The following is a 256,542-nucleotide window of genomic DNA, read 5'->3' on the forward strand; positions in this document are numbered from 1 at the left end:
AATGATGAAAACTGTTTCTGCAGCCCGCGCTCCGCCGCCACAACATAAATGGCCACCCTGTCTGCCCTCCAGATTGACAGGGAAGGTCAGTGTATGCGTCAGTGCGTTCAGCGGGGACCGTTTAGTCTGTCACACTTATTTCCATCATATTAAGTCCTCTTCCTCCTTTTCCTAAGTGGTCATTGGAAAGGTATCCTTGGATAACATCTTGTTCATTAGGCAATTAATGGCCGAGATTGCGTTGTGGACAGAAAATTGCTTTCTGAATGTGACTTTGGTTTGTCATACAGATATTAAAGGCTAACAGCACCTGCCACAGAAGGTTTCGTGAAGGAGGAAATATATTCCGCTGCTCATTTCCCCGTGGTTTTAATAATTCAGGATCCCGGATTAAGAATCATGTACTGTAAACCTACTCTGATTTTTTCCTCCTTTTTAAACAAGTAGCAGCAAATGTACTTGTTAAGTCATTAACATATGGTAACAGCGGGGGGTTGATTGAACCCAAGATTACCATCACTATTCTGTCTATACCTCAGTGTTTATTTCCTAAATATCCCTTTGTGTGTTAGACCCCTGTGAGCAATGGTACAAATCAATTGCAAAATTGAATTTATGTACTATCTTTGCACCAACATGATTAAGTACCTTGATTTGATTGTTGAATTCACCTCAAAAAAACTTGGTGCGCTAGTTCTGTCCAATCCTACAGATAGTCATGTCCCACTCAGGATGAATTAAAAATAACTTTGATCCCCTGACATTTCACTTAGTGTCCTCATTGACTCAAACTTGAATTTCCCCAGTACTCAGGTCAACAACTAAGTACATGTACCTGCAAAACCAACCCTATCCCCATGATGTGCATGTAGCACTACACACTGTCTGCAAACCATGGATATATGTTGAACCTTAATGTTTCTTTCAGTTCAGTTTTCAAGTGTAGCTTGTGACAATGCTGCCCCTGTTAGGTTAGGGCACAAAAACCACTTGGTTAGGGTTAGGAAAACATTCAAATACATGTTTTGCCAGCCACAAACACAGCTGGAAATTGTCTCAACGTCTCTCTGAAAACATCTGGTGGTTTCACGTGAAGGTGATATGACACGTGTAGAAATGTTAATGTGAAACAAACAAATGTGAACCTATCAGTGGTTTTCACTGCCAAAATTATTATCAACCTCAGTTGTGCTTTATCATTATTGTTATTGCTAATCATCAAATGTTGCTAATATGCTAAACTAAGATGGTTATCAACACTTTAGCGCTGTCATTTTGAGCACGTTAGCATGCTGACTTTAGCACGTAGCTCAAATCACTGCTGTGCCTACACGTCTTTCAAAGCTGCTAGCATGGTAGACTTTTGGACTTGTTTACTTGATTTTCAGTAAAGGGACAATATCCCAGTGTATGTGGATTAATATGATTATAAGCACATCGAGGATTTTATCCATGGGCTCATCCGTAGCACCCGCACACCCAGAAAAACTGCAATTACATATAAATATATGCAAAACACCGCAACTCATATGCAGAGTAATGCTTGGAAATATAACTCATCTTAGAATGTATAATTGATTTTATTACAAAACTGTGCGAAAACTAAGTGTAAATATGAAATGATGCGAAATTAAATAACACAACTCGCCGCTCAGTAGAATGTTTCAGGCGAGAGCAAATGAAAGTGCTGACTGCAAAAGCATCTGTTGCTTTCAAATAAAAAGGCAAAAAAAACCTCAATAATTCAACATTTTATTCGCCTTCCCTAAAGCAAATCGCTGATCTCTGGCATGCTCCGCGTAAATAATTTAATGATTTGTTACCATGTGGCTCATATCAACAAAGCTAGTAGCGTTTTGTTTTGTTTTGTTTTGTTTTGTTTTGTTTTGTTTTTTTCGGTGCAATATTCTGCCTGCAATGGATGATTCCCCTTCTGTGGCCATTTCGGGTCTCAAAATGAGCTTTGACTCCTTTCTGTGGAGTTCAGCATGTATAATATGAAATCCTGGGGAAATGCAATAAAAGGGGGAATTGCGGTAACTGGCTGAGCCGGGGCGGGCGTTGTTGGTTGAAAAGTGATGATTTGGTACGCATTAGGATCCTGCCCAGCAGTGGCATGTGTCTGCCCAGAGATAGCACAGGGAGGCGCGCTGGAGGAACCATTGGCCCCACGTGAAGAAATCTAATGGTCTTACTGGATCCATGTGCGGCGGCTGTGTGCACGGCCTCCGCCATTTGCCACCTGTATGTGGGTTTTTTTTGCGTGCCCGTGGGGACGAACCCCCCGTTTCGACTGCAAATGAATTTCAATTTGAAGAAGTGATCTTTTGTGTCATGTAGCAATTTGTTTGGATGTGGTTTTCTATCTGAGTGTGTTGTTTTTTTTTTCTCCCACTGGCAGATGTGTTGTGGTGGGTGGCAGCTGCAGAATGGAGGAGCACAGCTTGCTAAGTGATTCACCCTGCTCCTGGCGTCTCCGTTACCCCATGAGTCTTTTCACTGACAACGTTTTCATTTCTATTTGCTTTATGTGTAACTAGGATGGTGGGCTCGATGCTTTGACAGCTCTGTCAGAAAAAATGACAGCGCCGGTCATCTCTCGGAGTAGGGGCGAGCGAAAGTAATAGGATGTTTGGAGGCTATTTTATTTTTTCATGACCTATTCTACACTTGTCCAGGGGTAAAAAAAAAAAAAAAAAAGAAAGAAAAAAAAAAACAAGGTTGTGGCTGAGCATGACACCAAATTTTTGTTTTGGAGCCAGACAATTCTCTGATTAAAAAAAAAAAAAAAAAAAATCCCCAGACTGATCCTGCAAATGAGCTCTCTAGCTGATGACATCTGCTGCATTTTTTTTTCTGTTTTTGTTTTTGTTCTATATGCACACACCGGAAATAACAGCGTTGGAGTGTCGAACCAGTCGCAATCCTCTGACAGGGGAATCGCTGTTTTTTTCTCCACCACTGTCAAATAGCACTCTCGTTGCCTCAACAAAAAATTGTTCCCTCAAACAAATGTTCTCTTTCTACCCCCCCCACCACCACCTCCTCCTCTCCTTCTCTGCCTTTGAGTCATTCATACTGTTGATTCCACCTCTGGAGGGATACATCAGCCATAACGCCTTTTTCTTTCATCAAGGCAGCAGCTTTAAAGTAATTTTCCTCCTCTCATAGGGAGCCAAATGGAGACGAGAAGATGTCGATTCTCTCATCTCTTTGTCTGTCCCCTTTGATCTCTTTCAACATGAATTCCCGATGCACAGAAAGTAAATGGGATTTTTTCTCTTTTCTTTTTTTTTTTCGCCTCCTCTCGTCTTCCTCTGGAGCATGGTTGATCATACAAAATTGACCAGAAATGACTCCTAATGACCCCTTGTGTTCCACCTCAAACACTCACACACAAAAAAAAAACTTAAAAAACATACTCCTGGCTATCATTACTCATAGTGCATTTTAATGAGGGATGAATAATTCAGGGAGGGGGGGGGGCACTTGTAGATGTAACAGCCAAGTCCGCTGATGCTGTGGACATCTTTATGGAGGCATGGCCATCTGCGAGCATGTATGCGTGTGTGTGCGTGTGTGTGTCTGTGTGTGTGTTTTTGGGGGACAGAGGTTTTTTTTCAACAGCGTGCCCGCATGCCCGGTGTGTGTTGTTGCCTGTCGCATTAACAGACAGTGGTTTGTGATTTATCTTGTATTCCCAGTGCAGGGGCCCCCTCTATCTCACTGGAAAGGTTAAAGCATACAGCCCGGAGGCAGTGCTACAAAGGTCAACACGCAGTTTAGGAATGAGGAATAGGACGATGAGAATAAAGACCGGCGAAAAGATATGTACTCCTCTCATCTCTGCGGCCTGCGTTCTTTCCCCTCCGATGTCCTAAAAAACACACACCGCACTGTTTGCAGCAAAAGGGCCCCGGCAGTATTTATTCTTTAGCTCTCCCATATCCTTTCTCTCCCCCAGTCTTCTCCTTATCGCCGTCCCTCCCTGCGATACCTCCAGTATCGCACGCAATAAAAATAGCCTGACCTTGACGAAGCCATCTCCAGAGATTGTGTATGAAAAAATAAAAAAAGAACGGGGGGGGGGAGCTGTATAGGAAAAAGACGGTGTGGGTAACAAAGGGGAAACTGTAAACAAAGAGCGTACATTTTAATGGACCCCCTCAAGACTGGATGTGCTTAGCAGGGAGACGGCGAGAGAGACAGCTGGTTATAAAAAGCCAGGCGCTCGGCCATTAAAGGGGGGCAGGAGACTAGAGGGCTGTGAAGAAACACCAGAGTCTTTGGTGAGTCAGATGTGTTGAGGTGATTAATCTGCCTTGGCTGTGTCCTTCAGAGGCCTGGGGGGGGGGGGGGGGGACGCTGTCACAGTGGCACCAGGTTGCCCCCTAGTGGAGAAGATGGGGAACTGATCGAATCAAGAAGTACCTTACACTTTGAACTCTGTCATCACTCACTGTGATTTGATGTGTCTTGCTGTTTATGAAGAAGTGACTTGCTACGAGGTCAAAAAAGATAGAAGTTAATGAGTTGAGCTAGTGTCAGAAAGCTTTTAAAGGGTAGCTTCACCAATTTCACTCATTAAAGTGCCTGTACAGTCCTTGTGGAGGACAACATGTAGCACATGTCTTAAAAAAAAAGAAAAGGAGTATAACGCTTTTTTTGTGGCTCCAGAGGAAGCTGCATGTAATCTGTTAAATTGCCTCTAGTGATGTCACTCAGTGGCAAAGTAGCATTCTGGGTAATGTAGGCATCTGGTTTTGTAAGGGAAGAAGAATGCATAGAATGAAAAGGTGATATCTCTGTATCTGCTGCATCAATTTTAAATTTGTACCTGTCCATGATGAGTCCAGCAGTGTTATAGGAGACCAGTGGACTGCAGTGACACCTAGAGTACCCACAATGCAGTTAAGCCACAGAGTGACATCACTGGAAGTTACATTCCTCTAGAGCCATAAAAGGCTTTATACTTCTTTTCTCACATACACCATAGCACTCCCCGAGAACTGTAAACACACTCTAAAGGCTAGATTGTTTCCACATCAAATTCGTCTATTAATTATTTGCTCATTCAAAATCAAGGCAACGTCTCTGTGTGGTTGTAGTAGGTGGTCTAAGACGCATGCCATGTAACTACAATACAAAAGGTCTCTTTCTCTCCAAATGTCAGTCAATTGTACATCATTAGAAATAAGGGCAAAAAAAAGATCCTAAGAAACTGATTTGTTCTGTTATAAACCCGAAGATATTAAGTTTTCACAGGTTTAAAACAGAGATAAGCAGAGAATCTTCACGTGAGAAGTTGGAACTGGCAAGTTAGGTATTTTTGAGTTATAAAAGTCCAAAATATATGGTATTTTTTGTGTAGACCCAATGAAGAAAAAGCTACTGCAGGTATTTTAAGTTACACACGAGTGTCCACGAAAGTGGACAAAAGAGATATATAATTTAATTTATAGAGCAATGATAATTTTTGAGCACAGAAATCCACCCCTTTGATTAGCAATAGATTAGCAATGGATTTAGGTGGCAACCAGTTAGATACCTGAGCTGTTCTGGTTAGCCAAGTGGCAAACTGCATCTTCCTCTGCAGTAATAACATTATTACTTGTGTTTTATAGATCTCAGGTTGAAAAACAACTGTAAAAATAATGGGCATAATTAAAGCAGCACAGGCAGAGATACTCTGATTCTTAGACATTAATCTGGGTCAAGTTTAAAAACAAGCCATATCCTGTACAAATATAACTTGATTGTAGCATGCGTTAGACCACTCTTTGTTTCTAAACTTAAGATAATCACTCTTGTTATGTGGTTAGACTTGACAAAGCTCCTCCAGAGCTACAGAAGAACCTGACTATCATGTGTAAAATTTGTTGGATTGACCTTTAACTCAGAAACATGACTTTGGTAACAATCAAAAACCCACAAAAGCTGAAAAGCAAGCCTGTGTGCAAATGTGTATGGGAGTGAATTTTTTAAATAATGAATAAGGCAGATAGCAAAGAAACACACAATCAACTTCATTAGTGTCTAGTGGGAAATTATACATACTTTAATGCCAATATAATATGTTTATTTTCCAATCAAGTAAAACATTTCTGACATATTTAAAAATCCAATCCAAGATTCACAGAAATAAAAAAAAAGGCAGTACACTTATATCGGGGCTAAAATAATGTGTGATATGCACATAGAAGAACATTTTTTCTCCCCATTCAAAAGCAATCAGTGCTTGGCTCTAGACATACTCCAGAGAACGAGAGCATGGAAGACTCCCTCTGGCCACGACATAGAGAGTAAAAACATGAACAAACATGAGAAATGTGAGGTTATTGGTCAATACAAGCAGGTATCTGCACTTTTTTAACTGCCTTGGTTGGATTTATAGGTCCTTTTAGAGGTCCGATGTTCCAGTATGATTTCATGTACATCAACACAATATGAATCCGACATGATACAGTTCAGTTTTAAAAAATAAAATAAAAACAAACATCATAAATGATCATCCGCTAGAATACATTGTTTCTCCAGTCAAGGCAAAGCACAGAGCAGCTGACAAAAAGCAGCAGTTGAGGTATGTGAACTTCAGCCCGTCTGCAGTCATCTCCGAAACGACCACATGAGGAAGCAGCGAGACGGACCGCTGAGGTTTCCATGTCTGTGAGTATGCAGTACAATCCTGTCTGTCTTCAAAGGCTTCTGATACATGAAGGATAATTCAGGTTTTTGTCTTAGTGATGAAGGCCTAATTGTTTTGTTTTTCTCCCTAACCATCCCAACACCAAAATGTCCCCACTAATAACAGACGTCTCTGCTGATTATATTTGGTGAGCGTATTCTGATTTAATCCGGATTAAGTCACTGTCCAATAAAAGTTCAGATTTAGTGATTTTTGAACCGTCGGAATAAACAGAATGTCTATGCGCTCCTTTAAATTTAAATTAAAGGCTCATTTAAGACTTTATAATTCACTCGTATCAAAAAAAAATACAGCGCCACAAAGCTGAAAGCAACAGTTAGGAATTATACACACCATGACAGCAACTAGTTAGCCTATCTTAGCACAGAGACTGGAAACAAAGGGAAACAGCTAGCCTGCCTCCGTCCAAAGATAACAAAAATCCGCCTGCCATCACATCCAAAGCTCACTTTTTAATTTGGATATGTTGTTTCAACTGATTAACTTGCATGTTTGCTGTTTTAGGAGCTTCAGAAGTGGGCCAAGAAAGGCTTTCCGCCGCCCCCAGTCTCTGAGCTAAGCTAAACTAACTAAGTGCTGAGTGACAGGTGAGACTTGTATAGTTGTATATTTCCAAAATGTTTGACTTATCTATATATAACAAAGGTGTTTTCTTGACACGTGGTTTGAACTCGACAGCGACCTAACTTGGAGCCGAAGTAAAACCGAAATGTCTAGGTTCTGTTCCAGAAGTGGGAAAACCTCACTGAGCATCCAACTGACATCTGTAAAAACACTTATTGTTGAAACTACATCCTTGGAACAGAGACGTTGTCAACGTTGCATCATGTGGCTTGCTTCACACGTCTACATAAGGACGGTAGTTTTTTGAAACACAATGTTTTTGCGGCCTTTAGAGAATATTTCCCATAAGCCCCAAAACGTTTGTGGGCTAAGGGTCACAGGTCGACAGAGAGAGCGAACGGTTGCAGCCAGCTCAGAAATGCCAGTAATAACAACAGGACAGAGCGCTGAATGCTTCGACAGCTGAGGTTCATCTAGAACGTTATGGGGGGGGGGGAAGCTTCAGAAGGAGCGTTTGCTGGTTTTTACAGATATCTGCAAAATTGAGGTCGGGAGTTGTAGTTTTTTTTTCTTTGTAATTGTTCTTTCCCTCTTTTACTTTGTTCAAGTCAGGTGGGTTTCTACTTCCACCAGTGGATGCTGATTTGTCTTAGAATAAGGCAAGTACACCTCAGGAACACGCTTACTTTTTTCAAGACGGACTGATGAAAGACACTGAGTGAGCTAATGGAACAGATGCTAACCCGGATGTGACGCCATTACTTCGGCTCTCTTGGCAAAGGGAAAAGAGAAAAAAAACACTAAGAGCACTCAGCCTGAATTATCCTTTCATCTCCCACAACTTTATACATTGCATTTAATGAAATAAAGGACTAAAACAAAGAGCTTTTTTTAAAAAAGTGGATCTGATTTATCCCCGTATCTCAATAAATATTACAATCTTTGTTAACATGGTGTCACGTGAGCTATATAATCATCTCCGCAGTGCCTTTGAACACTTGCATAACGCTGAATATCTATCGGGTGTATCCTTTTCGTCTTTTATTTCTCCATGACTGCCACTGCGGGGCAGAAATGCACCAGTGTCGACTCTCAGATCTTTGTGAATTTTCAAATAAAGAAGCCACGGCGTTGTAATTTGGGTAAGGGGTCCAAACAAAATCGGATTTTGTGGCCGTGTTCCCTTTTCAGTGCCTGAGACTCAAAACTGACCGTTTCTGCTGAGATACAACTGGGACACAATGTTTGGTCAGGAGTAAAAAAAAAAACCCTTCAGATGATTATATGAGACTCTTTTGCTTGTGTCGTCTCACGTTTGCATGATTCAAACAACTTAAGACAAGTGGGAAAATATTAATAACACGATTCTACCAATTTGTTATCCTACATGCAGCCTTGACAAACCTCTACAGTAACCATGTGATCTAGTTTATGGAGAGGGTTTTCTCGGCTGTGTCGAATACTGAACAGGACAATAAACAAGAGATCAATCAGTAGTTACATTGATTGGAAGAAAATATAAAGCTACTAATAATAATATCACTATTTCTTTTTTTTTTTTTTTACCACGATCGTGTATTTCGTTCACTGGCATCGACACGTGTTCAGTCCCAGGTGCAGGCCCACTGCAACATAGTGATTCATTCAGCTGAGTGTGAGTCATAATACTACGGTCAGATGTAAAAAAAAGAAAATCAATCTTTGATCTCATGAGTTAGTTTTAAAAGGAGTACTGATAACAATATTCATCTTCATAAACACTTTTTTTTAAAAAAAAGAATGACACCTATGCAATGTCACCATTAGTACAAAATCTACTGATTTCACGTTAACTGTTAACAAAATGCCGCTCTAAACTACAAATGTAGTTCGCAAACAAGAAGGGGGGGTGGGGGTTGGTGAGGGGCATCCGCTCCGAACCACACAGCTTCTGATTATCTGAGGCTGTAAAATAATGGCTGACAAATGCCATTAACCATGGAGCCCAAAGAGAGGAAAATATCTATTTGGTAATAGGGTCCGACGAACACAACATAAAGATAGGCACTCCTTGTGCGAAGTACAATCCTATTCTTCTCCACCTTAAGCCCATCATATCAAGTGGTTACAAAAAAAAAAAAACGGTTATGATAAAATACTTACAAACTAAAAACAACAGTCGATGTCTTTTTTTCAAAAAATGTGTTCACACGGAAATGTAAAATATTAAACATGTCTATAGCTAGCCCGAACAAAACTGAGGTAAACCCACTGGCTGTCTGCAGCTGAGCGATGAGCGTAGACTGACAGTGTAACACGGAGCTGGCAGAATTATAAAAAACGTCACCCCGGATAGGCGAGACGAAACGCGCCCATCCTGAAAAACTTGTGTCCAACCTTGAAAAAAAAAAAAAAAAAAAAAGAGGAGCTTTTGATTGTAAGATATATTTGGAGTCACAAGCGACGAGCCGTCTCAGGGGGCTGATTCGTCGAAAATGCCGTGTGTGTGACTCTAGTGCGACAAAGTGGCAATTTCGTTAACGACTGCATGGAGGAGGTAGTGGGGGCTGGGAGGAGGTACAGAGTTTGTGGAGGAAACAGTGCGTATGAGGTAGGCTTTTGCTGTAAACAAAAAAAGAGTTTTGCGGTAAAAAAAAAGAGGGGGGAAGAAAAAGTCAACTCGTCAAATCTCGGGAAAAGGAAGACCAGGGAGTCTGTGGCAACACTAGGGAACTTCTCACACCTCAGTACAACAGAGACCTACAGTTAAAATCATACAAGCTCATCAAAAAAAAAAAAATATACAAAACAAAAAAGAAATGCACAACTATGTATAACTCAAGAGGTAGTTGCTAATATCAGTACATGAGTCAGTTACATAATGTCTCTTCACCGTTGCTTAGCAGAGTTTGTTGAGTCAGTCAGTGGATGATTCCCAAAAGAATAAAATACACTTTTTTTTTTTTGGTTAATTCCCTGAGAACAGTTCATCATCCTGAGAGGAATTTGTGTGTAAAAATGTAAAAATACATCATACAAAAAGATGTTGGTTGTTTTCCATAAAGATCCGAGCGTGGGCTGTGCTCCTTATGTGGTTTGGTCATTCACTTTTTTTGTTTTTACTTTTTTTTTTTTTTTTTTTTTTACTTTTTCTCTTCTATCATGCTGCATTGTTGAGATTTTAGATTTTTTAAACGCACGCACACATTCAAAAAGCTGTACAGAAAAAGAAAAGAAAAAAGAAAACAACACACCAACACAACTGCAGTGTTTGCGCTTTCAGGAAATAAGTCCCTCTTATTCTGAAAGGGTGGCGAGAATGGCAAGCACTTTGGGCGAGTTGTAACGTTTAAAATGCCTTCGAAAAAATAAAGCCAAACTCTTTGGTACAGAAATATACCAAGAAACAGTTGGTTGTCTATTTTAGAGCTTCTCTCTCTCTTTTTTTTTTTCTTAAAAACACACAAGCTAGTTTGATATCATCATACAAAGTTATTTTGATTTGTCAGAACATTAAGATACGACTCCGAAGTGACGCCGACGTGAACTTTTGTGAGGCGTCGACTTCAGATAAGCTCTTTTCACATTCAATATGGTCAGAGAAGAGTTGTTGGGTCACAAATAAGTGCCACTAAAGCCATGCTTGGGATTCAAGTTATACCAAAAGCAGCACTCTTTCTCTCTCTCTCTCTCTCTCTCTCTCTCTCTCTCCCTCTCTTTCTCCCTCCCTCTCTCTCTTCTGTGAGTCTGAAGCAGCGGCGGCGAGGGCGTCTCACCTCGCCTGGCTTGCGCTGATTAACGACCGGTAGGCACAGATGGAGGAGGAAAAAAAAAAAAAACCCAAAAACGCGTGGTTTCGGTCTTACTGCGACGCAGCTGGGAGAGCATAACAAACAAAAAAAAACGGCTTCTGCGACATTCATATCCGGAGAGGAAGAAAAACTGGTGAGGTATTCAGTAAGTAGAGCAGCTGCGATGATAACCGTGACGGTCTGACACGACACCTGTAATAAAACGAGGCGAGTCTTTGTGCTGGGTCAGAGGTTGATTGCTGACTATTTTGAACTAGTGAAGAAGAAGAAGAAAAAGAAGAAGGAGGCGTGGAGTAAAAATAAAAAAAAATTAAAAAAAAAGGTGAGTTTGATTGGAATGAAAACGGTTAAATAGAGAGAGCTACAGGTTTGGTTTTTTCCACACAACGACAAAGTATCCCATGCAATATACAGGGTTATCCACCTATGTCAGAGCTAAAATCCGTATAAATGCATCACTTAAAGTTAATAAAAAAATGTCAATTATATCTCGTGACTTTACATATATTAATGACGTATACTATGATTTATAAACTGTAATGTTATTTTCAACTAAGTATGCAACAACCCCAAAACAAATGGTCAGTCTAATGATCGGTTCAATCACCTTAAATCTAAAAAAAACAAAAACAAAAACAAAAAACTACGAACTAGCTGGATTACATGATGTCTTAATCTAAACGCGTGTCTATCTCTAAAAAAAAGTTAGGAAACCGCTTGTTAATAGTGTTTAAATCCCGGAGAAGAGGCGTTTCCCAGTCTGACAGTTTTTTGCCCCCGACGCACGCACACAAACACACACTTTCTCTTTCTCAGCACAACACACACGCTCACTGTTCGACAATCAGTTGGTCCAGTCCGTTTTTTTCATGCAAGAGAGAGGTATGCAGGTGAGCGTTTCAAGGTTATAGAGAATGTGTTTAGCAGCCCCACCGTCTTATGCTTAAAAAAAATTCCCTCCGGAATCCATAAAAGTTTTCCCTAAAGATCTTCATAAGCCGAGCTAACAACCCTACAGGGCGGTTTTGGATTATCTTTCAGAGGGTCTCAAGCTTTTTTTTTTACAAAAAAAAAGTCTCCTGCTAATCCTTCTTATAATGAGCTACCGTGTGTGCTTAAAAAGGGTGCATCGTGATTGATGATCGGGCCCTACAGGATATAAAAATCGGTGGCTTTGTAAAAAAACTGTATGGAGAAAAAAAAAAGCTTTCAAAATGGCCAACACTTAGGTCCAAGAGGAAATAAAAAGACAACCAAAAAAAATAATAATCAAAACCAAGATTCATACCGTGTTGTTTCACTCTTGAGCTGCACTGATTGAAACAAGAAAAAAAACAAAAAAAAACAGTCATTCCCTGCAGTCACCACTCCAGCGGTGTTTGCCGTAAGACTGCGAGTCAGTCACACACATTCACGCATGTCTGTACCCCGGTGATCGTTGCCATAGCTGCGCTGGTTAGAAAAAATAAAAAAAATTAAAATAAAAAGTAAAGAAATCAAGACCTCCCATTTTTTTTTTTTCACAGGTGTGAGGTAGATGAGGGGGGTGGGGGCTTTAGGTATCCTTGATTGAGGGGGAGGAGAGACATGAGGGTCAGGGGTTAGCGGTGAAAAGGTTCACCTCTACAGGCTGTTTTCAGGATTTCCTCCACCTCTGGGTCCGGGGGCCGCGCGTGTGGGGCTCCTCGGGGGAGGAGGAGGAGCCCTCCAGGGGGGACGAGCCGGAGCGCTCCTCCTCCTCCGGGGGGCAGAGGTAGGGCCCGGTCCCTGGGCTGAAGGCCGAGGTAGACGCATGTTGGTCCTGAGAGCCTGTGGCGGGCGCCAGCGCCTTGTGGGGACACTGAGCCACCATGTGCGTGATGCTCTGGCAGTAGTGGCATTTCTTTGGCTGGGGGGGCAGGCCACACTCCTTGGCATGGTGATCCAGACCTCCACAGTTATAACAGCTGCGGAGGAGACAAAGGAGGGAAGGCAGAGTGTGAGATGATGACCAACATGTCCAAGAGCAAGAAGTCCCTGTCACATCGTGTCTTTGTTTCATGTAACAGAACACGGCTGCACGATTCAATTAAGAAAAATTTTTTTTATATATATATATATATATATATATATATATATATATATATATATATATATATATATATATATATATATATATATATATATATATATATATATATATATATATATATATATATATATATATATATATTTATATTTATATATATATATATATATATACACACACATACATACATATACATACATACACACACATACATATATATAAAAAATATAATTTTGACATATATTACAATGTGATTCACAATTTTTGAGAGGAATCATTTTGTGCATCACAATTTATATATTTTTTTATATTTAAAAATTAAAATAAACTATTCCAAATCATTATGATGTGACATTTGTTGGGGGTCTGTGCGAGAGAACTAGAGAACTAAATTTGAAGCCAGGACGTCTCCACAGTACCTCATTGTGATACCATTTTATTTTAATCCAAAAATGTGCTCCTGCAGTTCAGAGATTGCAATGATATGGCCATGTTGCAATCTTGATAATATTTCAATTGACTGAGTAGACAGTTATAAAAATTTAAACCAGTTCGATAAGTGACCACTCAAAAAAGAAATCCAGACACTGAATCCCAAGATTGCCCACGGATCCTTGAACGCTGTGAAAGTTTGCGAATTTGAGGGGAAAAAATAAACACAGCTTATTGAAAACAGATACGGTAGGGTTGCAGAATAAGATATACCTCGGTATGAAAATTGACAATTATCATATTGTCTATTTTACTTTTCTATGGGTTTCAATTCCATTATAATAGTGTACATAAAAAATAAAAAATCATGTTTATATGAAGTTTCATGTCTGTCACAACATAATATTTTGCTAAACTAAGTTAGTGCCAAGTAAAACCTGACGCCTACTTGGTCTCATTCTAAAAGATGTCAGTGTTGACAGTGACAGTAAATTAACTTCGATCAGTGTCTCAAACTATGTGGTGCTGGGTCCTTGAATTTAGAGAACTGAGCCTGGAGAGTTGATATTTAAAAAAGGTGTGGGAAACCGAAAAATCGTCATAAAACATCAGGGGCCTGATGCACTAAACTCACAACTCGCAAATAAAACTGTATGCACAAAAGACAAAGATGTACATTTATATGAATAAAAGCCGTGCATACAGCTGATTTAGATCCGTTTTATAAATCTCGATCATTGTGGAAAAACTGGTGCACAGGCACAAGCTTTTGCATTTCAACTCCCCAAATGATCAATAAATGTCTGCAGTCACGCTGTTAAACATCCATTTGTATATCGATACGTGTGCGGCTCCACCAGTAATTAGTTCAATAAGCAGTGCAGTTTATCCATTTGTGTGTCATCAGAGAGGTTCTACACCTAACTATGGTAAGATATGATAATAATTATCTAAGTTACTATAATAGTATTTACCTTGTTACAAAGTGCTTCATAAATCGGGCTCATTTGAAAAGATCATCAACAGGAAAATAATGGTTCCATGGTAAAGTCCATCACCCATAAATGATTCATAACGTCCTAAGGTGACATTTTACGGACACCCGTGTAGACTTAAAAATAAAAAAATAATCTGTGAAATTGGTGAACAACCAGTGTCTTACTGTAGGATTCTCTCTCTCTCTCTCTCATGCCCAGCTCACTACAACCACAACCATCTCTGAAACACCCGCTCTGACTCAGCTTCACCACTAGATGGTGGTACGACACACGTTATTGCTCCGGATCGGACAGGAGCAGCACTCTGTGGTGTGCCAAACTACACACTGTTATTAAATCTGACAGGAAGCAGTTGGCTGCTGAAAGAGTGTAAAGAGAAAAAGTCAAGGCAAATGTGTGCGGTCAGAATGCCGCCAACTGTTTTGACAACAATTCAAACAGACATTTTTTTTCCCCGCTATAGAGGCAAGATGCTTTTAATGGAGGCTTGATGTACAAAGATGCCTCCTCTTAGTGTTCAGGGTTTTATTCATTTTAGTCTGTCGTGCAACGTGTAACACACCTCAGGCCTGACAGCTGAGAAAAGGCGCCGCATCCACCGTTTATTATTATTATTATTATTATTATTATTATTATTATTATTATTATTATTATTATTATTATATCTACACCAGCGTAACACACAGTGTTTTATGCGGATATTAACTGAAGGATTTAGCCAAACAAAAAAAAGGCTTCATGCAGAAGCTGAAAGCAGCAGACGCATGTGATCATGAAACGACAGCTCGCCGGCTGCAACTGTGAGAGAAAAGAAATCATGACAGGTCAAAGTCTGTTTCAGTCTTCGTTGCTTTTGAATTATCTCCAAAGATCTTTGGATCAAACACAGTCATAAGCAGACCTGAGTGCTAATTAATCTTCGTTAATTTGCAAAGCCTCCTTATTGAAGTTAACTTCTTGGTTACAGCATTAAATGTGTAAAACGTGGTTTTTAGTTTTAAGGATGAGTTTAGCAAGTGTCCTCTCAACCTGGATTCATAAGACGACAACTGAATTAATCGCATTAAAAATGTTAAATTAACAGCCATTACCACAAAACGGTAAAATATCAATAATTATGCATTCATGGGTGGTAGGATTAAGGTTTAATTTTGATAATTTATTGAAAAATTCTTACATAAATTCAACACTGTGTATGTCTTAGATTGTGCAAAGGGTAATTACAAAACAAACTGTTCCATCTCAGATAAATTGATTTAAAGGTTTTAAACTATACATAAAACAAATGTAACTAAACAAAATATATGTTTTTTTTTTATTGCAGTTAGATGTTTAATAAAGAATCATTCAAGCTAAAGCACTTCCGTTTAGCAGCACACAAACAGGTTGTCACGTCTTCATTTTACTTTCTTATCAATAAAGATTCAATTTGTATTCTGTAAAAACTCATTTAAAAAAAGGTAACTGCCTAGAATACCTTGTGTTAATGGCAGGGATGTGCAAAAATTACCAGCCAAACATTGATACTGACCGATTTTAACTTAAGTGTCCGATGTCATCTGTTTTGTCGCGTCAGCTTTCAGGTGGCTTTAACAATTTATTATAACCGTATACAGTGAATGGTACATTTATAGTTAATTAAAACTTTAGTTCATAGTTATTTCACTTTTTACAAAACTATTAAATGTTTCATAAACCGTTTATTTAGCATTTTCTCCTCAAAAGTTGCAACTGATGTTTAAAAAAAATTGTAAATTGTTAATAAATACTCGGGGTCAACAGATTTAGCTTTTTCAGGGCCGATACTGATTATTAGGAATCAGAGACACTAAAAAATTATATAATTGGTTCGATATTCATTCGAACCGAATACCAGTGATGGAATAAACCTTTACTCAAATACTGTCCTTAGGTAAAATCTATTATTTCCACTTTATATTACATTTATTTGACACGTTTATTTCCTTTGCCGATTCAGATGATTCCGTGTTTAAAGTCTATTAACGGTGACGTGTCCATCAAATATCGTTGTGGGCGGGACACTGAGCGAGAGGATGTTGCGTCAGAGCCAAAGTATTTTTAAATCAGCTTATTTTTTATCAGCAATCTGACAGATAGATCAACGATACCGGTAATTGGAAAAATGCTGAATATCGTCCCGATAATCAGCTGGGGCCGATAATCAGTCTACCCCTGATAAATACTGTGTCGTAAACAAATTACATAGTTGGAACTGACGTTTATAAACTTAACATCGCTTGATAAATGACCCGTTAATCATTTCAGCGTTTGTTAATGGTGAAATAACTGATAATTAAAGTTTATTTATAAACGTCTAATTTATTAATCGTGGTTGTTTTAAAGTGTGACCTCGAGGGCTACGGGCTCGTCACATCCCTACCGTCAGTTTGTAGGCAAATGTCAGTGCCGTGGAATACTTCTCACCGAGTAGGCGGTTTTATTTCTGGATGATAAGGCTTTTGAGGCAGCTCGCAAGAGAAACGGTTTCATGTGCAAGGTTATACTAAATGTAAGAGCTCTTTCTAAAACAGCGTAATTAGGGGCAAAATTACTAAACTTTTTTTTTTTTACATATACATATAGATAAAATGAAGATTTCTTTGATTCCCTTGAAGAAAACTGGGCAATTCATTGGTAGAAAACGCAATTAACAGCAACAACAAAAATCTCTATTGGCCTAATCGTTATCTTAAACAATCCGTATGTTGACCCAGAATTGAACCATTGCTGCAACCTTTAATTTATGGTGATTCATGAATAGCATGACTAATTCATGAATTGTATGGTATGAAAACAAACCAGACACCACCTCTGATGCCACACTTATGAAGACAACAGAGCTGAGATCGTTTGAGGAGTAACACACACAGAATATCAGAAGACATTTCCTTCAGCGGGCCCGACTTCAACAATCTGCTGCTTTAATTATCAATCCCTTCAGTTATTATCTCAAAAGCTGAATATTTCAAAACACGATTTCTTACATCCAACACCTTCAGACGACTCCAGAGTGCCAGTGCGAGGAACGGACTGCACAGATCCTTGGTTGCGTGTGACCAGCAGGGGTCAGAGCAGCTTAACTGCCACAGGAGCGCGCTCACAAAGACTGATGACATCACAGGCATCTACCTGCCATCTCTGAATCCAATACTGCCTTGCTACCACCTTAGTAGAAGGCAGAGACACTTGACCTAACACTGGATCAATTATCCCAAATAAACTGAATTATTCAGCTGTGTAAAACAATCAGGGAGCCTCCTCCGCCTCCCAGATACTGTTTCCTCCTTTCCAACAATAGCTTCTCTTTTCACACCTTAAAAAACTGGACGGCGCGGGGCTGCTGCACCGAGGCAGCTGTGGTGAGGCGACGGCGAGCGGCATAAAGAGTGGCAGAGCTGGACTTTCTGATGTAAATGCAGCCCTGTTGTCATGTGATGCCCTCCTATAAACACATATACTCGGCTGTACGTCACTCTCGATCAGAATGGAGGACGGGGGAAACGCAGCCGCCCTCTGCTTCAACCATCGGGCGTTTTTTTCTCAAGCAGCTCCATATGGCTCTCCTCTGACGGGTTTTAGCAAAGCACCCTTCAGGATTTTCCTGAGGACAAAACAATTGATTGAGCTGGTGCTGCATTGAGATGCATATAAGCCCAATCCATCCCTGTGCTAATGCCGTCCCTAATGTAAAAGCTGGCAAATTGATTTAAAATAGCGGCAATGGCAGGCAAAGTGCTCTATTCAGTTCCTTATTATGGCGCACAATAACCATAGCAACAGGCATGTACCCGGGCAGATTGAATAGATTTAATCTATAATCTCAGCCCACTCAGAAATGGCTCGCCGCAGTGAGATGTACATATAACATATGTCTCCTTCTGCTATAGGCAGCGCTGCTCTCTGGAAAACAAAGCTCACATACGTTCAGGTTTTGTTCGATGAAGCCGGTGGGGTTTGCGTGCGTGCAATATGAACCATTTCTGCAGACACAGAAAATCATTGTGATTCCTTTCTTTTTTTGTCATTTTCCCGGTCATTCAGTTTTTCCCCGTAAAACTCACCGGTCTCCCTTTGGTTTGCGTTTCTGGAGTGGGACCTTCCCTTTGGGTCTCCTCTCGCTGCCTGCACAGGGTCCCCCACCAGGTCCGGTCACCCGCAGGGACTCCAGGCCCTTGGAGGACTTCTTATAGGTGAACTCCACCTGCTCGCCCTCCTTTAAGCTGCGGAAGCCCTCCATCACCAGTTTGCTCTGTTGGGAGAAAAAAAAAAAAGGAATTATCCATTAAAGAGTGGCAGGCGCTTATAGAAAGATGGGAAAAAAACAACACACGAGGGAGTGTATCTAGTTCAGGGGATGCAAGGATTGTTGTAGGCTACAAGTCTGGTGACAGTTGGCTGAAATGATTTTTACTTTCAGCGTATAAAGCAGCATCAAGTTACTCCCGATTTTTTCAGGGGTGATTATTGCGACGATCTAATCAGATATAATAAACATTCTAACGGGCTACTTAAATGTAAGAGCTCAATTCACTGCAACGGCAGTAAGATGATGGATGTCTGAGTCATTCATTTTGTAGACGTCCACATGTCCTTGAATGGCGTCGAATCATTTGGGAGCCGATTAAAAGGCAATTCGAATATCTCCATGTCTTTCTAAGTCACTTTTTAAAAGGCTTTATATCCGCAGTGCTGTACAGACAGTGGACTCTTCTATCATGACTGGCTTCACTGGGTATATAAAACCTTGAATGATGAAGTGAACTGACAAAGACCACTTGCTTTATCTTGTGAAAAGGTACAGAGAACCTCCATCTCGAGCAGAAAAGGTCATTTTTTTCCGATGAAAAGACTCAATTTAACGCCTTAGTTCTTACGTCCTGTCCGCAGAGCATAAAGCTCGGCCTTAATGTTGTACAAGCCCCACACCTGTCAGAGCTCATTTACAACTTAAATATGGAAAAGCTGTCTGGGAGCAGAAAAAAAGAAAGAAGTCCCAAAACTATTGTCAAAGAAGAAGCAGTGCGTATCGAGACCCAAGAAGCTTGCTGTAGGCGTTCGTTGCGAACGCAGCGAGCACATCATCCAGCAGCGCACACTGCACGCAGAGGAGGCATCGTCTCAAACATGGCGGACTGACTGTATGTGGTTTGCACCAACTGCCATGACAGTCTTTATCTCGCACACGGCGTCCTTGCTGCGCTCCCTTTATCTACTTTTCGCAGAGGCACCACTTCCTATTCCTTCTGCAGGAAGAAAAAAAGACAAGCATGTCGCACCCATGCAATCAGTTTCTCTGAGCAACATCCACCATCCGTCTTATCGACATGATCGGCATAATTGATTTAGTCACTACATAACCACCGGACGATGATTTATGTCTTGTTGATCGCACAGCATGTACAGCTGATATGCGGTGCATCCATGACCTTCATGAATCGCAGCGAGCCCTGCGGATCTCGGCGTAGGTAAACACACCCACACAGGCACGCAGTGCGCAGAGCAAGCCTTACTACCTACTATACGACGAGGGCCTAAAAATAACACGCGGGACTATCTGTGAATTCTGCTGTAGAGACAAGATATGTAGGAGACAGGAGGAGAAATGAATGAGCAGAGGGAATCAGATGTGAAAGTAGCGGAAGGAGAGAAAATGTTCTCGGCAGCAGAATTCTCTACAATGTGTCTGCAGTTACAGGAAGCTGAGGAGCCTCTATAGGTGGTCTATTATTAGACTGAAATGAATATGTAAGAGACTGAAAGGGTGGGAATGTGTAAAACAGTGAGAAGAGGGAAGGGGAATCGAGAAATGTGAATTAATTACAAACTAAGAATAGTACGTGAACTCGCCGCGCTCTGATGAACGTCTGTCAGACGGCTTCTGTACAGTGACATAAAGGTAAACGTGTCACAGCGAGATGCATCTCAACTGCACGGAGAGAGAAAACGCATACATAAGAAAAGAAGTACTTTCTGGTTCATTGTTTGCCTTTGAGAATAAACCAGAAAAAAAGGTAAAATTGTTTTCTTAAGTCGCTTTTCTTTTTCTTTTTTTCTTTTTTTACAATTAAATTAAAATAAAACAATTAATAAATGAAACAGAGTCGCACTCTAAAATCCTAATCAAATATTTGCCTTTGCATCAATTAGTACCAATTTTAAAATCCATAACACGAACGGCAGTAACGCCATCTCACTACAAAATGTTCACAAAGAAACTCTAACTATGTGTAATGGTGTAAAACAGGCCAACACTCCCACATAATGAATGAAAGCTTTTCAGGATATATCAATTCAATGTCACCAGCTTATATTCAATTAATAAGTTTAAGGTTTAAAAGGAATTAAATTTTAGAAACAGTATTTTTTCTGAAACTTTTGGGCGACTTAAATTAGTTTGCTTGGTTTTCCATAAGTGAATAAAAGTTTTGTTTCAAGGCCAATATAAAACAACTTTTATTAAAAAGAAAACAATAGCCTGGTATAATTCATTTTCAGATTTTTTGCGACTAGAACGCTTTATCAAGGGGCCATGAACTATACACTGCTTCCTTCAAAACACAAATACAGACATGGACATTCGTATTCTTCTTGTTTCAATTAATTCTAAAGTAATGTGTATATTTAGATTTTTATTGTAACAGATGGTTTTTGGAACATCTGTCCTGAATAGTTCTCAATGCGAGTAGCTGCAAATTCAACAAGGCACTCCACAAATGTCACACCGAATCAAAGCCAATTGTGCTTCAAATCAGAACAAATTCAACATGCATAATGAAAAGCTTTATTTTGGGTTTATTCCTCCTAAAAACTGTCTTAATATCAAACTTCTTCGGAGACATTCTTCCCCCTTATTCACACACTTTTTCCACAGTTTATACGAGGGGAGAATCGCTGCAATAGCGCTGGTGTTCAGTACATTCAGAATTATTCTCTCTCCCTGAGACATCGTTTCTAATTCTCTCCCTGCAGTTAGCGAAGGACGGAGCCAGGGTCCCTTTTTGATTCCAGTCGATCGCTGATGGACGATTTGTCCGTTTCGGACCGTTCAGGTATTGGATTTGGCTCTGAGGAAAGGACGAGGAATCGGGGAATGGAAACGAGCGAATGGCAAAGACTCTGCGCAGCAGATGTAAGTGGTGGAATAAAAACAGAAGGGGCGACGGCCCGAGACACAAATTGAGCTTGTGGCTTTATGCGGCCGATAAAGGATCAATATCAAAAATGCTGTGCTGCAAAAAACAATGAATAGGGAGATTCAATTTATGAATTAAAACTGCGAAGGCCTTTTTTTTTTGTTTGTTTTTTTTTTTTCCATAAAACAACAAACCTCGAGCAGTCTGAGCCCCGTTTTTTCAAATTAAAACAGGAATTGATTTCATGATTACCATCATTAGACCATCTGAATGACTGAAAGGCATTCCTTCGGCAGATATCAGTACAAGGCAAATAAAAAAAAAATAAGAAAAATACGCCCATCCCCCACAAAACAACACGCATTCTGAATAATGATGAATAATCATCAGCTGCTCTTCAGACTGTGCAGACTGTGCACGAGCTCTTCCTGTTCCTCTCCTGTCTTCAGTCCACCAGCAGCTTGTCTCTCCAGGTCAAAGTTGAGTGGTTTGTCTCAGCACCCTACCCCCTCTCCAACCCCGTCAATGCCCACAATGCACCAGTGAGGAAACCACACAACCCCTTTTGTTCTGCAGAAATGCAGGAAAACACACACACACACACACACACACACACACACACACACACACACACACACACACACATCTCCAACATGTAAGAGGTGGTGTCACACTCATGCCTTCATGTCTTGGACTAGTATCGTTCGTGAAGCTCGCAGCAACCCCACAATTATGTAATGAAACGCAGCATGTGGATCTACGTGAGAGTGCGTGTGTGGGTGTGTGTGTGTGCTGTTGTATGCATGCGTCAACGTGTGTGAGAAAAAAAAAAAACTTCACAAATCAGAACCTGTAACCCAAGTCCCCTCCTCTCGAGTGACCTGGCTGGTGTCCTGACCCGTTTCAGTTTACGCACAGAGGTCAGGAAAGGGCACAGCCGGGGAGAGGGAACGAGAGAACGTCAGAGAGAGAGAGGGAGAGAGAGGGAGAAAACAAAATGGAGGAGTGGCCTGGAGCAGGGGGTTGGTGGATGAGGGAGGGGAGTTTGGAGGAGGAGGAGGAGGAGGAGGGGGTTCATGGAAATGCCTCCAGCGCATTCTGTTCAGCTCCAATGGAGGAGCAACTCCTGATCAGTGGCTGGACCTGGGGGGAGCCCAGGAACAAAACCCCCATTTGATCAGGAGCCCCACAGGTCAGCTGCAGAAATCCGGGGGTCAGCGGTATAACCATCCCAGCACCACCCCCTGCCCGACTGGCGGACCACACCAGCTCTCAGCGCCTTAACGGCGACTGTCATCCTAAAAACCTGAAGTAACCGAGCCAACAAAATGGACACCGACACACTGTAAAATGGCTTGATTATGCTTACGAGCTTCCTTATATGTAATAAATATCTTCCTATAGCTCCACGTGTGTGTGTGTGTGTGTGTGTGGGGCTGTGTGTGGGAAGGAGCCAGCGATCAATACAGCATCCTGGATAGAAATAGCCCTCCTTTTCATCAGCCAGGCCCTCGTCATCACCAGGCCCAGCAATCGATACAGGAAGCTGTAACGTGAGGGGATGGGGAAGCGGAGAAAGGACACCCACCGCCCTCCTCCACCACCACCAGCAGCCTCTCTCCGCGGCGACCACCAGCTATGGAATGGCTAATTATGGGATGCTTTAAATCTGAGGTGGCCCACGCAGAGCCGCGCGCTCGATCGTGCCCGTGGCAGGAGGAAAAGGGGGCGCGCGTGTGTGTGTGTGTGTGTGTGTGTGTGTGTGTAGGGGTGAGCGTGACGGAGATGGCGGTCACCATGTGGCGTGGTGCCATTAAGTAGCTTTTTACACACAGGAAATGCTAAGTGGACAAAGCTGGGCCACATCAGCTCAGATGGACATAACCCAACAGGATGCATATAAACCAGAGAAGAAAGAGGAGAGGGAGCGAAAGCTGGATGGAGGAGAGAGAGGAGGAGGGAGAAGAAAAAAAAAAAAAAAAGCACAAACACGCCGACGAAAACCACCAACAGAGCCGCTCTTATGACGCTGACACCCAAGCCCTCCTCAACACGTTGTCATTAGTGGCCCTGACCTTTGAACCCCGCCCAACCCCCATCAAACACTTTAAAGCCTTCATGTTTCCCCTGCCTCAAATTAACAACATCCAACACCCCCCGATTATGACTGGGGCAAATATTTGATCTGGGGGAGGAAGCACTAGATCATCTTGCTACGTTTATCAGCACGGGAGGGGAAATGAACCTCGCCGAGGTGACTGGTGATAAAACACACCGCCTGCTACTAACTGGACCCGCTCTGAACAGGAGCACAGCCACAGAGAAGATCTGTGTGGCTGTTTTTACACAAATGGCTGTGTTCTTTTCAAAAAAATACAAAAATTACCTCTTAAGGAGGTGACGCCAAGTCAGAGGAAATTATTAATCGACTCAATAAAACGCATGTTCATTTGATATTCGCTTCTTTTTGCCCATTTGTTTTGTCTACAACTTAAAATACTTGACTTTGCATGTCGGGTATCAGTGGTACGAGATTTTAACGGGAAATAGGTTTCCCGATAGACTTTATCACACAATTATTATCAGCATTAATATTATCAAAAGTTACAATCACAACAGATATGATGACGCAAGGTTCTTTTTCTTTGATTGAACAAAAAAAAATTTTTTATCCTGAAAATACATGAAATTTTAAAATACTCATATTTTTCATATGAACAATAATGTGACAGAATTCAAGCAAATACACGCAGTACAATAACCGTCTGCTTTCACATCACGGTATACCCTGATACCAGTAAACACATCAACCCCAACTTGTATGTTTTTACACCCATCTTTCTCACACACGAGTGTACACCACAGTCCTGACCATTCTTTGTTCTCAACCATTCTTCGTCTTCTGTTGGTTCTCACTCTCAGCTGCGTGTCTGTTCCAAGGTAATCACATCATAAGCTACAAGTCAAATCCCTTTTTTGTGTCCACATACTTGGTCACCGAAGCCGGTTTTGGTTCCGACAGTAGTTATAAAAATGCGGTGTGCATAAAGAAGTAAAAAGGTTCTGAGTCAAGTTTTTTTTTGGGTGCTTCACGATAAACTTGCACCACGATGTGCAGCATTAACACACTCTGTCACTATTAACTTTAAATTGTGCTAGCTGTGTATTATTATTATTGCACACGGTTAAATCAAAATCACTATCTAATTGATTTTGTTGCAGCAAAAAGGCAGCAAGTACTTTTTTCCCCGTCTCTATACTTTGGCACATGATACATAATGGGTCAAACACAATGGAAATTGGACGATGGTTATTAGCTGCTTGCTTGTGACCGATATGAAGAGATAAACGTTAGCAAAATATGATCAAAAATAGGTTCATCTAGCATTACAACAAAATCGTCTCATCATCTGAGTCTCACGACTAATGAAAAGCATGTTTTTTAGCTGAGGAAAGTTATTTTATCTCTTTCTCTGCCTTTTTAAATAGATTTGTGAAATTAAAGCACATCACTGATGCATTTCAAACACTGTTTAAAACAACTGAAATCTCTCCAGGCATATTTTTACACATTGGCTTTGTATCTTTGCCATTTCTTATGTATTCTTTAAAATGTGTTCTTTTCTTTTACCTTTTCAAAGATGAAATGACTAGTCAATCCATTAATCATGTCCCGGAAACTAATCTGCAACTATTATGAGAACTGATTCATTGTATTCATTTGTCAATTTACAAGACAAAAAATGCCAAACATTCTCGAGTTAGAGCACCTTAAATGTGACAAAATTGGACTTTTTCATAAAAAGAAATTCTTAACTAAATATCTTTGGCTAAGGTCGAAAAGAAACTGAACAAGTCATTTTGGGCTGTAGAAAAGGAAAACAATGAATACAGAAAAAAAAAGCCTGCAGGTTAATCAATTATGTAAATAATTGCTAGTTGCAGCTCGGTCTGCTCAAAGACAGATAAATTGTTTCATCTCCTAAGAAACAGTCAAAACTAAACATAACTCTGCACGTTTGCCTCGGCTCTAATTAACGTTTGTCTCAGTAAATCTTTCAGTCTGTCTGGATTTTTTTTTTTTTTTTTTTTTTTTTCAAATCAAATGAAGTTAAATGATGTGAGGGCAGCAAACACAGGCGGCACCGTGTGGGCGCTCTCTTTGTGTTTCAGGTGAACTGCGACTTGTTTTTAGCCCCCTGCTCTGCTCGCTACTCCGCCACCTTTCCAATTACCGATCATCTCCGCTGTATGTGGCCAGCTCCTCAAAAGGAAGTCACATGACTGGTCTTTCTTCTTCTTTTGCATTTTTTGATGTGCAGAGGAGAAGGGTGGGTTCGGTTGGAGGAGGTGCGGGGGTTGAGGTGGGGGGGTGGGGGTTGGGGTGGGGGGGGTAGTGTTGCTGCAGGAGAGACAAAGCCTGATACTGGCTATCTGGAGGCAGAGATGGGTGGGGCCTGCATGCCAAACGGTGACACGGACCAGAGGTTAATCTCACTAGGGGCCCACTTTAACCCCGCTACACAAAACACACACACACGCACACACACACACACACACACACACATACACACACACACTCAAAACCTAAAACATCTTACAACGGTTCACATGTAGACATCAGCAGCCGAGTGGTTCGGAGAAAGAGAAGTAAGAGCCACACACACACACACACACACACACACACGCTCGTACTCACTGGCTCCATAAATTGAACACACACACACTGTCTTCTGGAGGTTTCAGGAGAGCAGCAGCAGCAGCAAACTGTTCAACATTTCAAACTGATTACCGACAAAGGGCAAGCAGCCCCCCACCTCACCACACACACGCACGCACACACACACACACCCCTCACCCCACCCAACGCTCCTGCCTTTTTGTCTTTAAAGAAATTCCTCTTTTTTAAAGAATGCCCGAGGAGAGAGCACCCCCCGTGTCCCAGCAGGAACTCACGCACGCATGCACACACACACACACACACACCGACACACACTCTCTGTCTCTCACACACTCACAGAAAAACACTCAAGTCCAGGTAGAGAAGAGGTTGACAAACAGATATAATGAAACAGCTGTGTGTGTGGAATCACTAAGCAGAGAAGTAGAGCGGCTGAAGAAGCTTAATTACCCCCAACCCCCTTTCTCTCTATCACACACACACACACACACACACACACACACACACACACACACACACACACACACACACACACACACACACCTTCCAGGGAGGAAGTGATCAGATAGGAGCTCCTGATGAAGAGGCCTCCCAGGAAGAGAACTCGTGGTCGGGCGGGGACCCTCTCGCTGACTCATACGCCCTCCCTCTCTTACCTCCTGCTCCTCCACTCACTCACTCGTCTTTTTTCCAACCTCTCGCTCATGTTTTCCTCCTTCGGCTACCAGCTACCCCACCCCCGCCCGCACCGCCCGCCCCCGCACCGCCACCCCTCACCAACACTTATTTTTTCCCACATCCCTCCTCTTTTCCCTCTCCTAGGAAAACTCCTCCTCTTTCTCCTGTCCTCATGCTCCCTCTTCCCCTCCTGCTCCTCACTCTCTCTGGTGGTACACACACATAATAAGCATAATGCGGGAACAAACCTGCACTATAACTGACAGCTAACCTTGTCCCAGAGATGCAGAATACTTCATGACCTTTTGTGTGAAGCCAAACTCTCTTTCGAAAGCTATAACAGAGGTCTGTTCCATTATGCTGCTCTGCATGCGCGGAAGTCACAGAAAATATTCCTCATTACAGAATTTGGATGCCGTAGCAACACAGAGGATAATGAGCCGGATTTTAATTCCACATTTCCCAAACATAATAAAACGGCATCGACTAAGTCCAAACAACTGATCGAATTATTATCGGAATCGGAAGCTACAATCTTTTAAATTCATGACAAAATAATGGGGTTTTTTTCTTGGTCTTTAGATGCAAGTAAATAGAGCTACAACGATTGATCGATTAGCTGCCACCTTAAATTAATCACGTACTATTTTGATAATCGCTTAAATCAGCTTGAGTACGTTTTTAAGAGACGAGAAAAAAATGTCCCTATTTTTTTATTCCAGCTTCAGACACAAATGTGAACATCTTGGAGTTGTGGGCAAAACAAGACACTGTAGGATGTCAGGGGATATGAAGATATTGGTGTCAGGATTATCCTGTCAGTACTATCCCCATAATCATCTAAATATTCTTATGACTTTAAAAAAGGCACACCATGTAGTTTTGGGGAATAACCTATAGTCGGACTTAAACCACGACTCAAACGGAATAAACACCAAACTGGACGACACAATTTCATTCATCTACTTTGCAGGAACCACTTGTTTATTCAGTTCTGGAAATATATAGATATATTTCTTATAAATAAATTTTTGAGTTTGTAGTACTGCCTTAATAATATATATGTTACCTTAAAGTCCACTAACACACACTGGAATCACTTTTGTTGGGAAACAAATATCTATATTGGGTCACAGAAAGGACGCACATCCTTTTTTTTTGTGAAATACAATCTAAGAATCTTTAAAGACATTGTCATAAATCATAAGGTCTTCCTGCACGAATAAAAGGATAAAGAAATGGTGGTAACCTTTTTACTTTGGAATCGGTCGCATTCACACACACATCCGATTTAAAATGTTTTTCGGGGTGTTACAATGTGCGTCAGCCATGGTGACTAGTTTAGGCCAACTCGGAATAAAAACCGATACAGAGGCAAGACAGCTGACAGCTCGATTCGCGATTATCCCGATAAAGAAAATTCACCACGATCAACTTATTGTGTGCGTTTTTTTATCCGATCCTTTTGTATCAGATAAGGATGGAATCATGGACCATTTTCCGACATTGTATAGACCAAACTAATCAATTAATCGGGGTAAATAATCAACAGCGGAAGTAATTATCAACTGCAGCGCTGTAAGAAAGCATGCCTGTTTGGTAAATCATCACGGCTTGAATAGATGCAACAAAAAAAAAAAAAAAATCCCCCTCACTAATCTCAGTCATAATACCTGTCAAAATAATTCTTAGCATACCGCGCAGCCTTAGCATCAATGTGTCCAACTGGCTGCAGGCTGACAGCAGAGACACACACAGTGCACAGATGAATGCAAATACTGGCAGAGGAATGGCGTGTTTTGCATTCAATATGACAATGTGCTTATGAATGCATATTGTCCGCCCTTTGTGCTGAATGACAGCTGTATTGTTGTAAACACGAAGCTGGAAACGCTGGGGGGAAATGGACTAGTGTAAACATAAGATTCACTATATGCTAGTTAATTCTTCTATAAGGACTTCTGTGGAACAATTAGCATTTTTTATTTATTTTTATTTGTTTGTTAAACGCGGAAAATGCAAACTAGCCGCACGAAATTTAAGAGAATCATTATACAGAGTCGTAGCTGACAGTTATTAATCTCCACACCTTCAGTATCTGTATTTTCTAGTTAAGACCGAGCATTTCAGACCACATCGAGCATTAGACACATATTACCCACAGACACCTGCATGGCACCAGTCTGCTCTGTGCCCCGCATCCTTTTTACAAACTGCCAACTCGTGCACAGCTCTTGAAGCACTTTCCACCATCTCTTTGAAAAAAACATCTCAGACCAGCAGGGAAATTAGGGAGCCATGAGGAGTATGTCGATAGATGCAGTGGATGGAGCCACAATATGAAAGTATCAATCAGAAATATCTAACACACACACACGCACACACACACACGCTGCACTGCGCACTTTACTTTTAGCCTCTCTTTGGAGATCGCATGAGAAAAACTGCATCCACACACAAATAAAGGTTGATGATAATAATAATAACAATAATAATAATAATAATAATAATAATAATAATCACGTTATCGTTATTTCACGCTGGATGATCCATGCTAGTGGATCCATGCACCAACCGTTTTTTATCAATGATTAATTTCAGGATTAATCATTTAGTCTGTGACCAAATGCTTCTTTTTATTTTTTATTTTTTCCCCCCCAAAACCCAAATTCTTTTCATTTACCACCATGGATAAAAATGAAAAGCAGCAAATTCTCACATTTAAGGAGCTGCAACCAGCTATTGAAATTGATTATGAAAACAGTTTTTATCCACTGAGGTATTAATCATTTCAGCTACAAGTAGCACTTAATACTGTCCAAGGTTCACTTTGTAGTTTTGGGGAAAGACATTTTAAATCAGAATAGAAAGATCTATCACACCTAAGTAAACAGAATAAACAAACTTGTTTTCATGACTGACCATAAAGAACAACACCATTTCATACTGTTTTACTTTGTTTAAATGTGGCGGACCTTGCCACCTTTCTAGCTTCAAAGAGTGGACCTTATTTTCCTCTGAGAGAAGCTTGTTTATTCAGTTATGGAAAAAATACTTATTTCTGAGTTTGTATTATTAACCAATAATATTGTAAATACAAAAATTCTGGTCTCAATAACTACATAGTGCCCCTTTAATCGTGTCTCTGTTTCTTGTATATCTATATGGATACAAAGTGGTCACACACTATAGTTTCCATGCACATACTTTTACAATTATTTTTATATTTTAATACTTTTTTATATCTAATTCTTATGTCTTACAATGCTTCTCTATGTATATCTTCTCTACATCTATAGTGTGATATACTTTTCGAGGAGGGGCAGCTGTAACAAACCCAATTTTTCGCCTCAGGGATCAATAAAGTATTTCTGACTTCTGATAATCAGCACCATGACAATGGAAACAAATGGAGCAAAGGTTGACACATTGCTTAAAACACAAGTCTCTCTTAAACAATCTTTTTTTCCCCAGCAAATTCACAGCAGAACTCTCATTATTTCACATACGATGGCCAAGTATCTATCGCATTTTAGTTCACATAGTAGATAACAGAAGAAAAAAAAACACCGAAAAAAAAACAGGTTAAGGATCATTTAAAATGTGTATAAACACCAGAATAAAAGGGAGGCGAACGCAACAAATCACAGAGAAACAACGACTCCATTTCATCACCGCAAACTGAAGCACAACAACACTTTACTATTTTTCACTGGAACGGAACTCAATAAAAAAAAAAATAATAATAATAAATCACACCATCAAAGTTTCACCAGAATGAGCCGACGAGGACATTAATTAATGCTGCCTTAGTGAAACTATAATTCCTCAGCACACTAGTTTGCCTGATGCTGTCCAGCGGCCCCATCTTTTTTTATTTACCACTACATCACTGCTGACATTTGACCCCTGATGTGCCCGCCTCCCCCCTTCCTCCTCCTCCTCCTCCTCCTCCTCCTCCTCCTCCTCCCCCCCACCACCAGTTCAGCAGCACAACATCCAGTGAGCCCACAATAAAGACACCTCCACCCCAGAGGAGGGTGTCAGATGAAAATGGTGGGAAAAAAAAAAAAAAACCTCTCCTCGTTTCAAGTATTTTTTAAGGCCACTTTACAGGACCGTAAAAAAAAAATGGAGAGAGAGGGGAGACTGGAGGCACGAGAGGGACTCCACTAACGTCTCTCTGTTTTGCTGCAGAATAAGTGGAAAACAAGGCCTCGGACGTGAACTCCACGCACAATAAATCAAAACAGAACAGGCGAGTGGAGAAGCAGGCTAGGCTTCTACATCACAAAATGCAATAAGGATGTAGCAGCAAAACAACAGCGAGGGGGCCAAACAGCCTCACATAACACAAACCATAAGGCACTATCTGACCTTCCTTTTTTTTTTTTATTATCATCATCATTATCATTATTATTCAACCAAACATGTTTTTCAGACATCTTGGTTGGCCGGCTGGATGTGAGGAACAGCTCTGCTTGTCCACTGGGGACCAAGTGTGAAACTAACTGTGTCACAGCAACACGACATGTCCTCCCTTCCTTCCCTCCACAGTGCAGAGGGAGGGCAGAGCTGGACGCATGTGGCTTAAAGAGGAAACTTAGCATGTTTTGGGTTTTTGTTTTTTTTTTGTTCTTTCTTTCCCTCCAAACCCGGTGGACAACGTGTGATTACACAGTAACGTGTTGGGTAATGCAAAACATCCGGATGATACAATGTGGCTGCAGGAGAAATGAAAAAGGGGGCCTCAGGATGGGATTCCAAGCTGACAGTGAAATTGTTTTGGGGGGGGAGAAATCAAACTAATCAAATCACTGATTTTTTATCTTTGACCTTTTTATAATTTGGGGGGGAACAGAGGCAGAGGAGGACACACTGCATCATCATCATCATCATCATCATCATCACCACCAGCAGCAGCAGCAGCACAAAGCAGATGTTTGCTCCCCGAGGGTGTTGGTTTGTGTGCTCGATTTCGTCGACGTCAAACTTACTTGGTGGACGAAAACATCCAGAGGGGGGTCGACGGGGCTCCCTTCGCTGCTGGTCATTGAGATAAATCCGAAGCCCATGCGGACGTTGAACCACTTGCAGAAGCCGGAGCCCGACAGGATCTGAGGTCGAGTCCGGTCCTCCTGCTCGGCGGACTTGGCGGGGTCCTCTCCGCCACCTTTACCCGGCCCTCCTGAAACAAGAGGGTGGAGGAGGAGGTGGGTGGGGGCACATGAGAAGCAAGTTAGAACATTTTTACAGGCTCAAGGACACACAGCATGCAGGGGCGGCTGGGAGATACAGGTTTATATAAGTTTAATGGGCTCTGTTGCGTAAAAGAACTTATTGAAGGAGAAGAAGAAGACTAAGAAGAAGAAGCGTGGGGGGAATCCCCTCCACTTTGCAAACACGGGGCTATGTGAAGTTCAGGGCCGGTAGAAATTTCCTACACTCGTATTTTTTCCGACACCACGGGGGCGCGTGGTGCTGTGATCCGGCGTGAATCGAGCCTGGAGGAGAGAAAAAAAAGTTCCTCCGTGACAGATGACCGCCTCGGATCCCGTGCACGGCCGAGTAGGTGCTCGGTCGGTGCAACTTGTGGAGGGATATATTTAGTCTCGTGCATCTGGAGTTGTGTACACTACGGGATCCGAGAAAAAGGCAGGTGTACACATGGCTCCTCGAGCACCCTGCGAGTGTGCACCAGGCTGAGCACCCTTCACCATGCAACGGGGTCTGAGACACAGCGGAACACGGCGGAGGGGCTCGGTGCTCGGCAGGGGCGGCTCGGCTCCAGCTAATTGTATTTTTCTTTTTTTCTTTCTTTTTTTTTCTTTTTTTTTTTCTTTTTTTTTTTGAAAGGTTTGAAACAACAATCAACGTTGCACCTTGTCCCCCTCCACCTCCACCCCTCTCTTTCTCTCTCCTCCCTCCTTTCCTTTCCTTTCCTTCCCCCTTCCCCTTTTTTTTCCTCGCGCGAGCACACATAGGACGGAGAGGGGAGAAAGAGGAGGAAAAAAAACAACAACTAAAGAGCAGAAAATGAGGAGGGGAAAAATAAAATAATAATAATAATTTGCAGAATAACCTTCGGCCATGTTTCCCCGCGGACCCTCTGCGCCCAAGTTGCGATAGAGAAGCTTCCTCTGCGAAAACGGGCTGCGGTAGTCACCATTAATCCGACATCCTCGATCCCATCGGTCACCAATTTAGCTCGCATGGTACGGCGTGCTTTCTGCCTTTTGATATTTTTGTCATGTCTCTCTGCCTTCCCTTCCAATCCCTTCCTCACTCGCACCACCTCTGTACTGATCTCTCTCTCTCTCTCTCTCTCTCTCTCTGCCTCCCTCTCTCCCTCTCTCTCTCTCTCTCTCCTTCGCTCTCATTCGCTCTCGAGCTGGCTGTGCCCGTTCCCGTAGTGAGAACACGTGACTTTGTCAATTACATGCTTTCTTGCTACTAATTTCTGCCCCTGCGAGTCCAGGAGGAAGAGAGAGGGAGAGAGGAAGAGAGGAGGGAATCGGACTCGCAACCCCCCGCGCGGCAGCATCGCGCGATCGTGACAGTAAAAAAAATAAATAAATAAAAAATAACAAAACCAAAAAAAAAAAGAAATCGCAGTGTTGGATTGGATCGTGTTGCTCGGATCATCACTGTATCGTGAAGGGGGGTTTGGTTGAAGCTACATAAGGCTATTACACTGCGAGATTAGATTAGATGGGATTCAATTAAAATGTAATGATTCCTTTGGGGGAGATTGGTGTCGTCATAGCAGCGGGAGAAAAGACAACAAACATGACAACAACAAAAAATAAAAAGAAGTTTGAAGAATGTGTGTGAATGTGCAGCAGCAGTGTGTGTGTGTGTGTGTGTGTTCTTGTTTTATGTGCTTCGTGGAGCTGGAACCATGCAGCAGCAGTGTGAATAGATTTTGAAAGAAGTGTGCTCCTTCCCTTGCATGTTGTTGAGTCAGAGGCGAGCCCACATGGCCTCATAAGATACCATAAATACCAGTGCAGTGGAGTCACATATGAGCACCACACTGCAGCGCAAACAAATAACTTCTGCCCAGACCGCAAAATATTAAATCAGCCGCAGAAAAAGGTTCCCCTTCCTCAAGAATAGCTCAGTCTTATATACATATACATACAAATGTGTCCAAAAGCTGAAAGGTTTGGTGAATATTTGCCCAAGTTTGATGCAAGGTCAACTCAAACCACCACGACACAGACACAGACCACATTTCTTCACATCCTTGTGTTATTTTACGTCACACAAACGAGACAGTGAGACACAAAGCACATTTTTCTGTATCTTCTGACTTATTTTACCCCAGAACACTCGACTCAAATGCACCAATATGACACTGAGCCCAGCGGCACATTTCTTTTCTGCAGCTCCGTCTTATTTTTCCCCTAGGCAAATACACTCACACCAATAAGACAGCAGACAAAGAGCACATTGGTCTGTATCTTTGTTTTATTTTACCCCCAAACTACAGACTCAACACGACACCGAGAGCGCATCTGTCTGCATTATTTTTTCAATCTAGAATCAAAATACCTATAAAGAATCCTGATTTCTAGAGTCTGCCTGACTGAAATCACGTCTTAAAATAGCACAATGAGACACCTGAATTCCCTTTAACCTGACACCAGAATAACCAGTAAACACAGTGAAAGAAAAAAAAAAGAAAAAATGCAATGCTCACTTTTTCTATGCTTTCCGTGCACGCACATGTTGTTCCTGAGCTCATGTTTCTAACGTACGACCAGTTGCCTCCTCCCAGCATCATAGTGGGCACCAGAGGAGAAGCTGAACTCACAGCTTTGGAATGTGACTGGAAAAGCCAGAAAAACAAAACCTGAAAACTGTTCGGTCTCCTGTGATGTGCTGTTGTCAGTTCAAAAAAGAGAAAGGAAAAAAAAATGTTTAAAAGAAAAAAAAAATCAATCAGCCAAGACAACAGAGACGACTTCGAAGAAGATCTCAGCAGATATTTAGAGCGATGTGAGCGCTGATGATTAAAATGGTGGCTGAGTTTTAGAGGACAGCATCAGATGAAATATGAGAAGTTGTAAAGAGACGATTTCTGGACCAGATTGCATTCATAATAAGCTCGATTTAAGAAAGTGGTCCTGATGAAAGCAGAAAACCGGCAATTAGTAGTGAATCTTGAAGTTATTAACTTTTTTAAAGGGTCATTTCATCCTTTTTTATTTACTCCCTGGCTTATAAATAGTATGAAAATTGCCCTTCTAGGTTTTACTGTGCTGTTTTTGCCCCTTAGTGGAATGTCGATGATTTTAAATGTGCTAATCTGGATTGAACTGAATTGGTATCAAACTAGTACATAACTTTTACTGACGCCTATTACTTTAATATATGTTCCGCACATACATCAGGAGAAAATTATGTAATTCCCCCCCCCAAAAATTCAAAACAACATGTCAAATCTATTCTTCTAAGAGTGAAACTTGGATAAAATCAAGTTCAAGCTGCACAATCAAGTTCTCCTTTCTGTCCACCAACGTGGCTCAAAACCTCCAGAGGGGAGAACAGGTCTGACCAGGAGCTGCAGACCACACAGCACATCACCAAACAAACCAGCCTGAAAAATAGTCGGCTCATTGAGAAACTTCCCATCTTATCTCACATCTACTCCCCCGGTGGGGACGTTTCTTTCTCAGGGGGTTATTCCCGGGTACGAGCAAAGAGGAAAAACACGTTGGAGGAATGAAACAACAACAAGCTCCCAAATCTCCACCCACCAGAGCTAAAGAGCCCACCCTCCGGAATTCACGAGCTTTACCCCTACCCCCAATCCATCCATCCCAGCCCCCGCGCCAAAAAAAAAAAAAAAAAAGGGCCTGTTTTTGAAGATGCTTGTAGAGGAGGCCTCCGCAGTGGCCATAGAATTACTGTTTGGGTCACAGCGTTGGATGCCAGTGTCAGATGTTATCCACTCACTCATATCCTGACAGGACCTTTCTGATTAGGACACAGTAGTCGGTGGAAATCGGCAGCAGTGCAGCTCGCCTGGCATGTGTGCAAGCTAATGACGGGGGGAATAATTTATATATGGGTGGCTCTGGGTGTGCCTGTTAGTCAAAGGAAGCCACTGAAATAGCAAAACGGAGATGAGAGGGGATTTTAAGACACCTAAAATCAATGTGGGAGTCCTTAATATGGCCGAGGAAAATATTTGTAGTGTGAAACGGAGGGGGGGAGCTGATGTTGAGACGTATGAGGACAGGATGTTTGAAGGAAAAACACGTTTGATTCAAGCTTTACCGAAAATATCACTTCTTTCTTTACGTTAGATGTTTGTTTTATGATCGACACTAACTGCAATAGACTTTGGCAAGCTTTTCATTTGTCTTTATGCTACAGGATGAGGTTGTTTTCAGACTTCACTTCAGATACATTTTCCACTGTTTTGTGCAGCGCGTGGATTCAAAAAAGGAACTTTTCTTACATGGTTTGCACGTAAAGTTACTGATCAGTGTCTTTATTTTACATCGTTGTTTTTACTTTCAGTCGAGTCTCATTGTAGCCACCATTTCGATTGACATTTCATGGTTTTCAAACTTGCTCTGACTACAAAACAATCCTTCTTGTTTGTGTAGACGTGAACTAAATTAAGCAACTTTTCTTATTACATTTCTGCACCAAAAAGTTCCTGAACAACTTCGGTATTTTACACTGTTGCCTCTCTTATAGTTATGTCTTTCATTGGCCACACTATTATTAACCGTTTGATTGTTTCGAACTTGTTTTAACAATCAATTAATCTTTTTTTTTTTTTTACTGGAGAAGAGAAAATAGATGAAACAGCTTTGAAAAAAAAAAAAAGTAAACTTCTTTAGTTTGCATTCTTGTTTTACCCGTAATCAATCGAGCTGTAAGTCTTCCTTGAACCCCCTTTTATTTATTGTTTGATTTTGATTTCAAACCAGCTTTAACTCCAGTATATCCTTTTTCACTGTATTATTTGTTGAGACCATAAAGGCTAAAAAGAGTCACATTTTTTATTAAGTTATGTCAAGCATGCTCCTGGTCAGCTTCTGTTGTTTAAATTGTTACTTTTCAATTGTTACTTCTGCTTCCACTTTTATTAACCATTCGATTGTTTTCACACTGGCTGTAACTTCAGATCCATCTTCTTTCACTTTTGTGGAGAAGATCAAATAGACTAAAAATAGCAACTTTTCTTATGAGCTTTCTCAGTTTCTGGTCAAACTCTTTTGTTTACATTGTGTTTTTTTCTTACGGTCAAGTTTTCTTGATTGTTTTAAGATTGTTTTAAAACACCAAGTCAATCTTTTTTCACTTTTTTATGTGTGGGGTATATCAAATAGACTAAAAGGAGCCACACTTCTGAAGAAGTTTGCACAAAAAGCTACTGATCAACTTAAGTATTTTATATTGTTATTTTCCTTGTAAACAACCCAACAGGAAGTCCTTCTTCAACTATTTTATTGACCCTTGGATTGTTTTTTCGAATGAGCCTTAAATTCAGATCAATCTTTTTCAACTTTATTATCTGTAAAGAAGAGCATTTAGGCTAAGAAAAATAAAATAATATGACAGAGAGAGAGACACTTTTCTTATGAAGTTCAGGAAAACGTTTTTAGTTTCCATTCTTGTTCTGCATATAATCAACCCCACTAAGTTGTCCTTTAGCCATCATTTTTTTACCGTTTGTTGTGCTTTAGATTTTGGATTAACCATTTTTTCTCCCTTTTTTATTTGTAGACACAAGCATGTAGACTAAAAAGAGCCATTTTTTCTTATGAAGTTTTGCACAAAGTAAAAATGTAAAAAGGCAGTTTATACTTTCTTGTCTTCTTACAATCAACAGAACTGCAGGTTTTCCTTGAGCCAACTTTTTATTGACACTTTGAATGTTTTTTCAAAACGGGCTTCATCTCCAGCTTTATCTTTATGTGAAGAAGAGCACATAGACTGTAAAGAGCCATTTCACTATAAAGTTTGGCAAGAAGTACTTTTGAAATTTACATTCTTGTTCAACTCCAACTGGAATTCTTCTTTTAGCCACCTTTTTATGTACCCTTTGATTGTTCAAAGTCCAAACTTTAGCCATCTTTTTATTTAGTTCCCGCTGGTCATTTGTCTTGTTATCGACAGCAACAACAAGTCGCCCTTCAGCCAGCTCTTTATTTGCCCTCATGCTGCCGGATAAGAATGTTTTCAAACTTGATTTTTACTTTTTATCAATCTTTTCCCACACATTTCTATTTTCTATTTACTTCACTTTTCTAACTTCTTTAGTTGACATTACATGTTTTATCTCACAATCATTGCCAACTACAAGTCCTCAATTAGCTGATCTATCTTTTTATTCACCCTGATGCTACAAGATTAGGTCGTTTTAAACAGATACTATTCTGCTTGGTGAAAGAGCGCATGAACAAAAATAACAACTTTTCTTATGAAGTTCTGCACAAGAGTTATAAGACCCATTCTTCTATAAATTGGCCTATTTTAAAGATCTGGTTATGATGATCACTTGTTACTTTGATAGCCTTTTTGTTAGCATATTCACTTTGGTAATAATGGTAGGCAGATGTAAAGTCGGTATTACGTGTAAGCAATTTTCTGAAGTTTTTTCTCTCATGTTAAGTTGAAAATCAAAACAAAACAGCCTTTATGAGAACGTATGATCCACTTATGATTGATACAATATGAATCAAATAAAGGCACGTCAGTTTTTGTAAGTCTAGCAGCAGATGTGCCATGAGGACAGGCTTTTGCCAACATTTGACTACATTTCTAAAAACGCCAACAGCAGTTTTCTAGCACCTATATTGCTCAAATCTTTGGTTTATTTTAGTTTTGTCTCTCAGTCTATCAGTCACAATTAAATTTTTCTTCAGACTTTTTTAGGAAAAAGGAAAAATAACATATTTCCCCTTTTTAATACTGCAGGTGATATTTTGTGGCAGTGAGCACCGACTGGAGGTTGCAGATTATATTATATTCATAGATTATTATCAAAAAGAAATGTTTTAATTCTCTAAATGACATTCTTGCTTATAAACCAACTGTTCAAACTTGCCACAAGCAGTTCTGTGGAGAGTCGACTCTTAGTTGATATTAAGGAAAATGTCTCCATTGGTTCAAACGAAAATCTCTGATTTTTTTAGGCATTTGGTTATCTCGACCAAAACACATAATTACGAGCTTTGAAGCATGAGCAGAGGCAGATTCCTGAGCTGTTTGAATACCAACTTTTCTGAAGCAGACTTTGGACTCCCTCACCCCAGCTAACCTCACCCAACCCCCACTCCTCACCCTGTAGGCTCCCAGAGGAAATTTGCCTTTACCCTGCTGCTGTCAATGCAGTTCAAAGGGTTCATTGAGTCCGTCTCTCCTCTTTTCTCCTTTCTTTTTTTGGTGAAGGGGGTTATTTTTTTGTCGTTTACTTCATGCATTCCAGACACCAATCCTTCACTTTTTTATATCCTCTGCAAGGGGAGTGTAAACAGTGAGGGCCAGGCAGGTCATCGCCTCTCTGGGTTATTTTTCTACAAGTGGAGGATGTGAACATGAGACAGGTTTTACATGCCTCCATTTCTTAATTATCTTAATCATTTTGAATTATAAACACAGGCCAATTTGACTGCATTTTGCCTCAGTCCACATTCCTCTAGATTTCTGCAGCAGAAGAAGAAACAAATGACTCGTTTTTTGCATTTTAACTAAATTCTTAATTTAAAATGTGCACATATTTCGTTAAGGGTTATTTTGACTCAACGAAAAAAAATAAAGAAGTCTCACAAAGGCGCCCATGCGCCATGTGCTCCATGCATGAGCACCAAAGTGAAACCAAAACTTGCAGAAACAGTTTTTTTCTTCATTTTCTCACCTCAGTTGACTAACACACAGCATTAAACTGTTGGTTTAAAACCACATTTAAAATATTTGTAGGCGTAATGAATGTTTGAACTCAATCCGACACATGATCAGGAAACGGTAGGCTGTTTTGTTTTTGGTTTTTTTAACCACCGGACTCCAGTAGAATCATCTCCCTTTTTGTTTCACCGGATCAACAGCGTGAAAAGACATTCCGATAAACATTTGTCGGTAAAACACGTGGTCTGAGGTTTAAAAAAAAAAATCTCAATGTGCATAAGTCTTCCACCAACAGGAGTAAACAGGCTGGAAATATGTGAATGAAATGTCAGTGACGTCAGAGAGAGCGAGAGAGAGAGGGGGAAGTTGGAGAAGAAGCGCCTGGTGCAGGCGGTGCGCCAAAAACTGCGCACGATGGGACAAAAATCTTTTTTTTTTTTTACTTCTCTGACTCACTTTTCTTTATTCCTTTTTATTCATTTTCCTGCCGGGATCCTGCGGGTCAGTATGACTTCATTGCTTCCTCTAAACCTTTCAAAAATATTCCACCGTTTGTTGGTCATAAACGCAGCCTGTGATTTTTCAACCTAATCGATTGATTTCCTCTTGCGGAAGATCTGCTAACGCTCCTTTTAATAATCTCACGGTGCGTTTAAGGGACCTCGTCGTGATCGGTGACTTTTGTTTTATAGCGTGATGTTAAGTTTCTTTTATTTCTGTTTTTTTGGGGGGCTTTTATAGGCTATAAAAAGATTACCTGAAGTTTACTTCTGATTATTGTCTTCAATCACCGGCTTCAGTTGTTTTGTTTTTTTCACTTCGGAACTTCACTGAACGTGTGTGTGATAAAGCCGATCCATCACTGTGCCAAGGTGTTAAAAAAGCCGGTCATATCAGGTCAGTGCTGGCAGGTTCCTCTCCTCCACAGTGGTGGAGCCAAACACCACATCCACAGCTTCTTTGTCCGGGTGTTTAAACTGGAGTTAAAGGAGATTTGGGCTGCAAAAAGATGGTTACAAAAAAAAAAAGAAAAAAAAAGCGACTCACCTGCAGGAGAAGGAGCGGACATACTCTGTTTTGTTCGCCCTCTGAGAATGAGATGGCGCAGACGCTTCTCTCGGTGTTCCTCTTGATGGAGCAAACGTGGAGGAGCAGCAGAGTGGAGGCTGCTGGACCTGAAGCCTTTGCACTCTAAGTTTGGGTTACATGTTTGGGCTGACTTTAACCCCGGCGCATGAAAGCCATCACGGCAAGTGACCCGGCTGGCTGGAATCAAAGAGATCTTTCCATGGATGAATATTTTATGGTGGCGCTGTAACAGAAGCCGCAGCAGCGCGGAGAGGCCGGGCAGATTTGTTTTTCCTTTTTTAAAAAACGTGTCACAGTGAGACAACAGATTGCTGGGCTGAGCCACACATCTGGAAACTTATCTCCAGAAATGATCGCAGGGACGTTTGTCACTGTCAGCTTCTAGTTTTCTCTCTAAACGGCTGCTGTTCAGTGTTTTTGGTGTGCGAGAAAGCCAAATGAGAGGGAAGTTTGAGCTCCCTTCCTAAGAATGATATCAGACTGTTGTCTCATGGCTCCCTCAAAACCATGTGGCACCCATGTCCTCCCCCATCATGCTCCCAGCCTCCTCTCCCCACCCCCCAACCTCCTTCTCTGTTGTTGATAAGGATCCATACCTCACAGCCCCCACTCAGCTTCTTAACAAGCAGCATTCACCCATCAGAGCCATGAGGTGACAGGACATTTCCTTTAAAACAGGCCAGTGATCAATTTCATCTGTCATACAGGTCATCAATATGTGGTGTCGTATAAATATAGATATAAATATCTGACTCACTGAGCACTGAACTGATCTCAGACCAGTGATTGGGAGCTGATCATACTGGTTCCCTTCAGATAGATAGATAGATAGATAGATAGATAGATAGATAGATAGATAGGAGGAAATAAATAAAGAAAAGAGAAAGGAAAGAGGTCAAGAGAAAGAAAGAAAGAAAGAAAGACAGAAAGAAAGAAAGACAGAAAGAAAGATGTTGATAAAGAAAGAAAGATATAGAAAAGAGAGAAAGAAAGAAAGAAAGAAAGAACGAAAGAAAGAAAGAAAAGACAGAGAAACAAAGAAAGCAAGACAGAAAGAAAGGAGGAAAAAAGAAAGAAAAGGGAGAAAGGAAAGAGGTCAAGAGGTAAAGAGATAAAGAAAGATAGAAAGAAAGAAACGCTTAAATAAAGAAATAAAAATACAGAAAAGAGACAAAGAAAGAAAGGCAGTAAGAAAGAAAGAAAGAAAGAAAGATATACATAGATAAAGAAAGAAAAAAGAGAAACGAAGACAGAAACACTTACATAAAGAAAGAAAAATATAGAAAAGAGAAAGAAAGAAAGAAAAAAAGGGAGAGAAATAAAGAAAGCAAGACAGAAAGAAAAGAGAGAGAAACAAAGAAATAAAGAAAGGAGGAAAGAGAGAAAGGAAAGAGGTCAAGAGGTATAGGGATAAAGAAAGATAGAACGAAAGAAACACTTAGATAAAGAAATAAAAAATATAGAAAAGAGACAAAGAAATAAAGGCAGTAAGAAAGAAAAGAGATAAAGAAAGAAAGAAAGAAAGAAAGAAAGACAGAAAGAGGAAACTCAAACCTCCGTCAGATGGAACCATTAAACCATTATTTATATATTTTCTTCCGCCGAGTTATATAGTTCCCCCAGCAGCGGCTGTGCGGCGATTTCCGGTTGGCGCATGGATACTTCGGTTTGCTCACAGGTGTGTGCTCATTGGGTATTTTAGAACGTCTTCAAATGTGTCAGCCAATCAGAAATTAGGAGCCGTTCCAGCGGCTTTCACGAGACAGTGGAGGGACACACACTGATGGGAATATAAGCACGTTATGGAGCGTGTGAGCAGTGTATGGCTCTTGTTGTGAGTGTGTGATGTTGTGTGAAGGAGGTAGCACATCACTCTCTCCTCTGTGTTGTGTTCAGCGGCAGCTCCGCGTCACAAAACAAGTCTCCCCGCAGGCCTGTGGAGTCTCACAGGACTGTCAGGCGCCCTCTGGTGGATCACTGTCCTCTGAAACGTGTACGCGCAAACACGCACACGCATACATTACATACATACATTTCTCTTTTGTTTTTATTGCAGAAATATTCAATTGAAATTCGGTTTTCGATGGTCACTTGTTTTATTTTTTTTCAAGGAAGTGATCAAACTGAACGAGTCATGTTTTAGTTTTGACACATTTTGTGATCAAATCTCATCAAAGTGTGTTGAGTAAAGCGTTTCAGCTCTTCATGGTGCTTGTTGGCTTAAAAATGACTTTAAGTAAATGTTAGTCAGGAGCACACTGTGTTTTTTCAACCTACAAAGACCTTCCTCTGATTGGTTATAATATGAGAAGTTGCAAATGTCTTTTGTCTATTTTTCATTAAGATTTGTTGTTTTTTGTTTGTTTTACATTTCAAATTTTACACATTATTAAGACCACTTAGTTATTATTTAATGTATTTATTCTGACAGTTCTTCAGTGAGTTCCAAAGACTAAAGTTTGGAAAGAAATGGATTTATGTCCACTTAAAGCAAAAGTGAACCTGATTTAATTTTAAGTATTAAATTAATCAAGAAGTTAATGTACAGAGCTGTGCGTGAAGGAGACTTGAAAATAGGAATAAATAAGTGTTTTGGAACATTGCTACAATTTGCCCAATCTAGAAGATTCAGATTGTTTTCTTGCTTCTGTTTTAAGGATATCTTTTTTTCTTTTCTTTCAAATTCCAAACAGTTTAAAATTGGATAACTTTTAAGAGTTTTTATTTGAATAATGTTCATCTCTTGTTCTGTTTTTGGCTGCAGAGTTTGTTTTAACAGAACATGTTTAATGTAGTGGAACTCAAGAACCTGAATACGTTCATCCAAATATAAAATTCCAAATCTCAAAACTTTTGTCTTTAAGGTTCATCCTTAAAGACAAAAAAAAATCAAATGTAACAAGCATTTAAACTGTCCTATTCTTCAGTGTCCTGATTTCAATGTCTCTAAGAAAAATGTTTTGCGCATTTCCCTTTTCAAACTCAACAAAGAATAACTTAATTTCCTTGTGCATATGTGAACCTTCTCATTTTATCTTGATTTAAATCTGTTTTTGGTTTATTTCTTACCAAACAAAATTGTAGTGAAGTCTCCATTTATTTTCATTTTTGAAACTTTCTGGAAGGTGTTAAAAATTGTGCACTGTTTCGTGTGATGTCAAAGTTTATAACCAAATCAAAGAAGTCAAACATTTGTGTGGTCATTGTGAGGCTCTAAGGATCTTTTGCAAAGAGTTGTGGATGCCTTGATACACAAGAAACTCCCCTGAACTAAAGCAAATGTTCTAAGTATATATATTATAAAACTGGGATCGCTGGCTTTTTACTACTAAATTCTCTTCTCAGGGTTCATGTTTGTTGTCCACAGCTGTCGAGGCCTAACAGCCTTTTCTCTCAAGTCTGTGAATGTGATTTGAACTTTATATTTTGAGAAAATTATGTCTTAATAAAAGGACAGAAATTAGAGTGAAAAGGAGCCTACTGGATACATTAAACTGGAGGTTAAAAAACTTTGTTTTCTCATGACTTTTTGTGTTTGTAGTTGTAGAAGTTGTGGACAGTCACAGCCTTTTACCTCATTTTAATGTTCAATTCATGCGGTAATGACAAATGACTACTTTTGCTTTTTAAAAATGAAAAATAAATGAATGAAACAAGGTTGTGTTTTGCTTCTGTTTTTATTTTATGTTTGTGAATTTAATTTTCATTCTGAAATGAGTTTGTCGGGGAGCAGCTGAGAGTTGGAAACATATAATTCGTAGGACTCTTTCAAAGGTCGTTTGAATTGTAAAATGTCCTCCACGCACATGAAAGAGGGATATCGGAGGAGTTCTTGAACACGAAACATGTATGTTGAGTAATCCACATGTGGCCCTCTGTCAGACCACCCTCATTTTCTGCTCCTGCTGCACGTGTTGGCCATTTCAACAGAGCGCGCCCCCTGGTGGATACTCACAGAGCTGCAGCTGCAACAACTGCAGCAGTTTCAGGAGCTCCTGTAGCTCACTGCACTGCACTGCACTGCACTGCACTTTACTTCACAATGTCTGTAAGCAGCACTTATGTATTGTAACTAAGTACATTTACTCAAGTATTGCATCGAAGTACAGTACTTTACACTCCCACTCCATGCATTTTCAGGCAAACACTTATTCAATAACTCCAGTCACTAGTTACTTTGCATAATTAATGCTGAATCAGTGCCAAACAGCACATTTATAAATTAACATATGATACTGGCAAAGGGATTAAAATGTTGATAATCAGAAAAAAGCTTAAAATGGGATGCAATTATTGGTCATAGCCAAATGTTCAGTATACAAATCCATTTAAATATAGGTCTAATTTACTGTTAGTTGAACAATTGATACATAAGCTCATTTAATATCATAAACTTTGAGGCTTTTAATCAACAACTTTTTGTATGAGTACCAAAATACAACATAATGAATCTAAGAACTAAATCTGATACAAGATTTTTCGATGGCACATACCATCACCATGGCCCAACAGCCCCCTTTTGCGCAAATTTATTGGTAAGACGTATCTTCCATCCAAGTTTCAGAGAAATCCGTTCTGTAGTTTTTGTAAAATCCTGCTGACAAACCAACCAACAAACAAAACGCTGGTGAAAAGACAATTTTGCGGAACTAAGGATAAAAATTGAACGGAAATTAGCAAACCCACTCTGGAGACTAACTGAAATTAAACTGAGTTAAAAACTTACATTTAAATAAGATGAACTTAAAAAAGAAAAAAGAATACAAAGTTATGATAGCTCTGCTTCTTGTGTTTTAAAACTCAAGCAGCTTCGGTTTGTTCCGCTGTCAAAGATAATCATGAGATGAGTGTGGATCACCCATGTTACTGATACGTTGTAGTTTCAGTATCATTGCTTCTTTTAAAATGTACAATTTTGTCATTTATATACAGTTTAATTCATCACATTGTGACACCAAAAACTTCAGCCAGCTTCACCACACATGGCTGTTTATGAGTGTCTCTCATTTTGTGGCTGAACTCTTTAAAAGTGAACTCTCCAACAGAATGAAGTGACAAATTAAAACACTGTTTAAAAAGTAGTTTATTGTAATTGTGGCATTGTGTTTTGTTCCCTTTAAAAAGGTAAACAATCAGCACATGTCAAGAGGTAGAAATCATCATCAGTCTGAAAGAAATGCGGGGACTGACATTCAAACACACACACGCACACACGCACACACACTGAGCATTGTTTTTTTTTTTGCATGTTTCCACACTCACATCCCCAGCAATACCGTCGACTTGCAGTATCGTTTCCACTGTACTGTCTCGTCAGCAATGTACATGCTGAAATCATTCGGCGTCCCGCAGCCTCCGCTCTGAGCACAAAGGAAAAAATAAATAACACGCTTCAGGTTGAAGCACCCGGAGGACGCAGAGACGATTTCCAAATAACACTTTGCCACTTCGACCTCATGACTTTAATCTGCTGCTGATTGGCTGATTACTTTAACTGCAAACACACTCGTCGCTGATAATGTAGTCTCTCTTATCCGATTAGGACTACAAACATGGCCTACAAGAGAGGGTATGTTAGTTGTGAGTGCTGCATGTTGGGAGAAGGAGACGGGGCTGGGACAAAACTAAACAAACAAAACCAAAAAAACAAAAAAAGAACATATAGTAACACTAGGTGTGTAACCATGTGTTAGAACATACTGTTAGTGTTTGCGTCAAGTAACAAAGAACGTGTGAACAGCTTGTATGAACCGTATTCCAAAAAATGGTTTGAGTAAAACAAAAAAAAAACAAAAAAACAAAAGCGCACACACTTTAACCGGAGGACCGGGCTTATTTGACCCAGGTGATGTTGAGACAGCGAGCGATGAAGGCGTAGGTGTCGGCCACCTCCTGGATGACCTTGCTGGTGGGCTTGCCGGCGCCGTGGCCCGACTTTGTGTCCACGAGGATGAACAGAGGGTTCGTCTGCTTGGTGCTGCGGCCTACGATGTGCTGCAGGGTGGCGATGTACTTGAGGGAGTGGAGAGGCACCACCCGGTCATCGTGGTCCCCTGTCAGCAGGAGCACCGCGGGGTACTGGACCCCGTTGCCTTCTGGGATGCGGATGTTATGGAGCGGGGAGTATCTAACAAACAGGAGCGGTAAAGATTTAGATATAATGTAGTTAAATATATTTTTTTCTAAAAGATTTTAATAGCTTTTGCATGTTACAAATGAGAAAACTTCTACTCTTTTGGCTGAGCTCTTACTTGATGAGCCAATTAAACTGCTCTTTGTCTTCAGAGCAGCCGAAGTCTGTGGTCCAGGCGTGGCCGATGGTGAACTTGTGGAACTTCAGCATGTCCATGACGCCGACCTGAGCCACGGCACAGCCGAACAGCTCGGGCCGCTGGTTCACACAGGCCGCTGAGAGGAAACACAGTCAGACACACCGCAGACTCGTATATGTCAATTTCAAAGTGAATCTTAAGATATCGTCCTTTAGCCGGCAGCATACACACCTACAAGCAGGCCACCGTTGGAGCCTCCGTTGATGGTCAGTTTGGAGGGAGAAGTGTATCCCTCCTTGACGAGATATTCAGCTGCACACTGGAAGTCTGTGAAGCAGTTCTGCTTGTTGGCCAACATGCCAGCTAAAAGGGGAAAAATACAAAGTATTTAGACTGTTCATCAGCATCACTGAATCATTGAATACATCCTTGTTCTTCTTTTAGATGACAAATCATCTCCCCTCACCTTTGTGCCAGGTCTCCCCGTACTCTCCTCCTCCTCGAATGTTGGCAACAGCCAGGACTCCGCCGAGATGTCTGACAAAGATGAGTCGGGATACGCTGTAGCTCGGTGTGATGGAGATGTTAAATCCGCCGTAGCCGTACAGAAAACCTGGATGGGAGCCGTCCAGTTTGATGCCCTTCTTGTGAACGATGAACATGGGGATTTGAGTTCCATCTTTGGAGGGATAGAAGATCTGGCAACAAAAATGAGGAAAAGAAACCATCAAGAACACAAGTAGGACTAGAAACAGTGCCAGGAAATGGCATCTTTTGCACAGATGGGAGCAGTGAACATGGTATTGACACACAAGTGGTTTTAATCAGTGTTCATCCGGGTGCTGCTGAGGGTTAGGTTCTTCATCTGTCCTTGTGTCTGAGTCAGACGACGGAGAGGACAAAAGAGCTAAATGAAAATGTCTTGCTTTGCTTTGGGTTATTTCTGGGCTCACTCTCCTGAGCAGAGAACGGAACAATACATCTTTCTGAGACACCGTACATCCAGACACTTCACCACCTTTACTTTAAAAATAAGAATAATATAATAACATATGGGTGAGTTGAGAAATATGACTTTTGGTGAACTTCCTTGCACAGAGAAGGATTTGTTCTAGTCCAGCCAATTTCTCTCTTGACAATCTGATTTACACCCGTTATACTTTGGGCCAGTACTTTCAGAACTGGGTCAAGGTTGGGCAGTCGGGCACAGAAAGGTGTCAACATTCCTCCAATAAACTTTCTTGGAGAAGACTTTCAAACAGCAACACATCAGGACAGCAAATGAAAAGGAGAAACGAAGGACGATTAATACAATACAAAATCTGAAAATAAAAAGATTCTTTGAGTAAGAAATGGTTTACTTTTATAAATTTGATCACTGTAAAACATTCGGTTACATCAACGACAATGAAAAAAGGTTTCGTTGATGTTCAGCCCAACCAAGAGAAACATATTCATTGGTGAGGCTCAGCATACAAAGAACTGCAAAAATGATCAAATTTAGCTCTGTGGGACAATAAGTTTAAAACAAGGTTGTAAATGTTTTTGTTGTTTTTTTAAGAAAATCCATGATGTGAACTAGGACATGGGCTCAACATTCTTTAACAGATTGCCTACATTCGTCCTACAAAATGTTGATTTAATTGTCCACCTTCATGCTTCATAAAGCTTGTTAATTATCTAACCAATCAAAACCAATATGCACCAAATGACTTTGTAGATATTACATAACAACGGAATAAGAAGGCCTACTTTAAATAAGAGAGATCACATCACAATCGGTGTTTAACAGGCGGGATGTAAATCCAGAGAGTCTCTCTCTCTCTCTCTCTCTGAAGAGCATTGTGTGAGTATAAAAATAAAAGTAGCGTACAACATAAATGGCAACTTAAATGGGTCGCCAAATGTACCCCGGCTGTCAGTGTTCCTGCCCAAGTAAACAGTATGTGTGGGACACACTGGATGTAGTTACCTGGGTGGTCTGGTAGTCAGAGGGGTTGAAGCCTTTAACGGTGACCTCTCTGAAGATGTGGGGCTGCAGCGGCTCCTTCGTCAAGTCACAGTGGTAGATGATGGCTGGATAAAGAAGACAAGCTTTCATCTCATTTGTTCTACAAATCACTTCAACATGTGTGGAAAATGTATTTGTAGAACACACTCAGAAATTAAACCAAACGTACAGATACAATAAAACCAATTCCAGCAAAGCTTTCACATTTTTTCCTTCTGTCATTACATTTTTAAGATGTTATAATTATTTATAATCATATTAAACAGCATTGTTAGCTGCTTTCTCATACGTTACCCAATGCATTTAAACATTAGTGCTGCAAAATTTTCAGATATTTCACTGTACAGCTTTTTAAGGGTAAAATTCAAGCACTTTTAAGAGTAACAATTCTATCAATATTACTATTTCAAGCCTTGCAGACCCTGTAAAGTCTTAGAAACTCATATCAGTTCCTACAGCAACATTGTCCTAAGTGACGTAGCATGCACAACTAGGACACAAACTGAGCAGTTACATTCTCGTACCTGGGGAGAGGAAGGAGGTGAAATAGTAGAAGATCTCGGAGTCCCTCTTCCGCCCTGTGAAACCCACCACTGAGCCTACGTCGAGAGGGAAGGTCTTTAGCTCCTCCCCCGAGCTCAGACGGTACATTTTCAACACATTCTTCACGTCGTGGAGGAAACACACAAACAGGAAGCTGGCGTATGTGCAGGTGGCGAACACTGCAGGGAGGAGAAGGCAGGAAAAGTAAATGTACCACCCAATCCTAATATTTTACCAGTATGGGTCACATGAGTGTTGCTGGAGCTCACCGATAACGTCCTTGTCATGTTGAGGGATGAGCTCTTTCCAGTTGCTTTGAGCTGGAGAGGCAAAGTCGATGTTGATGAGGCGGTAACGTGGGGCGTCCAGGTTGGTCTTAAAAGTGAACACAGTGGCCTCATTTGTCACGTACTCATACTCAGCGTCGAAGTTGTCGATTAGCTTCACCCATGGCAAAAGTCCTAAACACAAGAGGAGGAGTGAATCAGTTTATGAGTCACAAAAAAACATGTCATTTCAAAGTAAATAATAAAAGCAGGCCCAAATAAGAAAACAAGTTTACCATACCTGTAATACCCTGAGGATTGGTCTGAAGGTCGCAATACCACAGTCTGTTGACCGGATCACAACCTTCTCTGATAGACAGCAGCACATAGCGTCCATCATCTGACACCTGCAACATATATTGATGCATACATGTAAGCCTGCTGGTTTGTGAAATCTTAGCTGTCATCTGTTTTTCTTTAACTCACACGCTACCTCTCATCCTTATAACACAAAATTCATTAAGGGAGGTCTTTGAAAGGTCATTTTCTTTTTAGTATACCTCAGCTCCACTCATCCATTTGGGGTGTTCAGGGAACTCGGCGCACAACACGTCTTCAGACTGTGGAGTCCCCAAAACATGGAAGTAAAGCTTCTGGTGCAGGTTGGTGGAGGTCTCAGTGCCTAGGAGACAAAACATTTGAATTTCATCACTGCCCCCTTGTGGTGACAAAACAGGTCACGTCTGATGAGAGTGGTGAGGAGATGTGACAGCCACACTGATACATCAAAGTTGCAGGAGCAGATGGAAGCAAAGCTACAAATCCAGCAGACTTTAAAAAAGCAGCACACAGAGAAACAAGAGAGCGATCTAAGATAGAAACAGCAGCTAAAGCAAAGTTCTGGATTTGAGAATGTCTAAGTGCTGCCTAACACCAGCCTCTTGACCTCACCGTCGCTCTTTCCCTCCTGCTTGGGGTAGGAGTTGTAGAAAAGACCCTTCCCGTCATGAGTCCAGGACATGCAGCTAAACTTGACTCGCTCCAGGCGATCCTCCATGGGCGTGGCGTCTTCAACCCGCAGGAAGTGGATCTCCACCCAGTCTGAACCACTGGCGCTGGTGCCGTACGCCAGGTACTCGCCGTCCTCAGAGAACGCATAGCCTTAAGGTAACCATAAGGACAGAAACAGAACCTTAATAAAGACATCAGGTAGCGTTAACATTCGTTACTCAGTAGTTAATATGGATGCTGTAAATAGCAGGCTATTTCTGGACATGAAGGCATCACACATTAAACATTTAGACATTATTATCATATCAAGAAGCTATTCAGGCAATGTGTAGGAATGAATTCAGCAAATGCATTACAATGAGATGTATCCCAGAGTAAAGAGTGCAAAAGAAGAACAAAATCCAGAAAAAGAGGAAATGCAAAAGATTTACATAAAGTTTAAAAGAAGAATTAAAAAAGTAAAATAACCAGAAATAAAAAAACACATGTTGTTAGTTTTTACGACAACTTTCTCTAATACCTCGCAGGGCGACGGTCCCATCATCCGAAAATGTGTTTGGATCCAAGAAGACGGTGGGCTCTGCATCCAGACTCTCCTGCACGTACATCACACTCTGGTTTTGGAGACCTGTGTTGTAGAAGTGAAAGTACCTGAAAGTTGAGGGGAGATATTGTTAATGCTCTTAAAAGGATCTTCACAAATGTGTGTTTAAATTGAGAAAATATCCACCAAAGCAAAGCAGGAGACCAATTATAGTTTTGATATCAACCAAAGTAACTTTTCATAGGTAAACCTGACACAGATATGTCACCAAAGTGCTAAAACATGATTATGTTGCCTCACCTGCTCCCCCTCTTGAAGGGACAGCTGTACTTGGGGTAGTCATACAGCTCAGTCATGCGCTCCTTGAAAAGGTCTCGCACCTCACAGCGCTCTAGATACGGCAACGTCAGCTGGTTCTGAGCGCTGACAAAGGCCTGGTGAGGGAGGACAAAACACCAACACACCGATTTTTATCATCTCTGTGGTCCATTCCAGGAATCTGCCGTACTGATTTATCTGTGTAAGCTTGCTGAGTAAAACCAGAACAGGTTCATCTTACTCCTGACCATAAAGGGTTCAAGGTTTTGCTCAGCGAGTTATCCAGATCGCTCAGTAAATAAACTTCTTGGGACTGGCCCCTCGTGATATCAATACAGCTTCAGGATGGTGGTGATCATCAACCAACACAAGCGACACCATAATTATGTAATTAGCAAGGCAAGAGTGATTTGGAAATTGAGCAAATATCTCTGCAGGAATTGTGACATTTAGACCACATGTGTGTCCTCAGCCTGTGACAGTATTGTCTGTCAATCTTGTCATATATTTCAATAAAAAAGAAATGAGGACTTAGAATTACCTGTGTTTTTTCACTGTCTGGGTCCTCCAGCCAGCTGTATGGATCCGGTACTTTGGTGCCATGATAGTCATCCACCTGAGACAGGTGAAACAGTAATGACAGTTGTTAAAATGCAAGCTAGCAAGCTAGATGTTATATAAACATGCCGTGCTAGCCACTGCAGGCTGGTTAGCTCTGTTGACCAAACAGCAAAGGAAACATGAAGCTAACATACAGTAATAAACGGCTAACTGTAAAACGGCTGCCCCTTCGTTTGTCAACAGAGTCGGTCTGGGCTGTCTGGCCAGGCTAGGCTAACTAGCATGCTAACAAAGCAGACGCCCATTTCAATGAATGAAAAAGGCATGATGATTAAGCATCCCGGCTCACTAGCACGCTAGGCTAGCTAGCTAGCCACCTTTACTCACAACTGCATCGTCGCGGTAAGCCTGTGGGTACTGGAAAGCCATTTTGGAGGTGAGGTTTTGGGAAAGGCGTAACAAAACAAGCTGCCTCAGAGACTGAAAGAGTGGTTTTGCAACGAGTCTGTGGATCCTGTAAAACATCAACTTAAGGCGCTAAGGATTTTGGCAGAAGGATGCCCTGCATACACACAGACGACAAGCACCGTGAAGAGGGCACCGCGGCTCTCTGTGTGAGCGGCACAGAGCCTACTGCGCCCTCTGCTGACGAGAAGAGGGAGGACAACATGAGGATAACTGGTCTATAACCCAAGGCAAATGTGTGGAAGCCCATAGGTGACACATGATGGCCAACAATGTGGGTATGAAGCTAGAACTCTAAGCGCTCATTTGATTTAAAGGGGCACTATGTAGTTTTGGAGGAGACATAAAAACTCTGAATTTTAGGTAATAATACAAACTCAGAAATATTTATCTTTTCCATAACTGAATAAACAAGCTGTTCTCAGAGGAAAATAATGTCCCCAGAACACTGTTTGAAGCTAGAAAGGTGGCAGGTTCCACCACATATAAACAAAGTAAAACAGTAGGAATTTGTGTTGTCCTTTAAGGTAAGTTTGTTTGTTCAGTTCATTCAGCCACGGAAACAAGGATAATTTGTTTAGGCATAAAAATAAAGGCTTTCTCTTCTGATTCAACGTTTGTTCCCAAAACTATGTAGTGCTCCTCTAACCAGAGCCAAAAAACAAAAACAAAAAAAACATTTTTTAAATTTATTTTTAACTATAATGTTATTTTAGTTGTTGAGCAATCTCCAGCAAGAAAATGTCCTTATCTTTTCCTACATCAGAATTAACATGAGGTTATTGGATCATGGATTTAATTCAAAATGTTAATGTTGATCATTTGAGATGCCTGGAATGACCAATGAAGTGAATCACTGGAATAATAAGCATTACACTAATTAAGTATTCTCCTGTTAATATACTGTATATTTATATAGGCTTGTATTTAGTCATTGGGTTTTTGCTAAAGGTGTTTTTCCTGACAATGAATCAAATGATAAAAGAATTAAAGAGCCTTTGACCAATTAACTAGAGGTTTTACATGGTGTTGCTTCAGTTTCGGGGCCCTAATGTTTATGATACTTGAGTTAATTATATCTTTAAAGCTTTAATCCACGTGCATCCAGCCTCTCTCGTCCCTTTAAACTCTGAACTCGCAACATCAGACTTAGTCACTAATATAAAGTGTTGTTCCGGATTCCTTTACTTAGAGATGCACGATATATATCGGCCCGATATTAGTTATTTATTGGTTCCGGGGGATGAGAGATGAGGTCAAAAGTCTATCAGAACTATGGAATATGAAATGATCTGTCTTCGCTCACTACATCTGAGCCTTTTTACCCTCAGGTGTGCATAAACGACATGTTATGAACTTCTTTTTAAAGAACAAAAATGTGAAGTTATCGGTCGTCTTATCAATATCAGCCACGAGAAGCAGGTATTTATGGGTAATCGACAAAAAACTAAAATCTATGATGTGCATCCCTATCATTAATTAAAACTGAATTAAATACTGTTAGTTGATCTGTTTCTTACTCTTCGTTTATATCTATCAGATTTTTATACCTCATTGTATTTATGTCTCTATTTGTATTTACTCCATGGCATGTTCAACCTGTATTTTAAGTTTTAGACATAATACACTATGGGCTTTGTTCTTAACTATTTCGTTCTGCATCCTGTCACCATTGTCAATGAGGATTTCCCCTCAGTGGTGTTTTGGAAGTAAAATAAAGGCTATTAAGTAGTAAATGAAACCAAACTGGAGGCTGAGATTTGCAAAAAAAAGGGCTGTAGGAGATATAAGATTGAACTATATGTGTCTGAATTAGAATAAAGGGTTCAGGATTTTTATCTTTTTTTGAAGCATGATCCAACATCAATCCCTTATCAATAATTTGGTTTTAGACAAAGTTGATGTAAGTTACTGAAGCTCAGAAAGACATTTTTGTTGTGTTCATGTCTTCTTGCGGAAACAGTGAAGCTGTGAATAGTGACGCTGCGCCTTCAGTTAAAGGTTATCTGGGTCCACTGGGAATCTCCATCAGCGCTCTTATCTGCGTGACAGAGGGGGAGAGAGGTCAACCCTTCACTCTTCTTTCTTTCTGCTCATCATCCCCTTCCCTCCCTTCCTTCCTCTCCTTACTTAATCAATCAATCCTGAATCGAGCATCATTATCACCGGCACCTACTCTTACACAATGACTGATAGCACCAGATAAGGCACGTAGCTCGAGGAAACGACTGGATCCCCCGAAGCGAATCATAAATATGTGTTTCCGTCCAGATTATTGAGCAGTTAGGCCATCTCGTTGAATGTGTTGTGCTCTCTCTCTGTGACGCCACACTGTCACCGTAACTCTACAACTATGCAGATAAGAGCCTTTGCGACGGGGTTAATTACACAGCGGTCATTTGAGTCAGAAAGGAAACGCATTGTTTGGATACCAACGGCTGATCATACAGTCAGTTGTCCTCCAGGAGATTCCAAAGTGTTGTTACTTTCATATTTGGGCTCGAAGCGTGTCAGAGCTGTCTCGCCGCTGAGCCGGAGATATTAGAGTAAGACAAGGAGAGTTTTGACGAGCGATCCCCTCATGCGTGAACGGGTGGTGAAAGTGGAGAAAGAGAAGAACCTCTTCACTTGTTCGCTGTTTTTTCTTTGTGATGAAAATGCATTTTTGGGTGCTACGTGTCACAGGTGGTGCGGTTGTTACATTCTTCCTCTGCTATGAACTTTTGGTATTGGAAATGTGCGTAGGCAGATGGTCTGGCCCCCCTCCTTCTCCCCCATCCAGCTCCATTCTTCTTCCCTTCCTTAAACTGGAATCAGGAATACCCCTCTATGCAAAGGGGGGATCTCTTCCTGTTTGCCTATGTCAGGCCCAGATATGGGTCACAGAACTATTGTCCTCCGACGCCTCTGTTTCCCAAACAATCAGGGGCGAGCAAAAAACGCTGACAGTTTGAATGAGCGTGTTTGTGTTTGCATTGAAATATGGACTTCTTTTTTTTTTTTTTAATGCTCCTGGATGCATTTGTGTGTTTGACATGGAGTTAGGCCGGGTTGGGAGTGACCACGCATGAATTGGACCTTCTTGTTCCCCTGTTTTCCTCCATTGTCCAGAGTCAACAGTGATCTGTCCGCTATAGACGGAAGCACCTGCCTCTGTCGTTGGCGGACAAAGGAGGATGACCACCTGTTGTGTTTCACTGTGCAGGGTTACCACGAGGTGAACTCATTCATAAATCTCAACGGCTTCACAGTGAGCTGCTCCTGTGAAGGACTCGGCTAGAGTTAGTTTTTTATTCATCATCATTATTGTTTTGCATCTCATGAGTTGATGAACGGGGGGAAGCAGCAGGAGGGAAGCTGCTGATGACGCCAATCAATGAAGATGACTTTAGATTCTATCATCATGAGGTCGGATAAACCCGTTCAACATACCAAACGCGAACCGAAATGCCCTGTTGGTCAATAAAGGAACCCTTTGACATTTACAGAGGAATCCTTTCTTGTAAGCCGCCGCATGTTCAGTTAGAGGAAGGGCGCTGATAAGTCGCCAGCATTCAGATATCAATCATACTAGTGTAACCCGCTTCATACTTTCACTTCTGGTTTTGATGTTCACAGTCTGGGTCCATCATGAGGTTAACTATAAGTCATGGGGGCAAGTTGCACAGTGACTTACTTTTGACTGAAGGAGTTCTGCGTCGTTTGGGGGAAAGACATTTTAATCAGAAGAGAAAGATCTTCATCGACTGAATGAACTGAATAAACAAACTGATCTTAAAGTTCAACACAATTTCATACTTGTTTTACTTTGTTTGTATGTGGCGGACCCTGTCACCTTTCTAGCTCCAAACAGTGTTCTGGGACCTTATTTTCCTCTGGGAACAGCTTGTTTTATCAGTTATGGACAAAACAAATATATTCTGAGTTTGTATCGTTACCTCTTTAGTATTGTAAAACTTGAAAATTCAGAGTTTGAATTTCTCCTCCAAAACTACACAGTGGCCCTTTAAGTCTTTAAGAGTCTATTCCGAATGTTAAGGATGACCAACATCTTAATTTATTACACTGGATTAAATGGACAGATTATTCGAGGCAGACTTTATTTTATGACCCCCTTAAAAGCACATTTTGATTTAATTAGAGACATATTTCAATGAATCTATTTATATTTTGGTAATCATAGGCAATTGGCAAGTCATATAAGAAGAGTATAGTTAACACAGTGTAAGTTAATAAATATGTAATAAAAATATTACATATAATATTACAATTTGAAATAGTTTTAGACTGCAGATTCTTTCAGATGTTTATATATTTAAAAATATTTTGATGTGAAGGCCTGAGGCATGTGCCTAGATCCTGCTGCAAGTGATTCTGGATAAAGACAGTTGATTGTGAGTGTCATTACAGGGTTGTATATTACCTTTATATTAAATCATTTATACTTAATAATCATTAAGGATTAACATATCTAACCCAATACTTTCTTTGAGGGTCAAATGTTTGTAGCTAAAGCTGACATTTCCCATCATCCTCTACTTAACACATTGTGTTAAGTGCTAATTAGCTCATGTAGTATACTCACATACTAAAGCTGGTGAACATTATGCTAAGGACAAATGTATCAGCACAGTCGCTGAGCGTGTTAGCGTGCTAATGTCAGCCATTAGCCTAAAGTGTGTTGAAAAACAGCCTCACAAACCTGCTCGCACTATCGTAGATTCTGAGGATAGATGGTGTCATATGAGATTGTGAAGATTATTTTGAGCCATAAAAATAATCTTTTCTTGATTTCAGTCTAATGTGCTCTCCTTCCGTCCATCGTTCAAGGCTAGCAAAGATAACTACACCTTCTGATGCCTTTCTGTTGATGAAAATCAAATAGTCTGCTGTTTATTGTTCAAAGTAAGATTGCGTTTAACGTAGACACTAGTCTAGTTAGCGCAGGCTAATGTGTCATTTTGTTACAATAATATACAATAGGTTAAATAAAAAAATTTAAAAATCACAAATGCTATCGTCAGCAACAAGGAATGACTTTGTTCCTTTTATATCCCATCAAACCTCAGGTAGAATCTACTGCCACAGTCAAGTCACAGTCCTCTGACTTAATAATAGTCGTCCAAAGGGATCCCTGCGCGACAAAACAATACACAAGCAATAATAAGGACGCTTTTAAATACAGAGATCACAGGACACGGCTTCCTGCCTGTTTCTCTCATTCGGCTGTCATTAGCAGGGGCCTGGATAACAGTCTCTGCTCTGTCCTGTGTGTGATGTGGTGGAGGGTCAGTCCAACCTGGCCCCTCAGATGTCCTCAGACAACAGGATGTTATTGAGGATCCAGTCAGGGAAATTACAGCACGCACGGAAGACGGATGTGATCGGTGCACAAATTATAGGAAATGCTTAATGTGTTTGTCATCAGGCGTACAGTGCGTTGCGTTTGGGGCTTTGCACGTTTCATCAGACGCTCAGGTTAAGGCAAAATAAAGTGAGTGAAATCATGTGTTGATCATCGACAAAAGAACAGCCATTAACGTTTATCTGAACAAGTCCAATGTTGCCCAAAGATGACTTCATTTAAGGATGAGTGGTGCCACATCTAATGAGGCTCTGTCAGTGTCTATTCAGACGTACAGTCATGAGTTCTTTCAGCAGAAGAAGCATATGTTTAGAGCGACAATAAGTCCAAGTCAGTCTCCCTGAAGAGAGGGGAAGTTTTGCCATTGTTTGTACTGATCATGTTGAAAAGGGAAAGAGAGGCACTCAGGTTACCCAAAGCCAGCGTGATGAAAGAGCCGAGGATAAAAGGACAGTTTTACAACAACACAACTTTAAGGAGTGAAGCGTCTCTGACAGCTTGTGCGTGCAACCGTGGCATATTTATATTAACAGTAAACTATGAGTAATGCAGATGAAAAAGGAAAAAAAGTTGATGTCATTGTCTGAACACAGATCTTTATCTCTCAGTCAAAGCAACTTGTATTACTGTGCCGGCACTGTTTTCTCCTCGTCAAACTTGTCTGTGCACTCTTTCTGTTTCAATCTCCGATCTCAAGTCTTGCCAAAGTCTGACGGTCACATTTGTCAACTCTCGCCACAGACATGTGGAGAGACTCTGGTCTTAATTAGTCAGGCAATAGCAAGAACAAAGCTGAGATCTAATGACGCACTGTTGGAGAAGTGGTTTGTGATCACTGAGGTGAAGTCCACGCTGACCAGAGAGACGGGGCTGAAAAACACGGGCCTCCCCTTGTCATTACACCACTGTGTGTCCATCATCTCCACACATCTCCTCTCTTCATGTCCTTTTCTCTGTCTCGTCTTTGAACCTCGCCCGCTTTGTTTTCTGGGTTTGTCCGAGAAAAAGAAGAGGAGGAAAGAAAATGAACGTATCGGTTTTGCGTGCAGACGGATATTACCCTTTTAAAAGCAAAACAAATATGTGTGTGTGCGTGCCCTGTAATTTCGCTGTTGACATGTGCACTTACAGTGGGGATCTGGGACCCTGGTAATGACTGGGCCAGGTAACACTGGAGACAGGTGGAGGACAGTGCTGTCTGACTGGTTCTAAAATAGAGAGTGTGTGTCTGTGCGTGAGTGCGTCAGAGTGTCAGACACAGACCGAGATGTGCAGACAGACATGGTGGCACCTGGTGATGTCATTGATGTTGTCAGCGAATGGTTGTAAAGTTCCCCTTTTATAATGGACACCATTCCTGAGCAGTCGACTCAAAGCACTTAAACACACCGTATTGTACTCCTATTGTGATGTTGCTCAATTAGCAAAACACAATATTCCCTGCGCTCTCATTGACACACCATCCATGAATGCAACACGTACACTATAAGGGGTAGTTCGGACTGGAAGCATAGAGAAAAAACAAAATAATATGCATATGAACACATCTTTGGTAGTTTTATCACCAGCTAAACCACATAAAACCATGTGTTGCCATTTTGTACTCTTTGGTTTTTGTACAAAAGTTGATATATTGGGTGCATTTTTAATGAGTCACTCTGAGTGCTGGGGTGCAAACTGGCCCGTTGGTAAATCCGGAGTTCAAATATACTGTTCACTTATTCAGAGCTGTCTGAGGAGACAGGAGTCATCTTATGAACAGCTGAAATGGAGGCCCTAGCTAAATGTAGCAACTGTGGACTGAACAGCAAAATAACCAACTTTTTTTTTTTTTCTAATTCAGCCCACAGGCTTGGATACGAATCAAAGAAGTTATTATTTTTTTCATCCTGAAGTTAGCTTTGAGCTGGCTTAGGTTGTTGTTGACGTGTTGAAATCTTAACCTTATTTTTTCAGCAAAACCGCTTAGAAATACCTCTTAGGCTCAGTACTCAAGATGACATTTAATTTGACTTTCCATTTGATCAATTACTATACTGTATAATGTGTTCATTCTTTTTACTTTAGAATATCTTTTTGTTACCTTTGGACTGAGGCCACTGTCTAGCTGTCTTTCCTCTGCTGTCAACATAAAGGCTTTACGCTAAACTTAGTCAAGTTATGATAACTGTAGCATATTCAACAGACTGATGCGAGAGCAGTTTCACTCTTCTCATCTCATTTTAGGGAACAGGCCAAGTATATTTCCCAAAACTAGAGCTTTAAATGAAGCAACACAAGATAAGATGATATATTAATTTATGAGTTTTAAAAGGTGCTTGCAGCTAGGCGGATTTCTTAGCCCTTATCTGCTGTTTCCACACTTTTCAGTATTCACGCTAAGCTAAGATAATAGTCTGCTTGTTCTTGATATTCTAATCTAGCTTGGCAAGAAAACAAATAAATGGCAACCATTTGCCAAACGTCAATCAATTCCTTTCAGTGTTTAAAGTAGTCAGAATGTGAACTCTATGACCTGTCTACATGACGCATGATAGTATTTTTGTCAATGAAAACTCTTGCATCTTATTTTACCATCATGCGCTTTCCTGAAACAGGTTTCACGTGATTCTTTCTTTGATAGTGCTTATTTAAAGTACGGGAAGGGATTGGCGTGAAGGACGTAAACAGTGAGGAATGCGCACGCACCCATGCACACATGTACAATCATACTGCATCAGCTCACAGATCTGCGTTTCTGTATGTCTTTATTTGGGATGTCTGGGAGGAAGTTGTGTGTGGGTGTGTGTGGGCGCCCGAGAGAGAGAGACAGAGAGAGAGAGATAGTTAGGGAGAAACTCTACCCCGTGCCCGAGTGTGACAACATGGATCAGGTTCACCTCTGTTTGTTCAGTGGCCATCCAGAAATATGGCAGGAATCTGAGAACGGCCAGCTTCCCAAGGCTTGACTGAGCCGAGTCGGCGCGCTGCTCCTGACAGACAAATGGACACAGACAACCAGATACACACACACTCACACACACATTCTTAAAGAAGCAAACGTATTAAATTCCGCAGTGTATGTCACTCCTCACTCAATGGTGGCCGTTTGATTTATTCCTTTCGTTGGATAAAGCATCTTAAGCTTTGCCGGATGTGTAGGAGAGAGTGTGTGTGTTTGTGTGAGTGTGTGTGCATCCTTCCCGGATGATGTGTGTCACTGGTGGTCATTATTACAGACTGCTTAGTAATCAAGAGGAAGACAAAACAATGCGGGGAGCCTTTTGACATGGGCAGGTGTGGCTCCTGGGGCGGATGACACTTCCTCAGCTCCACCGCTACCTACCTTAACAAGTCAGTGTGGTGTTCAGTACGAAAACCTTATTCTTTAAAACCGAGGACATAAAGTCTTCAGGTGACTCACATGTAATCTGAGAAATGCTTGGCTGGACTAAAGCAGACTGCATGTGTTTAAAGAGCAACAGTTTTATGCTGGACAGTTAAACTGCGTCGCTGCATCATTTGTTATTTAGGGTCAGACAGTTCACATCAGCATAAGTAATCAGCTGAGAATCGCCGATAAACAGGGCTGCAGAAACTGAAAGCAAGTGTGAGAAAAAGGAAACATTTGACTCCAGACCAAATAACCAGAAAGGATGTTTTTCGTTTGCAGTGTGATAAAATCCAGGGTCAAACAGTGGGTTCAGTTCTCAGGGCAAGATGGTGCTTTCAATTAGCGACCGATCCATTCTGTGTGCTTTCACACGTGTTGAATATGTCTGTTCCTGTTCACGCACATGTCTTATTCATTTAAAAATAAGCCCTTTTACATACTACATATTGGCATATTACATAAGCATATACAGTATGTGTAACTGTCTGACAATAATAATAACAATAATGTTTTCTTGCTCCAATTACACTCATTATAACTGATTATCACGGCAGAGTTAGTCAGCAGCTGCTCTTCCGGTTGATCCAGATCGAAGTCTGTAAACATGCGAGAGACTGAACTGACACCTGACAAATGTTCCAGACTGTTTCAATCACACTGCAGACTCCTCAGCCTGACACCAGGACAGCCCATGAGTTATAAGGACCTTTCCACCCTGCCGCTACTGAATGTGTGTGCACACAACTCATCTTTTCACGAATCACCCTTACACTTTTGTGAAGCGAACAACAAAACAGTATGATTCACCAATAATAATTATCAATCAGAGGTGGTAGTCTAGTTGGATAAATAGCGCCACAGGTAAGAGGAAAAATATGAATTTTTGATTGAACTGTCGCTTTAAATCAAATCCTTTCTTGGCTGCCTGTGGATCCTTGCTTTTTCGCCAGTGTTGGATATTATCCGTCACTCACAGGTTACAGACATGTGCGCTGTGGGTCAGCTGAGTGCAGCGATCGCGCTTTTCTCCTCATCTCTGTGGGTGGTTTTGTCAGGATCTGAAAAGACATCTGTTGTGAAGCGCAGTAGCATTCCTCTTAGCCCTGAATACCATGATAATAACCCTCGGCCTGTCAACAGGAGATCATCCACCAGTCGAGTGGAGATGGTTGGAGGACTGGGTGGGTGGTGGCTTTGCTGACATTTATTCACATTCGCACCTGAAATGGAAAACAGGAGGGGAAAAGAAGACGCAGAAAGACAGAATAAGTCTGTTTTTTCCGTTCTAAATACTTTCATAAAATTTATATAGCTCCTGTCATGTCAAAAAAAGCATATCTGACCTCAGTCAAACCGTCAAAGACCACAAGAAGTGCATGTGCGTACGGTATGAGTGATTTCTTGAACACAAGCTGAACAGAGTGCGGGGTAAAGAGCAAGGTACAGGAAATCACTTAGAGTAGCATGAAATGCACGGGGAGGCTGACAGGTTGATAACGGTGCAGCATGAGAGGGAAAAAGGGTGAGAGTCGAGGGGCCGCGACAACAAAATAGTTGTGATAGAATGGGAGACATTTCTCCTCGAGTCAGCCATAAAGCGTTGGTAAAAGCAGAGCTGCAGGCTTCGTCGGACATCCTCGGCTGTAATGGGTTGTAAAATGGGCCCGGTCGCAGCCATCTCTGCCACACATCATTGTCCTCATCCACGGGGGAGGTGACAGGGAAGGAGTGGTCGCCTTAAGTCCCGCTGCGAGAAATGACCCAAGGCAGGTACACACTGAAGCATGGAAATTACAGGGTCAAGATACATCTATAGCATTTACAGAGGCCCCAAAGGCACCCGTAGTCTCTCCGACTGTAACTGTATTTTCTGCTCACTGCAAAATGCAAATTTGCAAATTCTTTCCTCAGACGGGGTCTTTAAAAGCAATGTCTGCTGTATCATTTTGGATTATTAGGCCCAATTTTTGAGAAATCCCTCTCTGAGACTTCAGCTTTCACCCAGTAGAATGGAGTTGCGTTGAATTGTGTTTATGTCCTGCACTACATTAAAAAATATCTATTCTATAATAAACATTGTTCCCCACTACTTTGGATAATCCACAGAACCCACTGATTACAGTTTATTAAAGGACTATTTCTTGGGTAGTTCTGGTAAGATCTGTCGCTCAATTTTAGTGGGTGGGATGCAATCTCAATGAAAGAAACTCAATGAATACATTGGTTTTGAAATGTTGTGAGCACCACACAAGAGAGTCTATTCAACTTCATTGTATTGGGACGAAGGCTCAGAGGCAGACAACTCAAAACCTGTAGCAAGTGAATCTGTTTGTCTGAAAACCACAAGAAGTTAGTCAGAATTTTTATTTTATTTAATCGGACAAATGAAAAGTTAGTTTGATGAGCAATTAAATGTACTTTTTGCTAAATTCAATGTACTCAGGCCTTTTGATTCCACAGCGATGGTCTGGAATTATCAGTAGCTAATGGTGGCTAAAGTGTCATAATGGTGCGAATGATGCAACAAGTCAAAAATGTTCCATATTTAGCGAAAAAGTTCATCCCTATTCTGGTACTACATGAAGCTGCTCTGTAAATATACAAAAACAAAAGGAAAACACAACAAAGATGATATGATTGAAAGAAACAGAGCTTCTGACAATTTCTGACTTCAGTCAGTGGCTTAACACACACACACACACACACACACACAGTACCACAGACACGTCTGGTGTGTGACCCGTGCTAGCAGAAAATTAAGCTAACGTCTGTACTGATGGTTCATTCATCGTTACTTAATATGTGTGAATGACACAAAGACAGAAATTCACTTTCTGTCTGATCCATGTGTAAACCTGTTTGTGGACTGGCATTTTGAAGCCTGAAGTTAGGCATCTTGTCCATCACCATATTGGACGTTTGGAGCTAGAAGTTACCATATGTGGATGACAGGCTGGGGAATAGGGAAGATGTGCCTTGGTAGCAACTTGTCAATAACAAGGTAGCATACCCTGTTTTCTTATCTATTTTGCTCTGAATGGGACCATAATTCATGAAATGAACATCAGGCGGTGTTGAAGAAGAGTTTAAACTATTGATTGGGACCACAAACTCATCAGGAAACTGTTTACTGTTGTGATATATCAAGTGGGAAGTAGGGTGATTTTCTCAGAAGCAATAGGACTACTTTTTGAACATACATTTACACCTCTACGTCTCAACAATAAGCATGATGTTGTTATCTCCAATTGTGGCTATGGGCGTTGCCTGAAAAACATCAAAAACATCTTTGCCATATTTAGTTTAGGAGCTTGTCGTCTTTGTGCTCTATACAAGTAAACCATATTTCTTGACACTCCTTTATGGGCAGTCATGTTCATGTCTCCATAAGACCGCTCACCATCCTGTCATTTTAAGAATGTCACGTCAAATATCAGGTAGTCAAACTTACAACTAGCCACACATGCCCACGCTCTTAAAACATCCACTCACACAAAACCGACGTTCTGAGTGCAACCTCGGGCCTCCGCACGACTCATTCGAGAAGTGCTGTTGTCATTATGTGAAGTACTCACACGTTACGTATGAGTAATAGATGTAGTAAAGGGAAGGCTCAGATAGAGAGGTATTGCAGAGGAAGAGGAGGGGTGGAGGAGAGCAGCGCTGAATAGAAGGTGATGAATGAGATGACTGAAGGCAAAGAGAAAGAGCAAAACAGCAAGAGAGAAGTGGATTTTAAATTACACGGTGGCTCATGTCAGCAGCAGTAATTAGTAGCTTGGTCAGGTGTGATGAGTGGGACAGGAAGTATGAAAAGGAGGACAAAACACCACAGAAACGAAGGAGAGGCTGTGCTGGCTGGGGGCCTGCCAAGTCAAATGTTGCCTTTGGAGAAAAGAACAAGGGGGGAGCAGAGCGGGGTGAAAGCCGGGCTACAGACAAACTTACAGGATGACACGAGTATCAACACACTCTGGATCTCACCCCCGCCGAGTTGTACAGTGGGACAGCTGGACACGAAAGACAAAAAAAACACATGCATGCATCAGAAAACACAACCGTCACAGTGTTCCATTGGTTTGTTTGTATCTCACAGTGCAGTACACTTTGCAGTATCCAGCAACTCTCACGAGCTGAGCATTTAAAGGATTTATTTAAATATGAGAATGATGCCAATGAAATATTTTGGATAAGACCCAAGCACCTCTGGAAGGAAGACACTGAGAGGACGGCAGCAGAAAATCAGAAAAAGAACAAGAAAAAAAAAAACAAGACAAAAGTTCTTATTATCTGTATTCAATCATTTATGTTTTAGTAGGCAGTGATACGAAGTGTAACTCTCTTCGCCCAGTGTTCACCACATTTCAATTGTCTGTTTAAGCTAAAGTTCTAATCTAACTATAAAGCCAGGACTCTTTCACTGAAATATTTCAAGGAACTGGTCATCTGATCTACTTTTAGGTTTATTGCTGAGGATCGGAGGAAGTGCAGTGTTGAATTTGGTGGAATTTGGGCATGTGTCACATTCAGTATTGATCAGATTTGAATAAACAGCGAACACGGCTTCTGTGCGGTTTCTGCAGGCCTTAGCACTCTGCCTTTATGGCTCTGCAGACTGAAGCTGGGCTCACACATGATCCCTCTCACGTGATCTTATGGGGAAGCAGACGTAAACAAAATGGACATTGGCACGGTGCACCAACTTGCTGTAGTCACAAAAAACAAAAGCAGAAGGTTAAATGAGTCTGAATAAGTGGGCTGATTTGTGCAACACAGGATTTCTCATCTTCGGTGACCTGTAGGTGAGACTTTAAGTTTCTGTCAACCCTTGTGCTCTTAGATACTACAATGTTTTGCTGACAAGACTGTTAAAGATATATGCAATGTTTCCGTATTGCAATGACTAAAAATGTCTAGACCTTTGTTGTATATTCTGTTGAAATTTGCACCCGCATTGCTGAAAGCAAATACATATTTTACTAAAAGGTAGCTATGCATTTCATTCAGTTTCCTGTCGCTATAACTGAAGTGAGAGAGTCAGAGAGTGAGGCTGGAAGTCGGGAAACGTGACTAAACATTACATGAGTCATGTCAGATTAATTTTCGTCTGCAGTGACGGTTGTTTAACAGTGAAGACAACAACTCCCATGATCCCACGCTAGTTCTTTCACTACGTCTTTTGTTTTGATTGAGAGACCTATGGCGGCAGAAATCACATACTGTGCATTTAAGTAAGAAAACAATCATCAGATTAATTGATAACAAAAATAATCGTTATTTGCAACTAGAAGCGGTTGCCATTTACACTTTACTCGTTGATTTACAGACTTGAATGGTCCTTCATTACTTTCTTTTTTTTTTTACATTATAAGACCCAAGATTGTTCTCAAGAAATTGGGTCAGTATACCACAATTCTGTCTTACTTCTCTGCTCTCTGAAGCTCAACATTACCAAGTATCTGTATCCGTAAGTCAAACACGCGACAGTCATACATAGAGTGGAAATATTTCAGTGCGCAGCTGCTGCTGTGATGAACAGTTGGATATTGAATTTCTTCATATTCAACAAGTGTCATTTTACCATCTGCATTTAAGTCATTTTAAACTGCCCGTCTGTTTGAACTGCAGAACACGACAGGGGAAAGATTCAGTCTCAGATTTGGCCAAATTTGACTTTTTAAAGCACTGTTATGGAAGTGACGAGATCAAGAATTGTGAATGCTGCTTTCAATCCAGTACGCACAAGATCTCCATATAACATATTAAAAGCTTTCCAAATCTTTCTTTACACCACACAAGCACTGAAATGACCTCATCTCCTCTGCGGTGTGTCCCAGACTTCCGAAACACAACACAGGTATGCCCCTCGAGAAGGAGTGGGTGACTGTCAGAAAATGAAGATGTATTTGTCTGATCCGGACATAGCTATGTGACAGCCAGTGCACCCCCCTGGAGAAAGCCTCACGCCCTGGGGCAAGACAGTGTCACACACACACACACACACACACACACACCCACACACACACACACACACACACACACACACACACACACACCCACACACACACACACACAAACACTCTCCAAGGAGGAGTCATGGGGCAAAGGGGAGGAGGGGGGAGGCAGCACTAGAGGAAGAGGGAGTGTATTTCTCTCGCAAACACACCTTCCCTCCTCCCGTGCAAGAGAAAGAGTCACACACTCGAGTTTTTCAGTCGCGCAGTCGGCCACACACAGGTACACAGGATACAACAGGACAAGCGACAGAGAACAGCCACTGGTTGCTCAGTTACACTCAAGCTTTTCAAAGGAGGGCACTGACAGCCTGCCCTATGTGTGGCTCCTCTCAGGGCTTCACAGTAAGTGTGCAACATCCTTCTCAAAATCGTAGCTTGTGGTAATTATTCTGAAAGTGTATGTGAATGTGTGTGTTTTTTTTTTTGCATGACGACATTGTCCCACACGAGTTTCAAATTAGGGAAAAGTGTGCTTCCTAGAGTCAAACTGTTGCATGTTGTCCCACGAGCCACAGCTGTGCGCCTTTGACTCATGTCTTGATTTTCAGAGTATATTTTATGCTGTGTCACTGGGTTCGATGGTTTCGGAGTGAGCTGTCACGCTTGTGACAGTCATTCCGAGTCAGCTGTGGTAACACACTTCAGAGAAAAATAGGGTGAAATGTCGTCCATAAATCTCATCTCCCTGCACTTTTATTTGCATTTCTCTCTTTTTTTTTATTTCCCTGGGAATAGACTGACATAGTTTGGTTTCTGTGTCAGATTAGTGTGTCAGTTTCTGAAGGATAACTGATTGTGTCGCACAACCCTTAAAAAAAAACAAAAAACATTAAAAGTGGAAGGCTTAATAAAGTTTTGTTCAGATGCCGAACATTTTCACTGAAGTTTTAAGGGTTTGAGAGTTTGGTTTCACTTAAGTTGATGACATAAGTCACATGAGAACTTACAAAATATTGCCAACCACAGACCTTATCTATCGCTATCTCAGAAAAAAACGACAAGCCTGAAAAAGGAAGTCATGAGCATTGTCTTCTAATCACAAGTCTTCTCTTTCACTCTTCACTACCTCACCGTTTCATCACATCAGTCGGGGGGCACTCAGCCTTTTTTCAGGGGCTGAGACACCTGAGAAGCGAGGGATAGACGGTGGTAGACAGACAGAAAGAAAGAGCGTTTGGACCTGGCTGAGAGCCAAGTCCCAGGCAGTTCAGAGGAAGTCTGCTCGATTCACGGGGAGCGCTGATTTCCTTGTGAAAGTGGTCCTGACGTGCACAGGAACCTCCCTTATAGCCCAGGGCTTGTGATTTGGAGAGTCACAGGATGTATGGGACAGTGGGGGCAATGGGGCAGCAAACATGAAGGTTCTACTTTGAAGTTTGTTTGTCCGGTAGTTGATGGGAAAGTTAGATCCTCAGCCACTTCTCCCCCTCCTTAACGTCCCCCAACTTACTGCTGCTGCCTCCTCTGTGTCACATCTTGCACTCTGGAGTCTAATTTTAGCTCCATTCAAAACTTCCCTCCAGCTGTTGCTTGTATTGTCCCTGTTTTTCCCCTTAAATTGTGACAAAAAAGGTAAAAGGAAAAGAAGTCAACAACATGTTTCACTGCTTCATGTCTTTTTTCTGTAGGCCTCCTCCTCTCAGTGCACCGCAGTCATGTTAACCACAGAAAGGTCACAAAGCTCAGGGATCATCGCGGCGGCGATGCCGGAGACCCAGGACGTAGACGTGACGTCGTGGAGCGAGGCAGACTTCGAGGAGAAGTGCACTTACTTCGTGAAAGACCAACCTCTGGAGGAAGAGTCTGTAAACGACAGCAGGACACGAGCTGAGAGATCCTTACCCAGAAACCTGGCCCTAAAACGGGGCCACAACACAACAGCAGAGGTAATCATCAAGCAGACTTTCCTTGTTTACCTGTCAGTCAAATTGTCTAAGGAAGTTGTTAGCATCACCAAAGCAGGAAACTGATGCTCAAAAATAAATGCCAAACATATCTAAGTGGTATGTAAGCATGTACCATAGTTGTTTATGTTTTGTGTAACTGCTGGCTCTCTGCGTCACTCCAACATCCTTCCATCCACTCATCCATCCTCAGGCGGGAAGTACTTGACATGTTGTTGTCTAATTTCAGCCTTTCCTCTCTCTGCTCCGAGGCGAAGAGAAAGGCACTCAGCCTGGGGGTCACTATGATTAGTAGCTACCTCAGATTCCCAAACCTTTGTCCCAGGACAGTATTACACCGTAAAGCAGAGCACGAGTACTAAGAGCCAACTTATGGCAATTTTGGATAGGAACTGAACATTTCTTACATTTGATTGGCTATTTTCATCAAGAATGTTTGGCTTTTTGATGCGCTTCTTTCACATTTAAAAAAAAAAAACAAAACATTTTTCCATGTGAATTACATACGTTCATTAGTGATTGACTTTTTTAGAATTGGCTACATTAGAATTTTCACATGTGGGAAAAAATCATGGCACATTTTTGGATGTAGCTTACATACGTTCTTTTACCTGACTGGCTTGTTTTACACATGTGGATGGGTGTTCCATATGTGGAATCTATAAACAGTCTTGTGGATTCAAAATGGCAATAATGAGTAAAATTGAGGAAGTGTATGTTTGCTTGGACAAGGGCTAGGAATATACAGGTAATGGGGAAGATACATGATAAAAGCTCCGCCCAGACGACTAAACGTAAAAAGGAAACGTTAGGTTTCCTTATGCAAAGTTTGGGTTGAGCCTCCATAGATGAAAGATGGTAGTCAGATGAGGACAGAGGAAGCAGCCCAGGCGTCTGCAGCAAAATACCTGTACTACCACTTTGACCTCCTATTGAGGGCTGACTGGAGTCTGGTTGACATTGAAGAACAGGACACGTTACAGTAATCTGTGACACCTAAAATGGAGCTGTCAGACAAGGCCAACAAACCCAAAGGGGTCAAACTCGCTACATAACCTGGAGATAAAAGCATGCAGCGGTTGATCTGGCGACACACACCACGCCAGCAGTGCTCCAATATGAAAGAGAAAGCACATTACCATTGCTTTAGGGGATTTGAACAAGGAGCACAAGGTGCAGTTGACTGGTCAGGGTGTGCCTGTGACACCTTATACTCTCTTTCACACCCCAGAGGCTTTAGACAGCAGGGATGAGTTTCACACCTGCAGGTATCAGAACAAGAGCGGTGGTGAAATTTTAATATGGTAGAGAAACTGAAGATAACTTGGGCTATTGGTTTATAAAATATTCAGCGTGTGAAGGAATGAACGCATTCTGTCACAGGCTGACAAACTAGTCATTTTCTCCCTGCGAGATTTGTCATGACAGCAAATTCATCTTTTTTCATTTTTCTTGAGATAGTAATTATCAGGGGACAATTTTCCAGTGAAATGACCTAATCTTTTTTCTTTTTCTTTTTTTAATTAACCAAGAAACAAGCAGGCAGTGGTAAAGTCAGATAAGAATGCCCGTATTCCCAAGAATCTCATCCCTCTAATTATGTTTTTTCAACTCTGAGTGCATCCGGCTGCTCAGGCCTCCAATTTGTGGAGCTACTCTGTTGTTTGATGATTTCATGTCCTCCCTGTCAAACAGGTGCTGGGGGTGACCAGCAAGGAGCTGATTCCTAAGGGGACACGTTTTGGCCCTCTGGTGGGGGAGAGCTACACCAATGAAACGCTGCCGAAGGATGCTGACAGGAAGTACTTCTGGAGGGTAAGTGCGCTGCATGTGAGTCTCTGGATCTGCGTGTGAAATTCGTCTGTGTGTGTGTGTGTGTGTTTTTCAAACCTGTTCACATCCTGTATCTCCATCTGGAGTCGCTGCTGTGGCTGTGGCATGGCACGAGTAAGCAATTGTGGCCAAGGTCTGACATCCTGTGAAAGTGTGACTCCGCTTTGCCAGCCCCTGGGGTAGCTTTTAAACGGCGGGTTTAAATGCGCATGCAGTGTATATGCCTGGCTCTTTGCATGGCTGTCTGAGGTCACACACACAGCTGTTTGGTTTCAGTGACGCAGCGGTTCTCCTCTCTCTCTCTCCGCTTCTCTCGGCAGTGGTATCACTTGCCAGTAAATACACCATGTCCGCGCTTCTCCAGGCTCACAAAACTCTCACACTGACTAAGCAAGGAAGTGGCTTCGAGCCTGAGAACTTTTTTTCTACAAATCAACCGCATCAGGACATCTTCCATTACACGCAGAGGCCGTCTGTGTAATTCTACAGTTGAGAGTCAGCAACGTCGGAATCATGCCACACCGACCAAATCTTGCAGCAGCTAAAACACAGACCATCTGCTAACATTACAGCCATGACTCAAGCGACAGCACAGCTTCAAAGTGCAGACAGCATGAAGAGACATAGAGAGAGGGAGGCACATGTGTTCAAAGCAGCCAAATATAAAGGGGCACTGTGCAGTTTTGGAGAAGAAATTCAAACTCAGAATTCGAAAATGTGCAATATTAATGAGGTAATAATGCAAACACAGAGATATTTGTTTTTTCCATAACTGAATAAACAAGCTTTTCTGAGGGGTAATTAAGGTCCAGAACACTGTTTGAAGCTAGAAAGGTGGCAGGGTCCGCCACATATAAACAAAGTTAAACAGTATGAAATTGTGTTCTCCTTTAAGGTCAGTTTGCTTTTTCAGTTCATTCAGTTGTGAAAATGAAGACAGTTTGTTTAGTCTTTATTCTCTATCTTTCTCTTCTGATTAAATTTCTCCCCAAAAACGACACAGCGCAAATCTAAAGGTTTTTTTTAAAAGGTCAGCGGATACATCATCAATTCCACCCCAAAGGCAATAGGTGAGAGTGGGCGAGTTAGAATATCCAGTCATAAAGTTCTTTTGTTTTCATAACTCTAGATGACTTGTGTGCCACAAACACAGATGGCATCAGCTGAAAGAACATACAGTCCTTACCATAAAGGCACCACAAAACCTGTGGCATCATAGTTTCAGAATCAGACCTCGTCATCACCAACTGAAATATCTCCCATCTTGGTTCTGTAACACTGTAGGTCTTCTCGGACGGGCATTTACATCACATCCTGGATGGTTTGAATGAGGAACGCAGCAACTGGATGCGCTATGTCAACCCAGCCTGTGCTGTGGAGGAGCAGAACCTGGTCGCGTGCCAAAACGGTCTGGACGTCTACTTCTACACCATCAAACCGCTTCAGCCGGGGCAGGAGCTCCTGGTCTGGTACTGCCCTGAATTCGCCCAGCGCTGCAACTACCCTCCACTGGGACAGCTGACTATCGACAGTATTGGTAAGTGAGTGAGTAATATCAATGCAGTGAGTCTTTCTGGACAACTTTAGCGAACAGAAACTATTCTTGTGCCCACGCTTTGAGACATATCTGTTATGTACTGTCATTGTGGAGTAATGAAAGCGGTGGCCGACTGATGCACTCTTTGTGTGGGTGTTTAAGAAGTTACTCAGTCACACCCACAGCTCTTTTGTTAAAGCAAGACACAAAGGAGGAGAGTAGAGCCCTGAAAGCAGAGAGGATCTGTCTCCAGGTATAGCCATAGTACCTGAGTAAGGTGAGACCAATTTCAGGACTTAAGGGCAATGTTTCAGTTTCCCTTTTTTTTAAAAACTCCACAGCTGGCAGCTCTTCGACACACAAAGCATTTGTCTTTCATTCACGAGCACAAAGAGCGCACATGACAGCAGAGAGACCGCATGCACACACCAAAACACTCATTTACGCGCGCGCTCACACATAAGAGGCTGCCTGAGGTGCTGACAGCATTCTGGCACGACTTCTCGTATTTATTTGGCTCTTAAAGAGGAAGAGGGGTAGGAAGTGCTCCAGTGACTACTTGAACTTCCTGACAAGGCGACCCGCTGACAGATTGATATCTCACTGAGTGTCGGCTGTTTGTTTGCTGAGAGCTGGCCTCTCAGGAGAGGGGGAAGGGTGACGCAGGGGAGTACACGGTAGATAAGGGTCGCTCTGTGTTTGTGTGGGTTGAGAGTAGGTGAAAAGCACACGCAGACTTCTGTATTTCATCTTCCTCTGTTTGTCAGCTGGTGTCCTTTGTCAGCTCTTGAGGAGGTCCTCGTGACTTGCTCCAGATAAAGTTGAAAGATTTGCTCAGATTAAATCCGGATTTCGTAATCGTGACCTGTGTGCAGAATTCAGGAGAAAATGATATTATCTATGGGTCACTATAAATATCATTTTCCACTCCATCAAGCATCTTTTAGGATTATTTATATGTGCCTGAAATCTGTGGGTCATCAGCCGCTTTCAGATAAAAAGTAAATCCTCATCCTGTCCTGCGTGTGGTGGAAAGCACTTACAACTGGCCGTCTCTCTAATGCAAATAACATACTGTGTCCACTAAGTGGGTGCTATCTGCGTCCTGATCAGACACCTATTGTTTCATATGTGGTGTCCACTTTCATAGAGAGCCAGGGGTAGGCCTGAGAGACAGATCTTCTAATCTGTAAAGGAGACTTATATGCCTCTTTCCTTCAGTGTGTTTTATAGGTTTTTGTGCATGTAAAAAGGAAAGCTGCTCTGTTGTTGTTAGCAGTGTTGGCTCAGGCGTGTGTGAGCTGACCAATCAGAGGAGACTGGGTACTCAGGAAGAGGGCCTTAAAGAGACAGAGGGGGAATATAGGGCTGCAGCACTGGACAGTATGAGGAACTAGTGCACAATCACATGAATGTGTGATTTAACTGAATGATGACACTGTAATGATTTTCCTGTTTCTGATGTCATTTCCCTGTTGTTTATTTGTCCCACAGAACAGAGTCAATCTCCGGAGAAGAAGACAGGAAAAAGAGGACACAGCGTTTTTGAAATCCTCAGAGACGGACCTTCCAAATCCACCTGCCCCAGACATCTGAACAGTCCTTTGCCTCCGACCAACCTCCCAGGGGTTTTTCCCTTGTGTCCCCGTGTTGTCTACCCAATCCAGCCCCAGTCGGAATCCGTCCATGGCCACAGATATGCACCTCTACCATCTCTGCCATCCAGTAGCCCTCTAGCTGCCAAAAGGCCAGCTCTAAGTAGCCCTGTCCCAGCCGGTTTGCACTTCACCCTTCAGCACAGTCAAGGCCCTGGCATAGCTAAACCTTACCAGGAGGCCTCTGTGTCTGATCGAGTCCATCCTGCTCTGAGGCATGCTCCCTATCTCCTGCCTCACTACTCACCTGGCCTTCACAGCATTCTACCTCATTCATACCCACTCTACAGTGATCGACTGAAGCCTCACTTAACACTCTCGTCTCATTTCCTGCCTTACGACGGCTATGCACACTTCCTCCATCCTCTGGCCAATGGACACAAAGACTTGACACTTGCACCTGACACCAAACGAGACCTCATCCTGTCACCAACCGGTGAGCACAAAGACAACAAGAACCTCATGTCCAAAAGAACAAACTACCTCAGGATCCCCTCATCTGACCTCAGAGATTTCAAACACTCTCCCCTCAGCAATGCAGACCTCACTACGCCCGCCGCATCCAGTGCCTCACCGATGGTCACATCACTCCGCCGAGCGCTGCCCTCTCTTGCACCTGGAGGAAGCTCGCCACCAGCGGGCATGGCCGCCATTTCAGACCGCCTCCCTTCCAAACCCACCTCTGCCACTCAGAGCAACACAGAGGATGCCATGGACCTCAGGAAGACCAAACAAGGGGGGCAGATAATTGGCTACAAGACTCTGTCGTACCCCCTCACCCGGCAGAATGGAAAGATCCGGTATGACTGCAATGTATGTGGAAAGATCTTCGGGCAGCTGTCCAACCTCAAGGTCAGTTCCTCTTCATTATATTAGTAGAGCAGGGGTGGGAAAAATGGCAACCATGAACTAGGGAAGTGGCTATGAACATCAGGAGTTACCAGCCACCACTCTTTCCTGAATTTGACAGAAAATATAAAGTCTCTGACATTCTGTTCCCAGGTCCATCTGCGAGTGCACAGCGGAGAGCGTCCCTTCAGGTGTCAGACCTGCAATAAGAACTTCACGCAGCTGGCCCACCTGCAGAAACACTACCTGGTCCACACAGGAGAGAAGCCTCATGAATGCAAGGTAAGGCTTACAGCAGTGAAAGATACAGTATACCACTGAAGCTCTGTAAAGTGGATATGTAGTTGGAGCCAGCAGTTAGTTAGCTTGGCACAAAGACTGGAAACATAGAGAAAAGAAGCTAAGAAGCTAAAAATTTGGTCCCCGATTAGCCGAACTGAAGACATATGACACTGAAACATGGCGAACGAATTTAAAGTCACTGTATCATTTCCTCTGCACCTCTTTGTCACTCAAATGCTGGATACAGCTGTCAGCATGCTGTTTAAATGCTTTGAACAATTAAAACGCAAACCAACTTATTTTTTGCCATCCATGTTGCTCCCAAATACCAACGTGACCTACATGAACACACCGAAGTAGTACGAGCGATTTCCCCAGTTTGGCAATGGGGTCATCCGGGGAGCATGTGAATATCATATTAGCGTGTATAAGCAGGCGTTTGTTTTTTTTAAATGTGGGTAAATCTGCAACATATAAGTGATAGATTCCTTTCCAACTGCCAGTAGATGACTTTGCCTTTCTGTTTTTTTTTTTTTTTCTTTTCTGGTGTGTCACAAATGTGCTAGAAGAGTAGAAAGTAGCAGTGGAAGCTAATGAAGGGCTATCAAGCTAATTTATTAACACGTTTTATATGGTTGGTTTACTCATTTTGAAAGAGACAAAAATCCAACAGATTCAAAAACATTCTCTTTTGCTCTGTTTTGACGCAGGTTTGCCATAAGCGGTTCAGTAGCACTAGCAACCTGAAGACCCACCAGCGGCTACACTCAGGTGAGAGGCCTTACCAGTGCAAGCTCTGCCCGGCCCGCTTCACCCAGTTCGTCCACCTCAAGCTCCACAAACGTCTCCACACCGGAGAACGGCCTCACCGGTGTCCTCGCTGCCCCTGCGCCTATCTCCACTTCTGCAGCCTCCAGGTGCACCTCCGAGGCTTTTGCCCCCTCTCCCCCTCCACTCCCACTGGACACTCGCCGGAGGAGCTACATCGAGTCAACGCCGAGATTGAGAGGTTCGATGTGAGCGAGGCGGCAGAGCAGCTCGAGGCCATGGCTGCAGAGGCAGAGATGGACACGGGGAACGTTATTGAGCTGATAAAAAAGATGGAGACTCATAACTCCTGCACCAGAGACGACTCTGAGCTGAGCATCTACAAAGCAAAGGAGTGTTCTGCCATTCAGCTGCGTCATGGCAGCCCGCTACCTCTGAATCCAACCAGCATCAAGCTGGAGTCAGGCTGCATATCAGAGCCCTAAGACAGCCTTGCTAATCCAGCCATATAATCCTTACAGGTCAACTCAGCAGCTGTCTGTTACTGCCCTATTTGAAGTAAAGCCTTATCTCAATCATGGACTGCCTAGCCTACACTCTACAGTTGTATGTGAAGAATCAAGATGTTACCAGCACGGCCTGGGACCAGGGACTTGATTGATATAATGTACAGTTAATTTATTCTGTTGCTAATAATGATCTAAAATGTGCAAAATCTGAGATTTCTTGCAATTTGTTTTGTATCTCTGCACCATTTTCATGGAACAACAACTAAACATGTCATCATGCATAAAAAAAGTTTGCCCTTAGTTGTGGTTTCACCATGAGTGTTTCTGTTTGGCATGACTCTGTAGCGTCAGCGAGCTAAGTGTCTTTGTTTGTGCGGTACATATAAACTTGCTTGGGGAGTTGGTGACGTAGATAAACATCCTGTTATGAGTCTTGGGATGTTCACCACTGAGAAGTGTGAACTCATCAGCCTGGAAAAAAAACAAAAATCATGTTCACTTTTAAAAATATCCTTCATCTAATTTTTAGACATGTGCTTGCATATTAAAAGTTTCAGTATTATTCAGGTGACAGACAATAAACCCACAACAAATGACTGTACAGCTATAAAACTAGACCTACTAATAAAACAACACACAGGCTGACTGTAAAAGAACCAGAATGACTTTTACCCATCATAAATTTGCAGCAGAAGGTCTGTCTTTCCGTGCAGTGGTGTTCTGTGATCCTCAGATTACAACTTAAAAAGGGTGTCGGGTGGCGTATTGTTCAAAGTGGCCGTCAAATGATGAAACAACTTTCAGAGCGTTCATCTTCAGTGGCGATGACACACTCCTGATCAGGTCACGGCGTGCCTACCACCTGCTGTGGGGCTATGAAAGAATGGAGGAAGAGAGTCACAACAGGGAAAAAAATTCTGTTAAAGGTGCATTATGTAATTTTTACTCAAAAGAGAAAGATCTTCACTGACTGAATTTTTATGCCAAAAAATAAACAAAAAAAACTAAACAGAAATGAACAAACTCTGACTGGATAAACTGAATAAACAAAATGACTTTAAAGGGCAACAGTCTGTTAGTTAACATAATGTTTAACTTTGACCATATTTGGCGGACCCTGCCACCTTTCTAGCTTCAACCAGTCTTCTGGGGACCTTATTTTCCTCTGAGAACAGCTTGCTTATTCAGTTATAGAAAAAAATATATATATATTTGAATTATTACCTCATTAATATTATATATAATTTATATATACATATAAATTAAAATTCTGAGTTTGAATTTAATCTGTGTGCCTCTTTAACACAGAGCTTTCTGTGTGAAAGTCCTGCAGACCTTGGTGATCGATCAATAAGCTATCAATAATCTATCATGATGAAATTAGTCAGATGTACCTCCAGTGAAACATTCTGGCGTTTCTGCCGTGGTCGGAGCAGGAGAGGAGGTAATGTAAGCAGGGCTGGAGGGAGGAGGTGAGCAGTGTACAGTACCACAGCGGACCGGACGGTCAGCTTGTAAACCGATGCCCCTTTAACACGGCGCGGTGACGTCATCATTTTTTGACGGGGGGCAGGCAGCGGGAGAAGAAGGCAGCGGATGTACCGAGGGTGAAGGATGCCCAGGATAATGTCACCGCTTTATTCGCTCTCCCGACGATCCGTGTCATGATAAACGCTGTCGGGGCGGTCGCCCGCAGGATGCCGTCCGCGGCCCGGCGGAGCGGATGCTGGATCGCGTGCTGCCAGGCGGTGCTGCTCGGCGTGTCGGCGCTGGTGATCGTGGCCGAACGGACCGCTCGTAAGTGGACATAGAATCCTCCTCGGTGCTAGTGTTACTGGTGTGGGGCTGAGGGTGACTGTGAAAAACATTGCAGGGAGGTGTTGTTGCTGTGTTTGACTGAGCTATTTTCGTCGGCTGCAGTGAATGAAACACGCTGTTGCTCAGCCATGATGCTTCGCGCTGGAGCTCTCCCAGCAGCAGGTCACACACGCACGCACGCACAAACACACACACACACACACACACACACACACACACACACACACACACACACACACACTATCCAAATGGTGGGATGCTGTGCCGTTACTGCTGAACTGGCAGTCCTAGTCATGTTTGTCTTTTCTTTTAACATCGGCTTTGGTTAGCCCAGCTGGGTTGGCCAAACTGGGGCCCCAGGACCCCCCAGAGGTCATTGAGCAGGGTCACACAGCTCAAAATGATTACATCCAACAACAGCAATAGAAATCACCTTTTATTTATTTATTTAATTTTTTCTTTGCACCCGTCCTCCAAAAAACAGATGATATTATAGTTATTACGTATTAGTTACTTGTTACTTAATTACTTCTTTAAATGGATGCACATCTGGAGGCTGGAGTGAACACAGTGTGCAGCACTCCCAGGTGTGATGATTCCCTGACTAAGCAGATCAATGTGGCAAGGACAGGACACACGAGAGTCGAGGTGACTGGGTGTGCACAAAGTGTGACTTTGCCTTCAGCAAGTATATCATTCCCAGAAGATACAAATATGGTGCTGTGCTGCTGCTTCTGCATGGGCTCCTCACTGGAGTCACACTGTCACAGAAAAATGAGGCGTTGGTCAAAATGATCAATATTTCTGATCCTTAATAAGTCGTTACTTTGACAGTGCAAGAGGTCTTTTTATTGAAGACAAATAATTGCAGGCTGTGTTAAAGCCAGGAGTCAGACTCCTCTTAGTGGAGCTTGTATCATCTCATTAGAGCAGCTTCCACTTAAATTAAAGGACAATTCACTTGAGCAAGGTGCTCTTTAATTTCTCAAGGACTCTGCCGGCCTCTGCAGCTCTCGGCTCACACATGCTGGGTTGTATGTGCTCCTTTTCCTTTATGACCTGCATGACTATGTGGTAAATCAGACTGCACTCTAATGATATTAATTCCCCACTGAAAACAAACACACAATACTTACACCATCTGTTGTTTGTGTGTGTGTGTGTGTGTGTGTGTGTGTGTGTGTGTTAGTGTTCTACTGTATAGGGTTTTACCTTTGGAATGAGGAGACGCAGTGGGCGGGCCTCACTCTTGGCCTCTTTCTACCGGGGACGGCAGTTCAGCTGCTCAGTATGAAATGGTACTATGATGATGGTGATGACAGGCGATGCTACCTCTCTGTCATACACATACTGCACTTGGGCATCTTCAAAAGGTGAGTTCCTGCAACTCAAGATATCATATCATTGAACATATTGCATCGTTAGAATATAAAAAGGAAAGCGGAGAGAATTCTATTCATATGAATCTGTCATTGAAACCGTCACCGGGAGGTTACTGTGCATCACCCCTCTCATATTTGTCTCTGGCTCTCTCTTGTGGTAGGTTATGGGACTGCATGAGGTCTGTGCTGCGCAGGCAGGACTCGGTGGCCGAGCTCGGAGCTGCTGTCATGCAGCAGGCGGATGCTGCTGCTCTCTGGTTGCTGGAGGCCCTCGTCCTCACACTGCCTCAGAGCCTGTTGCAGGCGTATGTCGTGGTGTCCACGGATGTGGGCATCATGTCCCCAGGTACACTGGTCTTAGCACATATCTTGTCTTTGGTATGTCAAGTGTTAAAGACAGCTTCTGCATAAAATGTAAACCTTTTGTTTGTACCCTCAGTGGCCTATTGCTGTGGCCTGTGTGTGCTCTCAATTTCCTGGGCCCTGGTGCTGTACAGCAGAGCCTGCTGTCTGATACGACCGGGCCACCTAGCCATGCCTCCGGCAGCCCTGCTGTGCCAGCTGGTGTGGAGGGCGGGCATGCTGGGTGCAAGGGTGACATGCCTCATGTTCTTTGCCAGGGTGTTTAACTGGTGGGTCTGTGGAGTGGCAGGTGAGTAACAGCTCCTTATGTGCTTTCGAGTAGCTGATACTTCAGTCTGACACCCTTGCTAACAAATGATGATATTTACTTAAGTTAATGAGTGATGTAATTACACTTTGAGTGATGCAGCATGTCCTCCTAATCCAGTCTTTTTCGGTTGCTTCTCTGCATCAGCATGATACACTGCATATACATCCCCATACTGCGCTTTTAGTCTATTTTTACGTTGACCTCCAGGTTTCCACTGGCTCACAGCCTCCTTCTGGCTGGTATCACAGCAACCAGACATCTGCACTGGACCCTGGTGTTGGCGTGCCTTTAATGGCATAATGGGGCTCGTCCATGTCTTCCTCTTCCTCAACGTCAAAGACGGACCCTCGCGCTTCCGCATGGCCAGTTTTTATGCAGTAAGAATTCTGTGCTTGATTCTGATGCCTGTTTTTCCATATGCTGTTCTGTATTCCATGTGCAGCACTGGCCCATCGACTTACACACACAGATGTATACACACAGGCAGATAGTCTGCATCGTCATTCTCACCTCTGCATCCAAAGCTCACAGTGACGTAAATCTGTCTGTAGATGACTGATGGTGTGACCTTCTCCCCTCCTTCAGTTCATGCTCGTAGAGAACGCTACTCTGCTGCTGGCCGCCTCCGACTTCCTTAGTGAAGTGTCATGGGACAGCATGACCCTTCCCACCACTGTGCTGTGTAGCTTTCTCCTCGGTGAGTCACTCTCTCTATCTGCGCTCCCTTTGTTTTGGAGCAAATTTGTCGTCAGTGTCAATATGTGTAATATTTATTATTAGACTAGTGTCAAAATTTCTGATAGCTTATGTCATATCTGAGTAATATTATCAACTAATGTTGATTCAGACGGGTTAAAAGTAATTCCACGCAGGTAGTCCAACCCACAAATATACGCTGCTGCCCTCGCTAATCTGCACACAAGTCGATTAAACGTATTACTATTACTGGCACTGAAACGTCACATATTCAAAGTCAAATGTGTCTCAGTAAAGAAATATAAAGGTGCTAGATCCCTCACTCATGTTCACAACAGTCAACTGTTGCATGATATTTTATCGGACAATGTTAGAATACCTTGTAGAATAAATTGTGAAACATTTTGACTGTTTTCTAAGTCTTTTCTAACTTTTAGATTAGTCAACTAATCAAAGTTGAAATTTCCTTGTAAACCCATCAGTGAAATAAATAATTAGGAACCTCCCTACTTCTAATCAACTCAAAAAAGATGTCTTTAGTGCCTCTCTGCCTAAAGGTGCAATATGTTATATGTATCTAATCCTAGTTTAAATCATTAAAAAATGAATGAAAATTATAAACACAATGCAAAAAAAACCCCAACATGCTGGCATGCTTAACAGCTAGCACTGACCTCCCATTCTGGTAAGAATCAGCTAATTGGCATTGCCAGCTGCACGGCTAACAACTAACAGCCAAGATCAGCTACAGTTAATGGTTACTCTGGTGATATGCTACCAACTGTATGTTTGGAGTATGAATTATACATGTGGCCAGTTCTTACATATTATGCCTTAAAAAGTGCAAGTGAAATAACTGATACAATGCAAACTTTACATCCTCGCAAGATATTATAATCAATATATTTATATGCATGATATATAGCTATTTCAGTCAGCTCTACATTGTGATTTGGACTGTATATAGTAGAGCATGTAGAGAATTTCTTCTGCCTTGAATGTTTGACTTTGAATTTTACGCTAATATTTACATATTCGATGGACAATAAAGTAGTAGGAATTCATTTAAATTAAGATTCAACCCCAAACAAGACATTGAAAACACATTGAAAGTGTATTAAAACATACTGAATATACAAAAATAAATGTATTCCTGTTCCTGCTTCCCAGGCGGTACCTCTCTTGTCCTATACTACCGGTTCCTCCACCCCAAGTCAACTGAGATCTCCCAGGGTACGAACCACAACCACGTGGGCAGCACGTGCATAGAACGAGGGGAGTCCTCCTTCTCTCTCGGGGACAAAAGCCTGCCGGCTCCCACCATTCAAAACCACGGCAGCTTCTCACTCTCAGGTGTGGCTGGCTCTCTGCTGGAGCATCCAGGAACCTGTGGGGTCCGGCCTAACAGCTCCTGCCCTTGCTACCACCACCACTGGCTCCTGATCCGGCTGGCTCTGAAAACAGGAGACCTGGGGAAGATAAACAGAGCATACGGGGCCGGCGGAGCAGCGGCAATACTGGACATGGAAGAGTACAACCAAGAATTTAAGAGTAATGAGGGCATGACCATCACAGCGGGAGGCAGCTGCGAGGGCGTCTCCACCTCCGAGTCTCAGGGGAAAGGCCTTGCACCTCTCTCGGACTGCAAAGACGAGTTCCAGAGCGTGAGCGAACCCACGTCAACCGAACAACCTGAAGAAGAGGACGACAGTCTGGAGATGGAGAGCCCGATGGAGTCCCCTGCGTCAGATTTCAAACGTAGCTCACCAGAGGGAAAGTCTGTGTTTGGTGACAGTCCGGAGCCGTACTTCTGCCCCACAGAGTCAAGTTCAACCTTATATTTCAGCGCTGATCCTCAGTCTCCCAGCAGTGCCAGTAACCCCCGGTTGGACCGGGACATTGGGGGTCTAGAAATGGGTGTACGCCTCAACTCAATCCCCAGCGATCCTGCACTTCACAGAGATGTACGTGGGCTCATGGGCCGGGTTGGGCCACGCTGTACCTCCACTCCTAAACTGGACTCTGGAGTGCTTGACTCCCCGTCAAATGTCCCTCATCTCACAGGTCCCAGAAGGCAGCTCATAATGTCCCGGAGAGATGAGGACGACAACTTCTAGCTTTCTCAAGACCGAATCAGGGAGAGAGCGACGGCTACGTCTCCGACATTAAAGGAGGAGTACACCAGCTTTTTGGAAGGCTGCTTTTTCATCTGCTCAGTGCTGCAGAAATGATCACCTCTAAATGTCTATATATTTAGTACACTGTGGGGCATAGTATATGCAACAATTCTGAGATACTGCTAAGCTAGCCTTCTCAAATCATAAGCTGTTTTCTAAAAGCATTGCTTTGCCCAAATGCTTGAAACACACAGGTGAATCCTTCAGCACCTTAAGTTCTATCACGAAAGTATATAATTAAAGAGCTAGTTAGCCACAAAGGTGGTTATAGAGCTCAAGACACACATTCTACCTGATAGACAGTATTTCTTTTACATTATTTTGGCAGCCTCAACTGTGCTAAAAAGTGAAGACTGGTTCTGTCAGATTATAAGTACATATTAAAGAAGTATCCATGAGTTGTATCAAAACATCATAATATGCAGCTGTTTAATGATCTCGCACATCTGATGATCTCTATATTGCATACCGAAACTGCTGCTATTCATGTTTAAAAACTGCCAGCAGTTTTGAGAATAGAGAAATGATGCCGAAACCTAAATGGGGCAGTTGTGTGTGACCTCTGAGGCTTTACTAACTCAGCGTAAGCCTGAGCTTTGTTGGCTTCTTAAAAGCACAAGTATCGTCTGTATCATATGTCTATTGCTGTGATTCTTTTGTTATTCCCCTTAAAAAAAAAAAAAAAAGAAGAAAAGAAATCTCTTATCCCCTGAGAGAATAATATACTGTATTTTTTGTATAATCATGTCAACTGGCATTGCTTTGAGCAGGCAAACTGTGTTTGATGTTTTAACTTTCTTTACATGTTGACCATGTAATTGCTGACAAAAAAAGCGTTTTTTTGAATTTTACATTATGTTGGAGTGGAAAAAAAAAATCATGTCTCAGGCACCGACTTTAAAAGCTTTCAAATGTTTTAGCATCTAACAATAAGAAGGGGAAAAAAAGATGCTTATGGGGTACTCGTTGTGACTTTTTTATGTGCTCTTGATTGCTATTTCTAGGGGAACAAATGCATTTTTTGCTCATCACTGTTCTGTAAATGGGATGAGATCCACTAAACAAGCAGTGAGATGATGCTGGGTTTTTCTCTCGCACCCAGGTGACTGCCTATATGAAACTTTGAACTGTGAAGTGCAAGGCCACTGGTGGCTTTAAATAAGCAATAAATAGCCTACATATTGGGGTGACTGGAATGCACGTGTTTTGTTATTATTTTATCAATATATTTATTTTATGGTATCAAAGTGAGTGTTTGTGGAGAATTTGAAAAACGTGATCCCCTCGGGTTCATACACGTCAGACTGAGCTGACTGTGTAAATGGCCTCGAAGAAGGTATTTATGGCACTCGCCCTTTAAGAAGTCGCGCATGCGCACGTCAGTGAGAAAGTTAACTCCTGAACTTCGTAGTCAGAAAAAATTCTGATTTATAAAATAGCAGGGAAAACAGCATTGAGCTGACATGGCATTCCGCCGAAGAAACAAGAGTTACCCTTTCTTCAGCCAGGAGTTCTTAATTCAAAACCACGCCGACATCGTGTTCAGTCTGGTGATTTTCATTCTGATTGGATTGATGTTTGAGGTGAGATGAACTCAGATTCTCCTTTTTCTTCCCCCCCCCCCGTCTCTCTCAGCTGTTTTTTAAGACGGCAAAAGTCTGCCGCACACTCAAAAGATGTGACTCGGTGAGAAGTTGGATCCGTATTCGATCATCTTCCTGCTTCGTGGAAACGTTTGCCTGCATTTGAGCTTTGTGCCAGCAGTTTTCGTGGATATATGGTGGCTGCCTCCTGCAGTTTTTCATAAGTTTTGTGAACAATGAATGTCGCTCTGTTCGCAGTCAAAGTAGCAACTTTTTTATTGACTTTTTTTAAATTTAAAAATGACGCGGAGAGTTGCAGCAGGGTACAAACTCTGCCGTTACACGTTTGATGCTAGTTTAGCTATTAAATAGAAAGTTTTCGGTGTCTTGCTCTGCACACTTTGATTCAGAGGGGATTTTCTTGCCACAGAGTGCAACTTAAGACTCGCACACACATTAAGCTACTCCAGAACACCACAATGAAACATATTCGTGTCCTAAAATTCACATTTTACCCTCTTGACAACGACCTGTTCCAGTTTCCAGTCCGCGTCAACATTTGAGTCCGAGATTTGTCAATGGCCACAGAGAGCACGGTTAATACAGGAAGTGAAGCGTTTTGAGACTTCAGATTAAAAGCGTCGCTTTGGCTTTAAACATGCTCCAGCAGACGTCGGACGTGGAGGGGGTTTTATTCTGAAACTCGATGCCGGAAGCCGCATGACTTTCCGTCGCTAGCTTGCCCAGTCTAAGTTAACTGCCACGTCTCAATCTTTGTGCCTTTGCTGCTGGCTGCCGTCGACTCAGCTGAACTGTGGACTGCTTTGACCTGAAGGGATTTCACCACTGACATCCAGCCGCTGAATTAATTAGCTGTCTCATTAGTTGATGGCATTTTTTTCTTGCGTGCGCACAGACTCTCTGGCCGCCGCATCAGCACATAGCAAAGTTTCAATCCGGAACCTCTGGTTGTGGTCACACAGCTGGCCGAGTAAAAACTAAGCAGGGGATTTCCTTCATATTTCTAGTTTCGGGGGAGAAAAAAAGAAAAAGGAAAAAAAAAAAAAAAGGGTAGGCTTCATAAGTGCTGTTAGCTGGTCGTGAATTGGACATGTGGCGTTGACAGCCCACCTGTGGTCTCGGTGCGCAAGGAATGACCGGTGACTGGATGCACTGTGGTGCCCAAACTGGGGCCAGGGGACCAACAGGGTCCCTTGAGAGGGCTCAGTGAGGGTGACTCCTCAGCTGTTATACTATTATACACCATATCTACTAGGATGGGATTGCTTTAGGCAAAGTGTTTGCAATTTCTTGTCCTGTCCTGCAACAGGTTGAACATAAACTGCTTAAAATAAATTAGGGATGCTGGTTTATTTTTTAAAATCTATATTGTGAATATTTGTGGTCCCCCAAAATAATGCGACACATTTAATTGGGCCTTTTATTGCATATCCGTGCACAGTACACGCATATATGCAACAGTATCCCCTACTGATTTTGCATAGTGTAAATGAGGAGGCACACATCGATGAACCAGATTAGAAAGATATCTGAGGCACACAAAGTTAAATGTAGGCAAATTCTATTATCTTTGTGGTGTTGAAACCATTAGGTGGTTCATATATTAATCAACTGTCAGCAATATTGGCAATTTTATTAGGGTGAATAATTTATCAAACGGAAGCATTTTCTGGTTCGAGCTTCTCAAATGTAAGAACTGGCTCCTGTTTATTTTGTTGTGTTGAATGTCTTTGTTTCTTTTCGACTGCTTGGCGGCCAAAATTAGCAATTTCATCACATCACCTCGAAATTTTTATGAGAATTTTTCTCGATTTTCTGACATTACAGAAGCTCCATGATTAAAGGTGCAATATGTACGAATTTTGGTTGACCTCATTGACAGAAATCGCAGGAAAAACAGTTTTAACATTATGATGTCCATGTATTAGGTTGCAAAGCATGTTTAGCACACTGCTTTAGGTCCATCCAGGCCTAAGTGCTCCCCCAGTGCTCCCTGTCTGGATTGCTGCAGAGCCAGTTGAGCTAATTGGCTAACAGCAGCTGCATTTGGCAGCAGTTAGCGGTTACTCTGGTGATATGTTGCCCCCTATTTGTTTTTTGAGTGTGAATTCAGTCGGCTGATTCTTGCATATTGCATCGTTTAATTAATCCATTTTAAAAAACAGTGGAATCAATAATCCTCCTTGGATGCAGCCTTTAGTCATCTGTCTTGTGAAATACTGGATTTTAGAGCTGCAACGACAAGTCAATGAATCCATTAGTCCATTAGTTTTTAGCTTCTTAAATATGAGGATTTGGTGCTTTTCTTTGTCATGTATGAAACTTTGACTGTTATTTAGATAGAAAGAAGCAATTTCACTTTTATTTTGTGTACATTTTATATAACCAGCAATCAGGGAAGTATAAAGTGTCTTTTTCTTGTTTTCTATTAATCACCATTTGATTGTCCCACTGTAACGAGGAGTTGCAACTCAGGCAGATATTGCTTCGTTTAGAGCGGCCACAAATAATAAAAAAAAAAGGTTGGAAAGAAACTGTTCTAATGCGTGTCTCTGTTGGGATGCTTGACATAAAATAATTTGGGAAGCTGCGTCTGGTCAATACAAGCCTCGTCACGCCGCACAGATTCTTTTGCAGCGCTGTGCAAGGAATTCATCTCCCAGCAGGCAATTATGATGCCGCGGGGGAGGATTGACTGACAACATGATAAACAACATGATGTATTCTGAAAAAGCTGGCCTCCTCGCTCGCTCTCTGTCCCCCTACACACACACACACACACACACACACACACACACACACACACACACACACACACACACACCTGTCACAGACCTCCTCAAACTGCATTCGCACATTGAAATGCTTGCTAATTACCATCTCGTTTAATTTTCCAGGCAACAGCCAAGACGGCCATACTGTTCATTCAGCCTCAGTACAATGTCACCACACTATCAGCAGGTATGCAGCACGGCTCATTAACACTCATCTGAATGCAGTTCATGACCTATCTACAGTTTGTACATTTCAGTTTCACTTCTGCCTCTGCTCTTCTTGCACGTTGCATCATTATGTCACTGAATTCAGACTGCAGTGTTCTTTATCACACCTACTGATTGTACACATCTGCTGTGTGTGTGTGTGTGTGTGTGTGTGTGTGTGTGTGTGTGTGTGTTCGACTCCTCCTTTGTGTGCTCAGAGGGAGAGGTGACGTTTTACCATTACGGATGGAAGGACTCCGCCACCATCCTCTTCTATTTCTTCATCGCCATCATCCTCCATGCGGTGGTGCAGGAGTATCTCCTGGATGTAAGTGCACGGCCACCGTGGCGTCACCCAGCCACAAAGGTCCTTCTATACCTCCTGAATGTGGCCTGCGGCTGCAATGAGTAAACAGTCAAATGAGGGCGACGCTTTGTTTTATGAGACCATGCTTTCCCAGGAGAACTCCATGTACTAATTGTAAAGTAAATCTCCATTCATTATTAATTTGCAATTGTAAACTTGACCCACCGTTACCAAAATAAGTTTTCAGATCAATTAAAGTTGCAATAACAGGTAATATTACGAGAATAATAAAAAATGTTTTCCTTTATTTCCAGCCAAGTCTGGAACCTTAGACAAACATAAAATATCCATCATGTCTTATCTTGTCAACTGATTCCTCGGTGACAAAAGGACTTTACGACATGACATCTTCAGGTGTATGAACATATAAACAAAAATACATCAATTGTTTCCATCCAGTTGCACTTTGTGGGGCTCAAAAGGACGTTTTTAAAGAGAAGAGTTTTGCAACACAGCATTGTAAAAACACGAGAGCAGCATGGTGAGTGTTCCTCAGTAGGACAGAGTTATGGAGACGGGAGGAGAGGGTAGTATTTAATCCATCTAAAAGCACGAGCACTTGTGTCATTGTTTAGAAATAGGCCAGCGGGTGGGACGGATGTTTTATTTTAGCCCCGTCACCACGGTTTCCAAAGTGTCTTCTTGAAAGGAATACTTCTTCAGAGGAAGGTTTTCAGCAGGAGCTATTAATAGCGCCTGCTGTCTTTACTTGTCCTAGTTATTTGTGTTACCGTTACACTTCCTTGTGCATGACAAAGACGGCGATGACACGTCGCCCATTATGACTGTGTCCCGCCGCATTCACATGATCTCCTCCTCATTGTTCTCGCTGCAGAAAGTGAACCGGCGACTCCACCTGTCCAAGAGCAAGAACACCAAGTTTAATGAGTCGGGTCAGCTGTGTGTGTTTCACTTGGTGTCGAGTGTGTGGAGCTTTTACATCCTCATAACAGTGAGTGAGATTGGTATCGCATTTTATTCACACTGAACTCCGAGGCAACCTCCTGTTTAAGGAAATGTCACATATATTCTTAAATCTTATCACACAGGAATGTGTTATGACTATTTCTTGTATCCCCTCTCGCAGGAGGGATATCTCCTGCATCCCAGCAGCCTTTGGGAGAACTATCCCCATGTACACCTCAGGTATGACTGCTGTGAATCATAAAATGTGATAAAGTTTTAGAGCTGGGCGGTACGGCTAGAAGGATACGGCAAACACGTGCAGTATCCACAGACGTTCCAAACGATAGGACTGCTGCTGGAGCTCGCTTCATTCAAAGTTTTAACGTTAAGACCCTCGACATTTCCCGAAGCTGCAGTTCACAGCCAGGTGTCATGATTTTGTGATCATCAGTCTGAAACCTAAATATAATCATTTTAGTATCGCAGTATCAAATTTTCACATGCGAGAGGCTGACGGCAGGCTATTCTTTTGGCATTTTCACCTAAAAAAAATAAGACAAGAAAAATGTCTGCAGACTCAATTTTGGTTGAACGACGAATCAACTAATCGTTTTAGCAGTGTACCTTGAAACACCCTCTACACTTTGCTCTGTATTGACAGATATCTCAGGCACTGTTGAGCTCAGTGTTTTTGAGGAGCTAACATAATTGGTCGACTCCAGGGCTGGATTTGACTGCAAGGAAGCCATGGGATTAAAAATTAAGTGTGTGCCCCAATTCATTACCCCAACCCTTCGAGTTAACACGGTTACAGTTTGATCAAATCAGGGCTTCCACGGGTCCTTGAAAGTTTGTGAATCGGAGGTGGTAAATCAAGGCCTTGAAGGTGAAAATAGGCGTGAATAGACATGTTTCATTCACTGTGCGTGAATTTATCCACCATTAACATTGCTCCGTGTCTCAAAGTAGGCCTCGCTGGGTTTTTAAGTTTTGAGGGAATTGGGACTGGAGAGTTCTCGCAGTGACCTTGAATTTGATGTCTAAGAAGCCGTGGGATCCCCGTTTAACACAGTGATTTAGGCGTATGCACATATACGCTTTATATCAACTGAAAAACGAAATACATAACAATTATATGGTCACACAGGGCGCTATAATAATGCAGCAGTCGTTTCAGATTACCAAGAGTTTAAAATTAGTCAGAGTTCTACGAAATAATTGCCACACAGTAAATCTTGGGACTTCTGGACTCCCACTTGTTTGCTTTGGCAGCTCGGTCTCCCATCTTTGGTGCACCGCCTGTAGCTTATCATCGTTTCCTTACGTGTGCAGTTCTGAACAGCCTCCTGGGTGCACCTGGCACACACACACACACACACACACACACACACACACACACAGCCCAAAACCCGAACAAGCGCTCCAACCAGCTGTGCTCACATAAATTACAGCGTTTAGTCAGATTTTTCAGCCGGTGGATTTCAGAAACACTTATGTAAATGTGAAACACGGTTTCCATTTTCAGTTAGGAGGATTAAAAATAACCCATCTGACACAGTTCAGCACGGAGACATTTTTTTTGCTTTTTACTTGGCTCTGTCTTCGTTTAATCAGGTTTTTCCAAAGGATTTTTATTTTTTTTTTAACAGTTGCATCGTCCTGAGAAACAAACAAAACTGGGAATGTATCACTGTGGCAACACTGTAAATTCTCTCTCTCTCTCCCTCTTGCGTTTTCCTGCGGTCCAGGTTTCAGGTGAAGTTTTTCTACCTCACTCAGCTGGCCTACTGGCTCCACGCCTTGCCAGAGCTCTACTTCCAGAAAGTACGCAAGGTCAGTAAATGAGGCCCTGGGAACTGGAGGGAGTACTGGAGTGTGACTAGATAAGCCTGAGCGTATTTGTGTCAGCTCACGTATATTCTGCCTTTACACTATTTCCGCATCATTCAAAGAGTGAGAAAGGGCAAAAAGAACCCTTCGCAAATAAAAGGCTGTTTTTTTGGTTTGTTTTTTTTTTTTTTTTTCAGGAGGAGATTTCTCGTCAGCTCCAGTACATCTGTCTGTATCTGCTGCACATCGCTGCAGCATATTTGTTAAAGTAAGCATCCAGTAGAGGGGAGCTGCAAATTTAAAAAGCTTGTCAGAAGACACTCCGAGGTTTATGTTTTGAAACTCCTCTCTCTTCATTTTTGTCCAGTATGAGTCGTGTGGGTCTGGTACTCCTCTTTCTGCAGTATGTGTCTGAGCTGGGCTTCCACATCGCCAGACTCTTTTACTTCACTGACGAGAACCATCAGAAAATGTGAGTAACCTCGCCGGGATTTTAAATGGTTCAGCTCGGCAGCTTTTTTTTTATTGACTACATCTTTTCACCGCAGGTTCGACATGTGGGCGGTCAGCTTTGTGTTTACACGGATGGCCACTCTGACCCTGATGTTCCTGGCCGTTGGGTTTGGCTTGGCTCGTGCTGAGAACCAGGGGCTGGACTTGGAGATGGGCAACTTCAACACTGTACTGATAAGGTGATGACCTGTGTCCGACATCCGTGGATAATAATTCATGTTGTGTATTCATTTTTACAGCCACGGTAACAACTGTGTGGTCAAAACACACTTGGTGCCCATAAAAAGGTGTTGACGTTTAAACGTTTTATGGTTTTACAACATAGATTCACACCAAATGTTGGCAGGGATAGATTCACAGTGGATGTAGACAGGAAATGGGCCAACGAGGCCAAACTAAACCGTGATCTGCCTTGTTGTAAATGTCAGGTCCATTGTCCCCTAAACATACACTAACACTAAACGCCTAACCTTTGTGCCCCTCCAGGATGACCGTTCTACTGCTGGTATGTTTGACCCAATCGTGGCTACTCTGGAAGTTTATCCGCTTCCAGCTGAGGCGCTGGAGGGAGTTCAGACACGAACAGGCCGTGCGCAAGAAGGCTGCCACAAAGCAAGCCCTACGGCCGCTGAAGAGAGACTCACGTGAGTGCAAACGCCGGCTCAAACATGCCGCACACTGATGTCATCAGGGAACAGCGTTCGTCAGGAATGCAACTTAATTGCTCAATAAAAATGCAAGATGTGTTCCCATCTCTCCCCCATCATTCCCTGCTTTTGCTAGGAGCCTGGCTACTTTCCAGAGCAAAACAACAAGCGTAAGTCCCCAAGATTGACCTAAAAGTCCGATCTCAGTGCTATGAAAAGGCGTACAATTCCCAGTTGAAAAGGCAGGTTTTGTTACTTACTGATCTAGTAGAAGGAAAACCGGTTTTGAAGCGTCTCATGTGCCTTTGTGATAAGGTAGAACACATCAGAGAGGGAACAGACTTTGACAAAACACCGGCGTGTTCTCCATTGAGTGAACGCCTGTACCTCGGTTTCTGTCAGTCTTGTTTGCCTCCTTCATCAGTGAAGCTGTTTTCCTTTTTGCTGTGTAGAGCTTCCACAGTTATTCCAGTTGTTCTAATCGTAGCCTGAGGATAGCAACCAGAGGGAAACAATGCCTCTTCATGTTTTGGTTGTGCAATAATGACGCACCTCCTTGGTGCTGTAATTCAGCCTAAATTTTTCTCTAAAAAAATCCAGCCTATTCAAAGACAGACTAGCAAAGTGAAGGCAAGGTTTATAGGTAACCAATCTATATGTGGATGGTCATTATTCTATAGCCATTACATTGTGCAATCAGTATAGTAGTTTAAATAGCCTGCGATCATCAGAGGAAGCAAATCAATGAAGTCGCTTTGTGATATTTTGTATACTAAGCTTTCATGTCATCCGTCCTTAACCAGACAAAGGCACATCTACTGACTTTTCACCTCTTCTCTTTGTAGTTGGCCACCATGAAAACGGAGTTCTTAAAGCTGAGAACGGAGCCTCTCCTCGGACCAAAAAACTCAAATCCCCCTAAGACAGCACGCTGACTGCCCCGAACAAGTGGCCTTAGCCCTGGCTAAGGTTTCTCATCCCCCACAACAGGGAAGCTGGCAGCCGCTGGCCACCAAGCCCCTTGTTGAGTATGTCCTGAGACGTTCCAGGGACTCGGTCACCTACAGACTTAGGCTTGAATGCTGGAAAACGAAAACCCCTCGAGCCCAACAGACATTTACTCCTCTCATCATATCAGTATTTTTTTATACAGCCACGCAGCCTGCTATCCCACCCTAAGGAGCACCATTGTATGCAGAATGATTCAAATGTAAAGTGAACGCAGTATGCGGCACACGTTTGCTGTGTCTGTCAGTGTTGATGCATATCCTCATACACAAGTACTGTATTGGTTGTAGTGTTGTCTCATGTCACAGCTGTTTTTTTTTTTTTTTTTCAGCTCTTCTCATTGAGCTGGCTTTGCTTGTTTCTTGTCTGATCCGTTTGAGCAGAGAATGTTACTGATGATACGGTTTGATACAAGCTTACTGTATGCTGGCCTCAACATCATCCCTTCACTGCTTCAGGGAAGGGACAGGTGGAGTGGTCACCTGAGCTCCTCCCAGCGTTTTACGTCTGTTGAAAAACATTTGTCACTGGTCACTTAACAGATAAGCATCAAGTATGTATGTTGGATATTACCGCATGCCATTCCATGTTTGTTTTTTTTCTTTTCTTTTAATTGTTTTGTTAATTACTTTATTAAATAATGCAATTTTCTGAAATATATTGTGGGACTTGATTGTGAAGTATTCTACATTTTCTGTTCTCATTTTCTACACCTGGCTCACCATAGCAACAAATCTGAATGTTTGTAATTGGTAAAGATGAACAAATGCAGGCAGATTTACATGGAATTTTTTTTTACATTTGCAGTGTTTTTCCACACCAACGTCCAAACTCAAAAAAACGTGGGGATGCTATGGAAAACATGGATTGAACACAGAATGCAATCATTTGCAAACACACAACAAACTGTTGCTGAGCCTATGTAGTTATATCCTTCAATACAGTCCTGTGTTTCACAAAGTGGTGAACCTCGCCTCACCCTCGCTTTGGAACGACTGAGCCTTTTCCAGGACGCCCCTTTAATACCCAATCATGATACTGTCACCTGTTACGAATGACCCGGCTTATCTATTTTCGGAGCATTCTACAACTATCCCAGTCTTTTGTTTACCCTGTCCTGACTTGTTTGAAATGTGTTGCTGGCATGACATTCAGAATCAGCATGTTTTTTTTGTTTTGTTTACAAAAATCAAGTTATTAACATTTAATAAAGTAAAATGAGGCAATACATTGAATATATTGTCTTTGTAATGTTTTGCAAGGATTAGCAAATTATCACATTCTGTTTGTTTCACACAACTTTTTTTTTAGAATCAGGGTTGCATTTGATACATTTCCAGAAGCTGTCAGATTCTGAGACCATCCTTTCTGCAGCAAGTTCTGTGTTTATTTATTAATTATATCAAGAAACATACTGCAAACGCTTTGAATTAGATTTAATTAGGTAGTGAACAACGTCTAGGGAATTCCAGCCTTCCACGACATCATGAGGATGGCTCTGCTACATCATCAACTGAAAAAGAATGAAAAAATAAAACATTAAAATTGTTGCATAAATTGTTGTCCAAAATTCTAAAAAGTGGTATCTTCTGGAAGAAATCTTGTATTGCTAAACAATTATATAGCGAAGCATATTTTCCTGAATGGCTAATTTGGATTTTACCATTTTGGTCAACTGGTTGGTTACTCGACGTTTCCACACCCAGCTTCTGCTGCAAAGACTCCAGTGTCTGACAAGGGATCTGGCTTGAGTTGGACTCCAGGTAAGTCAGGACATAGTGGTCAGCATCGGTCAACACAAAGCGGTGGCTGAAAACTAAAAGAAAAACAGGTGAGCGTGGGAGGAGAAAGATACATCACTTTCTTTCCTCAGAGAAAAGATTTCATAACTTCTGAGTAAATATTCCTTTTGGAAACAGACATAACAAAAAAAAAAAAAAAAAAGATTTAAAAAAAGTTACCGTCCACAGTTGCTCCAATAGCAAAGTCTGCAGGTGAGTAGAACTCAGGATTCTCCACTGTAGCGCCCGGCTTAGGGACGCGCGTCTTTTCCAGGAACTTGCCACTGATAATGCCAGAGTTGCGAGTGGGCCTTTCAAAAATACTGATCGTGTCATCGGACAGGAAGTAGGACAATACGAAAGGTCGTCCCTCATCCTTGGGATTCTGTGAGTCCTGAAACGTCAGAAACTCATTACATTACAAGATAAGAAGTGATCTCTTTGTCAGGTCAGTTATTTACTCATAATGTTCTGAACAGCATGGCTTGTTTTAGTAATGAGTTACTCAGCCTTGTTTATGGACATTCTGATGACTTGCAAATAGGTATGACCAATTAACAGTCATTCAGAGGGTTTTCTCACCAGCCTGGCAGTGTAGCGCAGCACTTTGTTGCTGTTTTCTAGCATCTTCAGTATGTTCTTTTTGGGAGGCTGGGGAATTAAAGACAAACAGTTCTGGAGAGAGTCTTCAAGTGAACCAAAACCATTGTAGGGAGGAACCTCCTGTAAACATGGAAAGAAACAAAAAAACATTACATATAACAACAGTAAGTCACATGCTCTCTGGCAGTAAAGATGTTTTGTAAAAGAAAACAAAAGACGAAAAGATGACAAACACATTTCAGTTTCTCACCTTCTTCGTCACCTGAGACGTGTCTGTTTTTTTTGGAAACTCTATTGGTTTCATCTCCATGTCAGGATGGTTTTTCTGGTAATACTCTTTAGTGAAGCCATCAAAGTCGTACAGCTGGAAGCAACGACGTAGCAGCGTAATCGTTTTACCGAGCTGGAAGTCTTTGGGGGAGTAGTACTCATCCACTTCCTGTTTTGAAACCTCCAGCACACAGCTGGGAAAGGTCTCTGGAAAAAAAAGAATATGAATACCATTGTGTTTTTTGTGTCATGATATTCATCTTTTGTTTTTAAACCCCTTTTATGTTGTGTCATTTTTTTGCTTTTTTAATAATGCTGGTTATTTTTTTGCATCTGAGTTTTAATGTTAATTTTTTTTTTGTCAAGTAAATGGTGCACTACATAACATTACATTATATTGTATCTTTTTGCATGAAACACACTATACACAACAACATTACATTATCAAAATATACAATCAGAGTGTGGTACATAAAATAGCTGACAAAAATATAAGTCACCGTACCTGACTGAATACATAGAGACAGCGGACCAAAGCATTGTATCAGAGCTAATGAAATGATATATGAAGCTAAAAGCAGCCCAGCGCTGCTTCTCACCAGACTCTGGTTTGATTTTCTTGGGCAGCTTCTGTCTGCGCATCAGGACAGGGAAGGGATCTCGCCCGCTGTTGGGTTTGTGCATCTCTCTGACCTCGACCGTGTCATCCGACAGGAAATAATGGATGGTTACAGGCCTGGTGTCCCCATACAGAGAGTCAGCATCGTCCCACAGGGCATAGAAACGCAGCACCTGACCAAGAAGAGTTTATGAACTTGAAACTAGAATTGGAATGCTGATATGTAAAATCTCAGGGTACACTAGGATTCCCACACCTTCTTAAATGACAAATTGAAAGGTCTTTTTCGAGACTTTAGAGGACCAATTTCCTCAAATTCAACATGGTATAGTTTGAGACATGGATCAAAGTTAATGTTACAAGAACTAGCAGGCTTTACAGAAGCTCACAATGATTAAAACGAGAGAGGCTTGAAAGTGGGAACACTTTTTTTGGTTTAACATATCATTTTGAAGTAAATGTTGATTGCAGAATAATTACATCATCTGCATTTAGATCTCCAAGCGAGATCTGCCAGTCCGCCGAAATGAATCCATATACAAATAATAATAATAATAATAATAATAATAATAATAAAACATTATTATTATTATTATTATTATAATCCATCATCACACTATACATTATTTAACTCTTAACAGTAGTTGCAATCGATCAAGAGTGGATATTTTCAAAAATTGATTAATATGCCATCATTGTGGATCATCAATGCTTTCTAATTAGCTTGGTTAGGAGATGTTATTGTACTCTGCTTCTTCGTTAATTGCTGTCCAGATAGGGTTCGCAATGGTTACCCAGTGAGTTTGGAATGGAGGGAATTTCCTATACCTTACAATCCATGGTGAGAAACTGTAGGGTGGTGTTGAATTCGGAGGGTGTTGTGAAGGAAGGCTGAGGGTTTGTGCGTCGTTTGCTGTAAGCATCCACAGGCGTAGGCTCAGGATCATTCAGAACAATTCCCTCACTCTCCATGAATTCCTATATATGATCAATGAGAGAAACAGGTCGACAATATAGGTTATACTCTATATAAAACAACATGTGTATATTTTTGTCTCAGTGAGAGCATTAATACAGGTAAGTGTTGTACCTTTGTAAAAGCGTCACAATCTGTGATGTGGTACTTGACCCCGTACACCTCCAGGTCTATGCCAAGGTTCAGGTCTTTCCACATGTGATGGTCTCCATGTTCGTTCTTGGGGAGACGCTGGCGTTTGATCCGTTTCCCCTGCGGCATCCCAGAATCCTGCACTGTGGGCTCAATGATGCAAATGCTGTCATCCTCAAGGTAGTAGTAAATGACCACGGAGCGCACACGGCAGTCCTCTTCAGGGGAGCACAGGATTTTTTCCACAAAGTATGCATAGAAGCGCAACACCTACGAGACATGCGAGTGGTGAAGAACAGACAAAGGAGGAATTTGATGGACGACAAGAAAAATCTTCCAGTTCTGGACTTTAGTAGGTGCTATTTTACCTTCTTGTCAAGGGCCACATGAGCTGGGATAAATTCTATAGGGAGGCCCTGCTCATAGGAACCATAAGTCATGTCTTGTGTCTGAAGGGACAATTCACTGATCTCCTGCTGGATCAGCTGCTCTGATAAAAGAGGATCCTGTCCAATGCCCCCAGTGGGGCGACGGGGCAGAGCGTAGCCATTCTTGTAGCCCAGTGTCTGTGGACGATGGAAGGCTGACTTCTGCAGAGAAAGATTATTAATGAGGGAGTAAATTAGCTCTTGTAAATCAAAACACAAATAGAAATGTATTTTTATCATTATTATTTATTTGCAACACTGACGCAGGTGTGTACACTCAAAGGATGATTACTATGTGTCTTCTGTCTGACAAAATACGAGATACACAAAGTGTTGTATGAGATATAGCGGTGGATAGAATAACATTATAATGCATTAACATTGTTGTAAAACGTACCCAAAACTCATACTTGAGTAAAAGTAAAGGTATTGTGTTGAAACGTTACTTTGTTAAAAATGAAAGTCATCTGTATGAACAGTACTTGTGTTAAAGTCTTAAAGGATCTGATATTAAATGTACTTAATCATCAAAAGTAATTTTCCAGCAATAAAAAATACTCTAGACTGTATTCTATGTAGCCACTGGTGAAAGTATATTTACTCAAGTACTGTAATGTATTTCCATTTTCCTCTACTTGTTACTTCCACTCCATTACATTTTGGAGGCAAATATTGTACTTTTACTCTTCTATATCTGTTTGATAGCTTTAGTTACTAGTTACTTCGCAGACTGCATGCTGCATTAGGGCCAAAGTCTAACATTTTTAAATGAATCTATTTGTCGGATCAGAATCAAAATTCCTTTATTAGTCCCGCAAACAGGGAAATATGTAGCGGACAAAGGACAGTTCAATTCAACAATGAACAATAATAATAGTGAAAAATAAACAATATGATAAAAAGGTAAGAAATGGAAATAGACTCCGATATACTATAATATGTACAAATATAAACTGTGTAATTATAAACAGTGTGATGCGACAATATATACTATACATGTAAATACATGTATCGTTTACTTTTACTTGTGCTTGGGTTCATTTTATATCAGATACTTCAAGACTTTTACTAAAGAGTCTAATTGTATGCGCATGACTTCCACTATTAAAAAAGTAACACATTAACACGATATCTTTACTTTTACCCATGTATGAATCTGGGTACTCTTTACAACACTGGATGCAGCATGTAATCTGCAAAGTACCGAGTGAAGGTCATGGAGCTTTGGCCCTGATGCAGCACGCAATGTCCATATCAAAATAACTAGTAACTACAGTTGTCAAATAAATGTAGAAGTAAAAAGTACAATATGTGCCTCCAAAATGTTGTGGAGTGGAAGTACAATGTAGAGGATAGTGGAAAAACTATTCAGTATTTAAGTACATTTAATATCAGATCCTTAAAGACTTTTTCTCAAGCAACAGTTCAACACAGTATCTTTACTTCTGCCTCCAAAATGTAGTGGAGTGCTGGTATCAAGCGGAGGAAAATTAAATATTAGTAAGTAAAGTACAAGTACCTCAAGTACAAGTAATTACACTTAAATACAGTACTTTAGAAGATGTAGTTTATCACATTCCATCACTGTGCAAGCCTTCAACAGAGTATGTGTAGGCCTATGTATTTCAGACTTTATTTCAAGCTAGTAATGGATACTGTGGCAACACAAGTTAGCCTAGTGATTTTAGCTAATAGCATTCTGTTTCATTAAAACTGCGACAGTTATTCAACACAAGGATTGAAGCAATGCAGGAATTCCATTACAGAAAGAAAACAGCGACTTGTCTTGCAAAACACACACACACACATTAATGTTAGTCAAACGTTTAAAACGTCACGTTACCCACAAACACATTGAATTAAGCTAGTAAGTTTTTATGTCTACAGTAACTTTAAGTTAGTTAACCGACAGTCTTACCGTTACATCCCGAAAAGAGTATCCCGGTAAAAATGGTAGCCCGTGGCTGTTCCAGTTCCACGACATTGCTCTTTTAAGTATGCTCGCCGACTTCCTCACCTCTACACGATGTTAAACAGTATTATTTTCGTTAAAATGTGGCTTAAACGAGGTTTTGTTAGCGTGTGGACGTTAAAGCTTCAAGTAGCTCCCCCGAGGTTAGTTTACTGTCTCCATGGAGACGCACGAGAGCAACAATGTCGAGAAACGTTTAGAAAAATTTAAAAAACTGAAAACTGAAATAAATTCAGAATGAAAACACATGGAAATAGGTATATCTAGGTTGACCCCCTCCCCCCCAAAACCAACCTAACAAATAAAAAACATTAAAACGTAAAGTAGCATAAAATCCTTAATATCAAGATGTTTTTCATAATTAGTGCAATTATTAATACAGTTCTGTGTCGAGTGCTGCAATAATCAATACTCTGAAAATGATTTGCTATAACTAAAACTATAATTACTTAAATATATACATTTGTCATTTTATTCTTTACACTCACTTCACCTAACTGCAGAGCTCTGGCTTCACCAGCAGGGGGCGAGCAACACCAACCAATCCCACTGATGAGTTCATGATGAGTTCTTGTTCTACAGTGTTTACTCTATATGTCTGTAATGTACTATCATATCATTATGAGATTAGAGGAGTGCCTTTTTTCCACAGTACAGGGCAATTATTGTGCATATCTGGACTGTAAAAGAGGCACTGTGAACATTTGAAGTGACATTTTAAATGCAACATACCATTTCGGAAGAAAAAAGAATGTGCAAGAATAAACAAAACAGCGGATGAGTTTGGGTTGTTTTTTTTTTAACACAGTTTATTCCAAGCACAGAAGTCATATTTTGGTCTCACTTTACCAGCTATTGGCACATTTGAATCCCATTCAAATTTAAACACATTTAAAAACTGTCTTTTTATAAAAACTATATAGTGTGGCAGTCTTTATGTGGATGACCCTAATATGTCCTGTGTACTCTCAGTTAAACTCTCAGTCAGTAAAAAAATACCAAGCTGTTCCTCAAAACTGTTATAAATTCTACGGTTGAATCCAGGGCAGCGCAAACAGAACTGGATTGACAATAGCTTATTTTATTAAACTGGCAGTTCGCACGTCCACTGTGAACCTCTTATCAGTGCTGGTTCCTTCTCCAGATGAGCAGCGATGAGCACAAGCATCTGGTTTAGCACTGGTATCTTTGACAAAGGGGCGACAGTTGACACAAGACCTGGAATTTTGCAGGTTTCGATCAGAGACAGATCATTTCGAAGGCAAAATCACTTGTACAAAATTGGCATTTTCTGGTTCCGTGCAAGTGCAACGTGTGACAGAGACATTCAGATGTGACACAAGCTCCACCTCAGCAAAGCTACAGTAATGATATCAGGGAATACACACATGATAAGATAAATTTGGGATATCCGATTCATAAATCCTCTGACCAGTTATTGAAATTAAACACCAGCTGCACTCTTGACAACAGTGACTTAATAGCTAGAAAAGGCACTGCACTGTGAATTAAACATACTGTATCAAAAATAAGATTAAATCACTAAAAACCTCTTTGAGGCTCTTTATTTATATGATATTTTTCTAATTCTTTTCTTTAAATGCTGACATAAGCTGTTAAAATGGGCCGATCCCCTTCTTAGGAAGCACACACATCAACCAAACACAGAAACAATAGGATTGCATCCCTGAGGTGCCAGACAACCTTCGCCAAGTATAAAAATATCTCATAATGAACCATACTTGAGAACAAAAATACACAACATCAATAAACTATTAAATATTATAAAATAGATTTCATAAAGGGTTGAGATGAATTCCCCCCCAAAAAAAAAAAAAAAAAAAAAATCTTTTGGTTTTGAAAGAAGTTCAAAAGGCAGCGTGGTTAGATTGTGGAAAGATTGTCTTACATTGTCCAGAGTACACTTCTTTCTGCCTTACGCTGCCCCTCTGTGAAGTCCACACTTGAATACTGGAGGGTGCCGAGCATAAAGCCCCGAGTGTCGCAGTCTTTTTTCGCAGCTGCCTCACGTTCTGAGGCCTCGGTCCTTCAGTCACCATGTAGTCTCGACAGGCCTGCGTGTGTCTAAGGCAGCTAACCCATAAATCCCCACTTCAAAAAGGCCTGCTGAGGTCACGGGCAAGGCAGTGTAGCCTTTCACCCCTTGTTTCCGGCAGAAAGAGGTGAGCTTACCACGCAGAGTGGGAGCTTATTCTCTTACTGAAGGGGGTACAGCTTATGATACCCAGAGGAATATACAAACCAACAGAGAGGGAGGACTTTCTTCCCAAGTCTGCAATAAAGTCTGCAATACCTTCCACTGTCCTCATCAGTGTGAGTCACTTTTGCATGCTTGCTTACAAAGCTTCATAAGGGCCACGTCTCTTGCCCTTTTACAACCCAAGTGCGTCCTAAATTTCATTCAAGTCAAGAAGGCTGTTTCGAGAGAAGAAGCCTCTCAGTAATACCGGTTGAGGCTCCGCGTCCCGGGGATGTCAGGCTGCCCGTTCATCCATATCTCTCGGATGATCCGCTCCCTCTCCTCGAGCCTCTGCGCTCTCTCTAGCTCCTCCGCTGACGTGAACACGTTCATGTTGAGCGTGCGCTCGAATCGCCGGTGCCGCCGAGCCGACAGGTCCGAGGTGGTGTCCCAGTCCGAGTCCGAGTCGCTGGAGTCGGAGGACGAGTCGGCGGGGCGCGCACGTTTCTTGGCGGGAGGTCGCTGGCGGGGTTGGCAGTCGGTGCGACAGGAGATCTGGATCACCAGGGCGAAGAGTGTGAGGAAGAGGCCCAAACACACACCGCAGACGAAGAAGAGCGCTGCCCTCTCCGGGTGGTCTGTTATGGGTGAGGAAGACAGAAAACACGTCAAACTTTTAATTGGATCTTTGTGACTGATGCTGGATCTCTTTTGTTTCCCTCTGACCCGTTCAGCTGCGTTGTTATGAAATATTTTCGCATGACGGCTCACTGACTGTCATGAACACTGGCTGCAGACTCACGGCTCATATTACTCACTTTCTTCGCTTGATCTCTTGGAAATGTCTCACAAATTCTGCTAACCCTGCTGAGTGCTGTACTTCTCCTTCCCCTTGTCTTCAGAAATCTATTTGTTTTTTTTGTTTTTTTACATGTTGTTCATGTTGGTTAAAGGGACAGTTCGCCACAGATTTAAAACTTGTAAACATAACAATGAAGACAAGTGGAAAAATGCATATTTTGATATTGGGAGGAACTGTCCCTTTAATGTCTTCACACTATTACACAGCACATACATTGCAACTAAGCATAGTAACTTTTATTTTCATCTGAACTGAGATTTTTTTACATTAGACCCTCAGGTAGTTCCAAATGCAAAGGGGAATACACTGTAAATATTAGTAACACATGTTTTAAAAATGTCAAATTAAAGTTTTCTTTTTTAATAAAACACTTAAAGGTCATACATTATTGTGATTGGTGTAATATTCCCTCAATAAAATGCATTCTATTAAAGCAGGTTGTTAAGTTTTATTGCAGCTTTCTAAAGTGAGAAAACTTTTCTAACACGTTTAAAGCTCTCTTACACGAGCCTACATGGTTTTAATGTATGGACTGTATGTTTATTTGACTGTGCGCCTGCATTTCATTATGTATAAACTGTTTATTTGAGTCACAGAATGGCCTCGTAATTAAACAGGAAGTATCCAAACACAAACTACAGAAGTGTCTGTTCTGCCAGCTGGTTGAAGCAGGTGACTGACAGTGTGCGTGTGTATGTGTGTTGTGTGTGTAAGGTGTGTATGTAGTTTATCTCTGCATAACATCTGCATTCCTCTGGCCCACATTAACCCACCTTTCAGTCTCAGGAAAAAGGAAATGGGGGATATTACCCCAAAAGATAACACGCCACACACAAGTAGCACACATGAAACCTCACTCTCGGATCTCAATGTAATTTATATCACTCTCCCGAGAAGTAATCGGATACAGCACTTGAAGATTAAGATCCGAGCCCATAATGTAACACCCAACACAAGATTTTATGACCGTTGCCTTACCTGATATATAAGTGTAGGCCGCCAGCGCGTTGCTGATGAGGGCCATGTTGGGGCTAGAGGTGGAGTTGATAACGGGATTCATGCCTGGAGGCTGAAGTGGACTTTCTTCTCCTCCGGGTTCGGAAAACTTCTCCTCGTTGGGGTTCGTCTCCCTGATCTTCTTCCTATCTGCAAAAGATGACACAGCTGACACTTCTATGGAACTGTCCACATATGTAATACATACATATGTGGACAACTCTAATTGTGAAATTACATTTCATTTTAAAGAACTTTCCATATTTTCCAAAATGGAAATAAAAAAATGCAATAATCCAATCTGCATTTTTACTTTCATTTCTTCCTACGGACGTTCCGTAGACATGCGGAAACAGGAAATAGGAAATAGGGACTTTTTTAATTAAAAATGACAATGTAAACATGAAGATGAAAATGTAATCTTACAGTGGCATTAGGTTTTACATTACATTACATTTTGCATCATGAATTTAATGAAGCCCCTAACAGGCCTCCATTCTCTCCACCAAAGTCAGATCGATGAAGGGGGTAATGTTGTGCTGGGATGGAAGTTCAAAACTTGTTGCAAAGAAAAAAAATTAAGATTGAATTTGTTGTGCAACAAGGTTTGATTTGAAGCAGGTTTACCAGAAAAAAAAACAGGAGGATATATTAAACTAAAACGATCAATGTAGAATGTGGATACATCCGGAGATCAACATCTGTGGGCCCACGTTCAATGACACACAGGAGTGGGTTCGTTACCGCATGTGCAGTCAGACTATGACAGCGCTATTTCGGTCATTTACAGTAAAATAAGAGCGTATTGTCTCTGAGGCATTGTGACTACAACATTCAGACCACTGAGTCATCTGCAGTCTCTCGGTGGTTTTTCGTATTTTAGGAGATTCGCTTCTGATAAAAGATGCATCACTCATAAAGACACACACATGTTCGCAGAGAGTTGTGTGATTCAGAAGATAACACAACATCCGCTTCTGTCAAACTCGTTCTGACTCAGGTCGTTAAGAAACAGGGAGCCACATGGGAAGAGTTTGCACTCTGGCAACATTTCAAAAGCTCCACTGGAAATCTCAGAAAAAAAGATCTATTTATAGACGGGAGCGACTGTTTCCTCCATTGGATTTTCACCACAGATTCTTTCAGTGTTTACATGCTGGCTTGTGTTGTGTATAGCCAGAACGGGGGAGTTGAGATCAGAGAACAGAGTGATTTGATTAGTCAGATACTCATTTTCTGAGCACAGCCTCATCTGGTTAACCTGAAGTGGGTTAAGGTGGGTTAGGGTAACTTTGACTCCATGAATACGCATTGCATCACTGAAAAAACAACCCTTAAGTCAAGACTGTCAAAAAAAACAAGAGCATTCAGTCCTGTGTGCACGTGTTCATAGTCATATTCACATGCTTGATTTTTTTCCGGTGAGCTGTCACCCACACCGGTGACCTCTAATTGCAGAGGCTCCAAGGTGTGCCAGGCTTCTCTTTATCTGATAAATGCAGTTTAGACAGGAATTGCTCACTGAGGAGGTAAGTGATTCCACCTGGACCCACTGTTGTGGTGCACACATCAGCTCACTTTCAACCAATGGACCACAATCCCTCTGTCGAACACGAGTAAAAATAGGCAGACAAACCATCAACAGAAAACAGTGAGAGAAAGCACACAATACGTAACAATGGAAGATACGGTAATTGCTCTTTTGATTAAATTATTTAAAATGATTTCTTCAGGTGAAATCATTATTTATAACTCAATTTCTTCATCATTTACTTCAAAAGACGTTTTAAAAATGTGTCGACACAAATGACCTGTGTCGTACAGCGTGTTCAGTATTGTATGTTTTCAGCACCAGCAACAGAGGTGTGTTTAGAAGACACATGACTGGACTGGGTAGTAAACTGGGAATATTCAGTACAGTACATCATGGCTGAAGGGCCAATAAAACAGGAGTTCACTGAGAGAAAAATTCCAAGATAAAGAGTACATGGTAGTGGCCAAATACTCACTGGGAGAAACAGTCACACGCCACAGCAACAAGCAATTTGGACCAAAAATGGAGACAATAAAAAGTAAAAGGAATTTTGTGGTTTCTGACTTTAACCTCTTTAACCTTTCTAACGGGTGGGTCAGCTCCTACAAAATGGTCTTGCCCTGCCAAGTAGTGTTAGAATTCATAAAGTTTTATTTTAAAGTTTTTAAAGATGCACATAAGTCAGGCGACTAGGAAATTCACATCACTACTTTTTAGCAGGGAGTGGTGACTTTGTTGGAGTCTTTGCTGGTTGCCAAGCAACCTAATGGCGATAACAAGTCTACAGCGAGTCACTGCATCCGCCCAAGAAATAGTTCCCTAACTGTTCCACACACATCTTTTAGATTTTGTTCTTCTGTCGGGGTAGCTGTATTCTCCTGTATCAAATCTTCGTGCTAAGCTAAATGGCTGTTGATTATAGCATGTATAGCGAATCTGCAAATCTGTTTCTTCAGATCCATCCCTTGGCCCATTTGAAAATAAACAAAGAGAAAGGAGACAAATGATCTGACAAGATCACATATTTACAGTAAAATGTTTCTTGTTCCGCCTTCATATTCTTCCCTCATGTCCCCTCTTCATGTAGTTTCGTCCCCTATCAGTGCATCAGAGATGGAAACAGGTTGTTCTCGGTGAGCCAAGCGTTTGAAGCCGGTGCGAGGAAGTGAAGTCAGTCATGCGTTGGGAACTGTCAGTACGACAGCACACATCTCCTGTCCTCTCTTAACTCCTCATTTATTCGTCTATCCTCCTAATTAGTACAGTGCCGGTAGCTGAGCAGAGGACTTGGTGTGCTGGATGTACGCCACCATCCCTCATGAATAAAGCTTTGTTTAAGCTTCCTTCCTTGCTGGCGTCTCCTTTATTTTCTCTCTTTCATTTGATTGTTCTCGTTCAGTCTTCTCTCTCTTTCTCTTTATGGGAGAACAGGCTGATTTAGACTGTGGTCACGTCTAAGTGCAATCATTGGCTCTTGGGAAGCAGTGTGTTTTTAGGACCAGTGATCATAAATGGTCCGAACCGATGGCTCTCCTCGGATACATGTGGAAACAGTTGAACCCGTGTGACTTTATATACATACATATATGCCCCGACTTGAGACCAGAGTTACTGTTTCTCTTGATGCCTGGGAGGCCTCGGGACTGTTTAGTGTTAACTGCTCTCCTTGGGAGGCTGTGAGTGTGTGTCAGTGTGTGTGTGAGAGTGATATAAGCTTATATCCTCACCTGGAACAGTGTCGGGCCTTTTGACTGAGCTCCCCTCCGGAGGGCTGTCTCCCACTATGTTGGGGTCATGGGCGCTGGGTGGAGGGGAGTACACCGGCGGTCTGGGTCCCTGCTCCTGCAGCAACTTCTTTGGGACTTCAAAGAAAAGGATAGGTAGAGCAAAGGAGGGGAGGGAATCAGAGATTGAAAGAGAGGATAATTAGATAAAGTTTGATTTGAAAACAATACGTACACATGCAGTCATTTCTATTCCAGTTTGTCAATATTATCTGCTGATGCTCATTTATCACAGATGTATCTATATAATCAGTATGCCTGAAAAGAAAAATAAATATTATATTCATTTGTATGTGTTTTTGACCTTGTTTAATATATTAATACATTTCAGAAAACACGACATTTCCCAAATACAAAAAAGTTTTCACAAAACACGACAGAGTTGTGTTTTGAGAAATGTTGTAGGTTTTTTTTTGTTGGCCATTTGAGTGTGGGGTGATAAGGTTTTATTACTGATAAATTAACACCTTTTAAGTTGATATGGCAAATACCAATCACACACACACACACACACACACACACACACACACACACACACACACACACACAAACAAACACATAAACATGTGCTGAACATCAGTATTCATTTGCAGTCGAGTTTCTGGCCATTATTCACTTTCTGTCTTCGGCCACAGCCACCAGCTCCTGATGTAAATATCCGGCTCTTTAGTTGCTAAATGCTTGACAGTGTTCACCAGCTAGTCACTGTGTTTGCATCTGTCACTATGTTTGTCTGCTGTTCGGTGTTGCGAAACAGGTGCCTTTATATAGCAAAAACACCCCATCTCACAATGTTAAAGGGAGTTAGCAAAAAATCCTGGATCCACACCAAAAGTTAACGGGGTCTATTCTGGGTCAAGACTCATCCTCCAACCAAGTTTTATGGAAATCTGTTTGGTACTTTTTCGTGTAATCCTGCTGATGAACCAACAAACCAAACAAAAGGTAATGGGTGAAAATATAACCTCTAACCTGGAATTGAGAGTAAAAGTAGCTAAACTGAGAGTATATTGTGCTGGCAGAGTAAGCGGCAGTTGTAAATGGCACGATGGCAATGATTCACACACTCCTCCTGAACTTGCACTCTGATTCCCGAAAGTTATGCTGCCCCCTCCTCCTCCTCCTCACCCCCATCACATCCCCCCACCTCACAGTGTCCTGTGAGTCAGGGAGTCTGCACTCTTTCCCCCAGACACAAACCCACAGAGCAGTGGGCTATACATTCCTGCCTGCTCACATGTGGTTTCTGGAGGCCGGGCCACGCTCCGGTCAGTGTGTTGATCAGCGGTGATTTACAGCTCGACAGATGACCGGCCATCCAGCTTTCTGTCAGTCTGACCGTTTGCCGTTCGTGCATTTTCATTGCTCGGCACAAACAAACGGGCAATGACGAATAATCAGCTGCCGGGTTTTGCTGACACAAGGAGCACTAATAGTGGAACTGCGACATGTGATTTAGGGTAAAAATGGACCATTTGTTTAAAGGCCGATGAATAAACACGCTGATCAAATTTCCAGAGACGGATTTTGGCCGCGGCCCAAGAGTCAATCAAAGTGCGGGAAGGAGCAGAGCAGACCCCACAAAGCTCCGCTCCACTGTTTATACCCTGGACTCATTACAAGATTTTTCCAATTGTAAGCAATGAGGAAAAGACTGAGCAGGAACATTTAACTGCTTACACCTAGGGTACAGATGATTTTAAAACATGCAGTTTTAACTTTTTGACTGACACAAGTGACAAACAGCCATCTATGAGCAGTAAAGATGGGGACTAGATGGCGGTTGTTCTGTGGTACATCTGCAGCTAGGCTCCTTAGAAATCATCTTCCTCCATACCTAACTGGCTGCATTCATTAAATAACAAAAGAGAAACGGAGACAAGTGTGGATGGGATTGATGGAGCTGTACAAGCTGTCGTAAGACTTGGTATTCAGTCAGATTTATCGCGCAGGTATCTGTTACATCCCGCAGAAATATTTTTACTGCGATATTGTGCTGCTAAACTGTTGCACTTGTGTTTTTATGCAGTGATTTGCACAAAGAAAGGCACACAGAGATGCAGAATTCAGCAGCAAGGGACCAGAGGGTTGCTGGTTCAAGAGATGCTTGGACCAGTCTATACTGTACTGGTAGCAGGAGCTCAGTTCACTCCCCTGAGCACTGTCTGCAGAGGTGCCTTTGAGCAAGAAATCAAACCCCTAACTGCTCCTGGTTTGCTCCTCTATTAATGCATGTGTATTGGTCCTGTTTGTGCATGTGTGTGTGATTCTAGTCTGTGTTTGTGAAACTGAATTCCCCCTGAGAAGGGATTATTAAAGTATGCCTTCCTCTTCCAACCTCGGTGTTATCAAGCACACCAGCCCGTGTTTACACCAGTTTAAGTTTCCAGTGGAATATGACGCGCCCACTTCACACTCAAGAACAAGGAAAAACCTGCAGTTGTAAATCAGTTGAAAAACAAAACAATATGTAACCTGTTCCATGTTGGTGGAGAGGCTGCTAGACATTGTGTCCTAACTGCATGCGACGTGACTGAGGGTCAGCCATATGATCAGCATGATCATGTTTATCATCATGATATTAATTGTCTCAGATTGGAGCATCCTAACTGGCTCCAAACGACGTGGCACACTACACGCCTTGGTTCTAATTTAATTCCTGACGCATGCATTAAAAGCGCAACACGGTCAAGATTAAGTTGATTCATGAAGTTGAAATGAGGAGTCATGTCTGTACAATACCATTTTCTATTACTACAAATACCTAAATAACGTGCCAGCAAGTTCCTAGCAAGAAAATACACCATCTCTCCCTGCTGTTGGCTATACTTTAGGTAATTTCCACTAGAGAACCAGGATGCAGTTTGAAAGAGATTCAGTCCTCCCCCACCCCCCCACCGTCCTCTGCCCCTGTTGCCATGCATACCATATTATCCTCTGTATGAAGCAATGCACATGTGAGAGGAAAAGTTTCTGATGATATCTTACTGCAGCCAATCAACAGGGCTGGTTTACTGACAGACTTCAAAGAGCTCTGCTGACTCTGGTTCCAGCCTTTTGCTTTTCTCCTTGCCACGAGCAAAAAAGGGCAAGAGGTCGATGCCAGACTAATAGAAGTGGTAAATGATTTCTGCTCATTAAACCTGCTCAGGCGGCTTCACCTTACTGCGCCGGGAGAGTTCACATGGTGTCAGGTAGGGGTGCCAGTTGTAGAAACATATACTTTTACATTTAAATACCTCTCTGTAATTGCATCATCTCATGTGGCCAACCACACCAATCTGTCGCCTAAATAGGTTAAAAAAACCCAAGAATTTGAAACCCTGTTTCATGCAGGTCTGGTTGGCACACGCTGAATAAACAAGAGCTCCCCACATGTGGAGGTGAAAGAGGCAGAGAAATGAAGAAATAGGATTCGGGCCTGGGCAACTCCGCCTGTCCGTCCTCATCAGTCTGACACACTAATCATGGGTCTTAAAACTCCCCCACTGCCACGCTGCCACCATCCCCACGCCACGCCCTGATTACAGCCTTCTGATTGGCCCTAATTGGCTGCACATGTGGCCCAGGGTCACAGTTGAGAGACGCCATGATGTGACACACACACACATTTTTACACATTTAAGGGACGTGTACGTGAGATACACTATAGAGAAGCACATGCGCACTCCCAGCCATACCAGATGCGTGCGAACACAGATATCTATCTTTCCAAACAGCCATTTCTCATGTTATGTTTGTCCATGGACTTACTTTGTTGGCAATAGCCAGTACAGTACAACGAAGTGACTGCTGCTTGTCTAAAAATAATTGTCAAAAGGCAAAAAAACCTCTCGAAGCAAGCGGCCGCAGACCACGAGCAAGGAGCCAAGCAGTAAAAAAGTGAAGCAGTAAAAGAGAGAAAGAGGAGTGCAAGGGAGAGAAACCGAGGACATAAATCACACTCCACGGCCTGCATAATAATGGCATGGTCACATAAATGCATGCTAAATGAGTACTCGCAACTCTTAATATAACTGCACAAAACGGGAGCCGTGCCAGCGCTGTACCTCTCAGAGCGCTGGGTCGCCACGGGGAGCGAAGATACGAGGCGGGAAAAAGAGTGCCCATAACAATGGCCCATGTTTACATTGGCAGAGCCCGGCTTTGTTTTCACTGGGCTCTGCGGGCCGGAGTGTGCGTGTGCGTGCGCGTCCATACGTGTCTGTTCGGCCCGGCCATGTGCTGACCGATGCAGAACACAGTAGGGACAAAGCCCTGTAAGCCAGAAGGGATATAATGAAATATTAAACCACGCTAAATCAGAGGTGAGATCAGACCCCGGTCCAATAATTTGAACAGACTTTAGCCTTTAGGAGTGTACATTGGGGGTACTGCTGGGGACCGAGTATTTTGAAGAGCATTTGAGGGCATGTTTTTAACACTTGGCCTGATTTAGTCCTCTGAGATTTTGGCTCTAAAATGACAGCTTAATCTTTACTATGACTTCTCTCTCTGAAATCATAATCAATCCTGGGTGCAGCAAAAGCAGGGAGCAGGAAGTCAGTCACAGTCGGCGGTGCTGAGGAGTCAAGGTATAGCCAGAAAAAAAACAATAGTTTACAACAATTAAAATTTTTTTTTACACGACAGTAGACAGCAAACTTGACACAGACACACTATAAGTCAATGCAAAGACATTCAACAACACCAGAGAGATGAAGAGGAAGAGAAATTCCCCAGACTCCCTAATAAAATCGCTCAATTTTGTGAGTGTTTGAGTTTGGAGAAACTTTCTAAACTTTGTGAAGTTCTGTTTCCGACATATTCTTATTTATTTGGGCTTTCTTGTAAATTAGGCACATGTTCTAGCCTTGTTTTAGAGGGTGCTGCAGCACCCCTAGTTCCTGCAATTTTATGTGAACCAGGTCTGATTGAGATGTACTGTACTATATTCATAAAACTGCAGTGAAAGACAGGGACAGCGTGTGAGAAACATTTGACGGGAGATGGAATTCATTTGCAGCCACATGAAGACTTGGAGAGTTCGGTTCCAAATCAGATATCGACCGTTACAAATTAGCTATGCAGTGGATAACTTAAGAGCTTAGATGACAAAATGCATTACACTTCGGTCAGTAATTTTCCCTTAAAGGGGCATAAAGGGTTTTTGCAAAAAAACTAAACAAAAAAAAACAGTGTGCATTGAAACAATGTGCGTATTTGTGTGCATTTGTGTAAGAAGTTGAGCAAAAGCGTCTGGTTTCAATCAGCACACAGCCAGTGCCTACTTCATCTGCAACATTAAAGTGCTGTCGAAGACCCAACATTTATTTGATATACACACACGCACGCACACGCAAGCGCACACACACAAACACACACACACACACAAGCACAGGCAGAACCTCAAAAACTCAAATCAATGTTTATAGACACACTCCCAGAAATGCTTTTTATTCTGTTTCAGCTCTTTCTCCTGCTTCAGACACCCCAGAGAGAGGCATGCAGACATTTGCTTGCTCACATTCACACGCCCATCCACCCACACACACACACACACACACTTACACACAACGTGCACACACATTACCATTTTTCACTTAGCTAATGGCATTCTTGCAGAACAACATGCAAGGTGAATAGGGCAGGAGCTGAAGGTGTTGAGATTGCATTCCTCCTCTGCCTCCCCTCTCCTTTTTTGCTCTAACCCCCCTAACGCTCCCTAACAGCATCCAGCTGACAGCAGCTGATTGGGATCGAGTGTGTGTGTGTGTATGTGTGAGCACTTTTGACACACAAGAGATGGAATGTCTATTCATTATAAATTGTGAATTGTTTGGATGAGGACGGAACAGGATAAGGACTTGAGTGTGTGACATGTTTATCTTTTATTTCCAAATGAACGCACAACCACGACCTCTTACCGTGAAAATTAATGACCGCATGAGTGTCAACATATCGAAAATGAAACTGTGCCTGCATGACCGAGAGCACGAATGTCATAGGGCATGATTAACACAGTCATTCCTGTCTTGTGTATACAGTGTGGACCAGGTTTAAGGTCTGGTAGATTGAACTCTATCAAGGGACCGGCGGTGTGAGCTGAGTGCTTTTTCTGGTTCTGCTCCATTTTTATGTTAGTGTGGGCAATCTGACCAACTCTGAGACTTTATTAGGTTTTGTTGCGAGTGTGTGTGCGTCTGCTAGAGAGTTACAACACAAACTGGGACGACTGTGGTAACCTTAAAGGAGCCTTCGAGGGGCCTACCGGTGGTTTTGAAAGATTTAGCCCATTAACTGCGGACTACATCTAATTTACGCGACTGTAGACAGCTTCTCAAAGCACTCCATAACTTTTATATTTAATTCCCACCTTGGAGACAACCACTGGTTTACATTTTTTTCTTTTTCTAAACGATACACTGAGGATTTTATTTTTCATTTAAATACTGCAGCCATATAAACATATGAATGATATTTTAAAATACAGAGATTATGCTTTTAAATTAGGTTAGGTTCTTAAAGGTTTTTAATGTGAAACCACTCACAGGAGCTCACCTCTCCCACAGAGAACACTGCTGCTGAATACCTCATCAGTAGTCCCGGCTCTAATTCTGTGTCTTCTGGACATCACACTATGTAACAATGTCACACATTTGCATAATTTAAGGCCATTTTCACAGAATATGTTAATCTAACTGGAAGCTGAATGTCCCTCACTGTATTCTGTACTTTGCATAATGTCTTTTTTTATTACTGCGTGATGTGTTTCTAACCAGTCTGTGAAGCCAACAGCAAATTTCCACATTCGCAGACAATACAGTTTATCATCATTTATGAATGCCTTTATACATGTGTGGATAAAAATCCGTAAGAGATGTTTTAAATCTATAGACAAACAATGTCTATGAATTGGATGTGCACCAGCAGGCGAACAGCCACCAATATGTCCTTTAGCAAGGCACTTAATCCACCCAAAACCACTTCTGGAGCTAATCTCAGGCCACTGGTGGAAAACTGGCGATGTTCACTGCTTTGGTTGTTTGTAACTGTATGAATGGGAAGCAGGCACAGCTCTGAAAATGAAGTTATGAGAACCGACCCTCAACTGCTGGAGATCTGGAAAGAGTGCAGCTTTCTCCCTTTTGGCTCAGATGCAAGACTGCTTAATCAAATCAGTGGTCTCAAGTTATCCAGTCAGTGTAGGAAAAGCCCTGTGCTGGCAGGAGCTTCTTGTGACAAGATCTGCTCGTATACAGTATTCTCTCATACGACGCAGGTAAAGTTTTCTGTGTGAAGCTACACATATCTGAATGGTGACATAGTCTCAGCGAGGGCTGCGAGTGCATTCCAGGATGGAGAGAGTGGAACAGCTCTGCCCTCCATCCTACCTCACCGAGCCCTCTGGCCTACATTCAGCTACACAGCATAGAATTCTTCCCCATTTACTTTAATGGATAACACACGTCCCCTCCGCTGTGAGACACCCACAGATGCATATGTATGCACACACACACACACACACACACACACACACACACACACACACACACACACACACACACGGAGATGCCGCAGCATGGGCCCTGAATGTAATCACTCTCACTTCACCACAGCCATCAGTTACACTCCACAATCCCAGCTGTTTTGGTTATTTAAACACTCCTTGTACGCCGCACATGTGCACACACACAGTTGGTGTTATTAACATGCATGCAGAGACAGAAACAGATGCTCTGTTGACAGTGTGGGGTCATAACAATCAGCAATCTTCAGTTGTGAACCCCAGCTCCTCCCCCCAAGCCTCGGACCCCACACAGACACACAGAATCCTTCTGATGTCTTCAACTCTGATAATATTCACAACCTTCAGCCCAGGAGGTGCTGAGCATAGTAATCACATTACAGAAGTACACATCCATTCCCTCCCCGATCATCAGTGAATCAAACATCTGTTGTTATTTTTTGGATGTGGTCGCTGATTGAGTGAGTTTGTTATGTCTCTGTGAGTTAAAAAAATTGGTCTGGTAGGATTTACTTTGAATGACTCAGATGAAAACTGGGAACTGGAGGCTCATTTATAAAAAACATTCTTACATTTGTACATGACCTTAGTCTTAAGATAATTTCCATGTGCGTGCTTACAAATTCATGGGACGTGCCTTGCGATTTCCCCTCAAATGATGCCAGCACAAATAGGTGTGAGTCAGGAGTAGCCATGGGATCATTGCGGTGGCAGTGGTAGAGGAGACTGAAGCCAAACATGTATTACTGAGTGGACTAAACAAACAAAGCATAACATGCGGCTTGGGAGTCCAAAAATAATGACTGTAAGTCTGCTAATTCTTCACACCTTTAATGAATAATTCCTCAAGCGAAGTTCACCACCGGCGTGGACACATATGCGCTCTGAACTGCCCTGACATAACCAGCAGATAAAAGTATTCACGTCAAGCAAGTTTTGAAGTTAACTAGAAGGATTCTGGTAAATTACTGGCGACTCATTTGTGCTTTGTAGAGGAAAAACTATCTTTAAACAAGGCCTTGTATTAATGCTACCATTTCTATTCCAACATGTCTTATCTGCTTTATTACTGCTGATGATGCTTATGTCTTTATTTTAGGGTATTTTGTTTGATAGCATTATGTTTCCATTTTGTTTAAATTGTCTTATTTGGTTTGCCTGCGATATGTTAATCCTGGTTCAACTGCGAAAAGAACTTTCGAACTTTGTTTTGAAATATGTATTATTCTTATTATTCTTACCATTACTATTATCGTTGTTGTAATTATGAAATTTGGGAATTATTGTGTCGGTGTTATAAAATCGGTGAAATCATAACTCTTGACGTTAGATTTTGTACATCCCAGTGCAATATATCACAAGAAGTGTTTACTGTTATGTAAACTTTGGAAGTCTACTGTCCATAGATAAACAGGACCTGTGACCCCGCCACACTGAATGCTGCCCTCAGATGTTTCCAATGTTTGTGTTTCTACATCTTTATCGGCTGGACGTGGGAGAGGCCGGCCCGCTGTCGAAGTCAGCACGGCCTCATCATTATCTGATGTTCCGCTGGGTCAACAAGGATGTGATCGGCGCTGATTCATCAAACCACGCTGCCCGCCTAAACTCACTCCTTCATATCAGTGTTATGAGGTAATGGGATGCCGAGTTTTGATTGGGTCGGGGAGCTGCTGAGGTCGTCAAATGACTTGTGAAAACAGTGAAGACAGAGGTCGTCATTTGTTGTCACTGACGTGGAACAGACAGAGGACAGATAGTGGCAGGGCTTGTCTAGACACAATCGTGACAGAAGTGAGGGCTGCAACATTCGACGAGCATGTTCCAGCAAATGTCACGGCTGATCTAAACAATGGTGCTATCTTTAGCAGGAGGCAACAACTGGTCGCACAGGGCAGTTCATAAAATCAACACTTGGCAACATAAACGTCTGCTGGGACCTGAGGCATGGATGATGTTTCAGTGAAAGATAAACAAAAACTAGGCCAGCTCTATCTTAACCATCCCTCTGAAGATACAAACAGCTCTCTTTAACTTCATTGTGCATTCACCTTTGTTAATGTGACAGTTACAACTGTTGAGATGAATGTTGACTGTCGACATTCTTTGTGTCTCTCTTAATCTCTCCCACGGTTGAACACATCAATACAAAGGCTTGTAATGAGATCATTAGTGACTAATAGAGCCGGAAAGTGACAATACGGTGGAGCAGGTTTCATTCCAGTCTCGGGTTATGTACAGGCTGACCTCATTTACTGCCTCTCTAAGTATAATGAGAAAAAATGTCATCAGCACAACTAGAAGATGTCATGATGTTGTCACATGTTCCAATAAGGAGAACGGATCGATTGAAGCAGCCATACCATATATATGTCTTGTCTTGAGCAGTGAATGAAGATGACCGTCACCTCTTTAGTTCAGATAATTCACACAATTTATAGTATTTTGATTGTAGAATAGTTAGTAGGTTAGAGAGTATCTGCGATTTATTCAAAGCCACCAGGTCACACAAGTCTAAAACTCTACACATGCGGACCAAAACAGATGAACAGAGGCATTTTAGATGAAGTGGTCTCATTCCTGAGCGGCTCTGTTGTGGTTGAAACAGGATTTGACGTTATTCTGATCCAACTACAAGGCATGACTCTAAGTTTGAGCTAACCATTGAAGCCTCTAAATGATACAAGTGCTTTAGAAACTGAACTGAAGCACAAGCTTACAGCACACTGTGATGTCATTTGTAAACCAAGTACAAACCGCTCGTGATGTGGATAAATGTTTTGAAAGCTGGCATCATGGGGGTCACATTCTTGTTATTTTTGGAGCCACAAGTGACCATTTTGAGATGAGAGGGTGAGCTGACGATGACATGCTGATCGGATCTGAATGAAAAACCAAGGACAAGCTGTAGCCACCACCTGAATGGTACTTTGCTTTATCGTGTATTTTACTCTCAATGGGACCACAATCTACAAAATGATGCTGTGTTGAGGAAGACTTGAAACTAATGATTGAGACTATAATCTCATTAGGAGTTCGCTGAGGTAATACATCAAGTGAGAAATAGGGTTATTTTCTCATATGCTACCATAAAATCTGACCTCTTTTTGAAACCAGCTGGCCATTAGAAAGAATGCAGGTTGAAGGCACTTCCACATTGGCTTCACTTCTCCGACCTGCTAGTTTTTTCTTTATTCTATACAGTCAGTTAAACTCAAGAGTCAAGTATTTCCATCACCTCTTTACAATTCCTAACCTTATCACACGGTCGAAGTTGTGTATTTTGATCACGTGAGCAAGTTGACAGCGGATCTGTTCCCAAGATTAAGAGTGTACCAGACTTTTAAAAACAGACTCACAGCGCAATACAAAACGAGAGAAAGAGGAGTCTGTTATGAATAACTCAAGACAAGCTCTGCTTCACGGCATCCAACACCAGGGAGTCCTGAGAAGGTTCACCGAGTTCAGCACGTAACTTGCTGAATAGGCGTCTTTGATAAAGCAAACTCCATCACAGAAGTTAATTGAGAGGCACAGGGACAATGGTATTGTTGTAACGTTGTGACGTACATCCCTGGCGCAATTGGTGAAGTATACTGTTTTGTCAGTGTGAATGTTCTGATTTGCTTTGCACTATTAATGTGATGTTTCATTAATGTAAATGTGTCTGTCTCCCCTTCAAAATCAGTGTGAATGGTCAGCTTCAGACAGTGAGGTCAGTGAGTTCAACATACCTAAAGTGCAACGCCTTGAAAAGGAAATGGACTGTATTAAACACACAATAAAAACTGTCACAAGTCGAGGCGGTAAGTGTGACCTCAGAGTCACATGTTGTTTTCTAGACCCATGACAACATAACTGGCATTTCAGTAAACAGCAGACTGACTAGATTAGACTACAAGCCATTGTACTAAATGACCGAGGACGTACCCATAACAAAATAACACGGCAGAGTGTGTTTTAGCATCTGTGTGTCATTATATGCTCTATGATTTGATGCAGGCCATCACACTCCATCACTCTCTCTTTATCATTTTGGTAAAACACTACCACCTGCCTCATCATAACTCTCGTCTTTCATAGGTGCGTCCGCGCCCTGTCATTGTCAGGTAATTAGAGGAGCAGTAAGTGAGAGTGAATCATAAGCAGCGCTGCGTTTTTCGCTAAGTTATACCTTTACTTAGCAACAGAGGACAAAAAGATGGGAAACCTAAGTAGTGAGTGGGAGTTGGCGTGTTCGGATGAGTTCAAGAGAGGGAGGCGTGTTTTTTCTCCATGTGTTGACAGGGCGCTGGGCCGTATTAGTGGTCAGGCCTGGACAGAGATAATGACGGTGAGGTCTGGGTCAGCCCGAATCTGTCATCGTCCTTATCACCACAAATACACACAGCGTACACGCACATGCACATTACAACACCTTTTGTTTAGTCTGCGGCACTCAAGCGAGGTACCGTTTTAACTGTTTTGACGCCAACACCAAAATTATACGATATGTAGCTCCTTTAATTAAGAATACGCACAGAATGGCACAAGTTTGAGCATTCATTTATGGACACATCTCAGTTGATATTAAAAAAAAAAGGATTGAAGATTGATAGCCAGCCCTATACTGGACAGAGCCTGTCCCATCTGAGCAGACTTCTGACATTATTCTCCTCGGAGCTATTATTAGAACCAACTCTGAAAATAGACATTAGCAAGCGGGTGCTATCACGAGCTTCACTGAGCAGCTGGTTGTGATTGAGAGAGAATAGAAACAGTGATGGGATGCAGAAACATTTCCTTAACTTTCTCCCGTTACGGTTTGGATTTCTTCAGAAATAATGTTCTCGCTGGGTTCTTACATTAGTGCGTACACTCGTTGTGATTGTGCACACACTCACAGGGTTCAACAGATGTTGCGATAACTCTGAGTTTCTGAGTCCCATGTGGGTGCAAAGCTTTGGTATTTCCATCCCAAGAGTTTTCAGGGTACACAGCTGGTTATCTGTTTGTCCCGCTGTGTCCTGTCCTCTTCTTCTGCCCCTGTCAACTTTGAAATGTTCTTAAAACAGCTTGAGCCACAACAGATGCAGATGCATTTCCTCAGGGTTAAGAGAGGAGAGAGGAACAGACAGAGAGGGAGCGAGAGAGGCGTGACAGACACAGCGGCTGCCAGAGACACTTTTACAGCAGCCTTTAAAACAAACACCTGCTGCCGTGGCCGAAGCGCCTGGGGAACATCAGAGATCCTGCAGTTTGTAACCGCACGGCTGTGATTAGATAATGAAACTGCGCTAACAGAGTTACAGCATTACAAATGATCTCTTAAGTCCTCAAGTCTCAATTTCGGGTTTAGTATCCTGCACAAGCACAGGGAAACGTGCAACTCGAACGAGCAGGCAGGGCCGTAGTGGAGGGTAAACACACATAAAACACTGGCTGCCCACTGTTTAAATTTAGCACCCATGAAGTTTTACAAAGGTTTTAATTGTAAGTGCCTTTAACCTGGGTGCCCAGTCTGCTTTACACTGCATCACTGAAACGTCGTATCTTGCAAACAGACAGTGACCATCAGCTCACTTAAGCAACGTGGGACTTGAGGGTATTTTCAGATCTACGGTTTGTTTCCTCTGTTTTAATAACAAGCAGGTGCACTTACAAGCTCGTACCAAACAATGGCATAAAAAGGATTGCATGAAGTAGAAGAGATCGCATCACAATCAGTGTGTTTACAGGAGGGATGTGATACCAGAGAACATCTCTCTCTTCCCTCTTCCTGTGTTTCTCTGTGGAGAATATGTAAATGTCAGCAGACAGCAGGGGTAGAACAACGCAAGATAGTCCGCTAGTTTGTTGACTGGGATGCTGTCATTCTCGCAGACTTCTCAGACCAAATATTCTTGGGAAACCATTAACATGCCCGGCCCGCACAAGTAAAGTCTATGTGTGGGAAACACTGAGTGGGTCATCCACTAATCAGAAGGTCCGTGGTTTGATCGACTGCGGATGTCAAAGTGTCCATGTCAGCAAGATACTGAACTGATGGTTTTATTTAATGATAGAAATATTGTCGGGCGCTGAGGACAGAGAGGCTGGTACACTAGAAATCTTTTGAATGCGGTCCATTCACAATTATTTAAATCAACCAAACATTAGTATGCATAATGCATACGGTTAAAGGAGACGGTTTGCTCAAACTTACGGAGTGTTTCTTGTAGTTGGGGCCGACAAAGGTTAGATTACATTCCCACCACAAACTAACCGCTCCAGAATCTGTGATGGGACCAAGATTACTTCCTCAAAAAAGGGCCGCAGTTCAGTTTTGTGTTCAACTCAACTCATCTCAATTTTATTTATATAACACCTTTCATATAAACATGCAGCTCAAAGTGTTTCACATAGCAAAATTGAAACAACACAGAGCAACATAAACAAAAATATAACAACCCGAATGAATCGCGCCACAGGGGGAATACAAACTAGAGTCTGATTTGACCGGACAAACTAAAAATGCCCCAGAACAAGCAAAGCTAGCACAAACATTTCCAAACAAAAGTGCAACTGAGCTGTGCTGCTAATCCTAATTTGACAGAAAAGGACCACAAAGTAAGCAGCTAGCTATAAGCCATTAAGTGAAGCCAGAAAATAAACTTATTGACGTGATCGAAGCACTGAAGTCCTTAAAGAGAAAGGAAGTTGTTCATTAAATGGTTTCTATATTATCTGTGTTTTACGACATTGATTGTTTACCATGCAGACCATGCAAAAAAAGCAGTGAGCCTAAAGGACAGGTGCATAGACTAGTTGACAAAAGGTTACCCAAGCTTCTTTATCGCCCTGACAATGAATACAGTAACAAATAACTCTCTACCCAACAGGAATCAAACCCTTGTCACAGCTGAGAAGGTCTGTCTTCTCAATCCCGGATGCGGCCTACAGTATTTTCATTCCAGCTGTGCTGTAAATCCTTCCGGTATCGAACGGCTGTAGAAACCCTCCGACAGCGAGCTAACCGCGACTTATAGAGTTAGAAAATGCAATTCGATCTGCGGCCGTTGTGTCCTTTTTCACATTACATTGCCGTGGGGGGTTCGGTGCAGATTTGACATAAGGCAGACTCGCACAAGCACACACTGACACACAGGGTCACCACTTGGCACTTTAACTCACACACACATTAAGCAGGACACCTTTCGAGCACATATATTCAATCGTGAGACGGGGGAAGACAGGAAGTAAGAGCGGGAGGGATGGAAATTGAAGGAGCAAGGGAGAAAAATTATGGCTTTCCCTCTGAAGGTGACGCAAACAGATCAGCTTTAAACCAAACACTCTGAAATATTTGTGTCTATTATGTCAAATTACGATACGTTAAGTGTAGCGCGAGGAATACAAATGATAAGTGGAGGGGAGAAAGATGAGGAACATGCATGTCAGAAATAAAGGTGTTGTTGGACATTTTGGAAAATGAGCTCAGTTGGTGTCTTGCTGAAGGTTTAGATTAGAGACTCCAGGAAGTTACCGCTCCCTGCCAAGAAAAAGTGGTTCATAACCCTCCGTCAAATGGCAAACTGAAACATTTATTCTTTTGAATCTGACATGCTAAATATCAATGAAAATGGTGAGTTGCATATGACAGATTTCTGGGTGCATGTGCCACCAAAACAGTCACATCTTGGAGCCTGGTATAATGTTTAATTAATAAAGCTTTAGTGTTGTCGATGGGCAGATTTTGTTACCTGTGGCCAGATCTATGCAGCCAGTTTCCCCCCTGTTTCCAGTCCCCATGCTAAGCTTAGTTAACTGTCTCCTGGCTCCAGCTACATAGTTACTCTTTAAACATGAGTGTGGAATCAATCAAGCTATTTTTTTCTAAAATGCAGAAATCTCCCACAAAATATCTGCCAGTACATTTATGCTGATGAATAACTTTTCATGTCATCAAAGCGATTTCAAGTAGCACATTTTGAAGCCGTTTCTTGCAGGGCGGAGAATGTGCCAACGTCGCGAGGAGTCAGATTCTAGATTAAAAGGACCACCCATGAATTCATCAGCCGTGACCTTTATAGGGCAACAGCCATATTAACGTTGACAGGCGTTTTATTAGGCGAGGGAAAGTGTAGAAAAAATCTTGTGATCAAAACATAGAGCATGTGGTTGTCTGTAACATTTCTACAGAGGGGTCTGTGGGTCCTTATAAACTCTTTGTACTTTTATCAGGCAAGAAATCACATGTAGTTATTGCAACCTTTGTTCTGACATGTCTACAGTTTCACTCTCTGAATTTTTGTTCTTTGTTGTCAAACTGTTATTAAATGAATCTGTAACAAACACAATATCAGAGACCACAAATGTAAGCTGACTCCACCTATATGTATGATGTCTAAAGAACAAAAAGCGGCTTTCTTATATGTCATGAAAAGAGCTGGTCAGTCCATTGGAAAACAACTTCTTCTCCTCCCCGCACTTCCAGTGGATCTGGCACCGCAGAGTACAGTGTTTGCTTCCATCAGCAGGCAACCAAAATTTTGGATAGCATAATAGTAGCATCCTAAAATCTGGCTGGTTTGGCTCGGGCTGCAGCCAAACCTACGGAGGCCTGGATCCACAGTGGCCCTCGCAAAACAAACACAACTTGGAGGTCTGGCTTCGCTTTCGCTGACGAACGTCATTATGCACATCGATTAAAAACAAACACACTGGCGGAGAGAGACGTCCAGCGTTTCAGTGTGAGCCTACGGGTGGAAAATCCCCATCTGACAGAGAGAAGAAGACAGAGATCTACTGAGAACAGAGGCTACGTTTGGATAAGATTTGTCTTATTTTCTGGCTGACTTGTGATGCCAAGATGCCAGCTTTCCGCTTAAAACGGCAACAGAACAGACAACGAAGCTAAATGACTTTCATTTTACCTCTTCTGCTGTTCTACAGAGCAAGTGAAATAAGAGAGTGGGGATTAACCAGGTTCACGCAGACAGCTCCATTACTGTTATTAGTGGAGAAAAGCCAAGCTCCAAACAGAGACGGCCCCCTCCTCAAGAGTACACAAGACCGATCACTGGTCGGACAGAACAGCCACTTTTACCAAACCTAATTAGGCAAGTTTCAAGACTTTATATATTGTGGTTAATCCTCTGCCCGCTTCTTTAGTATTTTTCATTACGTAACAGACACAAAGAACATTACTCCACACTCTTCCATACAAACAAGTGTGGAAAAAGACTGTCTGGGACATAACATAATGCATTACCACATCACATCAGCCAATGAGAACTCTCAATATGAATCAATGATACAGAAGTCAGCGGTTCCCACACTTTGGGGGCAAGCGTGTCCACTATATCACACTTGAATCACATGAGAGCACATGGGCCACTTTGTACCAAAATAAATGACTAGCTGCATTAGCATAGCAGCTAATCAGAAATCCTACAATAGTACACACACACACACACACACCTCAAGAGAACCAGAACCCAGTCGGGCACCGGTGTCATGTTGCAGACAGGAAACAGATGGCCTGCTGGGGGAGAAAAAGCAGAAAAAAGCATGCCAAAGAAGGCCAGAGAGAATGCTTCCCTCCCTCTTTCTCTCCCTCCATCATCCCTTCATCCTTGGTTGGAGGGCAGAGGAAGACTGAGGCCGTGGTGGTGTTTGGAGGCTAGATCAGTGGGCTCTGGCTCGAGATCAGAGTGATGGAGTTCTCGGGGAGTTTTTCAAATAACAGCCCAGCATGGTTCTACTGTACTGGACTAAGCTGGGACACACAGCCTGCAGGCTATTTAAGACAGGACACATCCCAACGGGTGAGAATATATTTTAAGCATTCAGGGAATAATATCGCTATCAAGTGCTGTGTTTCACATTAGCACTACAAATATATGGTACGGGCTACATTTAAAGTGTAGGAGAAAGAGAATAAATCGTGATAAAAGCTTCAAAAGTTTCAAGTGAGTTGACAAATTATGTTAACAACTTTATTTGGAAGTAAAACTTGTGTGAGTGCAACTGTATTGCAAGAAACAGTCCCCATGTGACGTGGAAGACTGTTATGTCACAGTTTGGCTGTCATTAGTCTTTCAACTAAGTTTGGCTAATGTAGAGTTTTGTTTAAAACCTGTCTGATTGACTGAAATCTTGTGTTTCTTCTGCCATCTGACTAATATAATTATTGAGTTAGATAGAGATAGCAACCTTCATTTAATTGATTCTCAACCTGGCATCCCGAAGAGGGTTGTGTGTTATCTAGTGGTCACCAGATGGTTGGGGACAAAAAAATGAAATAGCATATTTTTGGACCCTGGGATACTGTCCCAGTGATAATTAGTCTTAAAATAGAGCTTTTGGAATTTCTTGAGTTCTGACTGGAAGAATAGAAAACTATATAGGAAAAGCAAAAAGTTGCCCAGATCACTGATACCTGAACACTATCCAGCACATTCAACAGATAAAGTTTACTTCCTCCAAACAACCTCCTGACCTTTGCTTAGTGCACTGGACTGACCCATTGGCTGCTAATGACAGATAACCTTTGACCCTGAAAGCAGCAATCAGGGATCAATATTGTCTTGAGTAAGGCCGCCCTCCACATAGAACGCATTGATAAGTGGAATGACCCGAACTGCTGGAGGTCGTGATCCATCACATGTTTACTTGAGCCCTATGTCCTGTGTTTTCTGAAATCTCCAATCTCAGATCTTTATCCTCGTAAAACTTCTCATGCCGAGACCATGTCAGATCTTGTGATGTCCACAGACTCTAAAGGTTATCAGTCAGGAACTCCGAAACATTTGAAGGTTAATCGATTAAATTTGACCGATCAATTGTTAACTAAACATGTTTTACAGTCATTGCCCCTCTTATACTGTACATAACAATTCTTTGTATACCTCAAAGCATACATCAGCAGTTATTTGCTTTATAAGCAAATTGCAAATCTTGAAGTTGTCTGTCTTGAAGACAGTAATGAGATAAAAGTCATCCCTAAAAGCTGCTTTTTTAGAAATCACTTACACAAATCACAGCAGATGTTCTTCCTTCATCTGAAAACCTGCTTCACATCTGCAGCCAGTCATTTAATGCTTCATTCAAAAACCCCGGGCTGTAAAATCTACAGACATCATTAAGCATGTCTGCTAATTTCTAAAACCTGAAATACAGCAGCGATAAAACTACTAAGGCCAAGGCAACACGGAACACATGTTTACTGTAGATTGAAACCTACCAAACGTGGGTCGACTTGAAACACATGTTTAGATTGAAACCTCCTCCCAAAGTCTCCTCATTGAGACTTGGAGTCTTCGTTAAATTTGCACCCTGTAATCCTGCTGTATAACATTTCAGCCTTTATTGGAAGTCTCGGTGGACTGTTGAGGAGTGTTTGGGCTTTTTGAAAATCTCCAGACTTCTTGTAAGGTACCAACTAAGCCAAAACATAAAAAAAAACCTAAGTGCTCTGTCTCCTTGTGTCTCTTTTTTTTCCCCTCTCTCAATCCATTTAGGCCGTAAAAAGTACTGGAAGTTGTTATGCGATCCAAAACATACCAACTACGGCTCATTCAAACTATATTTGAATGATTGTCTACTTGAAAATGTCTGTTTCAGCTTCTTTTACCCACGATGCCACTAAATCCTTCTTTAAATCAACTTTCTCTGCCTTCTTGTGCCCATGCAGCACATGTCTCAGGACCCATAGCGATCCTCGCTTTTCAGAACAAATTGAGTTTAATAGGGGTGAGGCAGGGTGAGCCGAGAGGGAGGAGAGGGGAAGGCGAAGAGAGGGCTGTAAAAACACACCACATGCGACTCCATGCCAGTCCCTATGAGGAGAACTGCAGCATTACTGCCTCTGACATTATTCCTCACACCGAATCCAACAGTAACATACGCTAGGATGGCAAGAACCAACACACTGGCACTGACTGGCAAAAAACACATCTTAAAGAGACAGTTCACCCGAACATCAAAAGTACTTATATGAGCTGAATGTGGAGGAAGCTTGTTGTTCGATACATAGCTGATCAAAAGGTGCACCGGATCAGCACATCTACCCGGCGCACTTGCAAATTTGTACAAAACAACATCGTAAGTAAAGTCTGCATGTTGGAAACACAAAATATCTGCCGGTAGGTGTAGTTCGGTAGGTAGAAAACAGTTTCGACATGAAGCTGCTCAAGACAAGGTCTGTGGATTATCTGGAGTAACAGGATCACGATTTCATGTGTATTTATTTTAGCTTCGAGCACTCACAAAACTGAGTCTTATTCAGTTCCGTTATATTTGAAAGAAGACAGACGTCTCTGTGACTGATCTCCAAAACTTGGCAGCTCACACCAAAATGAGATCTAGACGGATAAATAGCACTAATGTGAAGTCCCCCTCTAACTAAACTGCCTATCCAAAACTAATCTAACTCACTATGCCTAGTCTTCATGCAGATTAGCGGTGGGTTATTTAAACACTCAAACCGACAACCGAGTTAAGTCCCCAGCACGCTGGTTACTCACCTACTGGTTGTGGATGTGTCCCCGAGACCACTGCTCCAACCGCACACCACACAAAAATAACAAACTAAAACAAAAAAAACCAATGAGCCAAAATGGACCACATTGCTCAACCTAACCAGGGTAACTCCACAAAAGCCAAGATCTATTACACTAGAAGACCATGCAATCACAGCTGACAGTCCACACCTGCCCACTCAGGCCAACACCTGAGGCTGCATGACAAAAAGACTCCCCAAACTGAAACAACAATCAAACCAAACCAAACAACCAAATCAAAAATGCATCTCCCAAACGCAAAAAAACAAACAAAACCCTACCTCAAAAGGGCCACCAATCACCGGCCTCCAACAAAGCAAAGTAAAACCGGACGAGCCCCCAATTGTCACAAACCGGGCCGCACGGCCATGACAAAGCAAGGAGATGCACACGTGAAACAATTAACTAATTATTTATTGAAGACAAAGTAACTTAAAAAGTAACCTAAACTAATCATGGCGTGTGTAGTCAGTGGAATCAGTGGTGTAGGTGAATGCATGAGTGGAGAAGTGTGTGTGTATGTGTAATGCTGTAAGAAGGATGTACAGAAACCAAAATGCCAAACAAAAGCTGAACAAGGTGTCTCTGGGAGGAGAGCAAGAGAAGACTGAGCTCCAGGAGAGAGATAAAGGCACCCAGACTCTCACAGCCCAGGTGGTGCCAATGCTGCTGACGACCCTGCTGATGTCAGAGGGAGAGAGAGAGCAGGGAGGGTCGTCACACCCCCCCCCATAAGACGGGGGGTCCTCACAGGATCTCCGTCACAACATAATACATAAAACATGATACCAAAGTGAGAACTACATAATCAAATACTACAATAATTGCAGCATACTTACAATCTGCCAGTTCCAACATCCATTCCCCAAAACAGCAACATCCCAACCTATAAGGGCCAATTTCAATTGATACGGAGGGGAAGGAAGAACAGAAGGTGAACAAGTTCCTACTCCATCACTGGAGCCCGAGACAGTGCATCTGCAACAACATTATCACGGCCCTTAATGTGTCGGATATCCAGATTACAAGACTGCAGGAACAGCGACCACCTAATCAGCCTTTGATTGGGGCACCGCAAAGAATGTAAAAAAGTTAGTGGATTGTGGTCTGTGTAGACCACAACAGGTGCCACACCAGACTCCACATAAACCGCAAAGTGCTGCAGGGCCCAGACCAAGGCCAGGGCCTCCTTCTCAACCACAGAGTAGTTAACCTGGTGTCGGTTAAACTTCTTAGAAAAAAAACTGACTGGTCTGTCAACTCCCTGCTCATCTGCCTGCACCAACACCGCTCCTGCTCCTACATGGCTTGCATCAACCTGTAAAACAAAAGAACAGTCAAAACGGGGTGCAGCCAGCACTGGTGCAGAACACAAAAGACACTTGACATTACTAAAAGCCTCCTGGCACTCTGTTGACCAAACAAACTGAGCCCTGGCCTTCAGCAAGTCAGTGAGTGGTGCCACCACAGATGAAAAGTTCCTACAGAAGCACCGATAATATCCAACCAGCCCCAGAAATCTCATGAGCTCTTTCTTCGTCATAGGCTGTGGAAATTTCTCAATTGCCAACACTTTGGCACGCACAGGAGCCACCTGCCCCACCACCCGACCCAGGTAAGTCACAGTAGCATGAGCCAACTCACACTTAGCTAGGTTTACTGTGAGCTTCGCCTCGGCCAGCCGATCAAACAGTGCCCTAACCCGCTGCATGTGAGAACACCAAGAGTCACTGTAGACCACCAAATCGTCTACATAAACTGCACACCCAGTCAGCCCAGCCACCACACGATTCATAAGGCGTTGAAACGTGGCTGGTGCGTTCTGCAACCCAAATGGCATCACCTGATAAGAATACAGTCCAGAAGGAGTGATAAAAGCTGCCACTTCTTGTGCTCGTTTGGACAAGGGCACCTGCCAGTAGCCCTTCAGCAGATCAAATTTAGTGACGTATCTGGCAGCACCCACCTGGTCTACACAATCCTCCATGCGAGGCAGTGGAAAGGAGTCTGGCTTTGTCACTTTGTTGACCTTCCTGAAGTCTGAGCAAAACCTAGGTGTTCCATCACTCTTAGGCACTAAAAGGCAAGGAGAAGCCCAGCTTGAAAAGGAAGGCACAGCAATGTTATTTTCAAGCATATATTTAACCTCAGCATCCAAATATTTACGCTTCTCAGGAGAAACTCTATAAAAATGCTGACGGATAGGCAGTGTCTCACCCACATCAATGTCATGTTCGGCCCAGTCGGTGCAGGACGGCACGTCACCAAACAAACAAGGGTATTTCAAAATCAACTCTTCAAATTCCAGGGCGTATTCTTCTGGCAAATGACCATCCAACCCTTTAAGATTCTTCAAGGTCTCTGAATTTTTCAACCGGCCCGACAGCACCCCCTCATCAGGCTCAAGAACACCATCAAGACACTCACCTAAAACCCCTCCCACTGTACCAACTACCAAAGCAGGACTCACTGCCACTGACCCCTGCTGATCAGCAACGGATGCACTGGGAGAGTGAGCATAGTAGGGCTTAAGCAGATTCACATGAAACAGTTTAACTGACTTCCTCCGACCAGGGGTGGAAATCAAATAGTTTAGATCTGAAACACGTTTTACCACTGTATAAGGTCCCATAAACTTGGCCTGGAAGGGTTAACTCACCAATGGACACAGAGCCAAAACTCGATCGCCCTCACTAAACTCACGCAGCTCAGCTCTACGATCATACTGCTTCTTCATTTTAGCCTGGGATGTAGCCAACATTTGCTTTGCCAGCTCCCCAGCAGTGTATAGCCTATGCCTAAACCCATTGACATAGTCAATTAAGTTAGTGGGTGGATCTGACCCCTTCCATCCATCCTTAAACACAGACAGTGGACCCCGTACAGTATGCCCAAACACCAAATCATTTGGGCTAAACCCTGTGCTTTCTTGCACTACCTCCCGTGCAGCTAAAAGCAACCAGGGGAGCCCATCTTCCCAGTCACCATCAAGCTCAGTACAATACGCCCGCAAAAGTGATTTAAGTGTTTGATGAAAACGCTCCAGAGCGCCTTGGCTCTGAGCGTGATAAGCTGAAGATTGGTTGTGCCCAATTCCCAGGAGTTTTAACACTTGGCCCAACAGATGGGAGGAACAATTAGATCCCTGGTCACTTTGGATCACTCTAGGGATGCCAAAAACAGAAACAAACTGTGTCAGGGCCCTAACCACAGCTCTTGCTGTAATGGTACGCAAAGGATAAGCTGCTGGGTACCTGGTACTCTGACACATTACTGACAGCAAATACTTACAACCAGACCTGGCCTTGGGCAACGGCCCCACACAATCAATGAGCAGGTACTCAAATGGCTGACTGATAGCTGGAATCGACTGCAGTGGAGCTGGTTTAATGACCTGATTCGGCTTTCCAGTTAGCTGACAAGTACTACAGTTTTTAATGTGAAGAGAAACATCCTTTTTAAGTCGTGGCCAGAAGAAATGACGCAAAATCCTGTCATAGGTTTTATGGACACCCAGATGCCCTGACCCATCATGGGCCAACTTTAACACCAAACCACGAAATTTTAATGGAACAACCACTTGAAAGATGGGATCCCCAACAAAATCCTCCCCATGGGGCATCCACTTTCTCACCAAGATCCCATCCTGGAGAAAGTACCCGCTGGCAACACTTTTCAGCTCACAGGGTGTCAGCACAGACCCAAACAACTCATCCAATGATTGGTCAGCTCTCTGTTCACTCTGCAGTTCACTGTGGGATACAGACAAAGGAAAATCAGGCAAAAATGGCAAAACAGTATCCCTCTTCCCATCTGTCCCCTTGGACTCAGCACAACTCATTGCCCGCGTAACTACACATGCAGAAAAAACTTGCGGAAAGTGCACTGCACTTTCATCAGGATGTTCTGGCCCCGAAGGAGAGAGGGAGACTACTGGAAGGCGCCCTACCCTTTCAGGCTGTTTTTCCCCTGAAGGAGAAAGAGAGACTGCTGGGGGTGGTGAACACTTAGCCCAAACCCGACTGCCGGCCAGATCGTTGCCCAGAATTATATCAACCCCCTCTATAGGCAATGCTGGTCTCACACCCATCAGAACCTCACGCTGCCCCAGTTCACAGTCCAAGTTCATCTTATGCACTGGGACAGGCACTACATCCAAGCCCATTCCTCGCATAAGGATCTTGTCACCAGTATCAGTCTTCTCAGAAAAACACAAAACAGATTCCAAAACATATGAATCAAAAGCACCCGTGTCTCTTAAAATCTTAACAGGCACTTGAGTGTCACTACCAACCAGTGATACAAACCCATCTGAAATGAAAGGCAGATAGGACTCGTCAATGGCACCAGTCAGGCCAGATTCCCCCCAGTTACGTTGCCACGCCCCCACATCCACAGGGCCTGAAACACTCGCAGCCAGGGCAGCTGGTTTTACACGCCCGCCTCCAGCATGCTGCTTTTTAGCTTTTAGCATTGGGCAGTCCGACTTCCAATGACCTGCCTCACGGCAATAGTTACAGACATCCTCTCCATTCTGAGGTGCTGCCTGGAACCCCTTACCTGAGGAAATGCCAAAACGAACAGGTGATCTACCACCCTCCTTTCGCCCAACAGGCTCCCTTCGAGGCTCACCAGGCCTGCCCTTATGAACAATCACATACTCATCAGCCAGCCCTGCAGCCTCAGCAGCAGTTGTAACCTTGCGCTCATTAAGATATGTGGCAACCCGACTGGGCAGAGTGTCTTTAAATTGCTCAAGGATGACCAAATTGCACAATCCCTCAAAGTTATCAACACTTGAGGCTACACACCAACGATTGAAATGATTAGTTAGCTCCCTTACAAACTCCATATGTGACTGATTAGCCCTCTTCTCCCATGTCCTAAAACGCTGGCGATACGCCTCTGGGACCAACTCATACGCCTTTAGTACAGCAGCCTTGACTGACTTATATGTGAGGTCACCGCCCAAAGATGCATACGCCTCCTGTGCTTTCCCTGACAACACGCACTGCAGCAGCAATGTTTGGTCAGAATCTGACCAGCCTCTTGCCTCTGCCAGCCGCTCAAACAAAGAAAAAAACACATCCGGATCTTTTTTTGGTTGAATTTAGGCAGGAGACGCAGACAACTGACCATGTCAGGGGACTTTGATGGTGAAGATGAACCATCCCCCCCTTGCAAAACCTCTCCAGACAGTTTACCCTCTTTGACTAACCCCAGCCTAGTAGCCTGCAAGTCTATCTTCGCCTGCTCTGTCTCACGTCGCAAGCGTTCAATTGCAACTTGCTTCTCAAACTCCAACCTTTGCCTTTCCATCTCCATCTTTTGTTTGTCCTTCTCATGAGCTAGCTGTAACAACAGCAGTTCTTTTTGCTGCTCAAATGTTAAATTACCTGATGGAACCTTAAAGGACTGTGCTGCCTGTGGCTCACCAGACTCTCCCCGTTTAACCACCAGCACCCCTTTACCAATCAACTGCATCTTCACCAGAGACTTAACATTACCTTTACGTTTATCACTTAGGCCACTCAAATCAATGTCATAACTCTCAGCAACTTTCAACAGCTGATCTTTAGTACAACCATCCAAAAACTCCTCACACGGCGAAGCAACAAAATCCTCTATACCTGCCATAGTGAGCTACAAATACACCAGGCCCAAAAGACAAAACAATGCAACTGGCAGAAGAAAACAACCAAACAGTGATTCAAAGGTCATCCAGTGTAACAAAAAGACATTAGAAATGTCCCTGAGACTAATGTGAAGTCCCCCTCTAACTAAACTGCCTATCCAAAACTAATCTAACTCACTATGCCTAGTCTTCATGCAGATTAGCGGTGGGTTATTTAAACACTCAAACCGACAACCGAGTTAAGTCCCCAGCACGCTGGTTACTCACCTACTGGTTGTGGATGTGTCCCCGAGACCACTGCTCCAACCGCACACCACACAAAAATAACAAACTAAAACAAAAAAAACCAATGAGCCAAAATGGACCACATTGCTCAACCTAACCAGGGAAACTCCACAAAAGCCAAGATCTATTACACTAGAAGACCATGCAATCACAGCTGACAGTCCACACCTGCCCACTCAGGCCAACACCTGAGGCTGCATGACAAAAAGACTCCCCAAACTGAAACAACAATCAAACCAAACCAAACAACCAAATCAAAAATGCATCTCCCAAACGCAAAAACAAAAAAACAAACAAAACCCTACCTCAAAAGGGCCACCAATCACCGGCCTCCAACAAAGCAAAGTAAAACCGGACGAGCCCCCAATTGTCACAAACCGGGCCGCACGGCCATGACAAAGCAAGGAGATGCACACGTGAAACAATTAACTAATTATTTATTGAAGACAAAGTAACTTAAAAAGTAACCTAAACTAATCATGGCGTGTGTAGTCAGTGGAATCAGTGGTGTAGGTGAATGCATGAGTGGAGAAGTGTGTGTGTATGTGTAATGCTGTAAGAAGGATGTACAGAAACCAAAATGCCAAACAAAAGCTGAACAAGGTGTCTCTGGGAGGAGAGCAAGAGAAGACTGAGCTCCAGGAGAGAGATAAAGGCACCCAGACTCTCACAGCCCAGGTGGTGCCAATGCTGCTGACGACCCTGCTGATGTCAGAGGGAGAGAGAGAGCAGGGAGGGTCGTCACACAGGTAAGAAGCGAATGTGTCTTTTAGATTTTTGAGTGAGAGATTTAAAGAGGGATTTAGTCTTCAAATTGTGTTTCTTGAGTTATTTCATATATTCATATATACATTACATATCCATATACAGTCCTGTTTGTATCAATGTGTACGGACACTGTGTAGATAGTCACAGCATCTTGGCAGCTGTCAGAGAAACGTAAACTCATTCGCTGACTTTCAAAATGTCTCGACCTTGAGTGTAAATTGCACTGACAAACACCATCCATCTTCCTCCCCGAGCAGCTTAAAACAGTCTCAGTCGTTGGCAGATACTAGTTCACCCACGTCTCACACACACACAAACCCGGCTGGACAGGCAAGTGAGCAAACATACACACCTTTGGCAAAACACTGACGTGAACACACACACTTGGTATGCGCCTGAACACTGGCCTTTTTCTGCTCTCCTCACGCTGCAATGCTCTGGTTTAATTAACTGGACTACTGTGAAGGTTCTCCTAAGGCCAGCATATCCAGGAAAACACACACACACGCACGCACACACACACACACACACACACACACACACACATATACAGACACATACACAGTCAGAAGTGCAGCGTCCTTCACCCTGACCAGGGTGCATCGAAGAGAAAATTAATTTTTCCTGGGTGAGCATGGCTCACTAAAGGGCAACTAAAGAGGCAGAAGGCTGAATAAAGGCATTCAAGAGGCTCTTTGGCATTCTGTCCACATATCCAACAGACCTGAGCATGAGCTGGACACACACATGCCTTCTGGATAACTGGACAAGGCAGCTACCAATACACTGTATCAGCTTGTTGTCACTGCAACATTGAACAAATTACACAAACGAAAGTTACTAGATATACAATATCTAAAGATAAACAATTACTTTTCAGAAACTATGGATGTACAGCTGCTGTTTATTCCTTTACTAGACACACGGTGTTCTTTACTGAAAAGTTAATTCTCATCTTAAAGGTGCACTGGTTTGGTCTCCAACCATTGATCATATATCAAAGCATCAAACACACATTTTAGACATTCCACGTACGCACTTTCAAACGGCATCTTGCAAATAGACAATTCAACTGCATGTAAGCCAGCGCTTGATGCAGGGGTTCTCTAGTCAAAAGTTATCGTAAACGAACACTGTGCTTGGTTCCGAACATACATGTAGAAAGAAACAAACCTTGAGCAATGTAAAAACCCTGCAAGTACTCAACTCTAACGGTAAATAAACAAGCAAAACACATTTTCCAGTGAGGGGGGCAAGAAAATTGAACAACAATGGAAGAACTGTATTAACACTTCAAGTGTGTGTTTGGGATATTCATGTGTCTGTACACGTGCACAGCCTGTTACTGTTTTTTCTGTCTCTCCCACCTCGCTGACCTTTTAAATCTAGCAAGATCCAGGGGACTTACCCCCACAAACCTCACTGGGAGATAAATGACTCCCCACAGCTATGAGGCTCCTCAAATCTCTCAATCCGGGACCGGTCCGGGCAATAACACAGACATCAGAGGAGTGAAAAACACTTCTCCTCTGGGAGAAGGAAATAAAGTCAGAATTTGGTCGATGGACTAGAGAGTAAAGGGCTCTGTTTTTTGGAAGCCTATCTATGGCGTAGAATAACTGAGATGGGGGGGTCTCTTGCAGCTATGATGGAGAGTAGAGAAGGTATGGTATGAGGATGTATAGGTATTACTGAGGTGGTGGTGGGGGAAAGTAAAGAGTGGGATATGGGGGACAGGAGAACCCCAGTACCTCCTGCAAGCAGCTGCTTGTTGGATGCCAGGAAGTTTTTTTTGTGGTGTTTGGCGGGGCACATCTGTTTTGGCTATCAAGAGACCCCCCTCACTCTCCCCATGCACTTCAAAATGACTTTTACTTTTTGGAAAAGGAAAGAAGGAAGGAAGGAAGGAAGGAAGGGCAGTAGGACGGAAGGAAAAAAAAAGAAAACACCCCTCTCGGAGAACTGAAGCCATTAGGAATGCATGCTGGGCTTCGAAAAACAGAGAACAGAGAAGAAAAGGATAAAAATCAAATCAAGGGCAGAGAAAAAAGGCCGGGGCTGGAAAGGAAAGAGGGCTTTTGCTTTTCTGTGAGAGAACCAGGCCAAAGCTTAGTACAGCGCCAGGTTCCATTCAGACTAGACAAAGTAAATAAAACCACTTGATGAAAAAGAGCAAAAGGAAGCCAATGGATGGCGGAAAGAGCGTTCCAAAAAGGGGGAGTGGGAGGCTGTGCGAAGTTATAAAGATGCAGAGAGAGAAGGGAACATCAGATTTTTCTGTTTTCACAACTGAGCAGCCGCCTTATCTGACGGCCGGACACAGATTGACACCGATTATCACGGGACTGTCAAACATGATGTCACGTCTCTGCACGAGGAGGCGCAAAAAGAGGGAGAAAAAGAAAAACAGAGAATCGTTCAATTATTACTACTCTCGTCTCAATCTCCCCCTCTCCATCACCAAAGGAAGCCCCGACCGCTAATCTGGAATAATAAACAAAAGCGCGTTTAACAATCCAGCTAATTAAAATGGGCGCTGAAGTGAGCGGGCAGGCTGGGCTCACTCCTCTTCCTGTTCCTGTGCCGTCATTCAGCTCGCTGGCCTTCCCTTTCTTCTCGTAACCCAAACCACACACTAATTCATAAATTACAAACAAAGAGTCCCTTGTGGTTTGGGAGGGACCGAGGCCGGCACTGCACACTGGCGCTAAAGGGGAGCAGCAGCGCGTCAATTAGAGGGAAACCAGGTTGACGGGGAGAGGTAGGTGTGGACGCGTGCACACATCAAAACTAACTCACACAGTCGGAGTCTCAGGAGCACTACTCTGTACACATGTTCGCAACAGACAGGAAGAAAACGCATACACGCACACCATTTGGAAGCCATCGAAGCAATTTTGTCACTTCGGTGCCCAGGAACTGACTGCGCCATTGTCTGCTGCAAGGCGGCTACTCGTTCCTGTTTACGAGGGGTGACGTGTGTGTTCAGGTGTCACGCACGCAGCGGTGGGGGTAAAGAACGGCTGTTGTGTTGGGCTAAAGGAGGGCTTCTGTGGGGAAAACACGTGCTGAAATGCGGGAGCCGTCGCTGCGATTGCGCATGTGGACCAAACACGGAAACATGTTTCGAGTTCAGCATCAGATGAAAGGAGGCGATCGTGGCTGATTGCGCTGGTTCATCTCGTTTTACAGATTCTTTGGTGACGATAAACTCAATTTACTGAAATACCAAATCTCTTGTGAATCTTTTACGAGCTGAATGTTCTCATTAATTTGCAATTTTACAGACAAACACAACTAAACTCAGATTAACTAAAGCAATGAAGAAATCTCACCAGATGTTCAAATAACCGATAAGATGAAGTGGTCATGGTCATACAGCAATAATAGAGGAGGAGGAACAAGAAGAAGAAGAAGAAGATGAAGAAAAGAGAAGAAGACAAAGAAAAGAGAAGAAGAAGATTAAAAAGAAGAAGAAGACTACAGCACTTGAAGAATGTCAGTATATGTGATATAGATTTCACCATACAACGTGGATGGAATCAAGGCTGTTTCATTGCAGCAGTCAGCTAGCTGCAGTCACATCCAAACATTTTGAACACTAGGTGCTAGACAGAATTACAGTGGAGTCTAAACTCTAGATCATGCTCCCATGAACATTTATGTCCCCCGTGTGACATTTCGTGACCAGCGCAGAAAAAAGCCTGACAAGTACCTGTACAGAAGGGTCACCTGACAATTAACGTGACTGCAGAAGTGAAAAAACATTTATATCAATATCTGACTGTATTATTCGACCCTACACGTATAATAGATATGTGCAGTGAACCCCGTGTTAATATGCACGCACAATTTTGAAATCACCAAATAGTCTCAGGCCAGTAGGACCAGGAAAAAGATCCAACCATTCTATGATTACCTGATAAGACGATTTGGAGAAAATTAGAGAAACTATTTTGAAAATCACTTGAGCGATATGAGCAAAAAGCTGTTTTTCTCTGCTGTATCTGTTTCATAATTTACTCAATATCTTGGTATATCTTGGGTTTTTTGGGTCAGACATAACAAGAGATTTTCTAGACGTCACCTCGGGCTGTGAGAAACAGCTTTTTGAAAGTCCACAGACCAAACAATGAACTGATTAATCGAGATATCGATCCGGCAGATAATCAAAACAAGTGTTCAAAGAACGGGTGTCATAGGGTTTTGGAGATAAGTGACATCTTTGCTGTGAGCTCATCGCTGCTGCCTGCTCTGAGTCAGCAACAGTATTCGCCGTGTTTGAACGACTCGCTGCCCCTGTTGGTTTTAATGTATTATGCCCCCTGTGGTTATTTACAGTGGCATCAGACTCCTGCCTGTCTGCAGATCATCAGGCAAAACACTGACCATCTATGGAAACACACACACATACACGAAAAAAAACTGATACTGAGTGGGGTGTGTCAGGTATCACTGTAGTCATGTGCATGTCTTATCTAGGTGATCTCATGCAGTGAACGCTTGAACCCTCCCTAATATTTCACTGCAATCCAACTTCCAAATAATGAAACACAAAGTCACACCAATACATCTCCTTGTGCGTTCTCACAACCTCTGCAGCCAAGAGCTGAAACAGCAATGACATTCCTGAGAGCAACACAAGGTGAGCCATTTAAACTTCCCAACAACAAGCAGAAGGCAAAAACAGCCTGATGATGGATTGAACATGCAGAGAAATGATTCTTCAACATCCAAAACTTCAGACAGAAAACAGGAGCGGTGGTCCCGCTTCTCAAATAACAACGTGAGTCCCCGCAACACGGAGAGAGATCTAACAGCGTGTCCGGGCAGAAGACGAGGTGACACTTACACACACATTGCTGAATGGAAAATCCTCAGGGGATCCAGGCGGTAACTTTCTCTCCGAGCGTGTGTTTGTGTGCGGCTGTCTGGCTTGTCAAACACTGCTCCCTCCTCCTCCTCCTCCTCCTCCTCCTCCTCGTCCCGCCACTAGCTTTGCCGTGAAAACAAGCGCTCACGTGAATAGTCCACCGTGGGTCCGACCAGAATGAGAGAGCACGGCCCAAAAAAGGGAAAAGATAGAAGGAGGGGAGCGTGGAAAAAAGAAAAAGAATAGCCCCTTTAAGAAGGTACGCTCCTTGACGGTGACTCCCACTTCTCTTCTGAGCCAAACGGAGTTTCTTCTCATCCACAGAAATTTTCTAGTGCTTCTCCTCTTTTAGTTTGCCCTTCCTTCCTGCTCTCAGGGTGGAGAGAAAGTTAAACCCCGGCTTTAGACAACTGGAATGTGACAGCAGGAGAGAGCGAGGGAGAGAGAATGAGGTGGTGAGGGAGGGAGAGGGGGAAAGATAGAGAGAGAGAGAAAGAGAGAGAGAAGAAGGGACATGTAGTGTCCACCTCTACAGCCCACTGCTGCGTGAGTGAGCAGTCAAAGAGAGGTAGGGAAGGGGGAGGGAAGGAGCGAGCGAAAGAGGAGGAGGAGGGGGCTACGAGCGAGCGAGAATGACTGAGTGAGAGAAAGAGAGAGAGAGAGAAAGAGAGAGAGAGATGAAAAAAAAAGAAAGAGAAAGAGTCCAGCTCCAGGAAATGACCTGAGAATTTCATTCAGCTCAGTTTTGGAAATCTGGGAATGTTGTGTGTAAGAGCTGGGACATGCTGCTCCAGGCTGCCGTAGATGAACGCACACAGTGTGGTTGTACAATATCACCGTATACACCGGGACACAGCAGGCAGACAGGGTGATCAACCATTATAACACCAACTGTCTCTTTAATATCTGTGTGTTGCAATTCAACAAGCAGGGCTGCTTTACGGCAATAATGGGTTTGGGTTAGATAATGAATGACATTGTGACAGTGAGTATATCAATACAGCAACTCAAATATGCATATTTCATGACGATGGAATCCATTTTTGGAAACCATTTAGACGAAAAACGTTTAGTTGGTAGAATGGCGTGAAATTGTTTGCAGGAAGTTATTTCGCGTTGGCACGTGTGCGCTTCCTTCCAGATACGGAACAGGGACCACCTCTCGGAAATAATGTCACTACCATTGTCATCAGAACTACACATCTTCAAAAAACAAGAAAACTGTTTACATAAGATAAGAATGAGCTCTTTATTTTGTTTTTACATAAAGCTGAAATATTAAAGCGGAGTGTGCAGTGACTTCTCTGCAAGCCTCTGAGACCTATAGTTACCCAGAACACCCCTCTCTACACGGATCCACGGAGACATTTAAATGTATCCTGCAGAACTATAATTCTAGCTTAAGATGGCCTGGGAATTTCTCCGCTTGGTTCCCACCCCCTACACTGCCTCTCTAATTCCCCCCTCTCCCTTTCTCCCTTCCTCTCCCTCTGTCCTCGTCCACCGCAGGAGGAAAACTGAAACCAGCCACAGACTGGAAAGCATTAGTCTGCCCCCCCCCCGCCACACCTCCTCCGATCCAACACACTCTACATACAAGAGAAAACAAGAACGATGGATCGCAAAAAAAAAGAGCGAAGAGTAGTTTTCGCCGTGAGCGTGGAGCAGTGACACGACAAACAGTAGTGTACACAGTTTACGACTCCGCGAAGCTGACAAAGTTGGCAGCCACTTCTCGTCCAGAGCTTTGCTTATTTTGCAGTTTCCAGCCCAACAAAGAAGCAGTTGCTCATTTGGGAAAACGGGCCAAGCAAAAAAAACCACAGGATGGAGGGGGGGGGAGATGTTTGTGTGTTTGCATTCAGTTTGTGCATGTAGTGTCTAATCTACTCGTGCTTGTTGTTTATGTGTGTAGGTATGTTTGTACATGTGTACACATGTGTTTGTGCGACTGTACGAACTTGACTGCATGCTCCCATTATCAGACGTTTCTACAGCAGACAAACAGCCTAAAGCCAAACGCAGAACATTCCTCCGCTCTGGAAAGCGCTTCCTATGTTGGGGGCTGGAACGGTTACAGGGACATAAGTGGCTTTGACTGCAGTGACGGACCCTACCAATGATCATCAGAGAGGCCCTCTCTCACGCATTACCATATAGACCAGCGATACAGAGACCTACGGCCTCGACAACAATCCCAAAGAGGCCTTTCCGGAGTGGGTGGTTAGTGCTGAGCCAGTAGACCAGACAGTAGGGATGATAGACACTAATTATCTACTGTCAGGACACCGTCTGCACAGTGAAGATAAAGGGAGGGTGGCAAAACAGTGGGCCTTTCTGCAAATTGGAAAAAATTCCCAAATGATGTTATTATTCTCTGATATTGCTGATATATTCACTTTGTATGCTAGTCGTCATCAGTGGTTGAGGAAGTAATCAAATCTTTTATTCCTCCACACAAATTCAGAAAAAGGCATAGCCTATTAAAAAATGGAGAAAAAAAAAATCAATCTCTCTGCCACAGGTATTAATGTTAATGATATATTTAAACATTACAAAAAAATATGACATCCAGCTGAACGGTACGCTGTGGAGCATTATTTTGTAACCTGGGATAACGAGCAATCTGATGCAATTCTATTGGATGTTTTAATCAGACACATATTCAGACAAGATGTTAAGCAATCAGGATCACCAAACGTTGGTGACAGGTTAGTAAGTCTCAACTTAAGTGTTGTTGATGTTATGCAAATGTATTTATTCAATGTGAAGGTCGAGGATGTAGAATTAGCCAACGATGTCATCCATGTATATGAAATAGCAGTATGTGTTGTTTTATTTTGTTTTTTACTTTTGAACCATTTTTATATACACGAGAAAAATATGTTTGGGTTAATCATTACGTTTTTGTGTGCAAATCTTTTTGCAAAGTGAGTCAGTAAAAGTGTAAAGCGGCATGAAATGGAAACACTCAAGTATCTAAAATTTGTAAAAAAAAAACCATAAATGTTCTTGCTTGAACCACTGAAGTCAACTTCACAGACACATCATGCATTTCACCACTGCTCAGGTTTATCTTGTGGCTTGGCTTGGCTCGTCTTAACACAGCTGATGTTGAATTCCTCAAAGTGCTGCACTGAGGTCATCACTGAGTTGGCACTGATCCTATCAGGCTGCAGTCACCTGTGTTATCTCTGTCTGTATCAGTGCAGCCCTCTGTTGCTGCTTCCTCATCTTCACCAAACAGTCTGTAGATAGTGGAACCGAAGCGTCTGGCCGACACACAGTCTAGTTTCCGTTTCCAGTTTTTTCTCTTTTTCTGTTTTCATTAAAGGCTGTTTTTAGAGTGCCACTGGCTCAGGAGAAAAGAAAAATGACTGAGTTCTGAGAACACGTTTAACTCATATCAGTCATGGATACTGTGGTGAGATACCAGGTGTTGTGGAAGTTTTTTCACACTAACAGGCAAAATGATTAAAATGAAACTGCAGTTTACAAGCACAGATTATAGACGCTTCATAAGCAACACATCAGAGTCCTGATTATTTCTTATTTTTTATGTCTTGATTAACCTCTTGTGAAACATTGGCCCTCCTTTTATACCAGAAATCCTGAGATGGCAGTCATTTCAGTGACAACTAATTTGATTAAATAAGAGCTTCTATGCGCAACCTAGAGCCTACTACAGCCAACGCATGATTGGGTCGACCTAATCTCCTCTGTATCCTCTCTCCTGAGACACTTACACTCCAATGCTTTGGATGATTAATGTCTCGTGGAGCCAGTGAGATTTCAATATACAATTCAAATCCATTTTCAAAGCTAAACTTAAAATGTTTATGTTTTATGTTTTTAAGTACATGTAGCTTTATGCATTTTGCTTTTTGAGTGGGCTGTTTTTCCACCTGAGCGTGTCAGGTGTTCATTTTCGTTTGAGCTTGCATTGGAGAAGTCGCAGCCTCCATTTTAAGGAATTGAGGGAGTTTTAAACTTTATCTTTCAGATAAAAGAACAAGACTTTAAAGGATTTGATTCTAACTAATCCAAATTCAATAACAAGAATGGTGTATTTTGTTAATAACACTGTTAATTAGAGCAGCAGCCTTTAGTATTATCTACAGATTAGACCGTGTTACATACACTCACACGAAGGGACACCAAACACTGCGGTGCTCGATTGCTCAAAGGCATTGTGAAATCGGTATCTCTTCTGTTCCCCTCAGATAGTCAGGGACATGAACCAGTCAACTTCCAGCTCTAACCTCGAGGCTAGCGTTGTCTGCGTGGTCGGAAATGGTGGACAGTGTGGAGACAGAAGACAAACAAGAAAGAGGGGCCAGATGAAAGGCAGAGGTTCGCTGCTTCAGAGGGTGACATGGACGAGGAAATGGAGAACATCGGAGGGGACCGGGTTAAGAAAAAAAGGATGTTGGTGAAAAAACTTTGAGTCAGTCATGTGTGTGGTGGAGGGGGAGAGAGAAGAAAGCACAAAGGGTAAAAGGGTCAGAGGAGCTGTGAGAACTTAAAAGGGAAATTAACACCTTTTGTTCAAGATTCATTATAATCTGATTAAACTTCTTACAGATTTTAGCCCCTGGGCCCAGTGACACCAGCAGGGAATTACACTAGATTTGTAATGAGTGACTCATAGCTGAGTCTGCATGTGTCTGGAGGAGGGAAAACTACCAGAATTAGCGTTTGATTGATTTGTATTTGCTTGTGTGCACCAAACAGCCAGTAGACACCAGGCGATGCGGGCCGATGAGACAGACATCAGCTGACTGAACATGCTGGCAAAACCACAACCCCCTTGCATCAGCAAATTGCCGTGGCGACAGTGCGTTCCCGCCAAAAAAGCTCCGCGCTCGTCCCGCTCTGGAGACCGCACCCTGAGTGACTTTCAGCCACTTCACCCAAACTCAGTAAAGTACAGAGGAGACTACAACCAAACTCAAGCCTTTTATGGGCATTGGCTGAACCGACTATTAATGCAACACACACACACGGGTCAGGTGAGGTCACGTGCCGTGTGTTTTCCCGCAGCAGTGGTCCTGAGAGTGCCAGCTGCTGGCTGTTTCTGCACAGTCAGGTTTGTGTTACGAGGCTGGGGAGCGTTCAGAGGGGCCACTTCATTCCTTTCTGCTTGCTTCTCCGCTCACTAACAACAGACACACCACGGATCACGTTTGGGTCAAAGGCTGTTTTTTAAAATACCTTTTTCAGGTCCTTGGGTTGTTTTACCCAATGGGCATAGTCGGTCATACACTGTTTAATAATGCGATGAGTGCCAGAATCCTGTGACGTTACCACGGAAGTATTTGAGGGTTAAGTGAGGCCATTTTTCTTTTGACTGACACTCTTACTCGCCTGGTACAATTGGATTTGGCCGTTTGTAGTGAACCACGCCCGACCCGGCCATACTCAAAGAATCCTTTGTTTCCACCAAGGTGCAGCTTCAACACATTACAGTATATGGTGTGACAGCTTAGTCAAGCGTACAGCGAGATGTACGTGGCTGGCTTAAAGAAAGAACACAATAAGTTGTGTTGAGCCTCAAAGATGTTTTCTACTGGATTTTTTCATCTTGAAAGCGCCTTCGACCAAGTTGATAATGAAATCATACGTTTATAGTCAATAAGACATTATCAAATCGAGCAGCAGTCATGAAAGTTTTCTAAGGAATTCAGAGGTTAGCCTGTAGAGAATAGCCAGCATATGGTAGAAGGAAAAAGTCTGGAGTGTCTCTAAGTTTTAAGAGGCAAAAGTAAAAGGTTTTCCTAAAGCGTGCTCAATAAATGAACAAAGTGGCTCTTGAGACTACAATTGCAAGCGGGAGTCCTGAGTGTAATAAAAGCATGTTAATATTACATCAATTTATCACTGGGGTTTTTATGATTCAGGGAAAGTGAATAACTTTGGTTACAATGAGCGTTATTTCTGAGGTAGAAAGGTTATCCTGGTCTCAAATCAAAGCTTTTAAACTAAGGAGACTTGGAAAATTTGTATCTACGTGAGAATCAGATTTGACCGATCTTTCCTCCCGTTTAAATGTTTTCCTTCAAAATAAAATCATGCAGAAAAAAAAAAATATCAAAAAATTATAACTAACATCACATCTATCATCATACATTTGTTTGCTTTGGTCTTCCTTTAAGGATGGTTCCTGATGAACATTAGACCTCAGTGATGATGAAATTGTTATAATATTTAAAGGTGAGATATGTATTATATCATATTTTAGTTTAAAACATTAAAAACCTTTACCAAAATGAACCACAGAATGTGTAGAAATTAACATTTTGACAGGGGTATCAACTGCAGTTGCTAACTAGCTTAACCCTAGTCACATTATACCTGGAAAGATCCATGTTCCAAGTGTAAAAACACCAACAACCCCCCCAGAGCCCGTTAATATGGCCGCCAGCTAATGTCTGCTACAGTTAGCAGCAGTTAGTGGTTACTCTGGTGCTGCCCCTGTTTATTTAAAATGACAGTGGTCAGTTCTTACAGATTGCACCTTTAATATTTAAATCAACATACATTTCACAGATAGATATTCTGAACCCACCAACGGGAACAAGCGGTCTGAATTGTCCAAACTTTGGTCTAAATTTTCAATGGTGGTTGTGGATGAAGGTAGAGGCTTTCAGGAGACAAAAAGCAGAGAATAACTTGATGGATGAACTATGCACTGCTACAGCTCTGAGTGTTTTTACACGTGTCTGCATCATATTAAAGTGTTAATTTGCCTCACTGTCCACAGTATAAATGTGTGTGTGTCCTTATGTGCTGTAGCTATAAGTTGATATCTATAAGGGAGACTGATGGGGCCCAGCAGCAGCTACTGCCTGCCCCGGCAGGACTACAGTTCCACACAACCGGGCCAAAATAAACATCTTCCCCACAGACTCCTCTGCTGACATGACATGAATGTGTGCGGGGGAGCTGCAGGACCGTGTGGCTTACTGCAGCGGCCACATGTGTACCTCAAGTATCTTTGTGCACATATATTTATGTGTATGTGCCTGTGTATGTGTCTGCTTAACCGATTGGGACAATCCGAAACCCTCAGGCCTCTGAATTACATCTTTATCTTCCTCAGTTTCCCCCTGTTACAACTAAATCAGCCCCCCTGAGCCACATGTAGGCAGCCAGAGCCTCCACTGCTCGGATCGTGTCCATTAAAAACACCAGTAGCACAGTCCAGTGACCACACCTCAGACAGCCCCGGCAGTTCAGCCTCAACAGTGTAAACTTCACCAAAATGGACAAAACAAGCTCCTGCTGCAGTGCTCTATCTGGAAAAGATGGAGGAAATGTTTAAAACATAATTGGTGAAAACATGACAGGGAAATGAATTTTTAAGAGCAGCTTAGACAATAAAGGAAAATCATTCTCAGATACCAAGTTACTCTCTGATATTCAACGAAAGCCCCGTTTCCACCACAGGAACTTTCCCGCGGGACTAGGACCTTTTGGAAGAATTCTGCATTTTCACCACAGGGACCAGGGTCAAAATGACGTTCTCGGGAAATTATTTTACCCACCAAAAAAGTCCCTGCTTGAAGCGTAGAACTGGAGAATTCTGATCGGTTGAGCAATCGCAGCATTTTAGCTGGGAGTAGTGTAAACACTCTGTTGTTCATTGTGCTTTGACACGTCCACATGAGTTACAGAAGAAAGCGTGCCATAGACGGATCAACTGTGAATTCCAGGCCTTATTGAGCATTTATTGTTAGCTGAGGGACGAAGAGTTATTTAAGTCAAGTCAAGCCAGTTTTATTTATATAGCCTGAAATTACATCTTATATTACCCCGGTGGACGCCCTATGTACTTGGTCCCTCAATTTCGGTAAGGTTTAAACTTGATGGCATAGACATAAAAATCCTTGATGTATTCAGAAGCTGACAATGATTGTGCAATATGATGGAAAGCTATGGAACACCAACTTATCAGGAGAATGTTTTCAGTTTTATGTTATCTGCTGGTTACCTTTGTTTTACCAGTAAAATATGTTGAAGTCTGTCATATTTGATTCTTTATAATAATTCCTTCTGAGCACAATTTGGGTTGGAGAAGGTGCCGTAATCAATTCTGGACAAGGTTTCTTGATTGCTGAGTCTCGAGTTTGAGTTTTGAAGCTCAATAAACACAGATAATATCTCTCCCATTCCTCTCGGACACATGGACCAGCACCCATTATTTGGAAAGTCTGGCATCCGGTCCCAAAGCTGCAGTAGACCTACAGTATCTCTGAAAACACATATAGGAAATTCATGGACTCATTATACTTTCATTAGGGTTTTTTTTGAGGGATTCTATTTCCATTTTGAGGTTTCCACCCCAGGGTTGGAAATGCCTGAGTCGCCTGCTCCACCAAGCCCCCCCCGTCTCTAAACCCGGTGTCCCATGTTAACCAGCTAAGCACCGCAATTAATCCATTTCCTCTTCAGAAATTAGACCTGTTCATTAAGCTTTCCGTAACCTTTCATCCCCCCCCCCCCCGAAAGTCTGCTCTGGTTCAGACGAGGCTGTGTGGCTTGTTCGGGTGATCCATTACACCGCAGTGAACACTCTGGAGGGGACGTTTACGAGAGAGGCCTCCTCATCTTGATATAAAGTCTCATGCTTTAATACCTCTCAGGGGAGGAAGAGACCGGATTCTTCTGGATATGATTCGATCAGCATGGTTGCCCATAAATCATATTTGGTTAAATCATGTTTAAGGTTATAGCTGCGCTTTCCGATACAAAGACACACAGATACAGAAGCAGGACGCCTTCAGGCTGTATGTCTTCACTCACCATGCAGAGGAAAGATGTTGGCAAAAAGGAAGAAGGATATTTTAGGACTGCAGGACAGGCCTCCTAGGTCTGGTTTAGGAAGCTATATAAATAGGAGCCTTCCCACTTCCTACTTGACTTTTTTTTTAATCAAAGAACCGGTTGAATACATGTTGCAAAGAGGCTGAGTTCTTCATTCCTACAGCTTCAAAAGGCACAGGTCAAGCCCTGACAAAATAACCAACACAACATTTCAAGAAAGAAACTTCAAAGCAGCTATAGTGGAACTTTGCTTTTTGAAGAAAGCGCCCCGAGCAGGCTAATTCATCAATCTCCAGCAGTCGCACTGAAGGCAAGTTTAGGCTACGAATAATTTGCAAGACAGAACTCATTTCATGCGTGGACATTCAGAGACATTCAGAGCTATATGATCGGACTCCTGGCTTAAGTATTTTCTGATAAACAAACAAACTGGAGGGACTTCAGTCCCCCAGGGGGACTGGATGTAAATGAAGCCTGACAGTGGCGGCTGTGCCGACTGTGTGTGATCTGCTGGGAGAGCAATGGCAGGTTCCGGGCCATTTGCTGCTGTGTTATTGCTGAGGAGCGAGTCTGCCCCTGGGGCTGTGTGAGGAAGAAGCTGGAGCTCGGAGAGTTGATGGCTTTATAAATCACAGGCGAGCTGAGGGCCGACAGAGAGTCCACATACTGTGAATCAAACATCATGGCTGCATGTGTGTGTCATACACTCACATACACACATGCACTCATAAAAAGCCATTTCCCAAATTATTTTATTCTTGGCAGGCTGCAAAAGCCCCTAAAATAGCACTTAGGTCATCATGGGACAGTAAAGACTTTAAGTGGGTTAACACCTCCTTCAGGCAGCACACACTGAACGTTAAGTGGTACAGAAACTCACACACACAAGCACATACACACACTGAGAGAAAGAGTTCACATATTTTACAACCACAAAAATCACACCTTTGTGAAAAAGCCCCAAATCATGTGTATTTATTAATCTACTTATCTATCCACAACAACACTCCTACTCTAACATGCAAACACAAAAGGCATATAAATGCAACTAGAGCTGCAACACTATTCAATACTAGATTAGTTGTCAGCTATTATATTAACTGCCAACTATTCTAATCAACTAATCGAATCAATCTGTTGGTTTTATAAAAAAAAAAGGCCAAATTCTCTGATCCTAGCTGCATAATGTACATATTTCCTGGTTTCTTTACTTTGCTATGACAGTCAACTGAATATCTCTGAGTTGGGGATAAAACAAGACATTTGAGGACGTCATCTTGGGCTTTGGAGAACACTGGTGAACATTTTTCATCTTATTCTCAATCCTAATCCTTTTACCAGAAAAGTATAGGTGCTCGGCAGTGTAGAACAACAACCAACAACAAGCATTACAACATATTTCATTTACCAACAACAAATGATCATGATTTTTTCCAAATGTATAGTCAACTTGCACGTGATTCAAATGTATATCTACTGGTGGAAAACCAAATTCAACGTGATCTGACGCTGTAAAAACAGGTAGTGTGTGTTAGATGTGCTTTTGGCTGTTTTCTACGGTGGCTCTGAAGGTCAAAACACAATGTGATGTTGTTTTGTTCTGTGAAATGTTGTTGTGTTTTGACCTTCAGGGCCACTGTTTTCTCCACTTCTCGACTGATTCCGAAGAAGGATGAGAAGAAGTCGCATGACACGAGGTCAAGGCAGATTCATCGACAGTGACAATCCTCATTAGTCGCAGCCCTTTAAAAAAGTACAGTCGTGGTTAACATTATGTGCCATCAATCACGTTGTGTGAGTAGATGCCACTTTTTCTCAGTTGGAACAAAACATCCTACCGATAACCACACACACGCACTTACACACAGATATGGAAACCGATCATGTGGAGACAGACATCCTCCGTACCGTACTCAGACACAAATGGGGTCAGTCCCACACGCACTCAACCCACCAATGAAAGAGGATCCCCGAAAATTACCACTTTGCTGGAGCCTGGAGCGACCAGTGACTTCATGTCTGCAGCCGCTACACTGATTTACTCATGTTCAACCCTCTCAAATCCCACCACAGCGCAGGAAACACATCTCTTACCCCCTCACAGCACGTTCCCCCCTCTATCCGTTGAACATTTTCACCATCCCACATCCTCTGCATGCCTTTTACCACGCTCACCAACCCGAGTCAGGACGTAGCTGTTGGGAGAGCACGTTGTGTGTTATCAGTGTGCAGATAAGGGAGGTCAGACAGAGATTCAAGCAAAACGACTCCATAAACACAGCTGAACAGTCTGTGTGTTCTTGCCCGAGCTGACCGGTTGTCGCGGAGATAAAGAATGGAGGATGGATGGCTTTTGGACAACAATCTGGCAAACACACACACAGCGTTTGGAGACAAAGGACTGGGTTGGGAAACATCAAAAACCAGACAATAAACAAGCCATAAATTGTGATCAGAACTTCAGAAAAGATGGTCCACAAACAGACTTTAATTTACGGTCCTCCGAGGCGCATTACAGGGATTTCAAGGCCCAGCGGGGATGACACAGATCTCGTAAATTCCTCAAAAGCAAAGCTCAAAATTCACACTTAAAATGCCAAGTGTAACATTTCGTCCCAGTCTAGATCGGAATATATGTGCTGGTTATTTTGGTGCGTGTGTGCGTTCCAGGCCACAGTGCTGATAGATCAATTCTTGATGCTGGAGGCGCCTGGATAGCGTGTGTGTGTGTGTGTGTGTGTGTGTGTGTGTGTGTGTGCATGCGTTTGAGTGTGTCTCAAAGTGTGCGGTTAATGAATTACAGCCTTGACAGGTCAGGATTAGCCCAGGGGTGTGGAACAGATAAAAAGGAAGACCATCATTCTCTCCCTCATCCGCATAGATGAAAAGTCAGAGCGAACAATTGCAAAATTGTTTTTCTTCACCAACTGTTGAGGCTGTCAAGTCCGCTTGAATAATGTTACTTGAACATGGAAAATTAGAAGAAGCAGAAGCTTTGAACTTTGATTCTGCTCACTTCCTCTAATCAAAGAGTCAAAAAAACAAACTGCCCGCTTTCAGAATCCATTTTAAAGTTTACCAAATGTTTCTGACACTTTTGATTCTCAAAGAAACCTTGAATTTCATTTAAAAGTGAACACAAGAGTATAGTCAGTGATAGTATCCGGGACACAGTATTTCCACTGAGTGTAGTGTACCATAACACAGTAAGTGAAACCCATATTGTCCACTGGCAGCCATATCAATAAGTTGTCCATGACCACATACGTACACTAACACGTGAAAAATATAGCATATAAATGCAACTAGAGCTGCAACTTGATTAATTTTCAACTTTTAAATAATTGCCAACTGCTTTAATAATTGACGTATTGGCAAAAATCCTCTGATTCTAGCTGCATAATGTGAATATTTCCTTGTTTCTTTACTCCACTATGACAGTAAACTAAATAACTTTGGGTTTTTTCTCAATCATAATCTCCTTGCCATAGAAGTTTCCCAGCAGTGTGGAACCAAATCCAACAGCAAGCATCACAACATATTTCATTTACTAACAACAAATGGCTTATTATTTCTAAATGTATAGTCAACTTACATGTGATTCAAATGCATAACTACTGGTGGAAAACCAAATTAAATGTGATCTGTCCCTGACAAAACAGGTAGTGGACATTAGATGTGCTTGTGTTTCCTCCATATTTCCTCACACACACCCTATAGCATTATCATTACAACTCTAACCCTAAAAAGACATGTCATTCTTCTGTGACTTCAGCAGAGCCCATTTTAAGCTGCTGACTCTTGGACAGCGAGTTGAGTGATCAAAGACGAGGCCTAAATGAAGCTGATCATTGAGTGAACATCGCCCCCCGGTGGTGAAAAAAATGAAGCCCTGAGCGAAGGTGTGCTGGGACTCACCACAGGTGTAGATGACGCTGAGATACTTCCTGGTGCCGGAGTAACACGGATCTCCAAAGTCTCTGGTGGAGGCTCGAACCAGACAGCTCTTCTTTCCCTGACAGCGGGCGGTCAGAACCTGCAGAGCCACAGACGACTGGCAGTCTGAAGGACAGACGGAGAGAGGGAAAAGTATTGAATTGTTAGACTGATCAGATGGATGAAAAGCAGCTTGGCTAAAAAAATCTCCTCAAATTTGAATTTTTGTTTGTCTTCCATAATGGTCCAATAAAGATTAAGCAATATGAACATGTCAATGTACGAATAGACATACACAGACTAGATAGTTTCAGCTATTTTGCAGCGTTCACCGTCTTTCATGCAGGTTGGAACACGCAAAAATGTAAATATTGTCATTGGGAGTTGCAAATTACAGGCAAGAAACGTTTGTTTGCTTTAACCGATTCTCTTTGACTTTGTCCATACATCAAGAATTACGTTTCTCTTTGAAGATGAACGCCGCTTTAAACCAACATCAGCTGTCTACTGCCGGCTGCACCATTCCCTTGCTTTGTCTCCAAACATTATTTCTATGCTTAATTTAAATGACACCAAAAGACACAGATACAGACGCAAAGATACAAGAATCTGCACTGGTTCATTCTACTTACAGTCCACTAACCAGTAAGGCGTAGAGATAATCATCTAACTACAAATCTGCATTGCTGCTGGCCTCATCCTTGAAAAAGTTCTCATTTGACTCATTCACATAACAAGATTCAGAGTCTACATATTCTTATTTAAGATATGACAAATGTTTATCTAAAAGCCCCAACAAAACTCCAAGGCACTCTCTTTTAAACTGATAAAATGCCTTTATTCTCATGGCATGATTACGTTGGACCTTAAAAACTCTCAACTCAAGCCTTCATCTGTGAGTGAAACATGAGGCAAAAGGCCCGTTTATAGTATATAAGTATTGGATACCAAGTGTTCATATTGCAGATGAGTCTTCTACTACTTTGCTGTAGAGAGTTTGATGGACATGTAGCACTTGAGGTGCAAAAAGGACTACATGAGTCTCTGTCAGCCAAACAGATCTGGACACACACAGACCAAGGGGACATCACACACTCCTTCACATAAAGGTTTCCTTGGTGGAGCCTCAGTCCACATCAGACCCACATACAGAGACCTTACTGGGGCCTCACATTGTCTGAAGGATACCTGATCCAGCATGTGTGTGTGTATGCATATGTGTGTGTTTGTAGTCCAGACAGCGTAATGGATGTGCCTCTCATACATCATCGCTAAGCACCTGCCAGCTCCTCCAGACCCCTCTGTTCTGCAGCTCTCATCCTGCGGATGGACAGATGAGGCTCGTCTTTTTTCCTTCTGCCGCTCTCACTTCCTTCCTCTCTCACATCCATAACACAACTACAGATGATGATATACTGACCTGCTTGAAGACTTCAGAATGAACTCTTTAGAGCTCATGAAGCCAAACTTACATAGTCCTTCTACAAGAAAGATGATTTTAGAGTACGGCTACAACAGGATCCGTATGAAAAGCGGAGGATTGTGGGATTAACCAAACCTAAACACTGGAATCCAGTTAAATGCTTAACTACTTAATATTCTATGTTCCATTTCATGAACTTCAGTGACACCACAAACTCAGGTGTGAGAAGCATTAAGAAAGTCGAGAGAACCTCCAGCTGAGTCTTGTGGGAATGTGGATGAGTCGTGGTTCCACATGGATGCCTTCCACGACCCCCACGCTCCATCTAACCCCTAAAGAACAACACAAGGAGATGAGCCTTTGAAAGTGGACACTGTGCTTTCACACTGATTGCCCTGGCCGGCCCCAAAAAAAGGCAGATCAGAAAGGTAGAGGGAAGAGGCCAGTTAAGACTTGGCTCACACGTCAACAGGCCACAACAAATTACAGCTCAGGTCGAAGGGCAAATGTCCCAGTGAGGAAGTCAAGCACGGTGTCAACACTGGGAATTCATTCAATGGTCCGGTCCAGTTTTTATTGGATTAAGGCATTCGGAATCAAGGATGACACTCTATTTCCTGGAAATTATTGTGTTTGTAATGAAACCGGATCAAAGACTAAAAGCTTCTTAAGAATGTGAATGTGAACTGTGTCTGGTCGAAGGGGCAACCGGACCCTCCCCAGCTGGAGCCGACACGCTGGAATTCCCAACCAGGATGCAGCGAGGTGGAAGTCTGTGGGAACCAGTGAATGTAACTGGATAACCAGTCGGACACCCTAAAAGGTTAGACAGTTCCCACACATGTGGATTCACTGATTATGATTGATTCACAATCAGCTTCATCTGAAAATACAGAAAACACTCCCTGTCGGCAGAATAAGACATTGCCATCGGACATTTTTTCTCACTTCTTTTAAAAACGTACGTAACATATTTATCACATCAACATTTCTACGATACATATTGTATCACGCTCAGAGTACATGAGACCCCACTGTTCAAGACCACTTCTACCGACAGAACGGGGTATTTTGGAAATTTTCCAGCCACGTTTGTGCCGGTAAATGCAGGTATTTTAAGCCCTAATATGATCTTTTCCTAACCCTAATTAAGTGGGCTTGTGCCTAATTTTTTTTACTTCATGTTGTCTAGTAAAAATGTCACTGAAGTGACCTCCCGGTCTACCTGCCTCTCTCTTTCTTCCTCCGCAGAGGGCTCTTTTAAGCCACTGTGCTACGCTGAAAACCTTCCTCTCTTACAAGGGAACCCACTGACAGACAGGCCCCCATTAGCCACAGCTTTGATTCCCTGACTGGGTGATTAGTAGATCAGGAGGGCCCGAAGAGAACCGGGGGGGACCAGAGTGTAAGAGGGCAGGGGGGACTTCAGAGACAGATAGAAACTTCTACAGACAAGAGGATGGAGACACACACATTTATTCTTTGTCCACCGGCTCTCCATGCTCACACGTGCACACACACACACACACACACACACACACACACACGCACACAGCATTTCTGTGCAGTTTAAAAGAACATTCCTCAGAGTCTGACCTCCCCTGGCTCTCATTAGCGGCTTTAACGCAGACAGACAGGCATACAACAGCCCTCTCTGTCACACATGCATAGATGGGAACAGGCATGAATAACCCCTGATACCTCTAACCTTTACCCTCAACCACCTCCAAGCCTGCGCACAGTAGGTCCACAGTCAGGAGGAGCTGTTGAGGGATAGGGAGGAGTTTCCTGGACACGTATTCTCACTCATGACTGATTACAGACCGAGGTCGTGTACAGAGAAAACCACAGGAAGAAAGCGCAAAGGGACGACTTTCCCCCTGGAATAGACCCATGGGTCTATCACCCACAGCTTCTGGAAGTTACTCACACCTGTTGTGTGTGTTGTTACGCTGCCCCGTACCAGCAGCATCTCTTCGCTGCTCAGCTCCTTTTGTCACATCAGTCATCCGTCGTACGTCTAACTTTCTGCCTGCTTGAAACCAGCATCGGCCTTTGGATTACGTCTTCCCCAGCGATCTGCTTGCACAGAATTAAAACTAAGGCCGCGGCATTACAATGACACCATCAAATACTTTGTGTGTTGTGACGGGTGCTGTTGAGTTTCACTTGTCACAGAGCCCTTATATTAAGATTAATGTAGGGTGAGTACATGCTGGTCACTTGAGGGAAACTTCTGATTCACACCCCTACACACACGCACACGCACACACACAAAAACAAACACACACACACACACAAACAGGCACAACACAATGCTTCTGCAGCAACCTTTCCCAGAATGTTCTTGCAGCGACTGTCCGTAACAATCCTCCAGGTATTCCACCCACGCACAGCTTTCCTGGAATTTCCAAGACAATGGGCTGGCAAACTTGTCAGAGGTCCTCACCTCCTCTTCTACTCTGACTCATTGGCGACACGTATCATTTCACGGGGAGGCTCAACTCATTGTTGTGGGATTAAAAGTCTTTGTGTGATAGAAAAGCGACTTTTTAGACGGCGTGGTGGGGTGTAATAAACCTGCACACACCGAGTGCTTCCTGTGAACGCCATTAATGAATTTGAAACCACTCTTCCACACCACACTTACTGTAAATGGTCTATTAGCTTTAAAGGGATTGAATTTTGCTGCACCAAGGTGAATTCCAGTATAACACACACCTATTTCCAGTCTTAAAAGAGGCACTGTGTAATTTTTGGAGAAGATATTCAAATTCAAAGGTAATAATAGAAAACATGTTTTCCATAACTGAATAACAAACTCTTCTCAGAGAAAAATAAGGTCCCCAGAAGCCTGTTTGAAGCTAAATAGGTGGCAGGGTCCGCCACATATAAACAAAGTAGAGGCCAAACAGAGAGTTTGCTTTTTAAGTTTGTTTAGGTATAAAAAAAAAATCTCTTCTGGTTAAAATGTCTTCCCCAAAACTACATAGTGCACCTTTAAAGTGCCACGCACAAACATCCTAGCACAGACATGCACATGCACATATTTCCAGATTTGTTTGTAAGCTGATAGGAGGTTATTTCTAGAGTCGCCGACTAAAACAGTCAACCCTTCGCACGCGTGTTAAAACTGACAACATGTTACTCCATCTGAATTCCAGTTGGTGGTGGCCCATAGCTCGCACCCCTGCATGGAACTGTTGTGGAAAGCATATACAGGGCGAAGCTGGAATATAAACATCAGGGATGCTTGTTTTTCACCACCACAGAGAATTAAATCGCTAAAGTCTGTCACCTACTTTGACAGCTGGACTGTGCTTACTCTTCTGGACACGTTTCAACACACACAACTTCACAGAATGGTATCTAATCTGCAAATCGACCAAAACAACACTGACATCCTGCAGCCTATCTGCACCGCATGCATCAAAGTCAGACAGAAACGCAGATAGTGTTACAGTGAAGCAGCCTGTCCCCTAACAACTGGAGCACGTTTCCAAAAGCCGAATGTTAAATTTGAACTGCAGCTGTGCGCGCTCGAGATCATATGAGACCAGCCGCTCGATTACCGCTTATGGTTTAAAACATCTTCAGAGCACATACTCAAAAGTGAAAGCACGGCGGCCTTCAAAAAAAAAAAAAAAAAAAAAAGAGAGGGAAAGAAAAAGCAGTCCGAGACCCTTGCATGCCAAGCGTGGGGGGCTATTTAGATGTCAAGAGGTGTGTGTGATGGTAATGGGGCAGATGAGAGAGGAGGGCTGAGGCAGGCCCCCTTCTCTTTGAGGATTCTCCATCGCCGCCGAGACCTGTCCAACTCCACCACTCCCACCCCACCCCAAAACCAAGGAATAGACGAGATCAAAGGGGGCTTACTTTTGCGTGCACATGCCTGTGTATGCACTTGTTTTGGTCTGAAATGCTTTTCAAGGGCTTTCGGATTCAACAAGCAGCCAGATAGCTGCTCTCTGTGGTAGCAAGTAGTCTGCAAAATTCACAAGCTTAACACAAGGGACCAAGGCAGTGTATCTGTCATTATGCAACGCAGGGCTGCAAAACAACATGAAAGTTCTTTCAAAGTACACAAACAAACTATATATAAAGACAAATTTAGAGGAGAAGAAAAGAAAAGAAAATGTTTACATCCAGAAAATAATTCTGTAGTGCATTTCTTTTTGAATTTGTGTCAAATGTAAATAGCAGTAACACGTGTTGGTAATGGTTTTGATCTTCGCATTGCAAGCCATCTCCCGCAGACTGTCTAACTTGCAAAATACATTTATTTGTGATGTTTCTGTACCTTATGGAAGAGGATGAGGGGCCACTGTTCTGATTTTTACTTTCTCGATCTTCAATTCTGAGATTAAAGTCAGAATTATGAGTTTAAAGTCAGGATTTTGAGAAAAGAAAGTCTGAAGAGTAAAAACAGTGGCTCAATCCTCTTTCGTAGTTCTAGACCTTCATGGGAAATGCAAATACATTTCAATAATAGCCCTTTATCATGCATTTGCATTTGCTTGATGAAGTTCTGGCACTGTAACATTACAAATAAATGTACCTTTAGAAGTATTTCTCTATTTATCCTGACATCTGTTTGACGTCTGAGACACACTCTCCATCAACTTTGATCATGTTTTGAGCACCAATGCTTTTTTCAGTCTCCAGGGTCTGTGGACCGTAAAAGCACCTCCGGATGATGGCTGGTTTTCAACAAGCTACAAAGAAAAACCTACGTCTATATCTGGGTTTTTCCTACAATTATAAGGCCCGGGCGCAGCACGCAAAGCCATTATGGGCACCACGTAAGCCAAATAAATGTCACATCAACGTGGAGAGCATCAAAACAAAAACTAAACAAGTTTTTATCATCAAGCTTTGTGTGTGTTGTTGATGACATGCTCTAGCTTTTCAAACATTCTGTAGACAGATATATTTATTGTCCAAATTATGTGAAATTGAATATTTTTTATGAGGAGGATCCCCGCATCCCCTCCAAATACATATACGTAAATCTTCCACAAACAAGGCAGGTGTTTTTGGCAGCTGGCTGGTGCTGCATACCCTACATAATAAATCAGAACTAGAAGATGTAAGGAGATCATTTGCAGAGAAAACTTTAGATAATAAATAGTGTACAAGCAACTCCCCGCTACTGTAGTGTCTTGTAATGTCTGACTCTAGGTGAATTTCATCCGGGCAGGTGAAGGCGGCTGTGTGAGTTCAGCCGTTGATCTCTCACCTCAGGCAGCGTCGGGGTTGCCAGGCCGGTGCGGTTAAGGAGATTACTATAACCTGCCTTGTTGGCACCTTCAAACACACATTTAAAGGAGACGTAACATCAAAATAGGCTCAAAACAAACTTGTGCGTAATGCTGCAGCCAAGCCCGAGATTATTCAGACATGCAGGGCCGCGCATACACACACACATACACACACACACAGGCGAGGCACTGCACCAGCTCGGACGTGAGGGCAAAAAGAGGGAGAAAAGCATTTAAAAATAATTAACGGTGTGTGTCTAAGCTGTCACTCAACACACCCTCACTTCCTGCTCCTGGTGACATGGAAGCCACATGAAAGACAGAGCTGACAGGGGAAATCCCACTAGGGCACCGCTAGACTGTCTGGAACAGCCTGAGGAGGTGTTTGTGGGTGGGTGAAGTGTCTTTAAACATATGTGTGTGTGTGTGTGCGCATGTATGTTTGTGTGACAGAGAGACAGAAACGCATGCTGTACAGTATGTGAACAGGAACAACGAGGCGTTTGAGTGTCCAGTGGATGTAAACACATGCGAGGTCAACATGTGATTTGACAGTAAACACCACTGCTCCTCCGCTCTAATCTGCTCTTTGTATAACTGTAACAGTAGAGTCAATATTCCCTCAATACAGTGAGAGCTCAGCTACTGTATTTAATCCTGAGTCTGAAACCAGATATCAGGCCGGCCCCGTCTCACCCACTACACCTACCCGTCGCACATTCCTGGTCCACCTGCATGCGTAGGACTGGCTAAGGTTGCTTTCAAAGCCCCTCGATGCTCATATAGAACACAATAACACACACAGACGCATACACACTCGCACAATGCCTTCTTTATATCTGTCTCTGATTACCCGCTGACTGACGCCTGTGTCAGCCTCTCGACCCCGTCCTGTCACCTCTGTCATAAAGAAGGTACATAGGGCATGTCTGCAGTGCATTGTTCCTTCGCAACATTAAACAGGCGGACACACCAGCTAACTTAAACCTGCCCGGGCTACTCATTTACAAGTGCAAACCTCACCATCCATTATCTCCTATACATTAACGAAACAAAGGCAGCGCAGGCTATAGCGGAATAAATGAGCCGCCCGGGCCAACACTGTAGCTAATGCTTGTTATAGATCCCAAGCTTAGAGTCATTAACATTCCCCTACACAAGGATTGAGTACATCTGGATATCCCATGCACTCGCACATGCACACACACTCACACTCACATACTTAGAGGGAACTCAATCCCGTCCCTTTTTCTACGGGCCAAACTCTTTGGATGACGGAGACACCTGATCTACATTCCACCCCAATTCCCCTGGCAATGTGTGTTTGTATGCGTCCACCCGAGCTCGAGTGGCTTTATATATCTCAGCATGCTTTCCTAACAGAATAAAGAAAAAAAAAGACGTATGAAAGATATGATTCTGAAAGTAAAATAATGAGGGGTGTGGATGGTAATTTCACCATTTCATTTTGTTGAGAGTTTGTAGTTCTCTTCCAGAGAAGTGCCGACGTATAAAACTCATTTACAGAAATGTTTCATTTCGCCCGTCTGCTGGTTGCATCATGACGCCTGGAAGGTTTTTGAGAAGACAAATCTTGCCAAAAAGAAGAAAATAAAAAAGCCCAGGGTGACCTGCAGTTCCACTCTCCAAAATCATTAATATGTAAATGAGCGTAAGCAGAACAAGGAGACTCAGTTTAACATCATGCAAACGCAAGCAGACGTGATTTGCATTCCCAGTTGGTGTTTTTATATAGGAAATGTCAATTCCTTTCCTGAACTCAGACTGACCCCAAAACTGATGCTATGAGTGAATGATGATAATGTAAAACACTACTCTAGGGTATGTTAATGTGATAATCACCACTTGTCAACTCTCTGAAGAGAATGATCAGTTGAGGGGTTTACAAAACAGCACCCTTGCAGGGCTTGACGCTAAGCTTCCAAGTAGCACTGTGCTACCATGCTGAAAAATTTAGTAGCACACAACATTTTCTAGTAGCACAATGAAAATTCTGCAATTTTGGTAAAAACGTCATTTTCAAACAAATAAAGTACTTATTTAGCCTAATCCTAACCCTGTAGACTAATTTTAATGTTATAACTGGCTCTTTTAAACTGGAAGAATGTCCCTGCTCCAGCGGTCAACATAGTCTGGTCTCTTGACCCGCTTGGAACTAAGCCACCTCTCTACGGCTGGACTTGGGTCATAGCTCTCCAGTGGAGGCCCCTTGAGGACACGGCCAGGCTGCTTCGTGTGGAGGTCTTAAAGCTTCACAGCTACAGTGCCCCGGCTGCCTCCCAGTGTCCAACATAACATTTTTTTCTTACTGGCCCGCTTGGCCAGTAGATTCGAGTTTTACTGGCCCCATGTGTAATTATAGTGGCCCAGCCACGAAAAGAATTAAAATAACTGTTTTTCTGGAAAAAAAAAAAGAAAAAAAAAGACTTGTTTATAAACTGAAATTGTTCCCATTTAATTGTTTGGAGAGTCTGTCCCTGCAAAATCAGTATGATCTGGCAGTGGTGGCAAAAAGTAAAAGGGGTTTGCGTTATAACACGTATTACAATTTCAAAATTGAAATTACAACATATTTAATATTTTGAGATGCATCATTTCTCTCACTCCTATTGTGAGAAGAATTATGTTATCATTTTTCAGGTGATTGATTTTCTGAAAGCACTGTACAAACAGTACCATTAATTATCCCAAAGTGGAGGGATCAGTATACCTGGATCATTTTTTAAAGTCACCTATAATAACCACACCCTGACATGTAAATGTGACATCTGTCTTGATTCATTTAATTTAACTTAAAATATGGAAAACTGACTGCATAATATATGAATCAGAAACAGAAATGCTTTACAGCAGTTCCCATTCAAAGTCAAGAATATGCATAATAATAATAATAATAATAATAATAAACTATATATATGCTTGTCTTGCGAGTCTAATTTATTTTGAAAAAACATCAAGGAAGAAGACGTGACCACTGACACTGCACGTTTTTCTTTTTCGCCTTTTTCACGTGTTGTGCCCAGAAGGATGCCAGAGAATTCACAGAGAAGCTGGAGAAGTTTGTGACATTTTCATCCCGGATTTTTGTGAGGAGGGAATTAAACGCCTGTCCCAAATAAACGCCTGGTCTGTTAAGTGATTGAAACAAATAAACGCCAGGCTATTATTGGGTATTTTGCGGTAGTTCCCGCATCATCAGTACGAGCTGAACAATAAAATCTAACACAGCAAGAGAGGCAGGACTTAAGGCAGAACAGCCAATCATCAGCCGGTCAGTCCCAAAGCCGGTGTCATGTTTGAAGCAGCAACAGGAGAGGGAGGGGGAGAGGAGGCAGCTGCAGCGAGCGCAGACACAGAGCGGCCGGAGAAACTGAGCGGCTGTAGTGAGGCGTTTGTGCAAAACTGCGGATAAACGGCAGAAAAAATGTGGGTGTTTACTGCTCAGTGCTCACGTAAACAGCAAAACGGTGCATGTACTACAGTTTTGTCGGAGTCGCACTGATGCGACTGAATGTAATTTTCTATTCGCACTGGAAATAATCAACTCGCAAATGCGAGCAAAACAGTCGCACTGTCGAGCCCTGCCTTGGTAGGAAAACAGCGACTTTTTTTTTTTTTACCTCAAAATAAGTTTCAAAATCATGTTAATGGTTAGGGTTAGGGTTAATAGGATGTTGTAATAGGATGAATTGTGTCTCAGGCACTCCGTCACCCCCCATCACTATTATCTACACTTTGTAACTTCAGTGAGAGGGTAGGATCACAGCGATCCTGACATGTTTACAACACACACGTTTTCATTGTTATGACATGATGAGTTCTGTTTGTAGTTAGCACCTACATAACCTACATAACATGAAAACATAACATTGCTTTTGGTTCATTACTAAGTTAGTGTGTAACATCCTTACTAAGTCCTTAGATACGTAGACTAGGTGGTATTTATCAAATTTGCTTGGTCTACTGGACAGTAGCTAGTAAGTTAGTCCAGTAACTGCTAGCTCTCTACTACCTATCGCTACTAGCAAACTTGCAATTTCCTAAATCAAGCAGTACCAATACAATGCAAAATGTTTTAGCTTGTTAAGAAAGTCATAATCTTTAACACTGTTGCTAGAAAAAACTGGTGCACCATAAAATCGAAAAGCAATCAACTGTTTGAACAAGACGTGACTGTAGCATCAAGTTTTACATGAACAAGCAATTTGTTAAACTTGGTGGCCAATTCTTTGTAAATTTAGCTATGACTTTCTTTTATTGACATGGGACATGGAGAACCACAGTACATGTAGTAATCAGACAGTTTAGAATGAGCAGGAAATCGGACAGTGCTAACCTAACTGCTATTTAGTCATTTAGCAATTATAGCTTTTGTCAATTTCAGGAAAATTGTAATATAATTTGTAATTGATAATAAGTCCTATTACAATCTACTGTAAGGTCTGAAAATGTAAACCATGTTTTATGTTACCCACTCCTTTTAAATCTTCAGCCTGAATGGGGTCAATAGCAAATGCTTATCTGTCAGTTAGCTCTCTCAGTTAGCTACAACAGCTATACTGGACAGGTCAAATGTCAATGTAAATATTTGCTGACTCGTCATGTCAACATAAGAACCTCTTTGTGTGGTCCAACCCCTTGTAATTAAAAAAGGACAAACCTTCACTTAAACTTAATCTTAGACTGAGTTATTGCATCTTGTGGATCGAGGCCAATCAGCTGCCCTGCTCCCACCGGTGTGAGAGTGAGAGGGTGGCTCACCTACTGACGGGGCCCTCCTGTGGTGCAGGGGACACTCCAGGGTACCCTGTTGAGTTCGGCCAAACATGGCGGAGTAAACGGCGATCTGCATGCCCCGTTTGCAGCTCAGCCTCATCCTCTCCTCCTCGCAGACCACCTTACTCTTATACTCGTCTGGAGATAGAGGGAGAGAAAGGGTACAAAATGTTACAAAGACAAACTTTTTGTTATATTCTTTACTTCATTAAACCTCCACACAACAGCTTTAAAATGCACGGCAAAACAAGGCTTTGTTCAGTGTAAACAGGCAGAAACAGAGGCAGAGCGTCTCGATGGACATGCAGAGCCATGCAGAGACATTCCTCACACACATCCAGCCACAGTGACCTGTGACAGCCAGAGCAGCTCCACTGGCCGGCAAATAAAAACACAACAGCAGCCGTTCCTCCGTCCATGTGGGGAGTGGAACAGGAATGCAGAAAGAAGAGATCGGAAAAGAGCCAAGGAAAAAAAAAAGGGGGGCAGGACTGGTTTGTTATATCCCTCGTTGATGGATTCACTCTTGTTCGCTCTCGCTCCCTCCCTTTCTCCTTCACTTCCTCCATCCTCCATCCACCTCTCCTTTCAGAGGCAGTGACACCTGCCCGTTGCACCTCACTAACACCCCATGCGGCCTTTCTCTCCCCCCCCCCCCCAAGAAGTCATTGGTTAAGTGACAGTGAACAAAGAGCTGTTGATTGGCCCCGGGGTCCAGAGGAGAAAGAAAAAGTGGGGAGGGCAGGCGGATCAGTGGATTAATGCCCACTTCTGGTCACTCTAGTGTGAACCGCTGCACAGCTCAGTGCGGCTCGGCTCAGCACAGCACTGAGACATGAATGGAGACTAGAATCTGGGTGGGATTACTGCACTGTTGTGGCTCCCCTCTGGAGTGATACTCTTGGCTTCCTGGCTCACAGTGAGAGTGGAAGGAATGGGATAAAGGAAGGGAGGCACGCAGCACGTTTTTTTTTGCTTTTAAATGAAGCAGGGAAGTTGGCAGATGCAGGAAAGACTCTTGTAGATACTTAGACGCTTAATCCAGTGTAGAATTTATAGTCAATTTAGATGATTAAAGACATTTGTCCAGTGACAAATAAACTAAATACCTTTTCCAATTTGGCCAGCAAAATTCAGTATTTTTCTTATTGTGAACAAATAAAAAAAAAGCCATATAATAAAATAAAACACCAAATGTAAATGAATTGATCTTTTTAACGAGTATTGTCTTTGCAACCAAAAGCCTGACACGTCCTTTTATTCCACTGTGGCCCCATAAAAATTATGAAATCATCAACAATAATACAAAAACAATATCTGTGAGGCACATTTGTTGCATTGCAGGTGACAGGTGTCTTTATTATGACAAACATGGGCACACGTATTGCACCCAACGTGTATCCATCCACGGCTGAAAATAGTCCCAAACACACACGTAATTTACTCCAATTTCAGTCACAATTGTCAAAAACTACAATTCCCAGCTGCCTCAAGAAATGACTGAGCCTTTTTAGTACAAAATTTGTGACCCGATAATAATCTTCAGTCAGAACCATGTCGGGTTTATGACTTGAGTGCCACTGACAGGGCGAGAAGGTCGAAAAGTTAATTTGGTCTTTAAATGGGATTGAAGAAAAACATGCAGGTAATAGACACATATTTTGGTATAAAATTAATTTAAAGCATCATTATGTAACTGTTTTACCTTAAAAAAAGAAGCTTTAAAATCATTTGGATGGTGCATCAGCTTGTAATAGGGTCCCATGTCCTCCAGCTGCTCTGCCACAACTCTATTAATTTATATTAATTTGGACAGATAGCTTTCTTGCTGCTAACGTAACCGCTCACTATGCTAACTGTAGCTGCAGTTAGCCAGTTAGCCCCTGTGACATTACATCTGATTATACTGTCACAGGAACCTGGGATTTGTATTGACAACCCTGGTGTTGTGTGGGTGCTGAATTATACAAAATACACAAATCTACATAGTGTTGCTTTGAATTCATTATCAGAAACATGGAAATGAATTCTGATATTTATCAAAGCTTTCTAACAGTACAAGCTCTGTCCAGCTTCAGTGCATTACAGCTTTGTAAAGGGGAAAGATCAGCACCTGATGTTTTTTCCATGGATTATTCTCTTCAAAGACACATGACGTAGATCTACAAATGCTCTGTGTGCTGTATACACCCACAGTACATATATATTTTATAGAGATGGACATTTTCAGTGGAAATCAACCCTCCATGTGATGGTCACTGGTGACCCCACCTGTTATATTTCAGACTGAATATGGAGGTGTGTGAGAAAAGAGGGGAAAAAACAGAGTCCCAGTTCAGAGGAGAACAGAAAATGTGTGTCACTGTCAGGATCTGAGGTGATGAGGGACTTACTAGGTCTGCATTTGTACCAGACAATGAGGTATTTACTGCTGCCAGGACACTGGTCTGTCCCAAACACGCGGCTGTTGACAAGGACTTGACAGCTCCTTCTGTCTTGGCACTCGTCCAGCATTTTCTAAAGAGGGAAAGAGTGACAGAGAGCGGGAGAAGACCAAAGAAAGGTTTAGAGGGAGCACAATAAGCCAACGATGGTGAGACGAGCAGCAGGCAAAACCTAAAACCACTTCAAACAGGCTGCTTATGGCCATGGGAATATGGAGGAGAGGAGCAGGTAAGAGAATAAAGAGGACGGGAGAAAGAAATCTGTGGAAAAAGCTCCACTCCACTCATTTCCTGGCATCTTTTGGCTTCTCTAGTTTCATCATCTTTCCCCGGCTGTAACCCAGGTGAGCACATTCCAACACAATCCCACTTGCTGGAGGAATGACTGAATAGATTCTGTTCAGAGCCTCCCCCCTGAATTTAACATGAAAGGAGCAGCATTTGTTACAGCAGGTCATGGAACGTGAAGGGGGGAATACGGGATGTTAGTGTATTCCTCCTCCCCCCCAATACACATTGAATACATATGTAAGTCCTCAGTCTCAAAGATTTAAGGATTAATGAATGTAAAGGGCTGACAAAGACAAGCTGCTTCTGTAAATACTCACAGGAGCAAAAATAGTCCCCAACAAATACACAAATTACTCCTTTATGATAGGGCTGCACGATTCTGGAAAAAATGAGAGTCTCCAAGATGAGAGGGCATCCTTTAATCCCTCATGTTGTGCAGTGTTTATTGGGGCCGTATCCTTGGCTAGGTGATATGTGATAGCTGCTGTGGTCAGCTTTCTAAAACGGAGGCGTAATATTCTTCCTTTTCCAAAAGTCGCCTCTGGGGTCGGCGTAAACAAGTGACGTGACGTGAAGCCCGAAGTTGGCCTGTGAACAATTGACAACGAATTTGTCTTCAAAATAAGAGCTTTACATTGCACCCCATTGGAGTTTAGAACTGGGTTCTTAGCAGGGGGCTTTTAATTTGAAAGTAGCGACCGTTCCTAGCTTGCGCTACAACAACAAGCTAGAGATCCAGGAGTCGTTAGCATCTCCCAGATCTCAGCGGCTGTCCAGTTGCCCATCTAGCAGGCGAGGTGGAAATAAGTGTACCCTCCGAGGCGGCAAATCGGCGGACCAACACAGACCCTCAATTTGCCGCCCTCCGTCTAAAACCGCGGACCTAGCCGCCAAAAGGACGGGCAGATTGGCGGCTTGCTGCCCTGTCTATAAACGGCTTCTCACTCTCACTCCTTCCAAACACTCAACTGCAGGTGGGCTTCCTCCACTGAATCAAGTGCTATGTTTGGGGGCGCTTCAAAAAATCCGGGAGGAAAATAGGACCATTTGCTTGTGATTCAGATCGAGATATAAAATGCTTCAGAATCGCCATGTGTGGAAATGAGATCACGTGTATGTGTGAATCGAGATCGCGATTTTCTAACGATTTTTCGTGCAGCCCTACTTTATGACTAACTTTGGCTGAAAAGTACAGTATCTAGCTGTTTTAGGAAAATACTTGAAAATATACATTCTTAAGTGGTGTCCCAATTTCAATTCTGAATAAAAAATTGGTTGAAATGAGCAATCAATATAAATTATTGAAATCAAAAGCAGGATCGGCAGCAACTCTCCCAGTGTTCTTTTTCTCTCTAACTTCGCCTTCTTGCACAAGTCTGCCTTGTTTTGTAGATACGGAAACTCAACTTTTCGTTGTACTGTAACCTTTGTGTGGTATCCTACATTCCATAAAAATGGCAGTCATATCCAACTTGACACCATGTTTGTTCTTAAAGAAGAATCTGAAAATGTAAATGACAGGTGTTGAGTTGAATCGTGACCTTCAAAAATCGAGAGTCTAATTGAATCGAGAGTTGCGACACCCCTGATATTCCTGACTTGTGAGGATTTACATTTCCAGTTAGAAAGAACGGACTTTTGGTGCCAAAGACAGGGTAGAAGTTGTAAAACATGGGTGGTTATGGTCTTTCCGTGGGACTTTTTGACATGAATATATAGAATAAATCAGGCCTAACATGTTAAGTTATCATAGCTGTTGTTTTTATTATTTTCTTATAAAATGTTCATGTTTATTTTTAAACAGAGCACCGACTTCATTTCAAGCAGCAAAGGTGGAGAGTAACATCCTTTTTCATGGATTTATCTGAGTTTAAAACAACTATATCATCTATTGCTAGATTTCACTGTGGATATCGTTGTATGCCATATCAGTAGACATTGCCTAACCCTCTTCAAAATAACCAGGGATACATAGATCTCTATATCACTTCTCGTCAAAGAAACAAAACCGCTCGCTGCATGATGGAAAAGATCCAACCTTCACATTCCAGCAGACTTCACACTGAGAATCTATTAAAAGTACGGCTGAGTGCTTCGTCTAGATTTTCAGTGCGAGGATTACTCGGATAAGTGGAACAATTAGTCAATAAACTAATTGGTTAATTGACAGATAAGTAATCTACACCAGTATTTATGATTGTTTCAAAGTTGTTTATCATGTAAAAATGCTGAACATTTGCAAGTTACAGCTGACAAAACTGTTGGTGGAACAAAAAAATCTTTACATTAAGAGACAAAAAAAAAAGAAATTGCCTTTGCTGGCTAACTTTTGACGTAAACCTTTTGATATGGAGACATTCATACCATGATGAAAACAAACCAGGGGTCATGGACAGGTGGTACAATGGGATTCTTCAGGGTTGGACTAATGTGGGTGGCGCAGCAGTCAGTCATTCTCTCACTTCAGCACAATGCACTCTCTGTGTCTGTGCATTCATGGCTGTCCTGTCTATTATGGAAACGAAGGGTGTCCGACGCTAGAAGGCAGGGGCACTAAGAATAAACCAAACAAGCGCATGAATGCCGAACAGGATGTGTTTGTGTGTGTTTGTATTGGTGCTGCGAAGTGGGGGTTCTGGTCCAGCCGCATCCCAATTTAGGAAAAGGATGCTAAGGCAAGGACCCCATGAAATCGCTTTGTGTCACGGGGGAACATACGAGCCAGCTTCCTCTTTAGAGAGTGTAATTTGCCAGAAAACATCCTCACAAAGCATTACATAATCAGTGGTGGTCCTCCAAAATGTAACCCTTGGCCAGTTTGACCATTTTACAGGACACTTGCTCTGAGGAGGATCTGCTGCCCAAGAAGAGTGGACTAACAGAGGGAAGAAAAAGAGATTCAGTGGCTCTGGGAGATACTGGGGATGAAATGTACTGACCTCTGAGTTAGTGCTGGCAAACAGTAAATACAAAATAATCACTAAACAATTATTTTCTGATACAACACACTATCAAGAATATGTGTCGTTGGTTTACCTGTAGTGCAGTGGACACGGAACAATATCGATCATCCTCCCGAGGGTTATAAGAACTCAGGAGGGCCTGGTAGGTCTGAGGGCACTGCTGGGGGTCCAAGGCACCTCTCCTTCCATAGAAAGCCGACTGGACGGTGATGGTGGTGCGGGGTGGGCAGTGAACAGACAAGAAGTCTCCGTCACAGGCCTGCTCGGTGTAGTTCCTCAACACTTTGGACAGGTAACCTGTAGGACAGCAATGCAGCCTTTACTTTGGATACCGAAAGTGCAAAACGTTAAAGATGTCTTGATGTTGCAGCTCTGTAGCATAATTTGCATTATGTGTGCAGCACAAGCGTCCTTTAAGACAGTATTTAAGAATTGGCCACCTGTCAAACTCCTACACCAGACAAATACGGGGCAAAAAACTGCTGCTAACGGTAGGTGCCTTAGCTTGTTAGCTCAGGTAGCCATGCAGCTAGTGGTTTGGACAGGGAGCTTGGGGAGTGGGTCAGGGTTAGGGTTTACACTGCTAACACAGGACCAGGACGGAAGGTGGTTTGCATGCTAACTTCAGGAGCTATTTCTGAAACACAATACAAAGACATCATCATGTCAAAACTGCTATTTATTCAAATTCTTCGGATGATTTGAATTGATACATTTTTGAATGTTCTCAACTAAAAGTCTTATACCGTACATTTCCCCTTTAATTTCACTGCACTGCAAATATTGAAGAGGAACATCCTTGCTAACCAGATTAAATCCCGCTACCTCTGTTTTGCATTGTCCAAGCTAATGTTTTTTTAATGCTAACATCATAAACAAAGAGGGTTGCTAGCATGCCAGAGATCCTTGTTTCTTCAATAATAGAGTGTTTCCATGAACATATGGTAGTGCTGCATATAAGCAAGCCCTGACAGATCACTTCTTACATCTAAAGGACGCCTCCAGGCCGTGAATACCACAACAACACAGGGAGGGTAAAGCTTTAGCTTATTTAGCTGTTAGCGTCAGCCCTCTGGTCATGGCTGAAGACCATATTCCTGTGTTTGATATTAAAAAATACCTGCCATGGAAGAATTTTAAAGCCTGATATTATTGCACTTTTCATACAAGGATACAGGTTATACATACCGACTGTACTTTACTGGATTTTTCCAGCAACAGAGTTTTGAGGGTATTTTGAGGCATTGCTAGCAAAAAATGCTACTAGGTGAGCTGCGATGGTCACCTTATTTATCTGTAAACTGAAGTAAACATTTTAAAGCCTTGAGTTTCTGGCAAGTGATGAACTGTCCATCTTCATTGAAGCTTTTATGTGCCACTCTTCATTTCTATTAGCACACTACTTCTTCGCTAGTAACCATGTTAACTTGCACCAAAACAACCAGCTACTATGAAGACTGTGAATGGGAACATTACATAAACCGTTTAATGGAACAAGCACCGCGTGAACTTTCATTTCACCTCGGAGGCTGCTTCAAATCAAATAAAAGCCCTCATTCTTTTAAAAACGCTTGAGTCTCACGGCTAACTCCTCTTTCCCATTAGGAGTCTTTGAGAGCTGCCAGTCAGGCTGTCAGTCACACAGGACAACTGAAGCCATCACAAAAGCCACCATTAACATTCCAGCCTGTGAGAAGGAAAGAGCAGATAAAGGAGAGTTGATCCCCAGCCACTGTCATATAATGTCTTATCTGGGACCATTTTGCCTACGTACTCGTGGCTGAAGAGCAGAAATAAACCCTCTCATAGTCTCTGAAGTCGGCTGGAATCACTGAATTGATAAACCTAACTTGGCTCGAAGGCAAGACGGTTGAAAACGTATAAAGCCTGGCATATGGAAGATCAAGTGTGGCTCACCATTCTGCGACTCACTGTGAGGTTCAGTGTCAAAGTAAGACAAAATAATCACATCTGAGTCTCAAAGTTTAAAAGACTACTATTTTGTACTTATTCAGCAACCGTAAACAGCGTCCGAAGCGAGCTCAAGCTTCCCTGTAAGTGCTCTGCAAACACGTCTTTCAGATAAGTGAACACACACACACACACACACACACACACACACACACACAAACACACACACGCACGCACTCACCAAGTGGGCACACTGTCATTCGATTACCTGTATTTGGTTAGTGTTTGGGAGGGAAGAGGATATAAACAGTTTCCTAACACACACATTAGCAGGGAGGGCACACACGTGGACACACACTGAACACACACATTGTCCCCTTATCACCATGGCCACAGTGAAAAGGAGGAAGCGAAACAAGAGAGACATTCTCAGGCTGTGAAAGGTCACCACACTCACTTTAAATAGAGGTAGTTATTAAACCATACAATAACAGTCTTTCCACCTGTGGCTGGGCTGTGAAAATAGAGAACAGGTGCACTTGTGCAGTCCTGTTTTAGGTTAATTTAGAGATTATTTGGATGCCACGGACCAAATTATCAGGATCTGAAGGAGAACCTGACCACAGCAGCTGTCTTTAAGCTAAAGCTAGGACTTGCAGACATGTTACAGTTTTATTACCTGTTTTTATAAGTCTCATGCAAAATCACTTGCTCGTTGCCAAACTGCACTAAAAGAGAAAAACAAAACTGAATCTGAATCATTAAGGTGCGATGTATGTACACAGAAGTGTGGATTGGATTTGAATGATGATGAAAGACTGATCAAAAATTAACGAACCCGTGATCATTAACCAAAAACAAGAACATTCTATTAAAGGATAAGTTCACCCAAAAATGAAAATTCATTCATTATTTACTCCCACGAATGCAGATAGAAAGTCAGGTGAAGTTTCAAACTCCAAGAAAACATTTCGTGAGCTTCAGAGCAAAACTGTGTTGCAGCATTCTCCTAAACAACTAAAGTAGATGGGGACTTGTTTGAAGCATTAAAAAAAAAAAAAAACAAACAAAAACAACAAACAAAAATGTTATCCAAATCTCTAGAAGCCCTGAGATGCAAAATCGATTTGAAAAGCCATTCTTTTCACCATTGACATGTTTTAAACGTAAAAAAGGATGCCCCAAAAAACATAAAATGGCTCCATATAGCTCATCCGTCGTAATCCAAGTCTCTGGAAGCCCCAAGACCACAAATTTATTTTAAAAGATGTTACTTGCATCCCTTTTTAAATCCAAAAACTGCTTTGGCGCGCACCACTTCTGAAGTTGGTGCCCAACCATCAATGGCGATAATAATGTCTTTTCAAATCAATTTGGTATCTCAGGGCTTCTGGAGATTCGGATTATGTTTTTTGTTAATGTTTTAAACAAGTCTAGGAGAATGCTGCAACACTGTTTAGCTGCTGAGCTCCACAAATGTTATGTGGACTATGAAAATTCTTTCCATGGGCCTACTGCTGAGTAGATAATGACTGAATTTTACATTTTGAGTGAACTTATCCTTTAAGGCCCCCTGACACAGTGTCCCTTTTGTGATTAGAAATTACACTGACGGTGTCTGCTGAAATTTTGATTCTTTCTTTCACTTGTGTTGGCTAAACTAGTTTCTCCCCCGCTGCAGTAATCTCCCCTGCTCACACACACACACACACACACACACACACACACACAGGTCTGCTTTGCATGCCACATTCCACAAAGGGTGAGAGGGAACTTGGCATTTCCCCCTGGCAGCGAGACCACACACACACACACACACGCATACAAAAAACGTCAACACAAACAACGTGGTAGGAACAAGCCTCGCTGCTTGGCTCTTGAAGCCAGGGTGTGTGTGGTGTCGGTGTAACAGTATCACTTTATTCGGGCTGGTTCCTTGGCAGAGTGCCAGCGCCATGAGAGACCACGAGTTTTGCGCGGCCCTCCGGTTAAGCGAGCCTCGGGTACAGCGGCGTGTCCAAGGAAACCGAGGTTATGAAGAGGGTGAAACAGAGAGGACTGAAGATGGATGATTGGGCCACTCGGAGGAGGAGCTTCTCGAGGGAGGAGATCGTTGAGCAACAGTTTGAGCGCCCGCTAACACTGCTACGCCTCCCTCCTCTCCACAAAAGTGGGACTGTGTGTGAAGGCAAACAGATTATCTCACACAAACCCTCAGGTGCTTTCCAAAGAATCCATTTCTCTTTCTTCCTCCTCCCACTCCCTTTCTCTGTCTCGCTCGCTCTTCCTCAGGATCGTCACTATTGTTCCCTTCACGCTACCTGTTGACTGAGGCCTCCTTTCAAGGTCGACAAACCAGGCGGGGGTGAAAGCACCTGTGTAAACCGCCCAGCCAATGACAGGTGTCCCTCAGAGGCAGAAGGCCGAAACAATGCTGGAGGAACACCCAGGCGTCTCTCCTTCTCCCTTCTCCTCCCTGTTTCTTTTCATGTGGGGCCAGACTCCTTCCTTAACTAGCTCTCTGCCCTTTCCCTTAACAAAAGCGCCGCACTATTATGTCTGCTGGTTTGTTTATTCGGCCATTAAAAGACAGGAGGTTGCGGTCGCGATGCCGTTCGTGCACAAACAAGTTGTGTTGTTGTGACCTGGATTGAAAGGCGTGCCAGGTCCATTTAAGCGTGGGGATTTGTTATAAACAACTGCACCTGCCTTTTGTATGCATCATCCAGCACTGATGGGATCTCGTCATATGATGCGACTCAACCTGTCAGAAGGCGCGAATGTCCGAGCTTTAGCTACAAACACAATCTTTCGACTAATTGTAAAGCCCGAGGCCCTTGTGATTTTTAGCCCCCTCATTTGCGGTCATGTGATGACCCTCAAGTCTGACCCAGCGATGGAAGGGGTCAGGTATGATGCAGATTAGTGATGGGCCACTATGTTGTGTCAACATGACACAGAAAGAGGGTGGAGAAAGCTTTTCTCCTCAGGATTCACTGATAAGTCTGGTCTACATACCAGTGCAAATTCACTGCAGAGTTAGAGGTGTGTGATCTGTCCAGAACATAAAATACTTAAATCTCTAAAGATTTCAATGCAAAAGTAAATCGTAGATGCCTTCAAGACAGATCCTGATCTGAAAACGTGAGATCATCCACCCCTACCGAAAGCAGCGTGTGGGTAAATGCACTCAAAGGACAAGTTCATCCGAAAGGAAAATGCTGTAATTATCTATTCAGCCCGTCTACGCCAGTTGTTTAGGTGAATTCTGCAACACGGTCTTTCTCCAGAAATGTTTTTTGGACTGTGAAACTTCACCTGACTGTCCATCGGCATGAGGATGAGGCATATACTGATTGAATTTTCATTTTTGGGAGAACTTATCCTTTAAAAATATTCAGTTATTTTCTTCTACCCAAAGCCTCTGCTGCAATCTTACCTGCCTCCAAATTCACTGCGAGTAAGCTCTGACTAATTCCCCTAATGGTCCACTAAGCTGAGGTGTCTGCCTGCTGAGCGACTGACTACGGCAGGTATTTCTGACATGAATTGAGGGCAGGTGGCGGGGCGGGCGGGGGGGGAACGAAGGAAGGAGTGGGGAGGGAGGCAGCTCAGGTGGAGACTCCATTCTGTTACTCATGCTCAGGGCTTTCCCAAGCTTTTGAAAGATGCCGCCTCCTCCCATTGGCCCGAGCCTGGAGGACGGACGAAACAATGCACTGCATCATGAAGCATTACTGACGTGTTATAATAGTGCCGGCTTAATGCTGCTTATTATTCAGCTGCTTACTCATTTTATGCTGCTTGTGAGGTCATTTTTGTAAAGCCCTTTGGTTTGGGCGAGACTGTGTGATATTGCAGAACATTCGAAGATTACAGCTTATCTTGACACCACAGAAGTGCCTGTTTACATTGCATTTTAGAGATAATCCACGGGCTGCGTGAATAAGAGTCGTAGCCGAAGCCTCTTTAAATGGATCATGTACGTATAATAAAGATACATCTGGAACGACACCTCAAAAACGCATGCCATAGGAAGCTTAGTAACCAAGACGTTCTTGAAAGCTCAAAATCAAAGGCTGTATCGTGTTTCATCTTGGTACATTAGGTATTTAGGCATTTACAGCTTCATGACTTTATTGGTGTTATTTTAAGCAAATTATAGCCATCAAACCATCAAATGTTCAAAGATGTAGAGCTGCAGGCCTGCCGCTGGAGATGGAATTCCCTTTAAGTGGTGATTACTGGGGCGAGCGGAGGTTTCCCTCAAAGACGCAGACGGCATGCTGGCAGCGGTCAAGAGAGCGTGGTCGGAGATGAAGAGGGGAGGAAGGGGACGTTTAAAAGCAAAGATGGGGATGAGTGACGATTAAGGAGGGAAAATCTGAAATAGACACCTGCTGAATAATCAAGTGTTGATAAAGTTTCTGAGTAGACGCAGAGGTGGGGGGGGCGGTGGTTTCAATCGGACGAGGCAGTAAACTGACCGTGAGAAAAAGAGCCATAAGGAGAAAATATCTTTAAAAAGCGAAGCCGCTGCTCACAGGATGTGGCAGCAGAGAGTCCACAAGGCCGGAGCTGGTGGCTTTAGGCCCTGTAGTAATTACCTTCCTCCACAGACCACAGAAGGCGGCACAAGAGCCTGGAGCACGGCATGGCTTTGAGATAAAACAACCGCCGTCTCTAAATCATGTGCGGTCAGAGCTCTGCATTCACCTCTTCAGACCTTCAGCTGAAATATACGATACGCGAGCCGAATGAGACAGGTTGATGAGGTGTGCTGACATCAAATGAGACCGCAGAACTACAGAAGAAGAAAGCAGCAAGAGTTCACGTGGACGCCACAAAAGGACACGCCACTACACAATGGACATGATGTCGAAGGAGATCTACGAGCAGCCGTTGCTGTGAATGTGCCAAGTACTGTCCTCGCTGCTAAGCCTTTCAGATTTGGGGTGAAAAAAAAAATGTAAAAATGCATTCCTAAAATACACTGCATTCCTCTGCTTACAATACATTAGTCTTGCCACTATAGTCACGTTTTGGATTAACCTACTTTCTTGCTACTCTCGCTGTGGGGCAGAGAAAGAGCACCGAGATATTTGGCTGAAACATTGGCAGTAATATTTGACATGAGTCAGAGCAGGATTACCTTTTCAAATACTCCAGAACTGCAACTGTGTGGCCCATTCAAAGTGCTGTAGTGAGTGGGGAGGGAAGATTTTGCACATTAATTTGAGTAAACATGCACTGGCTTTCCATTTTTTGTACAGAACTGGCAAATATTTTGTCAGTCTGTTTTGGGATCTCAGGGCTTAAATCACGCCAGACAATTTTTATGCTTTTGTTGAATGCTGCAACAATGTTTTGTTGTGTGGTTCTAGAAATGAATTTGTGGACTACAAAATGTAATTTTACATCAGCTTGAGTAGATAATGACTGAATAAAATTTTTTCGGTGAATGTATCCTTTAATCATATTGCTTAAACCTGAGAAGAAGGTCAATGAGAGCCTTAAGAGTGAAACAAAACAATTTGTTTTTTGGCAGATATTGGTCGTACAACCAAAACAATTAGCTGAAAGTTAATAAAACGGAATATTGCACATTTGGCTGCAGATTCATCATCATGAGAAAGTTCTTAGACATTAAATAGCCATTTCGATCAAGTATTGATTATAGCCACTTTATGGTTTGAAAACAAGTGAGGAGCTTTAAACCTTCACCTGTAAAACGCCTAAACAAACTTTGAATAAAGAGTTGAGTCTGGACCCCCCGTGGCCCTCCCGACAGGGAGTCTGCATACAATGACAGATTTCTTGCACTGATTTTTTACTGAAGGGAAAGGTGGAAATAAAGTGTCTCAGCAGTTTACTACCCAATCAAAGTTGTTGAAATTATAAACATTGGTTGAAGTCCCATTTATCCCTTATCTGAATGAGGGATTTGTCTTTTCCCGGGTTGTATGTGCCCCCTAACAAAAAAGCCGGCCCCAACCTGGCCCCCCTATTAAAACCGGTCTAGAACCGCCACTGACGTGATGGCTAGTACAGACTTTGTGGTATACTCACTGAACATGTTAAGGTGTACGCAAGACACACTGTACGCTCCACACGGCTTCTGAATGGGTGGGATGTCAGCTGAAGGGGCTTATTCTCATGAGGTTGGTCCCCTGGATTTAACCCCCCTGAGCACCTAAACAACGCAGCTTCAAATCCACAGTATCCCCCCCCCCCCGGGACATAAACCCAGCATGTGTTTCACACTCGGCTATCAGACTGATCAAACAATAGCTAATGGGATTGGGAAGACCAGCAAACAACTTTTGTAAATTGAGACAAGGAACAAAAGACAAGGGTGGCTTCAGCTGTGCTTCCTGCAGCTAATAGAGGTGAAACTGACTTGTCACTTTCATGTAACAAGCTGTGACAGAAACATGTGCGTAAACATGGGCTATGTGGGTGCGTGCAGCATTAACAGTCCTGCGTTTATTCTCACCTTTCCTCTGGCTGTCGTAATTGATGCCCGCCAGATACGGAAAAACAAACCCACGCATTTAGATTTGGTTCACCGATGCACTAAAATTCTGCGGTCTGGAATCCAGAGGCAGAAGATGGGGTGGAACTTGTTTTTTTTTATTCATCGCGTGGGTTTAGCTCATGTTGTGTGAGTCAATATCCTCAGGTGATGGTCTCTTTAATTTGAATGTCAGAGTTTGCTAACATATCCCCCGCCTACTCCCCCCAACAGACAGACAGAGACCGGAGCCTGAGCAGCTGAAGTCATTAAAACCGGAGACACAAACACAAACACTCCGCTGGCCCAGCCCTCGTCCTCCTCCCTGAGATGGCTTATCTTTTTAACACCTACACACACTTGGAGGCGCACACACACACACACACACATATGCTTAGACATAAACCCACAGAGGCACGCAGACACAAACTATAACCTGCCGGACATAAACAACTTATACACCCACCCTTGCCCCACAGCTTCCATAAACACAACCTATTTATTTGTTCACTCCATGACATATGGACCCATTAGCAGCAGTCCTCTGGGCCGGAGTCATGGCCTTGAAGTCTTAAAATTACGAAACTATGAAAACAGCTTTCAATTAAGTGTTCCCATTCCCTAATTCTCCACTTCCAACTGAATTAGATGCATGTAAAAAGTCAGGAGTCCCTGACTTGGCTCGACAACCTTCATCCCAACTTAAACTGGTCACAGAATCCACACCACCGCCAGAAAACATTGAAGCTGGATGATTCTGAAAAACTGCTGGATTACATTAAAACACCACCTTCTGAGAGCTCTACCCGTGGAAACTACAGGATGGTTATGGTTTGGGGAAAAACTGTGGTTATGGCAACCGCAGTGTGGTTGAGGTATGATTAGGGTCAGGCTGCTAAAACATTTGGTTAAGGAAAGCAAAACTTTACAACCTTCGGTCTCAGGCCAATCCAACGGCTCGACGTGGACGCCGTTACTTTCCCCACTCGCTACATAACTGGGTGCGCTGCTTTCTATGTTAAGACTGAGAACTAGATAGCTGACGGTTGATGCGTGATGGTGGCAAACTCTCGCTTTAGTTTAATAAACGTGATCGTCAAACACTGGATTAGCATGTTGTTATAAGAGAAAATGATTATGTGCTGAATGTGTTTTCTTGTTTCCATCGACAAGGTGGTGTTTTATCTGCGAAGAGAGAAGGGGATTAAAGAGAGAGAACTGGAGGGATGTCACATGCTAAGTCAGAAGCATATCAGGAGGTGGAGGAGGAATTCATTCTCTGGAGGAGAAAGTGAACACAACACGGTCCTCCCGCTCGTTCACAACCACACACGGCCAAGGAAACATCCACATTTCACTGGAAACCACAGAAGGAGCTTGTCCTGTTTGCAACAAGGCCCTCGGTTGGTGTTTCAGGTTCTAGGCGTCTTAGTTAACTCCCGCAGACAATGAGAGGACGTCCACCTGTGGGTCTGTCGTTTGAGCTCATCCCGAAGGGGGTGAAGTGCTATGAAACATCTGCCGGGTCGGAGGTGGCCTCACGGCTGGAGAGTGGCCGCTGCGTCTACCCAAGGCCGTCCCCCCAAAAACCAAACACTGGTCCCACCCAAGCCCTCCCATGACCTCTGTTAGCACGTGCCTATCCTTACGACCCCTGGGGGTCAAAGGGCACTGGGTGAGAGGACGCTTTCACTCCCGAGTCCCTTAGCGTGTGTGCTGTGTGTATCTTCTGGTGGGATGTGGGGGGGTGAAGGGTGACAGAGTCGAGGGGCGCAGAGGTTCCCGGAGACGCCCTCTCTAGTGTTCAACTGCATGTCCGGACGCCCACAGAGAGAGTGTGCGACAGAAAGAAAGAGATGGAGAGAGAGAGAGAGCCGTGGCAAGAGAAATCTGTCATTTTAATGGTCACTTTTACGGCCTGGGAGAGTTGGGTGGCAGCCAGACTGCTCCATTACTGACGGCAGTCCGGCAGACACCAGACAGATGCATCAGCGTGCGAGCTTTATTGTCACAGAGCGAACGACAGATGTATCTTTCCCGAGTCAAAGTCACTGCAGGATTGGATTTAAGTGATTGTTGGGTGGGGCAGCGGAAGCCTCAGGCTGAGAGAAGAGGTCATAAAGGAGCGATCTCCTTTCACTCATTTTCTCTGCTGTCGAGCAGTTTACTGAGTGACATGTCAGGGAACTGACTTGGGCTGCAACTAATGATTATTCTCCTTATCCATAAATCTGCTGGCTACTTTCCAGATGAATCTTTTATACTATAAAATCTCAAAAACTGTAAAAAAAAAAAGCTCACCACAATTCCACAGAGACCAAAGTGACGTTCTTAAACTGTTTTTCTTTTTCTTTTTTGGGAAGACTCTTCATTTATTGTCATAAATTACATCTGACAGGCTTAAACCAGTACATATTTCACATTTCTGCTTAAAATGACTGAATAAATGACTGAAACAATTTATTTTCTTTTGATCAACTAATCAGTGAATTGAGTAAACACTGCAGCTGCTGCAACTGAGAATTTATAGATAATGACTATTCAATCTGAGTTGGCCAAAAAAGCTCTGCTCTTTTAGAGAGCTCTCAAAGAATCTGAATCTGAAGAAATCTGACAAATAATCTCCTCTTAATAAACACACAGATGAACCTTAAATTGTAGGCAAACAATACCAAATACACAGCAGACATGTAGCAGATTGTGATGATTCAAACGGTGTTGGCATGAGCATATCTTTGGGTTTATAGTGAGTAACGTCAGGTTTCCATGATAAAACATAATTATGATTGCCTTGCATAAAAAAGAGCATTGAGACGTAACATTTCATGCCAGAATCGTGATGCATCTATGGATCGATTATTCTCGGCCCCTAATCCAAAGGTTTCTATACTTCATGATGTTTGTCTTCTGCTCACTGCGATGCTTCTTCGGAGCTTTCCCCTTCAGTTTTTCCTTTCTCATCAAAGAATCAGATATTTTCCAACACAATCGCTTCTCTTTTGCAAGCCTCTGTGCCCCGCAGCAGCAGGACACCTGACGTAATTCATGCAGAAAATGAACATGGCTTTTTTTACTCAGTACTCAGCACTTTGCAACCCATTTCCTTTCTCCGCACCCTGGCATCATTGTGATCCAGTTGCCTTCCAATTGCTCCATCACTTCCTGGCCTTCTCTATTTTTTCAAAACCTCAAAACCCCTAAAGAAAACAATAATTAGTTTTTAATGCAGTAACAGCAAGACAGCATACCTCTTTCGAGGTTCAAACATGCGCTGTGAAGGAAACAAGAGGTATTTCCTTTGAAAAAGAAAGGGGAGGGGGGATGAATGGGTGGGCACCGAAAGGCTGAGCTTTTTGGGGCGAATTAACAAGCTTATCAGGGGGGCTGCTCTGTGAAAACAAGCAATGGGACAAGTCCTGAGGAGCTGAGGGAGTGAAAAGCCGTCTGCAGCATGTCCAATGGGACTTAGCAGGGAGATCTCCTTCCATTTACAACAAACGCAGACAGATCTGCAGGAATGAGCAGACCAAATGTGAAAGCTTACCCTATTCACGCCCTATTCACTCAAGAGTTTCAAGGAGAAGTTTGTTTTTGTGGCGACCGAGTTAGCGGGGTCTCCTCAGGTAAAGGTCGACGCCTGCTGAGTGGATCGGCTGGACGGTTTGCTCGCCTTGTCACGATCTCATAATCGCTGTCGTTGAATGTTTTTTATCCTGGTTTCAGATGTGCTTTCAGGAGAAAACTTAAAGGGCAAACTTCAGTTTTTTATCTTTTACCGGACGAGATCTTAGCTCAGGGGAATGAATGAGGGGAGAGGAATGAATCTCTCATCAAACTTACATCGCATCAAATCGCAGTGCTCAATAAACTGACACAACCGGCGACATCCAACCAGAACATCTGCCAACCAGTCAGCCAACATCACCTGTTCTTGAACTACTTGCTGGTTATTATCACAGTTATCTTATGAATCTAAGAATTGTTCCATCCTATCATCCAGATATAACACGATTCAACAATGACACCGTGCTGCAGACGAACGGTTTGTCCGAAGTCTGCCTGGTAAAAATTGATTTTAACTGAAACTGAAAAAAAAAAAACAGGGTAAATCTCTCTCCCCTCTCTCTCTCTCGGTTCCCTCCCCCCTTACCTGAGCTAGCCAGAGGGGCCAGTAAGCAACAGATTAGCAGTGCTTTGGGGAGAAGGCTGCTGTAGCGTGCTGTAATGCAGACTGTCAGTCCGACACAGTTGGGGGGCGACACAATGCCTCCTTGTTCAGACTGGCCCTTCTGTGCCCCACCTCACTACCTCTACATCTCCCTCTGTCTCCCTCTCTCTTTGCCTCTAGGGGGTTTTAATCAAAGCCATAAAACAAAAAAAAAACAAATAGTGCTCAAAATGTGCTCTCCCCCTCCTCTCCTATGATGAAGAAAGAATGAGGCGAAGAGGGAAGAGAGATCAAGGCGGACGTGTTGACTCATAAGCGAAACATAAATCAGCTCCCAGGAAACAGGATAAAAGGGACGGAGGGGAGGAGGAGGGGCATCAAAGCTCGCTCGACATTCTCCGAGATGCAGGAGCAGGAAAAAGGTGCGTGCGTCCGGAGCTCGCGAGTGTGTGCGTCGTGAGACTTGCTGAGCGCATGAAGTGGGCTGGACACGGGGGGGGGGGGGATAATTGCCGGTGCACACACACCCACCAGACTCTTTCTCAACACTTGTTTCTGTTTGTCTGCAGCTTCAGGTTCATCCTCTGTGCCTGCAGCAACAGGTATCTGATTCTTAAATAAGCTTGTGGGCCCACAAAGAGTCAGAAAATGACAAATGAGACTGCATTATTAATGAATCAAACAAAACAGAGATAGCTCCCTTGTAAGTGCACCTGCATGCAGCGACGTCAGGGTGTCACTCAAGAATCCTCTTCATGCGTTTCGCTGTGTTTTCTTTGGGGCTTCTCGCACCTCCCTAATGCGAGAGAGGGCAAGTGCAAACACACACCTGCAATGTCTACATATACATATCCATATGGTGAAGGAATTAGACCGCCGTCTTCCCTCCCCAATAACAGTTATTACTATAGAAACCATCCAGCCCAACAGCTGATTGGGCGATTTGGGTGGTTCTCAGGGATAGACAGAAATCTATGCAAAATAGTGATTATCACATGAAGAGCTGACTGGTTGAGCAGTTTTTCGGCTGATTATAAGTCTTGATTAGCTGGTAGTTAGGACTCTTCAACTGCAGTCTGGGTTTAATCCGGGAGTTTCACCCCAAACTCAGCATTGAGACAGAGACTGTCTGAAAAAGTGACATCTACCTACTCTCACTCAAATTATAGTGATTTGTTTTGGACAACAGCCAAGGTAAGCCCTCAGTCAGCATACAGACAATACACATTACAGTATGGTATATGGCTGAGACACCGGGGTGGTGTTCACAGCTGCAGTTTGGCTCATTTGACCGGAGTTGTGAGTATTTTGATAGGAAGGAATTATCTCCTTTCCTTTCATAAAGGATGATTCAGTGTTAGCTTTGCTAAAAGAGATAAGAAAGGAAGCACTGACGAAGCTTTATTTAGAGAATTCAACCAGCTCTTATCATGGCTGCCACCCAGATATCACCAGGTCATTTCCCTCAGAATCCATCTCAGCAATAACAAAAACTATTCAACCACAATCTGTGTGTGGCACACTGAAAAAAGTTATCCTGATTCGAAAGTAAAAGTAAATTAAGAATAAAATCAAAAACACCGACAACAAACAGTATGCAAAAGGCTTCCCCCTGAACCTTTTGGGGCCCCGTTTGGAGGGGATTTACGGAACGGTAGGATACAATAACAGTGCCAGCAACACAAAAGTGTATCTTTCTTAGCTCTGGTCCAGTTTGTGTTGCGAACAAAGTTCCACAGTAGGCAATTATCATCCTGCTTTATCAGGACCACATGAACCCATACTTGGAAGTCAAAGAACTCAATCAGAGCAAACTGAAAAAAAAAACCACATCTAAAAAGGATGAAAATAAGCACTTTTATTGTAGTATTATGGGGAGATAGTGTTTTTGGCACTTATTCTGACTCATTACACGGAAAAGGAAACAAGGTCAACACACCTCTGTTTTAACTCCTGTTCAATTTCTCCATGACCCCCTTTTTCATGTGGTCACCGGCCCAAATGAAGCAAACGGAACAGGCGAACACAACAGAGTGTGCCTGGACTGAACCAAGCAGGTCTGGTGTGAAAGTGCCCTCAGAGGCCGCTGAAACCAGCACCGGCAAAACCAGTGTTTTCCTGTGGTACCGCACACCTGGCATGCGGTCCTCGAACTGTTAAACACAGGTATACCCCATTTACACTGCCAGTAGTCAACTTTCTGTTGTCTCGTCGCCAATTTTTTTCCTTCTTCTTGTCTTGTAAACAGCATGGGGGAAAGTGACAAGTTGAGTTTCAGCGAAAGTTTCAGTGGTCACTTAAAAAAAAAAATAAAGTATTTACGAGCCAATGTGAGAACGTCAACGTATATCAAAGCATCCTGCCGGAAAAGGGGAGAAGATTAGCGTGTCCACCCAGTCTTCATCTCTCCATCACTGCTGATTGGAGCTACAGGTGACCGACTTTAAGAGTAACATTACCTTTGCACAGATAGAACAAAACGCTCAGTGAGACAGCACAGAATCAAAGAAAGAGAAAATCGTCACTGCATGCGTGACAAGTGTGTCTCTGTTCTCTGTGTGGTACCAGGACACTTACTGACATACCCGGACTTAATTTAGTGTAATATTACCCCAACAGCTGCCAAATCATTTATTAAGCATTACCTCAGTCAGGATGAGCTCTCCTCCCACACATATCTTGGCAACAAGACAAAAACGTATTTTGATTGGTGCACATTCATATGGTTTATATGCCGGGACTTGACTCAGTTGACACAAAGCTTGCCTTTAAGGCTACGTCTGCTTTGAACACGTTTCCACATTAATCTTGTCAGCGCTTCTGTATTAAGCGCTTTGTTCTTGCATTTCATTTCCGTCAGCACATTGTTGTTCTCACAAAACCCCCGATATGTATAATTTAAACAGAGCTCAGGCTGTATAATATACTTCCCAACAATTCCCTTTTTTTATTCGCTCCACAGTGAAGCTGTTTCGTGTTTACTGCAGTGTGATGTGGGGTAATTTACTGTCCTCACGCTGAACTCAAAATGAGCAGTGCCAAAGAGTTGTTTCCTGTTGTAAACAGCCATCGCTCATCACCAGCAGCGCACTGTTGTTCCCCGACATGATGTCAGCCTCTGCTTTATGTGTTTGTTTATGTACTTATTGTATCCAGGGGGAGGGACTCGCACAGTGGGTCCCGTCTTTCAGCGCTATCATGTTGTGTCAGGCCAGACCCCACACACGCATACAGACACAAACACACATATCCAGAAGTTATCTACATTACATCTCCGAGCTGTCTGCATCCAAAGGCTCTTAAGTTTCACATTTCTTTTCACTCATTAGAATGCAAGAGGAGTCTTGTTAGTACCAAATTTTATAGACGGGATTTACGCCGCTATACATAACCAGCATCACTCAGCTATTAATGATACGTGTCACTCATGAGATACCTGGATATGATGTTTCAGTCTCGCCGATGCTTTCTTAACGTGCTATATGTAGACTTTTCTGTAATGTGAAGCTGGAAAAGTCCGTCTCAGTTACCTTAGGGTTTAAATAACCTTCTGTAGGTTGGTTTCTGACGGCTGGTTCTATTTCAGCAGGCAAAACACCAGAATCGATTTGTTTTACACTTACTGTACTGTATCCTTTGTCTCTTTTTCTCTGGCAAAGAAATTGTCTTTGAGTGTCAATCTCTTGGCTGTTTGGTTATCTTTAACTTTTGTTACTTATATTTTATCAGAGCAACACCTTAATGGACTTAGTGGAGGGATTTGAAAGGATTTAGATTTGATAAGCGGATTCGAAAAAAAGGAGATTCAGAGTTGCTAAAATGCTATCGAACCCTGGCCAAATCCTTCTGCAACGTGTCTCCGGTAAATTTTTAAAAATAAGGGAGAGAGAAGCTCGTAAAAATGTGAAATCCAAGCTTCAAATTGGGATCACTAGCAGCATGGCTAATTCAGCTACCTAGCTAACAGCAGCTACAGTTAGCAGCAGGCCAATTCGTACATATTGCAACACGAAAGGACAACACAAGTTGATGCTGTTTTACTCAGTGTTCTGAGGACCTTATTTTCCTCTGAGGAACACTTATTGATTCAGTTATATTCCTAATCTTTCTAAGATTCCAAAACTACATACTGCACCTTTAAGTTTGGTGCATTTACCGATCAGAAATCAATGCAGTATAATAGTTAAAACCTGAAATCCTTTGGGTGCTTTTGACATAAAAGAATGCACGCTTTTATCGACACCCAGTTACTCTGCGTGGTTTGATGCCACCATGAAATGAACTGAAACGTCTTGACAGTTCACTCCTTTGAGAGCCCAACTCACAGACTGTTCTTTGAATAGTGTCACCCCCCCACCGACCCCACCCCCTCTCTATTTAGTTGTAGAGAAAAGCAGCCTTATGCCAGGCCCTCGCTGTCCGCCTCGCCGCCTGCCTCCACCACAGTAGACAAAACAAGCGGGAGGCAGGATTTGTTTAGACAGAGCTCACCTGGCGCACACAGACACAGAAACAGTGATCAGACGAGCCCTTGGGAGGAGCAGAGGCAGCGAGGAGGCGGCGGGGGAAAGCCTGCCAGCGTGCGAATGGGGGAAGGGAAGGGGCTGAGAGGGGAGAGCATGGGGTTCAGTGCGCTACTCTAATCCAGGGCCACGCAAAAATCAGAGAGGATTAGGACTCGAGGGGCCTCGAGTAGCCTCAGTAGTAGGCGGAGGGGTGTGTTTGTGTGTTTGCGTGGGGGTAGTAGGCAGTTAGGGGGTAGTTTAATCCAGGCCCATAGGGTGATAGCATAGGTGGATTTGTGTCAGGCAGCTTAGAGCACCGGCTCATAGGGAAGTGATCAGCTGATCTGTCACCACGGCAGGATCAAACTCTCCAGTGTTTTATGTCACAAGATTAACAAATGTCATCAATATATATTAAGAGGGGCTTCAACAAGGGCTGGGCAATATATCTGTATTATATCATCATCGTGCTATATGACTACATATCGTCCTACATATTGGTTATAGTTATATCATAACTTTGCAAAAGTGTTGTACCAGACTGCTCTGCTCTACTTCACTTCATCATCACTGATGATTATACCAAAAGTCATCCCTGTGTTGTTGTTCTAACATCGATGTTGAGATGTTTTATGACATTTGAGTTTGTTGCCCCGCGAATGAAGTGCTTTTGAGGAGATATCGGATAGGCTGGATTGAATTAATGGAGACTGTTGAGAGTTGGATGTATGTGCTCTACTGAGTGCAATTCAATCTTTTGGTCAGAAATTTGTTTAAAAACATCCATCCCAATTTGAGCCAAAAAGGTCTTATTCAAATCATTTGTCCAACCAACTCTCTGAAAAACGCCCAAAATACTCGAAGTAGCAAATCCTCACATTTGTAAAGCAGACGGCATGAAATGTTTGCCACGTTTGCTTGAGAAATTACTTGATTAATTGTTTATCAAAATATTTGCTGATTGATTTTCTGTGGGAGACCTAATAAATTGACAGTTTGCCTGCTTGTTTCAGTTGTTTGATCAATACTTATACGAAATGTAAATCCAGAAAAACTACGGCATCGTCATTTTTAGAGCTGAGAGGTTTTTTGTTTTTTTTTCTGAAACGAAAATATGGCTGTAGAGGCGTTGACCAAAGATCAAGTATTTATGTCATATGTAAAAAAAATAAACACGGCACAGTTATTGTAAGAAACCAGTTTTTCGACCTTAAATTGATGCTGTGTCTTTGGATTGTGGAGCTTCTCACAATAAAGAAAAGGATGTAATTATGGTTAAAGTGATCATCATGATTAGTCAGCTCGCAATTTAATTCATTACAATTATCCAACCGTCTCTGAGAACAAATAAGGTTGACCGCACGTTAACGGCTTAACCGGTCATTAAACTGTTTTAACTGCATTCTGAAACCCTGTGTGTTTTATCTCCATGCAAAACATCGAAACTGATAAAAAATCTACAACATCTTCAAACTCCATGACCTAAAAAATGGCATTCTGTTGACTTTTCCTTCGTCCTTTCCTGACATTGGTCAACACGTGATGAGGTTCGACAGGAGGGGAACAAAGAGCAAGATGGATGGTAACCCCCCCTCACCACACACTCACAGTCACTATGGGTTGACCTCAGTTGACCCCTTGGCCCTTCAACAGCCTCACATCCCATTGACTGGGGTTAAATAGGGTTTTGCCTGCAGGGTTTTTATGACACAGAAAGAGAAGAAGAGTGGCTCCACTGTAACATTTTGGGCCGTAAACAATGCGGCGATTCTAAAATGTTCTTCGGTTAAAAGAAACACACAATATCACATCTGTGTTTCGTTTGCTTGCAGATGAAGCCAGACGATAGGTCCAGGTGTTATTGTTTCGGCCTTTCTCCAAACACTCCCGCATTCATCACTTCGTTTTCCCTTCACAACCATGTGTTGACAAAAATGATAATCTGTTTTCTGTCTCTGTCAGCAGTTGACGGCATCCAGTAGGAGACAGAAAGGCAGAAATCACAGCCAGTACTCAGACACACCTGCAGAACAGCACTAAGACGGCATTTATGTAGTTTGGGGGAAGAAGAGAAAAGATCTCTACTGACTGATATTCTTTTCTGCCTAAACAAACTAAACAAACAAACCCTCTTTGCTGTCATGACTGAATAAACAAACTGACCGTAAAGGACAACACAGCTTCATACTATTTTACTACTGTGTTTACATTTGGCGGACCCTGCCACCTTTTTAGCTTCAAAGTTCTGGGGACCTTGTTTTTCTTAGAGAAGCTGGCACTCAAAAAATAATGGCAACGATTTGTCAGTGTCTGCAGATCCACTTGTAAATGAATTAACTGACCTGTTCAGCTCTATTTTACTGTTAAAACATATCAGGTACCAGAGGTAGGTGTGGTCTGGATTTTCACAATGAAAGCAAGACATACATGTCTGCTAATGGATGCTCTGCTGCTAGCTGTCTGTTAAAGAACAGTTACATAACGAGCTAGGCGCTCACCACACAACCTAAACAAATACAGACAGGAGAGGAGCTTGTTAAATGAAGAGCATTAAACATTAAAGCTGTAATACGTAAGAATTTAGTGTAAAGCATTTTAAAATGTATTAAAATTATCCATGTTTGGCGTTATACAAATTATGACTATGTATATTGTGTAGCAGAGATATCGACTGAGGTAAGCACGCTAGCCCCGGGCCCTGAATACGTCTTTCTCCTGACAATTCAAAGCTCCTGTGCTGGCAGTGTCAACATCAAGATGCCCCCAGAACTCCCGCTAGCTGCACGGCTAACTGAGCTAACAAGCTAACAGTAGCTACAGTCTACAAGTCTTTGAAATGTCAAATAATTTTGAAAGAATGCTCGTCACAATTTCCCAGAGACCAACGTGATATCCTCAAATGGCTTCTTTTGTCTAACCAAAAGTCCACATCCCAAAGAAAAGCAGCATGTTTGACATTTTTGCTTAAAAACACTTAAACTATCAACCAGTCATCAAAAAACGTTGCCGATTAATTTCATTGCGATTGAGTAATTGATTCATCAACTTGTCGCTGCAGCTCTTCACGCTACGTCTGTTAGCCTGGGGGCTAACAAGTGTGCACAGCTCGCTCCATACCTCTAATTAGCCGTTCAGGTGACTGTATAATAGAAGATGATAACAGGGGAAGAGAACAAATTAAATTACCCACCAACATACTGTAGTTTGTTTCCATTGCTGCAGTGCGCTCGAAGACGCTGCTGAAATACGATGCTGCCATTACACCAGTTTACACCAGAAACTAGACACTTACAGAAGCATGAGCTAAAAATAGTGTGTGATAAAATTAATTAATCTTATGCCACTTAAATCTACAGTTGGGTCCATTCAGCACACTGGCAGATGTTCACTGATGTGAACAGAGAAGTCCACTATAACTCATCCAACCATGTGACAGATGTTAAACCAAAACCCACCACTCCTGTCACCCTGCACCTGTCAATCACAGCACTCCTCTCAGTCTCCAGGGAGACTCCAGCTGGTCAAGAATGTGAGGACTGAAGGATTTCTTTGTCCCGGAGGTATTCCGAGCCTGTCCCCTTTTGTCTCACTTCATTCACAGGTCAGCATTTCTGTAAATGCAACAACAAAAATTGCATTTCGGGGACTCCATTTCAACACGGCGTCCCCTGAGGGCCCGTGGGGGAAACAAATCTGATCTCAGCTCCGCGGGAAGGAAAAAGGAAAATCTCAACATGACCCTTCCGCAGAGCAAAGTTTCCAATGAGCCACAGAAAAGTCCAGAGGTAAACTTGCACCAAAGCTGATATCTCAACAAATTACCTCCTGCCTGTGACACAGTATCCGCAAATCTGATCTGGACTCAGCCGCTTTAATTAATTTCTCAATCCCAGGAATTAAGACCGAACCAGCCACCACTGACACATCCCTCCCAATTACAGCCACACAGCCTCGTTAACACTCTATGATCTTTAGCAGCTCATTAGGCGGCAACGCGGACACATGTTCGCACACAGGATCATACACAGAGGGCATCCTACACACATCTGCTCTTTAGCACCTTTTTTTCCCCCACAGTGTTAGTCTGCTCGTTTCCAGCCATTAGACCCATTAGAGGCCAATTAACAACGACACAAAGCTCCCTTCCTGTTTTATGGCACTGTAAACAAAACCTACAGGCTTCGCCTTTGGGCTCAGCAGAGCTCAATAGCCTTTAATACAGCACAGAATAAGTCATTAGTTTGGTGATATGCTGCCTTTTCTGAAGCAGATACAAAAGCCTGCAGATTCAGGTCACACAGGATGGCGCTTACAAGTTAAAGGCAGGTTCCCACGTCATGATGTGAGCACTTTAAATATGATTGTGTGCATAATGATAAAAAAAGTGATATGCAGTCGGCACTGGCTTTCTTCTCCTGGCTGTAAAGGACAACACTTGCTCCAGACAATGGTTCCCATCTAGTCACACATTAACCACATTTTTTTTTTTTTTTTTATCTCAACTGCATCAATAGATATGAGCTGCAGATAAAAGCGCTCTGCTGATAACAACCTTCCCCTTAACAGCCAGATGGCTGAAGTTAAAGGGGAACCTGTTGCTCCCAAGTGCCTCATGTGGGTGCGTTCTCCGCAAAATGTGTCAGAATGCGCGCAATCTGGGTCTTTTTTTTAAAGCTGCGTTTTGTACTCGGGTCTGTTGAGCAAACATCTGAGCGTGCATGCTGCAGCACGCCACAGGCACGGGTCGTCCTGAGAGGAGATGAGGCTGATGCGACACTCATATCACTTCTCAGTTGTTGCTGCTGTTGTTGTTGTTGTTGGAGACGTTAAAAAACAAAAAAAAAACACGCGTAATGACTTAGATTTCATCATCCCGAGGATGCACAAATGCGTATTTCCCATGCGTAAAAACAGGATGGAGCGTACACGAAGCGACACAAGCAGACTCACAACAAGTGCTGATCGCTGATTGAAAACAGCCCCAAGCTACTTTCACCCCCACCTGAAAAGTCCGAGGATCCCTTGGTGAGGTCGCAGAGGACGGTCAGACACGTTATTCCCAACAGGAGCGCATAAGTGACGGCTGAGAGAGTCCCATCCGAGCAGAACATCCTTGAAGCCTCAAAGTTTTGGACTTCCTCCGTAGCATTAGAAAGTCCAGCAGCAGCAGCATTGAGGGGTGGTGGTGGTGGTGGTGGTGGGGTGTTCAGATTGTGGTGTGCGGTCCCATCATGTCTCTATTGTCTCCGCCTCATCCTCCTCCAGAGTGAGACCGGGATCGGGGGCTGGAGCAGTGCTCTCTCCGCTGCCGCTGTTCTCTGAGAGCATTTTCTAACTGCGTGCTGTGTTGGTGTGTGTGGAGGGAGGCAGCCCACCTGGAAGACCGCCGCGCCCCTGCATGGTCTCAAAGACCCGGAGTTCCCTACCAGACAACATGCGATAATCCAACCAACACTGTCATTCTGTCCACCAGTGAGCACTTTTTCATACCTTGGGCACATTTTTTTCAATACTCTCTTGCTAAGTAAAATAATGAATGCAGAAATGTAGCCTATATGTCAAAGAGTCTCCAGTATCTAAAGGTGCACTGTGTAGTTTTAAGGATGACATTTTAATTAGAAAGGCAAGATCTTCATTAGCAGATTTTTTTTTATTTTTATTTTTTTTTTATGCCTTAATAGACTCAATTAACACATCGTCTTTGTTTTCATGACTGAATAAACAAACTGACCTTAAAGGACTTTGTTTACATGTGGCTGACCACGCCACCTAGGTAGCTTAGGGAGCTTATTTTCCTCTGAGAACAGCTTGTTTATTCAGTTAAGGGAAAACATGAAGATTTCTGAGCTTGTAAAACTGCCTCGTTAAATTTCTAAATTTCAAAAATCTGAGTTTGAACACCACATAGTGCCCCTTTAATGTGTGTTATTGTTATTGGTACCGAAATAGAGGATCTCCATACTTATCCATAGTTCTGGCAGGAATAGAGGAACCGTTTAAAGGAGCTGGCTGGAACAATCTATGAATGCAGACAAAGAAAGGAGAAAGCTTAACTTACTCTGCCTGAGTTGTTGATAGCACACAGTTGCTAGACAACAATATGAATGACAACAGTACAAATAGCTTACATAATATATCTAAAGACAACAAAGTAGGTATTGTGTGTGTATTTTAAGTAATCTCAGAAAGAATATGGAAGATGTCTCTCACCAGCGCTGACGAAAGGAAACAGACAGGTTTCACTTGACGTATGTAATCTTGTGGACGGTCCAGCCTTTAATTATTACAATTTTGTTAATTGAATTCAATTTTTGTTGAAGTGCTAAGCTGCCATTTCCTTGTTATATCTGGTTTATAGCACACTTTCGCGCTTGAAATAGGTCCAAATGAGCTCTTGTCAAACCGACAGAACAGTTCCGCCATCTTGTGGACGGTGGGCTACATTGCGATTAGGACAAATCGCGTTTCAAAGACATTTTGACCGTCACGGCTTCCGTTCTACTTGCGCGTGTGTCTGCGGAAGGTCAGACATGGCAGCCTGTGGGAAAGGGCTCGACAAATTCATGTTCTCGCTGAGGTTATTACGAAACCTCCAGCTCCAAAATGAACGTAAGTAAAGCGAACAAGCTCTACTTTCACCGCTCAACTTCATAATTTGCTGTCAGGCTTCGAAGATATGTTGTAGCTGCAATTTACATCCGCTAGCTGCGAGCTAATGTGGCTAGCTAACGATAGACTGTTAGCTAGCTTATCCCTCTTCACCCCGACATTGCTCGAACTTTATAAACAGAGTGTCATTTACTTGTTATTTCCAGGGTTCCTGTCCACGTCTGTGTGTCGTCTTGCTGTGGGGGGCAGCAGCGAGCAGCCTCCAAAATTCACCCCTCCATCGAAACCTGTCATCGTAGATAAAACACAGACTGTGGCATCTACGCGAAGGTATGATCTGCATAAAAAGCACACTATTGACACTTATTAAGACACACACCAAAGCTGCATAACATGCGAAATATGACTGCTTAAAGTCGTGTCTCTTCCTCTCAGCCATCTGAGCCCAGAGTTCATCCCTCCCAGGCAGAGGACGAATCCGTTCAAGTTTTACATTGAGAGGAAGGACATGATCCGCAGGAGGAAAGTGCTCAATATCCCTGAATTCTACGCAGGTAAGCAATCCATCCATATACTCTGCAGGTACACTCCTAATGCGAGGGAAGAAGATGACCAAAACCTTCTCTCATCCTCAACCCTGGAGAATTTGACACTTAAGTTGAATTGCTCAATCTAGCCCCATTCTGGACAGAAGTATTTCTGTCATCTCAGCTGTTATGTAAGGATCATTCTTGAAGAGATGAGGCAATAATTACTCCAAGCTTTGCTACTATTTACTTGCCTATCATTTTTAGAAAAGATTTCAAGATTTTACTCACAAGGCTTGTGTGCTTTCTGGATTTGGTACAACCCTGAATGATCCAGACAGTGCTCTGTCGCTGGGTCAGCTCATTTGTACCTTTATGGTGTTAGCTCATTAAAGATGGCAAGTTCAGAGCCCCCACAACCTGTTTTGGCTTACAAAGAAACAGAAAGGAAAGGAAATCTCTTGTCAAGACCGCATCCACCCCAGGCATTCTCCAATATATAGTAACTTTTTACTTAACTATTTATCGTTTCAAACAATGTATTGTTATTTTTTTCCTATGGTACAGTCACATCATTATTTTACTTATTTATTTACACACTTTGTAAATATAATTGGTGTCTTTGAAAAAAAAGTCATGCTTAAGGTCTGTTGTTTGTATCAGAATTTAACATTTCAATGACATCAAACATTGATGACCTGGGAATGAGATTCAACAACTAACTATGTTACGTATTGCATTTTAAAATGTTGTGAATTATTCTGCTTGTTTTAAGGGAGTATCCTGGCAGTGACCATGGCCGACCCTAATGCCAGCGGGAAAATGAACCGCTTTGTTGGCATCTGTATCCAGAGGGGTGGACATGGGCTGGGAGCCACATTTGTCCTGAGGAACATCATAGACAACCAAGGTGAGGTTTATTACTCTCTATGTTATTACTGATCCAACAAAGACTTACTAATGGTCACACAGTTTGTTGCTGTGACCATCGATAACTTGATTGAGGAACATGAAAGGCTTCCATCTTCATTTCACCCAGCAAGAGATGCTTAACATCTTCAACAAAGTTAACCAGGTTGCCTTCAGGTAAGACGCCTATTTCAATCATGTTTTTCTTGGATCAGGTGTGGAGATCTGCTACGAGCTGTACAGCCCCCGTATCCAGCAGATTGAAGTGCTGAAGCTGGAGAAGAGGCTGGATGACAACCTGATGTACCTGAGAGATGCTCTGCCGGAGTACTGCACTGTGGACCCGGACATGAAGCCTGAGCCCATCTCCCCGACAGGAGAGGTGCCTGTCAACAAGGTGAGAGAGCATTGAGATGAAGACTCTCCAAACTCATCTGTTGTGCTTAATATTATTAAAGCTCATTTTCATAAAGCTGCTTGTATTATTATTCATATTAATGCAAGTATTATTTCTAGTAATATTGATAGAAATCCTGCCCTTTCTGGGTGGTTTGATCTAAATATTTTAACTTTAGAAATTAGTGTTGATTTGTAGGTGTAAATCGAGAGATGTAATGATTAATCGATGTCAACTGTTAGATTAATTGCCAAGTATTTTGATAATTAACTAATTGTTGTAAGTAGTTTTTAAGAAGAAAATAATTTCCTAATTTGAATATATTTTGGTTTATTTACTCCTCTATGAAAGTAAACTAAATATATTTAAGTTCTGGACAAAACAAGTGTCTTGAGGTTGTAATCCTGGGCTTTTGGAAATAATAATCAAGATCTTTCACCATTTTATAGACCAAACAACTAATGGATCAATTGAGAAAATAAACATCAGGTCAATGTAAAATGAAAATAATCATTGGTTGCAGCCCAAGTTAATTTCATAACCAACAAAAAGCAAACAAAGTAAGAAAAACAGAGAAAATCTAAATGATTTAACATTTCTGTCTTTTCACCAGCTGAAGGTAAGGATGCGCCCCAAGCCTTGGTCCAAACGCTGGGAACGACCAAAGTTCAACATCCAGGGCATACGCTTTGACAGGTCCCTGACCCCAGAGCAGATGGAGCACGCCCAGAAGTGGGCACAGCCTTGGCGGGAGTACGACATGCTGAAGGAGTATGACACGTCCAAACTGGAGGAGCAGATTCTCAGTGAGGTCCAGCGGGAGATGAGCAAGTGATGGAGTTTTACGTTCAACAGACTTTTCAGGACTAGGAAAAGACTGAAATATGGAGGTTTGCAGGGATGCTGAACACTGCTGCTGATCAGTTGAAGTTAATCCTGATGGTTTACTGCAGTCACACCAGTGTATATAAGGAGGAACAAATATGGAAACCGGTGTTGTACTTTGAGGAATCATGCCGCCTTCTCTTTGTCTCGTCAGTCTGCTGTACATGACATGAGCTCATAATGTAACTGGCCTTAGTTATGACATTTACAACTCCATCCATTAAGTGGTTTGTATAATAAATGATATTAAACCTTACAAAGTTTTGATTTTAATTTTGTTCTCCGCCCTAACATGTTGTGCTTCTGTTTGGTTTTCCAGCCAGGTGCTTGTCTGTTCTTGCTATGGAGTAATGGAGTGTTGACACTAGGTGGCACTATCCCTCCATAAATTCTCTCATCCATCAGCAGTTGCATAAACAAACCTTTGTTGTGTCCTACAGTGTTTTTAGGGAAACTCCTGCCATGCTAAAACAAACAGTGTATTATTTTAGTTCTCTTTCTAAAAAAGCAGTTTCTCTAACTTATCTGGTTGTGTACTCTATAAAAAAGTATTTGACATGTCACAGGTTTGAGAGGCTTCTGGGTCTAACTAAGTAAAGATTTCCTGATAAATCAGTAAACCTGCTTCTTGGAACTGGCCGCTGTATCCTGCACTTTGGGGGAAAAAAAAAAGCAACTCTGGTTTCCAGGGACCGTACACCAAGGACACCCGGTAGTGTTTTACTGTTGTGGATGGAAAATTGTGGTGTCGAGATGGTATGTTAGAGCGTCAGTTGGGTAGTATAAAAACACTTGGACTCCTGATGTTATGTCTGCGCTCTCTCTCTTTCTTTCTGTGTGTGTGTGTGTGTGTGTGTGTGTGTGTGTGTGTGTGTGTGTGTGTATAAACATGCTGAATGAGTCCCTGCACTCTAATTTCTCCATATTACAGGATGAGACGTGGAGAAAATGGTCTCTAATACAGGAGTAGCAGATGTTTACTGAGCTCATTATGGACCACACAGAGTTCCTGTGTGGAGATGGATACGAATGCAGAGAGTGATTATTCCTGTTAGGTCGTAGCTAATGGAGTAGAAGAAATGCAGTTAACCTTTTTAAGAAATTCACGCAGTCGGGTTGAGTTAATGGTTCGGATTAATTTATCAAAATTTGCACCTGTTGAAAAGCCCAGTCGCTTGGGTGTGCTTACTCCTGATGATGACTCTGCCCAATCAGACCTGACCTGCAGCAAAGAAAAAACAACCTCATCTGCGTCTGTGTACAGTAGTTTGAGAGCCAGTCCTGCGCATTGTCATTACACTACCCACTGAACCAGCTGGCCCTTTCACCTTTTCGTTTTTGGGATTTTTTTTTACTCTCAGTACTTCTGTTTGGGACTGATTAATGTTCACATGCGGAGGCGGTAACAGAAATGTTTATGCTACAGCACATTGCCCGATTCTTTAGAAGCATTCCTTGGCGACACCACCGGACCTGTAAACCAGTATAAACCGCAGAGTTACTCGGTCTGAGTTACTGCTTCAAGGAAACTTCCTGCCTCAGTGTGTGTTTTTGTGTGTGTGTGTGTGTGTGCGCTTCAGGATCTCAACTGTATGTGCCTCCCATGCCCTCAGGTTGACTTCTCTGCACCTGGAGTGAAGTTAAAGCCCCATGGCTGGGAAAGAAGATCAAACACCAGCTCTCTCTCTCTCTCTCCCTCACACACACACACACACACGTAGACTTGCAGACAGGCTATCATATCAGCCTTCACAGACAGACACCTCAAACAGTGCCAACTGTAAATGTCTGGGATAGCCTTTCTGTCAATCCTCATGTGAAACAAGATACGCTCCAGTCACCGTTGCCGTGGATTCGGGGTGGGGCATGCAGATTCTGAGCAGCCCGTAATCCCACCCCTCAATGGCAGTCGATTGTAAAGCATGGTGGGCCGATGATAGCTACAGTGCCACACCACTACGAAGATCAGTGCAGGAATGTAGGGAGGGACACACTCCTGTAATCCCTCTTCCTCCCCATCGTCGGTGCTCCCATGACCTTAATCTCGCTCTCACTCCAAAGGGAGGATAGCGGTGGCTTTGAAAAGGAGCCAGGCTGATGAATTGGAGAGGATGTGATACAGGGTGTGCAGCAACTCCCACTTGAGTGAGATTTGGGGGTAATGTCCTCCACCGGCGCGAATGCAGCCTCACTCTCTGAGCCTTTACGGTGCGCTGATCTCTAACATCTCTGTCACCGCGTGATTTCTTACTCTCCTGTCTGCAGGCCTGGGGAAATTAGTTTCACTCTTTCCGTCTCCACCGGCGAGTGTGAACTGTGTTTGAGCTGTCTTTGTGTATGACAAGTGCAACGGGATACTGGGCCACCCATAGGCCCCAGGTAAATTACACCCTGTCACTGTGTGTGTGTACGTGTGTGTAAGCATGTGTGTACGCGCTACTCAGGGCCACCCGTAGTCCTAGGTAAATTACACACTTGAGTTTCACCATATGTTTCCAGTGAAACGGCACGACCGTCTGCTCCTCTCCGACTGTCCCATGGGCCTGACGGGGAGGCTCCTGCTGCCATCACTCTCTCTCACACAGGCAACCTGACAGTGCGACAGCTGTTGGGAAACATTACATCGCAAGCAGCTGATGCCTCAAGTCGAACAGGCACATATCAGAGTCATTTTAATAATGTGATCCGGTGTGTGTGTGTGTGTGGAGAAGGTCTGGCAGTACCGCCAGGGTCATGTGTTCTTATCCAGTTGGGGCCAAGCATCCTAAAAATGTACGGAAAAAAGTGACCATCAAAGCATATGTTCACAGATATCCAGAGTGCAGGGGTGACTGTATAGGACAGGACTTTTAAAGCAACAATATGTAACTTCCTGCAGAGAGCTAGTTGGTTGTGGAGTGTCATCCTGAGCTGCCAAACCAAAGCGTCAGTATTGATCTGGAGATGAGACTTAACAATCAGTTGTCTGTCTCCAGGAAGTGACATTTTGTTGCTTTAAAGGGCGACTCCAGCAATTTAGTATTTTGCATTTCCACTTCACAGATGACAGGAAATAAAGAGCCCATATATTCTGACTTTGAGTAACTACACCACATTTTAGTGCATTCATGTGGAGTCGGAATAATTGGAAAAATTATTTTCTGACTTAGAGAATTCACCTGAACGCACTGCCAAGTAAAAAACGACAAAGGTTTGGTACACGACTACCAACTTTCGACATCACGTTCACGTGAACATGTTGGACAAAAGCACCATGATCAAAGTGATCCATTAGTGTAAGCCATGATATCAAGTCAGGTTAAGGCAACATTTTAGTTTTATTTGTGGAACGCACTGGTGTGGGACAATTAGGACAAAATCATGTGGTAATATAAAGCTTCAAACAGCTATCAACATGTTGTTCGAGCACTCTGAGCGATAAAACACAACACATCTTCTTTGTAGAGTCCCTGTTCTTTCCACATTACAACAAAACTCTCGGGAATACACTGAAGTTGGAAGAACCAACTTTCCAACATGGGAACATGGGACCAATGTGATGAGCATGTCAATGGAGGGTTCTAGATCCTCACACCTCAAGGGCTTTTTTCTGTCCAGACCGAGAAAGTATTGAGAGACAGATGTTGTCATGGGATTTGTTGACACTAATAAAATACAGTGATGGAATGTTACCAAGTACATTTACCCAAGTACTCTACTTTTGCTGCAACTTCTACTCAATTTCATTTGTCTGACAGTTTAGGTTACTCTTCAGATTACAATGTTTTCATCCCCTTCGTGTCCTGTGAGAGCCATGTTTATCCAGATATGTTGATTTTGAATGTGATACACTGAAGGATGAAGTGTTCCTTCATGTTTTCTCCTAAAGATTCTCCTAAGTCTTCAGCTAAATAAGCCATCTATTTGGATTAGCTGGAAAATGCATAATCAGAAAAGAAGTTTAGTTTGGTTGTTAAACATTTCTTGTGTTTCCATTTTCAAAAGGTGTGGATGGTACTGGAAGAATCGCTCCATGCCATCCTGATTTTTCGTTACCCTTCTGTTGAGGTACCTAGAGAACAGATCAAGCGCTTACTGTAAAGGGTGGTGCCGGAATCACAGAGTCTTCACTACTGCACGACAAGAAGAATAGAGCACAAACACCGGCACAATTATTCAATTTCCCATCAACTGCGAGAGATCTACATTCCAGGTTCTTGACGGCACGCAACTTCATTCCATGGGCGACCCGCGAGCTGCGGATGTTCCACTGAATCACGGGTGAAGTGGAAATACTAATACTTCCAGTGCACGTTCGATCAAAATGCAGGCCGAAATGCAAAAATCTCAAGAGTGATCACAGGAGGATTAAAGACCCCAACAGCTAGAGTGATGTTAAGAGAGGAAGCTGGAGATGGCTATGACTTGACGCGCGTAGGAAGAGAGGGATCAACACGGCAAGACTGAAGAAAGGAATGTGGTTTGAGCACTTTTACCTACGTAACGGATCTGAATACTTATTCCACCACTGCAAAAAAATGTAAAACGTCACAGTTATCCTCATTTCCTGAAGCGTCCCTTTGGCAGCAGGATGAGTGACGGTGTACAGTCATGATTGCTGCGTATCACCCAGTGTGTTCCAGAGAAGCAAAAACTGAAGAAGGTTTGGCAGCTTGGGGCCTTGATAAATAGCAGGCCCTCGGTCATATGATCAGGGGAACACTGTGACCAGACCTGGTGCAAATAAATCTTAAACCTTTTGTTCGAAGGTAATCCAGTCAGATGTCAGAAAATCACAGAGGGCCTTTTTTCAAATTCTAGATAGCGTCACGTGTCCCGTACTGTACTGCAGGTAGCACGTTATAAGTAAGTAATATGTGATGCAGCGTTGAAAGATGTTTGATTGATTCTTCACCTGAAGGCTAGACGCGTCAAGAGGGAGAGGGAAAACAAGCCACACCAACGGCAACAATGTGTGTTTTGAGACATTCACCCACAAACGTATTAAGAATTGACATGGTGCCCAGACCCGACGACATTCCTGCACGTATTCAGGTCACAGCTGTCTGAATTTGTCCTTTATGTTTATGTGTCCTTTTCAATCATATCATATTGTGTTTTTTTTTTCTCTTCTCTTAGGATGTCCCTGTCCACATGCTGTCCAAAGATAAGAGCACCCAAGGCTGTTTGATGCATTCTTCACATTTCCTTGGTATCACTGCTTGTGTTCCTGCCACGGCTGAGCACGTGAGTGTGTGTGTGTGTGTGTGTGTGTTTTAACGGCTCAGTTCGACATGCGAGCCGGGTCATAACACAGCACATTATTCGTTATGATTGGCTGTTATTCCTGTTTGGTCATGATGACCCTGTCTGGTACTAACAAAAACAGAGAGAACAGCCATGCGATCTGAAAGTATTCCCCCCCCCCTTTGATGTGAGGAAGAAATATTGCGGTCGAGATGCGAGCAGTTTCGTTCCCTCGCCTCTGAGGGGCGCCCTCATCTTTTGTCTACCCCCCTTTTGCTCCCCGGCTCCCATGCACAGCTGGTCTTCTTCTCTCTCCTGAGCTGTAATTGCAGCTCTGTCCTGGGAAATAGAGGGAGGAAATCCCAGAGCTTTCGCCGCGCAACAATGACAATAAAACAGAGGTGAGGAAGAGAGGAAGAAAGCGTTTCAGCTGGAGATGAAAGAATGAGGGGAGGCTTAGCGAAGGAGAAGGGAGGTAGGTGGAGGAGTGCCGGTCCAGCAGAGGTAGAGATGAAGGGGAAAGCGGTGGGGAGGAGGGATGGTGTTGGTGATGGTAGTAAACGCTTGAGTTTATTAACCTCATTTAGCTGAGGGGCTGAGAGTGAGGGGAAGGGGAGGAGTGGCGCGTTCATACTGTGAATGCAGGGCTGGAGTTGACTAATGAGGGCTGCAAATACAGACACACACACACACACACACACACACTGCTCTCTCTCTCTCTTTCACACACACACACACACGCGCACACTTTTCCTTAGCTCATTCCCTTGCTCATACCAGATTCACCTTGATCTGATGCCAAGTATGCAGGCAGAACACACATTCACAGGACTGGGCACCGCCAGCTTCATCACGCTGCCTCCCCTCACTTTTTTTTTTTTTTTTTTTCCTCCAGTATCAAACTGCAGCTGAGAGCCAATTTCGCCCAAATTGCCATTGATATACAAAAGTGGGAGTGGATGGAGCGTCGTTTAGGCTCACGCCCGTTTGATTCAAGGCCAAAACCACATAGCTTTAGATCGTCTGACAATCTGAAGTGTATATTTTGTCATGTGTGGCGAATGTAGATTGAAAGGCATTCTCATTTATGGGAAACTCAGGGTAACAGACCGCCTCAGCGCTGCGCTTTTCTCTGTGGGAGGGAACCGGAGCGGTGAGAGGAAACTCAGGTGAACTTTACACTTTACAAGGATTCAAGAAGGTCAACAAACAACTGAGTGAATCTCAAACTAACATTTTATATTCATTTATAAAGCCCTTAGCAACAACATACCATCATATATCATTTCCTTATCAGATTGGTCCCATTGTCATTATTTGACTCGTTCATCTGCTGGCTTCATGCTCAAGTCAAATGCACTAAATCTGGGGACATCGCTTTCCGTTTTTGTGCTACACACACTCGAAACATTTAACAACACACTTTAGTTTTAAATGGACCTATAGGTACAATTGTGGTATTATAATTACAAACCACTGACTGTGTGAAATATGCTTTCTGGTCTGAAATGTGAAGCAGATTCAGAAGCGCCTTAAACTCAATTCTTTCTAATAGCCAACATGGGGCAACTCCACTGATTGTATGTAAGCTTATGAGAAAATGATCCTATTTCTCACTTGGTTACTTACCCCAATAAACAGTTTCCCAATTGGTTTTTGGTCTTAATCGATAGTTTCAAGTCTTCTTCAACACAGAATGATGTTTGTAAATGATGGTTTCCCTTTCAGAGTAAAATACCTCACTACCCCGGTGTGTCCTTCAGTTCTCAGTCAAATCCAATCATCACCAGCCCCACCTCCACCCTCTCGCCCAAATTTGGTCACTTCTCGCTCCAAAAAGCTAAGAAATGGGTCTCAAAGCTTCAAAACACTACTCCACAAACCAATTAGTAATGTCACGTTGGGTTTACACGCGTTTCAAACTTCAAAGTTTATGCCCTCAATGATTCCTCGAGATTTCAATAAAGGGTGAACGACTGGACACAAAGTGTTGTGAGGGTAAGCTCCACCCCTCCAGATATGTTTGTACATATAGAAAAAAACATCCATTCTGTCTCCCTCATTGGAATATTTTTTGACCGCTCTATGCGAGAGGCCTCTTATTTCACTGAAAAGTCTGAAATTCTTAGAGTTCATATTATACTAGTGTCAGTTGCATATTGGACGATGAATAGCTCCAAACTAGCTGTGATGTCACAAATCAACCTCGTACAGTACATACACTCCTTAAACTGAGATTTAAGGTGATCCCTGATAAACTTTTCACCTTCAGCAGATGAAAATGAAAACAGCCGTCGGGGTTCAAACTGCGCGTAAATTACCCGGCACAGCGAAGGTCAAATCTCCAAATGATTCAATAATGGGAAAAAATGTTTTGGGTTGAGGGAGGCTTTAAATATTAGTTGAGTCTTTATATAGGAGCTAACTGGACTGTAAGGACAGTGCGAACTTCTCACAGGAGTGACGGCGTATATTCACTCAAGAACAGTACTTCAGTAGGCACAGTTTGAGTTACTTCTACTTTACTTCAGTATTTCCCTTTTGTGCGACATTATACCTCTACTTCACTTCATTTAAGAGGGAAACACTGCACTTTTTACTTAACTACATTTATCTGACAGCATCAGTAACTTGTTTCTCAGCAGATAAAGATCAGTAACACAAAGTATACATCAACTAATAAATCATGATGTATTATAATAGGTTGAGCTGCCTGGCAGTATACTGTATACAGTATATAGGTGAAAGATCTGAGTCTTTCTCTATAGATGAAAATTCTGTTTCAACACAATCGTGTTATCGGCTTCAGACAAGAAGAGAGAGCCCTTCACATTATCCTGATAGCCACCCACCCCATTCATCCATTATACATGCTGACCACTAATGACCTGAGATGGACACAAAGAATGCACACTTAAGACGCTCGCTGAAGACGAATGAGTGAAGATGCACTCTGAACTATTGACAAATGGTGTGAAACACACACACACACACACACCGCAGACATTACAATGCAAAGTGAAGATGGATGACGCGGCGAAGATGCTCCCTGAGCTGAAGTGTAGGTGAGAAATGATCGGCCACCTCAGTGGGTGCGCTGACCCCCTGCTGTGGCTGACCGAGGGTGGCTTATTTTGTTTTTTGACAAAGGTTAAGTGACCAGTTTTTCACCCTTCTTTCCCCTGCTGATCGGTAGAGCCAAAGATAAACTATGCACTCCCTCTTTGTTTGCCAACATTTTCTTTGGGTAAAAAAAATAACGAAGTCGCGTCAGGTCAGTCTTATTTATATAGTCTGAAATCACAAATTTGTCTTGACAATCTGTACATTTCACACTGTCTATCTTTAGATCCTTGATTTGAGTAAATAAAGGTACAAAATCAATCACTGAAACTTTATTTATATAGCACCCTTTGGACTAATCAAAATGCAACTCAGAGTGAGTTACAAAAAAGTAACAACAATGGATTTAGAGACTAATACAAACCAACTGCTTTAGTTAAAATGATAAATGATAAAGAACAAATATATAGTATATATAAGTCGATTTAAAAAATGTTAATGACAATAGACACTAAAATATAGATAAAAATCAACTTAAAATATATCACATTGAATGAAGTGGGTCAAAAGTGCTCACAAGTTAAATAATAATTTAATTAATAAAGCCTTATTTATATAACTGTTTACTTTTAAATATAATTATCATAAGGATGTATATCAAACTATTAAAATATCTGCAATAAACACTATGACGGACACGTCCCTATCATTCCTGCTTAAACCAAAACAGAGAATTTTGAAATACTACATGCATGTTATTTTTTTAATTACAGTGGAAACAGACAAGTTCCCCCTGTTAGCATTTCCATGTGGTCTTATCACTGGTGCCACAACCAACAACCACACAGGCCCAAACACGAGTTTATGTATTTATTCATTCAATAATGGCGATGGGACAGCAGATATAACTGGTGCCAGGCTGCCTGGGAGAGTGTGTGCTTGGTGGCAGACAAAACAGAAAAAGTGAGAGTGAGGTTTATCAGGAACCAATGTAAATGTAAAAATGGCGTCATTATTTGATAGCTATTACATTGTCCAATCAATATTTACTTCATTCTGGTATTTTAAAGGATTACAACTGACACATCATCCCTGCTCAAACCAAAACAAAGAATTTTGAAATTCTACGCAATTACAGTGAACAACTTTTCCACCACCCCACATTTCCAAGTGATATTATCGTTGGCGCCACTACCAGCAAAACAGGCCAAAACATGAGTTCACTCATTATTTAGTGTAATTTAGCTTGTGACTTCATTTTCCCAGGTAACAGAAAAGTGATCGTGAGGTTTATCCTAAGCCAATCTAAATGTTGATGATTTCATTATTCTAAAGCCATCATATTGTGCAATCACCATTTACATTATTATGATATGTTAAAGCAAAAAACTTGTCTATAGTCATTTTTAAACTCTGTGAGGAACCAGATGGGTGGGTTTTTCTCTGTGGGGTATCGCAATGAAAACCAACCGAAAAGTATAATGTCAACTTAGCGCTCTGTGACTGACAGCTTACCAAACACTCTTTGAAACTGCTCTGACACAGTAAACCCTTCCCCATCTGGAACGTCGAGCAGGTTAAAACGAAAGAGTTAAACTAATTTCCAAATATTTGACCCGAGCCGGGTATAAAAACAAACCCTCCGGCAGCCATCAGGCTCCACACAGGCCTTCTTGACACTCCCGGAATCCGCTGGATGATTCAGAACCTTATCTGACCCGATCGTAGTCTGATCTTAAAGAGCTGTGACCGGCCAATCGAGGCAGCTCGGAACCGTTTGTCTGCATGCCAATACGCTGCCCGGCCACAATGCTTCACACACTCGCTATCATTAAACTTTTGACCCCGCTGCGTCTGTCGCTCTTTGACAAAACGCCGCCCTTTGAGTCCCGTGACTACCGTCGATGTAGTGGTCAGCCCTGTCACACTAGGTTTACTTGTCTTGTCTTTATTGTTTGCTTGTCACCATCGCTCTCCGGCCCACACACCTGATGATGTGAGTCAGCTGTTGTGCGGCGATAAATCCTCCAGCGTACGGTTAAGCCTCTGACTGGTCTATCTGAGGCTGCCATCGCAAAATTACACCCCATTACCCGGCAATAGCGCAAATTGCTGAGATCTGTTTCGCAGCTCATTACCGGCCAATAATATGAGACGGTGCCATTCTTTTATTGCTGATATTGTTTGACCCTCAAAGAAGCCGAGCAGCGTCTGAGCTGAAATATCATACATGAAGGAATCTCAGCTGGCAGGTCGATATCATACGTTGTTATAGCATGTGGGTGTGGAGTGACTGGTTTCCTCGGTTTTACTACAGCTTAGCCAGCTGATAGCCCTGATAACAACGCGGTATCCATTACTCGATGCTCCGTCCAGCCACCATTACGAATTACCTGGAGGTCACGACCTCTGAGCCACTCAGCGTCGTTGCCACTCTCCCCAGCCAACCGCTGGCCAGTACCACTCAATACCCCAGGTCCAGTTTCCCCGTCGGCATCAGCCCCCACCCTCCCCGTCCCCTGTTCCCCCCACCACGGTCCCCACAGCAGCGTCTGGACGGGAGGGGGTGTTGGCGCCTAAACAGCAGCAGATGTGGCTCCGCAGAGAACACCGGCCCTAATTAACTTCAATGGATTTCCTAATGCGACAGCTACCATATTTCATTTACCGCGCACCCAGACCCCAGTGGACCCGACAGGGGCCAACTGATACCTCCACTCTCCTGCACGGAGAGTGGGCGGTGGAGGGGATTTGGCGTGAAGAGAGTGTGAGGCGAGGGAGGGAAGAGGTAGGGCGGTAAAGGGATGTCGGAAACCAGAGCAAGAAGACATGACCCCTCTTACCGGGAGGAAATCAATTCATTCGAGCTTTTTTTTTTTTTTATGGCGCGGCGTCTGCAGCCAAGTCAGCAATCCGAGGCGTACGTCAGCGGAGGTGACAGGGGAGGCCCGCATCGTGAGATCAAATCAAAAAAAAAAAAAAAAAAAAGGTGGGGAGGGGAGGAGAAAAGAGAAAGGATGTTGTTTGGGTGACGGAAAAAGGATGGAGAGAAAAGAGATAAAAGGAGGGGAGCATGGACGCTAAGGGAGATGGATGCGGAGGGAGTGAGGGAATTTATGGTCCCGGGTCTTATTGTTCCTGTACACGTGAGAGTGCACAGCTGGGGGAAAAGAGGGAAATGGGGTACAGATGTACTGTATCAAACACACAGGCCTGAACTTCAATAGATACATTACGATGCGCTCCCCTGCTGAACTCCCCTTCCAAACATCAAAACCACCCTCTACCTTTCTCACCCTCCTAGCTACTGCCCCCCCTTGCTTCCTCCTCCTTTACCTGATACCCCCCCGCTCTTGCTAATATCCGTGGCCTGCCCTGTGTGTTATTTTTTTTCTTGCTATGTGGCGGTCGGCTGCATTCATTTCACTTTACTCACTTTATTCTCCTTCCTTTACGGGCGCAGCAGGTATCGCGGGGCTTTGCCAGCAGGCTGTGGCCTCCTTTGAACTGTGACTCGCTTGTTTTAAAACCCTACCTTAACACACACACACAAACGTACCGCGTACACATGTTAGCAATGTCCAGCCCCCTTAATGGCGTGGGTATATTATCATGCCCCAGACGACAATACATCACAGCTGTTCACACTTGCCCCCACCTCTCATTCCACATGCCCTTCAAAACACACACACACACATATACAAATCATTACGAGAGGACGTATGGGGAACGAAGGAGAAGAAGAAGAAGAGGAAGAAGAAGAAGTGGACACAGGGGAGGGTGGGAGAGGTTTGTGCCCCCTGAATCTCCAGGATTTTGCCCCGTTTAAGGACTGCAAAAGGGGGGCGGGGGGGGGGGTCATGTGGAGCAGGGCTATCAGTGGAAGTGGAACTGGCCATGACCCTCCCCTCCTCCTCCTCCTCCCTGCTAACTGAAGAGAGAGGGAGAGACAGAGGGAGAGAGAGAGAAAGAGGTTCCCCAAGGAGCAGAGAGCTGAGACGTTGGATAATTCCCGGTGCTTTCCCGGTGCCTATAGAGGAAGGGGCCCCTCTGGATTTGTCAGTTGTGGCTGCAGCTGTCTCTGGGCAAAATGGACCACAGTGGACCTGACACTTGATCTCTCTTCTCTTTCTCTGCCTCTCTTTTATCTCTCTCTCTCTCTCTCTCTGCACTAACTCTCTGTCTGTCTCGCTCCATCATTCCTTTCACCGTCTCACACTTTCTGTCTGCCTCTCTCTCTCTCTCTCTGCTCCGTCTTGGTATTCCTTTTTTGGTACTTGCTAAATTTGAATTCTCTGTTTTGGCCTTTCGCGTCTTTTTCCTGTGAACCGGACAACTTAGCCCGATGTCGTACGCCCGCACAACTATTACAGTCAATACAGCTGATTACACATTTGTCCGTGTCTATTTTGTTAGGTGACGCTGCATTAATAAAATGTTAATAGAACGTCGTTTGATTGATGTCTCAGTGCACATTTTATGAAACACGATCAAACTACCAAGGGTCACTGAACAGGTCTCTTACATAGCTGTCTTTATCTGATGGAAGGATAAGTGATGGTGTTGGTCTGTCCAGTTTCTTCTTATCAGCACTGTCTTCGCAGCTGTTGCCTTAATCTCCATCGCGATTACAGCTGTCATCATAAACTTCCTGACAACTTATACCTTTATCGTCAGATAACACAGCTTCCTCATCACACCAACTAAAAAACTAATAAGCTTAGAAAATCCTGTAATCTTCTTAGGTGTTAATCAATAAATTATTGTAGATTCTTCATTCTTTTAACAAATTAAGAAAGATTCAAACAAAGAAATTACAATTAAGGACATCAAGACAACTTTTTCCAGTCAATAATAAAAAGAATACGTTTCTACGTGTTTCTCAACTGCAAGTGAATTTGACACTTTGATGTTCGATGACATCAGGAAACTCAACTACGTAATAAATAAACCATTTCTGCACGAGTATTTTATAAGAATTGGATTTGAATACCTTTTGGGTTTAAAAATGACGTGGCAGGTGGGAACTTGCAGAAAAGCTACTGTGGAGGTTTCCACCTTGCCGCCAAGTCTATGCTTTAATGTTTAGACACAACAAAACAAATCTTCAAACTGTTCAACTGCCGACACAAAACAGAAAATAGTACGTACTGAACTTTTTGTTGACACTGAACACAACAAAATGCTCACTGTTGTTTTCATAGATCCAATAATACACACTCATCCTGGCAACTAAAGCACCATTAACTTTTTAAAAGTTGAGACATCTCAAAACACTCTGATATGGGTATGAAAAAACGGGATCTTGGTCAAATATTGAAAAAACTAAAAAGCTAAAAATCAATGATGACTTTTTCAATATTTGACCATAACCACAATCCTTCCCAAATCTTTGTCTCTGTAGCCTGAAGTGCTTCCAGATAGCGAGAGGTCGGCGTCACCACCTCTATAGTTATCGATGTAAAATTAGGATAGCGGCGACAGTGAGGAAAGGGAGGAGAGTTTATGATGGTACACTTCTTCATCTCGCCACGTCATGTGACCAAAGCAACCAAAAAATAAATAAATACTACAGTGAGGAAAGTGATACAAGAGCGTCTGAGTTCCCTGAATTACACACCTCGTTATCAGCAGAGAACAGATAGATCAGTGAGGAGAATGCTATGGGAGCAACATCAGCTGCAAAGTTGGATTTTCCAGTCTGGGACAAAAAAGAAATTGGTCTATTTAGCAGCAGGATGAGATCACAGAAAGGTGCGATGTAAAGGCCGGTGAAATCAGAGACAGTCGGATTCAAAACGCAACAAAACATTGTTGCCGAGCGAGAGCGACCGTTTGCTGTCTGAAAGCACCTTAAAGCCAACAAGACACAAGATGCAGGATGCCTTGAGTGCCAAATTCCTGCGCATTGAGCATCTAAGCGTTGACTAAATACCTTTGCAGTTTGGAAATAAAAACATTACGCATGAATGCCATCCAGGCAGCAACGTAATTGGCAAAAAACAGTAGCCTGTAAATGTATTTTGCGGGAGACGCGCTTTCAATTTTCCACATTAGCGCTCTCCGCTGCCCTGAGTGAAGTTTAATTGACATATCAGTGCCTGTACCTGAGAAAGGCATCTAAAGCCCTCTCTGTCTCCAGTAATTGGCTTACTTTGTCCATATAACACATCTGGCTCCCAGAGCCGCCCAGTCAGGCCCACCATCTCTATAAAGTGGAACACCATCCATAAAATCTCCATTAGAGCGGGGCTGCCTGGAGGTCGCCGTGAGGAGAATCAGGGGGTCACAGCTCCACTGTAATGCCTTCACACGTGGGGTTAGAGGTGAGCACTGTTGACATTCCTCCCATGACTGTCTGATATTAGCGTGATTGATCTGCCCGAGCGAGGCCCTGGGAAGTACACTCCTCACTTGGCTCCTGAACTTAAACATTTATGTTTTGGTCGTGGCTCTTTCGATCCATCCGTCTTCCTCCCCGTCGCTGCATCTCTTCTCTCCCTCTTTGTCTGGTGGATCTCCAGCGAGGGCTTCGGTGTCACACGGGGATTGACCTTGGGGAAACGGTACCAGAGAGTGTTTATCTGGCTTTCCTCTTAGCTAAACCAGATAAAAGAAGAGAGCCCTGATTGATCGCCCACTCTTCGCCCGGGCCGTCATAGGTTTTTCTGTTAGCAGCGCCATGTGAGCTACAGTAGAGGGCTGTGAGTTATTGCTTTGTCAAATTCCACACCTTCTGAGAGCCGCTGGCCTTGGACGGGAGGTAAAGACTTCGACTCCTGCGCGAGTATATGAGCGGTATATTTCTTTTTCCTTCGATACGTTCTAAGGTTTTTACGATGTGCCAAGTGATGGGAAATGATGGAAAGGACGGGAGGGCACGAAAAGAACGTGCATGGATTTTATTCCCCAGACCGATCTTAACACGTTAATAGGCTCCTGGGGACAAACTGTCAAGGCGGATAAGAATCTTTGATGGTTCCCAGACAGAGCTCTTGGCAAAAACCTGCCAATAGTTTGGTGTGAGACCTCGTGTACCTGCCGTGTCCCTCGCTGCACGCCACATCTCGCTCGAGACGAAGGTGGACCGCCGCTTTATCCGCGGAAACGAGGGGGGAAGAAAACGTTTCCTGAGTCCTCGTGCAGGCTTTTTTTTTTTTTTTTTAGTTTTTACGGTAAGGAGACAATTAAAAAAAAAAGCACACCCAGCTTTCCCGTAGGCCGGCCAGTCATTAGAGCCCACTCACAGTCCAGCTTATCTCTCCCAATCAAATACGCCATCCCCATAATACCCCAGGATGGACTAAATCACATGTAATTGGAGGCTTTATTTTTTCCAACTCCTTTCAGCTTTGCAAGCTCTGTGGAGATAACCCTCCCCGCTGCAGCAGTCTCTGGTGTCTTTGAGTAAACAAACAAACAAACAAAGTTGGAAACAGACGGTGAGCGGCTGGGCGGGCTGGTCAGGGTTCAGTCGCCGGGGCAACGGGATGCCGGGCCGCTTGTTTTCCCCCTGGGAGGTGAGGCGGGTGAGATCGGGGGGGTGACTTGTTGTTTATTACTATAATTTGTCTGAGTGGCTCTGGAGAGATTTCAGGGCTCTTTGAAGCGGGGCTGGATGAAGCCTGGAGCGTGGCATGCTGTGCCGGGCTTTGGGCCCAATTTCCAATTCGCCCACATCCCCCCTGCCTCCGCCCAGCCTGCCCCCTTTCTGTAATCTGCCGTCCCAATCCTTTATCCTGAGCCGCGTCATCCCGGATCCTCCAGGATCTCAAGGGCCACACAAATGGCAAACTTTTGTTGGAAGTCAATCTCTCATGTGTGTTTTTACAGGTTCTTACACCGCCACATGTCAGATTATGCTCACACACAACTGAATTGGAAAACAAGAGTGATTAAGTGAGGTGTTGTCTTGTGATATAATAATAAGAAGCCCTTATACTGTTTTCACCTATTCATTGTTTGATCAAAAGTCCGATTACCAAAAAGAAGAATTTTTCATTTTCGGTGAGGTTTTGTTCTAATGGACAATGTTAACTTGATTGGGCTGATATTAGTGTGAGCATGCACTAAAATTAAGTCAATCAGCTGGAGGCCGATGTCCCACAGTCTACAATCCCACCTGTGAGATGAACACTCCCTATGTTACTCTATTGATCAACTGCTTAGTGTTTATACAAATCACAGGGCGAGGTATGAAGTGCTGAGGTCACAGGACGAATCACTGATGTTAATTTTTGACATTCTGGCAATTTGCTATCACCAGAACTGGACCCATGAAAGAGAGACAGCTGGACCCCCCTTCTTTCTGCAGTGTCATCGGGCGTTGCAGTGAAAACGCAAGTCCTCCCATTCATGTGACTGAGGGTTTCTTGTGTTTGGGCCGCAGTGGTGCGGACTGCAAAGGGTGCCGAACAAATTTAAGTCGAAACGGAATCAATTTTGAAGAAAAGCAACCTGACATCACTTTGCAGTAGCTGGTCACGGAAGCTGGCAATTAAAACCGGTTAGCAGCACTGACCATTCATTAGTCCTAACGCTAACTGTGTAGTCACACCGGTTAATTATCCTAAATAAGCTACTTTTGTTGTGCTAGTTTGTTACCAAATGAAACCATGGGCTGGACGGCAGTGGCTCAGGGGTAGAGCCAGCGTCTTGTTAACGGAACGTCGCTGGTTCGACATGTCGGAGTGTCTTTGGGCAAGATACTGAAACCCAGACTGCTCCTGATGTGCTGGTCGGCACCTTGCATGGCAGCCACCACCATCAGAGTATGAAAGTTTGTATAAATTACTGTAAGTTGCTCAGGACAAAAGTTAAATCCCCTAAATGTAAACCAGATACACACATTGTTTATAGCTCCTATGTAATAAGCACAATCAACTGTATTAGTGTTAATACTTGATTTTACTTTGATATAACTGCCTGACACATTTTTTGGCCAGTGGTGGCCGTAGGGTCGTTGGTTTAAAATCTCCAGACCAGCGGGATGAATCTGAGTGGGGAAAGTGAAAGGAAAGTGAACCTCATTATCCCCACTGAAGTGCCCTTAGCCTCAACTGCTGGTGAATATGACCAGGTCATTCCTCAAAAACAATGCATTGCTTCCAATGGACCCCCCCCCCCCCCGAACGAACGCCAAAAAACAGTTTAACAGTTCGTGTGGTTCTTCTTTTCGCTGCTCATAATTGTAGTTTAAAAGATGTGACATAAAAAAACAATGTGTGATGTTCCACTCGAAAACTGGGAGCCAGTTAGCCAAGTGTGGCACCTTCCAGTTTCTGACTGGAGCACAAACTCAACAGCCCGATGAGACTTCCCAAAGTAACAGACGTCTCAAATCATGACCAGCATGTGGGCTTAACTATGTGGGCTTATTAAAAATAAGGGGGGGAGGGGAGTCCAAACCCTTGAATAAATCAATAATATGCACTGCGGCATTAATATAGTTTATATTTGCTCACACATAAAATGAGGAGAATTCTGTGAATTTACCACCATAAAAATGTGCGTCGACTGGAGAGGGAGACAGACTGTTCATTAAAAGCTGCCTTGACAGTATGTCTCTGTGTCCGTGTGTGTGTGTGTGTGTGTGTGTGTGTGTGTGTGAGCTTGCGGGAGGCTGTCTGCATTTGTCAGTGTGTGTGCATGTTTATATTGTATCCCCTACATAGAAAGTCCTCTCACCCAGCCCTCAGCCATCATGTGCATGGCTGTCTGTCGGCCGTGTCCCGGGGCGCGGGGGGGCATTAGTCCCAGAGCAGGTTTAATTGGTGTCAAGCAGGCCTCGGTGAAAAGCCATCAGAGGCTAGAGATGCTCAGCGAGACAGGAAACCTTTTATTAGGGGACTTCCTCCGACTGCAGGACTTCTCCGTGTCCCCGTCTGTCTCATTGTCTCTCCCCATATCCCTCCCTCTTAAAATCTCTCATCGCCGCTCAGCGTCCATCTGCTCTCTCTTCCTCTCCCACTCACTCTCAGCCGGCTTCAAACATTTACTATTTATCACTCGTCCTCTCCCCTCTCCCTCGATGCTCGCGCCCTCTCGGTGGTATTGTTTTTTATGTCTGATGTCTGTCCTTGAGTGAGTGAGGGAGTTCGTCTCCGGGGGAATCCGGCGACCGCAGAGGCTCACCGAGCCAGCCAGCCTTAATGATGAGAGAACTTCCTGACAGCCAGCAGACACACACACACACATGCACACACACACACATACACACACACATACCACGAGACACAAGGGATTTTCTTCTTCTACAAATGATCAATTACAAGCCTCATAATTGTAACCGGTTAAGTCATTAATGTGGTCTTCTCATTGCGTTGTATATTGGACTTGGCAGGTTATTCACTGGATTGAAACAACCTGCTGATATCAATTTGGCCTCAATAAACTTAATAGGTTTGCGTCTATTGTCATTTTCACCATCTAAGAATAAATTTAGAACATTTGGGGGGGGGGGAGAAACTGAAATATGACCGAATCAAATGTTTTTACACTTTTTACAAAAAGAGAAGAAGCTCTACCTGTTTCTGCTCCTTCCACTTAACGTCATTACACGCCTCCCCTCCCCCCAGAGGGCCCCAAAAAATAAAAGAACAGAAAGCGTTAAGGTGTTCCCGGGTGAACTACAACAACCCCGACATCGCGACTTAAGCCGGCTTTTCAACATACCTTTGACTGGCGACGTTCCGAACGTCAAGAAAACACCGTTGCACCCGTCAAGGTCGGACAGCATGTCGTACCTTAAAGCGGCCAGAATACTTTTGGACACTCCCCTCCAGTACCTTTCTGAGCACTTCTGTAACTGTCCGAAAATTGACAATTGAATTCAACACCTTGATTCACCAGCTGTGCGGAGGTGGGAAACAGTTTGAGCGCGTCCCTTGAGATGTCTTGACAGCTACTTAAAGGTATAGTAAGTGACATTCTGCATTAAAATATCTCAAAACGGATACACCTTTGTTGAAGAGTTTTTGAGTTGTGCACCTTCATTATCAAATGCTTTCAACAATGTTCAAACCCGCCAAAATCAGTAGCTTTAGTCACGGTAATGGTCTGTTTCATTTGCCACTACTGCAAAATCTTCTGGGTAAACATCCGGAGACACGGCTGAGGTCAGTGTATCTTTTGGTCATTCAGTTTTTTTAGCCGATACGGGCATCAAAATAAAAAATATATCTGTTTATTTGATTGTTGTTTCAAAACTCTAAACATACATTTGAAATAGGAGCCGTTTGTCTTTTCCATGGCCTAAATGGATGGAATTTTAAAGAAACGGATTGATTTTCACTTTCTATCTCACGTGACAAAAACACTACAAGGCCTGTCTTTTCCGGATGCTGTCATTTAAGAGAGCGCCACGTGTAGGACTGTCCCTGTGTCGGCCCATGTTAAAATGCCTTTGGAACCCTACTCTCGTATAATTTTACACATGGCAAACGCGACCTGTCATCCCCACAATTCAATATTTTTTTCCCGTATTTCAACTGTCATGAAGAAAATCCCTCAGAGGTTAGCTGACAGTTTTGATGTATTCCTTTTCGAGATGACCCTGAATAAACATGCGAACTCAGGAGTCATTTTGTTCACCGTTTTTAAACAGGACAAAGAAAGACAGCTTGTATTTTGATTCAAATTTTAAAAGAAAAAGAGATATTGAAACACTTTTTGTTTAGTTATACCTGTTTCTGGAAAGAAAATTGAATGACCAAAAGATACAGTGACCAAGAGAGTAACTTGAACACATCACCTCGTCTGAGAACAGGATTTCTGCCCGATGCTCGTGAGATAGATTTGAGTCGGCAAAGGTGTTTTTTGACAATCCCACGCTGCTTTACAACATCATCAAACTACATCTTTAGTTTCCACTGTTATTATTGAGAGACGATATCGAGTGGAGCCATAACAGAAGCCAGAACAACTATGAATACTTTTTTATGTCTGATGATCGGACAACTTGTACAACAGCCTTTGGAGTCTGACCTTTGCTCTTTGACCTCTGCTATGGGTGGCTCGTACGAACACCTCAGGGTACACGTAGATCAGAGGACATGAATCAGTTCTTTAAATAACACATATATGCCATCTTACGTGTGACTGTGCAAATTAAACATGCACAAATTCATGTCATTCGTGTCATATTCACGACAGGACAGCTGATGGAAATTTGCATCTAATTAGCGTTTTATTTTGCTCACACTAACGGAAACATACATTTTCACAGCTCGTCACTGAGGGGAAAGCACAAAAGGAATGTTTCAGTTTAGTCGTTTATCAAATTAGGACTGCCCTCTCTCTCTTTTCACAACACTCGCACGCACATTTGCATAAATATACACAAACAAGTCTACCCACACACGCACATAAAGATAATGGGGCAGCTGCATTTCTCCACCGCTGCCTGCTGTGTTTTGTCAGCAAGTATAACTGTAACCGTAACTCTAACTGTAATTACTGTTGCACAAGAGCGAGCAGACAAAGATCACACGCACACACACACACACACACACACACATCTGCAGTGTAGACAACTTCTCTTCCTACACATGCACTTATCCCTCGCTGTCAGCCGTTTAGGCAAACACACAGAGGCACACCTGCCTTTCAGGTAACTGAGGACATATAATGCAATCGTATCCTGCACGTCTTTTTATTTTTTTTTCCACTTTGGTTTCATGTTTGATTATCAGGCAGCGGTGTTGTCATGTTAGCACAGAGCAAACACGTTTTTCTAGGTAGGTCTTTTAAGGTGGAGCGGTGCCAAATGTGCTACAGGGAACTCTGAGCAGCACGTTTTCAGGCACAACTGAACCGGACCCGAGCGTGCGCGCACAATGGGGGAACATACCATTCCGCGCCGTTTTTGAGGACGTCACAGTACACCGCTGAGAGGTGGAAAAACCATCTTTGTAACAGGAACCAGGAAACGAGGACAAGCAGAGACCCATCCTGACAGCTAAGCTACAACGGTGGACGCCTAACCGCCATTGTTACGAAAGCCTGCACAAAGTTCATTTGTTTCATGACAAGACAAGCTCTCACACTCTTCCAGCGAAACTATCTGGACGATCTCTGTGTACCTGCAGGACAGGAGATGTCTCTAAAAACAATCCAGCAGGTTTTGGCCTGTTTCCATAACAACTGCTGTAAATGCCGGCGGGAAAAAAAAAAAAAAGAAAGCATCCCACCGTTTATCCTACAACTAGACACTCTGCAATCATCCCCTCCTGCCATCTGTGCCTCTCTTCCCCTCTTTTTCTGTCTTTGTTCCCTTTTTTTTTTGCCAAACTCCTCTTTTCTTCTCTCTCAACCTCTCCTCCTCCTCTCTTTCACTCCCTCTGAACTCCCCCTCCGCTGCTCCCCCTTTTCTCTCTCTCTCTCTTTCATTTCATTTATTCCCTGAATACCACCCTTTTCTCTAAGTCCCCCTCTTTTTTCTCTTTCTGTCCACCCCCCCACCCCTCCCGCTCCCTCCACTTCTTCTCCACCCCTCTCTTGTTCGATCCCTGACTCAACTTTCACATTCCAGGAGCATTCCTGTAGGATTAGCCTTTAGCATTCTCAGGCTATGCAGAGGCCACGGCCCCCCCACTGTGACGGTGGCAGGCACTAACGGACGACAGAGAAAAGTGTGTGTGTGTGTGTGTGTGTGTGCGTGTTACCCCCTCACTCTCTTTCATCACCATCCTCCTCCTCCACCTCCTCCTCCTCCCCGACTGCTGCACCAGTTCCATCGCGCTCAGCTTCCATCACAGTCAGCAGCAGCCTTCAATCCTCCCCCCCGCCTCCCCCCCCGTGTCCTGGCACAGAGGGGAGCTGTGCACGTCCCAGCAGATGTACGCATAAGCTCCACCTCAACAAATTAACAAATTAGTAAGCCCTAACAATAATTACTCTCCACTTATAAGTACAAATACATGTTGATGAAAGAAGGACTGAGATCCTGCGCTGGACTAAAAGTGGCAATGCAACATGGTCAAAAATACTCGATTACAAGCAGAAGTTTTACATTCCAAATCTTACATGAGTAAAAGTGCAACAGCATATATAAAGTATCAAAAGTGAAATCCCCCCTGTAAGTGCTGAACCATCGTATCATATGCAATATATTTGATGCATTCACACGTGCAGATCTATAGCCAGGGCTGAAGGTTACTAAGCAGAATCACTCAAGTACTGTTCATAAATGGCTCACAGCAAGAAGGTTCCTGGTTTTGGGACCCGGCTGGGGCCCGCGTGGGTTCTCTCCGCTGGTACTCTGGCTTTCTCCGTCAGTCCAAACACATGCGTGTGAGCTTAATTGGTCACTCTAAATTGCCCGTAGGTGTGAATGTGAGCGTGAATGGTTGTTTGTCTTACATGTCAGCCCTGTGGTGAACTGGCCACTTGTCCAACATGTACGCTGCTACGTGGTTACAGATTATGAATGTATGTTCATGGCTGCACAAATCACAAGAAAACAGTAAATGACAACACCTAAATTAATATTAGATTTTAGAATCTATTTTCTTAAATTCGCTGAAATGATTTATTTCACTTTTATAAACTTGTGTCAAGGATTTCTGCAATTAGAATAAAACAGCCATAAAATCAAGTGACATTCTAAAAAAAACAAGGTTATTTGAATCTAACACAGTTAAGGGAATCAGTCAAATGATCTCACCTGATGAACAAAACTGTCTCAGCATCACATTAATGACTGTGCGCCGCATTCGCCGCTCTCCCCCAGTTCAAGCTGTACTGAAGCAAAGAGAAAAGAAAAAGTGAACCGCTCATCCGTCTTTTCTCTCTCTCTCTCTCTCTCCGTCTCTCTGATGGAGTGTGCGGCCGACTGCAGCTGCCAGCGGCGGCATCGGCACAGCGAGCGGATTAATGTTTATTTCACTCACACTAATGATCCTCAGCACCACGGGTGGCATCTTGTATTGATCCATCCCAATTACTGTCAAACTGACCCGCCCAGTCGTTTCACGAGGAAAGATGGGACAGCGTAAAAGTAAATGAATGACTGAAGGGGGAAAAGTGTACGGTAGGTGTATGATAATTAAAACAGAAATATGAATTAAAAACACAGTGGAATATGCAGGGACACACACACACACACACACACACAGTACATCTATCTCTGCTCTGCTCTCCCTCCCCCTGCCCTCTCTTCCCTTTTTTTTTTTTTATCCAAGCCTTCAAGTTAAAAGTAAAACACTATGAGGTAATCGTGGCCTTTTTCCTGTTTGCTCTTCTGGTTCTATAAGGGGGCTTTGTGTCGAGTCAGTGTTACAAGCCAAACTAGTAGCACCGGCCTACCACATGTGGAAACACTCACATCACCTCCCAGGACAAAAAAACTTGGCAGAGACAGACGGGAGGAGGGGTGAGGGCGAGACAAATAGAGAATAAGTGTGTGTGTGTGAGAGAGAGAGGGAGAGAGGGGAGAGAGAGAGAGGGGGAGAGAGCGAGAGAGAGAGAGAGGCGGAGAGAGGGGAGAGAGAGAGCGAGGGGGAGAGAATCCATTTTTGTTCACCTAACCTTAAGTATCACGTTACTTCAGCCAAAATAAAAGTGCGATCAGAGCCAAAGACGCGCCTCAGAAACCTCTCAGCTGTTTCCCCCTTCTCCGCTGCCAACATGACTCATTTTTATCCTCACCTCCCCTCCCTCCCTTCACTTCCTCTCCCCCTTTTTGTAATACCCTCAGTCTCGTGCCGATTCAAGAATTCTTTGCGCAGAATTCAACAATGGATCCCTCCTGCTTTTTTTCAAAACGCATTGTTTCTGCCTCTCCATCTGTTCTGTGTTCAGCTCCTTTCACACTGTGTATCTCAACTGTTTTCGCTCTCCCCGCTGCTAATTTCCCGTCTTATCCATCCCTATATCTGCAGTAAATCCCTCTCTCCTGGCTCATATTGCAGCTCTTTTCTGTGAATGTACAGTACAGTATTCTGTTCCTCCACATCAAGCTGATTGCTTTCTGTCAGACTGTAGTACTGTAGAGGCCCCGGGGGGCCCCGGTCCCTCACATCTAAACATCTGTCCATCCCATTACCGTAGCTGCTGCCGAATCTGAGCCCCTTTTACTCATGCTGACAGCAACACTGGCGAGTACGGGAATGATATCCAAGGGAATGCCAGCGTTCCCGGGTGTCTCCTCAAAGCTCCTGATTATGTGAGCCAGCTGGATGAGAGACACGCGGAGTCGCCGGGCTGCGTTCCACGGGGCATCCGATAGGGCCCCGGATGTTTTCAAAGTGTGAGTACGGTCGGGAGCATGTACAGGGATCAGTGTGAGGATGGGAATGCATGCCCTGCGCCGGGCATCAGTCGGCTGGGTCGTTTGGCTGGAATGTGACTCAGGAAACCCATAATGGGGCTTACTGTATGTGTTGTCTGATGACTGTTGTCTTTTAGCACTGTGAGGTACAGAGGAAACGGATATGACCAGGGGTGGTAGTAGTGATGATGATGATGATGATGATGATGATGATGAGGATGGAAAAAAGGTAATCAGCGTTAAACTAACGAGGAGGAAGTAGAAAGATTACATAGCTGATCAACGTTATCTCTTCATTGGATGGATGTGTTAAACGGCGTCATGAGAAAGTGTTACTCATATATTTACCTTCCAAGGCACACAAAATGTTGACACCGAGCGCAGCTGAAGAGCATTTATCGATAACGTACAGCAGGGTGGAAACGAGAAAGGAAAAACCTGAATAAATAAAACAGGGGGTCGATGTTCGTAGGGCAAATCTGGCCCAGCAGATGTTTTTCGTGATTTCTGCCAATTATACTATAAATCTCTGTTTACGCTGTTAACTTGAGATCCTGGTACTACTTCTGCATTTTAATAATACAATACTTTTGTTTGCTTTTGCATTTGGCCCATTGACCACCATTAAGTTTGGGTACAACTCCAACAGTAGAGGGAAGACATGCTTGGGGCACGTGAGTGTGCCCTTGGAGACTTGTAGAATCAATGTCAGTGAGCAATTGAAACCATTTTGGTGGCACCTGTTGGTTTAACACCATCTGTATTTCATTAGTTTCCCTACAATATCAGCTTGATTGTTGCATTGTTGTAAAAGTGAAAAAAAAAACTAAAGTGGGTAAAACATTTTCCATGTTCATGTTTGGGTGCACACAGCATTTAGCATTGTTGGGCTCAGGGTGGAAAAAAAAAGATTTAAGTCCATAAAATCTTTGCGTCTACATTACCCAGAACACATCTCTACAACTGACAGCTGAGTAGGAGATTCAGGCGTGTTATGCTAGTAGCTGCTAATGTAGCCTCGAGCAGCGATGCGGAACAAGTTACAGAGGTCTGGTAATGTCACATTTTTTTCCAGCCCCACGCACACAAATATTTTTCATCTTCAAACTTGTAGTCTTCAGACCCAACTGACAATGACTCAAGTGACAGCACTTCAGGCAATTTGTGCTCCACAGTGGGCTTTATACCACTCCCCACCCTCAAGATACAGTAGTACTTAAGAGTGAAGGTGAGGTTAAAAATGATTTTGGCAGCAGAGAAGGGGGAAACAGCTGGGAGTTTTTTTGAGGTGGATCTTTGGCTCTGATCTCACTTTTATTTTGGTGGAAGTAATGTGACACTTAGGGTTAGGTGAGCAGAAATGGTCTCTCTCCCTCTCCCCCTCTCTCTCCCACCCACACACACTTATTCTCCATTTCTCTCGACCCTCACCCCTTCCTCCGTCTGTCCCTGCCAAAGATGTGTGAACAGACATCTGTAAAATAGCTGAAGATCCCCTTCAAGGTTTGAGAACTTCTTGGCGATGGTTTAATACTTAAATAGTCAAAAGACCTGATTTGAACTTAAGAGCTTTTGTTACCCAAATTAAAGCAGGACACCAGATGCAAAAGCTCTGATTTGTATGCCCGTCATTCACCCCAACCACACTCTGTTTGTTCAGTGTGGTACATTAACACAGCGCTTCCTACATTTGAGAAAATTCGCCGGGAACACGCGCCCCATAATTGACAAAACAAATAAAAAAAACTATTTCTGTAAGAAGAAATTTGCAGCTGAAACACAGGAAGAGTCAAGGGAGTTCATCTTACAATCCATGCAAACCTCTGAGGCGTGAAAATACAGCAGCTTGAGCTGAAGCTAAGCTGTGCTTTCCAGTGGCATTGATGGAGGACGAGCCGCCTCGGCTCTGCAGGGACAGTCAATAGCAATTCCAGGGCGAAACTGGAATTTGTGGCTGAACAAGCGAGAGATAGAGAGACAGTTTGGAGATGGATGAAACCACATCCATCAGGACCAGCAACCAAACCAGAACCTCTTCCTGAATAATCGCTCAAAATGGGACTCGTTTCGGCTCGTGAGTGTGTGTATAGCTAAATGTGACACGCCTGACAATTTTTTTTGTTTTCCAGCTTTGTCAGTGTCACGGCGAGCAGGTTACACCAGACCTGAGCTGATCCTCAGCGATTTGTCCTTCACATGGACTAAAACATAATCCCTCCGCGAGCGTGTTGTGACTTTGACCTCCCGTGTGGCCAGATCAGATAAGAGCTGCAGGTAAACACAAACACTCTGAGAGGAGGGAAAACAAAGTGCCGGTGATAAATGACACTCGCATGCTCGGACACACACACACACGGACACACACGCAGTTTGGCAGTCTAAATGCGGAGAAAAAAACCTGCTCTAATGCAAGGATGCTCTTGCGCACACACACACACACACACACACACACACACACACACACACACACAACAAGAGCAGCACTGACCTATCACCCCTGATTGTAGCACACTGAGTAATGAGGGGTCATTTGCTTCAGTTAAATATGTTTAGGCTCGAGGGGGGTTATGACCAGAGGCATAACCACATGCAGACACACTCAGTCACACAAAGAGGCATATACATACACAGATGCTTCCTTACATGCACATAAATATGATTTCTATATATATACATATATGTATATATATATATATATATATATATAGAAACATATATATATAGAAATGCATTTACACCCGTCTATCGAACACTAACAGAGGGAGACACACACATGCATGCAAATCTGCAGATGCTATTTCATGTACGCATGCACACACAGGCCCCTCCGCACACACTGCGCACTTGTCTTGTGTAAGTGAGATGTCTTCTGTTTCAACAATGTGTGCAGTGTGTGCTGCCTGCCTTTTCTTCCCTTGGCAGAGTTACCCAATCCCCTGACACGCATTCTGCATGGATGACGGCGGGCTCTTCTCATGACGCCGCCGGAGCCACCCGTTTAGTTCCGCCTCAGCTCTGTACACGCACAGTTCACAGGGTCAGAGGGCCGAGGCGATGCCGCCGGGGTGGGGCGGACTCCGTGTGCGAGCGGGTATGAAAAACCATGAGCGTCGTGTCTCTAATGACCAGCTTTGATCTGCTCGGATCGTCCTTGTCTGGAGATGGAACGTCTGACCTGACGGGGCGCAGTACAGTGCCATACAGTGTGGACTGTGAGTGACCTTGGAAGTGATCTCTGGACACCAGAACGCAGGAATTCAAACCACTGAAAGCACCAAAGAACCTTGTGTTGACCTTGCTGGAAATCAACAGATAGAGTGGGATTGTTTGTGTTCATGTATGTGTGGGAGTGTTTGCATTTGTGTGTCCTTGCCTGTGGCTATGCCCTCACCTCTGCTGACCGCCAAGAAAGAGCTCAAAGGCGCTCAAAAGGTGACGCTCTCTGACCTCTGACAGAATCCTCGCCAAATTAGAAAACTCCACTCATTTATTATTGCAGGTCGCAAAGCTCCACGGATAACACAAGAATGCGCTCCATAATCAACTGCTGGGTCGAGACCTGCCTGTTTACCGATCAGTGATTATCATCAACCCAATCGGCAGAATAAATGTTAGCTAAGTAACGTTCAAGCTTTACGTTTCTTTATGTTGCAACTCTACGTTTGTTTAGGATCGATTTTCTATCTCTCTCTTGTCAAAGCGCTGCTTGACAACGCTTATGATCGGGTTAGGACCACACATCATTTGGCTTAAAATACCTGTTTTGGTGTCCACAAACACGGCTGGAGACGGTTCAACTTCCCATTAAAAAAACATCTGTATTTTGTCTCCACAAACAGGCCGGCAGATGTCCTGAGGTCTCCCCAAAGACATTCAGTTTTGTCCGCAAACACACGGCTGGGGATGTCTCAACTTCCCATGAAAAATATCCAGATTTGGTCTCCACAAACACAGATAGAGATTACCCAACTTCACACAAAGGAAATCCATTTGTTTTTCACAAACACGGCTGGGAATGTCCCATGGTCCACTCAAAAAACCCAAATTTGTCGCCATCAGCACGGCCAGATTTTATCCATAGTTCTCCTTAAAGATATCCAGTGGAGCCAAATCTTACAAATGTTGAAACGCTGTGGTCCCACGTCAAAAATATCCTGTAGTTTCACACTTACAAATGCCCCAAACACAGACTCAAAGTGTTGTTTTTCCATTTGGCAGCCTCGTTCCCTGAAACCTACTAGCGTCCCCTCCACCTCCCGATGTGAAAGTCAGGTAATAAACATCATTTGTGCATAATATGGCACTTTTTTTGTTCATAGTGCATAGACTATGACAGGTACAATCTGATGTATCTGAGGTTTTCTGAACTTTCTTTTACTATCCTGGGGGACCGGGATGTTAATTCCATATTAATTTACATGTGGCTCATTCTGCTAGCCGCTGATCACAGAGAGGAAAAGTTACTGCATCAGTGTGATGATTTAATAAGGGAGTGAGTCAGCGGATCAGGCCGGGCGATTGTGCCACAAGTTCACATGTGGTGACCTATTTCATTGGGAATACTCTTTGAAAGGCTTTACAGCTCGATATCGTGGGAGAGTGAAGAGAAACATCTGAATCGAAACCAAATTAAATCTCACCCCTTTTGTCTGTGATTGGCGTCTTTTTGCGCAAGCTTCTGCATGCAGCGCCAGAGCCAGCAACACCCCAGAGCCACTCCCCCAGCTGATTCCCAGGGAAAACAAGTCGTGGGCCTGTGAGACTTTCAATTAAGACACACTGAGCTGGTTATCCTGGGCCTGAGGTCTGGCATGCAGCTCCCATACTCTCTCGCTTTTATGATGCTCTCAAATCTATAAACTCACTTATTATATAATCATATTGCAGAGGCAGTAAAACAGAGGCTTGTTGAAGGCTCATCGGGGTGTGTGCGCACATGTGTGTGTCGAGGTGTGTTTGGGAGAACAGACAGATTAAGATCGTGTGAAAGTGTGGAAATAAATAATTGCTCTAGTTTATCTTGTCTTTGCTCCCTGCGCGAGCATGTACAGTACATGTGCACACGGGTGGATAACGCGCAAGTGAATGCATGCTTGTGCGGTGGAGAAGGGGATGTGTGTGCGTAGACTTTGGCATGGCTGCCTGGGAGGCTGGCAAACCGCGGATGAAACTGGCACATGGTCATGTTGTGACGCTGCATGTTGCGTAAAAACACACAGAGAAACACACTGAAAGAGTCACAACACACAGACAGAGAGAGAGAGCACGTGAGGACGACACAAAAGGGCCTTTCACACACTGAGGCCTTTAGTTGGCTGTTGGTTGAACATCAGAGGCTGAAGCAACAGAACATTTGATTGCTCAAGACATAGTAAGATTATTTCTCAAGACTCTTTCTGCCTGTTCTACAGCTGTATATGCAAAAACTTTACATCTCTGCTGTGGGCCTGCTTCCTCTTCTTCTTCTTCTTCTTTTGAATAGGTAATCCGGACGTTATTTCTGGAAAATCACGCTGCTCTAAAGCTTTTAAAATGTCATTTTTCAGCGTCGTCACACTCACAATTGAATTGTTTGCACTGGTTATATCTAAAACAGAGGAAAGGGGATTTCACACGTAGAAGGTCAGATTTCTTCCCACAGTGGAATGAAAAAGCAGCGTCGACAGTCTGAAACCTTCGGCTGACAGCCCCGCAAAGTAATGATTTACATTCTATAATGCTGAAATTCTAGTTATGCAACAGTTCATCTGTCAGTAACGATGCAAAGTGAAGATGATTAATAAGTATTTCAAATTACAACTGGGTATTGAGCAAACCATGAAGACATAGAGAAGCCGGAACAGAACAGAATAGAATAGAATAGAATGCAATTAAGTAGAACAGTATAGATTTAAATAGAATAGAACTAAATGGAATACAACATAAAAGAACAAAATATAATAAAGTAGAACAGAACTTGACGCAATATAACACGATAGAATTGAACAGGACAGGATCAAAAGTGTGTATTAGAATTGTTAACAAAATAGAATGATAATAATAAAATAATAATATAAAAATGTAGAATAGAATAGAAAGTAATATCATACAAAATCATTTAATTGAATGCGATAGAGCAGTATAGAACAGAACAAAGTAGAATAAAATAGAATAGAATAGAATAAAGTAGAATAGAACACAATGCAATGTAACACTTTAGAATAGAACAGAATGGAATAATAAAGTAGAATAAAGCAGAACAGAACACAATGCAAAGAAAAATATAGAACAGAACAGACTAGAACAGAACAATACAATGCAGTAGAACCGTTTAGAACACAACTAAGAGCAGAATATAATAGAATAGAGTAGAAATGACAAATTAGAATAGAACAGAGGGAAATGGAATAGAATGGAACAGAACAGAACCATGCAGGATAGAAGAGATGAGAATGGAACGGAATAGAAAAGTAACCAAACAGAAAAGAATAAAAAATACGATAGAAAAAAGGGTCGGTCTCATTTATCTCCTATATAAGTGTAAACAGTAATGGATAGTGGGAGATGCTGCCCAGCCCCCTCTTATGCATCCTGCCCCCTTTAGCCTCAAATATGCTCCTCAGGACCTCCACTTCCTTCCAGGGTTACAGCCCAGGCCTTGGCCTTTCACCAGGTGGCTCCTGTCGGGCCACCAGCCCCACACATCCAACCCCGTCTGAAACACAAGACCACCTATCTCAAAATGTCTGCAGTCATCCCCCCCCCCCACTACCACCATTAGGCTTTGTGAGACCCTCTGATGACTGAATCTAGCTTTTCTGCAGCTTTTTCTGGTAAGAGAAAGTATGAGAAATAAAATACTGCCAGTAAATTCAAGCATACCTTTGACAGTCCATTGATCGTGACTCACATCCTACCTGATGCCCAATGGTCTCCTTGCACCGCACCCTTTCAGCGCCGTGCAGGAAATAACAGAACATGAATGATTTTCGATCATTCTTGACTCGGACTCGGGATGTTTCCATTACATATCCAGCAGCTCTGTCTTCCTGCCTCTGTGTTATCACCTCCACTCACTTCCACTCTCTTTACAATCCCCCCACGCCCCCCACTTGTGTGTTTATGTTTTGTGCACACAACAAGGAGACGACTGTGTTAATATTTGTGCAGCGTTCTATCTCTTTGATTTCTGCATAATCACAGGTTCAGGCCTCTTTTTTCTCTGTTTATCTTCTTTGAGCTTTTGTTTGCCTGTGTGTGTGTGTGTGTGTGTGTGTGTGTGTGTGCTTCTATCCTCGGGTGTGTGTGTGTGTGATTAAAAGGGAAAAAGCACGGCGGATGTACAATGAGGACTCCTGCTCCAGACACCTCAGTAACAATCAGAGGGTCTCCGCTCAGTTTCCTGTTTGACTTTTTATTGGCCACGCAGTCATCGCGGCGGCGACACAGACAGGAAGCGCTGCAACACTACATGATGGACAAATGGACAGGAAGATTAAAAACGAGCGAGAGGAGAATGTGCGGATACCCTCCCTAATCTATTTAAGGATTTGGAAACACACACACAAACACACACGGACATGAGCACAGACACACTAAGGATGCTTTGCTTCCTGCCCTTTGCCACCAGTGAGTCAGACGTTTTCTACTCTTGCCGTGTTTTGTTTTGAATACCTTTCCCTTCCTTTCAGAATAGTCAAACAGTTTTCTGTGGTTACATGACATGTGAAAAAGCCACCGGTGTTTACAGCCCAGTGTCGGGCCGCTACTTTAACAAAATGCCGTGTTTATACAGAGGTCCACGCCTCCTAAAGCTTATTTAACACTTCAAGTGACACACACTTCAACTGCGCACTTCTTTTCCATGCAAATAAAAAAATTTTTTTTTTAACCCTGCGATATATATTGCGATATGAAAAAATACAGGAATTTTCATCAGATGACCTGAATAGCACTTTATGTTATGCTGCATTTCAAAATGATAAGCATTTATATTTCATATGAGCTCATTCATGGGTGCTTGCACCCTCCCAGAACTTCCATTCCCCAGCTGGCTTACTTTCATTTATAAAAATTACGTCTAATTTTCCTAAAATTTATAGCGGGTCGGCTCAAGTGCGAAATGTAATTTGTGCTACTGTCGGAAAACTGGTCGGATGCAGTTTTAAGTATGCCGTGTATGGGCGGGTTTTCAAAATAAGACCTGTGCAGGACTCTGCTGTGTGGTACCGACGTAAATGGTCAAACAAATTAGTTGTGTTACCTCTCGTTGTGGCAACAGATGCAAGGCACTGTCGACACAGAACACGCGTTTGGTCAATTCCATCCTTCTTGTAGCCGAAATAATTCCATATAACTGACGTTGCTTTTCTTTTTGGCACCAAGTCTTTGTTTTTGCGATTTTGTCTTGTCCGTTGCTCTTTTTTCACTGTTGTTACCAGCGACTCACTCCATGTGCAGGGGCTGGTCTGCTTCGGCACACTGATTAAGAACTAATGTGATTGGTGGATCGCTGTGCATGGAGAATCTGCAAACGATATATCGTGCAGCCCTGTTATTATTAGATACAATTCTGCAGATTGCCTGAGTCAGGTTGGACAGTGTTAAGAAACTTTCACTGCATATTGTTGTGTAACTGACGCTACTGAGTCACTTCACTGACTCTCGAGTACTAGTTCTGAAATTGTGCCACCGTCATGGCAGGTTTTGGCATGTGAGGCATTTTTTTCCCCCATCGCAATGTGAATTTCAGCTGTCCAAAAACCAAAATGCTGTGTCTATACTCATGTTATTATCATCTATAGTTGTACGTTAACTGCATTAACATTCAAAAAACTAAAAACAAATGTGTTATGCTGTCACATTAAAGTGTCGATACAACGTTAATGCTTCATGTTCCTCTGAACAGAAAGCTCTCAATCCTGCTGTGCGTTTAGCTGTGTTAGCTGTTAGCTCCTTAAGTTCATGGCTCCCCTTCGTCAAACACACTGCAGGATCCTGCCACCCACCGCCTGCTAACAGCTAGCAGCTAACTGGCTCTCCTGCCTGTTTAAGAAGAGAAGAGGAAGACAGACAGCTGTTTGTAGAGGCTTGTCAGCAGTTTTTACTTATCATTTTCACATCTATGAAGAGGCTTTATGTTGCAGTACTGAAATCAGCCTCCAGAACAAACTGGCCGCAAACCTGACTTGCCATGCCCTATGCGGCTCTCATACATGCATGCATCACGTATTCCTCTCGGTTAGACTTTTTCAGAGTATTGACATCTTAATAACTGTGAGTGAATCTTGGAAATTGTGAGGAAAATGACTCTAAAATGATCCTGTAATTAACGCTTGTGACCACAGAGGCGTCTGTTTCGAACACAGCCTCACTTCAAGAGAGTCGTCAGCTGACAAACGACGAAAAAAAGACGTTGGTGCAGTGTTTGCCTTATAATTCATCTGGTGGCAGAGTCACTCTTTACTCAGCACTTCATCACTGGTTACAGTCGTGTTTGTCAGAGGCGTGTCTGCTCCTCCTCTTCCATGCCCATTTCCCATCTCCCAGCCTCATTCCCAGCGGAGTCCCCAGTAATCAGTGCTCCTTTGATGGGGAAGCAGTGCAAGGGAGAGGCACGAGGGATTACGACCGAAACAGCCGGAGCTTTGGTTACAGCCTCTGTGTTTTCTAAGCCAGCACAACGGCAATCTGGGAATTTTCCACTGAATCACAGAAAAGGGAGATGGTGGGGAACATGGCTTGCAGACGCAATCACAGAAAAATGTACATAGCACAAGGAAAGCATGCAAGAGGTCCTCACGCACACCGAGAAATACACAGTAACGACATACAATAATCATCGAATGAGGCTTGAATAAGTTCAGTCTGTTGTCACATTTAGGAGACTTTACGGAGGCCTTGATGGACGTTTTAACCGTTGGACAAACAAACATGGGTTGTACATCCTTGCACATTGAGATTGGTCAAAAGGCTTTGTAAACCTCGACACAACAGAAACTTCATGCATGCTAGTTTACAGTGCAAAACAGATTTTAAAAACCGCCATATAAGACACGATTCCACTTTGCTCATTAAACAAACGGGCACTTATCCAAAATTTGTTTCCCCGCTCCTTATTACCGGCTCTCCCCACTGGACGAGCTCATTATCTTGAACAAATTGTAAACACAAACATCCCCTTCATCCCTCTCATTTTATTTCATCTAATCCCGATTTTATTATTACGCTCTCTTACCATCAAAGCTCCTATTAGGAGCCATCCCCACCAGGGATGAGTTATAATAGACCACTTTATTGCATATTCATTTTAAGATCTTTAATTCCCCAGAAGAGTACATCTCCCATATTCCTGCATGGGCGTGAGCCGGGTATTCCATTACATCATGACCTTCTTTTAGGGCCTCATTAGCCCTGCTCGTTATCTCATTAGCAAATTGAGTGGACCTCGTTAGCACCTGCAAGCTCCGCCAGGATGGTGCTGGATACCAGGGTGCCGTTTGTTAATGAGATGGGTTCATCAGATACGTTCCACTTTCTGTTTTGAAGGTAGATTTCAGCTCTCAAGGAAAAACTGGAAGGGGCCGGGGCTGGAAAATCATTTTATCACCACGGACGACACCATCGCTGCTGTGTGGGCGTGCGTGCATGTGTGTTTGCACCATCCTACCAACTTAAAGCCAAAGCTTGCAGCCATAAAGTTTGACCACAGGCTTGAGTCACCGCGTTGCACACTGCTGTTTTTGGAATGTTTAAGTTAATAGATAGCAGCCTCCTCTTCTGTGCTGGCAACAACAAACACAGACATAAATGGTGAATTGCAGGAAGAGAGGTTTCCCCCCCTCAAAAGAGATGAAAAACAAGAAACACCAACAAATAACAGCTCTGCGTTTCCCTTTAAAGAGCTTGTTTGAATTACTCCTTTATTTGTGTTAAGTGCCTGTGCGTTTCTGGAAGTGGACAGCCCGAGGTAAAGAGGGGGGCTGGGAGTGGAAAGCAGGAGGGTGTTCTTTGGGTTAATTTGGTCCTATTTTGTTGGTGGTCATGCCGAAGCTGCACATCGCCCAGAGGGACATGCTCTTTTGAGTTGGGGGTGATTTTTTTTAATTTTTTTTCATTTTCCAGAGGGGACACAAATGCACAGAGGAAACACTGGTAGCACTTAGGAAAAGCCAAATAAACAATTTAGGGTCCAAATGATTCACAGGTGTGGGCAGGCAGGACCGACATCTGCAGCAGGGCCCTACGGTGGCACCCCTCCCACCGCAGTGGTGGCACGGCCCCTCTGCAAGAGCACGATTATGTAATCGCTTCAGCTGTTGGTAGAGCTCAAACCAAAACCGCAGAGGGAGGGAAGATGGGTGACTCTTTGGTGGTGCAGTTCAGAATTTGTCTGCCAATAGGAATCCATGAATAACTTGTGTGTGCGCGCATGTGTGGCATTCTTGGGGTCCCTTCTGTTCAGAGTTCTCACATTCCCTGTATGTTTTATGGATCTGTCATGACTGTGCTGTTCTTGACAACTGGTTAGTGGCTATTTCGCAAAAAAACACCTCGTCTCTCTGACGCCGCAAAGTGAATTCTCCAGTCCATGCTTAATGGGCGGGGCCGGAAGCTTTGGTGAGATGATGAGTAGTCTCAGAGCTCGTCGGTAAACTTCCACAGCCGACCGGACAGTTCCCAGAGCCTCTCTCTCATTTCTCTTTACTGTTTTGTTTACTTCCCTCGGGCATATTCCTCGCTACTTTACATAGTTTTCTAGTGGAAAATAAAAGCTCCCCAAACTAAGGGCATTGCTGGTGGTCAATTAACATACGTTAGCTCGTTAGCTTATTAGCTTTGCTCTTATTCAAAAGACGTACTGGTACCTTCAGCTCCTTTCTCCTAAAGGTCTGCAAACCATTGCCGTCGTGTCATAGTTTTTAATCAGAGGAGGTTAGATAAAAGTGAATGATGCAACATAGCTAACAAGCTACGCGGCTTCCTCCATTTCGGACTCTCAGGCTATCCGTCCCCTTAAAGGTCAGCACTGTTGAGATAATTCCAATAATAATAAGAGGTTGGAAGTTCCAAGATTATATTTTCCAATGTCACCAAAAGTTAAAAACAAAAAAACCTTGGAAGTAGGATTTCTGCCTCTGAGTGGCGTTCCATTGTTCTTTCTAAAAGGAGGTCGGAAACGTTCGAGTTCCGAGTCGTCCCGGTACGACAGAAGCTTAAGACTCAACATCAGGGATTGGAATTTCCTTGTTGACATTTCCAACAATGCCAAACGTTAATTAAAAACTTGGCTGACTGTAATGAAATTTTGGCTGTTTGGCAAGTGTACACAGGGGTGAACCCTCAGCAGTGCAGCTTCCTCGCATATATGAGATAACCAACATGATTATACATTTTGTCTTACGGCCCGTTTTTACTTTGAAACTAACTTAAATATTCCCTTCACCAGACTAACAAAGATTTTTCTAATGTACAAATCCACCTACGTCCTTCCCTCTTGAAGTTGGTGTTCCGAGTTGTCCTGGTATGACAAAAGCTTGAAGCGATATTCAAGTCTTTTCGATGCGGTGTTGTATGAGGTACTTTTCCCTAGTTAGTACTGCTTAAACCGCACCAGCTGCAAGGTGTATTTTAGCCACCTAAAATAAGTCCCATATCCTTTTAAGTGTACGCAATGCTTTCAAAATCTTAGGGTGCTTTTTGCTTTTTGTTTCTGTCTGACAGCCTTTTTCTCTGGCACTACATTTCAATTGCGCGCAGGCATACAGATGTTGTACGGTTGAGGTCATGTATTGCCAAAGGAAAAGGCTGTTTGACGGCAACCTAAAGCACCAATAATGTTCAAAACATGCTGCTGGTTAGGGTTCACAGTAGTACGATGCCCTTCTTCCACTCCACACAGAGGGGGAAGCTGACAGTCCTCTACTGCAGGTAACACACTGACTATTGGTAAGCACTTCATACAACCCCACATCAAAAGACTCAAACTTTCCCTTTAAGGCTCAACGTCAGGGGTTGGAATTTCCTGGTTGAAATTTCCGACGAAATGCTGTCTTTTCGGTGGGAGTTGTCCTGGTATGACAAAAGCTAAAGGGTGACTCCGGTGGCTGTTTTTTTTTTCTCTTCCCTTTTGTGCTAAAGCCATGAATTTTGACAGAGAACAGAGAGAGAGTGGTTGTTACAACAGTGTGCATTTAGAGATATCAGATTATCCCTGCTAGACTAAGAACTAAAATTGCATCAACATACAGTAATCTCAATACACTAATGCAGGTTAAAACTCACTGAGCACAAAACAACTCAATAATGCTTGGAAGCAGGCGCCGGAACACGAACGCACGGTGCAGCTTTTTTTTTTTTTGAGCAAGCCTCCTTTCAATGATGGCCGCAGCGGTCAAAACCCTAAACTTGATTAGTGGGATAAACATCAGCTCAAAAGCATTAGTGTAGTATGGTAAAGCGGTGACCTCACTGATAATGCACACACACACTTAGCAAGCACTAAAACTAAGCTCGGCATGGGCAGCTGCCAAGGCCAATCAAAGCCCTCTGTACATCCTGTGCACAGCTGTCCCGTCCAATCATTGCCGCACGTGTGTCATCTGCCTTTCAGTTGGAAATGAAGTTCAGAATAGAACTGTGTGAACCCAACGGCATCCCTCCGTGTGGCTGCATGTGTCTTCTCATCAGGGGAGGGGAAGGATTGCATTTTTTAAATCTTAGAGAATTCAGATTTCAATAGAATAATGTGGCCAATAAATGTTATGATAAAACTGGAGAACAAAGTTTCGCAAAACCACAACAGAAGGGCTAAGTCTGAGTGTGTTTTACCCGAAAACAAAGCCAGCTGCTTATTTTTAATTATCATGACAAGTTTGGATCTATTTTTTCTCTCTTCCTGTATGATCCCTCTAATAACAGGTTGGTCTAGTCACCTTCCCAGCAGGCGGTGGAGTCTGAGACTTCCACTATTTTACCCACCATTACATTCCCTAATAAGCCATCAAAGACCTATCGGTGCACACAAAAACACAGGCAGACTCTGGTGACCTGGGGTGACCTCTGTGCAGGTCAGTTCCTGTGCCCAGGGGCGCCGCGGGGCTCGCGATGAGCCAAAGGTCACAACAAGGGGGGAAAAAAAGAGGGTACGATAGGAAAAGAGATTTTTTTTTTTTTTTTTAAAGATGGAAGTTGCCCCCTCCAGCATGCACACAGAACTCAGTCCAGATTATCTAAGGATAACCAACTGAGGTGTAAGTGTTCTCCAGAGGGGGGTGGGACAGAGAGAAGCCCTGTTTCCTCGCCTCCGAGCACAAAGTGTGTCTGTGGTGAGGTCAGCTGGTGACAGCTGAACGCTCCCAATCTGTACACCTCAGCCAGCCTCTGCTGCACATACTTACTGAAAAGGCTGATTCATGCATTCATCCTGGTAGCAAAATGATTCACAGCTCTCTCTCTCTCTCTCTCTCTCTCTCTCACACACACACACACACGCACACATGCGCTACACAAACACATTTGGACCCCTAGCAGGGGCTGAGAGGTCTTAACACAATCACCTTTTCTTCTTTGTTGGAAGGCAGGAAAAACAGTGGTGCGACACGGCGGCTTCTCTGCCCATGTGGAAAGACTCATGGGAGATTATCGCAGTGTAGCCCGGGCCGGGGCCGAACAAGGGCCCAGCTGTTGAACAGGAAGTCACCTCCGGCACGGCCCTCCACCGCCAGCAGTCCTCCTCTCTGCCTGGCCGGCAGTCGGTTGAGGGAGGAAAGTCAAAACTGACACTGATACAACAAAGTCTAAAGAAAGCTTCCAGTGTGTTCAGACTGCGTGTAAATCTGACGGAGACGGTGGACGTAGAGAGCAGTCGGAGACATGCAAAAATAAAGCGGCAGAGAATGAGAGAGTGGAGTGTACGAAGGGTTGAATGTGTTTAAGATTAAGACTATTTCTCAAGTGGAATAAATCCCGTGGATGTTGAAGTGGGAGTAGACTTATGGCTTTCCAAGGAGGTGTTTAATACTGAACGGAAATCTGAACCTGAAGGGAAATCAACTGAGAAAGTGAAAGAAAGCATCCTGCAGCTGCAGCCCCATCAGCGAGAAACTGCACCGCTTTCGCTGGCACAATGGACATCTGATGAAGCAACCACAGAGAAATGTTGTAAACAATCTTTCAGATGACATTTACTACCACGATTGTGCCACAGTCTGCGCACAGCTGAGCCACACGGCTTCTTTTGACGTCTGGAGCTTTGATGCGGCTTCAGATGTGCCGCCTACGCAACTGCGCAGTCGAGGAAGGAGGGGAGGGAGAAAGGGGGGGGGAAAAAAAAATAAAAATGGACCGGGACAGAGATGCATAGAGAAAACACAGCCTCCCTGCCAGAGAGAAACACACTCGGTCACTCTGTCATTAGCATTGCAGATGCTAGCGATAGGAAGTGTGAATGGGCCTCATGCATACAGCCTGAATCCCAGCATTGTCCGAGGACTGCGTGGTAGTCTTACTGTACGGCAGAGTGTGGGAGTGGAGTCAGAATCCAGTGTTGTGCGGTGGTAGGAATCCACTGTGGATATGTGTGGGATTCAAGGCTTTCCCCTTATCACAGCCAAATGTCAAAGTGAGGATGTAGCGGCGCGGAAACAGAATAAAGCATAGCAGGAATACTTCTCAGGCTGTGTCAGCGGCATACTTTACATTCAGCGGCACACTCAAGTGAGGCACTCTCTCCTTTCGGCTTCCAGGCCTCCAGCTGATATGCTGATGGTAATATGCAGATATACTGCAGATAAAAATATGCCCTCCCTGTTGCTATTTCTATATACAAACATGCACACGGTTGCATAACTTCTCCGGCACTTAGCAGCATTGATTGTGGAGCTTTACAAAGCCAGACACTGCTGATGCACACAGGGTAAGCAGTTGCGGAGTTTACACTAGATGATCAAGTCTGATTAATGCCTCAAAGGTGACGACATCCCCCTGTAACCTGTTGACAGCACAGGCCGCCTTTGTAGTTCTGCGTTATCTCCCGTACCCGCCGCGGTATCTCATCGGACATGATCGAACGCAGCCTAACAACGTTAGCTCTGCCCAAACCGCAGCCCGCACTCCCTCCTGACCCTCATTAACCGACCACGTCTGGCCACTGCACGGTCCGTCGGTTCTGTTTGAAGTGTGTGCGCGTCGCTGTCTCCCTCTGGCTCTGTGACAGCTGACCCGGCGACCTTGTCCTTCAGAGGCCGGAGGATCAATACACACAAGGGCACCTCCTCGCCATCATCAAACAAGCTGAATCCGCGAGTGCGTTTGAATGCGTGTGAGTGCCCGCGCACGCATCTAATCCTACCCAGATCCGGCGTAATTTGCATTCTTGCGGCTGAGAATCGATAAAGTGTGTGAGTTTAGGACGGGGAGCGTAACAGATGATTAGCATTAAACATGTCTATCGATCAGGAGCCGTTTGTGTTGAATATTCCCTGATGACCACTGCTGGGTGTTTAAGCACATGGCACGCTAATCTATAGGCTCATAGTAAACACCATTCAACATGTAAGTGTATGGATATTTACATTTTGGCCATTTAGCCGCTGATTCTTTGCAAAGTAACTAAAAAGTAGCGAGTGGTGAGGTTACATGCCGTGCTCAGAGTCAGTTGTTGGTACTGATATCATGTGTAAGGTCACATCAGGCATCAGTAAACCACACGGCACGTCCTGGTGAAAGAGCAACAATATACCAAAGTTAATTAATTCAGTTATGTTTCAAATACAGTATGATTGACCTGTAGACTATGAGTTACAATACAATGGCACCTCCTTTAATGTTTTGAAAAACTTGAACAAATCAAGCACACAGCAAGGCGTCATCTACTACATAGATTTCTGTACGTGAGCTCAAAAGCAATGGGAGTATTTCAAAGTGTCCATGGCATCTGGATCCGTATGTTGACCAGTGACATCAGTCCGATATCCAGGAAGTATCGGTGCCCCGTAGTGATATCAGATCTCTAATATCGTTAAACCAGGTTACACCTCGATCTTACGTCCTTATCCATCAAGACTCGTTGTTTTTTTGCTAAGAGAGGGCACTGATAAGCACAAGTTTTGTACGAGGTTTACATGAAAACATGTACAGCTCACAAAATATGTCTAGAAATAGAAAGCAAGGAGAAAAATGGCGAGATGCATCTATTACAATTTCCTTGGCCGGTTTTCAATTTCGAGCTTTTTCAAAACCTGACGACTTTGGTCGATTCTGACTTTTTTCTGTCTAAGAACTATAACAAAAAGTGTAGACAAACAGTTTTCTAACCTTTCTATAATGGAAAAAATATATATATGATGATAAGACTCTCTCAGGTCAGTTCTGTCGGGGGGGCCGTGCGTGTAAATGTGACACTGATTACATTTTCTGCTGGAGCTCTGTACGATTGAACTTTCTCTTTTTCATAAGCAAAATCGGATAAAAAAGAAGCGCTACATATAAGGCCTATTCACAACTATATTTAGCAGCAGAACGCCCTCCCGACGTAGACAGCAAAGCCAAAGCAATATGTAATAAAAACCGTCTGGCTTTTTTCCTGTAATATATCAAATGATAGGAGGATCTGAGATGCGATCACTCATGTCTTGTGTTTTTCTAAGAGCTCAATATTGATGTGTTTGGAATGCCGAGCCACTGCAGTGACAGTAAAAATGTCATCTCCACCTTTAAGAATGGCTCGCACTGAAACTTTCTTTTTGCGTCCATTTAACCGCAAATATGCCGCCTAAATTGGACGGTCGCAGCGGCTCCCTGGGAGTACGGTCGAGCTGCATAACTTGAGGTGAAGGCGTGTGTGTTTTCCATACTCGCGCAGCGTGGAGGGAGATTCGCCTGCACGTCTCACGGCAATCTGTCAGAGAGCCACAAGCAGCACGCTGACACACCAAAACAGGGGCTCCATTCTCCTCAAATGTTTCTCAACCTAGATGAGTCACAGAGTAACTGGCATTGCTTGAAACGAGCACGTCGGCCGTTCGGGTTCCTTGCGGCCGGGGCTGAGGGGATAATAAGAGAGCTGGTAGGAATCGGGGGCCTTTCTAATCCTAACCTCCACATAGACAGCACTATTATCAGCCTTGTGTTTAAGTCAGATTACATGCTACAATTAAAGGAGGCATCGGCGGGCTCCTTTATGGGAACTGCTGCAGCGAGCCAAGGCCGAGGGTTTGGGGAGTTTCGGAGAAAAGGCCTTGTTTGTGGAGTGCAGAAGCCGACAAACTGTCCTGGTGGCAGCGGTGGAACGGTTGAGTCATGAGCTTATGCTAAACATGGGTGGAGATGCATAAACATGGACAGTACACAGAGGAATATATTCATATACAACAGGGGGGGAGGGGGAAATTAGAGAAAGTATTCACACACAATTTACACATTGCAAATAGGCAGAGAGTGCACTGAGTCACACAAGAAGTATGCTGTTTTAACCTTTAATAAATAGAGTTTTACAACTCTGCTGCATGTTTGCATTTCGGGAGAAACGAGACGGTTATCAATCATGCTATTAAGTGTCATTTGACAATCGACAAAGTGAGTAAATTAGAGAGTGGAAACAGATCACGGGGCGCGAGGAGACCTGTTAACACTCACAGGTCCTCGCTGCATGCCGGGCACCTTGAAGCGCGCACCTCGCAAACACAGTTTACACGGGCAGACAAAAGTCTCAGTTCATCTGTTATAAAGCAGATGACAGCTGGATCAAAACGAAGTCAATAGCAAATGAATAAATGAATAAACAAATGTGTAAATGAAGAAGCCGGGCAGACAAGTGAATGCATAATTGTGAAAGGCCTTCTGTGCCGCTCCACACAGCGGCGGGTGTGTGTGGCGCTGACGAGAGGCCAGTGGGGAAATCAGTGGAGACGCTTTAAATGCCTTAATGCAGTCAAATTGTTTTCAGATTTCACATTGACGGACAGTTTCCTTTCAACCGTTTAACCACCTCCACCTCCACCTCCACACAAACACGCACACACACACTCGTCCGCAGCAGCAGCGGTCAGTTGCAGCTCCAAGTCTGGACATCGTTACGACGCTCTTTGCTCGACCCCTGCCCTCTGACCTGTGATCCTGAAGTGCCGTTGCATCGTGAGCCGACAAGGTGGGCAGGATGGAGGACTAATCTGGGACAGGAAGTGGTGGCCGGAAGAGAAGGAGAAGGGCTGGTGGAGGCTGATTGATACACACCCAAATAAACCAATATAGATCAAAGGCGTAGATAAGCCCAGAGAGAAGCGCTGAAAGCCTTCATATCTGCGTCCGTTCCAGCAGAAACAGAAGTCATGAGGTGCGAGGGGATATCTGAAACACCAGTGGCATCCGGTTTCTGCCCCGACTTGCGCTTTACACCTGATTAGTTACAGGAGGTGAACAGACGAGTACAGATGAAATGAGACGGAAGACAAATGGGATGGGGAGAGGAGATGACCTGCCAGTCCTGAAACAAAGCTAATGCCTCTTATCCTCGGTCACATCTTATCTATCTGGAGCTTATCTCCAATCATCTAAATACTCTGGGATTACTGCGACCACTCAACAAGACCACGCCCCCCGCCCTCGCCTGTGAATGTAAAGCTGAGAAAAGTCAAAGGAGGACACTGATCTACGATCTGCACACAGCAATCTGATTCAAGTCAACATAACCATGAGTGTTCTTTCACTTGATTGTCTCGATTTTCGTTTTGGTTGATTTATCTGTCTGCAGCTCTCTAACACTCGTGTGAAAGTGTTACAAGATTATACGATGTGACACTTTAGTGCTATTCAACATTTTTCATCACTTTCTTTTTCTTCCCATGGAGCTCAAAACTGAACAAATCAGCTTTCCTCTGCTCCCCTTCCCGTTCTGTGGAAAACCCCCAACAGAGTAAAGCAGAGGGGCATGTCCAGACAAGAATCAGGGTGACACGGGGTAAGAAAACGGATGGATGGATGGATGGATGGTATCGGCTTTATGGGAGATGCATGGTGAAACTGCAGTAAAACCCGACATATCTACACTGTAGTTTCTACGTAGAAAATGAAAGAACACACTTCTGTCACTGATTGTGACCAGTCTGACCAGATATTGCTGGTGAGACTGCAGTTACATTGTGAACAGGAGCCTTCGTAAACCAAATCAAAGGACGAACAAAGCGTCAATAAAAAAAAAAATCAGTAGTTAACCGGCTCTCTGTAGCGCGTCCTTTCATTTCCTGGAGGCATTTCTTCATCGGAGGTCACAAGTTGTAGATATGCAGGCTTTTTTTTTCATCTCCTTCAATGCAGTCTGGTCCCAAAGCAGGATTCGGTGGTGTTATCACCCTTCCTTCTTCTTCAGGTTCCTTGTCTTTCTCCAGGATGTTATATCTTGTTGCTTTGAGTAGTCGCTTTTGTTCCTATCACCCGTTCTTCCTTAATAAATGGAGTGCACATCGATTTTCCATTTCTCTGAGGACTTGAAGGACTTCTCCTCCACGTAGGCTTAAAAATCCTCTTGACCTTGAAAACGGTCGATTAAAAAAAACAACAACTCCAACACAAGGTACATTTAGTGTGTTTGGTTGCTGCTCCGGAGCTTTTGATCCTCTGCGATCTTGCGACGCAATGACAAGTTACAAACCTTCAATTTCTCTTCGCAGTTGTTTGTGACCCACTGTCATCACCGCGTCCGAACGTCGAGTCATGCATGCTGGAAATCTTACGCAACAGGAACATTATCCTTGCTCCTCTCTTGTATCCCTAGTATCTCTTTAGCTTCATTACAATAATCACCAAAATAATCAGTCGTCTGATTATAGCCTTTGACTCGGGCGGGCTGAGACATGTTGAAAGCATAAAATATCTGCTAAATAAACAGCCACGACCGCAGTTTATTTGAGCATTAATGTTGTGATTGTTGCGTCATGCGGCCGTTTATGTGCCGCCGCTACTATTTAGCGTTTAGTCACAGAAAATGATTCAAATTAAAACGTTTAATGCCTTTTCGATCACATCTGTTTCATTTATCCCTGCGTCACTGTCGGGGTCAATGCATCCGTGAATGTTCTGGACGTTTACTCGGAACCGTTTTTTGACCAAACATGTTTTGTAACACAACCCGTCATTTAATTTATATGCTTCCTGTTCCTTACTTGTTCTTTCTACCTTTTCCTCTTGTTGTCGCAATAAATATGAGACTTCAGGCAATGCACTTCTCCATCAAGAGGGTTTTCCAAGAACAATAACTCGCTGTGGCCCAGGAAGCACACAAAAGCTTGCCAGCCCCTCTAGCACACGCACACACACACACATACACACACGCACACACACATACACACACACACTCACATACACATACACACAAACAACACACACAGTGCAACATCTGCGTATGATGAAGTGGTCAGCGCTCCAGTAAAATTGGATGAGGCTTTAAAGACATTCCTCCATTTTACGGCTAGGTGAGAGAGAGAGCGAGAGATGGCCGAAGGTAATGAGGAGGCGAGTGGCTCGGGTGTCATCGACACCACCTCACCGCCTCCCTGATCCCTATCGCAGCCTCTCCACCAGGCCAAGCAAACAAACAACAACGGGACAAACAATGCAGAGGTAATTGACATTCCTGATGAGGTGGAACACAAACCCCCTGCAGGATTGCGTACATGTTTGTTTGTGCACGCTCCATCCAGCTACCTCCATGCAGTATAGATATCAGTCACTGTGTTGGCTCGCTAGCTGCTTAGTATTCAGATTCAGTTGTCTTGGATACAGCAAGTGGGGATGAGTTAAGTTAATGTGTGATTACCTCTTTGTCACCCTACTCAGCCGCACCCCCTGAATGCAGGTGAGCACCCAAAGTGGGTTTTACTAATCACACAGACGAGAAGGAGGAGATGCCCAGTGTTCACCAGGTACCCGAAAATGTAGATATGATCAGAGACCTTATAAGAGAGGCGACGAACCACTTAAAGCATTTTGAATATCAAAGTCTTTCAGATAACACCAGAGATGACACATACTCGATCACGTATGCTCGATCAGGACTGCTAGCTGGATGGTCAAATAGCTCTGGAAACCTGCTCTTTGAACACCTTTTTTAAAACGGGGGAGGGAGGTTTTATGTCCAACAATTCCTGTCACTTTACACCATACCTGGCCAGGCATGCTGTGGTGAGGAAGTAGCTGGGTTTGAACTTCTCTCTAAAGTTCTGCCTTCATATGCTTCAAATGTTTTCAGGACAATGTCTGTGAAATGTCTGCTGTTATGCCCACATTTAAAGGATACCTCGCTAAACTCTATGACGGCACACTTCTTACCTAACGTTTGAGTACTTTTGCCCTTCTCCCGTTGTCGAACAAAACATCGTAAGTATTACTCATCTTTGACAGTGGCTCACCATGTCACAGGAGCCGACGTAGTATTAAGTAAAAGGCTCAAATACACAGTTTAATGACAACAATAAACAATCCGCTTCACTTGTCACTGTGCATAAATAAGGATCCTCACCCCGTGAACTGTTTAACATGAGTATTGATTATGCAAAATCAATAGAAGGTCTGATTTGCATACTGCCCTAGAGATCAATACCCTGAATAAAGCATTCAGGTCCAAAATGGAAATCTCTTGAGCAAACGTGTTGTAGCTCACTTGAAAAATTGTCAAAGAGGTGGAAATGAACAGACTGACAGACGGACTGACAGCGCTCCGCCGTGCCACATTCCTCCCGTGTTGAGTCATGGCATGCTGCAGATCCGACACCACTTTCTCAGCAGACTTCTCAGTGACTGGGTAATCTGGAGTGTCACACACCCTCTCCAATCCCAGGCCAAGCTATCCAAACAGCGCCGGCGAGCAGGGGGAGGAAATTGAATTTCCCCCCCTCAAAGACAGGCCTCCAAATCCCCATCAACAGGAGCTTAGAGAGCCTGCAGTCCATCAAGTTTCATCTGCCACGGTGGTCCGGCCAATCAGGTTCCTCCTTTTTACACACAATGCGTTTGGCATGCGTGAGCACACACGTAAACACTGCTGGGATGCACGGTCGGAAAAAAAAAACGGGCGCGCATACGCTCACATGAGCTCGCATGCACAAACGGATAAATACGCGCACAATCAAAGAAATGCAAACATATACACGTATACACACACGGCCATACCCCTCCTCTCAGCGCCCGCTTCAGCATCAACAATCAACAATCTGAGGCATTGTGGAGCCTGTGATCCTGCGACCTTTCACCTCTGGAGTTAACCCCGGAGCGGCCAGTGCTGAGAGGTGAACCAGGCGGCTCATTGAAAGGCGCTGAAGTTCCCATGAGAACGAGAAGGGGGGGGGGGGGGGGGGACTCAGAGATCCAAGACCCTGATGATGAGGGCGACGAAGGGCTTGAAGCGGACTTCAGTGTTCTGACATGCTGGTCGGCTTGTTTGGTGTGCAGATGATCAGGATGTAGACATCGGCATCGTTGAATACATCTATAAACGTGGTTGGGTGGAGCCCCCACAGGAACTACGATTCGGTTATGGTTTCATAAAGTGATGATAACGCCACTTTGAATCACCCCAGCTTCATATTATGCCTCTGGTGCATCAAAAATATCCACATCTGAACTATCCCAAGTAAAAAACAAGCAGATACGTCTATAAACTGAGAACAAAATTCAACCAAAACTCCTTGTGCCAGATTTAACCCCGTCCTTCATGACTGTGTTGACAGTCTAACACACAACAGCTGCTCCCAGCAGCACCAGCACCATCTCTCCAGAGCACTATCCCAGCTGCAACACCTCTCCTTGGGCATCCAGGTCAGTGGCCCCAGTCCCTCCCCAAGGGCAAAGGGTCCTGCATTGAAGGGACCGAAATACCCTTTCGGTAAATGGAAACAGGTAATGAGGTGCTACCAAGCCCATTTGGTCCTGTAGGATCTTGTAATGTGGAGACTTTGTGATTTTTATTTTGCAATGGCAGTCTCAAAATTGACATTATAGCATATGCAAAGAAAAAGGCTTTATAAGGTATTTGTCAGGGATATTGACAGTCAATATATTTGGAGAAAATGCTGCTATAGCACCCAGATCTTTGATCGAAGCTGATTTGGAGGGAATAATGATGTGTCATTTTCTACAGAGCAATTCCTGCACGGAACACCAAAAGTCACCAACTTTTTAAACCTTCTTCTTCTTTTCTTGATGTCATTTCTTGCTCGGACTATTGGCTACACTGCCTATAAACTTTCAGAGAACATGCAGCCATACAGACAAACTGAACGCAGAGCAGGTAAAGACGGCTCCGTCCCCATCTGTATGCTCATCTAACGCTGAGCATAAATGATCCCTAACTCTTCTAACAAACACTTAAAACACAATTTCATACTGTTCGACCTCTAAGTCTAGTTATATGCTTTGACAATCATGAGCCACATAATGACGGCACAGAGAAAAACCGACATTATGCCGCGTGTGTGACACTTTGAGTGGCTGTTCAGAAGTGCGCTGGGAAATTAAATGATGAGTAATTTTCCAGCTTTCAAGCTTCTGTTGATGTCTTTGCCGCCTCTCGTTATGATTTAATATTAGTTTCATTGCTGCTTCGCTGTGATTAATTCAACGCAGACTAATCCACAGCTGCAAGCAATGAAGGCTACGGTACCTCAGAGGGGGGCTGTGCCATATTTCATGAATCACTTCACAACGCATTATTCACTGCAATTGAAGAGTCACTAGCTGCTCATGTGAATCATTAAGACTGAGCATTACATGTACAGTACTTTCAGATACTGTACATCTGAAACAAAACAAAGGGTTTAAGGCAAAAAAGTGGGATTTAAATTCCTGCCACAACTCTTCCTGAATGAAAAGTTGTTCTTAGTTGAGCATAAGCTCGACAGTCTTTTGCTGACTGACTGTGGGGGCACGCCTGTATCTATTTCGTAAGCGTCATTGAATGGGGGATGACAGTTAACTGAGGACTTGTATCACAACAAATACATGAGCACAGCTGACACCGGCCCAGTCACAGCAGTTATCTGCTGTTTATATGAGAGATCTCACAGTTGTGGTAGCAGCAGCGTCGCTCACACATACTGACACTGTCCTATGGAAGCCGGGTGGACCTCCTGTGAACAATACGACCACATAAACACCTCGCAGGGGCGCGAGAGGGCACACATGGATTTGTATCACTACAGCACACGTATGCACACATGTCGACCCATAAAAATCAAAAGTCAGACACAAGCCTCACCTTTTTGATCATGTGTTATACGATCAAACATAGCACGCACACGGACTCGGACACACTTTCTAACAGCAGTCTATATCCTGTGAGGCGGTGCTCCAGCAACCTCTAAACAATGTATCCTTTAGATAAGGATCTGATCACTGTGTGTGTGTGATGAGAGTGTGTGTGTGTGTGTGTGTGTGTGTGTGTGTGCGCGTGCGATGCTGGCTATAATCGCCAGTATTCATGCTGCACCGGGCTCCCAGCGTTTCTACAGCTGTCGCCTCTTGTACTCACTGACCTCCACCAACAGGTCCTGAGGCCATCAGTCCTTATGGCAGCCACTCAAACCCTCCACTGTATGAGCCGAGCTGCAGAGCCAGGGGCAGGGACAGGCCCTCCAATTAGCAGCGAGGACACTCGTGCTGCATGCTAACGTTTCACAGCCCGCGCCAGAGATGCAAGAACGAACACAGACGGAGACTTATGCGTGGACACAAAAGTGTAGAGGGTTCGAAAAAGTAGGTTTCCTTGGAACCAAAATTAGCTCTGAAGTGATGAGTCAATTAAACTATTAGACGATCAACAGAATGTTAAAAATTGTAATGTAATTAATAGGTTGTATATTTTATTGAACGAAAATACGTAAAGAATCAGTATTTACTGTTTTATATGTGATTTTATTTGGTTTTAGACTGAATACCTTAGAGTTTTGGACAGTTGACCAGACAGCAGAAGAAACCTAAAGATGCAACCTTAGACTCTGGTAGCATGTGATGAGCGTGTTTCATCAGAATAGATCATTAACCAATAGTCAAGAACAGTCATACAGTCATGTAAGGTCTTAGAAACTTTGACTCTTTGCTATAACTGCAACAGACCTGAATAAATGGTACTCAGTAGCGCACAACTCCACCAAGGCCCAACAGTCCCCTTTAATTCAGTTGTTCTCACTCACAGATACCAGCCACCTAAATATGTCTGTTTTTATTTTTTATCAAGATCCATGTAATATTCCCTGATCTCGCAGTGTTAAAGAAAGCGAGAATATATTCCTGGATCCGTCGCTTTATCCAAATCCGCACCAAAAGTTAATGGGGTCCATTCTGGGCGTCCATCCATGTTTCGTGGAAATTCGCGAAGCAGTTTTTGTATAATCGTGCTGACAAACCAAGCAACCAACAGATCAAACAAACAAATGATTGTTTCTCATATACTGCATAGGACTCTTTTCTTCTGACCTAAAAAACTCAGTTTCTTTTTCAACCATTCTCTGAGTTCTATTATTCAAAAAGGTTCCCCCAACGCATTTATGTGATTTTCCGTAATTATTTGAAATAAAATAATGTGTATGAGTATGTAGCACCGTGACAAATATTTGCTTGTGACACGCGGTGCATTCACAGACACACACTCATCCAGCCCTGTCTCCAGTGGACTAAATACCCACTTCCCTTCCACAAACTCACAAATCTTCATTCGTTCCATAATGGCTATCGGGCAGTTTTCCGGGGGGCCTCAGATAGATAGACCCTCTCTCTGTCGACCCTCGACCAGTCACATGAGCCTCATGAGTGTGCACGTCTCCTCCCAGAACAAGGCACACACAGACACAGTGTGATATCCATCACCGGTGGCATTCATATTTCCCAGCTTCGAGTCCGCATTGGGTGCAAATGTTCACTATTGGAATCATGTGCAGACAGATAAGTGCCCGGGTCAAAAGGCACAATGGGAAATGATGGAGACTCTAGAACAAGAGTATGTCCAGTCCCTGTTCAGTTCCTGCAGGGGTCAACTTAAGTAGAGGGAAAACCATCTCAGGAAAGGGTCATCAGCATCGGCACAGATGCTCTTCTGTTCCCTCTCTTCGCTCCCCCTCTAGGTCGCTCTCCCATGTACACTTGCAGACACGCTGCCCCGTCAATCCGTGATGGATGTTCACTTCACAAATGTGAGGATATGAAGTCTGGGGATTCCCGTTTCCCAGAGGCCTTTGGGTGGCTATGGCGGGCGATGGGACCTCTGTTACGTAAACAAAGCCGGCTGCACTTCCTGCTTGGTCAGAGAGCGAAGAGAGGGAGTGCGAGCGAGCGACGCTCTGCTCACATTTGAGACAAAACACGGATCATGGAGGAGGACACGGGAAGAGCAGGGGGCAGGAGGAGCGGGGGTGGCAGAGGAAGAGCCCTTTCCCTCTCAGCTGCGCCTCCACTTCCTGTGTGGGGAGGAAGTCCCTTGTTGGGTGCACAGTGATCTCATCCTCGGGTTGTGAGGAACTTCCGTCCTGGCGAGCGGCGATTCTTTGAACCGGCAGCCATAGGAGGCAAACGGAGGAGTGAGGCGCGCGCACACACACACACACACACAGACACACACACACACACACACACAGACACACACACGCCTGTCCTGATTATCACAGTGGAAAACATACACACACCCACACAGCCGGTCCGACAGGAAGCACTGCTGCTCGGAACAAACAAGCACTTCCTGTGTGTACTGGGGCCCGTTCACAGCGAGAGCCCAATCAGAATCCAATGTCCTGTCCACTGCATCATTATCACCATCATTCAGGGGACATTACTGCTCATTTGCTAATAGCCACAAGGCCTTATTTATGCTTACAGCCCCCCCTCCCAACCCCAAACACCCAAACACCCGCCACAACCCCTCACTGATGACCCGCGTTTGGACATGTTTCTCTGTGCGGAAGTCCGCTTTTCCTTTAAAACTTAGCCACTAATTGAAATACATTAGGCCTAAATTGCCCTCTTTTTTCCTTTCACCCATCATGTTGACGGACGACCCAATATTTAAGTTTGCCTGGCTAATTTGTTGTAGAAATACCAGGGCAGCGAGGCAATGTGGCTCAAGGGGCTGTTGGTCTGTTGGTTTACAGTACCATTACATTGAGAGATGGCAGGAACAGAAGAGCCATTATGTTCCCAGTTCATAGTGCGGTCAACGCTGGGCTGACGATGGTCACGTACTGGGGCCAGACATCTACAGGTTTGCTGTTTTAACTTCCAATAGTTTCCAGTCTCCGCTACATGCTAAAGTGTCCACCATTACCCCGAGAATGACTCTACGTAGCGTAGACACACAAGGTTACTTCAGTGTCATGTTAAAAACACTGCTGCCTGTGATGTCCAGTTATTCCTCATTAAAAACTTTTTGCATTGTTTTTACGTTTATCTTTGCATTTGTCTGCATCATGTAAGAAGTATCGGCATCCAACCATCTCTGTTACTTTGCCGAAACCGATGATTCACCAGCTCTCCTGTTTCAGACAGGACTACTTCTATCACTTTTCATGTGAAGCGACCGTTTTAAAAACATGCCCAATATCACATTTTCCCCCATTTTACATAATCCCTCTGTTAATAACAATCATGAACACCGGTGGTCACCCAGCATGTTGTAAGAGGAAAATGGGGCTGCATGATGTGAAGAAATCCTAATATTTTGACAGATATTAAGATTGCGACATGACTCACAATGTGAGTTTTCGCTTAAAAAAAACAACTGTTCATATCATCATGACGAGACATTTGATGGGTCTGTACCAAACAAACATGTTTTCTCACACCTGGAGACCTTCGTTACTTCATTATCATGCTGTTTTGTCACCATTTTTATAGTCACCCCACTATAATTTGACTATTGCACTTGGCCATATTGCAGTTTGATTAATTGTGCAGTCCTAGGAGAAAATCAAAAAAAAATGTAATCTCTTGAGACTTTGTTGCACTGCCCTCTCATTTTTAACATTTCTGTCCGCCCCCGTACCGATTCAGGAGGCTGCATGTGGAAGCCGATGGATAAAATAAAGAATTAATAATTTAATCCCACTGGAGCCAGTTCCATTCAGTAGCAGTGACAGCACAACCCACAGTGTCCATTAAGCAAATCCCACTACAAACTCTCACACAACCACACTTTCCTAATCACTGAGTCACTTCTCAAACAAATGATACCTGTGATAACACTTCACTGTTTGCCTCCCTGCCCCCCTTTTTTTTCTCTCTTCTCTGTCAGTCTTTCGGCCTTTCTTTTCTCTTTGTGTGTGTGTATGTTTGGACCAGGAAGCAGCCGTCTTATCTGAACACACAACCCCAGTGGGCAGCGGGGCAGCCTGTGGAAGCTCAACTCTGGGTAAACTTTGCCTTAACTTTGAAGCTGGCCGTGTCAGTGCTTGTCCTCGGGGCTGCCTGGAGCACTCAGCACCGGTGGCTCTCCAAAGAGGAGGTCAACGGGACAGGTAAACAGGAAGTGCCAGTGCTGTGATCGACAGGCTGTTTAGACACAAAGAGATGGATACCCGGAGAAACGCTGACTCACTGACAAATCACCACACATTGATCTAGAATATACATGCTGCAGGGCGTGGGGGGGGGGCTTTCTTGTTCTTGTGCTCACCTATAAAAATTCATCTCCAAAATTCACTTTTATGAATTATTTTCTTGCATTTATCTTCTGACTATTTGACATTTGTGCTTTTTTTAACCAGTGAAGGAGGAGACTGTCTGACATGGCCCTTTATCGACAAACCGGGAAACATTTGTGTGATATTTTTCAGACACAGGACAGAACTCAGCACGGGCGCCACGCCCCTTTCTCGAAATGGCAACCAAATTGCATTTTATATTTGCCTCCAAGGTCAAAAAGCCTCTGTGCAAATCAATATTTCATCCAGCTAAAGCCATTACTGGTGCTCGAAGGGGAGTTGTGACATACAGTAAAAGGAGAAATGTTTTTACACTGTCTGGAGTTCGTCTCCCAGGGGGAGCTATTTGTTTGTGACACAGAGCTGGTTCACTTTTCTGACGCAGCAGAGGAGGATGTTGCTCTGTTTTTCCCACAAATCCAAGCAAATATTCTAAATAAGGTCACGATCCCGATCTTCTCCACCTCCTAAGGCACAGTCCCCTCTCTCTCATTGTCTTCGACTTTTCGAGCAGCGCGTTGCAGAGCTGCTCGCCTCCATCGTTCCCATGCAGCGGTGCTCAGGGTGCTCGCGGGCCAGCAGCAGCCTGGGTGGCGGACTGAGGGTCTGGTCGCTGCAGCCTGCTCTCGCTAATCACGTTGATTATTGCGATTACAGACCGTTTCCCCCTCTGGTGTCACGCTGCAACTTACTGACCTGGATCTGACAGAAAGTCCCGGTTGCCATAAGCGATCTGTCTTCCTGTTCTCCTCCATCCAAGTCCCCACCACCCAAAATGCCCCCTCCTCCCCTCCCTCCCTTCCTCCACTCAAACACAATCGGTCCCTGAAGAAACTCCGGGACTGTTTCCTCATCACGTTGCCAAGCAAGTCATGACCAAGAGGTTTACTAGAAACACACTCACACACACACTCACACACACTAATTTTCTGTCTACATTTCCCTTTTAGCCAGCTTCCGCTTTTTCATTAAAGGCTGGCAGTGGGATAAAGTTTTCCCTGCTACTGTGTGGCCAGCAGGCATGCAGATGTTTCTACCCTGCTCCTTGCCCATATGTTTATCAGATCCCCGCGCTGTTTCATAATCTACATTATAAGCACCAGGCAGATAACAGAGCCTTTGATTTGGGCCTGATTTCCCCCGTATCCCCCATGTTAAATTTAGCACAGTGATTACTGAGCGCGATTACGGGCCTCTGCGGCCTTATGTAAATCATATGGGACCCACACACACCGAGGTCCTGCTCACAGGACGTGAGCTTGCATTGTCAATAGGCAAACAGGAGAGTAATGTTCAAGGACATTAGAATCCATCAAACGTTACCTTACCTCACCTCGCATTGAGAGGCGCTGGAAAGGTTTCTTTGACTTCTTATCAGTGTTCTGTTCCAAGTGTCAGACGTGTTTCCTCCCTGGCAACACTTTCTAAAGCCCAAGTCCCCTGTGTGGCATATTATGGTTGATTTGACCTCATATGTTTTCAGCCGAGCCTCAGAGTATCACGGTGTTCCTGAGGCACGGCCCTATCAGGCCTCTTTGTTAATGGTACTCAGATAAGAACTCACTCCTAACACCCTAATGAGGTACATTTTACGGTGCCTTCTGACAGACAAAACTGCAAACACCAGGCAGCAGAATGGATCTTGTTTACTCTGAAGTGCATGGCTCTCTTTTTCAAACATTCCCCACATATCTCAGGTATTTAATGACCCAACAACAATAACAAAACTCTGATTACTTGCAAACTTTTCAGAATGGGTTGTCTCTAATAGTGTTTTTTAAATCAATCACAATATTTATATAGCACAAGTAATACAGCCACCTCCAAGTGCTGACCTAGTAAAAATATTAAAGGGGCATTATTTAGTTTTGGAGGAGGAATTCAAATTCATTTTTAGGATGGCAGCCGTCCCGTCCAACAATCCCAAGGCAAAAGACAACTTTTTTATTTTACAAATTGCACCTTTAAGGTCAGTTTGTTTACTCAGTTTGCTCAGTCATGAAAACAAAGACATTGTTTATTTGGGTTGTTTTTGCATAAACAATCAGTCAATGAAGATCTTTCTCTTTTGATTAAAATTTCTCCCCCAAAAACGACATAGTGCACCTTTAATTCTGTGGCTTCTTGACATCATGTCACATATTTAAAGAGACAGCAGTTAAAACAGAGCACTTATGAGAACACGTGTGTGTTTTTTGAGCATTATAGCATGTAAACCTTTTCTAGAAGTCACCCAAAACAAAATTATGAACCTGAAAATGAGCATTATGCCTCCTTTAAAAAGCAGCTAGCAGCGGTTAACCGCTACCTAGAAGAAGAACTGAAAATGCAAATTGGGAAGACAGTGTCAAACAGGTTGTGTGACACCAGTGGGTAGGACCACTAAATTAATAATATAGTCCCAGTACAGTAAAGACCAGATGTATGCATTTAAGGGGTTAAACTGTATTTACCGAGGGAGAGTTTGCTGAACATGCATGTTCTTTGTCTGCAACGCCCTGCTCCACACTCAGTCAGTTACAAATGTTCCCACCTGAGCTCCGTGATGCATAATCACAACCTCATACCTGAGCAGAGCCATTGATCTTCAGCGGTGTCTCGACTTGTGACACCTCTACAGCCGGAGCGAGGGAAAAGGAGGGAGATTATTTTGTATAAATCATTCCAACCCTCCCACCAGAACCAGGTCATTGATAATGGACCTTGAAAGCTAACATTTGTTACAATATCAGTAAATGATGACAGAATGATATTTCTGTGCGACTACTTTATTAAATTGCTATCGGTTATGGAAAAGGGGTTTCTCAAGTGATGAATCCCGAGAGAAATTTCACCTGAATCTACAGTTCCCCTTAGCGCTACGGAGCATTTTATCTTCTTTCAGCTCATTGTTTTGGTTACTTTTTCCATTTCTTACATTGTTTTCTGATGAAGGGCAGCAGCGTTGAAAGAGGTGAGACCAAGTGAATCGCCGCCAATGGAAAGTCGTACAAGAACTCTGAATCATTCAGCATTTTTGCCAACTGTTATTGCGTCACAACTGTCCACCTTTAACTTTGACCTGAAGACGACTGCTCCTCTGCTCGGCTAATTCTCTTGGGGGGGTCAAGCAGGTACAGCCTGCCACGAACGGACGCCACAACTAATTTCCTGCAGAATTGTAGACAAATTATAAATGTCTCCCCTCATGAGCAAAAGAATAAATCAAAACTTCTTAATCAAGTACCATATGCTTGTAGTGAGAACATTTTTGTTGTGGGTTAAGGCAGTCATTCAAGAGACGAAACCCCCCGGAGGAAACGTCGGCGTGACCTCACACCAGAGGAATGCAAGATGCGGCTTAATTGATTAGAAGACCACATGATGGAGGTCTCGAGAGTGGAGGGTGGGTGTACGCCAGGCGAGGTTTTTTTTTTTTTTTTGGAATAGGGAGGCGGGTGTTGACCTTGTCGAGGACTCAGAGGTCACAGGCCTGTAGGCTACTGGTGCCTGTCAGGAAATTCATCCACAAAGACCCTCCATTCTAATAGATTCACGTCAATTGACAGCTAAGCATGATCAATGATAAGAAAGGGTGATCTGCTGGGCCAGGGGGTGGCTGTAGGAACACTGCGTCCCTGTGGTCGGATTATCGTCCTCCCCGTTCCCCTCTTTTCTCTCATTATCTCCACCGCACCTCCCCGGCTTGTTTTCCGCCACTTCTTTCCTTGTTGTTTGTGCTTTTCTGTGCAGTGAGGTGCGTGAGTCTCAGACAGCAGCGGGTGATGCGTCTGCCATCATCAGACACACGCAGTCTGAGCAGATGGAGCAGCATGGCGCGTCTGGCAGATTACCTTGTTGGTGGTCGGAGTGAACCCGGTGCCCACTGCCGCTCTCCCCGTCAACACTGCCAACAGCCCTTTGTGGGCGACATGCGCATACCGTCACACTCAGACGGCGCTGCGACTGTGCGCCACATACTAAGCATCTCCTCCTCGCGTACCCTTGCATCAGTTATTTATACACCCGGCTTTCAGCTTGACCTCTGAAAACATCAAAACGCATCCTTAAAAAACAAAAAGCGTCTAAATATAAAGTGCTTTGCATAAGTTGTCGCACAGGAGATGTGCTTTAAGCTGGGTGTTTGACGCCGCCGGGACTTGACATTTTCTTGCTTAGAACAATACTTTTTTTTTTGTTTTTTTTTTGTGGCAGGCGGGCTGTCCAATTTCTTAGAGCTGTCTCGACAAAAAAAGCTCGAGGGAGAACAGAGCGGGAAGGAGGGAGAAGGGGCGAAAGAGAAGGAGGCTGCCACATGCCTGTCAATACTCCAATCAAAGCCAATTCCCCAGAGATGGTCGGGGGGACGGGCGGACAAGGGAGCATCACTATGACAACCCCCGGACCCCCAAAAATCAGGACTTCAAAGGTGGGGATGGCGTCCCATTGAGGGAGTGTGAGACCACCTCCTGCAGTCATTTACATCTCATTAGGACGTTACTGCCTTTTAACAGCGAAGGCGTTTACACACACACAAACACACACACACACACTCACACACACACACTCCATAATGTGCACAAGCATGAAGAGAAGCAACCAAACTAGACAGCCACGTTCAGTTTTATTACTTAAACCCGACACGACTCATTAATCCAGGTAATCATGCAGTTGGTGATAAGCCACAGTTTCATGTTTTCATCGTCTCACGTCTGTCTGCGTCCCGTTTACTTTCCTAGAGCAGCAAGCAAGCAAACACACTTCACTACATTCACACACACACACACACACACACATCTCATGACCCGACATGTGTGGATTCATTAGTAACCAACAGGTGCGACGTCGTTAACACACTTATTGCTTCTTTCTCATATCAGGTCAACACAGATTTATCCAAGGTGAGTCGATGCAAATCAAAAAGACGGATCGTGTGTTGTGTGTTTTTTCGAGATGTCTCACTTCGTTCTGCGTCCGAAGACACTTTGTCTGCTTTGATCACAGCGGGGGATGCGATAGTTGAACGACTCCAGAAACTACATTTGTTGTTTTCTCGTCAATTGTCTCATTATCTTGAGAAATCGCGCTTTCGTTTTTGCGAGATAACGAGATGGATCAATCCCTAATCACGAGAAAAACAAGCTTTGTTATCTCGCGATGATGACATAATTAACTCGTAATCTCTGGATAACAATTAAGCGCGGTACTTTTTGGGGTTTTCAGCTTCTGTACTTTTATCCACAGGGCATCTATTTTTTAAAACCTTATAGCTGCATGCTTTTTTTATACGATAATTTAGGATTTTTCCTCGCCATGGAGGTTATATTGTCATCTGTATCTGATTGTTTGTTGGTTGGTTTGTGGGCAGGATTACAAAAAAACTACTGATCAGATTTCCACTGAAACTTGGATGGAGGATTGGACTCTGCCCAGAACAGAGCCCTGCAGCTTCAGATAAAGGGACGGTCCGGGAATTTTTCTCACTTTCTTAAACATTGTGAGATTTTATTTCAATACTTTCGTTAATTTCACAAGAAATGATCAATGGATCTTGATGACACATTTAAGCAGCTGTTATCTTTGAGTGAGTTCCAAAGGGGACTGTTTGACGCTGGCATTTTAGTTGCCATTTCTTATCATCTCCGGGAACCTGACTGTAGTTGCAACTGCAGTTTTGTTATTAGAGAAAATGACAATGAATTTCTCTTGAACTCTTCAGCCTTTTAGTTTTACACGGTCCTGTAATCCGTATTTAAAGGCACACTAAGTAACTCTGTTAGTACCAACAGTTTTGGTTACATTGTGTGTTCTTGAAATGTAGGACTTTATGACTTTATTTTGTTCTCAACTCAAAAACAAGATTAGTTTGCTCTAACAATCGGTCAACAAAAAGGTAAACACATAGCTTTTAAGTACATCTAAAACTTATGTTAACTCCTACAAATTGCTACTCCTTGTAACAAGATGACTGTCTGTTTGTAGGCCTTGAAAAAAAAGTAGCATGTTGCACCTTTAACTCTCACCATATTCAACTATGCAAGACAGCGTCAATTACACTGTGATGACAGCGCGCAAACATACCTGCCTGCTGTTTGTACTTAAAATAACCTGTTGTATCCGTCACATAATGGCTGTATTCACTTTTGGACATTGACTTTTAAAGCCATTTTTATCCTCAGCACTACTTCACTTTATTGTTCATTCTGCACGTTAAAGTTTCTAGTCTTATATCTTGTCTCTGCTTTTTAACTGGCTAATGTCCTACTCACTGTCACTTTGACTGGGAAAATGTAAACACAGGCGCTTCCAGTCTGCAGGTGGTAGGAAAAACTAAATGGAAATAGTTAATCTTCGCACTGATAGTCTTACTTGCTTATATAGGTCATATAGAGGCATCAGTGTTAAATTGTGACAGATTTATAAGCAGTTTAAAACTTCTTACAGTATCTTTAATTTGTGTTTTTGTTTGCTTTTCTGTGCAGTGGAAACTAAGTTGAATCACAACAAATCTATACC

General features: G+C 43.2%; 9 protein-coding genes across 17 annotated transcripts; 4 read left to right on the plus strand and 5 right to left on the minus strand.

Moving 5' to 3' along the window:
• Positions 1 to 6,029: 6,029 nt before the first annotated feature.
• On the minus strand, positions 6,030 to 41,180 carry lin28b (lin-28 homolog B (C. elegans)). Of its 2 annotated transcripts, none has more exons than XM_030404235.1 (4): positions 40,993 to 41,180; positions 32,070 to 32,260; positions 18,642 to 18,829; positions 6,030 to 13,007 (listed from the first exon to the last, which is right to left on the minus strand). In XM_030404235.1, exons 1-4 carry the CDS (start codon positions 41,012 to 41,014, stop codon positions 12,698 to 12,700), a joined length of 711 nt encoding a protein of 236 aa, XP_030260095.1. In that variant the 5' UTR covers positions 41,015 to 41,180; the 3' UTR covers positions 6,030 to 12,697. The 2 variants fall into 2 exon arrangements, with proteins under 2 accessions (XP_030260095.1, XP_030260096.1); XM_030404236.1 differs by lacking the exon at positions 40,993 to 41,180 and adding an exon at positions 33,155 to 33,405.
• A 4,919-nt stretch (positions 41,181 to 46,099) lies between these two features.
• Positions 46,100 to 53,171, minus strand: prep (prolyl endopeptidase). The gene is made up of 14 exons (XM_030406283.1): positions 52,948 to 53,171; positions 52,541 to 52,615; positions 51,982 to 52,115; positions 51,658 to 51,788; positions 51,078 to 51,287; positions 50,687 to 50,808; positions 50,428 to 50,533; positions 50,130 to 50,321; positions 49,842 to 50,039; positions 49,279 to 49,382; positions 47,773 to 48,004; positions 47,538 to 47,669; positions 47,286 to 47,442; positions 46,100 to 47,161 (listed from the first exon to the last, which is right to left on the minus strand). Exons 1-14 carry the CDS (start codon positions 53,083 to 53,085, stop codon positions 46,867 to 46,869), a joined length of 2,226 nt encoding a protein of 741 aa, XP_030262143.1. The 5' UTR covers positions 53,086 to 53,171; the 3' UTR covers positions 46,100 to 46,866.
• Positions 53,172 to 67,981: 14,810 nt separating this feature from the next.
• On the plus strand, positions 67,982 to 77,417 carry prdm1c (PR domain containing 1c, with ZNF domain). The gene is made up of 7 exons (XM_030404482.1): positions 67,982 to 68,122; positions 69,409 to 69,666; positions 71,380 to 71,499; positions 72,802 to 73,054; positions 74,549 to 75,561; positions 75,712 to 75,840; positions 76,551 to 77,417. Exons 1-7 carry the CDS (start codon positions 68,096 to 68,098, stop codon positions 77,091 to 77,093), a joined length of 2,343 nt encoding a protein of 780 aa, XP_030260342.1. The 5' UTR covers positions 67,982 to 68,095; the 3' UTR covers positions 77,094 to 77,417.
• A 1,188-nt stretch (positions 77,418 to 78,605) lies between these two features.
• xkr5a (XK related 5a) lies at positions 78,606 to 85,059 on the plus strand. Its single transcript, XM_030404776.1, has 7 exons — positions 78,606 to 78,914; positions 80,125 to 80,308; positions 80,479 to 80,663; positions 80,757 to 80,969; positions 81,198 to 81,367; positions 81,576 to 81,687; positions 82,857 to 85,059. The coding sequence occupies exons 1-7, from the start codon at positions 78,782 to 78,784 to the stop codon at positions 83,801 to 83,803; spliced, it is 1,944 nt and encodes a 647-aa protein (XP_030260636.1). The 5' UTR covers positions 78,606 to 78,781; the 3' UTR covers positions 83,804 to 85,059.
• A 168-nt stretch (positions 85,060 to 85,227) lies between these two features.
• On the plus strand, positions 85,228 to 94,954 carry tram2 (translocation associated membrane protein 2). The gene is made up of 11 exons (XM_030404786.1): positions 85,228 to 85,446; positions 88,365 to 88,428; positions 88,667 to 88,776; positions 89,651 to 89,767; positions 89,903 to 89,961; positions 91,470 to 91,554; positions 91,749 to 91,819; positions 91,919 to 92,023; positions 92,100 to 92,243; positions 92,551 to 92,708; positions 93,557 to 94,954. The coding sequence occupies exons 1-11, from the start codon at positions 85,327 to 85,329 to the stop codon at positions 93,631 to 93,633; spliced, it is 1,110 nt and encodes a 369-aa protein (XP_030260646.1). The 5' UTR covers positions 85,228 to 85,326; the 3' UTR covers positions 93,634 to 94,954.
• Positions 94,955 to 95,084: 130 nt separating this feature from the next.
• On the minus strand, positions 95,085 to 100,675 carry efhc1 (EF-hand domain (C-terminal) containing 1). The gene is made up of 10 exons (XM_030404778.1): positions 100,447 to 100,675; positions 98,469 to 98,690; positions 98,083 to 98,370; positions 97,821 to 97,970; positions 96,973 to 97,165; positions 96,354 to 96,580; positions 96,083 to 96,223; positions 95,681 to 95,894; positions 95,383 to 95,535; positions 95,085 to 95,232 (listed from the first exon to the last, which is right to left on the minus strand). The coding sequence occupies exons 1-10, from the start codon at positions 100,510 to 100,512 to the stop codon at positions 95,204 to 95,206; spliced, it is 1,683 nt and encodes a 560-aa protein (XP_030260638.1). The 5' UTR covers positions 100,513 to 100,675; the 3' UTR covers positions 95,085 to 95,203.
• A 607-nt stretch (positions 100,676 to 101,282) lies between these two features.
• On the minus strand, positions 101,283 to 192,920 carry eva1aa (eva-1 homolog A, regulator of programmed cell death a). 7 transcript variants are annotated; one of them, XM_030404780.1, is made up of 9 exons: positions 192,718 to 192,920; positions 192,449 to 192,526; positions 169,483 to 169,706; positions 166,105 to 166,228; positions 163,697 to 163,849; positions 152,213 to 152,356; positions 107,820 to 107,954; positions 104,541 to 104,708; positions 101,283 to 103,338 (listed from the first exon to the last, which is right to left on the minus strand). In XM_030404780.1, the coding sequence occupies exons 2-9, from the start codon at positions 192,465 to 192,467 to the stop codon at positions 102,959 to 102,961; spliced, it is 1,347 nt and encodes a 448-aa protein (XP_030260640.1). In that variant the 5' UTR covers positions 192,468 to 192,526; positions 192,718 to 192,920; the 3' UTR covers positions 101,283 to 102,958. The 7 variants fall into 7 exon arrangements, with proteins under 7 accessions (XP_030260640.1, XP_030260641.1, XP_030260639.1 ...); XM_030404781.1 differs by having other exon boundaries at positions 192,470 to 192,526; positions 192,718 to 192,917; XM_030404779.1 differs by lacking the exons at positions 192,449 to 192,526; positions 192,718 to 192,920 and adding an exon at positions 191,510 to 191,929.
• On the minus strand, positions 128,303 to 132,989 carry LOC115573802 (uncharacterized). 2 transcript variants are annotated; one of them, XR_003982359.1, is made up of 3 exons: positions 129,874 to 132,989; positions 128,747 to 129,225; positions 128,303 to 128,588 (listed from the first exon to the last, which is right to left on the minus strand). XR_003982359.1 is itself a non-coding variant. In XM_030404775.1 (2 exons), exons 1-2 carry the CDS (start codon positions 130,537 to 130,539, stop codon positions 128,854 to 128,856), a joined length of 1,038 nt encoding a protein of 345 aa, XP_030260635.1. In that variant the 5' UTR covers positions 130,540 to 132,989; the 3' UTR covers positions 128,303 to 128,853. The 2 variants fall into 2 exon arrangements, 1 of the variants encoding a protein (XP_030260635.1); XM_030404775.1 differs by having other exon boundaries at positions 128,303 to 129,225.
• Positions 192,921 to 192,956: 36 nt separating the features above from the next.
• Positions 192,957 to 196,090, plus strand: mrpl19 (mitochondrial ribosomal protein L19). Its single transcript, XM_030404787.1, has 6 exons — positions 192,957 to 193,116; positions 193,323 to 193,446; positions 193,552 to 193,670; positions 194,419 to 194,553; positions 194,768 to 194,949; positions 195,563 to 196,090. The coding sequence occupies exons 1-6, from the start codon at positions 193,038 to 193,040 to the stop codon at positions 195,782 to 195,784; spliced, it is 861 nt and encodes a 286-aa protein (XP_030260647.1). The 5' UTR covers positions 192,957 to 193,037; the 3' UTR covers positions 195,785 to 196,090.
• The last annotated feature ends 60,452 nt before the right edge of the window (positions 196,091 to 256,542 follow it).

Source organism: Sparus aurata, chromosome 22 (assembly GCF_900880675.1).
Source record: "Sparus aurata chromosome 22, fSpaAur1.1, whole genome shotgun sequence".
Lineage (NCBI taxonomy): Eukaryota > Metazoa > Chordata > Actinopteri > Spariformes > Sparidae > Sparus > Sparus aurata.

Coding starts and splice junctions, on each gene's coding strand:
- xkr5a (XM_030404776.1), top strand. CDS start 78,782: ATGATAAACGCTGTCGGGGCGGTCGCCCGCAGGATGCCGTCCGCGGCC. Junction 80,970..81,197: donor GTGGGTCTGTGGAGTGGCAG/GTGAGTAACAGC, acceptor GTTGACCTCCAG/GTTTCCACTGGCTCACAGCC. Junction 81,368..81,575: donor GCATGGCCAGTTTTTATGCA/GTAAGAATTCTG, acceptor CCCCTCCTTCAG/TTCATGCTCGTAGAGAACGC.
- LOC115573802 (XM_030404775.1), bottom strand. CDS start 130,539: ATGGGACCTTATACAGTGGTAAAACGTGTTTCAGATCTAAACTATTTG. Junction 129,226..129,873: donor TGGAGGATTGTGTAGACCAG/GTGGGTGCTGCC, acceptor TTTGTTTTACAG/GTTGATGCAAGCCATGTAGG.
- mrpl19 (XM_030404787.1), top strand. CDS start 193,038: ATGGCAGCCTGTGGGAAAGGGCTCGACAAATTCATGTTCTCGCTGAGG. Junction 193,447..193,551: donor ACTGTGGCATCTACGCGAAG/GTATGATCTGCA, acceptor TCTTCCTCTCAG/CCATCTGAGCCCAGAGTTCA. Junction 194,554..194,767: donor GAACATCATAGACAACCAAG/GTGAGGTTTATT, acceptor TTCTTGGATCAG/GTGTGGAGATCTGCTACGAG.
- tram2 (XM_030404786.1), top strand. CDS start 85,327: ATGGCATTCCGCCGAAGAAACAAGAGTTACCCTTTCTTCAGCCAGGAG. Junction 85,447..88,364: donor TGATTGGATTGATGTTTGAG/GTGAGATGAACT, acceptor TTAATTTTCCAG/GCAACAGCCAAGACGGCCAT. Junction 89,768..89,902: donor GCTTTTACATCCTCATAACA/GTGAGTGAGATT, acceptor CCCCTCTCGCAG/GAGGGATATCTCCTGCATCC.
- prep (XM_030406283.1), bottom strand. CDS start 53,085: ATGTTTTACAGGATCCACAGACTCGTTGCAAAACCACTCTTTCAGTCT. Junction 50,322..50,427: donor CAATCCTCAGGGTATTACAG/GTATGGTAAACT, acceptor TCTTGTGTTTAG/GACTTTTGCCATGGGTGAAG. Junction 49,383..49,841: donor CACCTCCTTCCTCTCCCCAG/GTACGAGAATGT, acceptor TTCTTTATCCAG/CCATCATCTACCACTGTGAC.
- prdm1c (XM_030404482.1), top strand. CDS start 68,096: ATGTGTGGCTCCTCTCAGGGCTTCACA. Junction 69,667..71,379: donor GCCACAACACAACAGCAGAG/GTAATCATCAAG, acceptor CCTGTCAAACAG/GTGCTGGGGGTGACCAGCAA. Junction 73,055..74,548: donor GCTGACTATCGACAGTATTG/GTAAGTGAGTGA, acceptor TTTGTCCCACAG/AACAGAGTCAATCTCCGGAG.
- eva1aa (XM_030404779.1), bottom strand. CDS start 191,618: ATGTTCTGCTCGGATGGGACTCTCTCAGCCGTCACTTATGCGCTCCTG. Junction 166,229..169,482: donor CCGTGTCCACTGCACTACAG/GTAAACCAACGA, acceptor TTCCCTCTTTAG/AAAATGCTGGACGAGTGCCA. Junction 104,709..107,819: donor AAGGCCCGACACTGTTCCAG/GTGAGGATATAA, acceptor CATCTTTTGCAG/ATAGGAAGAAGATCAGGGAG.
- efhc1 (XM_030404778.1), bottom strand. CDS start 100,512: ATGTCGTGGAACTGGAACAGCCACGGGCTACCATTTTTACCGGGATAC. Junction 97,166..97,820: donor TTCTCACCATGGATTGTAAG/GTATAGGAAATT, acceptor CTTCTTGGTCAG/GTGCTGCGTTTCTATGCCCT. Junction 96,581..96,972: donor GAAAATCAAACCAGAGTCTG/GTGAGAAGCAGC, acceptor TTTTTTTTCCAG/AGACCTTTCCCAGCTGTGTG.
- lin28b (XM_030404235.1), bottom strand. CDS start 41,014: ATGTCCGCTCCTTCTCCTGCAG. Junction 32,261..40,992: donor GTCCGCTCCTTCTCCTGCAG/GTGAGTCGCTTT, acceptor CTCTTGTTTCAG/GAGGGCCGGGTAAAGGTGGC. Junction 13,008..18,641: donor CGCAAACCAAAGGGAGACCG/GTGAGTTTTACG, acceptor TCTCCTCCGCAG/CTGTTATAACTGTGGAGGTC.